Raw genomic sequence first — 288,358 nt, 5'->3', positions numbered from 1 at the left:
TGGGGAGGTCTGGGTGTGAGGAGGAGGCTGGGGGAGGTCTGGGTGTGAGGAGGAGGCTGGGGGAGGTCTGGGTGTGAGGAGGAGGAGGCTGGGGGAGGTCTGGGTGTGAGGAGGAGGAGGCTGGGGGAGGTCTGGGTGTGAGGAGGTGGCGAGGAGGCTGGGGGAGGTCTGGATGCGAGGAGGCTGGGGGAGGTCTGGATGCGAGGAGGCTGGGGGAGGTCTGGATGCGAGGAGGCTGGGGGAGGTCTGGATGCGAGGAGGCTGGGGGAGGTCTGGATGCGAGGAGGCTGGGGGAGGTCTGGATGCGAGGAGGCTGGGGGAGGTCTGGATGCGAGGAGGTGGCTTGGAGGCTGGGGGAGGTCTGGGTGTGAGGAGGTGGCGAGGAGGCTGGGGGAGGTCTGGGGGAGGTCTGGGTGTGAGGAGGTGGCGAGAAGGCTGGGGGAGGTCTGGATGCGAGGAGGCTGGGGGAGGTCTGGATGCGAGGAGGCTGGGGGAGGTCTGGATGCGAGGAGGCTGGGGGAGGTCTGGATGCGGGGAAGTTGCGGGGAGGCTGGGGGAGGTCTGGATGCGGGGAAGTTGCGGGGAGGCTGGGGGAGGTCTGGATGCGGGGAGGTTGCGAGGAGGCTGGGGGAGGTTGCGAGGAGGCTGGGGGAGGTCTGGATGCTGGGAGGTTGCGAGGAGGCTGGGGGAGGTCTGGATGCTGGGAGGTTGCGAGGAGGCTGGGGGAGGTCTGGATGCGGGGAGGTTGCGAGGAGGCTGGGGGAGGTTGCGAGGAGGCTGGGGGAGGTCTGGGTGTGAGGAGGAGGCTGGGGGAGGTCTGGGTGTGAGGAGGAGGCTGGGGGAGGTCTGGGTGTGAGGAGGAGGCTGGGGGAGGTCTGGGTGTGAGGAGGAGGCTGGGGGAGGTCTGGGTGTGAGGAGGAGGCTGGGGGAGGTCTGGATGCTGGGAGGTTGCGAGGTGGTTGGGGGAGGTCTGGATGCTGGGAGGTTGCGAGGTGGCTGGGGGAGGTCTGGATGCTGGGAGGTTGCGAGGAGGCTGGGGGAGGTCTGGGTGTGAGGAGGAGGCTGGGGGAGGTCTGGGTGTGAGGAGGAGGCTGGGGGAGGTCTGGGTGTGAGGAGGAGGAGGCTGGGGGAGGTCTGGGTGTGAGGAGGAGGAGGCTGGGGGAGGTCTGGGTGTGAGGAGGAGGAGGCTGGGGGAGGTCTGGGTGTGAGGAGGAGGAGGCTGGGGGAGGTCTGGGTGTGAGGAGGAGGAGGCTGGGGGAGGTCTGGGTGTGAGGAGGAGGAGGCTGGGGGAGGTCTGGATGCGAGGAGGCCTGGGGGAGGTCTGGATGCGAGGAGGCCTGGGGGAGGTCTGGATGCGAGGAGGCCTGGGGGAGGTCTGGATGCGAGGAGGCCTGGGGGAGGTCTGGATGCGAGGAGGCCTGGGGGAGGTCTGGATGCGAGGAGGCCTGGGGGAGGTCTGGATGCGAGGAGGCCTGGGGGAGGTCTGGATGCGAGGAGGCCTGGGGGAGGTCTGGATGCGAGGAGGCCTGGGGGAGGTCTGGATGCGAGGAGGCCTGGGGGAGGTCTGGATGCGAGGAGGCCTGGGGGAGGTCTGGATGCGAGGAGGCCTGGGGGAGGTCTGGATGCGAGGAGGCCTGGGGGAGGTCTGGATGCGAGGAGGCCTGGGGGAGGTCTGGATGCGAGGAGGCCTGGGGGAGGTCTGGATGCGAGGAGGCCTGGGGGAGGTCTGGATGCGAGGAGGCCTGGGGGAGGTCTGGATGCGAGGAGGCCTGGGGGAGGTCTGGATGCGAGGAGGCCTGGGGGAGGTCTGGATGCGAGGAGGCCTGGGGGAGGTCTGGATGCGAGGAGGCCTGGGGGAGGTCTGGATGCGAGGAGGCCTGGGGGAGGTCTGGATGCGAGGAGGCCTGGGGGAGGTCTGGATGCGAGGAGGCTGGGGGAGGTCTGGATGCGAGGAGGCTGGGGGAGGTCTGGATGCGAGGAGGAGGCTGGGGGAGGCTGGGGGAGGTCTGGGTGTGAGGAGGTGGCTAGGAGGCTGGGGGAGGTCTGGATGCGAGGAGGCTGGGGGAGGTCTGGATGCGAGGAGGCTGGGGGAGGTCTGGATGCGAGGAGGCTGGGGGAGGTCTGGATGCGAGGAGGCTGGGGGCGGTCTGGATGTGTGGAGGCTGGGGGAGGTCTGGATGCGGGGAGGTTGCGAGGAGGCTGGGGGAGGTCTGGATGCGGGGAAGTTGCGGGGAGGCTGGGGGAGGTCTGGATGCGGGGAGGTTGTGAGGAGGCCTTGGGGAGGTTGCGAGGAGGCTGGGGGAGGTCTGGATGCTGGGAGGTTGCGAGGAGGCTGGGGGAGGTCTGGATGCTGGGAGGTTGCGAGGAGGCTGGGGGAGGTCTGGATGCGGGGAGGTTGCGAGGAGGCTGGGGGAGGTTGCGAGGAGGCTGGGGGAGGTCTGGGTGTGAGGAGGAGGCTGGGGGAGGTCTGGGTGTGAGGAGGAGGCTGGGGGAGGTCTGGGTGTGAGGAGGAGGCTGGGGGAGGTCTGGATGCTGGGAGGTTGCGAGGTGGTTGGGGGAGGTCTGGATGCTGGGAGGTTGCGAGGTGGCTGGGGGAGGTCTGGATGCTGGGAGGTTGCGAGGAGGCTGGGTGAGGTCTGGATGCGGGGAGGTTGCGAGGAGGCTGGGGGAGGTCTGGATGCGGGGAGGTTGCGAGGAGGCTGGGGGAGGTCTGGATGCGGGGAGGTTGCGAGGAGGCTGGGGGAGGTCTGGATGCGGGGAGGTTGCGAGGAGGCTGGTGGAGGTCTGGATGCGAGGAGGCTGGTGGAGGTCTGGATGCGAGGAGGCTGGTGGAGGTCTGGATGCGAGGAGGCTGGTGGAGGTCTGGATGCGAGGAGGCTGGTGGAGGTCTGGATGCGAGGAGGCTGGTGGAGGTCTGGATGCGAGGAGGCTGGTGGAGGTCTGGATGCGAGGAGGCTGGTGGAGGTCTGGATGCGAGGAGGCTGGGGGAGGTCTGGATGCGAGGAGGCTGGGGGAGGTCTGGATGCGAGGAGGCTGGTGGTGGTCTGGATGCGAGGAGGCTGGGGGAGGTCTGGATGCGAGGAGGCTGGGGAGATCTGGTTGCGGGGAGGCTGGGGGAGGTTGCGAGGAGGCTGGGGGAGGTCTGGGTGTGAGGAGGAGGCTGGGGGAGGTCTGGGTGTGAGGAAGAGGCTGGGGGAGGTCTGGGTGTGAGGAGGAGGCTGGGGGAGGTCTGGGTGTGAGGAGGAGGCTGGGGGAGGTCTGGGTGTGAGGAGGTGGCGAGGAGGTTGCGAGGAGGCTGGGGGAGGTCTGGATGCGAGGAGGCTGGGGGAGGTCTGGATGCGAGGAGGCTGGGGGAGGTCTGGATGCGAGGAGGCTGGGGGAGGTCTGGATGCGAGGAGGCTGGGGGAGGTCTGGATGCGAGGAGGTGGCGAGGAGGCTGGGGGAGGTCTGGGGGCGAGGAGGTGGCGAGGAGGCTGGGGGAGGTCTGGGGGAGGTCTGGGTGTGAGGAGGTGGCGAGGAGGCTGGGGGAGGTCTGGGGGAGGTCTGGGTGTGAGGAGGTGGCGAGGAGGCTGGGGGAGGTCTGGATGCGAGGAGGCTGGGGGAGGTCTGGATGCGAGGAGGCTGGGGAAGGTCTGGATGCGAGGAGGCTGGGGGAGGTGAGGAGGCTGGGGGAGGTCTGGATGCGGGGAAGTTGCGGGGAGGCTGGGGGAGGTCTGGATGCGGGGAGGTTGCGAGGAGGCTGGGGGAGGTCTGGAGGCTGGAGGAGGCTGGGGGAGGTCTGGAGGCTGGGGGAGGTTGCGAGGAGGCTGGGGGAGGTCTGGATGCTGGGAGGTTGCGAGGAGGCTGGGGGAGGTCTGGATGCGGGGAGGTTGCGAGGAGGCTGGGGGAGGTTGCGAGGAGGCTGGGGGAGGTTGCGAGGAGGTTGCGAGGAGGCTGGGGGAGGTTGCGAGGAGGCTGGGGGAGGTCTGGGTGTGAGGAGGAGGCTGGGGGAGGTCTGGGTGTGAGGAGGAGGCTGGGGGAGGTCTGGGTGTGAGGAGGAGGCTGGGGGAGGTCTGGGTGTGAGGAGGAGGCTGGGGGAGGTCTGGGTGTGAGGAGGAGGCTGGGGGAGGTCTGGGTGCGAGGAGGCTGCGGGGAGGCTGGGGGAGGTCTGGATGCGGGGAGGCTGGGGGAGGTCTGGATGCGGGGAGGCTGGGGGAGGTCTGGATGCGGGGAGGCTGCGAGGAGGCTGGGGGAGGTCGGGGGAGGTCTGGATGCGGGGAGGCTGCGAGGAGGCTGGGGGAGGTCTGGATGCGAGGAGGCTGGGGGAGGTCTGGATGCGGGGAGGCTGCGAGGAGGCTGGGAGAGGTCTGGATGCGGGGAGGCTGCGAGGAGGCTGGGGGAAGTCTGGATGCGGGGAGGCTGGGGGAGGTCTGGATGCGGGGAGGCTGGGGGAAGTCTGGATGCGGGGAGGCTGCGAGGAGGCTGGGGGAGGTCTGGATGCGGGGAGGCTGGGGGAGGTCTGGATGCGGGGAGGCTGCGAGGAGGCTGGGGGAGGTCTGGATGCGGGGAGGTTGCGAGGAGGCTGGGGGAGGTCTGGATGCGGGGAGGTTGCGAGGAGGCTGGGGGAGGTCTGGATGCGGGGAGGTTGCGAGGAGGCTGGGGGAGGTCTGGATGCGGGGAGGTTGCGAGGAGGCTGGGGGAGGTCTGGATGCGGGGAGGTTGCGAGGAGGCTGGGGGAGGTCTGGATGCGGGGAGGTTGCGAGGAGGCTGGGGGAGGTCTGGATGCGGGGAGGTTGCGAGGAGGCTGGGGGAGGTCTGGATGCGGGGAGGTTGCGAGGAGGCTGGGGGAGGTCTGGATGCGGGGAGGCTGCTGGCAGGTCTGGATGCGGGGAGGCTGCTGGCAGGTCTGGATGCGGGGAGGCTGCGGGCAGGTCTGGATGCGGGGAGGCTGCGGGCAGGTCTGGATGCGGGGAGGCTGCGGGCAGGTCTGGATGCGGGGAGGCTGCGGGCAGGTCTGGATGCGGGGAGGCTGCGGGCAGGCCTGGATGCGGGGAGGCTGCGGGCAGGCCTGGATGCGGGGAGGCTGCGGGCAGGCCTGGATGCGGGGAGGCTGCGGGCAGGCCTGGATGCGGGGAGGCTGCGGGCAGGCCTGGATGCGGGGAGGCTGCGGGCAGGCCTGGATGCGGGGAGGCTGCGGGCAGGCCTGGATGCGGGGAGGCTGCGGGCAGGCCTGGATGCGGGGAGGCTGGTGGAGGTCTGGATGCGAGGAGGCTGGTGGAGGTCTGGATGCGAGGAGGCTGGGGGAGGTCTGGATTCGAGGAGGCTGGGGGAGATCTGGATGCGGGGAGGTTGCGGGGAGGCTGGGGGAGGTTGCGAGGAGGCTGGGGGAGGTCTGGGTGTGAGGAGGAGGCTGGGGGAGGTCTGGGTGTGAGGAGGAGGCTGGGGGAGGTCTGGGTGTGAGGAGGAGGCTGGGGGAGGTCTGGGTGTGAGGAGGAGGCTGGGGGAGGTCTGGGTGTGAGGAGGTGGCGAGGAGGTTGCGAGGAGGCTGGGGGAGGTCTGGATGCGAGGAGGCTGGGGGAGGTCTGGATGCGAGGAGGCTGGGGGAGGTCTGGATGCGAGGAGGCTGGGGGAGGTCTGGATGCGAGGAGGTGGCGAGGAGGCTGGGGGAGGTCTGGGGGCGAGGAGGAGGCTGGGGGAGGTCTGGGGGAGGTCTGGGTGTGAGAAGGTGGCGAGGAGGCTGGGGGAGGTCTGGGTGTGAGGAGGTGGCGAGGAGGCTGGGGGAGGTCTGGATGCGAGGAGGCTGGGGGAGGTCTGGATGCGAGGAGGCTGGGGGAGGTCTGGATGCGAGGAGGCTGGGGGAGGTCTGGATGCGAGGAGGCTGGGGAAGGTGGGGAGGTGAGGAGGCTGGGGGAGGTCTGGATGCGGGGAAGTTGCGGGGAGGCTGGGGGAGGTCTGGATGCGGGGAGGTTGCGAGGAGGCTGGGGGAGGTTGCGAGGAGGCTGGGGGAGGTCTGGAGGCTGGGGGAGGTTGCGAGGAGGCTGGGGGAGGTCTGGATGCTGGGAGGTTGCGAGGAGGCTGGGGGAGGTCTGGATGCGGGGAGGTTGCGAGGAGGCTGGGGGAGGTTGCGAGGAGGCTGGGGGAGGTTGCGAGGAGGTTGCGAGGAGGCTGGGGGAGGTTGCGAGGAGGCTGGGGGAGGTCTGGGTGTGAGGAGGAGGCTGGGGGAGGTCTGGGTGTGAGGAGGAGGCTGGGGGAGGTCTGGGTGTGAGGAGGAGGCTGGGGGAGGTCTGGGTGTGAGGAGGAGGCTGGGGGAGGTCTGGGTGTGAGGAGGAGGCTGGGGGAGGTCTGGGTGCGAGGAGGCTGCGGGGAGGCTGGGGGAGGTCTGGATGCGGGGAGGCTGGGGGAGGTCTGGATGCGGGGAGGCTGGGGGAGGTCTGGATGCGGGGAGGCTGCGAGGAGGCTGGGGGAGGTCGGAGGTCTGGATGCGGGGAGGCTGCGAGGAGGCTGGGGGAGGTCTGGATGCGAGGAGGCTGGGGGAGGTCTGGATGCGGGGAGGCTGCGAGGAGGCTGGGGGAAGTCTGGATGCGGGGAGGCTGGGGGAGGTCTGGATGCGGGGAGGCTGGGGGAGGTCTGGATGCGGGGAGGCTGGGGGAGGTCTGGATGCGGGGAGGCTGCGAGGAGGCTGGGGGAGGTCTGGATGCGGGGAGGCTGGGGGAGGTCTGGATGCGGGGAGGCTGCGAGGAGGCTGGGGGAGGTCTGGATGCGGGGAGGTTGCGAGGAGGCTGGGGGAGGTCTGGATGCGGGGAGGTTGCGAGGAGGCTGGGGGAGGTCTGGATGCGGGGAGGTTGCGAGAAGGCTGGGGGAGGTCTGGATGCGGGGAGGTTGCGAGGAGGCTGGGGGAGGTCTGGATGCTGGGAGGTTGCGAGGAGGCTGGGGGAGATCTGGATGCGGGGAGGTTGCGAGGAGGCTGGGGGAGGTCTGGATGCGGGGAGGTTGCGAGGAGGCTGGGGAGGTCTGGATGCGGGGAGGTTGCGAGGAGGCTGGGGGAGGTCTGGATGCGGGGAGGCTGCGGGCAGGTCTGGATGCGGGGAGGCTGCGGGCAGGTCTGGATGCGGGGAGGCTGCGGGCAGGTCTGGATGCGGGGAGGCTGCGGGCAGGTCTGGATGCGGGGAGGCTGCGGGCAGGTCTGGATGCGGGGAGGCTGCGGGCAGGTCTGGATGCGGGGAGGCTGCGGGCAGGTCTGGATGCGGGGAGGCTGCGGGCAGGTCTGGATGCGGGGAGGCTGCGGGCAGGCCTGGATGCGGGGAGGCTGCGGGCAGGCCTGGATGCGGGGAGGCTGCGGGCAGGCCTGGATGCGGGGAGGCTGCGGGCAGGCCTGGATGCGGGGAGGCTGCGGGCAGGCCTGGATGCGGGGAGGCTGCGGGCAGGCCTGGATGCGGGGAGGCGGGAAACACAGAAGTTCTGCATCTTTCTACGGCACACAAACTGCAGCAAAATGACATGATAACTTTATTCTATGGGTCAGTACCGGTATTACTTTGATACCAAACTTATATAGGTTTTTTTGTTTTGCTGTAGTACTTGCTTTTTTTTTCTTTCAAAGATATTTAATCTTTTAAATTGTTTTCTACCGCTATCTTCTGCATGCAATCGCTATTTAAAATTTTTCTGTTAACATAGTTGTGCAAGGGCTCATTTTTTGAACAAACAAAATTAGATAGGCGCCTCGGGAGTAAAAACATATAGTAGCCAAAAATAACAAAGAGGTGAATGAAAGGTGTACACTCACCTGGTGCTCGGTTGACTTCTCTCGTTAGACAAACCACCGGCACCCAAATCCGTGATCTCCTTCAATATAAACCTCTGACTCCTAATCCAGCTTCCTGGAGAGATGTCCTGGGGAATACAACCCACTTGGGGCTGGAAAGGATCCACTTGTTAAACAAAAAAGATCCCCGAACTCCAGAGTCCAGAGACAAACAGCTGTATACCCGTATCGCATAGGGTAAAAGACTTTAATGCAAGGTGGAAGATTGCCGAAACGCGTTGCATTAAAGTCTTTTACCCTATGTGATATGGGTATATGGCTGTTTGTCTCTAGACTCGGGAGCGTGGGGGTCTTTTTTCTTTAACAAGTAAATATGTATTTTTGTTTTATTTAGTTTCTTTTATTATAAATATGTCAAAAGTTTTTTTGTTTTTTTTTTAAAGCTTTTATTAGATTTTTTTTTTAAATAGTAAAACTTTATTGATCTTATTTTTACTTTTTATAGAGGGGACAACAACTTGCGATGCTTTGATCGCTCCTGCAGTATGATGTAATGCCATAGCATTACATCATACTGTGATCGGGCAGGCAGTCTATCAAGACAGCCCTGGGGCCTTTCACAAGGCCCCCAGCTACTATGACACCCGCACGGCTCCCTGCGACCTCATAGCAAGGGGCCATTCAGACCCCCGATCACTGTTCGGGGGATTTAAATCCCAATGTCAGAACTGACCGCGGCATTTAAAAGGTTAACGTCTGACGAGCTGCGCGGCTTATCAGAGCTGTTGCCGCCAGGGTCCGCTATAAGCAGCCGCGATGTATGCAGGGAGATCTTCCTTCATGCATACCGTGGAGCTGCAGGATGTAAAAACACTATAGGTCACTAAGGGGTTAAAGCTGAATTTTGTTTAGCAATGTATGATCAGTCTGCTTAGCAAATAGTAAAACAGATTGAATTTTTCATTTGAATATATACATTAAGTAATATATCATAGAATGGTAGAGTTGAAAGGCACCTCCAGGGTCATCTGGTCCAACCCCCTGCTCAGTGCAGGATTCATGTATAATATATAATGTAAGCCTTAACTAAGTAAGCTCAGGTAACTGATTGCCAAACGCTGTCAGCGTGCAAGCTCAGCAACGCTTATAGATTACCAATTAACGATCCCAAAGACAATGTGTGACCAGAGAGGAGTTTTCTTGAAGACCGACGTTACTGCAAGAGCAAAGTTTTAGCAACCAATAATTGAGTCATAACAAGACCTCATGCCCACGGCCAGGTCTGATACCGCCTGCGAAATATCGCAGTGAAATCAGACACAAAGTTCTCCAGAGACCCTATACTCGGCTCTCCGGATCCGCTGCAAATGTCTCGTCTGGCGCACATGCGCAGTCGGCCGCCTGTGCTGGGCTGTGACGCGGATTCCTGCAATACTTCCGCTGTGCTTACACTGCAGAAATATTGCGGGGTGGACGGCTTCCATTGATTGCAATGGAAGCCGTCTGTGTGTTTTTCTGCACAGAATAGAACATGCTGTGATTTTTCCCTAGCAATTGATTGCTGCTCTTGAGCAGGGGAGAGTCATTTAACACAGCATGTCTATAGATGGACATTGCTGCGGAATTCGTGGTGGGTGTCTGGCTGCAATTTCTGCAGCCAGACACTGTGGGCATTACCCCTGAATCAGGTGCCTTCAATGTATTTGTCTAAAAGGGCTATAAATGCTTCCGCTTAAAAAAAAAAAAAAATTATGGAATCATTTGTTATTACACAAGTGCTGTGACCCATCACTGATTTTCCAAGTGGCTTTTACTCAGCCCTTGATTTGGAACGCAGAATATACCTGTAGCACTCCATTGTGCTGACAGGTTGAAATACAGTCATTAACAGAAACAGCTGTGTAGGAGGCTTAAAACTGGGTTAGGAATAGCCAAACTCTTCCAGGTGAGGTTATGGGAGACAGTTTCATGTCCCAGGTAATACACCATGGCAAAACTGAGAACAGCGGCAAGACACAAGGTAGTTATACTGAATTGACAAGGTCTTAACCTGCCAAAAAAATTGCAAAGTAGACTTGGGTTTCAAGATGTGGTGTTCAAGCTCTTTTGAAGAAGCCCAAAGAAAGAGGCAATGTTGAGGGCAGTAGATGCAGTGGTCGGCCGAGGAAAGTGCCGCAGATAAGATACACCATGATTGCTTCCCTTCAAAATCAGAAGATGTCTAGCAGTGTTGGGGCTCATTTGCCACTTTTCTGCTCCCAATTTATCCAGATCCATTTGCAACTGCATTCTGTCCTTTCTTGTGTTACTTTACTAGTTTTGTAGCATCTGCAAGTATTGATTTTACTGCACAATCCTCCTACCAGGTCATAAATCTATTAGTAATTATTAGGAAATTAATAGCACCAGTGTTTCTGGTGGTGCAAAGCCACAGGCGGCTCTGCTGCGCGCTCGCGTGTGTCACGGACGCACGGGTGGCTCTTCTGCGTGTGCGCGCACCCCCGTGTGTAACATAGCAACATAGCATGTAAGGCCGCATGAAGACCATGTCCATCTAGTTTAGCCTGTTTATCCTCCTATGTTGTTGATCCAGAGGAAGGCAAAAAACCTAAGAGGCAGGAGCCAATTAGCCCTTTTGGGGGAAAAATTCCTTCCCGACTCCCTAATGGCAATCGGACTAATCCCTGGATCAACCCCTAATAGTTCCTGTCTGCCTGTATACCCGGATTAACCTAGGATTTATATCCTGTAATATCCTTCCGCTCTAGAAAGACATCTAGTCCCCTTTTAAACTCCTCTATGGATTTTGCCATCACCACATCCTCAGGCAGAGTTCCACAGTCTCACTGCTCTTGCAGTAAAGAACCCTTTTCTATGTTGGTGATGAAACCTGCTTTCCTCTAGATGTAGCGGATGCTCCCCTCGTTACTGTCGCAGTCCTGGGTATAAACAGATCATGTGAGAGATCCTTGTATTGTCCCCTCCTGTATTTATACATAGTTATTTGATCACCCCTTAGCCGTCTTTTTTTCTAGAGTAAATAATCCCAATTTTGATAGACTCTCTGGGTGTTCCAGTCCCTTCATTCCATGTATTAGTTTAGTTGCCTTTCTTTGAACCCCCTCCAGCACTGTAATATCTTTCCTGAGCACCGGTGACCAGAACTGTGCGCAGTATTCCATGTGAGGCCTCACAAGTGCCTTATATAGTGGGAGGATAATGTTCTCGTCCCTCGCCCCTATGCCTTTTTTTTAATGCACCCCAAGACTTTATTAGCTTTTGCAGTAGCTGAGTGGCATTGGTTACTCCAGTTAAATCTACAATCCACTAGTACCCCCAGGTCTTTTTCCATAGCACTTTTCCCTATCAGTACCCCATTTAGTGTATATTGGTGACATCCATTTCTCCTGCCCATGTGCATAACCTTACATTTTTCAACATTGAACTTCATTTGTAGACTCATTTTTCTATCCAGTCGTTATTCAGACGCCTCTGCATTATGCCAGTCGCTGCATTGGCTGCCCATCCACTGCAGAACTAAATTTAAACTCCTCTACCTCACTCGCAAAGCTCTGCATGGCGCTGCGTCACCATACATCACCTCCCTACTGTCAGTACACCACCCAGCCCGCTCACTCCGATCGGCTAACACACTCAGACTAAACACCCCTGTAATACGAACCTCACATGCTCGCCTACAGGACTTCACCAGAGCAGCACCCATCCTCTGGAATGCTTTACCCCAAGGCATCCGGATAATTCCCGATGCACGAAATTTCAGACGTGCCTTTAAAAACGCACCTCTTCAGGGAAGCATACCAAATCTCCTGACCTAGTCCCTCACCCCTTCCTATGGTGCCCCACCCTGTTTGCCTTCTAATAAATGATCTGTACATGAAATTTTCTATTGCCTGTGTTCCCCAACCCCTGCACATCCTGTACCACCCTCAACCCATTTGTGTCTAACCCAATGTACCTCACATTGTAATTGTTGCAATTGTTGTATTGTTTTGCATTTATCCATGCCTCAAAGCACTGCGGAATAAGTTGGCGCTATACAAATAAAGATTATTATTATTTGCCATTTTTCTGCCCAAGACCCAGCTTATCTAGGTCCTTTTGTAGCTGTGCATTGTCCTCCGTTGCATTGATTATATTGTATAATTTTGTGTCATCTGCAAATATTGATATTTTACTGTGTAGCCCCTCTATCAGGTCGTTGATAAATATATTGAACAGAATGGGGCCCAATACTGAACCCTGTGGCACCCCGCTAGCGATGGTGGCCCATTCAGAGTATGAACCATTTATTACCACCCTCTGCTTTCTATCTCTGAGCCAATTCTTTACCCAGATACATTCAAAAAAGATAAGTTACCAGCAGCATCACTTCATTCCAGCTTGTACCAGGATTTGTATGATGCAACAGCCATTCAGGAAACTGAACACTTTCCAGGCATAGGATCTGATAGTACGTAGAAATGGCAGCATCCAAGTTGTCAATATAACAACGTCTTTTATTTCCCCATGACACAAAACAGACAGCAACGTTTCAACTTTAATGGTCTTTATTAGAGATGAGCAAGCATACTCGCTAAGGGCAATTGCTCGAGCAAGCGTTGCCCTTAGCGAGTACCTGCTCGCTCGAGACAGAAGGTTCGGTTGCTGGCGCGGGGGAGCGGTGAGTAGCGTCAGTCAGCGGGGGGGAGAGGGAGAGAGAGATCTCCCCTCCGTTCCTCCCCGCTCTCCCCCGCAGCTCCCTGCCCGCCGCCGGCACCCGAACCTTTTGTCTCGAGCGTGCAGGTACTCGCTAAGGGCAATGCTCGCTTGAGCAATTGCCCTTAGCGAGTATGCTCGCTTATCACTAGTCTTTATCAAGGACCATTAAGCCTTGATAAAGTCCATTAAGGTTGAAACATTGCTGTCTGTTTTATGTCATGGGGAAATAAAAGACGTTTTTATATTGACAATTTGAATGCTGCCATTTCTACGTACCCCTGTTTCCCCGAAAATAAGACAGTGTCCTGTATTAATTTTTGTTCAAAAAGGTTTAACTTTTTTACATGTATAGCTGCCTGGACACTATTTAAATTGACTTTTTTAATTTAACTGTTAGCAGGGCTTAATTTTGGAGTAGGGCTTATATTTCAAGCATCCTCAAAAAGCCTGAAAAATCATTTTGCATCCTCAAAAATTCTAGAAAATCATGCTAACAGGGTACTTTACCCAGATACACACGTTTTTCCCCAATCCGAGCTGTCTCCTTTTATATATCAGCCTATTATGCGGCACGGTGTCAAATGCTTTACAGAAATCCAAATACACGAGATCAATAGACTCTCCCAGGTTCAGCCTAGAGCTTACTTCATCGTAGAAGCTGATCAGATTGGTCTGACATGATCGACCCTTCGTGAACCCATGCTGGTAAGGAGTTATTCCGTTGTTCTCCTTGAGGTATTCTTCGATGGCATCTCTCAGAAACCTCTCGACTATTTTTCCAGTTACTGAAATGAGACTTACCGGCCTGTAGTTACCAGGCTCACTTTTGGACCCCTTTTTGTAAATTGGAACCACGTTGGCAATGCGCCAATCTAATGGTACAACCCCGGTCTTGATAGTATCCACAAATATTAGATTTAGCGGCCTAGCTATCACATAGCTTAGTTCCTTTAGTACCCTTGGGTGTATTCCACCTGGGCCTGGCGATTTTTCGATTTTAATCTTCTTTAAACGGTTCCGCACCTCCTCCTGTGTTAGGTATTAGATATTTTGTGCAGGGCTCATTTTATTCCCCTGCATCTCGTGAGGCATTTCCTTTTCGTTTGTGAATATGCTTGAAAAAAAACTATTTAATAGATTTGCCTTCCCTCCATCTTCAATGATGTCTCCTGCATTGCTTGTTAAAGAGCCAGTGCTCTCAGTGCAAATCCTTTTGCTGGTAATATAGTTGAAAAATGGTTTCGGGTTGTTTTTGTTCTCTTTGGCGATCAGTCTTTCTGCCTCCTCCTTAGCAATTTTGATCTTATCTTTGCATATTTTGTTTTTTTTCCCTGTACGATTTTAGCGCTTCTTCGCTTGCTTCTTGCTTTAGTAGTTTGAACGCTTTCTTTTTTTTTTTTTTTTGTTTATTGCCCCCCTTACCATCTTGTCGAGCCACAATGGTTTCCTTTTACTTGAAGTTCTTTTATTTTTAAAGGGAATGAACTGCTCACATGAGGTGATTAGGATCCTTTAAAAATTTTCCCATTTCTCCTCTGTACTGATATTTTTGAGGATGTTGTCCCAATTAATGTTACCGATAGTAGTTTTGAGCTGATCAAATTTTGCTTTACTAAAGTTTAGTTTATTTGTCGCTCCCTGATGAGGCTTCTTATTGAATGACAGCTGGAAGTTGATTATATTGTGGTCACTGTTCCCCAAATGCCCCTCAACCTGTACCCCCTTTATTTGGTCCGGTTTGTTAGTTAGTACTAAGTCCAGAATGGCCCTCCCTCTCGTTGGTTCCCGCACAAGTTGGGTAAGGTAGTTATCTTTAATTGATCTCAAGAACTTATCACCCCTATGAGATTTGCAGGTTTCGTTTTCGTTTTCCCATATATATTAGATCTGGATAATTAAAGTTCCCCATGATGATTACTTTGTTGCGGTTTGACACCTCTTCTATCTGCCTTAATAGTAAGGTTTCAGTTTCTTCTGTTGTTTTTGGTGGCCTAAAGAAAACTCTTATCAATTATTAGGAAATTAATAGCACCAGTGTTTCTGGTGGCGCAAAGCGACAGGCGGCTCTGCTGCGCACTCACGTGTGTCACGGACGCACCGGCGGCTCTGCTGCGCACGCACCCGTGTGTCACGGACGCACGCTGGGAGTGGCTCTGCTACATCAAGGACGCACACGCGGGCCACAGAAAACTGGAGAGAAGACAAATACGATTTCTTTTTGTTAATATACGCCCCTTTTTTATTTTATTTATTTTTTTTATTTTATTTTTACATCTTATCGTGAGCAGTCTCATTATATCAGAGATATTGTTAGTATTTACAGTTGGCACAGGAAGATACTGTACATTAAAATTTTGTAAAATGGCTGCAGATTCTGTGCTCCGAAATCACAGAATATGCAACTTTTAACATCATGGGTAACCAAAAGCAAACTACCCCTCTCCCCTCACAATTCAAAGAACTACTTTTCAACAATTCTTATACAGAAAAAGCTGCATACAAATGTATAAACACTTCTTTTGTACTCAATCACCTTACTCAATTTCTTTTTTCAAAGTCTTACACCTACCTAATGGCACATTTAAATGTAACTATTATTGCTCAAAATACGTTAAAACACAAATTTGAGTGATAATTGTTTAGTGTAAATGCGAAAAAAACGCTCGCTATTCGTTCTCTGTTTATCGCTGACTTTAAGACAGCGAGAAAACTGTAAGTTCTTCCCGTTCAACACTTCATATGGAAGGTGAAGCTCTGAGTGAGAAGCCAGCGATCCAGAGAGATGTTTTTCTGTCTAAATGCTCTGCCCAAGCGTAACGGCCTTAGCGGTAATATCGGCGCTCATACAGTCTTGACCAGACTGTCGGCCTTTGTAAAAGGGCCATAATGAAGTAAATATTGTTTCAACTGTCTGTAAGCAAATTGTAATTACTTTTAGCTTTTTTGTCTCAAATGTGCTAACGTCACCACCTTTTTTTTTTTTTTTTTTTTTTTTTCTCCCACTTTGCTTCCTCTCGTGCTCTGCTTATGGATTTCTGTAACAACGGCTACTAAATTGTCAGTACGGTAAGAAAATCTGCTGCCTACTTTCTATTGCTCCTCAGAAATGTAGATGTTAAATCTTCATTGTTATAATACATGGCTTTGACAACTAAGGGCCAGTTCACACTAACCTTTCTTTTCTCCATCTAGTTGTTCCTCTGGAGGCAGACAGAAATGAAAAACTGCTGTGAATTTATAGCTTTCCGTTTGCTTCTGTTTTACATTGACAGCAGTGGGGTTTTTTGTGGGGTTTTTCTCTTTTTCCACAATTTTGCTCCAGTTTAAAAAATGGAATGGTGATGTAAAATTGACAAATGGATTGCTACTGAAGGTCTGAAATGTTTTCTTTCAGTTTAGTTGCTTCCAAGACTGAGCAGCTAGCCATATACAAAACCTGCTAGTGTGAGACGGTCCTTAACCCCTTCATGACATGGCCTATTTTGGGCTTAAGGACGCAACAATTTTTGGCGGATTTTCTTCTCCGTTTATCAAAAGCCATAACTTTTTTATTTTTCCGTCGACGCGGCCGCATTAGGGCTTGTTTTTTGCGAGGCGAACTGTAGTTTTTATCGATGCCAATTTTGGGTACATAGACTATATTGTAAATTTTTTTTATTTTTTTTTTAATGATAGCAGAGAGAGAAAACGCATCAATTCTGCCATAGATTTTTTTTTAAATTTATTTATTTATTTATTTTTTTACACCGTTAATCATGCAGCATAAATGAGACTTTCCATTTTTTCTGCAGACCGGTACGGTTACAACGATACCAAAATTCTAACATTTTTTTTAGGTTTTCCCACTTTTCTGCAATAAAAACCCTTTTTTTTTGGAAATCTTTTTTCTATTCTAAATTGCTGCATTCAAAGTCACGTAACTTTTTTATTTTTTGATGTACAGAGCTCTATGAGGGCTTATTTTTTGCGAGACGAGCTGTAGATTTTATTGGTACCATTTTGGCATACATACGGCTTTTTTGATCACTTTTTATTGCGTTTTTAGTGAGGCGAAATGCTAAAAATTAGCATTTTGCCTCAGTTTTTTAGCTTTTTTTTTAGCGTTTTTTTCCGTGCACAGTCAAAAGCATGTGCAACTTATTGTACGCATCATTACGGACGCGACAATACCAAATATGTGGGGTTTTATTTCTTTTTTAACCTTTTTTTATGCTAATCTGAGAAAGCATAAAAAATGTTTTTTTTTACTCTTTTTTTACATTTTTTTTTTAATTCATTTTTTAAATCTTTCTTTTTTTTACACTGTTTGTGTCCCTCTGAGGGACTTTAACCACTGCCCTGATGATCGCTGTCATAAGGCATGGCAGAGCTACTGCTCTCCCATGCCTTATCGCTCATACAGCGATCTCAGGCATAGGCAATACAGGACGCCAGTGTCTGGCGTCCTGTTGCCATGGTGACAGGCCGGGCTCTCGCGATGACATCGCGAGTTCCGGCCGGAGACACAGAGGGAGCCGCGCTCCCGCTGTGAACTCTTTCCCTGCCGCGATCTACTTAGATCGCGGCAGGGAAGGGGTTAACAGTGGCGGGCGCATCTCTGATGCCCCCCCGCTGTTGCAGCGAGACGCCGGCTGTGACCGACAGCCGCCTCCCGCTGCGGGATAGCGCTGGATCATATGTGATCCCGCGCTATCTCCAGGACGTAAGTTTACGCCCTGTTGCGGGAAGTACCCCGCTCCCAGGACGTAAACTTACGCCCTGCAGCGGGAATGGGTTAAGGTAGACCTTTGGGGGGGGGGGGGGGGGGAGAGACGGGGTGAAAAAACTGCGAATTGTTCATTACGGCGTTCACTATAAATGACCATAGCTATATTTTGCGGGTCAGTACTGTTATAGGCATAGCAAAGTTTTATATATAATTTTTTCCCTTTTTTTAGTGGTTTCCATTTTTACACAATAAAACCCCTCTGACCCCCAACACCCCCAATATTTTTTTTTTGCATTGCTACATTGAAAGACCCATAACTGTTTTGCTTGTTTTTCCTCACTTTTTTTTTTTTTTTTTTTTTTTTAATTCCCTGTAGGGGTCTTGAACCTGTTATCTTTTCTTGCGAATAAGTTGCTTTTTATTATATAGAATGAATTATCTATAGTTGCTTAAACCCTTAGGCCACTCTTGCACACAGCACTAGCAAAACGCCACAATGTTACTGCGTCCACCAGCGGTTTTTAACACACACCATCATTGTGATAGGTGATGAGGTGCATTAAAAATCACAAAAGGGCACCAACGTAGAGCAGAAGGTGTTAGACGCCGTGTTTTGAGTGCATGCCTGCGAGGCCCCATTGAAATAAATGAGAACACTATACCGCGATTACTGCCACGGTGCATGTGTGAGTGGCCTAATTTCATAGCCTGTCATATGCCGTAGAGTCATTAAAAGTATTTAGCAGCTGATACTTTACTTGAGAATGTGTATTCTGAATGTTAATTTATTGGCTTTAAACAATGTAGCACTTCTGGGGGCCGGTTGCTAACTGGGGACTACCAATTGCTGCCATCAATGACATGAAGAAATCACCGGAGATCATTAGTGGGCGTATGACATTTGGTAAGTAATTTTTCTATGTCTTGGGGTATGTCAAAAGCAAAAGAAAAGTCAAATGTGCTATTGGATGCTTACAAGATGAAAATGGTGAATTGGTTAAAAATGATTTTGAGAAGGCCAAACTTTTAAATTTCTATTTTGTATCTGTTTTCTCTCAAAGTAGATTTAACATCAACTGGTCTTCCCTGTGCTGTTGGGGGGTAATAAAATAATGCAGGCTATCTATAAGAGAGATGGTGAGGGGGAACACTTAGCTAACTTAAATTAATTCAAGTCTCAAGGTCCAGATGAATTACATCCTAGGATACTAAAGAAAGCAGAGGAGGTAATTGCTGAACCACTCGCCATACATAATCTTTGAAAATTCCTGGAGAACAGGAGATATCCCAGAAGATTGGAAAAGGGCGAATGTTGTCCCTATCTTCAAAAAAGGGAAGAAGGTGGATCCAGGAAACTACAGGCCTGTGAGCCTGACTACTATACTGGGAAGAGATCTTTGAACAAATTATTAAACAGCATGTATGCAAATACTTGGCTGAAAATGGAGTAATTCACCAGAGCCAGCATGGGTTTGTAACAAACAAGTCATGCCTGACTAATCTAATTTTCTTCTATGAAAGTATTACCGACTGGGTTGATTAGGGAAATGGCATGTCATTACATACATATTTCATACCATACTTATAAAAAAATTGACCAAATATGGGATTGATAAGGCAAGTGTTAGGTGGATTCACAACAGGCTGAGTGATCGTAGTCAAAGAGTGGTCATAAATGGCTGCACATCCAAGTGGAAGAATGTATCAAGTGGGTTACCTCAAGGCTCGGTCCTAGGCCCAGTGTTGTGCAACATTTTTATAAATGGGCGGGAGGAGGGAATTGATGGGAAACTAATCAAATTTACTGATGACACAAAGCTAGGAGGGATAGCTAACACTAGGGAAGAGAGTATTCAAAAAGATCTAGGAAAGCTTGAACAGTGGGCAGCGACTAACAGAATGGTATTTAAGGGTGCCTACCCACTACAGTTCTTTTTTTACTGCGAAATTCGCAGCGTTTTTTTTCTCCAAGTGTCTGAGACTTGTTAATGTTAAAATCACAACGTGGCAAAATCACAATTCCGCGGTAAATTGTGATTTTGCCGCGTTGCGATTTTAACATTAACAAGTCCCATAGACACCTGGAGAGAGAAAACGCTGCGAATTTTGCAGTGAAAACGTAACGGTAGTGGGTAGGCACCCTAACAAGGAGAAATGCAAAGTCTGGGCAAGAAAAATGAAAAAAAAAAAAAACATACAGAATGGGAGGAATTGGGCTAAGCAGCACATGTGAAAAAGACTTGTGTATACAAAGACTTGAGTTACCAAGATGGTGAGCGGTCTGCAAATCATGTCCTATGAAGAACTGTTAAGGGATCTGGGAATGTTTAGCTTGCAAATAAGAAGGCTGGGAGGAGACTTAATAGCGGTCTACAAATATCTGAAGGGTTGTCACACTGCAGAGGGATCAGCCCTATTCTCATTTGCACAAGGAAAGACTAGAAGCAATGGGATGAAACTGAAAGGGAGGAGACACAAATTAGATATTAGAAAAAACTTTCTGACAGGGTGATCAATGAGTGGAACAGGTTACCACAGGAGGTGGCGAGTTCTCCTTCAATGGAAGTGTTCAAACAAAAGGCTGGACAAATATCTGTCTCGGATGATTTAGTGATCCTGCACTGAGCAGGGGGCTGGACCCGATGACCCTGGAGGTCCCTTCCAACTCTACCATTATGAAATTTAATTATTTTTTATTTATTTATTTTTTTCTTATATATATTTTTTGGGGGGGGGGGGGGGGAATGCAGTGAAACAACTGAATTTTCTTTTTTTCCTTAAAGAAAGCGTTCTGGGAACTTTCTGGCTAGTACTAATTACTAATCGCTGGCGGGTGGCAGTCATAGTAATTTTGAAGATTCTATTATAGCCCAACCTCCTATGTTCACAATCTGCATAAGGAATGGTTGTTTTGGAATCAGAAAAGTTGTTATAGCATGTTTAGTAATGCATATACAGCTTGAACGAAGCCCTAAATCTGCAGACCTCCCTCCATACAGCGCGGGTGTCAGCTGTTTCTTACAACTGACACTTGGGGGTAACGGCTCTGACGAGCTGCGCGGCCAATCGGGGCTGTTAACCCTTTAAATGCTGCTGTCAATTTGGACAGCGGCATTTAAATCCCTCGATCGCTGAGATTGCAGGGAGCTGTGCAGCTGCATGGCAGCCAGGGTCCTCCTGAAAGGCCCCAGGGCTGTCTTGGTAATACGTGAGGTGGCCTGATAGACTACCTGTCAGATTGTAGTATGATGTTATGCTATGGCATTTCATTATACTGCAGGAGTGATCAAATCATCGCATCTTGTGGTCCCCTAGGAGGACTAAAAGAAAATGAAAAATAAGAACTTTTTTTTTTTTAATAATTAGTAATAAAAGTAAAAAGAAAGAGAAAACCCTTTCGCCATATTTACAATAAGTGTCTAAATGATACATATTTGGTATCGCTGTGCGTGTAAAAGTCAGATCTAGCGAAGTAATGCATTATTTACCCTGCACGGTAAATGTCGTCTGAAAAAAATATGAACGCCAGAAATGCGCTTTTTTTTGGTCACCCTGTCTCCAATAAAAAATGTAATAAAAAGCAATCAAAAAGTTGTATTCAAAAATGGTACCAATTGAAACTGCAGGATATACCGCACAAAATGAGCCCTTACAGAACTATATTGACGGAAACATAAGTTATTATGCGCAGAAGATGGAGACAGAAAAAATTTAAAAAAATTAAATATCTTTTAAAAAAAATGCAAGTAGTACAGCAAAAAAAACGATGGGTTTGGTATCGTAGTAATTATACTGATCCATAGAATAAAGTTATGTCATTTTTGTAGCAGTTTGTGCGCCGGTGAAACAAGACACACCAAAAGATGGCAGAATATTTTTCTTTCCATTTCTCTCCACTTCGAATTTTTAAAAATTCTTTCAGTACATTATATGGTACATTTAAGTAGTACCATTGAAGGAAAAAAAAAACATCCTGTAAAAAAACAAGCCCTTATACAGTTAGGATGGATACATAAAGGAGTTACGATTTTTAAAATGGGGGAGAAAAAAAACGGAAATAGAAAAAAACAAAATCTTGGTCACTAATGGGTTAAAAGGAACCTGTCAGCTACTTTGAAACTCAGGTTATGGGCTCAAAATAGCTGACACACTGATTTTTGCGGATGTAAGTTTTGTACTCGCCTTCCCCACCAGAAGACTACATAGTCGTGTGCATAGAAAGATAGGATCGCTGTACATAGCGCACACCATAGGGGGATATAGATATAGCAATTCTAAAATAACATTCTGTTAAAAACTATGCATTAAATAACACATAGTGACATCGGCATTTAAATACTCCCATCGTTATTCAGGGGTCCTATACGGCGCTCTCCCCACAGGTTGCAGAATGAGTGTCATGGCAGCCGGGGGCCTTCTGAAAGGCCCTAGGGCTGTCATAGCAGAAATCCTATCAAGCTGTGCCTATGGCATGGCTTTAATAGAAAGCCTGTCAGATTGGAGTATAATGTAATGCTATGGTACTAGATTATACTGCAGAAGCTATCAAAACATCGCAAATTTTTGTTCCCTCTGGCGACTAAACTAAGTTAAAATGTGTTTTTTTTTTTAAGTTTTACTAATTAAAAAAAAAAAACCCTGTTGCAATTTTTTTTTTTAATAAAATGATCTAAATATGTCGCTGCATCCGTGAAAGTCCGATTTATAGATGTCCCGCACAAAATGAGCCCTTGTACAACTTTGATGGAAAAATAAAGTTATTGCAGTCAGAAGATGGCAATAGAAAATAATTTTAAAAATCTAAGTATCTTTGAAAAACAGTACAGCAAAAAAGTAATAGAAATCGTACTGACTCAGAATAGTTATCATGATGGTTTTTGTTGGTGTGTGTACACTGTAGAAACAAGGCACACTCGAAGGTGGGGGAATTTCATTTTTTTTCCATTTCACTCCACTTAAGTTTTTCAGTACATTGTTTGGCACATTAAATAGTACCATTAAAAAATACAGTTCGTCCCGCAAAAAACAAGCTCTCAAACAGCGACGGCGATGGATAAATAAGAGTTATGAAGAAAGACATGTCTTTTGGGGTTAAAGAACATTAATGATGGAACCCTAAGGCCGGCTGCACACGGCCGTGACGGGCTCCGCCGCAAAATTCAGCGGCGGAGCCAGTCACGGCACCCCCCAGGAGACCCCATACTTACCTGCGGATTCGGCGTCCTCGCTCCCACATGACGCTTCCCCGCCCACCTCCGCCATGTCACGTGGCGCGGCGGCGGTGGGCGGGGAAGCGTTTTCACGCTATCTTCCGCTGTGCTACAGCGGAAGATAGCATGAACGGACGGCTTCCATTGACTGCAATGGAAGCCGTCCACGCGTAAATAGAGCATGCCGCGGGTGAGGACGGGTGAATTCACGGTGCGGAATTCTGCACTGTGAGCACTGAGCTATTTTGTAATACAGCTCTTTTGTAATAGTCATGGCACAAATTTTGGTTTTCACAAAGTTTTCTGCTTCAATGTATTTAGATATTTTAGTCAGATGTTTCTATGATATACTGAAGTTAAATTATAAGCATTTCATAAGTTTTTTTCAAACTTTTGACAAATGCATCTAGTTTAGGTAAACACTCAATATCAAGACTTCTGCACTTCTTCCTGACATGCTGGATATCCTTTTCTGGGTCAAATCCTGACTGATGTCAACCCTTTCTTGCCTAATCAGTGCTTGGAGTTTTCATTCAGCTGCTTTTTGCGGCTTGACCACAGATTCTTAATAGGATTGAGATCTGGGAAATTTTCTGGCCTTGGACCCAAAGTTTTATTGATTTCTTCCCCCGAACCACTTGGTTATCGCTTTTGCCTAGTGACAATGACAAGAATGCTCAATCCTTCTTCCTGATGTCCAAAACATTCTGAAGGGCGCTTAATTTAAGAAAAAAACTCTAGCCCTGTTCTCAGCAATCCAATCCCTTACAGTATTTTCTCCAAAGAAGCCCCCTTTTAAACTGTTTTGGAGATCTGGAAGAATGATTGTTCAGAGAAGAAAGGGTGAGTGCTACCAAGAGTCCCGTGTCATGCCAACAGTAAGGCATCCTATGATCATTCTTGTGTGAGGTTGCTTTTTATCCAGGGGAGTAGGCTCACTCACAATTTTGCCAAAGGAAATTGCCATCAATAAAGAATAGTATCTAAACCTCCTCCAAGAGCAACTTCTCCCAACCATCCAGGAGCAATTTGACACTGAACAATACATTTTCCAGCATTATGGAGCACCATGTCACATAGCAAATGTGAAAACTATGTGGCTCAGTGAACAAAATATTGAGTGTAATTCCACTTTACATGGTGACTGCAGAGTTGTGTGTTTTAAAGAAAATGAAAAATTTGTTGCCCTTGCATTTTACCCATTGACTGTGAAGTTTAGACTGCAACAGCCAAGTTTTTTTTATTTTCAGATGATAAATGAGGCTAAACATCATGTTATATTGCAAAAAGTGAGTTCTGGATTTGTTTAGTCTGCATTTCAGAGTATTGGTGTGACAATTTAAGTCATGGAAAGATAAAGGTGTAAACCAGTCATACAACTACTTGTTTGTGTGGCTCCAATTAAGGAATCTGTGTATTGAATTGATACAGTATTGATGTCCGTAGCCATGTGGGTTTATATTAATGCAGAAAACAATTTCTAGACTTTGTTTAGAAAAATGTGCTTTTGTGGCTATATTCTTGCTGCTAATTTTTTTTTCTTTCTTTCTTTTAGCTCTCACTTGCTATTCATTGTTGTTCATGCGGTTTGCTTACAAAGTGCAGCCCAGAAACTGGTTATTGTTTGCATGTCATTTTACCAATGAAGGTGCACAACTTGTTCAAGGATCTCGGCTGATCAAGTACAAGTAAGTTCAGTTTCTAACAGCTAGAACTGCTTTGCCTTTATAGGAAACTTCTTCTGTATGTAGATATTACAGTAGATGTAATACATTACTGATTCTCCACTAACCTGATGGAAAATATTAGTTTTACATTGCTGCATTTCAAGTCCCATAATCTTTTTATTTTTCCATGTTTGGAGCTCTGTGAGGGCTTGAATTTTGAGTGACGAGCTGTAGTTTGTATTTGTGCTGTTTTTTGCTGCTTTTTTGAGTACTTTTTGTTTTGCCTCCTTAATAAAACGATAAGCATTTTGCATGTTTGTGTTTGGTTTTTTTTTTGTTTTTAAATAGGGGGAGGAATGCGTAAAAGACTATTGTTAGGTTAGAATTAATCCTTGCATTAGCAACTTACTTGTGACGATAACCTGTAATATTCCGTGGGGATGAACTCCCGGGGTTTCTGTAAGCGTGGGAAAATGAGATTGAGAGGGGGGGGGGGAGCTTTCCCACAGATCTCTGGCAGAAGGCTTTTGCCTTAACTCACAAAGGGAAAGTCTACTCCAGGTTACATGAGCTAAATTTGAAGATTCTGTCACGATGGTACAGGCCCCTGGAACGGCTACATAAAATGTTTCCTCAGTCCTCTCCCTTGTGTTGGAGGTGCTCTGGCGGAAGGGGTAATATGGTCCACACATGGTGGGAATGCCCTCCGAAGGTGGCACTATGGACAGACGTATCGAGGCTGATGCGGAATGACCCAAACCCCTATAGAGTAGGAAGGAGGGGGGGGGGGGGGGGACCAGAAAGACATGAGGCTTACCGCCTGTGAACCGAACATAATGCTTGAAATAACATTTCAAAATAGCACACTGGCTATTACCCCTATAGGAGGGTGAGGGTAACCAACAGCAAGGCTGCTTCCCTTAGCAGCTCTGGCCATATGAGAACGATATTGCATGAAAATAAGGCTTTACCGACATATCTCCCAATCTATTGCGTCGGGTTCTTGATGATGTAAAAACCTGGAATGAAAAACAAACAAGAACCCAAGCAGACAGACACAGCACGCAGAAGAGAAAACATTGCAGAGGGTCGGAGTGAAAAACTTGAGATCAACGTTTTGATTAGTTTCCAACTGACTGCCATGATGAGCTTATAGCTGGTGCCAACACACCGTCTCGGCGAGGCCAATCTGGAAGGGCGATCATTGGGAGCCCAAAGAATCCCAGGAATCCTGGCAAGTCACCAAGAGATCTAAAAGAGGCCATAGTTGCCTTTACGGTCCTGCAATTGAAAGGGGGTACCCCCACTGGTACTGAATGTCAATTTCTCTCAGCGCTGCTAACAGGAGTTTCAAGGCTCTTGCAGGGCAGACCTATCTCTCTTGTGGGCCATCTCTAGTTTGTGGAGAGAGCTATCTAAGTCGCCATCAGTGGGTAGGGAGTGCAGATGGGCCCTCCAGTCCCACTCTTCTCCACTGTCAAGGGGCCCTGTGGAGCGGGACTGGGAATTACCTCTATAACCGGCAGCATGCGCTTGTCTGGGTGGAGTGTTAGAGAGGCTAATGGACTCGCCCCTAGCTCCCCTCAGGCTGGCCGGGCTGCTGTCTGGCTCCACAGTCCCAGGTGCTGCTGAATGCAGGGGTGTGATCAGCCCAGCGGCATGGCACTTCATATGCAGTGCGCAGCGCTCCCTCCCAGTCCCAGCTGTGTCTTCCTCTGGTGAGCACTGACCTGCCTCTGCCCCAGCGGTCTCCTGGCTGCTCCACTCCATGGAACCCTGCTCCCTATCCTCCGCAGCATGGGCCCTTACATCCAACGTGCTGCCGCACTACTTATTTTCCTCCCCCACCGGTGCCAACTTGGAACCCTCGCGGCTGCCAACCGCGTCCTTCTGTGGCCACAGGAACTGCTCCATACTGCCTTTCTCAATGCCCAACGAGTGGCCCGGGGTGTTCTGGGCTCTCCTGCATCCCATGGTCTCCGTCTGTGCTGCAATTCATTGCTGGTGAGTGGCCCTTACTGCGGGAGCTCTCCTCAGGCGCGACCTACTCCACCATTGGTAAGTTCCACCCCATGTTGCTTTAGTTTTAAGGCGGTTTTGGGCAAATACTCTTCATGATTTATCCTTAGGGCAGGTGATCAATAGTTGATTGGCTGGGGTCCACCACTCGGGACTCCAGCTGATCAGGCTCCCACTGTCAGCGCCACAACACATAGGGGTACAAAGCAGAAGCAGTTAGTTCCAATCCCTGTGTAATTGTAGATGCAGTTCTCAATAAAATCAGTTTGGCAGCAATATTTTATATACTGTTCAAAATTTTAAGATTACATTTTCTCACAGTTTTTTTTTTGTCTCAAGTATTTTATTGAGTTTTCAATTTTAACAATAAGATATATTCTGAAATATCCCCACGCAGGGGGTCTTATATAACAAGTTTGTGATCAAAATGTAAAACTTTTTTTTTTTTTTTTTTTTGAGAATTGTGAGTTCTCTGGTACATAGCAAATTTACATGTATTTGAAAATGACATAACATTTGTTAAACAAAATGAACATTTGTGAGTCCACACTGGTTGATCGTGTTTGTGAGTTTGTTTTGTTCGTGAGTTGTCTCTCCCCCCTCCCCTCCATCCCTTCCCCCTCTCGCTTATCATACCTTATGTTGCAGTATGTCTTTACCCTTTTACTTAAGTACGTGTCCCTGTTCTTGAGATTGATCGGTCTCTCTTCCCAAGTTTTTTTGCCATGGCATTTGTTCTCTGTGGAGTTTTTTTTGTTTTTTTTTAAATTTTTTTTTTTTTTTTAAAGGTTACCTTTGTCCTTAGGCTGTGGGGTTATTCCTTTCTTGCTTTTCTTCCTTTTATGCACTAAGGGGTCTGGCCAGGCCTGGAATTTCCAGGTATTCCGCCCAGGGTCTCCAGGTCTTTAAAAATAATTCCATGTTATCTTCTCTCATGGCTGTTAATTTCTCGTAGAGCATCATTCTTGATACCCTAGCGGTTATCGGTTCTAGAGAGAGAGTGGGTTTCATCCATTGGGATGCAATATAGATTCTCGTTGCCATACATATCTGTTGAGAGAGTTTGTTGTTGGTTGTTATAGCCTAAAGGCTTGTCAGCTAGTAGCCAGACAGATGCCACCGGGCGGAACACCTTGTCCAGAACCCCTGAGACAAGTCTGGATACTTCTTTCCATAGCCTGGCCACTCGTGGGCAGGTCCACCAGATGTGGGTTATCGTGCCCGGGCTGTTACATCCCCTAAAACAATTCGGGGAGGTCGAAGGCGAATATTTGTTTTATTATAGGTACTATATATGATCTGTGTAGGATTTTAATTGACGATTCTGCAAGGGTTACTTGGTGACTACCTTTTGTGATAGAAGTGCAGCAATGATGCCAACGCGGTAGTGACAGGGAGATGCCAAGATCTGTTTCCCAGCGTAGCATGTAGGGTAGTTTCGTTTCCCTAATGGGCTTGTTCATGTTAGAGTATAGTTGCGATATTATGCCTGGTTGGAGTGGGGCACATAAACCTGTTCCTTCGAATGGCGTAGGGACCAGTGGGGGATCTTTCTCACAGTTTTTTAAACTTCGTGTGCAACATAGGAAGACATCAGAGAATGTTAAATACAATCTGAAAGCATTAATAATTCATTATTCCTGGTATTGTTTGCCTCTTTCTCGCCAGAAGCCGCAATGCTCTGTATGGGAGAGATGAACATGATAATGGACCTGACCCTAGACAGATTTGGGGGAGGGATGTGGGAGGTAAGAGGGACACAGGTATGAGTCAGGTGGCCTCGATAATCTTGCTAACAGGGTGGTGAGATCTGTGGCGTTTATTTCACCCCAGGCAACAAGAATTTTCCTGCCATTCTGCCCACAATCATGCCCTTAGCCATATTGTTTATATAATTGGATCCCCTTCCTTATTCTCAAAAAATAGCTCCATACGTTTCTCCCTAGAGGAGTATTGGATCACTCGCTGATTCAAAAGGTTCTGAAAAACCCAGGTCTAGATGCCCCTAGGAGGTGGAAAATACACCCGTTTTGGCTCACTGCTTGGCCCTAATGATCATATACTGGACCAGATCAAGGTATATTATGATGCGCATGTGGCATGCCCTGACGCTACCTCAGAAGTTGCTTCAGATCCTCAATGACTTTTATTAAAAAAATCTATGGCGCGAGAGGGAGAACGTTTGGCAGAGCAGTGTCAGTCGCTGGAGAGGGAATTTATAGCTAACCCTTCTGACGTTAATAGAAACAGATGGTTACAGATCAGCCAGGACTATTTGTTATATTGACCCGACAGTAGTTTCATTTTGCTCAAAAGTAACCAGTACACAGCGTGCTGTAAGCTGGGCATGTTTTATAGCGGATTCCAACTAAGGGAAAGCCTGTATGAAACGGTCTTTTTTTTTTGTATTCTGCTGTAATGAAATAATCACAGCAGATTGCTTTGTTTTTCTTGCAAGACAATATTAGTCATTTGTCATTTTCTTTTATATATTTTTTTTATGGTATACGCCGTGCACATTACATATGCTAACTTTTTATCATGATGAATATGACATTACCAAATTTGTAATTTTTTTTTTTTTTTAACATACTGAAGGGGGAAAGGTGGTGTTTAATGGTTTTATGTATTTTTTTTGTTTACACTTTTCATTTTTGTCCCACTAGGGGACGTGAATGTAATCTCCTATGATTTGTTTCTATAATACATCACGATTGTCCAATATTGCAGTGTATTAAATGGTGCTATGAGGCTGGGCCTCATAGGCATTCGTCGATGGCAGACCTGAGTGGGATAGTCTCCGGGTGCCATAACAACCCATTGGGACCCCTTGATCACGTTACCTGTGTCCAATTGTTGACAGAGCGAGCCCCCTCCTTCTAACTCTTTACATGCTACAGTCATGTAAAAGACTGGCAAAGTAACCTTCCAGTTTCAACTATGGGAACTGGCTTGGCTGAGGAGCTCCTCAGGATGTCGGGAACACAAATTAAATATCCAGTAAGCCGCTTTGTTCAAGAGACCTTGTTTCATATCGCCTCCTCTCTAGGATTATTTTAGTTTATCTATTTAGAACTCTTTCAGGGAATTTATTTGACCATTATGGACCATGATAAAATGCTTGGCCTAGTGGAAAATGTGGCAGTTTTTTAGAATTTGTGATTTTGATATATTCAATGTTTGCATATTGTACTGTTAGAAAATTAAAAAGTGTGTGACACTTAATGTACTATATGATTGTTCTCAGCAGGAGAAACCAACTGCTCTTGTAGATATGATACCTTTTTAGTGGCTAACAAAAATACACGATATAGCGAACAGATTTTTACTGTGGATTCCATGGTCGACATCTGCACAGAGGATCCGCAGCAACTGGCATGCTTTGAAACGTAGATAAATCGCTTTGGATGGGCTGCAGGCTACTCTTACTCACCTAGCGATGGCACAGATAAAACTTTTTTTTTTTTATGTTAACTGTACTGCGCATGATCGACCGCAAGTGTCCGCGGTCATCCGCAGTACAGGAAAAGCAGGTAAGCTGGGTCTGAGCCAGATTCCGCTTCAGGCTTTGTGAAGCCGGCCTAGAAGACCTCCAAAACTAATGGGAGCGAGACCAGCACAATATATGAGAATCACCATACTATTAAAGGTCCCATAACTCTTTACTTAAGTACCATGGCAGCACGCTACAAGTAGAATATCAAGGAAAAATAATTGTGCAGCAATGACAGAGTATATCTCAATACAATCTTTATCAAATATTTAAAAAAGCTTAAGTTTTTAAAGATGAAGAGCCACAGAATACAATTAAGAGCCTTGTTATTAGAAGTGGACAAAGACAAAAAATTTAGAAGGAAAGTAGAGGAGTAAGAGACACTGATCACAAACTTAAATGTTTCTACACAAATGCACAGAACATGGGAAACAAGGGGAACTGGAGCTCCTAACACAGGAAGAGAAATATGATGTTATAGGCATCACAGAAACTTGGTGGAATGATACACATGATTGGAATGCAAGGCTTGAAGGATACAACCTTTTTATAAGAAACAGATCTAATAGAGGCGGAGGTGTTGTGTTGTATGTTGCTTTATCTTGTACAAAGATTCAAGTTTCAGAGCATGGTACTTCTGTAGAAACAGTTTGGGTAACAATACAAGGAGAGAACAATGGAAAGGACACTATTGTAGGCATTTACTATAGGCCACCTGGACAAGCAGAATATATTGATTAACCCTTTCTACATCAGATGGCAAAGCTCTCAAAAAGCATGACCTAGTGATTATAGAAGATTTTAACTATCCAGACATTTGTTGGGAATCTCTCTCTGGTAAAATTAATGGATCCAACAATTTCTTATCCGCTCTTGCTGCCAACGTTTATCTTCCAAAAAGTAGAAGAGAAAACAAGGGGATCTGCTATCTTGGACCTTATTCTTACTAACAGGAAGGAGAGGGTTGAGGAAGTACAGGTGGCTGGGACCTATGGAGGCAGTGATCATGCTATTCTTGAATTATGAATAACAAGGGGAGAAAGACCTGAAAGGACTCAGACTTTAAAATTGGATTTCAGAAAGGCAAGTAAACAATAGGGGTGCGGGTCCTGCTCCAACGAGCTTACATACTACGTAGGAGATAATGCCCCTAGCTTTCCATTGGGTAGTACTGGGGCAGGCAGGACACTGCTCCCGTGCTGCCTGCGGACGCTGTTGAAGCCGGGGCCACTGTCGCTGAGCTCCCTGCTGCTCTCGGCGGACTCCCACCTCCACTTCGGCACTCTGTCCTCTGCTGAAAGCCGTCCTTGCTGCTGATCTCTGCTTCCTTGCTGACAGGTTTCCCTGCCGCTCTCCAATCTCCTGTCCGCTGGTGTCTCCTGCCGATGCTGGACCTGCTGGTAGCCTCCATGCTGCTTTGGCTCCCCTGCTGTCTCCGGCTCTCCAGATGTCAGCGGCAATGCCGGCCGTCTCATGGCATCTCTGCTCCCCTGGGCTGTGGTGTAACACAGCTGGGTCTCTGGCACCACCACCGGCGCTACCTCTGCTGGGCAGGCTGCAAGGAAGATGGAGTCTGTAGTGGGTGAGCACGAAGATGCAGTGTCATACGATCCACAGCCAGGACACAGGGCGCAGCTGAGGGGACATGGGAGCAGGGACCTTCAGTGCTTCAGATGCCATCAGCGCCCATGTGAGGATGCATTTGGCTGTGTGGAGAGCAATGTCAGCTACCCATCCCCCTGTCTTCAGATAGCTGTATGTGTGTGGGCAGAACAGCTGTGGGACACAAACAGAATCACATAATCATAAGCTACGGGCCTGACAGGTGATGTACACTTTAGCAAATCCCCTAGCTACCAGTGGAGACAAGGTACACCAGTACCAGAATGCAATAGTTAAATGGTCTTAAGGACAGAAATGTCCAAGAAGGATGAGAAATTTTGCTAAATCATACTATCAAAATAAGGAAGAAACTATAACAATTGTCCAAATAGCTAAAGCTTAATAATTGAGGCCTTCAAGAATGAGGGGCCAAAATTAAAAAAGGCTTTTTTTGAGGTATGTCAAAAGCAAAGCAAAACAAAAGTCAAAGATACTATAGGATGAAAATGGTGAATTGGTTAAAAGTGTTGAAGGTTGGACTTTTGAATTCCTTTCATATCGGCTTTCACTCAAAGTAAATGTAACATTAGCTGATATTCTGTGTGCTATTGTGTGCTTAACCCCTTAACACAATAGAATGTACAGTTACGTCCTGCAGCGTTGGGGGTTGCAGAGTTGTTGTTTGTTTTTTTTATACATGAATTCTAATTAAATTAGAATTTAATGATCTTTAACCCATTCCCGCTACAGGGCGTAAGTTTACGTCCTGGGAGCGGGGTACTTCCCGCAACAGGGCGTAAACTTACGTACTGGAGATAGCGCGGGATCACATATGATCCAGCGCTATCCCGCAGCGGGAGCCGGCTGTCAGTCACAGCCGGCGTCTCGCTGCAGCAGCGGGGGGACATCGGAGATGCGCCCGCCACTGTTAACCCCTTCCCTGCCGCGATCTAAGTAGATCGCGGCAGGGAAAGAGTTCACAGCGGGAGCGCGGCTCCCTCTGTGTCTCCGGCCGGAACTTGCGATGTCATCGCGAGAGCCCGGCCTGTCACCATGGCAACAGGACGCCAGACACTGGCGTCCTGTATTGCCTATGCCTGAGATCGCTGTATGAGCGATAAGGCATGGGAGAGCAATAGCTCTGCCATGCCTTATGACAGCGATCATCAGGGCAGTGATTAAAGTCCCTCAGAGGGACACAAACAGTGTAAAAAAAAAGATTTAAAAAATGAATTAAAAAAAATGTAAAAAAAGAGTAAAAAAACCATTTTTTTATGCTTTTTCTCAGATTAGCATAAAAAAAGGTAAAAAAATAAAACCCCACATATTTGGTATTGTCGTGACCGTAACGATGCGTACAATAAGTTGCACATGCTTTTGACTGTGCACCGAAAAAAACGCTAAAAAAAAGCTAAAAAACTGAGGCAAAATGCTCATTTTTAGCATTTTGCCTCACTAAAAATGCAATAAAAATTACGTGACTTTGAATGCAGCAATTTAGAATAGAAAAAAGATTTCCAAAAAAAAGGGTTTTTATTGCAGAAAAGTGGGAAAACCTAAAAAAAATGTTAGAATTTTGGTATCGTTGTAACCGTACCGGTCTGCAGAAAAAATGGAAAGTCTCATTTATGCTGCATGATTAACGGTGTAAAAAAAAAATTAAAAAATCTATGGCAGATTTGATGCGTTTTCTCTCTCTGCTATCATTAAAAAAAAAATAAAAAAAATTTACAATATAGTCTATGTACCCAAAATTGGCATCGATAAAAACTACAGTTCGCCTCGCAAAAAAACAAGCCCTTATACGGCCGCGTCCACGGAAAAATAAAGTTATGGCTTTTGAAAAATGGAGATGGAAAAATACCAAAAAATCGCTTGGTCCTCAACGCCAAAATAGGCCATGTCATGAAGGGGTTAAATATGTATCAAAAGGGTAAAATGGTATTATAAATTTTAACAAGTGGTAAATTGAACCCATTTTAGTTGCATGGTGCTGAAATGTATTGCATGTAATCTAGAAAACAGTATAATGTAAGTAATATCTGTAAGGGTGAAAAACGACATATGTCTATCTAGTTCAGCCTATTATCCTGCACTGTTGATCCAGAGGAAGACAGAAATACTAATAAGGTAAAAGTCACTTTTCTCATTTTAGGAAAAAATATTGAGGGAGAGATCCCTGTATTGACCCCTGATACATTTTTAGATTATTAACTCCAAATTTTGATAACTTCTCTGGGTATTGTATTCCACCATTCCATTTATTACTTTAGTTACCCGCCTTAGTACCCACTCAAGCTCTAATTTATGTCCTTCTTGAGTACCAAAGCCCCAAACTGTATACAATATTCCATGTGTGGTCTGACCAGTGACTTGTGAAGAAAAAGAACAATTTTTGTTATCATGTGCTCCTAGAATTCTTTGTGTGATTTAGAATTCTGTGCCTTTTGCTGCAAACTCAACTGTTTATGTATTACCAACGAGTTTTACAGCCTTCTTGAAATCTTTTATTTTGAAGTTTAACTTGTATCGCTAATGTTTGTTTCTTCTAGAATGTCAAAAGTGAATGAAACAAAATGAACAGTTTGTCTCCATCCTTGAATACCTGCACTGAACTGAAACATATTTTGCCAACCGTTTGGATTTTTTTCCCACCTTTTTTGAATACAGAACTCCGCATTTACTGTTGTATCTTTTCACGTAATAGGTTCTATTTATACTGCCGTAATATTTAGTTTTACGTATTGGATTAGTTTTCTCTCAGGGCTAGCTCTGAAATCAGATGAGCCTGTTGGCTAAGACCTGTGCTACGTTGGGAGAGAACAAATTGGTGCCCGAGTTTTAATTAATCGATATAGAGAAAATAACGAGATCTTACTAATGAAGCAGAAGCCTTTGTAAATAGTTCAGGGTATTCATATCTAATGAGTGTTTCAGTGAACATTAATAAAGAAAAAAATCTTAGTTTGTGTCTTTGTTTTGCTAACCTTTTCCTCCACTTTTGTGGATTTTTGTGTTTTGTCACACATAGATGCTTTGGGGTTACAACATTTTCTAGGCTAAAAATAAACACAAACGCAAAGGCTGGTCACAACCTGCAATGTACAAACTCGGTGCACTTTGTGTTGACTATGTGTTGTTCTTCATTTTCATGCTGCTAGTGCTTGCTTTTTTGACAGGATTATTAGTGTAAAGGACTGCAGTTCCCTATGATTCCTCTTAACCAATATAGACCTCATCATAGAATGTTAAAGTTGGAAGGGACCTCCAGGGTCATCGGGTCCAACCTCATGCTCAGAGCAGGATTCACTAAATCATCCCAGACAGATTTTGTCCAGCCTTTGTTTGAACACTTCCATGAAGGAGAACTCGCCACCTCCTGTGGTAACCTGTTCCACTCATTGATCACCCTCACTGTCAAAGTTTTTTTTCTAATATCTAATGTGTCTCCTCCCTTTCAGTTTCATCCCATTGCTTCTAGTCTTTTCTTGTGCAAATGAGAATAAGGCTGATCCCTCTGCACTGTTACAGCCCTTCAGATATTTCCAAACCGCTATTAAGTCTCCTCTCAGCCTTCTTTTTGCAAGCGAAACCTTCCCAGATCCTTTAACCGTTCCTCATAAGACATTATTTGCAAACCGCTCACCATCTTGGAAACTCTTCTCTGAACTTACTCCAGTTTGTCTGTCTTTTTTAAAGTGGGGTGCCAAGAACTGGATACAGTATTCTAAATGACGTCTGATTTTAAGAAAGAGTAGAGGGGGATAATTACCTCACTTGATCTAGACTCTATGCTTTTAATATATCCCAGAATTGTTTGCCTTTTTGGCTGCTGCATCACATTGTTGACTCATGTACAGTCTATGATCTAGTAGTATACCCAAGTCTTTTTCACATGTGCTTCTTAGCCCAATTCCTCCCATTCTGTATGTTTTTTTCATTTTTTCATGCCCAGATGTAGGACTTTGCATTTCTTTGTTAAATACCATACTGTAAGTTGCCACCCACTGTTCAAGCTTCTCTAGATTGTTCTGAATACTCTGCCTCTCTTCCCTAGTGTTAGCTATCCCTCCTAGCTTTGTCGTCAGCAAATTTGATCAGTTTCCTATCAATTCCCTACTCCAGATCATTTATAAAAATATTGAACAACACTGGGCCTAGGACAGAGCCTTGTGGTACGCCACTTGATACGTTCTTCCACTTGGATGTGCAGCTATTTATGACCATTCTTTGAGTATGATCACTTAGCCAGTTGTGAATCCACCTAACAGTTGCCTTTTCAATCCCATTTGGTAATTTTTTTCAATAAGTATGGTATGAGATACTTGTGTCAAATACTAAAGTCAAGATATACTATATCCACCGCATTTCCCTGATCAACCCAGTCGGTGATTCTGTCATAGATGGAAATTAGATTCATCTGGCACTTGTTTGTTACAAACCCATGCTGGCTCTGGTTAATTACTCCATTTTTATCCAAGTACTTGCATACATGCTGTTTAATCATTTGTTCAAAGATCTTTCCCGCTATAGTAGTCAGGCTCACAGACCTGTAGTTTCCTAGATCCACCTTTCTTCCCTTTTTTGAAGATCGTGACATTTGCCCTTTTCCAATCTTCTAAGATTTCTCCTGTTCTCCAGGAATTTTCAAAGATTATGGCGAGTGGTTCAGCAGTTACCTCTGCTGCTTCCTTTTAGCATCCTAGGATGTAATTCATCTGGACCTTGAGACTTGAGTTCATTTGAGTTAGCCAAGTGTTCCCTCACTATCTCTCTGCTTTGCCTTTTCGACATTATTCCTAACCAATCCACCATTTTCATCCTGTAAACATCCAATAGCCTCTCTGACTTTTCTTTTGCTTTTGACATACCCCCAAAATCCTTTTGCTTTTTGGCCTCTGTAAGCTACAATTCATTATTAGCTTTAGCTTTTCTAACCCTTGCCCTACAGTTTTTGCAGACTGCATTATATTCATTTTTTAGATATCCCCCCCCCCCTCTTTCCGTTTGATAAACATATTTTTCTTTTTTAACATGTGCAAGTTCTGTGTTCATCTATCCTGGTCTTAAGAATGGGAAGCATTTACCTTCTTTTAGGAATGAACGATTGTGCTTTCAGAATCTCATTTCACAAGATTTCCTAACCTTCTTGGACATTTCTGTCCTTAAGAACATCTAGCCATTGGCTTTTCCTATCCTCTTTCTGAGTTCATTAAAGTCTACCTTTCTGAAATCCAACCTTGAGGTTTGAGTCTTCTCAGGTCTTCCCCCACTTTTTATCCAAAATTCAAGGATAGCATGATCAATGCCTCCTAAACTCCCAGCCACTCTTACTTCCTCAACCATTCCCTCCCTTTTGGTTAGTTAGGTCCAAGATAGCAAATCCCCTTGTTTTATTTTCCAAAAGTGAGAACAGAAAGTTGTCAACAAGAGCAGATAAGAATTTGTTGGATCCATTACTTTTACCTGAGAGAGATTCCCAACAAATGTCTGGATAGTTAAAATCTCCCATAATCGCGGTCATGCTTTTTTGAGAGCTTGGCCATCTGATGTAGAAAGGGTTCATCAATATCTTCTGCTTGTCCAGGTGGCCAATAGTAAATGCCTACAGTGGTGTCCTTCCTTATGTTCTCTCCTTGTATTTTTACCCAAACAGTTTCTACAGAACTACCATGCTCGGAAGCCTTAATCTTGGTGAAGATGAATGTTTTCCTAACATACAATGCAACACCACCTCCCCCTTTTTTTGTAGGTCTGTTTCTTATAAATAAGTTGTATCCTTCAAGCCTTGTATTCCAATCGTGCATCATTCCGCCAAGTTTCTGTGATGCCCATGACTTCATATTTCTCTTATTGTGTTAGAAGCTCCAGTACTCCTTGTTCGTTTAGTTTGTGATCGGTGTCTCTTGCTCCTCTACTTTCCTTCAGAATTTTTTGTCTATTCCTTGTTTCCACTTCTAAGAGCAAGGTTCTCAACTGTTCTAGTTTAAAGCTCTTTTAATGACTGAAGCAAGGCTCTCACCAAATATATTCTTACCTGTTTTTTGTAAGGTGCAAGCAGTCCATCGGATAGGTAATTCACTACATAGTCTAGAAATTCAAATCTTTGCTGACAGCACCATCGACGTAGCCAGTTGTTCACCTCCAGAATCCTGTTTCATCTTCTTATTCCATGGCCATCCACTAGGAGGATGGATGAGAAGACCACCTGTGCTCCTAGTTCTTTCGCCTTCTTTCCGAGGTCTTCAAAGTCTCTAGATAGTTGCAAGGTCCTTTTTTGCAGTGTCATTTGTACCTACATGTATTCGGCTGTCAAGACTCTTCAATCCTACAGAACACCACCCATTCCTACTATCAGACACCTCTTTGATTTGTGCACCTGGAAGATGACACACCTCCGGTGAGGTATCAGGTCTGCAGACAGTGGCCTGTTACTCTCAATAGGGAATCTCCCCACAACCAGCAATCCTTTTTTTTTTTTTTTTTTTTTTTTGCTTAATAATAACAGCATTTCTTTTTCTCCAGTCAAAAAGACTGTGCTTACGACAGGTTCTTTGTGGGTAGAGTCATTTCTTGCTGTACCCCTTTTCCTTCTGTGCAGGAACCTGGTACTGGTTCCCGATCCTTTATGGGTGCTGGCTGACTCCTGATCCTCCTGCTTCTTTGGGTCACATGCTTCCATTCCTCTGCTTCTGCTGGTACACTGAACATTTCTTTTCCTTCAATATTGTTAAGACTTTCTTCTGCTCGGTCATGGAAATCGTCACTTTCCTTAATTAACTTCAATGTAGCTATTCTTTCCTGAAGACTATACACCTTTTCCTCCAGTAGAGATACAAGCTTGTGTTTCTGACAGATGAAGTTTTTTTTTCCCTCTGGTAAGTCTGTAAGCATATAGCATATGTTGCAGCTCACCATATAGCTCCTCTCCTTTTCCGTGTTGTCAAATGCTACCCACTACCAAACTTCTAAAAGTCTAGAATTGTAGTGAAGATACTAACTGTACAACTTCTTCCGGTTTATCCCGACAATCTTCCCTCTTGTAGGGATTCTTTGCTCTTCCCAGAATGCACAGGGAATATGCAAATGAATTTACTGCAGCACCAATCTCTGGTCTGGCTATTTCCTCTGAGGGGCTAGGCCTGGCTTATCCCGACAATCTTCCCACTTGCAGTAATTCTTTGCCTTTCGCCAAATGCACAGGGAATATGCAAATGAACTTCCTGTAGCTCCAATCTCTGGTCTGCATTGCTAGTAAAGGGAGACCCTGTGTTGGGAGCTAGCCATGATCCAGAGAGTGCACGTTGGTAAGTTTTTTTTATCTTCTTTTTTTTTTTGTCCCACAAAGTGCTGGAATCAAATTCTTTAAAAGAGTAATGACTGGCACTATGAAATAAAAATAACAGGCACCACCTTAACTCAAACTTTAGAAGAAGCAATAAAGAGAAAGGAGTGTGCAAAAACTCACAAATACATACTTTGTGTATTTCTAATGCTTTTGTAACTAATAAAGTCCAAAAGCAGTACAATCACCTAATCATTGCTCTTGAAGTATACTTAGTTTACAGCAATTATTTTATGATTTATAAATATCAATAAGCAATAGTAGCAATACAAAAAGATCCAGCACTTGCACAATCTGAAAAAGCATTGTGTGGGCATGGAACAACAAATTTTCCAACAGTAGATGACAAACCTTGTCATGACGAAAAGTCAGCAATACTTAAAAATAGTGACTCCTCGTAGGAAACATGACACGCGCACTAAACCCCTCATTGTTGAAGTGCGAGGGATGGAGTGTATTGCCACGCCTGTGGCTTCATCAATGGTAAGAGAGCAAATGTTGGTAAGTTTGCAGATCACTAAAGCCTAATTCTAAGCACCAGCTAGAATAACCATTAAGTATACATCTGTTGTGAAGAACACACATTTCTAGTTTTTAAGGGTCTACAGATACTGTCTCTATAGGTTGCTAAAGGAGAGCCTATGTTGGTTGTCATCTAGAGATATTGATAAAGCGTCCCCCAACTATCCATAGCAACTTGCCACTCAAAATACTAGAAAAATGAATGCAATGTTCTAATCTCACTCCTCCTCCTCCCCCCCCCCCCCGTTTGGAAATCTTACAGCGCCCAAAAGAAATGGCAGGCACGGCACTACCCAACTGTAAACTGTACTACCTGGCGGGCCACGTTAGGTACATTTGTCACTGGTTCTCTGATGGGTACTTCCCATCTGAGACTTTCCTCTGGATTGTAATGGAAAAAACAGAACTGTATACTAGGCTGCTGCTCCCGATACACAGATTGGCCCCTAGAGTCTGACAAATGTGTGAACAGTTCCGGTAGACAATCAATAGAAAAATGCCCGCGCTTCTCAGACTAAACCACCAGGACCAGGCTCCACACACAACTTATCAGCATAAGTTTTATTTCAAATAGTTCCCGTGCAACGCGTTTCGTCGTCGCACATGACGACTTCTTCAAGCACAATGAACAAACAATACATACACAATCTATATACGGTGTACTCACTATGCGATGGCAGCATCCCATTCGTCTGAATCTATCGGTGGGCGTGTTCGGCGTCTGCATGGTATGTCCCGTCAGAGCGGAGGATGTGATATAGTAAATACCTGTATCGGGCTACTACTACGTGATGACGTGTGACGCCTGTATGCCGTGACTACGTTTCATCCTATCTCTCCGCTGGACTGTGGTTGGTCCCTGTGAATGTCAATCCCAAACGTGAAACGTCACCCCGCTATACATGTGAAAACTTGCTGGTGCTACACCTTCCTATTCATTAGTATACGTCACTACGTCTGTGACGTGGGGCCGTTAAGCGTCTGTTAAATCTCTTAGGTGATCAGGACTGTGCACAGCAACCCATTTGTCTGCCTTAATCTTACATGCGGCTCAAAAAGAAGGGTTTTAATATTAACTGTTTAAGCACCTGATGTTCCCTAATACCAGTCTATGGATATATATATATATATATATATATATATATATATATATATATATATATGAGTATTAAAGTCATATTGATGTTAACGAAATTTTCACATATGGATGTTATAAATCTACCTATATTAAAAGGTTAATAGGAAAAAACAATAATATAATATAACTAGGGATGCTGCCATTTACAAAAGCAAATAAATACATAGATATACACACCATAACTACAATAAAAAACTCTTATGATAATATCAACCTTAAATAAGTGTATTATCTATTAAAAAGGTATTTACCTAATAGTTCATATTATAATCACAATATAAAATATTCATAAATACATATCCTAATATCTCATATTGTGTAAATAAAATCTATATACCACTAAATATAAAAATATATGTAATGTAATTAGCATTGTATGGACTAATATATAAATTAGTGTGTATTCAAAAGATAATGTGTATTCAAAAAAATATGCACACATGTAAATATATGTATAAATGTATATAGCTAAAAAATATAATTTAAAATGTATTATACAATAAATTATGTCAAAAATATATACATGTGTATGTCGTAAAAAAAAAAAAAATAAATAAATATATATATATATATATATATATAAACAACATTAAGTTTTCTCTAATATCTCGTTTAAGCCGTTCGGTGTCAGTGTGTTGAGCCTAAAAATGCAATACATTAGCCCACAAGCCGGTGATACGGGGAACCTTGATAGCTATGGCCTCACAAAAAAAAAAGAGAAAACCAGAGTCCAAAACACCTTAGAACATAAAATACGCAAACTAGAAATAGCCTATACCCAACACCCCTCCCCCTATTTAAGAAAATCAATACAAGACACCAGAATGGAACTGAACATGCTACTGTCCCACAAAACAGAAAAAGCACTAGCCTGGACGCAGGCAACGTACTTTCAATACGCAAACAAACCGGACAGACTATTAGCAAGAAAGCTCAGGGAAAAACAAACTATCAACACAATCCACAAAATCAAGACAAAGCAAGGCAACATCACGTCAAACCCTGATAAAATATACAGAATCTTCCATCAATATTACCAAAAATTATACAGAAACCAACAAACCCCAGCAGAGAACCAAATCGCAGACTTCTTCTCCCAACTTAAAATACCCCATCTGACAGAATCGGGACTTTCAGACCTTAATGCTAGCATAACAGACGAAGACATTGACTGGGCAATCAAACGCCTCAAACGAGGCAAAGCTCCAGGACCTGATGGGTTTACGTCCCTATACTACAAAAAATTTGCCCCAATATTAAAACCCCACCTAACTGCACTCTATAATTACATCCTATACAAAGGCCACATTCACCCGGATTTCCTACAAGCCCTGATCACAACCATCCCAAAGCCAGGAAAAGACCCCACTCTCCCCTCTAACTACAGGCCCATTTCCCTTCTCAACGTAGATCTAAAATTATTTACCTCCATAATAGCAAATAGGATTAATAGAATACTCCCCTCACTGGTGCATCGAGACCAGGTGGGCTTCATCCCAGGTAGACAAGCACCCGACAATGTTAGAAAAATTCTTAACCTTATCCACATTGCAAACAAATTCAACACCCCCATGTCAGTCCTAGCATTGGACATAGAAAAAGCCTTTGATTCTCTATCATGGCAATACCTCCAAATAACTCTTAACAAAATGGGATTTGCAGGCCCATTCCTAAAAATAATTTCAGCACTTTACTCAAAACCTACAGCATTCCTTAAAATCCCATCGACCCAGCCAGCCCCGATACAAATCCTTAAAATCCTTAGAGGCACCCGACAAGGATGTCCACTCTCACCCGCTCTTTTTGCACTGGCAATGGAGCCTCTGGCGATTGCCATACGGGAAAACCCCAACATTATGGGAATCCTGACAGGTAACACCAGCAATAAGCTAAGTCTTTTTGCTGACGACTTACTCCTAACAATAACGAAGCCATTAACTTCCCTACCCAACTTAACTGAATTACTAAGAAAATTCAGCCTCATTTCGGGCCTGAAAATCAATCAAAGTCAGAAATCCTTCACTGCAATACCCCCCCCAACACACAAAAACTAATTGAAATTAACTTTCAATTTAAAACCCAACGGCACTACCTACCTTACCTAGGAATCAAAATTACAAACACACTAGACTCACTATACAAACACAACTATGAACCGCTCTTTCGCCAACTAGGACTAGATCTAAAGAGATGGGACTGCCCATACCTCTCATGGATAGGCCGTATCCATAGCGTCAAAATGACCCTTCTACCCAAAATACTCTACCTATTTAGAACTCTCCCAATACCTGTCCCAACCGCGGACCTACAAGCCTTCCAGAAAAAAATATTCGCCTTTATATGGGCACATAGACGACCCAGAATTCCCAAATCCATCATGTGCTTACAAAAAATACGGTGGCCTATCAGTACCCTGCATCGCGAAATATTACAAAGCCGCCCGCATGGCACAAATCCCACCCGTTTATGCCGGTCGCCATTCCCCATTGTGGACTTCAATTGAAGAATCCCAATTTACCCCAAATACCTGGCCAGCTGTTCTCTGGACAAAAACTCCCCTCCCGCCTGCGCTCAAATCAAGCTCACCCTTCACTTTCTACTCCATTTTACTTTGGCGACAAGTCAGATTCAAGCTTAATACCAAGAACACCCCCTCTCCTCTCACCCCTTTACTACACAACCAAGAGTTCCCACCGGGCTTAGAGGGAACCCAATTCACGTGGTGGAAAACAAACAAACTGACGACCTTGTATGACTTCCTAATACATGACAAGCTGACCTCGATGTCTACCTTTACCAACCAATACAAACCACCCCCACAAGAATGGTGGAGAAAAACCCAGGTCTTCCACTATTGGTCCTCTATTCTGCCCTCCGGCACGAAGACAAAAATGACCCAAATGGAGGCAATGTGTAAATTCTGCCCCACTCATCCAGGCATTCTTTCCCACTTCTACAACATGCTAAATATATCATTACGAGACTCTAAACTCTCCTACATGTTACAGTGGGAATCTGACCTACATACATCCCTATCAATAGAGAGATGGCACCACTGCTGTGACACCTTGAGCAAAAACAGCTGGCAGGTCTCCCTAACAGAGACATCCCTGAAGGTTCTCCATAGAGCATACCTAGTACCAGAAAGAATAAACACAATCTACCCGGAGACATCCAGCCAGTGCTTCCGAGGATGTAGCGAGGTCGGCTCACAGCTCCACATTTGGTGGACATGTCCGGTAGCGCAGGAACTCTGGAAAAGAGTCTCCCATCTTATAGCCACAGTGAGCGGCACCCCCTTTAGACCCAATCCTTTTGTGCTGCTGTTGGGAGACAAACCGGTTGGAATGCGTAACGCCCCCTTTAAACTTCTTCAACATATTACAATGGCAACACGAATCCTTATAGCACAACAGTGGCGCAAACCGACACTCCCATACGAGAGGCTGGAAAACCACATCAACAAAACCCTCATAAACGAGAGGCTCATTGCCATACGACAGGACATGGTCCAGCAATTTGAAAAAGTGTGGAATCCATGGATAACACATATTAACATACCAAACTTGACCTATGTGGTAAGATTGTAAATGAAAAATGGAAAGGTCACACCCCAAAAATAACAAAATAGACCCCAGTCCCACCCTGCACACCTATTCAGCCATTACACAACAATGGGTGGATGACATCGAGGTCAGCTCACCCCCTCTCTAAAAACAAGGCAAAATGAGATGGCGTTAAACATGAGCATATACCTAAAAACTGTACCCTGTGTATATATATATTTTGTTTTGTTAATGTTTATTGTTTCCCCTTTCCCAGCCCCCCCCACCTTACCACCCCCCTCCCCTGCTGACAAGATCGCTATACTATCAAGAATCCTCAACCTTTCCCCCACCCCCCTCTCCACCCTAACACCTTCCCAATATTAATAATGCACATTCGTCTGAATTGTGAGAGCTCTGTACTGCAAAATATTCTTAGCCCCCTGCGCGGGGACTCTGAGGCAGAGTGTTGCTAACTGTAAGTTTAAATTCAATAAAACCTTTTGAAACATAAAAATGCAATACATCTCTTTCTGTCTAAGTTCATGTACGGATAGACATGGGGTAATAAAGCACTTCTACACTTGCTAAACCTCCCAGACACACAATTCTGGATAGACCTTGAAACATGTACTGTATATGTCAACAGGGCTTTGGCCTCCTTTGAGCAGATGCGGCAGCTGTGCCAGATCCCTAGAACCAGCTTTTACAGATACCTTCAACTAAGACATACGCTCATTGTCGAATTCCCAGAGCCAAATCAATCCCTTTCCACTTATCCCTAGATAGGAGTTTTGCGCATGCAGGGACCTAGGGATATTAATCTCACATATATGCACCTCATTCAAGCTAAAATTTCACACGTAGAGCTGGTGTCTTGGACAAATGGTGAAAAATAACACCCTCGCTCTCTGAAGAGTGGAGTACTGCAATGTCCTCCTACACTTCAGTCTTGCCAGCAGCTAACCACAAGATGATTAAATTGCACATTATGCATCAATGTTACTTGACACCAAGCAGACTCTTTATGATGAATAGAACCCCTAACACACAATATCATCGCTGTCAGACACCCAACGCTAATTTAACCATCTGATGTGGAGTTGCCTGATATACTCCTCCTGGACAGATGTTACAGACTTCCTGAGACGACAATTGGGGGTGCCACTTCCACCAAACCCCGCTGAATGTCTGCTAGGCATACAGGATGAAGAGCAGTGGCAACTCCATATCTGCATTTTTCTCGGTGAGGTGCTGTTTCTGGCCCGTAAGGCTGTAGTATTGCACTGGATGGATAGGAGACTCCCGACGCTTCCCCAATGGCAGAATCTAGTCAATTCTATTCTTTTTGAAAAAATAGTATACAAAAATAGAAAGTGTCCAGATAAATTCTATAAAACCTGAGGGAATTTGGTGTGACTCATCAACTGCAACCCACACACAAAACGCATTCCAGCAAATGGTGGACCAAATGAGGTTTTTCGACCCATCCAGGTGCCATTTAGCCCTTCACAGGTATGATGATAATATCCTGAACTCTGTGAACTATCTTTTCAAATACACTATGTTATACCCCTCTAGTCTTACTTAGTCAGACCTCATCTGGAATACTGTGTCCAGTTCTGTTCCAGCTTACAAAAAAAAAGGCTGAGAGGAGATGTAATGGCTGTTTACAAATATCTGAAAAAGCAATGGGATGAAACTAAAAAGGAGGAGACAAATTAGATATTAGAAAAAATTCTGACAGGGTGATCAATGAGTGGAACAAGTTACCACAGGATGTGGTGAGTTCTTTAACCCCTTAATGACACGGCCTATTTTGGCGTTGAGGACCAAGCGATTTTTTGGTATTTTTCCATCTCCATTTTTCAAAAGCCATAACTTTTTTATTTTTCCGTGGACGCGGCCGTATAAGGGCTTGTTTTTTGCGTGGCGATCTGTAGTTTTTATCGGTGCCACTTTTGGGTATATAGACAATATCGTAAAATTTTTTTTTTTTTTTTTTTTATGATAACAGGGAGAGAAAACGCATCAATTCTGCCATAGATTTTTTTTTTTTTTACAGCGTTAATCATGCAGCATAAATGACACACTAAATTTTTTCTGCGGGTCGGTACGGTAACAACGATACCAAAATTGCTTTTTTTTAGGTTTTTACACTTTTTTGCAATAAAACCCCCTTTTTTTTTGGAAATCTTTTTTTTTTCTCTATAGCTGCATTCAAAGTCCTGTAACTTTTTTATTTTTCTATGTACGGAGCTCTTTAAGGGCTTATTTTTTGCGAGACGAGCTCTAGTTTTTATTGGTACCATTTTGGGAAATGTACGGCTTTTTTGATCACTTTTATTGCATTTTTTGTGAGGCAAAATGCTAAAAATTAGCATTTTGCCTCTGTTTTTTAGCGTTTTTTTTTACGCTTTTGGTCGTACAAAATAAAAAGCGTGTCGTTACGGACGCGTCAATATCCAATATGTGGGGTTTTAGTTTTTTTTCCTTTTTTTTATGCTAATATTAGAAAAAGCATAAAAAGGTTTTTTTTACATTTTTTTTTTACATTTTTCTTTTTTTTACACTTTTCTTTTCTTTTTTTTATACTATTTGAGTCCCTCTGAGGGACTTACATCACTGTGCCTATGATCGCTGTCATAAGGCATGGCAGAGCTACTGCTCTCCCATGCCTTATCGCTCATACAGCGATCTCAGGCATAGGCAATACAGGACGCCAGTGTCTGGCGTCCTGTTGCCATGGTGACAGGCCGGGCTCTTGCGATAACATCGCGAGAGCCGGCCGGAGACACAGAGGGATCGCGATCCCTCTGTGAACTCTTTCCCTGCCGCGATCTACTTAGATCGCGGCAGGGAAGGGGTTAACAGCGACGGGCGCATCTCCGATGTCCCCCGGCTGTTGGAGCGGGACGCCGGCTGTGACTGACAGCCGGCTCCCGCTGCGGGATAGCGCGGGATCTTATGTGATCCCGTGCTATCTCCAGGACGTACCGGTACGTCCTTTTGCGGGAAGTACCAGGCTCCCGGGACGTACCGGTACGTCCTGGAGCGGGAAGGGGTTAATGGAAGTGTTCAAACAAAAGCTGGACAAATATCTGTCTGGGATGATTTAGTGAATCTTGCTCTGAGCAGGGGATTGGACGAGATGACCCTGAAAGTCCCTTCCAACGCTATGATTCTCATGTTAGGTTACACGGGGTGCCATCTCATATTGTCTCTGATCGAGGGGCTTAATTTGCATCCGGATTCTGGTGTTTTGTGTGTCGCCAGTTAGGTATACAGTTGTCTTTTTTGCCTGCTTACCATCCTGAGACAAATGGTCAGACGGAGAGGTGTAACCAGAGTCTTGAACAGTACCTGCGGTGCTTTGTTTCTGATAATCAAGAATGCTGGTTGAGGTATTTACCCCTAGCAGAATTTGCTTTGAATAACAGATCTTTAGAGTCTACGGAACATCTCCTTTTTTTTTATTTTTTTTTTGCAATTATGGGTCTCGTCCGTGTTTTGGTTCATTTGCTAAATTCATATCGGAGGTACCCCAAAAGAATGAATTCTCATCCAGCCTCAAGGCAGTCTGGGAGGAAGTTCAGAGAAATCTTAAAAGATCGGTAAGAAGCTAGAAGAGGGTGGCGGATAACAGTTGATCGGAGGGGGTTAGTTTTCAGGTGGGTGATTTGGTCTGTTTTTTTATAAGGAACATCAAGCTTAAACAACCATCTTTTAAGTTGGGTCCACGTTTTATTAGCCCTTTTAAGATTACTGAGAGCATTAACCAGGTGTCCTTTAGATTGGAGATTCCTAGCTCATTAAAGATCACCGATGTGGGGAGATCGCCGGCAGGTACCTTCACCCCCGCTGTCTGGCGTTATCCACCAGACCCGACACCCCTACCTGCACTCACTGTAGACATTACATCACACCAGTGAGGGGCGGCGGGGTGCCTGGGAGAGGATAGGAACATCCACCCCTGTCACAGAACTGCTCTCATGGGAGGCTTGAGAGTACATAGTGCAGACCAACTGCACCATCCCCCCACTGTGCCAGAGGCAATAAGGGCAGTAAAAGCCCAGCAGGGCATAAGCCTAGACACCACCACAAGCTAATACTAACAGGCTGTATACCCTCTAAGGCGACTCCCACACCGCACACTGCGGCAACCACAGGAGCGTATCCAAGATGCCATTTTGCACAGAACACGCACTCGCTGATCACAGTCTGGAAGGGCATCTCCCCAGCTGACTACTTCACCTCTGGCCAGCGACACATCAGGTCAGCATCAAGCCACGACCGCATTAAACCCGCTACCCACCTCCACCCTAAAAGACACCACCACCACTGAGCCAGCCAAACTCTCTCTCTGCCAGCTAACCGGCTCGCATCATCAACCTCCACGCCTCGGTGTGACCCTCCACATCTCCCCAGACCACGGCCCATATCAACAACCTGCCGATCAAGTTCCTGGATAACAGACACGCTATCCCACCCAGAACTTGCTACAATTCTTTCAATTCTCTCATTCAAACGGTACTCATCTAAACATCTTGAACTACCATCTTGCAGGGAAATCTCCACAGATCCCAAAATATACAAAGACCGCAAACATACCACCGCCATCCTCCTCCCGCAGACGGGGCGGCCGCAGGTCCTCCAAGATGAATCGCAGCACTCCCCCTCCGATAACAGAGCGCCTTAAAGCCTTCATACTAGAACCAACAAACGGCACCCCACCACATTGAGCGAGATTAACTCACTACCATCAGAATTGATATATGCCGTGTCTTCTTTCCCCCCTCCCTGGTGCCCTCTTGTTCTCTCTCCTCCCCGCCCCACTCCCCCTCCTCCCTCATGCTGCCCCCCAATATACTATGCTAAAATCTCTAATTTACCCTGTCTGTCCCAAGGGTTCAGCGACGGCAGACGGGCAGAAGCGATTACGGTGAGCCACTGCCGTCCCTACCATATAAGAGAGCCCCTCATTGGGCGGTTAAAAGTTAAACACCTGTGATGATGGAGGCCCCCGAAGCTCAAACAGATTTGATCTGTTTGACTGTGCCCAGATTTGACACCGTACTTTAGGTGCACAGTCTTCCCCGTCACCACATGCACGTTTATTGTTTGATAATGGTTAAAATGTTTATTCTACCTAAGCAAGCTCATACTGGTGAAATACAGTTAGGGCCAGAAATATTTGGACAGTAACACAATTTTCGCGAGTTGGGCTCTGCATGCCACCGTATTGGATTTGAAATGAAACCTCTACAACAGAATTCAAGTGCAGATTGTAACGTTTAATTTAAAGGGTTGAGCAAAAATTTTTGATAGAAAATGTAGGAATTGTACACATTTCTTTACAAACACTCCACATTTAAGGAGCTCAAAAGTAATTGGACAAATAAACATAACCCAAACAAAATATTTTTTGGTTCAATATTTTGTTGCGAATCCTTTGGAGGCAATCACTGCCTTAAGTCTGGAACCAATGGACATCACCAAACGCTGGGTTTCCTCCTTCTTAATGCTTTGCCAGGCCTTTACAGCCGCAGCCTTCAGGTCTTGCTTGTTTGTGGGTCTTTCCGTCTGAAGTCTGGATTTGCATGCTCAATTGGGTTAAGATCTGGTGATTGACTTGGCCATTGCAGAATGTTCCACTTTTTTGCACTCATGAACTCCTGGGTAGCTTTGGCTGTATGCTTGGGGTCATTTTCCATGTGTACTGTGAAGCGCCGTCCGATCAACTTTGCAGCATTTGGCTGAATCTGGGCTGAAAGTATATCCCGGTACACTTCAGAATTCATCCGGCTACTCTTGTCTGCTGTTATGTCATCAATAAACACAAGTGACCCAGTGCCATTGAAAGCCATGCATGCCCATGCCATCACGTTGCCTCCACCATGTTTTACAGAGGATGTGGTGTGCCTTGGATCATGTGCCGTTCCCTTTCTTCTCCAAACTTTTTTCTTCCCATCATTCTGGTACAGGTTGATCTTTGTCTCATCTGTCCATAGAATACTTTTCCAGAACTGGGCTGGCTTCTTGAGGTGTTGTTCGGCAAATTTAACTCTGGCCTGTCTATTTTTGGAATTGATGAATGGTTTGCATCTAGATGTGAACCCTTTGTATTTACTTTCATGGAGTCTTCTCTTTACTGTTGACTTAGAGACAGATACACCTACTTCCCTGAGAGTGTTCTGGACTTCAGTTGATGTTGTGAACGGGTTCTTCTTCACCAAAGAAAGTATGCGGCGATCATCCACCACCGTTGTCTTCCGTGGACGCCCAGGCCTTTTTGAGTTCCCAAGCTCACCAGTGAATTCCTTTTTTCTCAGAATGTACCCGACTGTTGATTTTGCTACTCCAAGCATGTCTGCTATCTCTCTGATGGTTTTTTTCTTTTTTTTCAGCCTCAGGATGTTCTGCTTCACCTCAATTGAGAGTTCCTTTGACCGCATGTTGTCTGGTCACAGCAACAGCTTTCAAATGCAAACCCACACACCTGGAATCAACCCCAGACCTTTTAACTACTTAATTGATTACAGGTTAACGAGGGAGACGCCTTCTGAGTTAATTGCAGCCCTTAGATTCCATTGTTCAATTACTTTTGGTCCCTTGAAAAAGAGGAGGCTATGCATTACAGAGGTATGATTCCTAAACCCTTTCTCCGATTCGGATGTGGAAACTCTCATATTGCAGCTGGGAGTGTGCACTTTCAGCCCATATTATATATAAAATTGTATTTCTGAACATGTTTTTGTAAACAGCTAAAATAACAAAACTTGTGTCACTGTCCAAATATTTCTGGCCCTAACTGTATTGGAAGCAATCGTTAAAACAAGTTTTTGTAGTACAATGTTAATAGACAACATAGCATACTTTCGTTGGTTACAGCATCTATTTGAAGTACGTAAGAACCCAACAGCGAGCTATTCTCTAACCCAGCTTTTCCCCACAGGGGACATCTCCCTCCATATATATAAAACCATCTATGTCCATGGCAAACATTAACATACTCTCCTGGAACGTGCAAGGAATGGGTACCCCTAGGAAAAGATCTATGATCTTTTCATACATTAGAAACCACAACCCACACATAATAGCTCTCCAAGAGACACATATGATCCCAGAGCAAACAGGACTGATACAGAAACCATGGATTCAGTGGTCCATGCACTCCACATACTCATCATACGCTAGAGGTGTTTCAATCCTGATTCATAAAAGACTAAAATGGGAACCGGGACGCACAGTTAGAGACTCGGAGGGCAGGTTTATTTTAATCATAGCTGTGTACCTTCCTCCGCCGGCCAATATCACAATCCTCCATCAAGCAGCCCAATTCGCTTCCCAATACCCTACCGCCTTGGTAATATGCATGGGTGACTTAAAGCTGGTACTAGACGCCCAAATGGATACAGAGTAACTCCTCACCCTTAGCCCTATTTATGCAGGAGGTGGGCTGGAGGGAGGTTGGGAGAGCTAGGCGACCAACGGTTCGTGAATACTCATGCCACTCTGTCGGCAGAAACACTCTTTCCAGAATGGACTACTGCCTCGGGAACGCCAGACTATGCACAGCAGTAACCCAAATCAAATACTTGCCCAGAGGAATATCGGATCACTCCCCCATGCGCATCGAAATTACTACTCCGGACACACACTCTCACAGGCATAACTGTCGCGTGCATCCCTTTTGGTTAAACCTGTTCGGCGCAAACGACAGGATTCCCGACCAACTGACCAGCTTCCTAGAGCTAAACCAGCCAGGTGCCTACAGGGCGCCCTAAAATCCTCCATATCTTATATTAAAAGAGACTCCTCCAGGCTAGAACAAGAAATGGCCTCCCAGTATGTGCGCCTAGAGGCAGCCTATGTAGCAAACCCAACCGAAGAACGCAGAGAGCAATGGTTGAGACAGGGGAGACAGTACCTAATACACCTACAAGAGAAAGCCCGTAGAGCCTCTTTCTTTACAAAGCAACGATACTACGAACTAGGCAATCAATCCAGTAGCCTACTGGCGCACTTGGTACACCAAAACTCATCCTCCCCATCGATACTTCATATCGCCTCTAAAACGGGAGAGATCCTTCACGAAAAGAAACTTATAGGGGAGCGCTTTCAACGCTTCTATAGTGAGCTATACGCTACTGGATTCCGCGCCTCCCAACAAGAACTTGAAAACTACCTCTCAAATCTAGCCTTCCCGACGCTTACCCCAGACCAACAGGCCCTTATAGATGCCCCATTCTCAATGACGGAACTCTACGAAGCCCTTCAAGAGATACCAAGTGGCAAAGTCCCCGGCCTGGACGGTTTACCAATAGAGATATACGCCAAATATCAGGAAACGCTTTTACCCACATTATTAGCAACCTACAATGCGGCGTACACTAAAGGTTCACTCCCTCCATCCTTCTATGAGGCCACGATTGTACTTATCTTGAAGCCAGGAAAAGATGCACTAGACTGCGGCTCCTATAGACCCATTTCCCTCCTCAATTCAGATTACAAACTCCTCACTAAAATGCTGGTTGGACACCTCAACACTGTTATCCTAGATCTTATCCACCCGGATCAAACCGGATTTATGCCAGGAAAATCTACACGAGAAAACCTACGACGGGTACAGGTTATAACGCAGATAGGTTCAGAGGGGAAGAGGAAATGAGCCCTGGCCTCTTTGGACGCCACTAAAGCCTTCGACTCCATCGAATGGCCTTTCTTACTCCAGGTGTTAAAGCGATTCGGGTTCGGAAAAAAATTCATACATTGGATCACGCTAATCTGCAAAACACCCTTGGCAGCAATATCTGTAAACGGCACCTGCTCCCCGTATTTCCCCCTGTACAGGGGCACGAGGCAGGGATGCCCCCTATCCCCACTCCTCTTTGCCCTGGCAGTAGAACCACTGGCCATCCTACTTCGGACATGCCCGATATATCGTGGAATAGAGATAGGTGATAGGGAAGATCGTGTGGCGTTATACGCTGATGATCTTATGGTCTTTGTCTGATCCAATGACTTCCCTACCCTGTGCTGTGGAAATTATTAACGAATTTGGGACATTTTCAGGACTACATGTAAACTGGACAAAATCTGTGCTAATGCCAGTCTCCACACAAAGTCCTTTACGACTGCTAGATTCATTCTGTGGTCTACAAATATCAAACTATTTCAAATACCTGGGCATTCAGGTCACCAACACGACAAACCGGGTCCTTGATCTAAATGTACATCCCTCAATCGACCTCTATAGATCCAAATTTAAGACCTGGGGATCTCTCCCTCTGTCAGTGGCGGGTCGTATTACCTTAATCAAAATGATAGTCCTGCCCACGTGCCTCTATACAACACATCCCTGTGCCTGTCCCAAGGAAATTTTTCCGGACCATGAACTCTCTTATGACCACCTTTATATGGGGAAGCTCCCGACCAAAACTCAAACTTTCCACCCTACAAAGACCCAAGAATGAGGCCGGGGCGGCACTCCCAGACTTGTTCCTATACTACCTAGCGGGTCAATTGGTGCACCTGAAACCCTGGCTAGGAGACAACCTGCTACCTAACCCGGAAGCACATCTAGCTTTAACCCTGGACATACCCAACCTTTGGCCGGTGCTAGAATTTCCCACTACAGTGGCGGGAGGAATGCTACCCATCCACAAACTGGCGGCACAAGTGTGGCGCCTGGCTAGGGAAGTGAACAGGTTTGACGACATAACAGCGGATATGCCACTGTGGAAAAACCCCGGGCTACGGGAGCTAACACGGCTACCCGATCTTGAAGCTTGGAAACAGCATGGCATAATAAACCTGGGTGACCTATATAACTCAAACACTTTTCTATCCTTCGAGCAACTGCAAAACCAATTTCAAATACCCCGAAACCACTTCTACAAATTCCTGCAGATCCGACATGCACTCCAGGCGCAATTCCCGCCGGCTAATAGCAATATATCACATTATCCGTTAATAGGCATATTAAGATCACAGGGCCCCAGAGGTCTCATCTCAACACTATACTCCCACCTAACAACCGCAAAAGCCGCCCTGGAAGTCCCTCCAGCCCTCTCCAAATGGAAGTCCCTAATCCCAACACTGACAGAAGAAACCTTCCAAGAAGTCTTAGAATCCCCTCTTTTGGTCTCCCCCTCAGCAAACAATAAAATGATCCAACTTTATATAGTACACCAATGCTACCTCACCCCGGCGAGGCTTCACAAGATGGGCAGAAACCCAACGCCACACTGTACCCGCTGCAATTGCACATACGCAGACTTTTGGCACATGATTTGGGACTGCCCACAGATCCAGTCATACTGGAACGAAGTCATCAACTTATTATCCACAATCCTGGAGGTCCCGGTTCCCATCACCCCAGAAATTTGCCTCTTCGGCGTCCTTGACGTAAAACACTGGCACCACTATAATAGAATCTTCTTACGGGAAGTATTATTTCTTGCCAGAAAGGTTATCGCGCTACGCTGGATGGACCCGAGGGGTCCAACTCTGACATTGTGGAGAAAGATCACCAACGCAACCATACCGTACAACAACTTAGTATACAAAGCATGAAAATGCCAAGACAAATTCCAAAGGTATGGGGCCAGTGGTGCGACTCGTCCCTGACCCTCTTTCCTCAGCAACCTCTTACCCTAGCCATATCAGTACTACAAAGGCGGCAACGTTAACTCGAAGACACAAATTGATCACCCCCTATATGAACTCATCTTCTCAAGCCACCTCACCTCTATCCCTCTTTTATATATCTTCCAGAAGACACTTCCCCACTGCCTCTTTACTCCCCCACTCCTCTCCTCCCCTCCTTTCCACTGATGAGAGTACTGTATGTAACTAATGCTGTATAACTTATAGATGCCTGAATCTAAACTTGATGAAAGTCTATGTACTGCAATTGCTGTGTTGTACTAGTTGTTAACTTGTCAATAAAACGAGTTTAAAAAAAAAAAGATCACCGATGTGTTTCACAAGTCTTTACCTAAGAGGGTGGTTAATCCAATACGTGGGTCATCACCTCCTTCGCCAGTGTTGGTGGATGGTAATCTGCAATTTGAAGTCAGTCGCATCATTGACTCTCGTTAAGTCGGGAACTCTGCAGTATCTGGTGCATTGGCAAGGGCATGGTCCTGAGGAGACAATGTGGGTTCCAGCGACTAAGGTCAACGAGACTGCTTAATTAAAAACTATCATATATGGAATCCTGGTAAACCAGGTCCTAAGGGTCCAGAGGCCCATCTTTGGAGGGGAGGTACTGACGCGGCTTGTCGGCATGTTGCCCAGGACGCAGGGTCGGACCTGTTGCCTTGTTGCTATACAGGACAAGGGTTAATGCATGTTGTGCAGAGATTCCTTTGCTATCTCTCTGTATGCTGCATAATTGCATGCTGAATATTGGTCATACCTGGGAGAGGGTTGGGTGTGTGGTTCTCTAGTTGTTCTTCCTATCGGCAGGTGTGGAGAGCTTTATATTCATACCCTGCCCTTTTCTCATTGCTGGCTATTCAGTTCACTAGAGGAGAGGTTGGAGTTGGTGAGATCCTCTAACCTAGGTGATAAGCTCCCATTTCAGTTGAGTGCTGTTTTATTCTGTTGTTTTTTGTTACCTTTATTGTTTGCATTGCTATGTCAGTCCAGCTCTTTAAGGGTTCCTATAGGGATAGTCCGGGCCCAGAGGAAGACAGCAGGGCTGTCCTTATCAGGACAATAACTCTGCTTGCAGGCAGGGACTCCTCACTTGCCTGTTTGGTAGGGACAGTTTCTTTACATCTACCCGGAGTGGTGTTTACTGTCCTGCATGGTGTATTATACTTGCGTTCAGTGTGAATATCACCCTGCGCCTGTGCTGAGCATGGGGCTCTTGTGCCTCACGGACGTGACAGGCAGACTATGCAACTACTACAGGGACTGTGGCCAAATAGTCAACTGAGTATGCTTTAAAGCTAGGTTTACACAATGCAGTTTTTGTTTGTCAATGATGGATGAATAAATGGCGGATATAAAGTATTTCCTTGATACTTTTGCCTTCAGTTAGGATCCACTATAAGCATTGACTACAACAAAATACAGCAAAACTGCTGCAAACTGCTCTTTGTGATTCTTGTGTAAGCTATATTTATGACAACCAGTGCAAAACAAAACAAGTATTTTCCATAGTAATCAATTTACTATTTCAGTTTTCTATATGACATATGAAATAGAATTTTTTTGCTTTATACAGATAGTCCCCGACTTGCGAACATTCGAGTTACGAATTTCGCAAGATACGAACTATCTGTCCTGCACAGTATGATGTAATGCTATGGCATTACACCATACTGTGCAGGCACCGGGCAGGCTTCTATCAAGCCTGATAGAAGCCTGTCCGGTCAGATCGCGGTTGCTAAGCAGCCGGGGGCCTTCTGAAAGGCCCTAGGGCTGTCTATGCAGAGCGCCTATCAAGCCATGTGCTTGATGGGCACTCTGCATAGGCAGCCCTGGGGCCTTTCAGGAGGTCCCCGGTTGCCTAGCAACCGCACAGCATCCCGCGATCTCATCGTGGGACGCTGTACGGGCCCCTTGAACGTCGGGTGCAGGCTGTTTCTTACAGCGGGCACCCGGCGGCAGCAGTTCCGACGAGCCGTGCCACTCGTCAGAACTGTTAACACTTTAAATACCGCTGTCAGAGCGGTATTTAAAGTGTTAACAGTTCAGACGAGCGGCGCGGCTCGTCGGAACTGCTGCCGCCGGGTGCCCGCTGTAAGAACAGCCTGCACCCGACGTTGTATGGAGCATGATCCACCCGCGATCCCGCTCCATACTACCATTTGTTCGACTTGCGGACATAATGGACTTGCGAACAGGCTCCTGGAACGGAACCTGTTCGCAAGTCGGGGAGTAACTGTATATCACTTTTATTTTGTCAGCGCAATGGAGTGGTACAGGTATATTCTGGTGTTCCAAATTAAATATGAGCTGCTCGCAGAATGATTGACTTGCCACACAGAATTCTGTGTAATCATGACAATTTTTGTTAACAAGCAGAAGTATTTATATGTTTTTTAAATAAAGACATTGAAAACAAGGCTAGAAGACGGTATATATATATATATATATATATATATATATATATATATATATATATATATATCTACACCTTAAGGGGTCTAGTTTACAAAATGGGGTCATTTGTGGGGGTCCTCAATGGTTTTGGCTGATCAAGAGCTCTACAAGTGGGCAATGGGGCCTAAATCACCTTCATGCAAAATTTCTGTTCTGAAAGCCACCGACTACTCCTTACATTTTGGGCCCTGTTGTGCATCCAGACATAAGATTAGGGCCACAATGGGTATGTCTCTGAACACGGGAGAAACAGGGGTATCCATTTTGGGGTGCAAGTCTCCATTCATGTGTGTGCTGAAGAAAAAAAGCTGTTTTTAAAATGACAGAATTGCCAAAAAACAAAACTCATAATTTTATCCTTCTGCTTTGCTTGAATTCATTCAAAAACTGTGATGTCAAAATGGGCAGTACACCCCTAGATAAATCCGTTAAGGGGTCTAGTTTACAAAATGGGGTCATTTGTGGGGGTCCTTAATGGTTTTGGCCGCTCAAGAGCTCTACAAGTGGGCTATGGGGCCTAAAAGGTCTTCAAAGAAAATTTCTGCTCTGAAAGCCACCGACTACTCCTTTCATATAGGGCCTTGTTGTGCATCCAAACATAAGATTAGGGCCACAATGGGTATGTCTCTGAACACGGGAGAAACAGGGGTATCCATTTTGGGGTTTAAGTCTTCATTTATATGTGTGCTGAAGAAAAAAAGCTGTTTTTAAAATGACAGAATTGCCAAAAAAACGAAAATCACAATTTTTTCCTTCTGCTTTGCTTGAATTCATTCAAAAACTGTGGGGTCAAAATGGGCAGTACACCCCTAGATAAATTCGATAAGGGGTCTAGTCTTCAAAATGGGGTCATTTGTGGGGGTTTTCTATGGTTTTGGTTGTTTAAGACCTCTACAAGTGTGCTATGGGGCCTTAAAGGCCTTCAAGGAAAATTTCTGCTCTGAAAGCCACCGACTACTTTCATTTTGGGCCCTGTTGTGCATAATATTAAGGCCAAAATGGGTATATTTCTGAAAACAGGACAAACAGGGGTATCCATTTTCGGGTGTCACTTCTTATTCTCATGTGCACTATAGAAAAAAATATGTCTTTAAAATTGCATATTTTCAAAAATGTAAATTTTTATTTTTTCTTTTCTAAATTTCATTAACTCCTGAAAAAAAACTGGAGGTTCAAAATACTCATGACACCCCTCAGTGAATACATTAAGGGGTGTAGTTTTTAAATTGGGGTCATTTGTGGAGGTATCTATAATTCTGATACCTATGAGCCTTTCCAATCTTGGCTTGGTGCAGGAAAACAAAATGCTGAAAAGTAATGTTAAATTTGTACGTCTCCTAAATGGTTAAAAAAACAAGAAAGTTTTCCAAATGTGCGTCCAGAATAAAGTAAACTGATGGAAATATATACCTTAGCAAAAATTTGTACAGTATGTTTGCACATATTTGCGTAATTACAGTTGAAAATGTGCAAAAATGACAATTTTTTCAAAATTTCCCAATATTGGCATTTTTAATAAATATTCATAAATTCTATCAGTCTATTTTTTTCACCTATATGAAGTACAACATGTGGCGAAAAAACAATGTCAGAATCACTTTGATATGTAAAGCCTTTACGGAGTTATTCTATGTTAAGTGACACATGTCAGATTTTCAAAATTTGGCTCCGCCACTAAGGCGCAAACAGGCTTTGTCATTAAGGGGGTTAAACAATTGTTTTTTTGCGATTTTTAAGTGATCATCGCTCTGTGTAAATGGGCCCTAAGTGGCTCCCACCAATGATTTAGTGTAAGTAAGAAGGGAACCTCTCTGTCTCTGTGACTTATATTCTTAGGCCGCCTGCACACGGCTGAGTCGAATGCCGCGGGACCCGTCCCGAGCCCCTGTAGGGACCAGCGCAGCACTCACCTCTCCCGCGGCTTCGGTTAGCCCCATACATAAATAGAGCATGCCGTGATTTGTTTTCTGCGTGTGATTTCGCGCGGACAAATCGTGGCCGTCTGCCTAGGATTGCGGGGGCCTAAGTCACATACTTACATGCATGTTATCTATCTCTAAAATTCTATATAATAGTTATTAGTTGATTAATGTATATTACTGCAGTGTTTAGTGATTATCAATTGGTGAAGGCTTACAAGGTTAAATTCATATGCAAATATATATGTATAGAGAACATTCACCTTAAGGATTATATGGAGATTTATATATATCTTTATACACAGGTGTTATGGCTGGCAGGGGAGCCCACTGTGCCAACTTACCAGCTATGCCGTGATCCTGAACCGGTGAGGTTAGCAGCTGATCCCGGTAGATGGGGGTATTGGAGCACGATGCTGCGAGCAGGAGTAGTACTAAGGAACAGTTAGTGCCAGCAAGGACAGATATCCTCTAATAGGCAACGTGAAATGGAGCTCTCACCCTAAACTAAAACAGGGTTAAGGAGAAAATCCTGCCTAGAAGAAGGCGATCGTTCTAACAAGAATGACCGCGTGGTCTTTACCTGGGGTCTGTCTATCCCTGACAGGGCACAGGAAAGATAAACTGAAGACCAGAAACATCACAGAGTACAATAAACACAAACAGTAGAGACTCACCACAGAGATGAAGACAATACATAGAAAGGCACTAAAGAAAACGTACACAGGAAAAGCACAAGACGTAAAGCAAGTATGATCATGGAAATAGGAACTAGGCTGGATGACTGTAGCAACATACACCAGCACTAAGGCAATTAGACAGAGCTCCCAGCTCAGCTAAATAGAAAGATAATTGCTGATGCCTTGCAGCTGAACTGGAACACTAAAAGGAGTAACCCCTGCATTGCTGGAAAGAAGTGTACAGCAGTTCAGGCTACCGTGGAAACAAGACAACACCTACATCTGCCGGAAATAACGGAAGGCAGGTAAGTCGGCAAAGCAGGCCTAATAGGCTTATTATGTGGGAAGATATCTGTTTCTAAAACAAGATCCAGCTTTTAATAACTTGTATTTTTCTCCTGCCTTCTTTCACAGGGGGCTGCGTGTAGTTTTTATCTAGTTAGGAGAAAAATAATTACTCTCTTCAGGTTTTAGGGAAGTGACCTTGCATTTCTCTGGCTGCTTTTCTTCGTTAGCCAAAGCACCTCGACATTTGTTCTAAATAAAGATATAGAGAGAGAAAAATATGCATAATAGAACAAAGGCAAGATAGCAAATGAGAGAACTTATGGCTTCTCGAACAACTTTTAATAAACAGACCAATAGTCCAGAGGGCCTGCCACATGAATGCAACAATTCCCCACTTTGCAGTCGGGATTAGTTAGGTTGTGTTAATGCAAAATGTGCTATTCGATATACTGTGGGTGCCATATTAGATATGATTAATACAAGCTCGGAGAAGCCAATGAAGGACACAGCATTATAGTGTGTATACCACGGGACATTTGCCTTTATTTTGGTGGGAAAAGGTTTATATAGTATTCAAACAAAAGGAAGTGTGACATTTAGACATATCACAACATTTGGTGTGCTGATAAGTCATTCTCATGGGGACTAGTTATGATGTAACACTTTAGCCAGAAGAAGTAGAAGTATAGTAACAGACATGTTCAGTAAACATTTTCCCATATGGAACAATTAGTATTTGTTTCATACTGGTTTTCTTTTAAAGTGCAAAGAATGATAATTTTCTGTTGACTCCTGTGACTAGGTTCTACTAATTCAATTATTCAAATGCAAGTCTTTGTGTGTCTTTCTCCTTTGAAGACTCTGTGCTGGTACCCTCTACTGATAAAAGACTAGTTGAAGGGCCCATTTACACTGAAATGACAGTTTGCATGACAGTTTTGAGCGATCATCTTTGCATAAATCTAAGTAGCTAATTGGCTACTAAAGAGTTAATGCAGGTGGAGCGGGATACCACTGCAGTCCCTACAAGAACAATGCAGCTGTTTTGCATATGCAAACAGCTGCATTGTTCTCTGCACTTTCATCTTGTGGCCCACTGAGAATTGCCAGCAGGATACTAGCTGAGAGAATCTTATCAGCACTGCCGGCTGAGATATCAGCTTGTGCTGCTGATAAGAGTCATCGCTCATTTCTAGAAAACTAGAAGTAAGCGATGAACGAATAGTGCATGAAAAGTGCATGATAGGCAGGCATTTAGACGCAATGGTTATTGCTCAAAAGACGGCTTTTGAGCAAATTTTGAGTGATAATCGTTGTGTCTAAATGGGCATTAACCTGTTTATTTAGAAAATGCATTTCTCTCTCAAAGTATATGGGGGATGGTTTCTTACACAAGATGTCCTCCATCTTAGATCTATACAACTGAATAACAGAAAATACACATACAAAGGGGCAACTATCTCTGTCATCTCCCACAGTTGCCATTAGGAATAGTATGATCAAGTGTAATACTACATGTAAAATCCTGCATACATTTTGCTAATAATACATTTTGCAAGCACAGCCCTGACTTACCTCACTTAGATGGGAGGAAAACTGTAGACCAGAAAACTGAAATTCTACATTGTAAATTATGCCTAAAATGAAAATTCTAAATATACTTCAAGTCACCTCAAGGTTATGAAATTTTAGCTAAATAGTAAATTATACTATGTACTGAAAAACTACTGGCTCCAAAAGGAAAGAACAAGATTAGTTTTATGTATGACTCCATAGTCGTTGGCTGTGTGATGTTAATCTTTGGGTCCTTCCTCACTTGCTCCAGAAGTATTTCCATGTCCTATGTATTCCATTGTTCCATATAGCAAAATTCCCACCACAACAACACACATTAATATGTAGAGTTTAATGTACACACATAAAAATGAGCTGTATCCAAATGCAATGGCAAATCCAAGGGATTCCCAGAGGGAGAAATTGGCAAAGGCTGCTTCCTTATTTTTTTCAAACAATATACCATATAAGGCTGCAAGATAAGACCAATAAGGAGCATTAGATTCAACAAAACCAAATAGAGGTAAGCACATTTGTCTGTTTAAAGGTGTATTCACATAGGCGATGTTGCCCTGCGAGTTCTGTCCAATTCTGACTGAACTCACACAGGTAAAGATGGGTTCAATCACACAAGCCATTTTTCACTTAGACTAGGGCTGGTTTCACACAGCCGAGAAAATCGTGTGAAATTTGTGCATTGCACGACACACACATCTCGCACAAATGTGATCCCCATCCTTTTTAATGGAGTCATATATAAATGAGCGATGTGGGAAAAAAATCGCAGCATGTCCTATATTTTGGCGTTCTTTGAAACACATTGCCCATTGTTTTCAAAAAACCGTGGCAGAGGATTGCAGAGTGTTTCACATTGTTTTCAATGGGTAAACCTCACATCGCACTGGCGTGCACCTCGCACGCTGTGCAATGCTGTGTCGGCCCCACTGAAAACAATGGGCAATGCGAGGCATTCCAAAGGAACGCCCAAAGATAGGACATGCCGTGATTTTTGTATTGCTCATGTATATGACTCCATTCATGGGGTTGATACTTTTGCAAGACTTCTGCGTCTCGCAAATTAACAAACCTTGCATGATTTTCTCGCCTGTGTGAAAACCGCCTAAGAGTCCAAGTTTAAAAATTCACAGCACATCCTATTTTTGGGCAATTCTTATTCAAAAATGGATCACAGTCACGTCATTGAGCTGCATACAAGCGTGATTGGTTTTTAAAGCATTTTACTGTTGAAGACACATGTAGTTTGTGTGTGCATGTGAAAAAACAGATCTGAGGGCGAGCACCCACTGGCGATTGCGTTTTCCGTGGGAAAAAACGCAGCGTTTTCGCCGCGTTTCCCGCGATTTTTCCGCGCGTTTTTCGCGGCGTTTTCGCGGCTTTTCCATTAATTTCCATTGACTTTCATGGGTGCATTAGGAGAAAAATAAGGACACATATGCAACTGACAGTTCCTATGTTAAAAACGCAAACGCAACGCAAAAAAAACGCCAGTGGACAGGAACACATGTTATCTCTATGCCTGTGCAGGAAAAACGCAAAACGCAGGTAAAAAAACGCCAGTGGGTGCTCGCCCTAAATCTGATTCAAATCACTTGCTATTATCACAAAAACGGATTGTACACTCATGACAATCGCAATGAAATTGCAAGTAAAAAGATCAGGTTTTCACAGACCTACAGCACACTCACTTGTGTGAATGCACTCTAAGGGCTGCTTCACAAGAGCTTCAGTGCAAATGTCACGCTTCAGCACAATTTGTTTGTGCAATGAACGAGGTTGATTTGTGTGCGTATTGGTGCATTGTAATGTACATTTTGCAAATGCAGGGCATGTACATTTGTGCATAGCTGACAGACACGCTCTGATTTAACAGGCTATTTAGCTTAATGAGGTCCAGATATGGTCTTTTTCCAGCGGAATTGCGCAGCATATTGCACATTTGCACATGCATTGTGTGCACATTTGCGCACCTCCCATCTATATATATAAAGACGAAAGATCTCACTGACTCATTCACTGACTGACTCACTCACTGTCTGACTGACTCACTCACTGACTGACTCGCCAAAAGTTCTCCAACATCCCGATGTCGTAAAAACATGAATTTTGGCACAAGCATAGATTATCTCCAAAATAGGAAAAGTAATTGGGTCCCAACTCGATTATTCAATTCTAGCGTAAAAGAATTAGCGTCAAAATTTAACATACATAATCTAAATCTCTCACTTCCCAATGTCATAGAAACTTAAAATTTGGCACGAGCATTGAATATGTCGTAAATAGGAAAAATTAATGGGTCCCAACTCGATTATTCAATTCTATGCACAAAAGAATTAGTGTCCAAATTTTACGTACGGAATCTAATTTTCTCACTTTCCGGTGTCATAGAAACGTGAAATTTGGCACGAGCATTGATTATGTCATAAATAGGAAAAGTTCATAGGTCCCAACTCGATTATTCAATTCTATGCGCAAAGGAATTGGCGTCAAAATTTTACATGCGGAATGTAATTTTCTCACTTTCCGGTGTCATAGAAACGTGAAATTTGGTACGAGCATTGATTATGTCATAAATAGGAAAAGCTAATGGGTCCCAACTCCATTATTCAATTCTATGCGCAAAAGAATTAGCGTCCAAATTTTACGTGCGGAATGTAATTTTCTCAGTTTCCGGTGTTATAGAAACGGGAAACTTGGCACGAGCATGGATTATGTCATAAATAGGAAAAATTAATAGGTCCCAACTCGATTATTCAATTCTATGCGCAAAAGAATTGGCGTCAAAATTTTACGTGCGGAATGTAATTTTTTTCACTTTCCAGTGTCATAGAAACGTGAAATTTGGCACGAGCATTGATTATGTCATAAGTAGGAAAAGCTAATGGGTCCCAACTCGATTATTTAATTCAATGTGCAAAAGAATTAGCGTCCAAATTTTACGTACGGAATCTAATTTTCTCACTTTCCGGTGTCAAAGAAACGTGAAATTTGGTACGAGCATTGATTATGTCATAAATAGGAAAAGCTAATGGGTCCCAACTCCATTATTCAATTCAATGCACAAAAGAATTTGCGTCCAAATTTTATGTGTGTAATGTAAATTTCTCACTTTCCGGTGTCATAGAAACGGGAAATTTGACACGAGCATTGATTATGTCATGAATAGGAATAGCTAATGGGTCCCAACTCCATTATTCAATTCTATGCGCAAAAGAATTAGCGTCCAAATTTTACATGCGGAATGTAATTTTCTCAGTTTCCGGTGTCATAGAAACGGGAAATTTGGCACGAGCATTGATTATGTCATAAATAGGAAAAGCTAATGGGTCCCAACTCCATTATTCAATTCTATGCACAAAAGAATTAGCGTCCAAATTTTACGCACGGAATCTAATTTTCTCACTTTCTGGTGTCAAAGAAATGTGAAATTTGGCACGAGCATTGATTATGTCATAAATAGGAAAAGTTCATAGGTCCCAACTCGATTATTCAATTCTATGCGCAAAAGAATTGGCGTCAAAATTTTACATGCGGAATGTAATTTTTTTCACTTTCCGGTGTCATAGAAACGTGAAATTTGGTACGAGCATTGATTATGTCATAAATAGGAAAAGCTAATGGGTCCCAACTCCATTATTCAATTCTATGCGCAAAAGAATTAGCGTCGAAATTTTACGTGCGGAATGTAATTTTCTCAGTTTCCGGTGTCATAGAAACGGGAAATTTGGCACGAGCATTGATTATGTCATAAATAGGAAAAGCTAATAGGTCCCAACTCAATTATTCAATTCTATGCGCAAAAGAATTGGCGTCAAAATTTTACGTGCGGAATGTAATTTTTTTCACTTTCCGATGTCATAGAAACAGGAAATTTGGCACGGACATTGATTATGTCATAAATAGGAAAAGCTAATGGGTCCCAACTCGATTATTTAATTCTATGCGCAAAAGAATTAGCGTCGAAATTTTACGTACGGAATCAAATTTTCTCAGTTTCCGGTGTCATAGAAACGTGAAATTTGGCACGAGCATTGATTATGTCATAAATAGGAAAAGCTAATTGATCCCAACTCCATTATTCAATTCTATGCGCAAATGAATTAGTGTCCAAATTTTACGTACATAATCTAAGGGCTCATGTCCACGGGCAAAATATGATTTAAGATCCGCAGCGGATCTCCCGCATGCGGATCCGCATCCCATAGGGATGCATTGACCACCCGCGGGTAGATAAATACCCGCGGATGGTCAATAAAAGGGATTTAAAAAAAAATGGAGCATGGAAAAATCCGGACCATGCTCCATTTTCGTGCGGGTCTCCCGCGGGGACGGCTCCCGCGGGCTTCTATTGAAGCCTATGGAAGCCGTCCGGATCCGCGGGAGACCTAAAATAGGAATTTAAAGTATTTACCATCCGGCGCGGGCGGAGAAGATCAGCTGTTCCTCACGGCCGCATCTTCCTTGCTTCGGCTCGGCGGATGTGCCCGGCGCATGCGCGCGGCACGTCGGCGACGTGCCGGCGACGTGCCGCCGGCGTCAGGAATTCATCCGCCGGCCGAAAATGAAGATCCGGCCGTGAGGAACAGCTGATCTTCTCCGCCCGCGCCGGATGGTAAATACTTTTAAATTCTTATTTTCGGCGCTCATGTCCGCGGGGCAGGAGGGACCCGCTGCAGATTCTACATGTAGAATCTGCAGCGGATCTGATTTTCCCCGTGGACATGAGGCCTAAATCTATCACTTCCCAATGTGAAAGAAACATGACATTTGGCACAAGCATTGATTGTGTCATAAATATGAAAAGTTAATGGGTCCCAACTCGATTATTCAATTCTATGCGCAAAAGAATTAGCGCCCAAATTTTACGTACGGAATCTAATTTTCTCACTTTCCGGTGTCATAGAAACGTGAAATTTGGTACGAGCATTGATTATGTCATAAATAGGAAAAGCTAATGGGTCCCAACTCCATTATTCAATTCTATGTGCAAAAGAATTAGCGTCCAAATTTTACGTGCGGAATGTAATTTTCTCAGTTTCCGGTGTCATAGAAACGTGAAATTTGGCACGAGCATTGACTATGTCATAAATAGGAAAAGCTAATGGGTCCCAACTCCATTATTCAATTCAATGCACAAAAGAATTTGCGTCCAAATTTTATGTGTGTAATGTAAATTTCTCACTTTCCGGTGTCATAGAAACGGGAAATTTGACACGAGCATTGATTATGTCATGAATAGGAATAGCTAATGGGTCCCAACTCCATTATTCAATTCTATGCGCAAAAGAATTAGCGTCCAAATTTTACATGCGGAATGTAATTTTCTCAGTTTCCGGTGTCATAGAAACGGGAAATTTGGCACGAGCATTGATTATGTCATAAATAGGAAAAGCTAATGGGTCCCAACTCCATTATTCAATTCTATGCACAAAAGAATTAGCGTCCAAATTTTACGCACGGAATCTAATTTTCTCACTTTCTGGTGTCAAAGAAATGTGAAATTTGGCACGAGCATTGATTATGTCATAAATAGGAAAAGTTCATAGGTCCCAACTCGATTATTCAATTCTATGCGCAAAAGAATTGGCGTCAAAATTTTACATGCGGAATGTAATTTTTTTCACTTTCCGGTGTCATAGAAACGTGAAATTTGGTACGAGCATTGATTATGTCATAAATAGGAAAAGCTAATGGGTCCCAACTCCATTATTCAATTCTATGCGCAAAAGAATTAGCGTCGAAATTTTACGTGCGGAATGTAATTTTCTCAGTTTCCGGTGTCATAGAAACGGGAAATTTGGCACGAGCATTGATTATGTCATAAATAGGAAAAGCTAATAGGTCCCAACTCAATTATTCAATTCTATGCGCAAAAGAATTGGCGTCAAAATTTTACGTGCGGAATGTAATTTTTTTCACTTTCCGATGTCATAGAAACAGGAAATTTGGCACGGACATTGATTATGTCATAAATAGGAAAAGCTAATGGGTCCCAACTCGATTATTTAATTCTATGCGCAAAAGAATTAGCGTCGAAATTTTACGTACGGAATCAAATTTTCTCAGTTTCCGGTGTCATAGAAACGTGAAATTTGGCACGAGCATTGATTATGTCATAAATAGGAAAAGCTAATTGATCCCAACTCCATTATTCAATTCTATGCGCAAATGAATTAGTGTCCAAATTTTACGTACATAATCTAAGGGCTCATGTCCACGGGCAAAATATGATTTAAGATCCGCAGCGGATCTCCCGCATGCGGATCCGCATCCCATAGGGATGCATTGACCACCCGCGGGTAGATAAATACCCGCGGATGGTCAATAAAAGGGATTTAAAAAAAAATGGAGCATGGAAAAATCCGGACCATGCTCCATTTTCGTGCGGGTCTCCCGCGGGGACGGCTCCCGCGGGCTTCTATTGAAGCCTATGGAAGCCGTCCGGATCCGCGGGAGACCTAAAATAGGAATTTAAAGTATTTACCATCCGGCGCGGGCGGAGAAGATCAGCTGTTCCTCACGGCCGCATCTTCCTTGCTTCGGCTCGGCGGATGTGCCCGGCGCATGCGCGCGGCACGTCGGCGACGTGCCGGCGACGTGCCGCCGGCGTCAGGAATTCATCCGCCGGCCGAAAATGAAGATCCGGCCGTGAGGAACAGCTGATCTTCTCCGCCCGCGCCGGATGGTAAATACTTTTAAATTCTTATTTTCGGCGCTCATGTCCGCGGGGCAGGAGGGACCCGCTGCAGATTCTACATGTAGAATCTGCAGCGGATCTGATTTTCCCCGTGGACATGAGGCCTAAATCTATCACTTCCCAATGTGAAAGAAACATGACATTTGGCACAAGCATTGATTGTGTCATAAATATGAAAAGTTAATGGGTCCCAACTCGATTATTCAATTCTATGCGCAAAAGAATTAGCGCCCAAATTTTACGTACGGAATCTAATTTTCTCACTTTCCGGTGTCATAGAAACGTGAAATTTGGTACGAGCATTGATTATGTCATAAATAGGAAAAGCTAATGGGTCCCAACTCCATTATTCAATTCTATGTGCAAAAGAATTAGCGTCCAAATTTTACGTGCGGAATGTAATTTTCTCAGTTTCCGGTGTCATAGAAACGTGAAATTTGGCACGAGCATTGACTATGTCATAAATAGGAAAAGCTAATGGGTCCCAACTCCATTATTCAATTCTATGCGCAAAAGAATTAGCGTCCAAATTTTACGTACGGAATGTAATTTTCTCACTTTCCGGTGTCATAGAAACGTGAAATTTGGCACGAGCATTGATTATGTCATAAATAGGAAAAGCTAATGGGTCCCAACTCCATTATTCAATTCTATGCGCAAAAGAATTTGCGTCCAAATTTTATGTGTGTAATGTAAATTTCTCAGTTTCCAGTGTCATAGAAACGGGAAATTTGGCACGAGCATTGATTATGTAATAAATAGGAATAGCTAATGGGTCCCAACTCCATTATTCAATTCTATGCGCAAAAGAATTAGCGTCCAAATTTTACATGCGGAATGTAATTTTCTCAGTTTCCGGTGTCATAGAAACGGGAAATTTGGCACGAGCATTGATTATGTCATAAATAGGAAAAGCTAATGGGTCCCAACTCCATTATTCAATTCTATGCACAAAAGAATTAGCGTCCAAATTTTAGCACGGAATCTAATTTTCTCACTTTCTGGTGTCAAAGAAATGTGAAATTTGGCACGAGCATTGATTATGTCATAAATAGGAAAAGTTCATAGGTCCCAACTCGATTATTCAATTCTATGCGCAAAAGAATTGGCGTCAAAATTTTACATGCGGAATGTAATTTTTTTCACTTTCCGGTGTCATAGAAACGTGAAATTTGGTACGAGCATTGATTATGTCATAAATAGGAAAAGCTAATGGGTCCCAACTCCATTATTCAATTCTATGCGCAAAAGAATTAGCGTCGAAATTTTACGTGCGGAATGTAATTTTCTCAGTTTCCGGTGTCATAGAAACGGGAAATTTGGCACGAGCATTGATTATGTCATAAATAGGAAAAGCTAATAGGTCCCAACTCAATTATTCAATTCTATGCGCAAAAGAATTAGCGTCCAAATTTTACGTACGGAATCTAATTTTCTCACTTTCTGGTGTCATAGAAATGTGAAATTTGGCACGAGCATTGATTATGTCATAAATAGGAAAAGTTCATAGGTCCCAACTCGATTATTCAATTCTATGAGCAAAAGAATTGGCGTCAAAATTTTACGTGCGGAATGTAATTTTTTTCACTTTCCGATGTCATAGAAACAGGAAATTTGGCACGGACATTGATTATGTCATAAATAGGAAAAGCTAATGGGTCCCAACTCGATTATTTAATTCTATGCGCAAAAGAATTAGCGTCCAAATTTTACGTACGGAATCTAATTTTCTCAGTTTCCGGTGTCATAGAAACGTGAAATTTGGCACGAGCATTGATTATGTCATAAATAGGAAAAGCTAATGGATCCCAACTCCATTATTCAATTCTATGCGCAAATGAATTAGCATCCAAATTTTACGTACATAATCTAAATCTATCACTTCCCAATGTGAAAGAAACATGACATTTGGCACAAGCATTGATTGTGTGATAAATATGAAAAGTTAATGGGTCCCAACTCGATTATACAATTCTATGCGCAAAAGAATTAGCGTCCAAATTTTACGTACGGAATCTAATTTTCTCAGTTTCCGGTGTCATAGAAACGTGAAATTTGGCACGAGCATTGATTATGTCATAAATAGGAAAAGCTAATGGATCCCAACTCCATTATTCAATTCTATGCGCAAATGAATTAGCGTCCAAATTTTACGTACATAATCTAAATCTATCACTTCCCAATGTGAAAGAAACATGACATTTGGCACAAGCATTGATTGTGTCATAAATATGAAAAGTTAATGGGTCCCAACTCGATTATTCAATTCTATGCGCAAAAGAATTAGCGCCCAAATTTTACGTACGGAATCTAATTTTCTCACTTTCCGGTGTCATAGAAACGTGAAATTTGGTACGAGCATTGATTATGTCATAAATAGGAAAAGCTAATGGGTCCCAACTCCATTATTCAATTCTATGCGCAAAAGAATTAGCGTCCAAATTTTACGTGCGGAATGTAATTTTCTCAGTTTCCGGTGTCATAGAAACGTGAAATTTGGCACGAGCATTGACTATGTCATAAATAGGAAAAGCTAATCGGTCCCAACTCCATTATTCAATTCTATGCGCAAAAGAATTAGCGTCCAAATTTTACGTACGGAATCTAATTTTCTCAGTTTCCGGTGTCATAGAAACGTGAAATTTGGCACGAGCATTGATTATGTCATAAATAGGAAAAGCTAATGGATCCCAACTCCATTATTCAATTCTATGCGCAAATGAATTAGCATCCAAATTTTACGTACATAATCTAAATCTATCACTTCCCAATGTGAAAGAAACATGACATTTGGCACAAGCATTGATTGTGTGATAAATATGAAAAGTTAATGGGTCCCAACTCGATTATTCAATTCTATGCGCAAAAGAATTAGCGTCCAAATTTTACGTACGGAATCTAATTTTCTCAGTTTCCGGTGTCATAGAAACGTGAAATTTGGCACGAGCATTGATTATGTCATAAATAGGAAAAGCTAATGGATCCCAACTCCATTATTCAATTCTATGCGCAAATGAATTAGCGTCCAAATTTTACGTACATAATCTAAATCTATCACTTCCCAATGTGAAAGAAACATGACATTTGGCACAAGCATTGATTGTGTCATAAATATGAAAAGTTAATGGGTCCCAACTCGATTATTCAATTCTATGCGCAAAAGAATTAGCGCCCAAATTTTACGTACGGAATCTAATTTTCTCACTTTCCGGTGTCATAGAAACGTGAAATTTGGTACGAGCATTGATTATGTCATAAATAGGAAAAGCTAATGGGTCCCAACTCCATTATTCAATTCTATGCGCAAAAGAATTAGCGTCCAAATTTTACGTGCGGAATGTAATTTTCTCAGTTTCCGGTGTCATAGAAACGTGAAATTTGGCACGAGCATTGACTATGTCATAAATAGGAAAAGCTAATGGGTCCCAACTCCATTATTCAATTCTATGCGCAAATGAATTAGCGTCCAAATTTTACGTACGGAATGTAATTTTCTCACTTTCCGGTGTCATAGAAACGTGAAATTTGGCACGAGCATTGATTATGTCATAAATAGGAAAAGCTAATGGGTCCCAACTCCATTATTCAATTCTATGCGCAAATGAATTAGCGTCCAAATTTTACGTACATAATCTAAATCTCTCACTTCCCAATGTGATAGAAACATGACATTTGGCACAAGCATTGATTGTGTCATAAATATGAAAAGTTAATGGGTCCCAACTCGATTATTCAATTCTATGCGCAAAAGAATTAGCGTCCAAATTTTACGTACATAATCTAAATCTCTCACTTCCCAATGTGATAGAAACATGACATTTGGCACAAGCATTGATTGTGTCATAAATATGAAAAGTTAATGGGTCCCAACTCGATTATTCAATTCTATGCGCAAAAGAATTAGCGTCCAAATTTTACGTACGGAATCTAATTTTCTCACTTGCCGGTGTCATAGAAACGTGAAATTTGGTACGAGCATTGATTATGTCATAAATAGGAAAAGCTAATGGGTCCCAACTCCATTATTCAATTCTATGCGGAAAAGAATTAGCGTCCAAATTTTACGTGCAGAATGTAATTTTCTCACTTTCCGGTGTCATAGAAACGTGAAATTTGGCACGAGCATTGATTATGTCATAAATAGGAAAAGTTCATAGGTCCCAACTCGATTATTCAACTCTATGCGCAAATGAATTGGCGTCAAAATTTTACGTGCGGAATGTAATTTTTTTCACTTTCCGGTGTCATAGAAACAGGAAATTTGGCACGGGCATAGATTATGTCATAAATAGGAAAAGCTAATGGGTCCCAACTCCATTATTCAATTCTATGCGCAAAAGAATTAGTGTCCAAATTTTACGTACGGAATCTAATTTTTTCACTTTCCGGTGTCATAGAAACATGAAACTTGGCACGAGCATTGATTATGTCATAAATAGGAAAAGTTCATAGGTCCCAACTCGATTATTCAATTCTATGCGCAAAAGAATTGGCGTCAAAATTTTACGTGCGGATTGTAATTTTTTTCACTTTCCGGTGTCATAGAAACGGGAAATTTGGCACAGGCATTGATTATGTCATAAATAGGAAAAACGAATGGGTCCCAACTCGATTATTTAATTCTATGCGCAAAAGAATTAGCGTCCAAATTTTACGTGCATAATCTAAATCTCTCACTTCCCAATGTGATAGAAACATGACATTTGGCACAAGCATTGATTGTGTCATAAATATAAAAAGTTAATGGGTCCCAACTCGATTATTCAATTCTATGCGCAAAAGAATTAGCGTCCAAATTTTACGTACGGAATCTAATTTTTTCACTTTCCGGTGTCATAGAAACGTGAAATTTGGTACGAGCATTGATTATGTCATAAATAGGAAAAGTTCATAGGTCTCAGCTCGATTATTCAATTCTATGCGCTAAAGAATTGGACTCGAAATTTTACGTGCGGAATGTAATTTTCTCACTTTCCGGTGTCATAGAAACGTGAAATTTGGTACGAGCATTGATTATGTCATAAATAGGAAAAGCTAATGGGTCCCAACTCCATTATTCAATTCTATGCGCAAAACAATTAGCGTCCAAATTTTACGTACGGAATCTAATTTTCTCACTTTCCGGTGTCATAGAAACGTGAAATTTGGCACGAGCCTTCATTATGTCATAAATACGAAAAGTTCATAGGTCCCAGCTCGATTGTTCAATTCTAACGCAAAAGAATTGGCATTGAAATTTTACGTGCGGAATGTAATTTTTTCACTTTCCGGTGTCATAGAAACAGGAAATTTGGCACGAGCATTGATTATGTCATAAATAGGAAAAGCTAATGGGTCCCAACTCGATTATTCAATTCTGTGCACAAAAGAATTAGCGTCCAAATTTTACGTACGGAATCTAATTTTTTCACTTTCCGGTGTCATAGAAACGTGAAATTTGGCACGAGCATTGATTATGTCATAAATAGGAAAAGTTCATAGGTCCCAGCTCGGTTGTTCAATTCTAACGCAAAAGAATTGGCATCGAAATTTTACGTGCGGAATGTAATTTTTTCACTTTCCGGTGTCATAAAAACAGGAAATTTGGCATGAGCATTGATTGTGTCATAAATAGGAAAAGCTAATAGGTCCCAACTCAATTATTCAATTCTATGCGCAAAAGAATTAGCGTCCAAATTTTACGTACATAATCTAAATTTCTCACTTCCCAATGTGATAGAAACATAACATTTGGCACAAGCATTGATTGTGTCATAAATATTAAAGTTAATGGGTCCCAACTCGATTATTCAATTCTATGCGCAAAAGAATTAGCGTCCAAATTTTACGTACGGAATCTAATTTTCTCACTTTCCAGTGTCATAGAAATGTGAAATTTGGTACGAGCATTGATTATGTCATAAATAGGAAAAGCTAATGGGTCCCAACTCCATTATTCAATTCTATGCGCAAAAGAATTAGCGTCCAAATTTTACGTGCGGAATGTAATTTTCTCAGTTTCCGGTGTCCTAGAAACGGGAAATTTGGCACGAGCATTGATTATGTCATAAATAGGAAAAGCTAATGGGTCCCAACTCCATTATTCAATTCTATGCGCAAAAGAATTAGCGTCCAAATTTTACATGCAGAATGTAATTTTCTCAGTTTCCGGTGTCATAGAAACGTGAAATTTGGCACGAGCATTGATTATGTCATAAAGAGGAAAAGCTAATGGGTCCCAACTCAATTATTCAATTCTATGCGCAAAAGAATTAGCGTCTAAATTTTACGTACGGAATCTAATTTTCTCACTTTCTGGTGTCATAGAAATGTGAAATTTGGCACGAGCATTGATTATGTAATAAATAGGAAAAGTTCATAGGTCCCAACTCGATTATTAAATTCTATGCGCAAAAGAATTGGCGTCAAAATTTTACATGCGGAATGTAATTTTTTTCACTTTCCTGTGTCATAGAAACGTGAAATTTGGCACGAGCATTGATTATGTCATAAATAGGAAAAGCTAATGGGTCCCAACTCCATTATTCAATTCTATGCGCAAATGAATTAGCGTCCAAATTTTACGTACGGAATCTAATTTTCTCACTTTCCGGTGTCATAGAAACGTGAAATTTGGCACGAGCATTGATTATGTCATAAATAGGAAAAGCTCATAGGTCCCAACTCGATTATTCAATTCTATGCGCAAAAGAATTGGCGTCAAAATTTTACGTGCGGAATGTAATTTTCTCACTTTCCGGTGTCATAGAAACGTGAAATTTGGTACGAGCATTGATTATGTCATAAATAGGAAAAGCTAATGGGTCCCAACTCCATTATTCAATTCTATGCGCAAAAGAATTAGCGTCCAAATTTTACGTGCGGAATGTAATTTTCTCAGTTTCCGGTGTCATAGAAACGGGAAACTTGGCACGAGCATTGATTATGTCATAAATAGGAAAAATTCATAGGTCCCAACTCGATTATTCAATTCTATGCGCAAAAGAATTGGCGTCAAAATTTTACGTGCGGAATGTAATTTTTTTCACTTTCCAGTGTCATAGAAACGTGAAATTTGGCACGAGCATTGATTATGTCATAAGTAGGAAAAGCTAATGGGTCCCAACTCGATTATTTAATTCAATGTGCAAAAGAATTAGCGTCCAAATTTTACGTACAGAATCTAATTTTCTCACTTTCCGGTGTCATAGAAACGTGAAATTTGGTACGAGCATTGATTATGTCATAAATAGGAAAAGCTAATGGGTCCCAACTCCATTATTCAATTCTATGCGCAAAAGAATTTGCGTCCAAATTTTATGTGTGTAATGTAAATTTCTCAGTTTCCGGTGTCATAGAAACGGGAAATTTGGCACGAGCATTGATTATGTCATAAATAGGTAAAAGCTAATGGGTCCCAACTCCATTATTCAATTCTATGCACAAAAGAATTAGCGTCCAAATTTTACGCACGGAATCTAATTTTCTCACTTTCTGGTGTCAAAGAAATGTGAAATTTGGCACGAGCATTGATTATGTCATAAATAGGAAAAGTTCATAGGTCCCAACTCGATTATTCAATTCTATGCGCAAAAGAATTGGCGTCAAAATTTTACATGCGGAATGTAATTTTTTTCACTTTCCGGTGTCATAGAAACGTGAAATTTGGTACGAGCATTAATTATGTCATAAATAGGAAAAGCTAATGGGTCCCAACTCCATTATTCAATTCTATGCGCAAAAGAATTAGCGTCGAAATTTTACGTGCGGAATGTAATTTTCTCAGTTTCCGGTGTCATAGAAACGGGAAATTTGGCACGAGCATTGATTATGTCATAAATAGGAAAAGCTAATGGGTCCCAACTCTATTATTTAATTCTATGCGCAAAAGTATTAGCGTCCAAATTTTACGTACGGAATCTAATTTTCTCACTTTCTGGTGTCATAGAAATGTGAAATTTGGCACGAGCATTGATTATGTCATAAATAGGAAAAGTTCATAGGTCCCAACTCGATTATTCAATTCTATGCGCAAAAGAATTGGCGTCAAAATTTTACGTGCGGAATGTAATTTTTTTCACTTTCCGATGTCATAGAAACAGGAAATTTGGCACGGACGTTGATTATGTCATAAATAGGAAAAGCTAATGGGTCCCAACTCGATTATTTAATTCTATGCGCAAAAGAATTAGCGTCCAAATTTTACGTACGGAATCTAATTTTCTCAGTTTCCGGTGTCATAGAAACGTGAAATTTGGCACGAGCATTGATTATGTCATAAATAGGAAAAGCTAATGGATCCCAACTCCATTATTCAATTCTATGCGCAAATGAATTAGCGTCCAAATTTTACGTACATAATCTAAATCTATCACTACCCAATGTGAAAGAAACATGACATTTGGCACAAGCATTGATTGTGTGATAAATATGAAAAGTTAATGGGTCCGAACTCGATTATTCAATTCTATGCGCAAAAGAATTAGCGTCCAAATTTTACGTACGGAATCTAATTTTCTCAGTTTCCGGTGTCATAGAAACGTGAAATTTGGCACGAGCATTGATTATGTCATAAATAGGAAAAGCTAATGGATCCCAACTCCATTATTCAATTCTATGCGCAAATGAATTAGCGTCCAAATTTTACGTACATAATCTAAATCTATCACTTCCCAATGTGAAAGAAACATGACATTTGGCACAAGCATTGATTGTGTCATAAATATGAAAAGTTAATGGGTCTCAACTCGATTATTCAATTCTATGCGCAAAAGAATTAGCGCCCAAATTTTACGTACGGAATCTAATTTTCTCACTTTCCGGTGTCATAGAAACATGAAATTTGGTACGAGCATTGATTATGTCATAAATAGGAAAAGCTAATGGGTCCCAACTCCATTATTCAATTCTATGCGCAAAAGAATTAGCGTCCAAATTTTACTTACGGAATCTAATTTTCTCACTTTCCGGTGTCATAGAAACGTGAAATTTGGCACGAGCATTGATTATGTCATAAATAGGAAAAGTTCATAGGTCCCAACTCGATTATTCAATTCTATGCGCAAAAGAATTGGCGTCACAATTTTACATGTGGAATGTAACTTTTTTCACTTTCCGGTGTCATAGAAACGGGAAATTTGGCACGGGCATTGATTATGTCATAAATAGGAAAAGCTAATGGGTCCCAACTCGATTATTTAATTCTATGCGCAAAAGAATTAGCGTCCAAATTTTACGTACGGAATGTAATTTTCTCACTTTCCGGTGTCATAGAAACGTGAAATTTGGCACGAGCATTGATTATGTCATAAATAGGAAAAGCTAATGGGTCCCAACTCCATTATTCAATTCTATGCGCAAAAGAATTAGCGTCCAAATTTTACGTGCATAATCTAAATCTCTCACTTCCAATGTGATAGAAACATGACATTTGGCACAAGCATTGATTGTGTCATAAATATGAAAAGTTAATGGGTCCCAACTCGATTATTCAATTCTATGCGCAAAAGAATTAGCGTCCAAATTTTACGTACGGAATCTAATTTTCTCACTTTCCGGTGTCATAGAAACGTGAAATTTGGCACGAGCATTGATTATGTCATAAATAGGAAAAGTTCATAGGTCCCAGCTCGATTGTTCAATTCTAACGCAAAAGAATTGGCTTCGAAATTTTACGTGCGGAATGTAATTTTTTCACTTTCCGGTGTCATAGAAACAGGAAATTTGGCACGAGCATTGATTATGTCATAAATAAGAAAAGCTAATGGGTCCCAACTCGATTATTCAATTCTATGCGCAAAAGAATTGGCGTCGAAATTTTACGTACGGAATCTAATTTTCTCACTTTCCGGTGTCATAGAAACGTGAAATTTGGCACGAGCATTGAATATGTCATAAATAGGAAAAGTTCATAGGTCCCAACTCGATTATTCAATTCTATCCGCAAAAGAATTGGCGTCAAAATTTTACGTGCGGAATGTAATTTTTTTCACTTTCCGGTGTCATAGAAACGGGAAATTTGGCACGGGCATTGATTATGTCATAAATAGGAAAAGCTAATGGGTCCCAACTCGATTATTTAATTCTATGCACAAAAGAATTAGCGTCCAAATTTTACGCACGGAATCTAATTTTCTCACTTTCTGGTGTCAAAGAAATGTGAAATTTGGCACGAGCATTGATTATGTCATAAATAGGAAAAGTTCATAGGTCCCAACTCCATTATTCAATTCTATGCGCAAAAGAATTGGCGTCAAAATTTTACGTGCGGAATGTAATTTTTTTCACTTTCCGGTGTCATAGAAACGTGAAATTTGGTACGAGCATTGATTATGTCATAAATAGGAAAAGCTAATGGGTCCCAACTCCATTATTCAATTCTATGCGCAAAAGAATTAGCGTCGAAATTTTACGTGCGGAATGTAATTTTCTCAGTTTCCGGTGTCATAGAAACGGGAAATTTGGCACGAGCATTGATTATGTCATAAATAGGAAAAGCTAATGGGTCCCAACTCTATTATTTAATTCTATGCGCAAAAGAATTAGCGTCCAAATTTTACGTGCGGAATGTAATTTTCTCAGTTTCCGGTGTCATAGAAACGTGAAATTTGGCACGAGCATTGACTATGTCATAAATAGGAAAAGCTAATGGGTCCCAACTCCATTATTCAATTCTATGCGCAAATGAATTAGCGTCCAAATTTTACGTACGGAATGTAATTTTCTCACTTTCCGGTGTCATAGAAACGTGAAATTTGGCACGAGCATTGATTATGTCATAAATAGGAAAAGCTAATGGGTCCCAACTCCATTATTCAATTCTATGCGCAAATGAATTAGCGTCCAAATTTTACGTACATAATCTAAATCTCTCACTTCCCAATGTGATAGAAACATGACATTTGGCACAAGCATTGATTGTGTCATAAATATGAAAAGTTAATGGGTCCCAACTCGATTATTCAATTCTATGCGCAAAAGAATTAGCGTCCAAATTTTACGTACATAATCTAAATCTCTCACTTCCCAATGTGATAGAAACATGACATTTGGCACAAGCATTGATTGTGTCATAAATATGAAAAGTTAATGGGTCCCAACTCGATTATTCAATTCTATGCGCAAAAGAATTAGCGTCCAAATTTTACGTACGGAATCTAATTTTCTCACTTGCCGGTGTCATAGAAACGTGAAATTTGGTACGAGCATTGATTATGTCATAAATAGGAAAAGCTAATGGGTCCCAACTCCATTATTCAATTCTATGCGGAAAAGAATTAGCGTCCAAATTTTACGTGCAGAATGTAATTTTCTCACTTTCCGGTGTCATAGAAACGTGAAATTTGGCACGAGCATTGATTATGTCATAAATAGGAAAAGTTCATAGGTCCCAACTCGATTATTCAACTCTATGCGCAAATGAATTGGCGTCAAAATTTTACGTGCGGAATGTAATTTTTTTCACTTTCCGGTGTCATAGAAACAGGAAATTTGGCACGGGCATAGATTATGTCATAAATAGGAAAAGCTAATGGGTCCCAACTCCATTATTCAATTCTATGCGCAAAAGAATTAGTGTCCAAATTTTACGTACGGAATCTAATTTTTTCACTTTCCGGTGTCATAGAAACATGAAACTTGGCACGAGCATTGATTATGTCATAAATAGGAAAAGTTCATAGGTCCCAACTCGATTATTCAATTCTATGCGCAAAAGAATTGGCGTCAAAATTTTACGTGCGGATTGTAATTTTTTTCACTTTCCGGTGTCATAGAAACGGGAAATTTGGCACAGGCATTGATTATGTCATAAATAGGAAAAACGAATGGGTCCCAACTCGATTATTTAATTCTATGCGCAAAAGAATTAGCGTCCAAATTTTACGTGCATAATCTAAATCTCTCACTTCCCAATGTGATAGAAACATGACATTTGGCACAAGCATTGATTGTGTCATAAATATAAAAAGTTAATGGGTCCCAACTCGATTATTCAATTCTATGCGCAAAAGAATTAGCGTCCAAATTTTACGTACGGAATCTAATTTTTTCACTTTCCGGTGTCATAGAAACGTGAAATTTGGTACGAGCATTGATTATGTCATAAATAGGAAAAGTTCATAGGTCTCAGCTCGATTATTCAATTCTATGCGCTAAAGAATTGGACTCGAAATTTTACGTGCGGAATGTAATTTTCTCACTTTCCGGTGTCATAGAAACGTGAAATTTGGTACGAGCATTGATTATGTCATAAATAGGAAAAGCTAATGGGTCCCAACTCCATTATTCAATTCTATGCGCAAAACAATTAGCGTCCAAATTTTACGTACGGAATCTAATTTTCTCACTTTCCGGTGTCATAGAAACGTGAAATTTGGCACGAGCCTTCATTATGTCATAAATACGAAAAGTTCATAGGTCCCAGCTCGATTGTTCAATTCTAACGCAAAAGAATTGGCATTGAAATTTTACGTGCGGAATGTAATTTTTTCACTTTCCGGTGTCATAGAAACAGGAAATTTGGCACGAGCATTGATTATGTCATAAATAGGAAAAGCTAATGGGTCCCAACTCGATTATTCAATTCTATGCACAAAAGAATTAGCGTCCAAATTTTACGTACGGAATCTAATTTTTTCACTTTCCGGTGTCATAGAAACGTGAAATTTGGCACGAGTATTGATTATGTCATAAATAGGAAAAGTTCATAGGTCCCAGCTCGGTTGTTCAATTCTAACGCAAAAGAATTGGCATCGAAATTTTACGTGCGGAATGTAATTTTTTCACTTTCCGGTGTCATAAAAACAGGAAATTTGGCATGAGCATTGATTGTGTCATAAATAGGAAAAGCTAATAGGTCCCAACTCAATTATTCAATTCTATGCGCAAAAGAATTAGCGTCCAAATTTTACGTACATAATCTAAATTTCTCACTTCCCAATGTGATAGAAACATAACATTTGGCACAAGCATTGATTGTGTCATAAATATTAAAGTTAATGGGTCCCAACTCGATTATTCAATTCTATGCGCAAAAGAATTAGCGTCCAAATTTTACGTACGGAATCTAATTTTCTCACTTTCCAGTGTCATAGAAATGTGAAATTTGGTACGAGCATTGATTATGTCATAAATAGGAAAAGCTAATGGGTCCCAACTCCATTATTCAATTCTATGCGCAAAAGAATTAGCGTCCAAATTTTACGTGCGGAATGTAATTTTCTCAGTTTCCGGTGTCCTAGAAACGGGAAATTTGGCACGAGCATTGATTATGTCATAAATAGGAAAAGCTAATGGGTCCCAACTCCATTATTCAATTCTATGCGCAAAAGAATTAGCGTCCAAATTTTACATGCAGAATGTAATTTTCTCAGTTTCCGGTGTCATAGAAACGTGAAATTTGGCACGAGCATTGATTATGTCATAAAGAGGAAAAGCTAATGGGTCCCAACTCAATTATTCAATTCTATGCGCAAAAGAATTAGCGTCTAAATTTTACGTACGGAATCTAATTTTCTCACTTTCTGGTGTCATAGAAATGTGAAATTTGGCACGAGCATTGATTATGTAATAAATAGGAAAAGTTCATAGGTCCCAACTCGATTATTCAATTCTATGCGCAAAAGAATTGGCGTCAAAATTTTACATGCGGAATGTAATTTTTTTCACTTTCCTGTGTCATAGAAACGTGAAATTTGGCACGAGCATTGATTATGTCATAAATAGGAAAAGCTAATGGGTCCCAACTCCATTATTCAATTCTATGCGCAAATGAATTAGCGTCCAAATTTTACGTACGGAATCTAATTTTCTCACTTTCCGGTGTCATAGAAACGTGAAATTTGGCACGAGCATTGATTATGTCATAAATAGGAAAAGCTCATAGGTCCCAACTCGATTATTCAATTCTATGCGCAAAAGAATTGGCGTCAAAATTTTACGTGCGGAATGTAATTTTCTCACTTTCCGGTGTCATAGAAACGTGAAATTTGGTACGAGCATTGATTATGTCATAAATAGGAAAAGCTAATGGGTCCCAACTCCATTATTCAATTCTATGCGCAAAAGAATTAGCGTCCAAATTTTACGTGCGGAATGTAATTTTCTCAGTTTCCGGTGTCATAGAAACGGGAAACTTGGCACGAGCATTGATTATGTCATAAATAGGAAAAATTCATAGGTCCCAACTCGATTATTCAATTCTATGCGCAAAAGAATTGGCGTCAAAATTTTACGTGCGGAATGTAATTTTTTTCACTTTCCAGTGTCATAGAAACGTGAAATTTGGCACGAGCATTGATTATGTCATAAGTAGGAAAAGCTAATGGGTCCCAACTCGATTATTTAATTCAATGTGCAAAAGAATTAGCGTCCAAATTTTACGTACGGAATCTAATTTTCTCACTTTCCGGTGTCATAGAAACGTGAAATTTGGTACGAGCATTGATTATGTCATAAATAGGAAAAGCTAATGGGTCCCAACTCCATTATTCAATTCTATGCGCAAAAGAATTTGCGTCCAAATTTTATGTGTGTAATGTAAATTTCTCAGTTTCCGGTGTCATAGAAACGGGAAATTTGAGACGAGCATTGAATTTGTCATAAATAGAAATAGCTAATGGGTCCCAACTCCATTATTCAATTCTATGCGCAAAAGAATTAGCGTCCAAATTTTACATGCGGAATGTAATTTTCTCAGTTTCCGGTGTCATAGAAACGGGAAATTTGGCACGAGCATTGATTATGTCATAAATAGGTAAAAGCTAATGGGTCCCAACTCCATTATTCAATTCTATGCACAAAAGAATTAGCGTCCAAATTTTACGCACGGAATCTAATTTTCTCACTTTCTGGTGTCAAAGAAATGTGAAATTTGGCACGAGCATTGATTATGTCATAAATAGGAAAAGTTCATAGGTCCCAACTCGATTATTCAATTCTATGCGCAAAAGAATTGGCGTCAAAATTTTACATGCGGAATGTAATTTTTTTCACTTTCCGGTGTCATAGAAACGTGAAATTTGGTACGAGCATTAATTATGTCATAAATAGGAAAAGCTAATGGGTCCCAACTCCATTATTCAATTCTATGCGCAAAAGAATTAGCGTCGAAATTTTACGTGCGGAATGTAATTTTCTCAGTTTCCGGTGTCATAGAAACGGGAAATTTGGCACGAGCATTGATTATGTCATAAATAGGAAAAGCTAATGGGTCCCAACTCTATTATTTAATTCTATGCGCAAAAGTATTAGCGTCCAAATTTTACGTACGGAATCTAATTTTCTCACTTTCTGGTGTCATAGAAATGTGAAATTTGGCACGAGCATTGATTATGTCATAAATAGGAAAAGTTCATAGGTCCCAACTCGATTATTCAATTCTATGCGCAAAAGAATTGGCGTCAAAATTTTACGTGCGGAATGTAATTTTTTTCACTTTCCGATGTCATAGAAACAGGAAATTTGGCACGGACGTTGATTATGTCATAAATAGGAAAAGCTAATGGGTCCCAACTCGATTATTTAATTCTATGCGCAAAAGAATTAGCGTCCAAATTTTACGTACGGAATCTAATTTTCTCAGTTTCCGGTGTCATAGAAACGTGAAATTTGGCACGAGCATTGATTATGTCATAAATAGGAAAAGCTAATGGATCCCAACTCCATTATTCAATTCTATGCGCAAATGAATTAGCGTCCAAATTTTACGTACATAATCTAAATCTATCACTACCCAATGTGAAAGAAACATGACATTTGGCACAAGCATTGATTGTGTGATAAATATGAAAAGTTAATGGGTCCGAACTCGATTATTCAATTCTATGCGCAAAAGAATTAGCGTCCAAATTTTACGTACGGAATCTAATTTTCTCAGTTTCCGGTGTCATAGAAACGTGAAATTTGGCACGAGCATTGATTATGTCATAAATAGGAAAAGCTAATGGATCCCAACTCCATTATTCAATTCTATGCGCAAATGAATTAGCGTCCAAATTTTACGTACATAATCTAAATCTATCACTTCCCAATGTGAAAGAAACATGACATTTGGCACAAGCATTGATTGTGTCATAAATATGAAAAGTTAATGGGTCTCAACTCGATTATTCAATTCTATGCGCAAAAGAATTAGCGCCCAAATTTTACGTACGGAATCTAATTTTCTCACTTTCCGGTGTCATAGAAACATGAAATTTGGTACGAGCATTGATTATGTCATAAATAGGAAAAGCTAATGGGTCCCAACTCCATTATTCAATTCTATGCGCAAAAGAATTAGCGTCCAAATTTTACGTACGGAATCTAATTTTCTCACTTTCCGGTGTCATAGAAACGTGAAATTTGGCACGAGCATTGATTATGTCATAAATAGGAAAAGTTCATAGGTCCCAACTCGATTATTCAATTCTATGCGCAAAAGAATTGGCGTCACAATTTTACATGTGGAATGTAACTTTTTTCACTTTCCGGTGTCATAGAAACGGGAAATTTGGCACGGGCATTGATTATGTCATAAATAGGAAAAGCTAATGGGTCCCAACTCGATTATTTAATTCTATGCGCAAAAGAATTAGCGTCCAAATTTTACGTACGGAATGTAATTTTCTCACTTTCCGGTGTCATAGAAACGTGAAATTTGGCACGAGCATTGATTATGTCATAAATAGGAAAAGCTAATGGGTCCCAACTCCATTATTCAATTCTATGCGCAAAAGAATTAGCGTCCAAATTTTACGTGCATAATCTAAATCTCTCACTTCCAATGTGATAGAAACATGACATTTGGCACAAGCATTGATTGTGTCATAAATATGAAAAGTTAATGGGTCCCAACTCGATTATTCAATTCTATGCGCAAAAGAATTAGCGTCCAAATTTTACGTACGGAATCTAATTTTCTCACTTTCCGGTGTCATAGAAACGTGAAATTTGGCACGAGCATTGATTATGTCATAAATAGGAAAAGTTCATAGGTCCCAGCTCGATTGTTCAATTCTAACGCAAAAGAATTGGCTTCGAAATTTTACGTGCGGAATGTAATTTTTTCACTTTCCGGTGTCATAGAAACAGGAAATTTGGCACGAGCATTGATTATGTCATAAATAAGAAAAGCTAATGGGTCCCAACTCGATTATTCAATTCTATGCGCAAAAGAATTGGCGTCGAAATTTTACGTAAGGAATCTAATTTTCTCACTTTCCGGTGTCATAGAAACGTGAAATTTGGCACGAGCATTGATTATGTCATAAATAGGAAAAGTTCATAGGTCCCAACTCGATTATTCAATTCTATCCGCAAAAGAATTGGCGTCAAAATTTTACGTGCGGAATGTAATTTTTTTCACTTTCCGGTGTCATAGAAACGGGAAATTTGGCACGGGCATTGATTATGTCATAAATAGGAAAAGCTAATGGGTCCCAACTCGATTATTTAATTCTATGCACAAAAGAATTAGCGTCCAAATTTTACGCACGGAATCTAATTTTCTCACTTTCTGGTGTCAAAGAAATGTGAAATTTGGCACGAGCATTGATTATGTCATAAATAGGAAAAGTTCATAGGTCCCAACTCCATTATTCAATTCTATGCGCAAAAGAATTGGCGTCAAAATTTTACGTGCGGAATGTAATTTTTTTCACTTTCCGGTGTCATAGAAACGTGAAATTTGGTACGAGCATTGATTATGTCATAAATAGGAAAAGCTAATGGGTCCCAACTCCATTATTCAATTCTATGCGCAAAAGAATTAGCGTCGAAATTTTACGTGCGGAATGTAATTTTCTCAGTTTCCGGTGTCATAGAAACGGGAAATTTGGCACGAGCATTGATTATGTCATAAATAGGAAAAGCTAATGGGTCCCAACTCTATTATTTAATTCTATGCGCAAAAGTATTAGCGTCCAAATTTTACGTACGGAATCTAATTTTCTCACTTTCTGGTGTCATAGAAATGTGAAATTTGGCACGAGCATTGATTATGTCATAAATAGGAAAAGTTCATAGGTCCCAACTCGATTATTCAATTCTATGCGCAAAAGAATTGGCGTCAAAATTTTACGTGCGGAATGTAATTTTTTTCACTTTCCGATGTCATAGAAACAGGAAATTTGCCACGGACGTTGATTATGTCATAAATAGGAAAAGCTAATGGGTCCCAACTGGATTATTTAATTCTATGCGCAAAAGAATTAGCGTCCAAATTTTACGTACGGAATCTAATTTTCTCAGTTTCCGGTGTCATAGAAACGTGAAATTTGGCACGAGCATTGATTATGTCATAAATAGGAAAAGCTAATGGATCCCAACTCCATTATTCAATTCTATGCGCAAATGAATTAGCGTCCAAATTTTACGTACATAATCTAAATCTATCGCTACCCAATGTGAAAGAAACATGACATTTGGCACAAGCATTGATTGTGTGATAAATATGAAAAGTTAATGGGTCCGAACTCGATTATTCAATTCTATGCGCAAAAGAATTGGCGTCAAAATTTTACGTACGGAATCTAATTTTCTCAGTTTCCGGTGTCATAGAAACGTGAAATTTGGCACGAGCATTGATTATGTCATAAATAGGAAAAGCTAATGGATCCCAACTCCATTATTCAATTCTATGCGCAAATGAATTAGCGTCCAAATTTTACGTACATAATCTAAATCTATCACTTCCCAATGTGAAAGAAACATGACATTTGGCACAAGCATTGATTGTGTCATAAATATGAAAAGTTAATGGGTCTCAACTCGATTATTCAATTCTATGCGCAAAAGAATTAGCGCCCAAATTTTACGTACGGAATCTAATTTTCTCACTTTCCGGTGTCATAGAAACATGAAATTTGGTACGAGCATTGATTATGTCATAAATAGGAAAAGCTAATGGGTCCCAACTCCATTATTCAATTCTATGCGCAAAAGAATTAGCGTCCAAATTTTACGTACGGAATCTAATTTTCTCACTTTCCGGTGTCATAGAAACGTGAAATTTGGCACGAGCATTGATTATGTCATAAATAGGAAAAGTTCATAGGTCCCAACTCGATTATTCAATTCTATGCGCAAAAGAATTGGCGTCACAATTTTACATGTGGAATGTAACTTTTTTCACTTTCCGGTGTCATAGAAACGGGAAATTTGGCACGGGCATTGATTATGTCATAAATAGGAAAAGCTAATGGGTCCCAACTCGATTATTTAATTCTATGCGCAAAAGAATTAGCGTCCAAATTTTACGTACGGAATGTAATTTTCTCACTTTCCGGTGTCATAGAAACGTGAAATTTGGCACGAGCATTGATTATGTCATAAATAGGAAAAGCTAATGGGTCCCAACTCCATTATTCAATTCTATGCGCAAAAGAATTAGCGTCCAAATTTTACATACGGAATCTAATTTTCTCAGTTTCCGGTGCCATAGAAACGTGAAATTTGGCACGAGCATTGATTATGTCATAAATAGGAAAAGCTAATGGGTCCCAACTCGATTATTCAATTCTATGCGTAAAAGAATTAGCGTACAAATTTTACGTACGGAATGTAATTTTCTCACTTTCCGGTGTCATAGAAACGTGAAATTTGGCACGAGCATTGATTATGTCATAAATAGGAAAAGTTCATAGGTCCCAGCTCGATTGTTCAATTCTAACGCAAAAGAATTGGCGTCGAAATTTTACGTGCGGAATGTAATTTTTTCACTTTCCGGTGTCATAGAAACAGGAAATTTGGCACGAGCATAGATTATGTCATAAATAAGAAAAGCTAATGGGTCCCAACTCCATTATTCAATTCTATGCGCAAAAGAATTAGCGTCGAAACTTTACGTGCGGAATGTAATTTTCTCAGTTTCCGGTGTCATAGAAACGGGAAATTTGGCACGAGCATTGATTATGTCATAAATAGGAAAAGCTAATGGGTCCCAACTCTATTATTTAATTCTATGCGCAAAAGTATTAGCGTCCAAATTTTACGTACGGAATCTAATTTTCTCACTCTGGTGTCATAGAAATGTGAAATTTGGCACGAGCATTGATTATGTCATAAATAGGAAAAGTTCATAGGTCCCAACTCGATTATTCAATTCTATGCGCAAAAGAATTGGCGTCAAAATTTTACGTGCGGAATGTAATTTTTTTCACTTTCCGATGTCATAGAAACAGGAAATTTGGCACGGACGTTGATTATGTCATAAATAGGAAAAGCTAATGGGTCCCAACTCGATTATTTAATTCTATGCGCAAAAGAATTAGCGTCCAAATTTTACGTACGGAATCTAATTTTCTCAGTTTCCGGTGTCATAGAAACGTGAAATTTGGCACGAGCATTGATTATGTCATAAATAGGAAAAGCTAATGGATCCCAACTCCATTATTCAATTCTATGCGCAAAAGAATTAGCGTCCAAATTTTACATGCGGAATGTAATTTTCTCAGCTTCCGGTGTCATAGAAACCGGAAATTTGGCACGAGCATTGATTATGTCATAAATAGGAAAAGCTAATAGGTCCCAACTCCATTATTCAATTCTATGCGCAAAAGAATTAGCGTCCAAATTTTACGTACGGAATCTAATTTTCTCACTTTCTGGTGTCATAGAAACGTGAAATTTTGCACGAGCATTGATTATGTCATAAATAGGAAAAGTTCATAGGTCCCAACTCGATTATTCAATTCTATGCGCAAAAGAATTGGCGTCAAAATTTTACGTGCGGAATGTAATTTTTTTCACTTTCCGGTGTCATAGAAACGGGAAATTTGGCATGGACATTGATTATGTCATAAATAGGAAAAGCTAATGGGTCCCAACTCGATTATTTAATTCTATGCGCAAAAGAATTAGCATCCAAATTTTACGTACGGAATCTAATTTTCTCAGTTTCCGGTGTCATAGAAACGTGAAATTTGGCACGAGCATTAATTATGTCATAAATAGGAAAAGCTAATGGGTCCCAACTCCATTATTCAATTCTATGCGCAAATGAATTAGCGTCCAAATTTTACGTACATAATCTAAATCTATCACTTCCCAATGTGATAGAAACATGACATTTGGCACAAGCATTGATTGTGTCATAAATATGAAAAGGTAATGGGTCCTAACTCGATTATTCAATTCTATGCGCAAAAGAATTAGCGTCCAAATTTTACGTACGGAATCTAATTTTCTCACTTTCCGGTGTCATAGAAACGTGAAATTTGGTACGAGCATTGATTATGTCATAAATAGGAAAAGCTAATGGGTCCCAACTCCATTATTCAATTCTATGCGCAAAATAATTAGCGTCGAAATTTTACGTGCGGAATGTAATTTTCTCAGTTTCCGGTGTCATAGAAACGGGAAATTTGGCACGAGCATTGATTATGTCATAAATAGGAAAAGCTAATGGGTCCCAACTCTATTATTTAATTCTATGCGCAAAAGTATTAGCGTCCAAATTTTACGTACGGAATCTAATTTTCTCACTTTCTGGTGTCATAGAAATGTGAAATTTGGCACGAGCATTGATTATGTCATAAATAGGAAAAGTTCATAGGTCCCAACTCGATTATTCAATTCTATGCGCAAAAGAATTGGCGTCAAAATTTTACGTGCGGAATGTAATTTTTTTCACTTTCCGATGTCATAGAAACAGGAAATTTGGCACGGACGTTGATTATGTCATAAATAGGAAAAGCTAATGGGTCCCAACTCGATTATTTAATTCTATGCGCAAAAGAATTAGCGTCCAAATTTTACGTACGGAATCTAATTTTCTCAGTTTCCGGTGTCATAGAAACGTGAAATTTGGCACGAGCATTGATTATGTCATAAATAGGAAAAGCTAATGGATCCCAACTCCATTATTCAATTCTATGCGCAAATGAATTAGCGTCCAAATTTTACGTACATAATCTAAATCTATCACTACCCAATGTGAAAGAAACATGACATTTGGCACAAGCATTGATTGTGTGATAAATATGAAAAGTTAATGGGTCCGAACTCGATTATTCAATTCTATGCGCAAAAGAATTAGCGTCCAAATTTTACGTACGGAATCTAATTTTCTCAGTTTCCGGTGTCATAGAAACGTGAAATTTGGCACGAGCATTGATTATGTCATAAATAGGAAAAGCTAATGGATCCCAACTCCATTATTCAATTCTATGCGCAAATGAATTAGCGTCCAAATTTTACGTACATAATCTAAATCTATCACTTCCCAATGTGAAAGAAACATGACATTTGGCACAAGCATTGATTGTGTCATAAATATGAAAAGTTAATGGGTCTCAACTCGATTATTCAATTCTATGCGCAAAAGAATTAGCGCCCAAATTTTACGTACGGAATCTAATTTTCTCACTTTCCGGTGTCATAGAAACATGAAATTTGGTACGAGCATTGATTATGTCATAAATAGGAAAAGCTAATGGGTCCCAACTCCATTATTCAATTCTATGCGCAAAAGAATTAGCGTCCAAATTTTACTTACGGAATCTAATTTTCTCACTTTCCGGTGTCATAGAAACGTGAAATTTGGCACGAGCATTGATTATGTCATAAATAGGAAAAGTTCATAGGTCCCAACTCGATTATTCAATTCTATGCGCAAAAGAATTGGCGTCACAATTTTACATGTGGAATGTAACTTTTTTCACTTTCCGGTGTCATAGAAACGGGAAATTTGGCACGGGCATTGATTATGTCATAAATAGGAAAAGCTAATGGGTCCCAACTCGATTATTTAATTCTATGCGCAAAAGAATTAGCGTCCAAATTTTACGTACGGAATGTAATTTTCTCACTTTCCGGTGTCATAGAAACGTGAAATTTGGCACGAGCATTGATTATGTCATAAATAGGAAAAGCTAATGGGTCCCAACTCCATTATTCAATTCTATGCGCAAAAGAATTAGCGTCCAAATTTTACGTGCATAATCTAAATCTCTCACTTCCAATGTGATAGAAACATGACATTTGGCACAAGCATTGATTGTGTCATAAATATGAAAAGTTAATGGGTCCCAACTCGATTATTCAATTCTATGCGCAAAAGAATTAGCGTCCAAATTTTACGTACGGAATCTAATTTTCTCACTTTCCGGTGTCATAGAAACGTGAAATTTGGCACGAGCATTGATTATGTCATAAATAGGAAAAGTTCATAGGTCCCAGCTCGATTGTTCAATTCTAACGCAAAAGAATTGGCTTCGAAATTTTACGTGCGGAATGTAATTTTTTCACTTTCCGGTGTCATAGAAACAGGAAATTTGGCACGAGCATTGATTATGTCATAAATAAGAAAAGCTAATGGGTCCCAACTCGATTATTCAATTCTATGCGCAAAAGAATTGGCGTCGAAATTTTACGTACGGAATCTAATTTTCTCACTTTCCGGTGTCATAGAAACGTGAAATTTGGCACGAGCATTGATTATGTCATAAATAGGAAAAGTTCATAGGTCCCAACTCGATTATTCAATTCTATCCGCAAAAGAATTGGCGTCAAAATTTTACGTGCGGAATGTAATTTTTTTCACTTTCCGGTGTCATAGAAACGGGAAATTTGGCACGGGCATTGATTATGTCATAAATAGGAAAAGCTAATGGGTCCCAACTCGATTATTTAATTCTATGCACAAAAGAATTAGCGTCCAAATTTTACGCACGGAATCTAATTTTCTCACTTTCTGGTGTCAAAGAAATGTGAAATTTGGCACGAGCATTGATTATGTCATAAATAGGAAAAGTTCATAGGTCCCAACTCCATTATTCAATTCTATGCGCAAAAGAATTGGCGTCAAAATTTTACGTGCGGAATGTAATTTTTTTCACTTTCCGGTGTCATAGAAACGTGAAATTTGGTACGAGCATTGATTATGTCATAAATAGGAAAAGCTAATGGGTCCCAACTCCATTATTCAATTCTATGCGCAAAAGAATTAGCGTCGAAATTTTACGTGCGGAATGTAATTTTCTCAGTTTCCGGTGTCATAGAAACGGGAAATTTGGCACGAGCATTGATTATGTCATAAATAGGAAAAGCTAATGGGTCCCAACTCTATTATTTAATTCTATGCGCAAAAGAATTAGCGTCCAAATTTTACGTGCGGAATGTAATTTTCTCAGTTTCCGGTGTCATAGAAACGTGAAATTTGGCACGAGCATTGACTATGTCATAAATAGGAAAAGCTAATGGGTCCCAACTCCATTATTCAATTCTATGCGCAAATGAATTAGCGTCCAAATTTTACGTACGGAATGTAATTTTCTCACTTTCCGGTGTCATAGAAACGTGAAATTTGGCACGAGCATTGATTATGTCATAAATAGGAAAAGCTAATGGGTCCCAACTCCATTATTCAATTCTATGCGCAAATGAATTAGCGTCCAAATTTTACGTACATAATCTAAATCTCTCACTTCCCAATGTGATAGAAACATGACATTTGGCACAAGCATTGATTGTGTCATAAATATGAAAAGTTAATGGGTCCCAACTCGATTATTCAATTCTATGCGCAAAAGAATTAGCGTCCAAATTTTACGTACATAATCTAAATCTCTCACTTCCCAATGTGATAGAAACATGACATTTGGCACAAGCATTGATTGTGTCATAAATATGAAAAGTTAATGGGTCCCAACTCGATTATTCAATTCTATGCGCAAAAGAATTAGCGTCCAAATTTTACGTACGGAATCTAATTTTCTCACTTGCCGGTGTCATAGAAACGTGAAATTTGGTACGAGCATTGATTATGTCATAAATAGGAAAAGCTAATGGGTCCCAACTCCATTATTCAATTCTATGCGGAAAAGAATTAGCGTCCAAATTTTACGTGCAGAATGTAATTTTCTCACTTTCCGGTGTCATAGAAACGTGAAATTTGGCACGAGCATTGATTATGTCATAAATAGGAAAAGTTCATAGGTCCCAACTCGATTATTCAACTCTATGCGCAAATGAATTGGCGTCAAAATTTTACGTGCGGAATGTAATTTTTTTCACTTTCCGGTGTCATAGAAACAGGAAATTTGGCACGGGCATAGATTATGTCATAAATAGGAAAAGCTAATGGGTCCCAACTCCATTATTCAATTCTATGCGCAAAAGAATTAGTGTCCAAATTTTACGTACGGAATCTAATTTTTTCACTTTCCGGTGTCATAGAAACATGAAACTTGGCACGAGCATTGATTATGTCATAAATAGGAAAAGTTCATAGGTCCCAACTCGATTATTCAATTCTATGCGCAAAAGAATTGGCGTCAAAATTTTACGTGCGGATTGTAATTTTTTTCACTTTCCGGTGTCATAGAAACGGGAAATTTGGCACAGGCATTGATTATGTCATAAATAGGAAAAACGAATGGGTCCCAACTCGATTATTTAATTCTATGCGCAAAAGAATTAGCGTCCAAATTTTACGTGCATAATCTAAATCTCTCACTTCCCAATGTGATAGAAACATGACATTTGGCACAAGCATTGATTGTGTCATAAATATAAAAAGTTAATGGGTCCCAACTCGATTATTCAATTCTATGCGCAAAAGAATTAGCGTCCAAATTTTACGTACGGAATCTAATTTTTTCACTTTCCGGTGTCATAGAAACGTGAAATTTGGTACGAGCATTGATTATGTCATAAATAGGAAAAGTTCATAGGTCTCAGCTCGATTATTCAATTCTATGCGCTAAAGAATTGGACTCGAAATTTTACGTGCGGAATGTAATTTTCTCACTTTCCGGTGTCATAGAAACGTGAAATTTGGTACGAGCATTGATTATGTCATAAATAGGAAAAGCTAATGGGTCCCAACTCCATTATTCAATTCTATGCGCAAAACAATTAGCGTCCAAATTTTACGTACGGAATCTAATTTTCTCACTTTCCGGTGTCATAGAAACGTGAAATTTGGCACGAGCCTTCATTATGTCATAAATACGAAAAGTTCATAGGTCCCAGCTCGATTGTTCAATTCTAACGCAAAAGAATTGGCATTGAAATTTTACGTGCGGAATGTAATTTTTTCACTTTCCGGTGTCATAGAAACAGGAAATTTGGCACGAGCATTGATTATGTCATAAATAGGAAAAGCTAATGGGTCCCAACTCGATTATTCAATTCTATGCACAAAAGAATTAGCGTCCAAATTTTACGTACGGAATCTAATTTTTTCACTTTCCGGTGTCATAGAAACGTGAAATTTGGCACGAGCATTGATTATGTCATAAATAGGAAAAGTTCATAGGTCCCAGCTCGGTTGTTCAATTCTAACGCAAAAGAATTGGCATCGAAATTTTACGTGCGGAATGTAATTTTTTCACTTTCCGGTGTCATAAAAACAGGAAATTTGGCATGAGCATTGATTGTGTCATAAATAGGAAAAGCTAATAGGTCCCAACTCAATTATTCAATTCTATGCGCAAAAGAATTAGCGTCCAAATTTTACGTACATAATCTAAATTTCTCACTTCCCAATGTGATAGAAACATAACATTTGGCACAAGCATTGATTGTGTCATAAATATTAAAGTTAATGGGTCCCAACTCGATTATTCAATTCTATGCGCAAAAGAATTAGCGTCCAAATTTTACGTACGGAATCTAATTTTCTCACTTTCCAGTGTCATAGAAATGTGAAATTTGGTACGAGCATTGATTATGTCATAAATAGGAAAAGCTAATGGGTCCCAACTCCATTATTCAATTCTATGCGCAAAAGAATTAGCGTCCAAATTTTACGTGCGGAATGTAATTTTCTCAGTTTCCGGTGTCCTAGAAACGGGAAATTTGGCACGAGCATTGATTATGTCATAAATAGGAAAAGCTAATGGGTCCCAACTCCATTATTCAATTCTATGCGCAAAAGAATTAGCGTCCAAATTTTACATGCAGAATGTAATTTTCTCAGTTTCCGGTGTCATAGAAACGTGAAATTTGGCACGAGCATTGATTATGTCATAAAGAGGAAAAGCTAATGGGTCCCAACTCAATTATTCAATTCTATGCGCAAAAGAATTAGCGTCTAAATTTTACGTACGGAATCTAATTTTCTCACTTTCTGGTGTCATAGAAATGTGAAATTTGGCACGAGCATTGATTATGTAATAAATAGGAAAAGTTCATAGGTCCCAACTCGATTATTCAATTCTATGCGCAAAAGAATTGGCGTCAAAATTTTACATGCGGAATGTAATTTTTTTCACTTTCCTGTGTCATAGAAACGTGAAATTTGGCACGAGCATTGATTATGTCATAAATAGGAAAAGCTAATGGGTCCCAACTCCATTATTCAATTCTATGCGCAAATGAATTAGCGTCCAAATTTTACGTACGGAATCTAATTTTCTCACTTTCCGGTGTCATAGAAACGTGAAATTTGGCACGAGCATTGATTATGTCATAAATAGGAAAAGCTCATAGGTCCCAACTCGATTATTCAATTCTATGCGCAAAAGAATTGGCGTCAAAATTTTACGTGCGGAATGTAATTTTCTCACTTTCCGGTGTCATAGAAACGTGAAATTTGGTACGAGCATTGATTATGTCATAAATAGGAAAAGCTAATGGGTCCCAACTCCATTATTCAATTCTATGCGCAAAAGAATTAGCGTCCAAATTTTACGTGCGGAATGTAATTTTCTCAGTTTCCGGTGTCATAGAAACGGGAAACTTGGCACGAGCATTGATTATGTCATAAATAGGAAAAATTCATAGGTCCCAACTCGATTATTCAATTCTATGCGCAAAAGAATTGGCGTCAAAATTTTACGTGCGGAATCTAATTTTCTCACTTTCCGGTGTCATAGAAACGTGAAATTTGGTACGAGCATTGATTATGTCATAAATAGGAAAAGCTAATGGGTCCCAACTCCATTATTCAATTCTATGCGCAAAAGAATTTGCGTCCAAATTTTATGTGTGTAATGTAAATTTCTCAGTTTCCGGTGTCATAGAAACGGGAAATTTGAGACGAGCATTGAATTTGTCATAAATAGAAATAGCTAATGGGTCCCAACTCCATTATTCAATTCTATGCGCAAAAGAATTAGCGTCCAAATTTTACATGCGGAATGTAATTTTCTCAGTTTCCGGTGTCATAGAAACGGGAAATTTGGCACGAGCATTGATTATGTCATAAATAGGTAAAAGCTAATGGGTCCCAACTCCATTATTCAATTCTATGCACAAAAGAATTAGCGTCCAAATTTTACGCACGGAATCTAATTTTCTCACTTTCTGGTGTCAAAGAAATGTGAAATTTGGCACGAGCATTGATTATGTCATAAATAGGAAAAGTTCATAGGTCCCAACTCGATTATTCAATTCTATGCGCAAAAGAATTGGCGTCAAAATTTTACATGCGGAATGTAATTTTTTTCACTTTCCGGTGTCATAGAAACGTGAAATTTGGTACGAGCATTAATTATGTCATAAATAGGAAAAGCTAATGGGTCCCAACTCCATTATTCAATTCTATGCGCAAAAGAATTAGCGTCGAAATTTTACGTGCGGAATGTAATTTTCTCAGTTTCCGGTGTCATAGAAACGGGAAATTTGGCACGAGCATTGATTATGTCATAAATAGGAAAAGCTAATGGGTCCCAACTCTATTATTTAATTCTATGCGCAAAAGTATTAGCGTCCAAATTTTACGTACGGAATCTAATTTTCTCACTTTCTGGTGTCATAGAAATGTGAAATTTGGCACGAGCATTGATTATGTCATAAATAGGAAAAGTTCATAGGTCCCAACTCGATTATTCAATTCTATGCGCAAAAGAATTGGCGTCAAAATTTTACGTGCGGAATGTAATTTTTTTCACTTTCCGATGTCATAGAAACAGGAAATTTGGCACGGACGTTGATTATGTCATAAATAGGAAAAGCTAATGGGTCCCAACTCGATTATTTAATTCTATGCGCAAAAGAATTAGCGTCCAAATTTTACGTACGGAATCTAATTTTCTCAGTTTCCGGTGTCATAGAAACGTGAAATTTGGCACGAGCATTGATTATGTCATAAATAGGAAAAGCTAATGGATCCCAACTCCATTATTCAATTCTATGCGCAAATGAATTAGCGTCCAAATTTTACGTACATAATCTAAATCTATCACTTCCCAATGTGAAAGAAACATGACATTTGGCACAAGCATTGATTGTGTCATAAATATGAAAAGTTAATGGGTCTCAACTCGATTATTCAATTCTATGCGCAAAAGAATTAGCGCCCAAATTTTACGTACGGAATCTAATTTTCTCACTTTCCGGTGTCATAGAAACATGAAATTTGGTACGAGCATTGATTATGTCATAAATAGGAAAAGCTAATGGGTCCCAACTCCATTATTCAATTCTATGCGCAAAAGAATTAGCGTCCAAATTTTACGTACGGAATCTAATTTTCTCACTTTCCGGTGTCATAGAAACGTGAAATTTGGCACGAGCATTGATTATGTCATAAATAGGAAAAGTTCATAGGTCCCAACTCGATTATTCAATTCTATGCGCAAAAGAATTGGCGTCACAATTTTACATGTGGAATGTAACTTTTTTCACTTTCCGGTGTCATAGAAACGGGAAATTTGGCACGGGCATTGATTATGTCATAAATAGGAAAAGCTAATGGGTCCCAACTCGATTATTTAATTCTATGCGCAAAAGAATTAGCGTCCAAATTTTACGTACGGAATGTAATTTTCTCACTTTCCGGTGTCATAGAAACGTGAAATTTGGCACGAGCATTGATTATGTCATAAATAGGAAAAGCTAATGGGTCCCAACTCCATTATTCAATTCTATGCGCAAAAGAATTAGCGTCCAAATTTTACGTGCATAATCTAAATCTCTCACTTCCAATGTGATAGAAACATGACATTTGGCACAAGCATTGATTGTGTCATAAATATGAAAAGTTAATGGGTCCCAACTCGATTATTCAATTCTATGCGCAAAAGAATTAGCGTCCAAATTTTACGTACGGAATCTAATTTTCTCACTTTCCGGTGTCATAGAAACGTGAAATTTGGCACGAGCATTGATTATGTCATAAATAGGAAAAGTTCATAGGTCCCAGCTCGATTGTTCAATTCTAACGCAAAAGAATTGGCTTCGAAATTTTACGTGCGGAATGTAATTTTTTCACTTTCCGGTGTCATAGAAACAGGAAATTTGGCACGAGCATTGATTATGTCATAAATAAGAAAAGCTAATGGGTCCCAACTCGATTATTCAATTCTATGCGCAAAAGAATTGGCGTCGAAATTTTACGTACGGAATCTAATTTTCTCACTTTCCGGTGTCATAGAAACGTGAAATTTGGCACGAGCATTGATTATGTCATAAATAGGAAAAGTTCATAGGTCCCAACTCGATTATTCAATTCTATCCGCAAAAGAATTGGCGTCAAAATTTTACGTGCGGAATGTAATTTTTTTCACTTTCCGGTGTCATAGAAACGGGAAATTTGGCACGGGCATTGATTATGTCATAAATAGGAAAAGCTAATGGGTCCCAACTCGATTATTTAATTCTATGCACAAAAGAATTAGCGTCCAAATTTTACGCACGGAATCTAATTTTCTCACTTTCTGGTGTCAAAGAAATGTGAAATTTGGCACGAGCATTGATTATGTCATAAATAGGAAAAGTTCATAGGTCCCAACTCCATTATTCAATTCTATGCGCAAAAGAATTGGCGTCAAAATTTTACGTGCGGAATGTAATTTTTTTCACTTTCCGGTGTCATAGAAACGTGAAATTTGGTACGAGCATTGATTATGTCATAAATAGGAAAAGCTAATGGGTCCCAACTCCATTATTCAATTCTATGCGCAAAAGAATTAGCGTCGAAATTTTACGTGCGGAATGTAATTTTCTCAGTTTCCGGTGTCATAGAAACGGGAAATTTGGCACGAGCATTGATTATGTCATAAATAGGAAAAGCTAATGGGTCCCAACTCTATTATTTAATTCTATGCGCAAAAGTATTAGCGTCCAAATTTTACGTACGGAATCTAATTTTCTCACTTTCTGGTGTCATAGAAATGTGAAATTTGGCACGAGCATTGATTATGTCATAAATAGGAAAAGTTCATAGGTCCCAACTCGATTATTCAATTCTATGCGCAAAAGAATTGGCGTCAAAATTTTACGTGCGGAATGTAATTTTTTTCACTTTCCGATGTCATAGAAACAGGAAATTTGGCACGGACGTTGATTATGTCATAAATAGGAAAAGCTAATGGGTCCCAACTCGATTATTTAATTCTATGCGCAAAAGAATTAGCGTCCAAATTTTACGTACGGAATCTAATTTTCTCAGTTTCCGGTGTCATAGAAACGTGAAATTTGGCACGAGCATTGATTATGTCATAAATAGGAAAAGCTAATGGATCCCAACTCCATTATTCAATTCTATGCGCAAATGAATTAGCGTCCAAATTTTACGTACATAATCTAAATCTATCGCTACCCAATGTGAAAGAAACATGACATTTGGCACAAGCATTGATTGTGTGATAAATATGAAAAGTTAATGGGTCCGAACTCGATTATTCAATTCTATGCGCAAAAGAATTGGCGTCAAAATTTTACGTACGGAATCTAATTTTCTCAGTTTCCGGTGTCATAGAAACGTGAAATTTGGCACGAGCATTGATTATGTCATAAATAGGAAAAGCTAATGGATCCCAACTCCATTATTCAATTCTATGCGCAAATGAATTAGCGTCCAAATTTTACGTACATAATCTAAATCTATCACTTCCCAATGTGAAAGAAACATGACATTTGGCACAAGCATTGATTGTGTCATAAATATGAAAAGTTAATGGGTCTCAACTCGATTATTCAATTCTATGCGCAAAAGAATTAGCGCCCAAATTTTACGTACGGAATCTAATTTTCTCACTTTCCGGTGTCATAGAAACATGAAATTTGGTACGAGCATTGATTATGTCATAAATAGGAAAAGCTAATGGGTCCCAACTCCATTATTCAATTCTATGCGCAAAAGAATTAGCGTCCAAATTTTACGTACGGAATCTAATTTTCTCACTTTCCGGTGTCATAGAAACGTGAAATTTGGCACGAGCATTGATTATGTCATAAATAGGAAAAGTTCATAGGTCCCAACTCGATTATTCAATTCTATGCGCAAAAGAATTGGCGTCACAATTTTACATGTGGAATGTAACTTTTTTCACTTTCCGGTGTCATAGAAACGGGAAATTTGGCACGGGCATTGATTATGTCATAAATAGGAAAAGCTAATGGGTCCCAACTCGATTATTTAATTCTATGCGCAAAAGAATTAGCGTCCAAATTTTACGTACGGAATGTAATTTTCTCACTTTCCGGTGTCATAGAAACGTGAAATTTGGCACGAGCATTGATTATGTCATAAATAGGAAAAGCTAATGGGTCCCAACTCCATTATTCAATTCTATGCGCAAAAGAATTAGCGTCCAAATTTTACATACGGAATCTAATTTTCTCAGTTTCCGGTGCCATAGAAACGTGAAATTTGGCACGAGCATTGATTATGTCATAAATAGGAAAAGCTAATGGGTCCCAACTCGATTATTCAATTCTATGCGTAAAAGAATTAGCGTACAAATTTTACGTACGGAATGTAATTTTCTCACTTTCCGGTGTCATAGAAACGTGAAATTTGGCACGAGCATTGATTATGTCATAAATAGGAAAAGTTCATAGGTCCCAGCTCGATTGTTCAATTCTAACGCAAAAGAATTGGCGTCGAAATTTTACGTGCGGAATGTAATTTTTTCACTTTCCGGTGTCATAGAAACAGGAAATTTGGCACGAGCATAGATTATGTCATAAATAAGAAAAGCTAATGGGTCCCAACTCCATTATTCAATTCTATGCGCAAAAGAATTAGCGTCGAAACTTTACGTGCGGAATGTAATTTTCTCAGTTTCCGGTGTCATAGAAACAGGAAATTTGGCACGAGCATTGATTATGTCATAAATAGGAAAAGCTAATGGGTCCCAACTCTATTATTTAATTCTATGCGCAAAAGTATTAGCGTCCAAATTTTACGTACGGAATCTAATTTTCTCACTTTCTGGTGTCATAGAAATGTGAAATTTGGCACGAGCATTGATTATGTCATAAATAGGAAAAGTTCATAGGTCCCAACTCGATTATTCAATTCTATGCGCAAAAGAATTGGCGTCAAAATTTTACGTGCGGAATGTAATTTTTTTCACTTTCCGATGTCATAGAAACAGGAAATTTGGCACGGACGTTGATTATGTCATAAATAGGAAAAGCTAATGGGTCCCAACTCGATTATTTAATTCTATGCGCAAATGAATTAGCGTCCAAATTTTACGTACATAATCTAAATCTATCACTTCCCAATGTGATAGAAACATGACATTTGGCACAAGCATTGATTGTGTCATAAATATGAAAAGGTAATGGGTCCTAACTCGATTATTCAATTCTATGCGCAAAAGAATTAGCGTCCAAATTTTACGTACGGAATCTAATTTTCTCACTTTCCGGTGTCATAGAAACGTGAAATTTGGTACGAGCATTGATTATGTCATAAATAGGAAAAGCTAATGGGTCCCAACTCCATTATTCAATTCTATGCGCAAAAGAATTAGCGTCCAAATTTTACGTGCGGAATGTAATTTTCTCAGTTTCCGGTGTCATAGAAACGGGAAATTTGGCACGAGCATTGATTATGTCATAAATAGAAAAAGCTAATGGGTCCCAACTCCATTATTCAATTCTATGCGCAAAAGAATTAGCGTCCAAATTTTACGTGCGGAATGTAATTTTCTCAGTTTCCGGTGTCATAGAAACGTGAAATTTGGCACGAGCATTGATTATGTCATAAATAGGAAAAGCTAATGGGTCCCAACTCCATTATTCAATTCTATGCGCAAAAGAATTAGCGTCCAAATTTTACGTACGGAATGTAATTTTTTTCACTTTCCGGTGTCATAGAAACGTGAAATTTGGCACAAGCATTGATTATGTCATAAATAGGAAAAGTTCATAGGTCCCAGCTCGATTGTTCAATTCTATGCGCAAAAGAATTGGCGAAAAAATTTTTACGTGCGGAATGTAATTTTTTTCTCTTTCCGGTGACATAGAAACGGGAAATTTGGCACGGACATTGATTATGTCATAAATAGGAAAAGTTCATAGGTCCCAACTCCATTATTCAATTCTATGCGCAAAAGAATTGGCGTCAAAATTTTACATACGGAATGCAATTTTCTTACTTTCCGGTGTCATAGAAACGTGAAATTTGGCACGAGCATTGATTATGTCATAAATAGGAAAAGCTAATGGTTCCCAACTCCATTATTCAATTCTATGCGCAAATGAATTAGCATCCAAATTTTACGTACATAATCTAAATCTATCACTTCCCAATGTGATAGAAACATGACATTTGGCACAAGCATTGATTGTGTCATAAATATGAAAAGTTAATGGGTCCCAATTCGATTATTCAATTCTATGCGCAAAAGAATTAGCGTCCAAATTTTACGTACGGAATCTAATTTTCTCACTTTCCGGTGTCATAGAAACGTGAAATTTGGTACGAGCATTGATTATGTCATAAATAGGAAAAGCTAATGGGTCCCAACTCCATTATTCAATTCTATGCGCAAAAAAATTAGCGTCCAAATTTTACGTGCGGAATGTAATTTTCTCAGTTTCCGGTGTCATAGAAACGGGAAATTTGGCACGAGCATTGATTATGTCATAAATAGGAAAAGCTAATGGGTCCCAACTCGATTATTTAATTCTATGCGCAAAAGAATTAGCGTCCACATTTTACGTACGGAATCTAATTTTCTCACTTTCTGGTGTCATAGAAGCGTGAAATTTGGCACGGGCATTGATTATGTCATAAATAGGAAAAGCTAATGGGTCCCAACTCGATTATTCAATTCTATGCGCAAATGAATTAGCGTCCAAATTTTACGTACATAATCTAAATCTATCACTTCCCAATGTGATAGAAACATGACATTTGGCACAAGCATTGATTGTGTCATAAATAGGAAAAGCTAATGGGTCCCAAATCCATTATTCAATTCTATGCGCAAAAGAATTAGCGTCCAAATTTTACGTACGGAATCTAATTTTCTCACTTTCCGGTGTCATAGAAACGTGAAATTCGCGCGAGCATTAATTATGTCATAAAAAGGAAAAGTTCATAGGTCCCAACTCGAAAATTCAATTCTATGCGCAAAATAATTGGCGTCAAAATTTTACGTGCGGAATGTAATTTTTTTCACTTTCCGGTGTCATAGAAACGTGAAATTTGGCACGAGCATTGATTATGTCATAAATAGGAAAAGCTAATGGGTCCCAACTCGATTATTCAATTCTATGCGCAAATGAATTAGCATCCAAATTTTACGTACATAATCTAAATCTATCACTTCCCAATGTGATAGAAACATGACATTTGGCACAAGCATTGATTGTGTCATAAATATGAAAAGTTAATGGGTCCCAACTCCATTTTTCAATTCTATGCGCAAAAGAATTAGCGTCCAAATTTTACGTGCGGAATGTAATTTTCTCAGTTTCCGGTGTCATAGAAACGTGAAATTTGGCACGAGCATTGATTATGTCATAAATAGGAAAAGCTTATGGGTCCCAACTCCATTATTCAATTCTATGCGCAAAAGAATTAGCGTCCAAATTTTACATGCGGAATGTAATTTTCTCAGTTTCCGGTGTCATAGAAACGTGAAATTTGGCACGAGCATTGATTATGTCATAAATAGGAAAAGCTAATGGGTCCCAACTCCATTATTCAATTCTATGCGCAAATGAATTAGCGTCCAAATTTTACGTACGGAATCTAATTTTCTCAGTTTCCGGTGTCATAGAAACGTGAAATTTGGCACGAGCATTGATTATGTCATAAATAGGAAAAGTTCATAGGTCCCAGCTCGATTGTTCAATTCTAACGCAAAAGAATTGGCTTCGAAATTTTACGTGCGGAATGTAATTTTTTCACTTTCCGGTGTCATAGAAACAGGAAATTTGGCACGAGCATTGATTATGTCATAAATAAGAAAAGCTAATGGGTCCCAACTCGATTATTCAATTCTATGCGCAAAAGAATTGGCGTCGAAATTTTACGTACGGAATCTAATTTTCTCACTTTCCGGTGTCATAGAAACGTGAAATTTGGCACGAGCATTGATTATGTCATAAATAGGAAAAGTTCATAGGTCCCAACTCGATTATTCAATTCTATCCGCAAAAGAATTGGCGTCAAAATTTTACGTGCGGAATGTAATTTTTTTCACTTTCCGGTGTCATAGAAACGGGAAATTTGGCACGGGCATTGATTATGTCATAAATAGGAAAAGCTAATGGGTCCCAACTCGATTATTTAATTCTATGCGCAAAAGAATTAGCGTCCAAATTTTACGTACGGAATCTAATTTCTCAGTTTCCGGTGTCATAGAAACGTGAAATTTGGCACGAGCGTTGATTATGTCATAAATAGGAAAAGTTCATAGGTCCCAGCTCGATTGTTCAATTCTAACGCAAAAGAATTGGCGTCGAAATTTTACATGCGGAATGTAATTTTTTCACTTTCCGGTGTCATAGAAACAGGAAATTTGGCACGAGCATTGATTATGTCATAAATAAGAAAAGCTAATGGGTCCCAACTCCATTATTCAATTCTATGCGCAAAAGAATTGGCGTCGAAATTTTACGTGCGGAATGTAATTTTTTCACTTTCCGGTGTCATAGAAACGTGAAATTTGGCACGAGCATTGATTATGTCATAAATAGGAAAAGCTAATGGGTCCCAACTCCATTATTCAATTCTATGCGCAAAAGAATTAGCGTCCAAATTTTACATACGGAATCTAATTTTCTCAGTTTCCGGTGTCATAGAAACGTGAAATTTGGCACGAGCATTGATTATGTCATAAATAGGAAAAGCTAATGGGTCCCAACTCCATTATTCAATTCTATGCGTAAAAGAATTAGCGTACAAATTTTACGTACGGAATGTAATTTTCTCACTTTCCGGTGTCATAGAAACGTGAAATTTGGCACGAGCATTGATTATGTCATAAATAGGAAAAGTTCATAGGTCCCAGCTCGATTGTTCAATTCTAACGCAAAAGAATTGGCGTCGAAATTTTACGTGCGGAATGTAATTTTTTCACTTTCCGGTGTCATAGAAACAGGAAATTTGGCACGAGCATAGATTATGTCATAAATAAGAAAAGCTAATGGGTCCCAACTCGATTATTCAATCCTATGCGCAAAAGAATTGGCGTTCAAATTTTACGTGCGGAATGTAATTTTTTCACTTTCCGGTGTCATAGAAATGTGAAATTTGGTACGAGCATTGATTATGTCATAAATAGGAAAAGCTATTGGGTCCCAACTCCATTATTCAATTCTATGCGCAAAAGAATTAGCGTCCAAATTTTACATGCGGAATGTAATTTTCTCAGCTTCCGGTGTCATAGAAACGGGAAATTTGGCACGAGCATTGATTATGTCATAAATAGGAAAAGCTAATGGGTCCCAACTCCATTATTCAATTCTATGCGCAAAAGAATTAGCATCCAAAATTTACATGCGGAATGTAATTTTCTCACTTTCCGGTGTCATAGAAACGTGAAATTTGGCACGAGCATTGATTATGTCATAAATAGTAAAAGCTAATGGGTCCCAACTCCATTATTCAATTCTATGCGCAAACGAATTAGCGTCCAAATTTTACATGCGGAAAATAATTTCCTCAGTTTCCGGTGTCATAGAAACGGGAAATTTGGCACGAGCATTGATTATGTCATAAATAGGAAAAGCTAATAGGTCCCAACTCCATTATTCAATTCTATGCGCAAAAGAATTAGCGTCCAAATTTTACGTACGGAATCTAATTTTCTCACTTTCTGGTGTCATAGAAACGTGAAATTTTGCACGAGCATTGATTATGTCATAAATAGGAAAAGTTCATAGGTCCCAACTCGATTATTCAATTCTATGCGCAAAAGAATTGGCGTCAAAATTTTACGTGCGGAATGTAATTTTTTTCACTTTCCGGTGTCATAGAAACGGGAAATTTGGCATGGACATTGATTATGTCATAAATAGGAAAAGCTAATGGGTCCCAACTCGATTATTTAATTCTATGCGCAAAAGAATTAGCATCCAAATTTTACGTACGGAATCTAATTTTCTCAGTTTCCGGTGTCATAGAAACGTGAAATTTGGCACGAGCATTAATTATGTCATAAATAGGAAAAGCTAATGGGTCCCAACTCCATTATTCAATTCTATGCGCAAATGAATTAGCGTCCAAATTTTACGTACATAATCTAAATCTATCACTTCCCAATGTGATAGAAACATGACATTTGGCACAAGCATTGATTGTGTCATAAATATGAAAAGGTAATGGGTCCTAACTCGATTATTCAATTCTATGCGCAAAAGAATTAGCGTCCAAATTTTACGTACGGAATCTAATTTTCTCACTTTCCGGTGTCATAGAAACGTGAAATTTGGTACGAGCATTGATTATGTCATAAATAGGAAAAGCTAATGGGTCCCAACTCCATTATTCAATTCTATGCGCAAAAGAATTAGCGTCCAAATTTTACGTGCGGAATGTAATTTTCTCAGTTTCCGGTGTCATAGAAACGGGAAATTTGGCACGAGCATTGATTATGTCATAAATAGAAAAAGCTAATGGGTCCCAACTCCATTATTCAATTCTATGCGCAAAAGAATTAGCGTCCAAATTTTACGTGCGGAATGTAATTTTCTCAGTTTCCGGTGTCATAGAAACGTGAAATTTGGCACGAGCATTGATTATGTCATAAATAGGAAAAGCTAATGGGTCCCAACTCCATTATTCAATTCTATGCGCAAAAGAATTAGCGTCCAAATTTTACGTACGGAATGTAATTTTTTTCACTTTCCGGTGTCATAGAAACGTGAAATTTGGCACAAGCATTGATTATGTCATAAATAGGAAAAGTTCATAGGTCCCAGCTCGATTGTTTAATTCTATGCGCAAAAGAATTGGCGACAAAATTTTACGTGCGGAATGTAATTTTTTTCTCTTTCCGGTGACATAGAAACGGGAAATTTGGCACGGACATTGATTATGTCATAAATAGGAAAAGTTCATAGGTCCCAACTCCATTATTCAATTCTATGCGCAATAGAATTGGCGTCAAAATTTTACATACGGAATGCAATTTTCTTACTTTCCGGTGTCATAGAAACGTGAAATTTGGCACGAGCATTGATTATGTCATAAATAGGAAAAGCTAATGGTTCCCAACTCCATTATTCAATTCTATGCGCAAATGAATTAGCATCCAAATTTTACGTACATAATCTAAATCTATCACTTCCCAATGTGATAGAAACATGACATTTGGCACAAGCATTGATTGTGTCATAAATATGAAAAGTTAATGGGTCCCAATTCGATTATTCAATTCTATGCGCAAAAGAATTAGCGTCCAAATTTTACGTACGGAATCTAATTTTCTCACTTTCCGGTGTCATAGAAACGTGAAATTTGGTACAAGCATTGATTATGTCATAAATAGGAAAAGCTAATGGGTCCCAACTCCATTATTCAATTCTATGCGCAAAAAAATTAGCGTCCAAATTTTACGTGCGGAATGTAATTTTCTCAGTTTCCGGTGTCATAGAAACGTGAAATTTGGCACGAGCATTGATTATGTCATAAATAGGAAAAGCTTATGGGTCCCAACTCCATTATTCAATTCTATGCGCAAAAGAATTAGCGTCCAAATTTTACATGCGGAATGTAATTTTCTCAGTTTCCGGTGTCATAGAAACGTGAAATTTGGCACGAGCATTGATTATGTCATAAATAGGAAAAGCTAATGGGTCCCAACTCCATTATTCAATTCTATGCGCAAATGAATTAGCGTCCAAATTTTACGTACGGAATCTAATTTTCTCAGTTTCCGGTGTCATAGAAACGTGAAATTTGGCACGAGCATTGATTATGTCATAAATAGGAAAAGTTCATAGGTCCCAACTCGATTATTCAATTCTATGCGCAAAAGAATTGGCGTCAAAATTTTACGTGCGGAATGTAATTTTTTTCACTTTCCGGTGTCATAGAAACGGGAAATTTGGCACGGGCATTGATTATGTCATAAATAGGAAAAGCTAATGGGTCCCAACTCCATTATTCAATTCTATGCGCAAATGAATAAGCGTCCAAATTTTACGTGCATAATCTAAATCTCTCACTTCCAATGTGATAGAAACATGACATTTGGCACAAGCATTGATTGTGTCATAAATATGAAAAGTTAATGGGTCCCAACTCGATTATTCAATTCTATGCGCAAAAGAATTAGCGTCCAAATTTTACGTACGGAATCTAATTTTCTCACTTTCCGGTGTCATAGAAACGTGAAATTTGGCACAAGCATTGATTATGTCATAAAGAGGAAAAGTTCATAGGTCCCAGCTCGATTGTTCAATTCTAACGCAAAAGAATTGGCGTCGAAATTTTACGTGCGGAATGTAATTTTTTTCACTTTCCGGTGACATAGAAACGGGAAATTTGGCACGGACATTGATTATGTCATAAATAGGAAAAGTTCATAGGTCCCAACTCCATTATTCAATTCTATGCGCAAAAGAATTGGCGTCAAAATTTTACATACGGAATGTAATTTTCTCACTTTCCGGTGTCATAGAAACGTGAAATTTGGCACGAGCATTGATTATGTCATAAATAGGAAAAGCTAATGGGTCCCAACTCCATTATTCAATTCTATGCGCAAATGAATTAGCGTCCAAATTTTACGTACATAATCTAAATCTATCACTTCCCAATGTGATAGAAACATGACATTTGGCACAAGCATTGATTGTGTCATAAATATGAAAAGTTAATGGGTCCCAACTCGATTATTCAATTCTATGCGCAAAAGAATTAGCGTCCAAATTTTACGTACGGAATCTAATTTTCTCACTTTCCGGTGTCATAGAAACGTGAAATTTGGTACGAGCATTGATTATGTCATAAATAGGAAAAGCTAATGGGTCCCAACTCCATTATTCAATTCTATGCGCAAAAGAATTAGCGTCCAAATTTTACGTGCGGAATGTAATTTTCTCAGTTTCCGGTGTCATAGAAACGGGAAATTTGGCACGAGCATTGATTATGTCATAAATAGGAAAAGCTAATGGGTCCCAACTCCATTATTCAATTCTATGCGCAAAAGAATTAGCGTCCAAATTTTACATGCGGAATGTAATTTTCTCACTTTCCGGTGTCATAGAAACGTGAAATTTGGCACGAGCATTGATTATGTCATAAATAGGAAAAGCTAATGGGTCCCAACTCGATTATTTAATTCTATGCGCAAAAGAATTAGCGTCCACATTTTATGTACGGAATCTAATTTTCTCACTTTCTGGTGTCATAGAAGCGTGAAATTTGGCACGGGCATTGATTATGTCATAAATAGGAAAAGCTAATGGGTCCCAACTCGATTATTCAATTCTATGCGCAAATGAATTAGCGTCCAAATTTTACGTACATAATCTAAATCTATCACTTCCCAATGTGATAGAAACATGACATTTGGCACAAGCATTGATTGTGTCATAAATAGGAAAAGCTAATGGGTCCCAACTCCATTATTCAATTCTATGCGCAAAAGAATTAGCGTCCAAATTTTACGTACGGAATCTAATTTTCTCACTTTCCGGTGTCATAGAAACGTGAAATTCGCGCGAGCATTGATTATGTCATAAAAAGGAAAAGTTCATAGGTCCCAACTCGAAAATTCAATTCTATGCGCAAAATAATTGGCGTCAAAATTTTACGTGCGGAATGTAATTTTTTTCACTTTCCGGTGTCATAGAAACGTGAAATTTGGCACGAGCATTGATTATGTCATAAATAGGAAAAGCTAATGGGTCCCAACTCGATTATTCAATTCTATGCGCAAATGAATTAGCATCCAAATTTTACGTACATAATCTAAATCTATCACTTCCCAATGTGATAGAAACATGACATTTGGCACAAGCATTGATTGTGTCATAAATAGGAAAAGCTAATGGGTCCCAACTCCATTATTCAATTCTATGCGCAAAAGAATTAGCGTCCAAATTTTACGTACGGAATCTAATTTTCTCACTTTCCGGTGTCATAGAAACGTGAAATTTCGCGCGAGCATTGATTATGTCATAAAAAGGAAAAGTTCATAGGTCCCAACTCGAAAATTCAATTCTATGCGCAAAAGAATTGGCGTCAAAATTTTACGTGTGGAATGTAATTTTTTTCACTTTCCGGTGTCATAGAAACGGGAAATTTGGCACGGGCATTGATTATGTCATAAATAGGAAAAGCTAATGGGTCCCAACTCGATTATTTAATTCTATGCGCAAAAGAATTAGCGTCCACATTTTACGTACGGAATCTAATTTTCTCTGTTTCTGGTGTCATAGAAACGTGAAATTTGACACGAGCATTGATTATGTCATAAATAGGAAAAGCTAATGGGTCCCAACTCCATTATTCAATTCTATGCGCAAATGAATTAGCGTCCGAATTTTACGTACATAATCTAAATCTATCACTTCCCAATGTGATAGAAACATGACATTTGGCACAAGCATTGATTGTGTCATAAATATGAAAAGTTAATGGGTCCCAACTCCATTATTCAATTCTATGCGCAAAAGAATTAGCGTCCAAATTTTACGTACGGAATCTAATTTTCTCACTTTCCGGTGTCATAGAAACGTGAAATTTGGTACGAGCATTGATTATGTCATAAATAGGAAAAGCTAATGGGTCCCAACTCCATTATTCAATTCTATGCGCAAAAGAATTAGCGTCCAAATTTTACGTGCGGAATGTAATTTTCTCAGTTTCCGGTGTCATAGAAACGTGAAATTTGGCACGAGCATTGATTATGTCATAAATAGGAAAAGCTAATGGGTCCCAACTCCATTATTCAATTCTATGCGCAAAAGAATTAGCGTCCAAATTTTACATGCGGAATGTAATTTTCTCACTTTCCGGTGTCATAGAAACGTGAAATTTGGCACGAGCATTGATTATGTCATAAATAGGAAAAGCTAATGGGTCCCAACTCGATTATTCAATTCTATGCGCAAATGAATTAGCATCCAAATTTTACGTACGGAATCTAAATCTATCACTTCCCAATGTGATAGAAACATGACATTTGGCACAAGCATTGATTGTGTCATAAATAGGAAAAGCTAATGGGTCCCAACTCCATTATTCAATTCTATGCGCAAAAGAATTAGCGTCCAAATTTTACGTACGGAATCAAATTTTCTCACTTTCCGGTGTCATAGAAACGTGAAATTTCGCGCGAGCATTGATTATGTCATAAAAAGGAAAAGTTCATAGGTCCCAACTCGAAAATTCAATTCTATGCGCAAAAGAATTGGCGTCAAAATTTTTACGTGCGGAATGTAATTTTTTTCACTTTCCGGTGTCATAGAAACGGGAAATTTGGCACGGGCATTGATTATGTCATAAATAGGAAAAGCTAATGGGTCCCAACTCGATTATTTAATTCTATGCGCAAAAGAATTAGCGTCCACATTTTACGTACGGAATCTAATTTTCTCTGTTTCTGGTGTCATAGAAACGTGAAATTTGACACGAGCATTGATTATGTCATAAATAGGAAAAGCTAATGGGTCCCAACTCCATTATTAAATTCTATGCGCAAATGAATTAGCGTCCGAATTTTACGTACATAATCTAAATCTATCACTTCCCAATGTGATAGAAACATGACATTTGGCACAAGCATTGATTGTGTCATAAATATGAAAAGTTAATGGGTCCCAACTCCATTATTCAATTCTATGCGCAAAAGAATTAGCGTCCAAATTTTACGTGCGGAATGTAATTTTCTCAGTTTCCGGTGTCATAGAAACGTGAAATTTGGCACGAGCATTGATTATGTCATAAATAGGAAAAGCTTATGGGTCCCAACTCCATTATTCAATTCTATGCGCAAAAGAATTAGCGTCCAAATTTTACATGCGGAATGTAATTTTCTCAGTTTCCGGTGTCATAGAAACGTGAAATTTGGCACGAGCATTGATTATGTCATAAATAGGAAAAGCTAATGGGTCCCAACTCCATTATTCAATTCTATGCGCAAATGAATTAGCGTCCAAATTTTACGTACGGAATCTAATTTTCTCAGTTTCCGGTGTCATAGAAACGTGAAATTTGGCACGAGCATTGATTATGTCATAAATAGGAAAAGTTCATAGGTCCGAACTCGATTATTCAATTCTATGCGCAAAAGAATTGGCGTCAAAATTTTACGTGCGGAATGTAATTTTTTTCACTTTCCGGTGTCATAGAAACGGGAAATTTGGCACGGGCATTGATTATGTCATAAATAGGAAAAGCTAATGGGTCCCAACTCCATTATTCAATTCTATGCGCAAATGAATAAGCGTCCAAATTTTACGTGCGTAATCTAAATCTCTCACTTCCAATGTGATAGAAACATGACATTTGGCACAAGCATTGATTGTGTCCTAAATATGAAAAGTTAATGGGTCCCAACTCGATTATTCAATTCTATGCGCAAAAGAATTAGCGTCCAAATTTTACGTACGGAATCTAATTTTCTCACTTTCCGGTGTCATAGAAACGTGAAATTTGGCACAAGCATTGATTATGTCATAAATAGGAAAAGTTCATAGGTCCCAGCTCGATTGTTCAATTCTAACGCAAAAGAATTGGCGTCGAAATTTTACGTGCGGAATGTAATTTTTTTCACTTTCCGGTGACATAGAAACGGGAAATTTGGCACGGACATTGATTATGTCATAAATAGGAAAAGTTCATAGGTCCCAACTCCATTATTCAATTCTATGCGCAAAAGAATTGGCGTCAAAATTTTACGTACGGAATCTAATTTTCTCACTTTCCGGTGTCATAGAAACGTGAAATTTGGCACAAGCATTGATTATGTCATAAATAGGAAAAGTTCATAGGTCCCAGCTCGATTGTTCAATTCTAACGCAAAAGAATTGGCGTCGAAATTTTACGTGCGGAATGTAATTTTTTTCACTTTCCGGTGACATAGAAACGGGAAATTTGGCACGGACATTGATTATGTCATAAATAGGAAAAGTTCATAGGTCCCAACTCCATTATTCAATTCTATGCGCAAAAGAATTGGCGTCAAAATTTTACATACGGAATGTAATTTTCTCACTTTCCGGTGTCATAGAAACGTGAAATTTGGCACGAGCATTGATTATGTCATAAATAGGAAAAGCTAATGGTTCCCAACTCCATTATTCAATTCTATGCGCAAATGAATTAGCGTCCAAATTTTACGTACATAATCTAAATCTATCACTTCCCAATGTGATAGAAACATGACATTTGGCACAAGCATTGATTGTGTCATAAATATGAAAAGTTAATGGGTCCCAACTCGATTATTCAATTCTATGCGCAAAAGAATTAGCGTCCAAATTTTACGTACGGAATCTAATTTTCTCACTTTCCGGTGTCATAGAAACGTGAAATTTGGTACGAGCATTGATTATGTCATAAATAGGAAAAGCTAATGGGTCCCAACTCCATTATTCAATTCTATGCGCAAAAGAATTAGCGTCCAAATTTTAAGTGCGGAATGTAATTTTCTCAGTTTCCGGTGTCATAGAAACGGTAAATTTGGCACGAGCATTGATTATGTCATAAAAAGGAAAAGTTCATAGGTCCCAACTCGAAAATTCAATTCTATGCGCAAAAGAATTGGCGTCAAAATTTTACGTGCGGAATGTAATTTTTTTCACTTTCCGGTGTCATAGAAACGTGAAATTTGGCACGAGCATTGATTATGTCATAAATAGGAAAAGCTAATGGGTCCCAACTCGATTATTCAATTCTATGCGCAAATGAATTAGCATCCAAATTTTACGTACATAATCTAAATCTATCACTTCCCAATGTGATAGAAACATGACATTTGGCACAAGCATTGATTGTGTCATAAATAGGAAAAGCTAATGGGTCCCAACTCCATTATTCAATTCTATGCGCAAAAGAATTAGCGTCCAAATTTTACGTACGGAATCTAATTTTCTCACTTTCCGGTGTCATAGAAACGTGAAATTTCGCGCGAGCATTGATTATGTCATAAAAAGGAAAAGTTCATAGGTCCCAACTCGAAAATTCAATTCTATGCGCAAAAGAATTGGCGTCAAAATTTTACGTGCGGAATGTAATTTTTTTCACTTTCCGGTGTCATAGAAACGGGAAATTTGGCACGGGCATTGATTATGTCATAAATAGGAAAAGCTAATGGGTCCCAACTCGATTATTTAATTCTATGCGCAAAAGAATTAGCGTCCACATTTTACGTACGGAATCTAATTTTCTCTGTTTCTGGTGTCATAGAAACGTGAAATTTGACACGAGCATTGATTATGTCATAAATAGGAAAAGCTAATGGGTCCCAACTCCATTATTAAATTCTATGCGCAAATGAATTAGCGTCCGAATTTTACGTACATAATCTAAATCTATCACTTCCCAATGTGATAGAAACATGACATTTGGCACAAGCATTGATTGTGTCATAAATATGAAAAGTTAATGGGTCCCAACTCCATTATTCAATTCTATGCGCAAAAGAATTAGCGTCCAAATTTTACGTGCGGAATGTAATTTTCTCAGTTTCCGGTGTCATAGAAACGTGAAATTTGGCACGAGCATTGATTATGTCATAAATAGGAAAAGCTTATGGGTCCCAACTCCATTATTCAATTCTATGCGCAAAAGAATTAGCGTCCAAATTTTACATGCGGAATGTAATTTTCTCAGTTTCCGGTGTCATAGAAACGTGAAATTTGGCACGAGCATTGATTATGTCATAAATAGGAAAAGCTAATGGGTCCCAACTCCATTATTCAATTCTATGCGCAAATGAATTAGCGTCCAAATTTTACGTACGGAATCTAATTTTCTCAGTTTCCGGTGTCATAGAAACGTGAAATTTGGCACGAGCATTGATTATGTCATAAATAGGAAAACTTCATAGGTCCCAACTCGATTATTCAATTCTATGCGCAAAAGAATTGGCGTCAAAATTTTACGTGCGGAATGTAATTTTTTTCACTTTCCGGTGTCATAGAAACGGGAAATTTGGCACGGGCATTGATTATGTCATAAATAGGAAAAGCTAATGGGTCCCAACTCCATTATTCAATTCTATGCGCAAATGAATAAGCGTCCAAATTTTACGTGCGTAATCTAAATCTCTCACTTCCAATGTGATAGAAACATGACATTTGGCACAAGCATTGATTGTGTCATAAATATGAAAAGTTAATGGGTCCCAACTCGATTATTCAATTCTATGCGCAAAAGAATTAGCGTCCAAATTTTACGTACGGAATCTAATTTTCTCACTTTCCGGTGTCATAGAAACGTGAAATTTGGCACAAGCATTGATTATGTCATAAATAGGAAAAGTTCATAGGTCCCAGCTCGATTGTTCAATTCTAACGCAAAAGAATTGGCGTCGAAATTTTACGTGCGGAATGTAATTTTTTTCACTTTCCGGTGACATAGAAACGGGAAATTTGGCACGGACATTGATTATGTCATAAATAGGAAAAGTTCATAGGTCCCAACTCCATTATTCAATTCTATGCGCAAAAGAATTGGCGTCAAAATTTTACATACGGAATGTAATTTTCTCACTTTCCGGTGTCATAGAAACGTGAAATTTGGCACGAGCATTGATTATGTCATAAATAGGAAAAGCTAATGGTTCCCAACTCCATTATTCAATTCTATGCGCAAATGAATTAGCGTCCAAATTTTACGTACATAATCTAAATCTATCACTTCCCAATGTGATAGAAACATGACATTTGGCACAAGCATTGATTGTGTCATAAATATGAAAAGTTAATGGGTCCCAACTCGATTATTCAATTCTATGCGCAAAAGAATTAGCGTCCAAATTTTACGTACGGAATCTAATTTTCTCACTTTCCGGTGTCATAGAAACGTGAAATTTGGTACGAGCATTGATTATGTCATAAATAGGAAAAGCTAATGGGTCCCAACTCCATTATTCAATTCTATGCGCAAAAGAATTAGCGTCCAAATTTTAAGTGCGGAATGTAATTTTCTCAGTTTCCGGTGTCATAGAAACGGTAAATTTGGCACGAGCATTGATTATGTCATAAAAAGGAAAAGTTCATAGGTCCCAACTCGAAAATTCAATTCTATGCGCAAAAGAATTGGCGTCAAAATTTTACGTGCGGAATGTAATTTTTTTCACTTTCCGGTGTCATAGAAACGTGAAATTTGGCACGAGCATTGATTATGTCATAAATAGGAAAAGCTAATGGGTCCCAACTCGATTATTCAATTCTATGCGCAAATGAATTAGCGTCCAAATTTTACGTACATAATCTAAATCTCTCACTTCCCAATGTGATAGAAACATGACATTTGGCACAAGCATTGATTGTGTCATAAATATGAAAAGTTAATGGGTCCCAACTCGATTATTCAATTCCATGCGCAAAAGAATTAGCGTCCAAATTTTACGTACGGAATCTAATTTTCTCAGTTTCCGGTGTCATAGAAACGTAAAATTTGGCACGAGCATTGATTATGTCATAAATAGGAAAAGTTCATAGGTCCCAGCTCGATTGTTCAATTCTAACGCAAAAGAATTGGCGTCGAAATTTTACGTGCGGAATGTAATTTTTTCACTTTCCGGTGTCATAGAAACAGGAAATTTGGCACGAGCATTGATTATGTCATAAATAAGAAAAGCTAAACGGTCCCAAGTCGATTATTCAATTCTATGCGCAAAAGAATTGGCGTCGAAATTTTACGTGCGGAATGTAATTTTCTCACTTTCCGGTGTCCTAGAAACGTGAAATTTGGTACGAGCATTGATTATGTCATAAATAGGAAAAGCTAATGGGTCCCAACTCCATTATTCAATACTATGCGCAAAACAATTAGCGTCCAAATTTTACATGCGGAATGTAATTTTCTTAGTTTCCGGTGTCATAGAAACGTGAAATTTGGCACGAGCATTGACTATGTCATAAATAGGAAAAGCTAATGGGTCCCAACTCCATTATTCAATTCTATGCGCAAAAGAATCAGCGTCCAAATTTTACGTACGGAATCTAATTTTCTCACTTTCCGGTGTCATAGAAACGTGAAATTTGGCACGAGCATTGATTATGTCATAAATAGGAAAAGTTCATAGGTCCCAACTCGATTATTCAATTCTATGCGCAAATGAATTGGCGTCAAAATTTTACGTGCGGAATGTAATTTTTTTCACTTTCTGGTGTCATAGAAGCGGGAAATTTGGCACGGGCATTGATTATGTCTTAAATAGGAAAAGCTAATGGGTCCCAACTTGATTATTTAATTCTATGCGCAAAAGAATTGGCGTCCAAATTTTACGTGCGGAATGTAATTTTCTCACTTTCCGGTGTCATAGAAACGTGAAATTTGGCACGAACATTGATTATGTCATAAATAGGAAAAGCTAATGGGTCCCAACTCCATTATTCAATTCTATGCGCAAAAGAATTAGCGTCCAAATTTTACATGCGGAATGTAATTTTCTCAGTTTCCGGTGTCATAGAAACGTGAAATTTGGCACGAGCATTGATTATGTCATAAATAGGAAAAGCTAATGGGTCCTAACTCCATTATTCAATTCTATGCGCAAAAGAATTAGCGTCCAAATTTTACGTACGGAATCTAATTTTCTCACTTTCTGGTGTCATAGAAACGTGAAATTTGGCACGAGCATTGATTATGTCATAAATAGGAAAAGTTCATAGGTCCCAACTCGATTATTCAATTCTATGCGCAAAAGAATTGGTGTCAAAATTTTACGTGCGGAATGTAATTTTTTTCACTTTCCGGTGTCATAGAAACGTGAAATTTGGCACGAGCATTGATTATGTCATAAATAGGAAAAGCTAATGAGTCCCAACTCCATTATTCAATTCTATGCGCAAAAGAATTAGCGTCCAAAATTTACGTACGGAATCTAATTTTCTCACTTTCTGGTGTCATAGAAACGTGAAATTTGGCACGAGCAGTGATTATGTCATAAATAGGAAAAGTTCATAGGTCACAACTCGATTATTCAATTCTATGCGCAAAAGAATTGGCGTCAAAATTTTACGCGCGGAATGTAATTTTTTTCACTTTCCGGTGACATAGAAACGGGAAATTTGGCACGGACATTGATTATGTCATAAATAGGAAAAGCTAATGGGTCCCAACTCCATTATTCAATTCTATGCGCAAATGAATTAGCGTCCAAATTTTACGTACATAATCTAAATCTATCACTTCCCAATGTGATAGAAACATGACATTTGGCACAAGCATTGATTGTGTCATAAATATGAAAAGGTAATGGGTTCTAACTCGATTATTCAATTCTATGCGCAAAAGAATTAGCGTCCAAATTTTACGTACGGAATCTAATTTTCTCAGTTTCCGGTGTCATAGAAACGTGAAATTTGGCACGAGCATTGATTATGTCATAAATAGGAAAAGCTAATGGGTCCCAACTCCATTATTCAATTCTATGCGCAAATGAATTAGCGTCCAAATTTTACGTACATAATCTAAATCTATCACTTCCCAATGTGATAGAAACATGACATTTGGCACAAGCATTGATTGTGTCATAAATATGAAAAGGTAATGGGTTCTAACTCGATTATTTAATTCTATGCGCAAAAGAATTAGCGTCCAAATTTTACGTACGGAATCTAATTTTCTCACTTTCCGGTGTCATAGAAACGTGAAATTTGGCACAAGCATTGATTATGTCATAAATAGGAAAAGTTCATAGGTCCCAGCTCGATTGTTCAATTCTAACGCAAAAGAATTGGCGTCCAAATTTTACGTACAGAATGTAATTTTTTCACTTTCCGGTGCCATAGAAACAGGAAATTTGGCACAAGCATTGATTATGTCATAAATAAGAAAAGCTAATGGGTCCCAACTCGATTATTCAATTCTATGCGCAAAAGAATTGACGTCGAAATTTTACGTGCGGAATGTAATTTTCTCACTTTCCGGTGTCATAGAAACGTGAAATTTGGTACGAGCATTGATTATGTCATAAATAGGAAAAGCTAATGGGTCCCAACTCCATTATTCAATTCTATGCGCAAACGAATTAGCGTCCAAATTTTACATGCGGAATGTAATTTTCTCAGTTTCCGGTGTCATAGAAACGGGAAATTTGGCACGAGCATTGATTATGTCATAAAAAGGAAAAGCTAATAGGTCCCAACTCCATTATTCAATTCTATGCGCAAAAGAATTAGCGTCCAAATTTTACATACGGAATCTAATTTTCTCACTTTCCGGTGTCATAGAAACGTGAACTTTGGCACGAGCATTGATTATGTCATAAATAGGAAAAGTTCATAGGTCCCAACTCGATTATTCAATTCTATGCGCAAAAGAATTGGCGTCAAAATTTTACGTGCGGAATGTAATTTTTTTCACTTTCCGGTGTCATAGAAACGTGAAATTTGGCACGAGCATTGATTATGTCATAAATAGGAAAAGCTAATGGGTCCCAACTCCATTATTCAATTCTATGCGCAAATGAATTAGCGTCCAAATTTTACGTACATAATCTAAATCTATCACTTCGCAATGTGATAGAAACATGACATTTGGCACAAGCATTGATTGTGTCATAAATATGAAAAGTTAATGGGTCCTAACTCGATTATTCAATTGTATGCGCAAAAGAATTAGCGTCCAAATTTTACATGCGGAATGTAATTTTCTCACTTTCCGGTGTCATAGAAACGTGAAATTTGGTATGAGCATTGATTATGTCATAAATAGGAAAAGCTAATGGGTCCCAACTCCATTATTCAATTCTATGCGCAAATGAATTAGCGTCCAAATTTTACGTGCGGAATGTAATTTTCTCAGTTTCCGGTGTCATAGAAACGGGAAATTTGGCACGAGCATTGATTATGTCATAAATAGGAAAAGCTAATGGGTCCCAACTCCATTATTCAATTCTATGCGCAAAAGAATTAGCGTCCAAATTTTACATGCGGAATGTAATTTTCTCAGTTTCCGGTGTCATAGAAACGTGAAATTTGGCACGAGCATTGATTATGTCATAAATAGGAAAAGCTAATGGGTCCCAACTCCATTATTCAATTCTATGCGCAAAAGAATTAGCGTCCAAATTTTACGTACGGAATCTAATTTTCTCACTTTCTGGTGTCATAGGAACGTGAAATTTGGCACGGGCATTGATTATGTCATAAATAGGAAAAGTTCATAGGTCCCAACTCGATTATTCAATTCTATGCGCAAAAGAATTGGCGTCAAAATTATACGTGCGGAATGTAATTTTTTTCACTTTCCGGTGTCATAGAAACGTGAAATTTGGCACGAGCATTGATTATGTCATAAATAGGAAAAGCTAATGGGTCCCAACTCCATTATTCAATTCTATGCGCAAATGAATTAGCGTCCAAATTTTACGTACATAATCTCAATCTATCACTTCCCAATGAGATAGAAACATGACATTTGGCACAAGCATTGATTGTGTCATAAATATGAAAAGTTAATGGGTCCCAACTCGATTATTCAATTCTATGCGCAAAAGAATTAGCGTCCAAATTTTACGTACGGAATCTAATTTTCTCACTTTCCGGTGTCATAGAAACGTGAAATTTGGTACGAGCATTGATTATGTCATAAATAGGAAAAGCTAATGGGTCCCAACTCCATTATTTAATTCTATGCGCAAAAGAATTAGCGTCCAAATTTTACGTGCGGAATGTAATTTTCTCAGTTTCCGGTGTCATAGAAACGGGAAATTTGGCACGAGCATTGATTATGTCATAAATAGAAAAAGCTAATGGGTCCCAACTCCATTATTCAATTCTATGCGCAAAAGAATTAGCGTCCAAATTTTACGTACAGAATCTAATTTTCTCACTTTCCGGTGTCATAGAAACGTGAAATTTCGTGCGAGCATTGATTATGACATAAAAAGGAAAAGTTCATAGGTCCCAACTCGATTATTCAATTCTATGCGCAAAAGAATTGGCGTCCAAATTTTACGTGCGGAATGTAATTTTTTTCACTTTCCGCTGTCATAGAAACAGGAAATTTGGCACGGGCATTGATTATGTCATAAATAGGAAAAGCTAATGGGTCCGAAGTCGATTATTTAATTCTATGCGCAAAAGAATTAGCGTCCAAATTTTACGTAGGGAATCTAATTTTCTCAGTTTCCGGTGTCATAGAAACGTGAAATTTGGCACGAACATTGATTATGTCATAAATAGGAAAAGCTAATGGGTCCCAACTCCATTATTCAATTCTATGCGCAAATGAATTAGCGTCCAAATTTTACGTACATAATCTAAATCTCTCACTTCCCAATGTGATAGAAACATGACATTTGGCACAAGCACTGATTGTGTCATAAATATGAAAAGTTAATGAGTTTTAACTCGATTATTCAATTCTATGCGCAAAAGAATTAGTGTCCAAATTTTACGTACGGAATCTAATTTTCTCACTTTCCGGTGTCATAGAAACGTGAAATTTGGCACGAGCATTGATTATGTCATAAATAGGAAAAGTTCATAGGTCCCAACTCGATTATTCAATTCTATGCGCAAAAGAATTGGCGTCGAAATTTTACGTGCGGAATGTAATTTTTTCACTTTCCGGTGTCATAGAAACAGGAAATTTGGCACGAGCATTGATTATGTCATAAATAAGAAATGCTAATGGGTCCCAATTCGATTAGTCAATTCTATGCGCAAAAGAATTGGCGTCGAAATTTTACGTGCGGAATGTAATATTCTCAGTTTCCGGTGTCATAGAAACGTGAAATTTGGTACGAGCATTGATTATGTCATAAATAGGAAAAGCTAATGGGTCCCAACTCCATTATTCAATTCTATGCGCAAACGAATTAGGGTCCAAATTTTACATGCGGAATGTAATTTTCTCAGTTTCCGGTCTCATAGAAACAGGAAATTTGGCACGAGCATTGATTATGTCATAAATAGGAAAAGCTAATGGGTCCCAACTCCATTATTCAATTCTATGCGCAAAAGAATAAGCGTCCAAATTTTACGTACGGTATCTAATTTTCTCACTTTCTGGTGTCATAGAAACGTGAAATTTGGCACGAGCATTGATTATGTCATAAATAGGAAAAGTTCATAGGTCCCAACTTGATTATTCAATTCTATGCGCAAAAGAATTGGCGTCAAAATTTTACATACGGAATGCAATTTTCTTACTTTCCGGTGTCATAGAAACGTGAAATTTGGCACGAGCATTGATTATGTCATAAATAGGAAAAGCTAATGGTTCCCAACTCCATTATTCAATTCTATGCGCAAATGAATTAGCATCCAAATTTTACGTACATAATCTAAATCTATCACTTCCCAATGTCATAGAAACGTGACATTTGGCACAAGCATTGATTGTGTCATAAATATGAAAAGTTAATGGGTCCCAATTCGATTATTCAATTCTATGCGCAAAAGAATTAGCGTCCAAATTTTACGTACGGAATCTAATTTTCTCACTTTCCGGTGTCATAGAAACGGGAAATTTGGTACGAGCATTGATTATGTCATAAATAGGAAAAGCTAATGGGTCCCAACTCCATTATTCAATTCTATGCGCAAAAAAATTAGCGTCCAAATTTTACGTGCGGAATGTAATTTTCTCAGTTTCCGGTGTCATAGAAACGGGAAATTTGGCACGAGCATTGATTATGTCATAAATAGGAAAAGCTAATGGGTCCCAACTCGATTATTTAATTCTATGCGCAAAAGAATTAGCGTCCACATTTTACGTACGGAATCGAATTTTCTCACTTTCTGGTGTCATAGAAGCGTGAAATTTGGCACGGGCATTGATTATGTCATAAATAGGAAAAGCTAATGGGTCCCAACTCGATTATTCAATTCTATGCGCAAATGAATTAGCATCCAAATTTTACGTACATAATCTAAATCTATCACTTCCCAATGTGATAGAAACATGACATTTGGCACAAGCATTGATTGTGTCATAAATAGGAAAAGCTAATGGGTCCCAACTCCATTATTCAATTCTATGCGCAAAAGAATTAGCGTCCAAATTTTACGTACGGAATCTAATTTTCTCACTTTCCGGTGTCATAGAAACGTGAAATTTCGCGCGAGCATTGATTATGTCATAAAAAGGAAAAGTTCATAGGTCCCAACTCGAAAATTCAATTCTATGCGCAGAAGAATTGGCGTCAAAATTTTACGTGCGGAATGTAATTTTTTTCACTTTCCGGTGTCATAGAAACGGGAAATTTGGCACGGGCATTGATTATGTCATAAATAGGAAAAGCTAATGGGTCCCAACTCGATTATTTAATTCTATGCGCAAAAGAATTAGCGTCCACATTTTACGTACATAATCTAAATCTATCACTTCCCAATGTGATAGAAACATGACATTTGGCACAAGCATTGATTGTGTCATAAATATGAAAAGGTAATGGGTTCTAACTCGATTATTTAATTCTATGCGCAAAAGAATTAGCGTCCAAATTTTACGTACGGAATCTAATTTTCTCACTTTCCGGTGTCATAGAAACGGGAAATTTGGCACGAGCATTAATTATGTCATAAATAGGAAAAGCTAATGGGTCCCAACTCCATTATTCAATTTTATGCGCAAATGAATTAGCGTCCAAATTTTACGTACATAATCTAAATCTATCACTTCCCAATGTGATAGAAACATGACATTTGGCACAAGCATTGATTGTGTCATAAATATGAAAAGGTAATGGGTCCTAACTCGATTATTCAATTCTATGCGCAAAAGAATTAGCGTCCAAATTTTACGTACGGAATCTAATTTTCTCAGTTTCCGGTGTCATAGAAACGTGAAATTTGGTACGAGCATTGATTATGTCATAAATAGGAAAAGCTAATGGGTCCCAACTCCATTATTCAATTCTATGCGCAAAAGAATTAGCGTCCAAATTTTACGTGCGGAATGTAATTTTCTCAGTTTCCGGTGTCATAGAAACGGGAAATTTGGCACGAGCATTGATTATGTCATAAATAGGAAAAGCTAATGGGTCCCAACTCCATTATTCAATTCTATGCGCAAAAGAATTAGCGTCCAAATTTTACATGCGGAATGTAATTTTCTCAGTTTCCGGTGTCATAGAAACGTGAAATTTGGCACGAGCATTGATTATGTCATAAATAGGAAAAGCTAATGGGTCCCAACTCCATTATTCAATTCTATGCGCAAAAGAATTAGCGTCCAAATTTTACGTACGGAATGTAATTTTTTTCACTTTCCGGTGTCATAGAAACGTGAAATTTGGCACAAGCATTGATTATGTCATAAATAGGAAAAGTTCATAGGTCCCAGCTCGATTGTTCAATTCTATGCGCAAAAGAATTGGCGTCAAAATTTTACGTGCGGAATGTAATTTTTTTCACTTTCCGGTGTCATAGAAACGTGAAATTTGGCACGAGCATTGATTATGTCATAAATAGGAAAAGCTAATGGGTCCCAACTCCATTATTCAATTCTATGCGCAAATAAATTAGCGTCCAAATTTTACGTACATAATCTAAATCTATCACTTCCCAATGTGATAGAAACATGACATTTGGCACAAGCATTGATTGTGTCATAAATATGAAAAGTTAATGGGTCCCAACTCGATTATTCAATTCTATGCGCAAAAGAATTAGCGTCCAAATTTTACGTACGGAATCTAATTTTCTCAGTTTCCGGTGTCATAGAAACGTGAAATTTGGCACAAGCATTGATTATGTCATAAATAGGAAAAGTTCATAGGTCCCAGCTCGATTGTTCAATTCTAACGCAAAAGAATTGGCGTCGAACTTTTACGTGCGGAATGTAATTTTTTCGCTTTCCGATGCCATAGAAACAGGAAATTTGGCACGAGCATTGATTATGTCATAAATGAGAAAAGCTAATGGGTCCCAACTCGATTATTCAATTCTATGCGCAAAAGAATTGGCGTCGAAATTTTACGTGCGGAATGTAATTTTCTCACTTTCCGGTGTCATAGAAACGTGAAATTTGGTACGAGCATTGATTATGTCATAAATAGGAAAAGCTAATGGGTCCCAACTCCATTATTCAATTCTATGCGCAAACGAAATAGCGTCCAAATTTTACATGCGGAATGTAATTTTCACAGTTTCCGGTGTCATAGAAACGGAAAATTTGGCACGAGCATTGATTATGTCATAAATAGGAAAAGCTAATAGGTCCCAACTCCATTATTCAATTCTATGCGCAAATGAATTAGCGTCCAAATTTTACGTACGGAATCTAATTTTCTCACTTTCTGGTGTCATAGAAACGTGAAATTTGGCACGAGCATTGATTATGTCATAAATAGGAAAAGTTCATAGGTCCCAACTCGATTATTCAATTCTATGCGCAAAAGAATTGGCGTCAAAATTTTATGTGCGGAATGTAATTTTTTTCACTTTCCGGTGTCATAGAAACGGGAAATTTGGCACGGACATTGATTATGTCATAAATAGGAAAAGCTAATGGGTCCCAACTCGATTATTTAATTCTATGCGCAAAAGAATTAGCGTCCAAATTTTACGTACGGAATCTAATTTTCTCAGTTTCCGGTGTCATAGAAACGTGAAATTTGGCACGAGCATTAATTATGTCATAAATAGGAAAAGCTAATGGGTCCCAACTCCATTATTCAATTCTATGCGCAAAGTAATTAGAGTCCAAATTTTACGTACATAATCTAAATCTATCACTTCCCAATGTGATAGAAACATGACATTTGGCACAAGCATTGATTGTGTCATAAATATGAAAAGGTAATGGGTCCTAACTCGATTATTCAATTCTATGCGCAAAAGAATTAGCGTCCAAATTTTACGTACGGAATCTAATTTTCTGACTTTCCGGTGTCATAGAAACGTGAAAATTGGTACGAGCATTGATTATGTCATAAATAGGAAAAGCTAATGGGTCCCAACTCCATTATTCAATTCTATGCGCAAAAGAATTAGCGTCCAAATTTTACGTGCGGAATGTAATTTTCTCAGTTTCCGGTGTCATAGAAACGGGAAATTTGGCACGAGCATTGATTATGTCATAAATAGGAAAGCTAATGGGTCCCAACTCCATTATTCAATTCTATGCGCAAAAGAACTAGCGTCCAAATTTTACATGCGGAATGTAATTTTCTCAGTTTCCGCTGTCATAGAAACATGAAATTTGGCACGAGCATTGATAATGTCATAAATAGGAAAAGCTAATGGGTCCCAACTCCATTATTCAATTCTATGCGCAAAAGAATTAACGTCCAAATTTTACGTACGGAATCTAATTTTCTCACTTTCTGGTGTCATAGAAACGTGAAATTTGGCACGAGCATTGATTATGTCATAAATAGGAAAAGTTCATAGGTCCCAACTCGATTATTCAATTCTATGCGCAAAAGAATTGGCGTCAAAATTTTTACGTACGGAATGTAATTTTTTTCACTTTCCGGTGTCATAGAAACGTGAAATTTGGCACGAGCATTGATTATGTCATAAATAGGAAAAGCTAATGGGTCCCAACTCCATTATTCAATTCTATGCGCAAATGAATTAGCGTCCAAATTTTACGTACATAATCTAAATCTCTCACTTCCCAATGTGATAGAAACATGACATTTGGCACAAGCATTGATTGTGTCATAAATATGAAAAGTTAATGGGTCCCAACTCGATTATTCAATTCCATGCGCAAAAGAATTAGCGTCCAAATTTTACGTACGGAATCTAATTTTCTCAGTTTCCGGTGTCATAGAAACGTAAAATTTGGCACGAGCATTGATTATGTCATAAATAGGAAAAGTTCATAGGTCCCAGCTCGATTGTTCAATTCTAACGCAAAAGAATTGGCGTCGAAATTTTACGTGCGGAATGTAATTTTTTCACTTTCCGGTGTCATAGAAACAGGAAATTTGGCACGAGCATTGATTATGTCATAAATAAGAAAAGCTAAACGGTCCCAAGTCGATTATTCAATTCTATGCGCAAAAGAATTGGCGTCGAAATTTTACGTGCGGAATGTAATTTTCTCACTTTCCGGTGTCCTAGAAACGTGAAATTTGGTACGAGCATTGATTATGTCATAAATAGGAAAAGCTAATGGGTCCCAACTCCATTATTCAATTCTATGCGCAAAACAATTAGCGTCCAAATTTTACATGCGGAATGTAATTTTCTTAGTTTCCGGTGTCATAGAAACGTGAAATTTGGCACGAGCATTGACTATGTCATAAATAGGAAAAGCTAATGGGTCCCAACTCCATTATTCAATTCTATGCGCAAAAGAATCAGCGTCCAAATTTTACGTACGGAATCTAATTTTCTCACTTTCCGGTGTCATAGAAACGTGAAATTTGGCACGAGCATTGATTATGTCATAAATAGGAAAAGTTCATAGGTCCCAACTCGATTATTCAATTCTATGCGCAAAAGAATTGGCGTCAAAATTTTACGTACGGAATGTAATTTTTTTCACTTTCCGGTGACATAGAAACGGGAAATTTGGCACGGACATTGATTATGTCATAAATAGGAAAAGCTAATGGCTCCCAACTCCATTATTCAATTCTATGCGCAAATGAATTAGCGTCCAAATTTTACGTACATAATCTAAATCTATCACTTCCCAATGTGATAGAAACATGACATTTGGCACAAGCATTGATTGTGTCATAAATATGAAAAGGTAATGGGTTCTAACTCGATTATTCAATTCTATGCGCAAAAGAATTAGCGTCCAAATTTTACGTACGGAATCTAATTTTCTCAGTTTCCGGTGTCATAGAAACGTGAAATTTGGCACGAGCATTGATTATGTCATAAATAGGAAAAGCTAATGGGTCCCAACTCCATTATTCAATTCTATGCGCAAATGAATTAGCGTCCAAATTTTAGGTACATAATCTAAATCTATCACTTCCCAATGTGATAGAAACATGACATTTGGCACAAGCATTGATTGTGTCATAAATATGAAAAGGTAATGGGTTCTAACTCGATTATTTAATTCTATGCGCAAAAGAATTAGCGTCCAAATTTTACGTACGGAATCTAATTTTCTCACTTTCCGGTGTCATAGAAACGTGAAATTTGGTACGAGCATTGATTATGTTATAAATAGGAAAAGCTAATGGCTCCCAACTCCATTATTCAATTCTATGCGCAAAAGAATTAGCGTCCAAATTTTACGTGCGGAATGTAATTTTCTCAGTTTCCGGTGTCATAGAAACGGGAAATTTGGCACGAGCATTGATTATTTCATAAATAGGAAAAGCTAATGGGTCCCAACTCCATTATTCAATTCTATGCGCAAAAGAATTAGCGTCCAAATTTTACATGCGGAATGTAATTTTCTCAGTTTCCGGTGTCATAGAAACGTGAAATTTGGTACGAGCATTGATTATGTCATAAATAGGAAAAGCTAATGGGTCCCAACTCGATTATTCAATTCTATGCGCAAAAGAATTGGCGTCAAAATTTTACGTGCGGAATGTAATTTTTTTCACTTTCCGGTGACATAGAAACGGGAAATTTGGCACGGACATTGATTATGTCATAAATAGGAAAAGCTAATGGGTCCCAACTCCATTATTTAATTCTATGCGCAAAAGAATTAGCGTCCAAATTTTACGTACGGAATCTAATTTTCTCAGTTTCCGGTGTCATAGAAACGTGAAATTTGGCACGAGCATTGATTATGTCATAAATAGGAAAAGCTAATGGGTCCCAACTCCATTATTCAATTCTATGCGTAAATGAATTAGCGTCCAAATTTTACGTACATAATCTAAATCTATCACTTCCCAATGTGATAGAAACATGACATTTGGCACAAGCATTGATTGTGTCATAAATATGAAAAGGTAATGGGTCCTAACTCGATTATTCAATTCTATGTGCAAAAGAATTAGCGTCCAAATTTTACATGCGGAATGTAATTTTCTCAGTTTCCGGTGTCATAGAAACGTGAAATTTGGCACGAGCATTGATTATGTCATAAATAGGAAAAGCTAATGGGTCCCAACTCCATTATTCAATTCTATGCGCAAAAGAATTAGCGTCCAAATTTTATGTACGGAATGTAATTTTTTTCACTTTCCGGTGTCATAGAAACGTGAAATTTGGCACAAGCATTGATTATGTCATAAATAGGAAAAGTTCATAGGTCCCAGCTCGATTGTTCAATTCTATGCGCAAAAGAATTGGCGTCAAAATTTTACGTGCGGAATGTAATTTTTTTCACTTTCCGGTGTCATAGAAACGTGAAATTTGGCACGAGCATTGATTATGTCATAAATAGGAAAAGCTAATGGGTCCCAACTCCATTATTCAATTCTATGCGCAAATGAATTAGCGTCCAAATTTTACGTACATAATCTAAATCTATCACTTCCCAATGTGATAGAAACATGACATTTGGCACAAGCATTGATTGTGTCATAAATATGAAAAGTTAATGGGTCCCAACTCGATTATTCAATTCTATGCGCAAAAGAATTAGCGTCCAAATTTTACGTACGGAATCTAATTTTCTCATTTTCCGGTGTCATAGAAACGTGAAATTTGGCACAAGCATTGATTATGTCATAAATAGGAAAAGTTCATAGGTCCCAGCTCGATTGTTCAATTCTAACGCAAAAGAATTGGCGTCGAACTTTTACGTGCGGAATGTAATTTTTTCGCTTTCCGGTGCCATAGAAACAGGAAATTTGGCACGAGCATTGATTATGTCATAAATGAGAAAAGCTAATGGGTCCCAACTCGATTATTCAATTCTATGCGCAAAAGAATTGGCGTGGAAATTTTACGTGCGGAATGTAATTTTCTCACTTTCCGGTGTCATAGAAACGTGAAATTTGGTACGAGCATTGATTATGTCATAAATAGGAAAAGCTAATGGGTCCCAACTCCATTATTCAATTCTATGCGCAAACGAAATAGCGTCCAAATTTTACATGCGGAATGTAATTTTCACAGTTTCCGGTGTCATAGAAACGGAAAATTTGGCACGAGCATTGATTATGTCATAAATAGGAAAAGCTAATAGGTCCCAACTCCATTATTCAATTCTATGCGCAAATGAATTAGCGTCCAAATTTTACGTACGGAATCTAATTTTCTCACTTTCTGGTGTCATAGAAACGTGAAATTTGGCACGAGCATTGATTATGTCATAAATAGGAAAAGTTCATAGGTCCCAACTCGATTATTCAATTCTATGCGCAAAAGAATTGGCGTCAAAATTTTACGTACGGAATGTAATTTTTTTCACTTTCCGGTGTCATAGAAACGTGAAATTTGGCACGAGCATTGATTATGTCATAAATAGGAAAAGCTAATGGGTCCCAACTCCATTATTCAATTCTATGCGCAAATGAATTAGCGTCCAAATTTTACGTACATAATCTAAATCTCTCACTTCCCAATGTGATAGAAACATGACATTTGGCACAAGCATTGATTGTGTCATAAATATGAAAAGTTAATGGGTCCCAACTCGATTATTCAATTCCATGCGCAAAAGAATTAGCGTCCAAATTTTACGTACGGAATCTAATTTTCTCAGTTTCCGGTGTCATAGAAACGTAAAATTTGGCACGAGCATTGATTATGTCATAAATAGGAAAAGTTCATAGGTCCCAGCTCGATTGTTCAATTCTAACGCAAAAGAATTGGCGTCGAAATTTTACGTGCGGAATGTAATTTTTTCACTTTCCGGTGTCATAGAAACAGGAAATTTGGCACGAGCATTGATTATGTCATAAATAAGAAAAGCTAAACGGTCCCAAGTCGATTATTCAATTCTATGCGCAAAAGAATTGGCGTCTAAATTTTACGTGCGGAATGTAATTTTCTCACTTTCCGGTGTCCTAGAAACGTGAAATTTGGTACGAGCATTGATTATGTCATAAATAGGAAAAGCTAATGGGTCCCAACTCCATTATTCAATTCTATGCGCAAAACAATTAGCGTCCAAATTTTTCGTACGGAATCTAATTTTCTCACTTTCTGGTGTCATAGAAACGTGAAATTTGGCACGAGCATTGATTATGTCATAAATAGGAAAAGTTCTTAGGTCCCAACTCGATTATTCAATTCTATGCGCAAAAGAATTGGCGTCAAAATTTTACGTGCGGAATGTAATTTTTTTCACTTTCCGGTGTCATAGAACGGGAAATTTGGCACGGACATTGATTATGTCATAAATAGGAAAAGCTAATGGGTCTCAACTCGATTATTTAATTCTATGCGCAAAAGAATTAGCGTCCAAATTTTACGTACGGAATCTAATTTTCTCAGTTTCCGGTGTCATAGAAACGTGAAATTTGGCACGAGCATTAATTATATCATAAATAGGAAAAGCTAATGGGTCCCAACTCCATTATTCAATTCTATGCGCAAATGAATTAGAGTCCAAATTTTACGTACATAATCTAAATCTATCACTTCCTAATGTGATAGAAACATGACATTTGGCACAAGCATTGATTGTGTCATAAATATGAAAAGGTAATGGGTCCTAACTCGATTATTCAATTCTATGCGCAAAAGAATTAGCGTCCAAATTTTACGTACGGAATCTAATTTTCTGACTTTCCGGTGTCATAGAAACGTGAAAATTGGTACGAGCATTGATTATGTCATAAATAGGAAAAGCTAATGGGTCCCAACTCCATTATTCAATTCTATGCGCAAAAGAATTAGCGTCCAAATTTTACGTGCGGAATGTAATTTTCTCAGTTTCCGGTGTCATAGAAACGGGAAATTTGGCACGAGCATTGATTATGTCATAATTAGGAAAAGCTAATGGGTCCCAACTCCATTATTCAATTCTATGCGCAAAAGAACTAGCGTCCAAATTTTACATGCGGAATGTAATTTTCTCAGTTTCCGCTGTCATAGAAACATGAAATTTGGCACGAGCATTGATTATGTCATAAATAGGAAAAGCTAATGGGTCCCAACTCCATTATTCAATTCTATGCGCAAAAGAATTAGCGTCCAAATTTTACGTACGGAATCTAATTTTCTCACTTTCCGGTGTCATAGAAACGTGAAATTTGGCACGAGCATTGATTGTGTCATAAATAGGAAAAGTTCATAGGTCCCAACTCGATTATTCAATTCTATGCGCAAAAGAATTGGCGTCAAAATTTTACGTACGGAATGTAATTTTTTTCACTTTCCGGTGTCATAGAAACGTGAAATTTGGCACGAGCATTGATTATGTCATAAATAGGAAAAGCTAATGGGTCCCAACTCCATTATTCAATTCTATGCGCAAATGAATTAGCGTCCAAATTTTACGTACATAATCTAAATCTCTCACTTCCCAATGTGATAGAAACATGACATTTGGCACAAGCATTGATTGTGTCATAAATATGAAAAGTTAATGGGTCCCAACTCGATTATTCAATTCCATGCGCAAAAGAATTAGCGTCCAAATTTTACGTACGGAATCTAATTTTCTCAGTTTCCGGTGTCATAGAAACGTAAAATTTGGCGCGAGCATTGATTATGTCATAAATAGGAAAAGTTCATAGGTCCCAGCTCGATTGTTCAATTCTAACGCAAAAGAATTGGCGTCGAAATTTTACGTGCGGAATGTAATTTTTTCACTTTCCGGTGTCATAGAAACAGGAAATTTGGCACGAGCATTGATTATGTCATAAATAAGAAAAGCTAAACGGTCCCAAGTCGATTATTCAATTCTATGCGCAAAAGAATTGGCGTCGAAATTTTACGTGCGGAATGTAATTTTCTCACTTTCCGGTGTCATAGAAACGTGAAATTTGGTACGAGCATTGATTATGTCATAAATAGGAAAAGCTAATGGGTCCCAACTCCATTATTCAATTCTATGCGCAAAACAATTAGCGTCCAAATTTTACATGCGGAATGTAATTTTCTCAGTTTCCGGTGTCATAGAAACGTGAAATTTGGCACGAGCATTGACTATGTCATAAATAGGAAAAGCTAATGGGTCCCAACTCCATTATTCAATTCTATGCGCAAAAGAATCAGCGTCCAAATTTTACGTACGGAATCTAATTTTCTCACTTTCCGGTGTCATAGAAACGTGAAATTTGGCACGAGCATTGATTATGTCATAAATAGGAAAAGTTCATAGGTCCCAACTCGATTATTCAATTCTATGCGCAAATGAATTGGCGTCAAAATTTTACGTGCGGAATGTAATTTTTTTCACTTTCTGGTGTCATAGAAGCGGGAAATTTGGCACGGGCATTGATTATGTCATAAATAGGAAAAGCTAATGGGTCCCAACTTGATTATTTAATTCTATGCGCAAAAGAATTGGCGTCCAAATTTTACGTACGGAATCTAATTTTCTCACTTTCCGGTGTCATAGAAACGTGAAATTTGGCACGAACATTGATTATGTCATAAATAGGAAAAGCTAATGGGTCCCAACTCCATTATTCAATTCTATGCGCAAAAGAATTAGCGTCCAAATTTTACATGCGGAATGTAATTTTCTCAGTTTCCGGTGTCATAGAAACGTGAAATTTGGCACGAGCATTGATTATGTCATAAATAGGAAAAGCTAATGGGTCCTAACTCCATTATTCAATTCTATGCGCAAAAGAATTAGCGTCCAAATTTTACGTACGGAATCTAATTTTCTCACTTTCTGGTGTCATAGAAACGTGAAATTTGGCACGAGCATTTATTATGTCATAAATAGGAAAAGTTCATAGGTCCCAACTCGATTATTCAATTCTATGCGCAAAAGAATTGGCGTCAAAATTTTACGTGCGGAATGTAATTTTTTTCACTTTCCGGTGTCATAGAAACGTGAAATTTGGCACGAGCATTGATTATGTCATAAATAGGAAAAGCTAATGGGTCCCAACTCCATTATTCAATTCTATGCGCAAAAGAATTAGCGTCCAAAATTTACGTACGGAATCTAATTTTCTCACTTTCTGGTGTCATAGAAACGTGAAATTTGGCACGAGCAGTGATTATGTCATAAATAGGAAAAGTTCATAGGTCCCAACTCGATTATTCAATTCTATGCGCAAAAGAATTGGCGTCAAAATTTTACGCGCGGAATGTAATTTTTTTCACTTTCCGGTGACATAGAAACGGGAAATTTGGCACGGACATTGATTATGTCATAAATAGGAAAAGCTAATGGGTCCCAACTCCATTATTCAATTCTATGCGCAAATGAATTAGCGTCCAAATTTTACGTACATAATCTAAATCTATCACTTCCCAATGTGATAGAAACATGACATTTGGCACAAGCATTGATTGTGTCATAAATATGAAAAGGTAATGGGTTCTAACTCGATTATTTAATTCTATGCGCAAAAGAATTAGCGTCCAAATTTTACGTACGGAATCTAATTTTCTCACTTTCCGGTGTCATAGAAACGTGAAATTTGGTACGAGCATTGATTATGTCATAAATAGGAAAAGCTAATGGCTCCCAACTCCATTATTCAATTCTATGCGCAAAAGAATTAGCGTCCAAATTTTACGTGCGGAATGTAATTTTCTCAGTTTCCGGTGTCATAGAAATGGGAAATTTGGCACGAGCATTGATTATGTCATAAATAGGAAAAGCTAATGGGTCCCAACTCCATTATTCAATTCTATGCGCAAAAGAATTAGCGTCCAAATTTTACATGCGGAATGTAATTTTCTCAGTTTCCGGTGTCATAGAAACGTGAAATTTGGTACGAGCATTGATTATGTCATAAATAGGAAAAGCTAATGGGTCCCAACTCGATTATTCAATTCTATGCGCAAAAGAATTGGCGTCAAAATTTTACGTACGGAATCTAATTTTCTCACTTTCTGGTGTCATAGAAACGTGAAATTTGGCACGAGCATTTATTATGTCATAAATAGGAAAAGTTCATAGGTCCCAACTCGATTATTCAATTCTATGCGCAAAAGAATTGGCGTCAAAATTTTACGTGCGGAATGTAATTTTTTTCACTTTCCGGTGTCATAGAAACGTGAAATTTGGCACGAGCATTGATTATGTCATAAATAGGAAAAGCTAATGGGTCCCAACTCCATTATTCAATTCTATGCGCAAAAGAATTAGCGTCCAAAATTTACGTACGGAATCTAATTTGCTCACTTTCTGGTGTCATAGAAACGTGAAATTTGGCACGAGCAGTGATTATGTCATAAATAGGAAAAGTTCATAGGTCCCAACTCGATTATTCAATTCTATGCGCAAAAGAATTGGCGTCAAAATTTTACGCGCGGAATGTAATTTTTTTCACTTTCCGGTGACATAGAAAAGGGAAATTTGGCACGGACATTGATTATGTCATAAATAGGAAAAGCTAATGGGTCCCAACTCCATTATTCAATTCTATGCGCAAATGAATTAGCATCCAAATTTTACGTACATAATCTAAATCTATCACTTCCCAATGTGATAGAAACATGACATTTGGCACAAGCATTGATTGTGTCATAAATATGAAAAGGTAATGGGTTCTAACTCGATTATTTAATTCTATGCGCAAAAGAATTAGCGTCCAAATTTTACGTACGGAATCTAATTTTCTGACTTTCCGGTGTCATAGAAACGTGAAATTTGGTACGAGCATTGATTATGTCATAAATAGGAAAAGCTAATGGCTCCCAACTCCATTATTCAATTCTATGCGCAAAAGAATTAGCGTCCAAATTTTACGTGCGGAATGTAATTTTCTCAGTTTCCGGTGTCATAGAAATGGGAAATTTGGCACGAGCATTGATTATGTCATAAATAGGAAAAGCTAATGGGTCCCAACTCCATTATTCAATTCTATGCGCAAAAGAATTAGCGTCCAAATTTTACATGCGGAATGTAATTTTCTCAGTTTCCGGTGTCATAGAAACGTGAAATTTGGTACGAGCATTGATTATGTCATAAATAGGAAAAGCTAATGGGTCCCAACTCGATTATTCAATTCTATGCGCAAAAGAATTGGCGTCAAAATTTTACGTGCGGAATGTAATTTTTTTCACTTTCCGGTGACATAGAAACGGGAAATTTGGCACGAGCATTGATTGTGTCATAAATATGAAAAGTTAATGGGTCCCAACTCGATTATTCAATTCTATGCGCAAAAGAATTAGCGTCCAAATTTTACGTACGGAATCTAATTTTCTCACTTTCCGGTGTCATAGAAACGTGAAATTTGGCACCAGCATTGATTATGTCATAAATAGGAAAAGTTCATAGGTCCCAGCTCGATTGTTCAATTCTAACGCAAAAGAATTGGCGTCGAACTTTTACGTGCGGAATGTAATTTTTTCGCTTTCCGGTGCCATAGAAACAGGAAATTTGGCACGAGCATTGATTATGTCATAAATGAGAAAAGCTAATGGGTCCCAACTCGATTATTCAATTCTATGCGCAAAAGAATTGGCGTCGAAATTTTACGTGCGGAATGTAATTTTCTCACTTTCCGGTGTCATAGAAACGTGAAATTTCGTACGAGCATTGATTATGTCATAAATAGGAAAAGCTAATGGGTCCCAACTCCATTATTCAATTCTATGCGCAAACGAAATAGCGTCCAAATTTTACATGCGGAATGTAATTTTCACAGTTTCCGGTGTCATAGAAACGGAAAATTTGGCACGAGCATTGATTATGTCATAAATAGGAAAAGCTAATAGGTCCCAACTCCATTATTCAATTCTATGCGCAAATGAATTAGCGTCCAAATTTTACGTACGGAATCTAATTTTCTCACTTTCTGGTGTCATAGAAACGTGAAATTTGGCACGAGCATTGATTATGTCATAAATAGGAAAAGTTCATAGGTCCCAACTCGATTATTCAATTCTATGCGCAAAAGAATTGGCGTCAAAATTTTACGTGCGGAATGTAATTTTTTTCACTTTCCGGTGTCATAGAAACGGGAAATTTGGCACGGACATTGATTATGTCATAAATAGGAAAAGCTAATGGGTCCCAACTCGATTATTTAATTCTATGCGCAAAAGAATTAGCGTCCAAATTTTACGTACGGAATCTAATTTTCTCAGTTTCCGGTGTCATAGAAACGTGAAATTTGGCACGAGCATTGATTATGTCATAAATAGGAAAAGCTAATGGGTCCCAACTCCATTATTCAATTCTATGCGCAAAAGAATTAGCGTCCAAATTTTACGTACATAATCTAAATCTATCACTTCCCAATGTGATAGAAACATGACATTTGGCACAAGCATTGATTGTGTCATAAATATGAAAAGGTAATGGGTCCTAACTCGATTATTCAATTCTATGCGCAAAAGAATTAGCGTCCAAATTTTACGTACGGAATCTAATTTTCTCACTTTCCGGTGTCATAGAAACGTGAAAATTGGTACGAGCATTGATTATGTCATAAATAGGAAAAGCTAATGGGTCCCAACTCCATTATTCAATTCTATGCGCAAAAGAATTAGCGTCCAAATTTTACGTGCGGAATGTAATTTTCTCAGTTTCCGGTGTCATAGAAACGGGAAATTTGGCACGAGCATTGATTATGTCATAAATAAGAAAAGCTAAACGGTCCCAAGTCGATTATTCAATTCTATGCGCAAAAGAATTAGCGTCCAAATTTTACGTGCGGAATGTAATTTTCTCACTTTCCGGTGTCATAGAAACAGGAAATTTGGCACGAGCATTGATTATGTCATAAATAAGAAAAGCTAAACGGTCCCAAGTCGATTATTCAATTCTATGCGCAAAAGAATTGGCGTCGAAATTTTACGTGCGGAATGTAATTTTCTCACTTTCCGGTGTCCTAGAAACGTGAAATTTGGTACGAGCATTGATTATGTCATAAATAGGAAAAGCTAATGGGTCCCAACTTGATTATTTAATTCTATGCGCAAAAGAATTGGCGTCCAAATTTTACGTACGGAATCTAATTTTCTCACTTTCCGGTGTCATAGAAACGTGAAATTTGGCACGAACATTGATTATGTCATAAATAGGAAAAGCTAATGGGTCCCAACTCCATTATTCAATTCTATGCGCAAAAGAATTAGCGTCCAAATTTTACATGCGGAATGTAATTTTCTCAGTTTCCGGTGTCATAGAAACGTGAAATTTGGCACGAGCATTGATTATGTCATAAATAGGAAAAGCTAATGGGTCCTAACTCCATTATTCAATTCTATGCGCAAAAGAATTAGCGTCCAAATTTTACGTACGGAATCTAATTTTCTCACTTTCTGGTGTCATAGAAACGTGAAATTTGGCACGAGCATTGATTATGTCATAAATAGGAAAAGTTCATAGGTCCCAACTCGATTATTCAATTCTATGCGCAAAAGAATTGGCGTCAAAATTTTACGTGCGGAATGTAATTTTTTTCACTTTCCGGTGTCATAGAAACGTGAAATTTGGCACGAGCATTGATTATGTCATAAATAGGAAAAGCTAGTGGGTCCCAACTCCATTATTTAATTCTATGCGCAAAAGAATTAGCGTCCAAAATTTACGTACGGAATCTAATTTTCTCACTTTCTGGTGTCATAGAAACGTGAAATTTGGCACGAGCAGTGATTATGTCATAAATAGGAAAAGTTCATAGGTCCCAACTCGATTATTCAATTCTATGCGCAAAAGAATTGGCGTCAAAATTTTACGCGCGGAATGTAATTTTTTTCACTTTCCGGTGACATAGAAACGGGAAATTTGGCACGGACATTGATTATGTCATAAATAGGAAAAGCTAATGGGTCCCAACTCCATTATTCAATTCTATGCGCAAATGAATTAGCGTCCAAATTTTACGTACATAATCTAAATCTATCACTTCCCAATGTGATAGAAACATGACATTTGGCACAAGCATTGATTGTGTCATAAATATGAAAAGGTAATGGGTTCTAACTCGATTATTCAATTCTATGCGCAAAAGAATTAGCGTCCAAATTTTACGTACGGAATCTAATTTTCTCAGTTTCCGGTGTCATAGAAACGTGAAATTTGGCACGAGCATTGATTATGTCATAGATAGGAAAAGCTAATGGGTCCCAACTCCATTATTCAATTCTATGCGCAAATGAATTAGCGTCCAAATTTTACGTACATAATCTAAATCTATCACTTCCCAATGTGATAGAAACATGACATTTGGCACAAGCATTGATTGTGTCATAAATATGAAAAGGTAATGGGTTCTAACTCGATTATTTAATTCTATGCGCAAAAGAATTAGCGTCCAAATTTTACGTACGGAATCTAATTTTCTCACTTTCCGGTGTCATAGAAACATGAAATTTGGTACGAGCATTGATTATGTCATAAATAGGAAAAGCTAATGGCTCCCAACTCCATTATTCAATTCTATGCGCAAAAGAATTAGCGTCCAAATTTTACGTGCGGAATGTAATTTTCTCAGTTTCCGGTGTCATAGAAACGGGAAATTTGGCACGAGCATTGATTATGTCATAAATAGGAAAAGCTAATGGGTCCCAACTCCATTATTCAATTCTATGCGCAAAAGAATTAGCGTCCAAATTTTACATGCGGAATGTAATTTTCTCAGTTTCCGGTGTCATAGAAACGTGAAATTTGGTACGAGCATTGATTATGTCATAAATACGAAAAGCTAATGGGTCCCAACTCGATTATTCAATTCTATGCGCAAAAGAATTGGCGTCAAAATTTTACGTGCGGAATGTAATTTTTTTCACTTTCCGGTGACATAGAAACGGGAAATTTGGCACGGACATTGATTATGTCATAAATAGGAAAAGCTAATGGGTCCCAACTCGATTATTTAATTCTATGCGCAAAAGAATTAGCGTCCAAATTTTACGTACGGAATCTAATTTTCTCAGTTTCCGGTGTCATAGAAACGTGAAATTTGGCACGAGCATTGATTATGTCATAAATAGGAAAAGCTAATGGGTCCCAACTCCATTATTCAATTCTATGCGTAAATGAATTAGCGTCCAAATTTTACGTACATAATCTAAATCTATCACTTCCCAATGTGATAGAAACATGACATTTGGCACAAGCATTGATTGTGTCATAAATATGAAAAGGTAATGCGTCCTAACTCGATTATTCAATTCTATGTGCAAAAGAATTAGCGTCCAAATTTTACGTACGGAATCTAATTTTCTCACTTTCCGGTGTCATAGAAACGTGAAAATTGGTACGAGCATTGATTATGTCATAAATAGGAAAAGCTAATGGGTCCCAACTCCATTATTCAATTCTATGCGCAAAAGAATTAGCGTCCAAATTTTACATGCGGAATGTAATTTTCTCACTTTCCGGTGTCATAGAAACGTGAAATTTGGCACGAGCATTGATTATGTCATAAATAGGAAAAGCTAATGGCTCCCAACTCCATTATTCAATTCTATGCGCAAATGAATTAGCGTCCAAATTTTACGTACATATTCTAAATCTATCACTTCCCAATGTCATAGAAACATGACATTTGGCACAAGCATTGATTGTGTCATAAATATGAAAAGTTAATGGGTCCCAATTCGATTATTCAATTCTAAGCGCAAAAGAATTAGCGTCCAAATTTTACGTGTGGAATGTAATTTTCTCAGTTTCCGGTGTCATAGAATCGGGAAATTTGGTACGAGCATTGATTATGTCATAAATAGGAAAAGCTAATGGGTCCCAACTCCATTATTCAATTCTATGCGCAAACGAATTAGCGTCCAAATTTTACGTGTGGAATGTAATTTTCTCAGTTTCCGGTGTCATAGAATCGGGAAATTTGGTACGAGCATTGATTATGTCATAAATAGGAAAAGCTAATGGGTCCCAACTCCATTATTCAATTCTATGCGCAAACGAATTAGCGTCCAAATTTTACATGCGGAATGTAATTTTCTCAGTTTCCGGTGTCATAGAATCGGGAAATTTGGTACGAGCATTGATTATGTCATAAATAGGAAAAGCTAATGGGTCCCAACTCCATTATTCAATTCTATGCGCAAAAGAATTAGCGTCCAAATTTTACGTACGGAATCTAATTATCTCACTTTCTGGTGTCATAGAAACGTGAATTTGGCACGAGCATTGATTATGTCATAAATAAGAAAAGTTCATAGGTCCCAACTCGATTATTCAATTCTATGCGCAAAAGAATTGGCGTCAAAATTTTACGTGCGGAATGTAATTTTTTTCAATTTCCGGTGACATAGAAACGGGAAATTTGACACGGACATTGATTATGTCATAAATAGGAAAAGCTAATGGGTCCCAACTCGATTATTTAATTCTATGCGCAAAAGAATTAGCGTCCAAATTTTACGTACGGAATCTAATTTTCTCAGTTTCCGGTGTCCTATAAACGTGAAATTTGGCACGAGCATTGATTATGTCATAAATAGGAAAAGCTAATGGGTCCCAACTCCATTATTCAATTCTATGCGCAAATGAATTAGCGTCCAAATTTTACGTACATAATCTAAATCTATCACTTCCCAATGTGATAGAAACATGACATTTGGCACAAGCATTGATTGTGTCATAAATATGAAAAGTTAATGGGTCCCAACTCGATTATTCAATTCTATGCGCAAAAGAATTAGCGTCCAAATTTTACGTACGGAATCTAATTTTCTCACTTTCCGGTGTCATAGAAACGTGAAATTTGGCACCAGCATTGATTATGTCATAAATAGGAAAAGTTCATAGGTCCCAGCTCGATTGTTCAATTCTAACGCAAAAGAATTGGCGTCGAACTTTTACGTGCGGAATGTAATTTTTTCGCTTTCCGGTGCCATAGAAACAGGAAATTTGGCACGAGCATTGATTATGTCATAAATGAGAAAAGCTAATGGGTCCCAACTCCATTATTCAATTCTATGCGCAAAAGAATTGGCGTCGAAATTTTACGTGCGGAATGTAATTTTCTCACTTTCCGGTGTCATAGAAACGTGAAATTTCGTACGAGCATTGATTATGTCATAAATAGGAAAAGCTAATGGGTCCCAACTCCATTATTCAATTCTATGCGCAAACGAAATAGCGTCCAAATTTTACATGCGGAATGTAATTTTCACAGTTTCCGGTGTCATAGAAACGGAAAATTTGGCACGAGCATTGATTATGTCATAAATAGGAAAAGCTAATAGGTCCCAACTCCATTATTCAATTCTATGCGCAAATGAATTAGCGTCCAAATTTTACGTACGGAATCTAATTTTCTCACTTTCTGGTGTCATAGAAACGTGAAATTTGGCACGAGCATTGATTATGTCATAAATAGGAAAAGTTCATAGGTCCCAACTCGATTATTCAATTCTATGCGCAAAAGAATTGGCGTCAAAATTTTACGTGCGGAATGTAATTTTTTTCACTTTCCGGTGTCATAGAAACGGGAAATTTGGCACGGACATTGATTATGTCATAAATAGGAAAAGCTAATGGGTCCCAACTCGATTATTTAATTCTATGCGCAAAAGAATTAGCGTCCAAATTTTACGTACGGAATCTAATTTTCTCAGTTTCCGGTGTCATAGAAACGTGAAATTTGGCACGAGCATTGATTATGTCATAAATAGGAAAAGCTAATGGGTCCCAACTCCATTATTCAATTCTATGCGCAAAAGAATTAGCGTCCAAATTTTACGTACATAATCTAAATCTATCACTTCCCAATGTGATAGAAACATGACATTTGGCACAAGCATTGATTGTGTCATAAATATGAAAAGGTAATGGGTCCTAACTCGATTATTCAATTCTATGCGCAAAAGAATTAGCGTCCAAATTTTACGTACGGAATCTAATTTTCTCACTTTCCGGTGTCATAGAAACGTGAAAATTGGTACGAGCATTGATTATGTCATAAATAGGAAAAGCTAATGGGTCCCAACTCCATTATTCAATTCTATGCGCAAAAGAATTAGCGTCCAAATTTTACGTGCGGAATGTAATTTTCTCAGTTTCCGGTGTCATAGTAACGGGAAATTTGGCACGAGCATTGATTATGTCATAAATAGGAAAAGCTAATGGGTCCCAACTCCATTATTCAATTCTATGCGCAAAAGAACTAGTGTCGAAATTTTACGTGCGGAATGTAATTTTTTCACTTTCCGGTGTCATAGAAACAGGAAATTTGGCACGAGCATTGATTATGTCATAAATAAGAAAAGCTAAACGGTCCCAAGTCGATTATTCAATTCTATGCGCAAAAGAATTGGCGTCGAAATTTTACGTGCGGAATGTAATTTTCTCACTTTCCGGTGTCCTAGAAACGTGAAATTTGGTACGAGCATTGATTATGTCATAAATAGGAAAAGCTAATGGGTCCCAACTTGATTATTTAATTCTATGCGCAAAAGAATTGGCGTCCAAATTTTACGTACGGAATCTAATTTTCTCACTTTCCGGTGTCATAGAAACGTGAAATTTGGCACGAACATTGATTATGTCATAAATAGGAAAAGCTAATGGGTCCCAACTCCATTATTCAATTCTATGCGCAAAAGAATTAGCGTCCAAATTTTACATGCGGAATGTAATTTTCTCAGTTTCCGGTGTCATAGAAACGTGAAATTTGGCACGAGCATTGATTATGTCATAAATAGGAAAAGCTAATGGGTCCTAACTCCATTATTCAATTCTATGCGCAAAAGAATTAGCGTCCAAATTTTACGTACGGAATCTAATTTTCTCACTTTCTGGTGTCATAGAAACGTGAAATTTGGCACGAGCATTGATTATGTCATAAATAGGAAAAGTTCATAGGTCCCAACTCGATTATTCAATTCTATGCGCAAAAGAATTGGCGTCAAAATTTTACGTGCGGAATGTAATTTTTTTCACTTTCCGGTGTCATAGAAACGTGAAATTTGGCACGAGCATTGATTATGTCATAAATAGGAAAAGCTAGTGGGTCCCAACTCCATTATTTAATTCTATGCGCAAAAGAATTAGCGTCCAAAATTTACGTACGGAATCTAATTTTCTCACTTTCTGGTGTCATAGAAACGTGAAATTTGGCACGAGCAGTGATTATGTCATAAATAGGAAAAATTCATAGGTCCCAACTCGATTATTCAATTCTATGCGCAAAAGAATTGGCGTCAAAATTTTACGCGCGGAATGTAATTTTTTTCACTTTCCGGTGACATAGAAACGGGAAATTTGGCACGGACATTGATTATGTCATAAATAGGAAAAGCTAATGGGTCCCAACTCCATTATTCAATTCTATGCGCAAATGAATTAGCGTCCAAATTTTACGTACATAATCTAAATCTATCACTTCCCAATGTGATAGAAACATGACATTTGGCACAAGCATTGATTGTGTCATAAATATGAAAAGGTAATGGGTTCTAACTCGATTATTCAATTCTATGCGCAAAAGAATTAGCGTCCAAATTTTACGTACGGAATCTAATTTTCTCAGTTTCCGGTGTCATAGAAACGTGAAATTTGGCACGAGCATTGATTATGTCATAGATAGGAAAAGCTAATGGGTCCCAACTCCATTATTCAATTCTATGCGCAAATGAATTAGCGTCCAAATTTTACGTACATAATCTAAATCTATCACTTCCCAATGTGATAGAAACATGACATTTGGCACAAGCATTGATTGTGTCATAAATATGAAAAGGTAATGGGTTCTAACTCGATTATTTAATTCTATGCGCAAAAGAATTAGCGTCCAAATTTTACGTACGGAATCTAATTTTCTCACTTTCCGGTGTCATAGAAACATGAAATTTGGTACGAGCATTGATTATGTCATAAATAGGAAAAGCTAATGGCTCCCAACTCCATTATTCAATTCTATGCGCAAAAGAATTAGCGTCCAAATTTTACGTGCGGAATGTAATTTTCTCAGTTTCCGGTGTCATAGAAACGGGAAATTTGGCACGAGCATTGATTATGTCATAAATAGGAAAAGCTAATGGGTCCCAACTCCATTATTCAATTCTATGCGCAAAAGAATTAGCGTCCAAATTTTACATGCGGAATGTAATTTTCTCAGTTTCCGGTGTCATAGAAACGTGAAATTTGGTACGAGCATTGATTATGTCATAAATACGAAAAGCTAATGGGTCCCAACTCGATTATTCAATTCTATGCGCAAAAGAATTGGCGTCAAAATTTTACGTGCGGAATGTAATTTTTTTCACTTTCCGGTGACATAGAAACGGGAAATTTGGCACGGACATTGATTATGTCATAAATAGGAAAAGCTAATGGGTCCCAACTCGATTATTTAATTCTATGCGCAAAAGAATTAGCGTCCAAATTTTACGTACGGAATCTAATTTTCTCAGTTTCCGGTGTCATAGAAACGTGAAATTTGGCACGAGCATTGATTATGTCATAAATAGGAAAAGCTAATGGGTCCCAACTCCATTATTCAATTCTATGCGTAAATGAATTAGCGTCCAAATTTTACGTACATAATCTAAATCTATCACTTCCCAATGTGATAGAAACATGACATTTGGCACAAGCATTGATTGTGTCATAAATATGAAAAGGTAATGCGTCCTAACTCGATTATTCAATTCTATGTGCAAAAGAATTAGCGTCCAAATTTTACGTACGGAATCTAATTTTCTCACTTTCCGGTGTCATAGAAACGTGAAAATTGGTACGAGCATTGATTATGTCATAAATAGGAAAAGCTAATGGGTCCCAACTCCATTATTCAATTCTATGCGCAAAAGAATTAGCGTCCAAATTTTACATGCGGAATGTAATTTTCTCACTTTCCGGTGTCATAGAAACGTGAAATTTGGCACGAGCATTGATTATGTCATAAATAGGAAAAGCTAATGGCTCCCAACTCCATTATTCAATTCTATGCGCAAATGAATTAGCGTCCAAATTTTACGTACATATTCTAAATCTATCACTTCCCAATGTCATAGAAACATGACATTTGGCACAAGCATTGATTGTGTCATAAATATGAAAAGTTAATGGGTCCCAATTCGATTATTCAATTCTAAGCGCAAAAGAATTAGCGTCCAAATTTTACGTGTGGAATGTAATTTTCTCAGTTTCCGGTGTCATAGAATCGGGAAATTTGGTACGAGCATTGATTATGTCATAAATAGGAAAAGCTAATGGGTCCCAACTCCATTATTCAATTCTATGCGCAAACGAATTAGCGTCCAAATTTTACGTGTGGAATGTAATTTTCTCAGTTTCCGGTGTCATAGAATCGGGAAATTTGGTACGAGCATTGATTATGTCATAAATAGGAAAAGCTAATGGGTCCCAACTCCATTATTCAATTCTATGCGCAAACGAATTAGCGTCCAAATTTTACATGCGGAATGTAATTTTCTCAGTTTCCGGTGTCATAGAATCGGGAAATTTGGTACGAGCATTGATTATGTCATAAATAGGAAAAGCTAATGGGTCCCAACTCCATTATTCAATTCTATGCGCAAAAGAATTAGCGTCCAAATTTTACGTACGGAATCTAATTATCTCACTTTCTGGTGTCATAGAAACGTGAATTTGGCACGAGCATTGATTATGTCATAAATAGGAAAAGTTCATAGGTCCCAACTCGATTATTCAATTCTATGCGCAAAAGAATTGGCGTCAAAATTTTACGTGCGGAATGTAATTTTTTTCAATTTCCGGTGACATAGAAACGGGAAATTTGACACGGACATTGATTATGTCATAAATAGGAAAAGCTAATGGGTCCCAACTCGATTATTTAATTCTATGCGCAAAAGAATTAGCGTCCAAATTTTACGTACGGAATCTAATTTTCTCAGTTTCCGGTGTCCTATAAACGTGAAATTTGGCACGAGCATTGATTATGTCATAAATAGGAAAAGCTAATGGGTCCCAACTCCATTATTCAATTCTATGCGCAAATGAATTAGCGTCCAAATTTTACGTACATAATCTAAATCTATCACTTCCCAATGTGATAGAAACATGACATTTGGCACAAGCATTGATTGTGTCATAAATATGAAAAGTTAATGGGTCCCAACTCGATTATTCAATTCTATGCGCAAAAGAATTAGCGTCCAAATTTTACGTACGGAATCTAATTTTCTCACTTTCCGGTGTCATAGAAACGTGAAATTTGGCACAAGCATTGATTATGTCATAAATAGGAAAAGTTCATAGGTCCCAGCTCGATTGTTCAATTCTAACGCAAAAGAATTGGCGTCGAACTTTTACGTGCGGAATGTAATTTTTTCGCTTTCCGGTGCCATAGAAACAGGAAATTTGGCACGAGCATTGATTATGTCATAAATGAGAAAAGCTAATGGGTCCCAACTCCATTATTCAATTCTATGCGCAAAAGAATTGGCGTCGAAATTTTACGTGCGGAATGTAATTTTCTCACTTTCCGGTGTCATAGAAACGTGAAATTTCGTACGAGCATTGATTATGTCATAAATAGGAAAAGCTAATGGGTCCCAACTCCATTATTCAATTCTATGCGCAAACGAAATAGCGTCCAAATTTTACATGCGGAATGTAATTTTCACAGTTTCCGGTGTCATAGAAACGGAAAATTTGGCACGAGCATTGATTATGTCATAAATAGGAAAAGCTAATAGGTCCCAACTCCATTATTCAATTCTATGCGCAAATGAATTAGCGTCCAAATTTTACGTACGGAATCTAATTTTCTCACTTTCTGGTGTCATAGAAACGTGAAATTTGGCACGAGCATTGATTATGTCATAAATAGGAAAAGTTCATAGGTCCCAACTCGATTATTCAATTCTATGCGCAAAAGAATTGGCGTCAAAATTTTACGTGCGGAATGTAATTTTTTTCACTTTCCGGTGTCATAGAAACGGGAAATTTGGCACGGACATTGATTATGTCATAAATAGGAAAAGCTAATGGGTCCCAACTCGATTATTTAATTCTATGCGCAAAAGAATTAGCGTCCAAATTTTACGTACGGAATCTAATTTTCTCAGTTTCCGGTGTCATAGAAACGTGAAATTTGGCACGAGCATTAATTATGTCATAAATAGGAAAAGCTAATGGGTCCCAACTCCATTATTGAATTCTATGCGCAAATGAATTAGAGTCCAAATTTTACGTACATAATCTAAATCTATCACTTCCCAATGTGATAGAAACATGACATTTGGCACAAGCATTGATTGTGTCATAAATATGAAAAGGTAATGGGTCCTAACTCGATTATTCAATTCTATGCGCAAAAGAATTAGCGTCCAAATTTTACGTACGGAATCTAATTTTCTCACTTTCCGGTGTCATAGAAACGTGAAAATTGGTACGAGCATTGATTATGTCATAAATAGGAAAAGCTAATGGGTCCCAACTCCATTATTCAATTCTATGCGCAAAAGAATTAGCGTCCAAATTTTACGTGCGGAATGTAATTTTCTCAGTTTCCGGTGTCATAGAAACGGGAAATTTGGCACGAGCATTGATTATGTCATAAATAGGAAAAGCTAATGGGTCCCAACTCCATTATTCAATTCTATGCGCAAAAGAACTAGCGTCCAAATTTTACATGCGGAATGTAATTTTCTCAGTTTCCGCTGTCATAGAAACATGAAATTTGGCACGAGCATTGATTATGTCATAAATAGGAAAAGCTAATGGGTCCCAACTCCATTATTCAATTCTATGCGCAAAAGAATTAGCGTCCAAATTTTACGTACGGAATCTAATTTTCTCACTTTCTGGTGTCATAGAAACGTGAAATTTGGCACGAGCAGTGATTATGTCATAAATAGGAAAAGTTCATAGGTCCCAACTCGATTATTCAATTCTATGCGCAAAAGAATTGGCGTCAAAATTTTACGTACGGAATGTAATTTTTTTCACTTTCCGGTGTCATAGAAACGTGAAATTTGGCACGAGCATTGATTATGTCATAAATAGGAAAAGCTAATGGGTCCCAACTCCATTATTCAATTCTATGCGCAAATGAATTAGCGTCCAAATTTTACGTACATAATCTAAATCTCTCACTTCCCAATGTGATAGAAACATGACATTTGGCACAAGCATTGATTGTGTCATAAATATGAAAAGTTAATGGGTCCCAACTCGATTATTCAATTCCATGCGCAAAAGAATTAGCGTCCAAATTTTACGTACGGAATCTAATTTTCTCAGTTTCCGGTGTCATAGAAACGTAAAATTTGGCACGAGCATTGATTATGTCATAAATAGGAAAAGTTCATAGGTCCCAGCTCGATTGTTCAATTCTAACGCAAAAGAATTGGCGTCGAAATTTTACGTGCGGAATGTAATTTTTTCACTTTCCGGTGTCATAGAAACAGGAAATTTGGCACGAGCATTGATTATGTCATAAATAAGAAAAGCTAAACGGTCCCAAGTCGATTATTCAATTCTATGCGCAAAAGAATTGGCGTCGAAATTTTACGTGCGGAATGTAATTTTCTCACTTTCCGGTGTCCTAGAAACGTGAAATTTGGTACGAGCATTGATTATGTCATAAATAGGAAAAGCTAATGGGTCCCAACTCCATTATTCAATTCTATGCGCAAAACAATTAGCGTCCAAATTTTACATGCGGAATGTAATTTTCTCAGTTTCCGGTGTCATAGAAACGTGAAATTTGGCACGAGCATTGACTATGTCATAAATAGGAAAAGCTAATGGGTCCCAACTCCATTATTCAATTCTATGCGCAAAAGAATCAGCGTCCAAATTTTACGTACGGAATCTAATTTTCTCATTTTCCGGTGTCATAGAAACGTGAAATTTGGCACGAGCATTGATTATGTCATAAATAGGAAAAGTTCATAGGTCCCAACTCGATTATTCAATTCTATGCGCAAATGAATTGGCGTCAAAATTTTACGTGCGGAATGTAATTTTTTTCACTTTCTGGTGTCATAGAAGCGGGAAATTTGGCACGGGCATTGATTATGTCATAAATAGGAAAAGCTAATGGGTCCCAACTTGATTATTTAATTCTATGCGCAAAAGAATTGGCGTCCAAATTTTACGTACGGAATCTAATTTTCTCACTTTCCGGTGTCATAGAAACGTGAAATTTGGCACGAACATTGATTATGTCATAAATAGGAAAAGCTAATGGGTCCCAACTCCATTATTCAATTCTATGCGCAAAAGAATTAGCGTCCAAATTTTACATGCGGAATGTAATTTTCTCAGTTTCCGGTGTCATAGAAATGTGAAATTTGGCACGAGCATCGATTATGTCATAAATAGGAAAAGCTAATGGGTCCTAACTCCATTATTCAATTCTATGCGCAAAAGAATTAGCGTCCAAATTTTACGTACGGAATCTAATTTTCTCACTTTCTGGTGTCATAGAAACGTGAAATTTGGCACGAGCATTGATTATGTCATAAATAGGAAAAGTTCATAGGTCCCAACTCGATTATTCAATTCTATGCGCAAAAGAATTGGCGTCAAAATTTTACGTGCGGAATGTAATTTTTTTCACTTTCCGGTGTCATAGAAACGTGAAATTTGGCACGAGCATTGATTATGTCATAAATAGGAAAAGCTAGTGGGTCCCAACTCCATTATTTAATTCTATGCGCAAAAGAATTAGCGTCCAAAATTTACGTACGGAATCTAATTTTCTCACTTTCTGGTGTCATAGAAACGTGAAATTTGGCACGAGCAGTGATTATGTCATAAATAGGAAAAGTTCATAGGTCCCAACTCGATTATTCAATTCTATGCGCAAAAGAATTGGCGTCAAAATTTTACGCGCGGAATGTAATTTTTTTCACTTTCCGGTGACATAGAAACGGGAAATTTGGCACGGACATTGATTATGTCATAAATAGGAAAAGCTAATGGGTCCCAACTCCATTATTCAATTCTATGCGCAAATGAATTAGCGTCCAAATTTTACGTACATAATCTAAATCTATCACTTCCCAATGTGATAGAAACATGACATTTGGCACAAGCATTGATTGTGTCATAAATATGAAAAGTTAATGGGTTCTAACTCGATTATTCAATTCTATGCGCAAAAGAATTAGCGTCCAAATTTTACGTACGGAATCTAATTTTCTCAGTTTACGGTGTCATAGAAACGTGAAATTTGGCACGAGCATTGATTATGTCATAGATAGGAAAAGCTAATGGGTCCCAACTCCATTATTCAATTCTATGCGCAAATGAATTAGCGTCCAAATTTTACGTACATAATCTAAATCTATCACTTCCCAATGTGATAGAAACATGACATTTGGCACAAGCATTGATTGTGTCATAAATATGAAAAGGTAATGGGTTCTAACTCGATTATTTAATTCTATGCGCAAAAGAATTAGCGTCCAAATTTTACGTACGGAATCTAATTTTCTCACTTTCCGGTGTCATAGAAACATGAAATTTGGTACGAGCATTGATTATGTCATAAATAGGAAAAGCTAATGGCTCCCAACTCCATTATTCAATTCTATGCGCAAAAGAATTAGCGTCCAAATTTTACGTGCGGAATGTAATTTTCTCACTTTCCGGTGTCATAGAAACGTGAAATTTGGCACGAGCATTGATTATGTCATAAATAGGAAAAGCTAATGGCTCCCAACTCCATTATTCAATTCTATGCGCAAATGAATTAGCGTCCAAATTTTACGTACATATTCTAAATCTATCACTTCCCAATGTCATAGAAACATGACATTTGGCACAAGCATTGATTGTGTCATAAATATGAAAAGTTAATGGGTCCCAATTCGATTATTCAATTCTAAGCGCAAAAGAATTAGCGTCCAAATTTTACGAACGGAATCTAATTTTCTCACTTTCCGGTGTCATAGAAACGTGAAATTTGGCACGAGCATTGATTATGTCATAAATAGGAAAAGCTAATGGGTCCCAACTCGATTATTCAATTCTATGCGCAAAAGAATTGGCGTCGAAATTTTACGTGTGGAATGTAATTTTCTCAGTTTCCGGTGTCATAGAATCGGGAAATTTGGTACGAGCATTGATTATGTCATAAATAGGAAAAGCTAATGGGTCCCAACTCCATTATTCAATTCTATGCGCAAAAGAATTAGCGTCCAAATTTTACATGCGGAATGTAATTTTCTCAGTTTCCGGTGTCATAGAAACGTGAAATTTGGCACGAGCATTGATTATGTCATAAATAGGAAAAGCTAATGGGTCCTAACTCCATTATTCAATTCTATGCGCAAAAGAATTAGCGTCCAAATTTTACGTACGGAATCTAATTTTCTCACTTTCTGGTGTCATAGAAACGTGAAATTTGGCACGAGCATTGATTATGTCATAAATAGGAAAAGTTCATAGGTCCCAACTCGATTATTCAATTCTATGCGCAAAAGAATTGGCGTCAAAATTTTACGTGCGGAATGTAATTTTTTTCACTTTCCGGTGTCATAGAAACGTGAAATTTGGCACGAGCATTGATTATGTCATAAATAGGAAAAGCTAGTGGGTCCCAACTCCATTATTTAATTCTATGCGCAAAAGAATTAGCGTCCAAAATTTACGTACGGAATCTAATTTTCTCACTTTCCGGTGTCATAGAAACGTGAAATTTGGCACGAGCATTGATTATGTCATAAATAGGAAAAGCTAATGGGTCCCAACTCCATTATTCAATTCTATGCGCAAATGAATTAGCGTCCAAATTTTACGTACATAATCTAAATTTATCACTTCCAATGTGATAGAAACATGACATTTGGCACAAGCATTGATTGTGTCATAAATATGAAAAAGTAATGGGTCCTAACTCGATTATTCAATTCTATGCGCAAAAGAATTAGCGTCCAAATTTTACGTACGGAATCTAATTTTCTCACTTTCCGGTGTCATAGAAACGTGAAATTTGGTACGAGCATTGATTATGTCATAAATAGGAAAAGCTAATGGGTCCAAACTCCATTATTCAATTATATGCGCAAATGAATTAGCGTCCAAATTTTACGTACATAATCTAAATCTATCACTTCCCAATGTGATAGAAACATGACATTTGGCACAAGCATTGATTGTGTCATAAATATGAAAAGTTAATGGGTCCCAATTCGATTATTCAATTCTATGCGCAAAAGAATTAGCGTCCAAATTTTACGTACGGAATCTAATTTTCTCACTTTCCGGTGTCATAGAAACGTGAAATTTGGTACGAGCATTGATTATGTCATAAATAGGAAAAGCAAATGGGTCCCAAGTCAATTATTCAATTCTATGCGCAAAAGAATTGGCGTCGAAATTTTACGTGCGGAATGTAATTTTCTCTCTTTCCGGTGTCCTAGAAACGTGAAATTTGGTACGAGCATTGATTATGTCATAAATAGGAAAAGCTAATGGGTCCCAACTCCATTATTCAATTCTATGCGCAAAACAATTAGCGTCCAAATTTTACATGCGGAATGTAATTTTCTCAGTTTCCGGTGTCATAGAAACGTGAAATTTGGCACGAGCATTGACTATGTCATAAATAGGAAAAGCTAATGGGTCCCAACTCCATTATTCAATTCTATGCGCAAAAGAATCAGCGTCCAAATTTTACGTACGGAATCTAATTTTCTCATTTTCCGGTGTCATAGAAACGTGAAATTTGGCACGAGCATTGATTATGTCATAAATAGGAAAAGTTCATAGGTCCCAACTCGATTATTCAATTCTATGCGCAAATGAATTGGCGTCAAAATTTTACGTGCGGAATGTAATTTTTTTCACTTTCTGGTGTCATAGAAGCGGGAAATTTGGCACGGGCATTGATTATGTCATAAATAGGAAAAGCTAATGGGTCCCAACTTGATTATTTAATTCTATGCGCAAAAGAATTGGCGTCCAAATTTTACGTACGGAATCTAATTTTCTCACTTTCCGGTGTCATAGAAACGTGAAATTTGGCACGAACATTGATTATGTCATAAATAGGAAAAGCTAATGGGTCCCAACTCCATTATTCAATTCTATGCGCAAAAGAATTAGCGTCCAAATTTTACATGCGGAATGTAATTTTCTCAGTTTCCGGTGTCATAGAAATGTGAAATTTGGCACGAGCATTGATTATGTCATAAATAGGAAAAGCTAATGGGTCCTAACTCCATTATTCAATTCTATGCGCAAAAGAATTAGCGTCCAAATTTTACGTACGGAATCTAATTTTCTCACTTTCTGGTGTCATAGAAACGTGAAATTTGGCACGAGCATTGATTATGTCATAAATAGGAAAAGTTCATAGGTCCCAACTCGATTATTCAATTCTATGCGCAAAAGAATTGGCGTCAAAATTTTACGTGCGGAATGTAATTTTTTTCACTTTCCGGTGTCATAGAAACGTGAAATTTGGCACGAGCATTGATTATGTCATAAATAGGAAAAGCTAGTGGGTCCCAACTCCATTATTTAATTCTATGCGCAAAAGAATTAGCGTCCAAAATTTACGTACGGAATCTAATTTTCTCACTTTCTGGTGTCATAGAAACGTGAAATTTGGCACGAGCAGTGATTATGTCATAAATAGGAAAAGTTCATAGGTCCCAACTCGATTATTCAATTCTATGCGCAAAAGAATTGGCGTCAAAATTTTACGCGCGGAATGTAATTTTTTTCACTTTCCGGTGACATAGAAACGGGAAATTTGGCACGGACATTGATTATGTCATAAATAGGAAAAGCTAATGGGTCCCAACTCCATTATTCAATTCTATGCGCAAATGAATTAGCGTCCAAATTTTACGTACATAATCTAAATCTATCACTTCCCAATGTGATAGAAACATGACATTTGGCACAAGCATTGATTGTGTCATAAATATGAAAAGGTAATGGGTTCTAACTCGATTATTCAATTCTATGCGCAAAAGAATTAGCGTCCAAATTTTACGTACGGAATCTAATTTTCTCAGTTTACGGTGTCATAGAAACGTGAAATTTGGCACGAGCATTGATTATGTCATAGATAGGAAAAGCTAATGGGTCCCAACTCCATTATTCAATTCTATGCGCAAATGAATTAGCGTCCAAATTTTACGTACATAATCTACATCTCTCACTTCCCAATGTGATAGAAACATGACATTTGGCACAAGCATTGATTGTGTCATAAATATGAAAAGTTAATGGGTCCCAACTCGATTATTCATTTCTATGCGCAAAAGAATTAGTGTCCAAATTTTACGTACGGAATCTAATTTTCTCACTTTCCGGTGTCATAGAAACGTGAAATTTGGCACGAGCATTGATTATGTCATAAATAGGAAAAGTTCATAGGTCCCAACTCGATTATTCAATTCTATGCGCAAAAGAATGGGCGTCCAAATTTTACGTGCGGAATGTAATTTTCTCACTTTCCGGTGTCATAGAAACGTGAAATTTGGTACAAGCATTGATTATGTCATAAATAGGAAAAGCTAATGGGTCCCAACTCCATTATTCAATTCTATGCGCAAACGAATTAGCGTCCAAATTTTATATGCGGAATGTAATTTTCTCAGTTTCCGGTGTCATAGAAACGGGAAATTTGGCACGAGTATTGATTATGTCATAAATAGGAAAAGCTAATGGGTCCCAACTCCATTATTCAATTCTATGCGCAAAAGAATTAGCATCCAAATTTTACGTACGGAATCTAATTTTCTCACTTTCTGGTGTCATAGAAACGTGAAATTTGGCACGAGCATTGATTATGTCATAAATAGGAAAAGTTCATATGTCCCAACTCGATTATTCAATTCTATGCGCAAAAGAATTGGCGTCAAAATTTTACGTGCGGAATGTAATTTTTTTCACTTTCCGGTGTCATAGAAACGGGAAATTTGGCACGGACATTGATTATGTCATAAATAGGAAAAGTTAATGGGTCCCAACTCGATTATTCAATTCTATGCGCAAAAGAATTAGCGTCCAAATTTTATGTATGGAATCTAATTTTCTCACTTTCCGGTGTCATAGAAACGTGAAATTTGGCACAAGCATTGATTATGTCATAAATAGGAAAAGTTCATAGGTCCCAGCTCGATTATTCAATTCTAACGCAAAAGAATTGGCGTCGAAATTTTACGTGCGGAATGTAATTTTTTCACTTTCCGGTGCCATAGAAACAGGAAATTTGGCACGAGCATTGATTATGTCATAAATAAGAAAAGCTAATGGGTCCCAACTCGATTATTCAATTCAATGCGCAAAAGAATTACGTCGAAATTTTACGTGCGGAATGTAATTTTCTCACTTTCCGGTGTCATAGAAACGTGAAATTTGGTACGAGCATTGATTATGTCATAAATAGGAAAAGCTAATGGGTCCCAACTCCATTATTCAATTCTATGCGCAAACGAATTAGCGTCCAAATTTTACATGCGGAAAGTAATTTTCTCAGTTTCCGGTGTCATAGAAACGGGAAATTTGGCACGAGCATTGATTATGTCATAAATAGGAAAAGCTAATAGGTCCCAACTCCATTATTCAATTCTATGCGCAAAAGAATTAGCGTCCAAATTTTACATACGGAATCTAATTTTTTTCACTTTCCGGTGTCATAGAAACGTGAAATTTGGCACGAGCATTGATTATGTCATAAATAGGAAAAGTTCATAGGTCCCAACTCGATTATTCAATTCTATGCGCAAAAGAATAGGCGTCAAAATTTTACGTGCGGAATGTAATTTTTTTCACTTTCCGGTGACATAGAAACGGGAAATTTGGCACGGACATTGATTATGTCATAAATAGGAAAAGCTAATGGGTCCCAACTCGATTATTTAATTCTATGCGCAAAAGAATTAGCGTCCAAATTTTACGTACGGAATCTAATTTTCTCAGTTTCCGGTGTCATAGAAACGTGAAATTTGGCACGAGCATTGATTATGTCATAAATAGGAAAAGCTAATGGGTCCCAACTCCATTATTCAATTCTATGCGCAAATGAATTAGCGTCCAAATTTTACGTACATAATCTAAATCTATCACTTCCCAATGTGATAGAAACATGACATTTGGCACAAGCATTGATTGTGTCATAAATATGAAAAAGTAATGGGTCCTAACTCGATTATTCAATTCTATGCGCAAAAGAATTAGCGTCCAAATTTTACGTACGGAATCTAATTTTCTCACTTTCCGGTGTCATAGAAACGTGAAATTTGGTACGAGCATTGATTATGTCATAAATAGGAAAAGCTAATGGGTTCAAACTCCATTATTCAATTCTATGCGCAAAAGAATTAGCGTCCAAATTTTACATGCGGAATGTAATTTTCTCACTTTCCGGTGTCATAGAAACGTGAAATTTGGCACGAGCATTGATTATGTCATAAATAGGAAAAGCTAATGGGTCCCAACTACATTATTCAATTATATGCGCAAATGAATTAGCGTCCAAATTTTACGTACATAATCTAAATCTATCACTTCCCAATGTGATAGAAACATGACATTTGGCACAAGCATTGATTGTGTCATAAATATGAAAAGTTAATGGGTCCCAATTCGATTATTCAATTCTATGCGCAAAAGAATTAGCGTCCAAATTTTACGTACGGAATCTAATTTTCTCACTTTCCGGTGTCATAGAAACGTGAAATTTGGTACGAGCATTGATTATGTCATAAATAGGAAAAGCAAATGGGTCCCAAGTCGATTATTCAATTCTATGCGCAAAAGAATTGGCGTCGAAATTTTACGTGCAGAATGTAATTTTCTCTCTTTCCGGTGTCCTAGAAACGTGAAATTTGGTACGAGCATTGATTATGTCATAAATAGGAAAAGCTAATGGGTCCCAACTCCATTATTCAATTCTATGCGCAAAACAATTAGCGTCCAAATTTTACATGCGGAATGTAATTTTCTCAGTTTCCGGTGTCATAGAAGTGTGAAATTTGGCACGAGCATTGACTATGTCATAAATAGGAAAAACTAATGGGTCCCAACTCCATTATTCAATTCTATGCGCAAAAGAATCAGCGTCCAAATTTTACATACGGAATCTAATTTTCTCACTTTCCGGTGTCATAGAAACGTGAAATTTGGCACGAGCATTGATTATGTCATAAATAGGAAACGTTCATAGGTCCCAACTCGATTATTCAATTCTATGCGCAAATGAATTGGCGTCAAAATTTTACGTGCGGAATGTAATTTTTTTCACTTTCCGGTGTCATAGAAACGGAAAATTTGGCACGGGCATTGATTATGTCATAAATAGGAAAAGCTAATGGGTCCCAACTCCATTATTTAATTCTATGCGCAAAAGAATTGGCGTCCAATTTTACGTACGGAATCTAATTTTCTCACTTTCCGGTGTCATAGAAACGTGAAATTTGGCACGAACATTGATTATGTCATAAATAGGAAAAGCTAATGGGTCCCAACTCCATTATTCAATTCTATGCGCAAATGAATTAGCGTCCAAATTTTACGTACATAATCTACATCTCTCACTTCCCAATGTGATAGAAACATGACATTTGGCACAAGCATTGATTGTGTCATAAATATGAAAAGTTAATGGGTCCCAACTCGATTATTCAATTCTATGCGCAAAAGAATTAGTGTCCAAATTTTACGTACGGAATCTAATTTTCTCACTTTCCGGTGTCATAGAAACGTGAAATTTGGCACGAGCATTGATTATGTCATAAATAGGAAAAGTTCATAGGTCCCAACTCGATTATTCAATTCTATGCGCAAAAGAATTGGCGTCCAAATTTTACGTGCGGAATGTAATTTTCTCACTTTCCGGTGTCATAGAAACGTGAAATTTGGTACAAGCATTGATTATGTCATAAATAGGAAAAGCTAATGGGTCCCAACTCCATTATTCAATTCTATGCGCAAACGAATTAGCGTCCAAATTTTATATGCGGAATGTAATTTTCTCAGTTTCCGGTGTCATAGAAACGGGAAATTTGGCACGAGTATTGATTATGTCATAAATAGGAAAAGCTAATGGGTCCCAACTCCATTATTCAATTCTATGCGCAAAAGAATTAGCATCCAAATTTTACGTACGGAATCTAATTTTCTCACTTTCTGGTGTCTTAGAAACGTGAAATTTGGCACGAGCATTGATTATGTCATAAATAGGAAAAGTTCATATGTCCCAACTCGATTATTCAATTCTATGCGCAAAAGAATTGGCGTCAAAATTTTACGTGCGGAATGTAATTTTTTTCACTTTCCGGTGTCATAGAAACGGGAAATTTGGCACGGACATTGATTATGTCATAAATAGGAAAAGCTAATGGGTCCCAACTCCATTATTCAATTCTATGCGCAAAACAATTAGCGTCCAAATTTTACGTACATAATCTAAATCTCTCACTTCCCAATGTGATAGAAACATGACATTTGGCACAAGTATTGATTGTGTCATAAATATGAAAAGTTAATGGGTCCCAACTCGATTATTCAATTCTATGCGCAAAAGAATTAGCGTCCAAATTTTACGTACGGAATCTAATTTTCTCACTTTCCGGTGTCATAGAAACGTGAAATTTGGCACAAGCATTGATTATGTCATAAATAGGAAAAGTTCATAGGTCCCAGCTCGATTGTTCAATTCTAACGCAAAAGAATTGGCGTCGAAATTTTACGTGCGGAATGTAATTTTTTCACTTTCCGGTGCCATAGAAACAGGAAATTTGGCACGAGCATTGATTATGTCATAAATAAGAAAAGCTAATGGGTCCCAACTCGATTATTCAATTCTATGCGCAAAAGAATTGACGTCGAAATTTTACGTGCGGAATGTAATTTTCTAACTTTCCGGTGTCATAGAAACGTGAAATTTGGTACGAGCATTGATTATGTCATAAATTGGAAAAGCTAATGGGTCCCAACTCCATTATTCAATTCTATGCGCAAACAAATTAGCGTCCAAATTTTACATGCGGAATGTAATTTTCTCAGTTTCCGGTGTCATAGAAACGGGAAATTTGGCACGAGCATTGATTATGTCATAAATAGGAAAAGCTAATAGGTCCCAACTCCATTATTCAATTCTATGCGCAAAAGAATTAGCGTCCAAATTTTACATACGGAATCTAATTTTCTCACTTTCCGGTGTCATAGAAACGTGAAATTTGGCACGAGCATTGATTATGTCATAAATAGGAAAAGTTCATAGGTCCCAACTCGATTATTCAATTCTATGCGCAAAAGAATTGGCGTCAAAATTTTACGTGCGGAATGTAATTTTTTTCACTTTCCGGTGTCATAGAAACGTGAAATTTGGCACGAGCATTGATTATGTCATAAATAGGAAAAGTTCATAGGTCCCAACTCGATTATTCAATTCTATGCGCAAAAGAATTGGCGTCAAAATTTTACGTGCGGAATGTAATTTTTTTCACTTTCCGGTGTCATAGAAACGGGAAATTTGGCACGGACATTGATTATGTCATAAATAGGAAAAGCTAATGGGTCCCAACTCCATTATGCAATTCTATGCGCAAAACAATTAGCGTCCAAATTTTACGTACATAATCTAAATCTCTCACTTCCCAATGTGATAGAAACATGACATTTGGCACAAGCATTGATTGTGTCATAAATATGAAAAAGTAATGGGTCCTAACTCGATTATTCAATTCTATGCGCAAAAGAATTAGCGTCCAAATTTTACGTACGGAATCTAATTTTCTCACTTTCCGGTGTCATAGAAACGTAAAATTTGGTACGAGCATTGATTATGTCATAAATAGGAAAAGCTAATGGGTCCCAACTCCATTATTCAATTCTATGCGCAAAAGAATTAGCGTCCAAATTTTACATGCGGAATGTAATTTTCTCACTTTCCGGTGTCATAGAAACGTGAAATTTGGCACGAGCATTGATTATGTCATAAATAGGAAAAGCTAATGGGTCCCAACTACATTATTCAATTATATGCGCAAATGAATTAGCGTCCAAATTTTACGTACATAATCTAAATCTATCACTTCCCAATGTGATAGAAACATGACATTTGGCACAAGCATTGATTGTGTCATAAATATGAAAAGTTAATGGGTCCCAATTCGATTATTCAATTCTATGCGCAAAAGAATTAGCGTCCAAATTTTACGTACGGAATCTAATTTTCTCACTTTCCGGTGTCATAGAAATGTGAAATTTGGTACGAGCATTGATTATGTCATAAATAGGAAAAGCAAATGGGTCCCAAGTCGATTATTCAATTCTATGCGCAAAAGAATTGGCGTCGAAATTTTACGTGCGGAATGTAATTTTCTCTCTTTCCGGTGTCCTAGAAACGTGAAATTTGGTACGAGCATTGATTATGTCATAAATAGGAAAAGCTAATGGGTCCCAACTCCATTATTCAATTCTATGCGCAAAACAATTAGCGTCCAAATTTTACATGCGGAATGTAATTTTCTCAGTTTCCGGTGTCATAGAAGTGTGAAATTTGGCACGAGCATTGACTATGTCATAAATAGGAAAAGCTAATGGGTCCCAACTCCATTATTCAATTCTATGCGCAAAAGAATCAGCGTCCAAATTTTACGTACGGAATCTAATTTTCTCACTTTCCGGTGTCATAGAAACGTGAAATTTGGCACGAGCATTGATTATGTCATAAATAGGAAAAGTTCATAGGTCTCAACTCGATTATTCAATTCTATGCGCAAATGAATTGGCGTCAAAATTTTACGTGCGGAATGTAATTTTTTTCACTTTCCGGTGTCATAGAAACGGGGAATTTGGCACGGGCATTGATTATGTCATAAATAGGAAAAGCTAATGGGTCCCAACTCCATTATTTAATTCTATGCGCAAAAGAATTGGCGTCCAAATTTTACGTACGGAATCTAATTTTCTCACTTTCCGGTGTCATAGAAACGTGAAATTTGGCACGAACATTGATTATGTCATAAATAGGAAAAGCTAATGGGTCCCAACTCGATTATTCAATTCTATGCGCAAAAGAATTAGTGTCCAAATTTTACATACGGAATCTAATTTTCTCACTTTCCGGTGTCATAGAAACGTGAAATTTGGCACGAGCATTGATTATGTCATAAATAGGAAAAGTTCATAGGTCCCAACTCGATTATTCAATTCTATGCGCAAAAGAATTGGCGTCCAAATTTTACGTGCGGAATGTAATTTTCTCACTTTCCGGTGTCATAGAAACGGGAAATTTGGTACAAGCATTGATTATGTCATAAATAGGAAAAGCTAATGGGTCCCAACTCCATTATTCAATTCTATGCGCAAACGAATTAGCGTCCAAATTTTATATGCGGAATGTAATTTTCTCAGTTTCCGGTGTCATAGAAACGGGAAATTTGGCACGAGTATTGATTATGTCATAAATAGGAAAAGCTAATGGGTCCCAACTCCATTATTCAATTCTATGCGCAAAGGAATTAGCATCCAAATTTTACGTACGGAATCTAATTTTCTCACTTTCTGGTGTCATAGAAACGTGAAATTTGGCACGAGCATTGATTATGTCATAAATAGGAAAAGTTCATATGTCCCAACTCGATTATTCAATTCTATGCGCAAAAGAATTGGCGTCAAAATTTTACGTGCGGAATGTAATTTTTTTCACTTTCCGGTGTCATAGAAACGGGAAATTTGGCACGGACATTGATTATGTCATAAATAGGAAAAGCTAATGGGTCCCAACTCCATTATTCAATTCTATGCGCAAAACAATTAGCGTCCAAATTTTACGTACATAATCTAAATCTCTCACTTCCCAATGTGATAGAAACATGACATTTGGCACAAGTATTGATTGTGTCATAAATATGAAAAGTTAATGGGTCCCAACTCGATTATTCAATTCTATGCGCAAAAGAATTAGCGTCCAAATTTTACGTACGGAATCTAATTTTCTCACTTTCCGGTGTCATAGAAACGTGAAATTTGGCACGAGCATTGATTATGTCATAAATAGGAAAAGTTCATAGGTCCCAACTCGATTATTCAATTCTATGCGCAAAAGAATTGGCGTCCAAATTTTACGTGCGGAATGTAATTTTCTCACTTTCCGGTGTCATAGAAACGTGAAATTTGGTACAAGCATTGATTATGTCATAAGTAGGAAAAGCTAATGGGTCCCAACTCCATTATTCAATTCTATGCGCAAACGAATTAGCGTCCAAATTTTATATGCGGAATGTAATTTTCTCAGTTTCCGGTGTCATAGAAACGGGAAATTTGGCACGAGTATTGATTATGTCATAAATAGGAAAAGCTAATGGGTCCCAACTCCATTATTCAATTCTATGCGCAAAAGAATTAGCATCCAAATTTTACGTACGGAATCTAATTTTCTCACTTTCTGGTGTCATAGAAACGTGAAATTTGGCACGAGCATTGATTATGTCATAAATAGGAAAAGTTGATATGTCCCAACTCGATTATTCAATTCTATGCGCAAAAGAATTGGCGTCAAAATTTTACGTGCGGAATGTAATTATTTTCACTTTCCGGTGTCATAGAAACGGGAAATTTGGCACGGACATTGATTATGTCATAAATAGGAAAAGCTAATGGGTCCCAACTCCATTATTCAATTCTATGCGCAAAACAATTAGCGTCCAAATTTTACGTACATAATCTAAATCTCTCACTTCCCAATGTGATAGAAACATGACATTTGGCACAAGTATTGATTGTGTCATAAATATGAAAAGTTAATGGGTCCCAACTCGATTATTCAATTCTATGCGCAAAAGAATTAGCGTCCAAATTTTACGTACGGAATCTAATTTTCTCACTTTCCGGTGTCATAGAAACGTAAAATTTGGCACAAGCATTGATTATGTCATAAATAGGAAAAGTTCATAGGTCCCAGCTCGATTGTTCAATTCTAACGCAAAAGAATTGGCGTCCAAATTTTACGTACGGAATGTAATTTTTTCACTTTCCGGTGCCATAGAAACAGGAAATTTGGCACAAGCATTGATTATGTCATAAATAAGAAAAGCTAATGGGTCCCAACTCGATTATTCAATTCTATGCGCAAAAGAATTGACGTCGAAATTTTACGTGCGGAATGTAATTTTCTCACTTTCCGGTGTCATAGAAACGTGAAATTTGGTACGAGCATTGATTATGTCATAAATAGGAAAAGCTAATGGGTCCCAACTCCATTATTCAATTCTTTGCGCAAATGAATTAGCGTCCAAATTTTACGTACATAATCTAAATCTATCACTTCGCAATGTGATAGAAACATGACATTTGGCACAAGCATTGATTGTGTCATAAATATGAAAAGTTAATGGGTCCTAACTCGATTATTCAATTGTATGCGCAAAAGAATTAGCGTCCAAATTTTACATGCGGAATGTAATTTTCTCACTTTCCGGTGTCATAGAAACGTGAAATTTGGTATGAGCATTGATTATGTCATAAATAGGAAAAGCTAATGGGTCCCAACTCCATTATTCAATTCTATGCGCAAAAGAATTAGCGTCCAAATTTTACGTGCGGAATGTAATTTTCTCAGTTTCCGGTGTCATAGAAATGGGAAATTTGGCACGAGCATTGATTATGTCATAAATAGGAAAAGCTAATGGGTCCCAACTCCATTATTCAATTTAATGCGCAAAAGAATTAGCGTCCAAATTTTACATGCGGAATGTAATTTTCTCAGTTTCCGGTGTCATAGAAACGTGAAATTTGGCACGAGCATTGATTATGTCATAAATAGGAAAAGCTAATGGGTCCCAACTCCATTATTCAATTCTATGCGCAAAAGAATTAGCGTCCAAATTTTACGTACGGAATCTAATTTTCTCACTTTCTGGTGTCATAGGAACGTGAAATTTGGCACGGGCATTGATTATGTCATAAATAGGAAAAGTTCATAGGTCCCAACTCGATTATTCAATTCTATGCGCAAAAGAATTGGCGTCAAAATTATACGTGCGGAATGTAATTTTTTTCACTTTCCGGTGTCATAGAAACGTGAAATTTGGCACGAGCATTGATTATGTCATAAATAGGAAAAGCTAATGGGTCCCAACTCCATTATTCAATTCTATGCGCAAATGAATTAGCGTCCAAATTTTACGTACATAATCTAAATCTATCACTTCCCAATGTGATAGAAACATGACATTTGGCACAAGCATTGATTGTGTCATAAATATGAAAAGTTAATGGGTCCCAACTCGATTATTCAATTCTATGCGCAAAAGAATTAGCGTCCAAATTTTACGTACGGAATCTAATTTTCTCAGTTTCCGGTGTCATAGAAACGTGAAATTTGGTACGAGCATTGATTATGTCATAAATAGGAAAAGCTAATGGGTCCCAACTCCATTATTTAATTCTATGCGCAAAAGAATTAGCGTCCAAATTTTACGTGCGGAATGTAATTTTCTCAGTTTCCGGTGTCATAGAAACGGGAAATTTGGCACGAGCATTGATTATGTCATAAATAGAAAAAGCTAATGGGTCCCAACTCCATTATTCAATTCTATGCGCAAAAGAATTAGCGTCCAAATTTTACGTACAGAATCTAATTTTCTCACTTTCCGGTGTCATAGAAACGTGAAATTTCGTGCGAGCATTGATTATGTCATAAAAAGGAAAAGTTCATAGGTCCCAACTCGATTATTCAATTCTATGCGCAAAAGAATTAGCGTCCAAATTTTACGTGCGGAATGTAATTTTTTTCACTTTCCGCTGTCATAGAAACGGGAAATTTGGCACGGGCATTGATTATGTCATAAATAGGAAAAGCTAATGGGTCCGAAGTCGATTATTCAATTCTATGCGCAAAAGAATTAGCGTCCAAATTTTACGTACGGAATCTAATTTTCTCACTTTCCGGTGTCATAGAAACGTAAAATTTGGCACAAGCATTGATTATGTCATAAATAGGAAAAGTTCATAGGTCCCAGCTCGATTGTTCAATTCTAACGCAAAAGAATTGGCGTCCAAATTTTACGTACGGAATGTAATTTTTTCACTTTCCGGTGCCATAGAAACAGGAAATTTGGCACAAGCATTGATTATGTCATAAATAAGAAAAGCTAATGGGTCCCAACTCGATTATTCAATTCTATGCGCAAAAGAATTGACGTCGAAATTTTACGTGCGGAATGTAATTTTCTCACTTTCCGGTGTCATAGAAACGTGAAATTTGGTACGAGCATTGATTATGTCATAAATAGGAAAAGCTAATGGGTCCCAACTCCATTATTCAATTCTTTGCGCAAATGAATTAGCGTCCAAATTTTACGTACATAATCTAAATCTATCACTTCGCAATGTGATAGAAACATGACATTTGGCACAAGCATTGATTGTGTCATAAATATGAAAAGTTAATGGGTCCTAACTCGATTATTCAATTGTATGCGCAAAAGAATTAGCGTCCAAATTTTACATGCGGAATGTAATTTTCTCACTTTCCGGTGTCATAGAAACGTGAAATTTGGTATGAGCATTGATTATGTCATAAATAGGAAAAGCTAATGGGTCCCAACTCCATTATTCAATTCTATGCGCAAAAGAATTAGCGTCCAAATTTTACGTGCGGAATGTAATTTTCTCAGTTTCCGGTGTCATAGAAACGGGAAATTTGGCACGAGCATTGATTATGTCATAAATAGGAAAAGCTAATGGGTCCCAACTCCATTATTCAATTTAATGCGCAAAAGAATTAGCGTCCAAATTTTACATGCGGAATGTAATTTTCTCAGTTTCCGGTGTCATAGAAACGTGAAATTTGGCACGAGCATTGATTATGTCATAAATAGGAAAAGCTAATGGGTCCCAACTCCATTATTCAATTCTATGCGCAAAAGAATTAGCGTCCAAATTTTACGTACGGAATCTAATTTTCTCACTTTCTGGTGTCATAGGAACGTGAAATTTGGCACGGGCATTGATTATGTCATAAATAGGAAAAGTTCATAGGTCCCAACTCGATTATTCAATTCTATGCGCAAAAGAATTGGCGTCAAAATTATACGTGCGGAATGTAATTTTTTTCACTTTCCGGTGTCATAGAAACGTGAAATTTGGCACGAGCATTGATTATGTCATAAATAGGAAAAGCTAATGGGTCCCAACTCCATTATTCAATTCTATGCGCAAATGAATTAGCGTCCAAATTTTACGTACATAATCTAAATCTATCACTTCCCAATGTGATAGAAACATGACATTTGGCACAAGCATTGATTGTGTCATAAATATGAAAAGTTAATGGGTCCCAACTCGATTATTCAATTCTATGCGCAAAAGAATTAGCGTCCAAATTTTACGTACGGAATCTAATTTTCTCAGTTTCCGGTGTCATAGAAACGTGAAATTTGGTACGAGCATTGATTATGTCATAAATAGGAAAAGCTAATGGGTCCCAACTCCATTATTTAATTCTATGCGCAAAAGAATTAGCGTCCAAATTTTATGTGCGGAATGTAATTTTCTCAGTTTCCGGTGTCATAGAAACGGGAAATTTGGCACGAGCATTGATTATGTCATAAATAGAAAAAGCTAATGGGTCCCAACTCCATTATTCAATTCTATGCGCAAAAGAATTAGCGTCCAAATTTTACGTACAGAATCTAATTTTCTCACTTTCCGGTGTCATAGAAACGTGAAATTTCGTGCGAGCATTGATTATGTCATAAAAAGGAAAAGTTCATAGGTCCCAACTCGATTATTCAATTCTATGCGCAAAAGAATTAGCGTCCAAATTTTACGTGCGGAATGTAATTTTTTTCACTTTCCGCTGTCAAAGAAACGGGAAATTTGGCACGGGCATTGATTATGTCATAAATAGGAAAAGCTAATGGGTCCGAAGTCGATTATTTAATTCTATGCGCAAAAGAATTAGCGTCCAAATTTTACGTAGGGAATCTAATTTTCTCAGTTTCCGGTGTCATAGAAACGTGAAATTTGGCACGAACATTGATTATGTCATAAATAGGAAAAGCTAATGGGTCCCAACTCCATTATTCAATTCTATGCGCAAATGAATTAGCGTCCAAATTTTACGTACATAATCTAAATCTCTCACTTCCCAATGTGATAGAAACATGACATTTGGCACAAGCACTGATTGTGTCATAAATATGAAAAGTTAATGAGTTTTAACTCGATTATTCAATTCTATGCGCAAAAGAATTAGTGTCCAAATTTTACGTACGGAATCTAATTTTCTCACTTTCCGGTGTCATAGAAACGTGAAATTTGGCACGAGCATTGATTATGTCATAAATAGGAAAAGTTCATAGGTCCCAACTCGATTATTCAATTCTATGCGCAAAAGAATTGGCGTCCAAATTTTACGTGCGGAATGTAATTTTTTCACTTTCCGGTATCATAGAAACAGGAAATTTGGCACGAGCATTGATTATGTCATAAATAAGAAATGCTAATGGGTCCCAATTCGATTAGTCAATTCTATGCGCAAAAGAATTGGCGTCGAAATTTTACGTGCGGAATGTAATATTCTCAGTTTCCGGTGTCATAGAAACGTGAAATTTGGTACGAGCATTGATTATGTCATAAATAGGAAAAGCTAATGGGTCCCAACTCCATTATTCAATTCTATGCGCAAACGAATTAGCATCCAAATTTTACGTACGGAATCTAATTTTCTCACTTTCTGGTGTCTTAGAAACGTGAAATTTGGCACGAGCATTGATTATGTCATAAATAGGAAAAGTTCATATGTCCCAACTCGATTATTCAATTCTATGCGCAAAAGAATAAGCGTCCAAATTTTACGTACGGAATCTAATTTTCTCACTTTCTGGTGTCATAGAAACGTGAAATTTGGCACGAGCATTGATTATGTCATAAATAGGAAAAGTTCATAGGTCCCAACTTGATTGTTCAATTCTAACGCAAAAGAATTGGCGTCGAAATTTTACGTGCGGAATGTAATTTTTTCACTTTCCGGTGCCATAGAAACAGGAAATTTGGCACGAGCATTGATTATGTCATAAATAAGAAAAGCTAATGGGTCCCAACTCGATTATTCAATTCTATGCGCAAAAGAATTGACGTCGAAATTTTACGTGCGGAATGTAATTTTCTCACTTTCCGGTGTCATAGAAACGTGAAATTTGGTACGAGCATTGATTATGTCATAAATTGGAAAAGCTAATGGGTCCCAACTCCATTATTCAATTCTATGCGCAAACGAATTAGCGTCCAAATTTTACATGCGGAATGTAATTTTCTCAGTTTCGGTGTCATAGAAACGGGAAATTTGGCACGAGCATTGATTATGTCATAAATAGGAAAAGCTAATAGGTCCCAACTCCATTATTCAATTCTATGCGCAAAAGAATTAGCGTCCAAATTTTACATACGGAATCTAATTTTCTCACTTTCCGGTGTCATAGAAACGTGAAATTTGGCACGAGCATTGATTATGTCATAAATAGGAAAAGTTCATAGGTCCCAACTCGATTATTCAATTCTATGCGCAAAAGAATTGGCGTCAAAATTTTACGTGCGAAATGTAATTTTTTTCACTTTCCGGTGTCATAGAAACGTGAAATTTGGCACGAGCATTGATTATGTCATAAATAGGAAAAGTTCATAGGTCCCAACTCGATTATTCAATTCTATGCGCAAAAGAATTGGCGTCAAAATTTTACGTGCGGAATGTAATTTTTTTCACTTTCCGGTGTCATAGAAACGGGAAATTTGGCATGGACATTGATTATGTCATAAATAGGAAAAGCTAATGGGTCCCAACTCCATTATTCAATTCTATGCGCCAAACAATTAGCGTCCAAATTTTACGTACATAATCTAAATCTCTCACTTCCCAATGTGATAGAAACATGACATTTGGCACAAGCATTGATTGTGTCATAAATATGAAAAAGTAATGGGTCCTAACTCGATTATTCAATTCTATGCGCAAAAGAATTAGCGTCCAAATTTTACGTACGGAATCTAATTTTCTCACTTTCCGGTGTCATAGAAACGTGAAATTTGGTACGAGCATTGATTATGTCATAAATAGGAAAAGCTAATGGGTCCCAACTCCATTATTCAATTCTATGCGCAAAAGAATTAGCGTCCAAATTTTACATGCGGAATGTAATTTTCTCACTTTCCGGTGTCATAGAAACGTGAAATTTGGCACGAGCATTGATTATGTCATAAATAGGAAAAGCTAATGGGTCCCAACTACATTATTCAATTATATGCGCAAATGAATTAGCGTCCAAATTTTACGTACATAATCTAAATCTATCACTTCCCAATGTGATAGAAACATGACATTTGGCACAAGCATTGATTGTGTCATAAATATGAAAAGTTAATGGGTCCCAATTCGATTATTCAATTCTATGCGCAAAAGAATTAGCGTCCAAATTTTACGTACGGAATCTAATTTTCTCACTTTCCGGTGTCATAGAAATGTGAAATTTGGTACGAGCATTGATTATGTCATAAATAGGAAAAGCAAATGGGTCCCAAGTCGATTATTCAATTCTATGCGCAAAAGAATTGGCGTCGAAATTTTATGTGCGGAATGTAATTTTCTCTCTTTCCGGTGTCCTAGAAACGTGAAATTTGGTACGAGCATTGATTATGTCATAAATAGGAAAAGCTAATGGGTCCCAACTCCATTATTCAATTCTATGCGCAAAACAATTAGCGTCCAAATTTTACATGCGGAATGTAATTTTCTCAGTTTCCGGTGTCATAGAAGTGTGAAATTTGGCACGAGCATTGACTATGTCATAAATAGGAAAAGCTAATGGGTCCCAACTCCATTATTCAATTCTATGCGCAAAAGAATCAGCGTCCAAATTTTACGTACGGAATCTAATTTTCTCACTTTCCGGTGTCATAGAAACGTGAAATTTGGCACGAGCATTGATTGTGTCATAAATAGGAAAAGTTCATAGGTCCCAACTCGATTATTCAATTCTATGCGCAAATGAATTGGCGTCAAAATTTTACGTGCGGAATGTAATTTTTTTCACTTTCCGGTGTCATAGAAACGGGGAATTTGGCACGGGCATTGATTATGTCATAAATAGGAAAAGCTAATGGGTCCCAACTCCATTATTTAATTCTATGCGCAAAAGAATTGGCGTCCAAATTTTACGTACGGAATCTAATTTTCTCACTTTCCGGTGTCATAGAAACGTGAAATTTGGCACGAACATTGATTATGTCATAAATAGGAAAAGCTAATGGGTCCCAACTCCATTATTCAATTCTATGCGCAAATGAATTAGCGTCCAAATTTTACGTACATAATCTACATCTCTCACTTCCCAATGTGATAGAAACATGACATTTGGCACAAGCATTGATTGTGTCATAAATATGAAAAGTTAATGGGTCCCAACTCGATTATTCAATTCTATGCGCAAAAGAATTAGTGTCCAAATTTTACATACGGAATCTAATTTTCTCACTTTCCGGTGTCATAGAAACGTGAAATTTGGCACGAGCATTGATTATGTCATAAATAGGAAAAGTTCATAGGTCCCAACTCGATTATTCAATTCTATGCGCAAAAGAATTGGCGTCCAAATTTTACGTGCGGAATGTAATTTTCTCACTTTCCGGTGTCATAGAAACGTGAAATTTGGTACAAGCATTGATTATGTCATAAATAGGAAAAGCTAATGGGTCCCAACTCCATTATTCAATTCTATGCGCAAACGAATTAGCGTCACAATTTTACGTGCGGAATGTAATTTTTTTCACTTTCCGGTGTCATAGAAACGGGAAATTTGGCACGGACATTGATTATGTCATAAATAGGAAAAGCTAATGGGTCCCAACTCCATTATTCAATTCTATGCGCAAAACAATTAGCGTCCAAATTTTACGTACATAATCTAAATCTCTCACTTCCCAATGTGATAGAAACATGACATTTGGCACAAGTATTGATTGTGTCATAAATATGAAAAGTTAATGGGTCCCAACTCGATTATTCAATTCTATGCGCAAAAGAATTAGCGTCCAAATTTTACGTACGGAATCTAATTTTCTCACTTTCCGGTGTCATAGAAACGTGAAATTTGGCACAAGCATTGAATATGTCATAAATAGGAAAAGTTCATAGGTCCCAGCTCGATTGTTCAATTCTAACGCAAAAGAATTGGCGTCCAAATTTTACGTACGGAATGTAATTTTTTCACTTTCCGGTGCCATAGAAACAGGAAATTTGGCACAAGCATTGATTATGTCATAAATAAGAAAAGCTAATGGGTCCCAACTCGATTATTCAATTCTATGCGCAAAAGAATTGACGTCGAAATTTTACGTGCGGAATGTAATTTTCTCACTTTCCAATGTCATAGAAACGTGAAATTTGGTACGAGCATTGATTATGTCATAAATAGGAAAAGCTAATGGGTCCCAACTCCATTATTCAATTCTATGCGCAAATGAATTAGCGTCCAAATTTTACGTACATAATCTAAATCTATCACTTCGCAATGTGATAGAAACATGACATTTGGCACAAGCATTGATTGTGTCATAAATATGAAAAGTTAATGGGTCCTAACTCGATTATTCAATTGTATGCGCAAAAGAATTAGCGTCCAAATTTTACATGCGGAATGTAATTTTCTCACTTTCCGGTGTCATAGAAACGTGAAATTTGGTATGAGCATTGATTATGTCATAAATAGGAAAAGCTAATGGGTCCCAACTCCATTATTCAATTCTATGCGCAAAAGAATTAGCGTCCAAATTTTACATGCGGAATGTAATTTTCTCAGTTTCCGGTGTCATAGAAACGTGAAATTCGGCACGAGCATTGATTATGTCATAAATAGGAAAAGCTAATGGGTCCCAATTCCATTATTCAATTCTATGCGCAAAAGAATTAGCGTCCAAATTTTACGTACGGAATTTAATTTTCTCACTTTCTGGTGTCATAGGAACGTGAAATTTGGCACGGGCATTGATTATGTCATAAATAGGAAAAGTTCATAGGTCCCAACTCGATTATTCAATTCTATGCGCAAAAGAATTGGCGTCAAAATTATACGTGCGGAATGTAATTTTTTTCACTTTCCGGTGTCATAGAAACGTGAAATTTGGCACGAGCATTGATTATGTCATAAATAGGAAAAGCTAATGGGTCCCAACTCCATTATTCAATTCTATGCGCAAATGAATTAGCGTCCAAATTTTACGTACATAATCTAAATCTATCACTTCCCAATGTGATAGAAACATGACATTTGGCACAAGCATTGATTGTGTCATAAATATGAAAAGTTAATGGGTCCCAACTCGATTATTCAATTCTATGCGCAAAAGAATTAGCGTCCAAATTTTACGTACGGAATCTAATTTTCTCACTTTCCGGTGTCATAGAAACATGAAATTTGGTACGAGCATTGATTATGTCATAAATAGGAAAAGCTAATGGGTCCCAACTCCATTATTTAATTCTATGCGCAAAAGAATTAGCGTCCAAATTTTACGTGCGGAATGTAATTTTCTCAGTTTCCGGTGTCATAGAAACGGGAAATTTGGCACGAGCATTGATTATGTCATAAATAGAAAAAGCTAATGGGTCCCAACTCCATTATTCAATTCTATGCGCAAAAGAATTAGCGTCCAAATTTTACGTACAGAATCTAATTTTCTCACTTTCCGGTGTCATAGAAACGTGAAATTTCGTGCGAGCATTGATTATGTCATAAAAAGGAAAAGTTCATAGGTCCCAACTCGATTATTCAATTCTATGCGCAAAAGAATTGGCGTCCAAATTTTACGTGCGGAATGTAATTTTTTTCACTTTCCGCTGTCATAGAAACGGGAAATTTGGCACGGGCATTGATTATGTCATAAATAGGAAAAGCTAATGGTTCCGAAGTCGATTATTTAATTCTATGCGCAAAAGAATTAGCGTCCAAATTTTACGTAGGGAATCTAATTTTCTCAGTTTCCGGTGTCATAGAAACGTGAAATTTGGCACGAACATTGATTATGTCATAAATAGGAAAAGCTAATGGGTCCCAACTCCATTATTCAATTCTATGCGCAAATGAATTAGCGTCCAAATTTTACGTACATAATCTAAATCTCTCACTTCCCAATGTGATAGAAACATGACATTTGGCACAAGCACTGATTGTGTCATAAATATGAAAAGTTAATGAGTTTTAACTCGATTATTCAATTCTATGCGCAAAAGAATTAGTGTCCAAATTTTACGTACGGAATCTAATTTTTTCACTTTCCGGTGTCATAGAAACGTGAAATTTGGCACGAGCATTGATTATGTCATAAATAGGAAAAGTTCATAGGTCCCAACTCGATTATTCAATTCTATGCGCAAAAGAATTGGCGTCCAAATTTTACGTGCGGAATGTAATTTTTTCACTTTCCGGTGTCATAGAAACAGGAAATTTGGCACGAGCATTGATTATGTCATAAATAAGAAATGCTAATGGGTCCCAATTCGATTAGTCAATTCTATGCGCAAAAGAATTGGCGTCGAAATTTTACGTGCGGAATGTAATATTCTCAGTTTCCGGTGTCATAGAAACGTGAAATTTGGTACGAGCATTGATTATGTCATAAATAGGAAAAGCTAATGGGTCCCAACTCCATTATTCAATTCTATGCGCAAACGAATTAGGGTCCAAATTTTACATGCGGAATGTAATTTTCTCAGTTTCCGGTCTCATAGAAACAGGAAATTTGGCACGAGCATTGATTATGTCATAAATAGGAAAAGCTAATGGGTCCCAACTCCATTATTCAATTCTATGCGCAAAAGAATAAGCGTCCAAATTTTACGTACGGTATCTAATTTTCTCACTTTCTGGTGTCATAGAAACGTGAAATTTGGCACGAGCATTGATTATGTCATAAATAGGAAAAGTTCATAGGTCCCAACTTGATTATTCAATTCTATGCGCAAAAGAATTGGCGTCAAAATTTCACGTGCGGAATGTAATTTTTTTCACTTTCCGGTGTCATAGAAACTGGAAATTTGGCACGGACATTGATTATGTCATAAATAGGAAAAGCTAATGGGTCCCAACTCCATTATTCAATTCTATGCGCAAAACAATTAGCGTCCAAATTTTACGTACATAATCTAAATCTCTCTCTTCCCAATGTGATAGAAACATGACATTTGGCACAAGCATTGATTGTGTCATAAATATGAAAATTTAATGGGTCCCAACTCGATTATTCAATTCTATGCGCAAAAGAATTAGCGTCCAAACTTTACGTACGGAATCTAATTTTCTCACTTTCTGGTGTCATAGAAACGTGAAATTTGGCACAAACATTGATTATGTCATAAATAGGAAAAGTTCATAGGTCCCAGCTCGATTATTCAATTCTAATGCAAAAGAATTGGCGTCGAAATTTTACGTGCGGAATGTAATTTTTTCACTTTCCGGTGTCATTGAAACGTGAAATTTGGCACGAGCATTGATTATGTCATAAATAGGAAAAGCTAATGGGTCCCAACTCCATTATTCAATTCTATGCGCAAATGAATTAGCGTCCAAATTTTACGTACATAATCTAAATCTATCACTTCCCAATGTGATAGAAACATGACATTTGGCACAAGCATTGATTGTGTCATAAATATGAAAAGCTAATGGGTCCTAACTCGATTATTCAATTCTATGCGCAAAAGAATTAGCGTCCAAATTTTACGTACGGAATCTAATTTTCTCACTTTCCGATGTCATAGAAACGTGAAATTTGGTACGAGTATTGATTATGTCATAAATAGGAAAAGCTAATGGGTCCCAACTCCATTATTCAATTCTATGCGCAAAAGAATTAGCGTCCAAATTTTACGTGCGGAATGTAATTTTCTCAGTTTCCGGTGTCATAGAAACGGGAAATTTGGCACGAGCATTGATTATGTCATAAATAGGAAAAGCTAATGGGTCCCAACTCCATTATTCAATTCTATGCGCAAAAGAATTAGCGTCCAAATTTTACATGCGGAATGTAATTTTCTCAGTTTCCGGTGTCATAGAAACGTGAAATTTGGCACGAACATTGATTATATCATAAATAGGAAAAGCTAATGGGTCCCAACTCCATTATTCAATTCTATGCGCAAAAGAATTAGCGTCCAAATTTTACGTACGGAATCTAATTTTCTCACTTTCCGGTGTCATAGAAACGTGAAATTTGGCACGAGCATTGATTATGTCATAAATAGGAAAAGTTCATAGGTCCCAACTCGATTATTCAATTCTATGCGCAAAAGAATTGGCGTCAAAATTTTACGTGCGGAATGTAATTTTTTTCACTTTCCGGTGTCATAGAAACGGGAAATTTGGCACGGGCATTGATTATGTCATAAATAGGAAAAGCTAATGGGTCCCAACTCGATTATTTAATTCTATGTGCAAAAGAATTAGCGTCCAAATTTTACGTACGGAATCTAATTTTCTCACTTTCCGGTGTCATAGAAACGTGAAATTTGGCACGAGCATTGATTATGTCATAAATAAGAAAAGCTAATGGGTCCCAACTCCATTATTCAATTCTATGCGCAAACGAATTAGCGTCCAAATTTTACGTACATAATCTAAATCTATCACTTCCCAATGTGATAGAAACATGACATTTGGCACAAGCATTGATTGTGTCATAAATATGAAAAGTTAATGGGTCCCAATTCGATTATTCAATATTATACGCGCAAAAGAATTAGCGTCCAAATTTTACGTACATAATCTAAATCTCTCACTTCCCAATGTGATAGAAACATGACATTTGGCACAAGCATTGATTGTGTCATAAATATGAAAAGTTAATGGGTCCCAACTCGATTATTCAATTCTATGCGCAAAAGAATTAGCGTCCAAATTTTACGTACGGAATCTAATTTTCTCACTTTCCGGTGTCATAGAAACGTGAAATTTGGCACAAGCATTGATTATGTCATAAATAGGAAAAGTTCATAGGTCCCAGCTCGATTGTTCAATTCTAATGCAAAAGAATTGGCGTCGAAATTTTACGTGCGGAATGTAATTTATTCACTTTCCGGTGTCATAGAAACGTGAAATTTGGCACGAGCATTGATTATGTCATAAATAGGAAAAGCTAATGGGTCCCAACTCCATTATTCAATTCTATGCGCAAATGAATTAGCGTCCAAATTTTACGTACATAATCTAAATCTATCACTTCCCAATGTGATAGAAACATGACATTTGGCACAAGCATTGATTGTGTCATAAATATGAAAAGTTAATGGGTCCTAACTCGATTATTCAATTCTATGCGCAAAAGAATTAGCGTCCAAATTTTATGTACGGAATCTAATTTTCTCACTTTCCGGTGTCATAGAAACGTGAAATTTGGTACGAGCATTGATTATGTCATAAATAGGAAAAGCTAATGGGTCCCAACTCCATTATTCAATTCTATACGCAAAAGAATTAGCGTCCAAATTTTACGTGCGGAATGTAATTTTCTCAGTTTCCGGTGTCATAGAAACGGGAAATTTGGCACGAGCATTGATTATGTCATAAATAGGAAAAGTTCACAGGTCCCAGCTCGATTGTTAAATTCTAACGCAAAAGAATTGGCGTCGAAATTTTACGTGCGGAATGTAATTTTTTTCACTTTCCGGTGTCATAGAAACATGAAATTTGGCACGAGCATTGATTATGTCATAAATAGGAAAAGCTAATGGGTCCCAACTCCATTATTCAATTCTATGCGCAAAACAATTAGCGTCCAAATTTTATGTATGGAATCTTATTTTCTCACTTTCCGGTGTCATAGAAACGTGAAATTTGGCGCGAGCATTGATTATGTCATAAAAAGGAAAAGTTCATAGGTCCCAACTCGATTATTCAATTCTATGCGCAAAAGAATTGGCGTCAAAATTTTACGTGCGGAATGTAATTTTTTTCACTTTCCGGTGTCATAGAAACGGGAAATTTGGCACGAGCATTGATTATGTCATAAATAGAAAAAGCTAATGGCTCCCAACTCGATTATTTAATTCTATGCGCAAAAGAATTAGCGTCCAAATTTTACGTACGGAATCTAATTTTCTCACTTTCCGGTGTCATAGAAACGTGAAATTTGGCACGAGCATTCATTATGTCATAAATAGGAAAAGCTAATGGGTCCCAACTCCATTATTCAATTCTATGCGCAAACGAATTAGCGTCCAAATTTTACGTACATAATCTAAATCTATCACTTCCCAATGTGATAGAAACATGACATTTGGCACAAGCATTGATTGTGTCATAAATATGAAAAGTTAATGGGTCCCAATTCGATTATTCAATTCTATGCGCAAAAGAATTAGCGTCCAAATTTTACGTACGGAATCTAATTTTCTCACTTTCCGGTGTCATAGAAACGTAAAATTTGGTACGAGCATTGATTATGTCATAAATAGGAAAAGCTAATGGGTCCCAACTCCATTATTCAATTCTATGCGCAAAAGAATTAGCGTCCAAATTTTACGTGCGGAATGTAATTTTCTCAGTTTCCGGTGTCATAGAAACGGGAAATTTGGCGCGAGCATTGATTATGTCATAAATAGGAAAAGCTAATGGGTCCCAACTCCATTATTCAATTCTATGCGCAAAAGAATTAGCGTCCAAATTTTACATGCGGAATGTAATTTTCTCAGTTTCCGGTGTCAGAAACGTGAAATTTGGCACGAGCATTGATTATGTCATAAATAGGAAAAGCTAATGGGTCCCAACTCCATTATTCAATTCTATGCGCAAAAGAATTAGCGTCCAAATTTTACGTACGGAATCTAATTTTCTCACTTTCCGGTGTCATAGAAACGTGAAATTTGGCGCGAGCATTGATTATGTCATAAAAAGGAAAAGTTCATAGGTCCCAACTCGATTATTCAATTCTATGCACAAAAGAATCGGCGTCAAAATTTTACGTGCGGAATGTAATTTTTTTCACTTTCCGGTGTCATTGAAACGGGAAATTTGGCACGGGCATTGATTATGTCATAAATAGGAAAACATTTAATTCTATGCGCAAAAGAATTAGCGTCCAAATTTTACGTACGGAATCTAATTTTCTCATTTTCCGGTGTCATAGAAACGTGAAATTTGGCACGAGCATTGATTATGTCATAAATAGGAAAAGCTAATGGGTCCCAACTCCATTATTCAATTCTATGCGCAAAAGAATTAGCGTCCAAATTTTACGTACATAATCTAAATCTATCACTTCCCAATGTGATAGAAACATGACATTTGGCACAAGCATTGATTGTGTCATAAATATGAAAAGTTAATGGGTCCCAATTCGATTATTCAATTCTATGCGCAAAAGAATTAGCGTCCAAATTTTACGTACGGAATCTAATTTTCTCACTTTCCGGTGTCATAGAAACGTGAAATTTGGTACGAGCATTGATTATGTCATAAATAGGAAAAGCTAATGGGTCCCAACTCCATTATTCAATTCTATGCGCAAAAGAATTAGCGTCCAAATTTTATGTGCGGAATGTAATTTTCTCAGTTTCCGGTGTCATAGAAACGGGAAATTTGGCACGAGCATTGATTATGTCATAAATAGGAAAAGCTAATGGGTCCCAACTCCATTATTCAATTCTATGCGCAAAAGAATTAGCGTCCAAATTTTACATGCAGAATGTAATTTTCTCAGTTTCCGGTGTCAGAAACGTGAAATTTGGCACGAGCATTGATTATGTCATAAATAGGAAAAGCTAATGGGTCCCAACTCCATTATTCAATTCTATACGCAAAAGAATTAGCGTCCAAATTTTACGTACGGAATCTAATTTTCTCACTTTCCGGTGTCATAGAAACATGAAATTTGGCACGAGCATTGATTATGTCATAAATAGGAAAAGTTCATAGGTCCCAACTCGATTATTCAATTCTATGCGCAAAAGAATTGGCGTCAAAATTTTACGTGCGGAATGTAATTTTTTTCACTTTCCGGTGTCATAGAAACGGGAAATTTGGCACAAGCATTGATTATGTCATAAATAGGAAAAGCTAATGGGTACCAATTCGATTATTTAATTCTATGCGCAAAAGAATTAGCGTTCAAATTTTACGTACGGAATGTAATTTTCTCACTTTCCGGTGTCATAGAAACGTGAAATTTGGCACGAGCATTGATTATGTCATAAATAGGAAAAGCTAATGGGTCCCAACTCCATTATTCAATTCTATGCGCAAATGAATTAGCGTCCAAATTTTACGTGCATAATCTAAATCTCTCACTTCCAATGTGATAGAAACATGACATTTGGCACAAGCATTGATTGTGTCATAAATATGAAAAGTTAATGGGTCTCAACTGGATTATTCAATTCTATGCGCAAAAGAATTAGCGTCCACATTTTACGTACGGAATCTAATTTTCTCACTTTCCGGTGTCATAGAAACGTGAAATTTGGCACGAGCATTGATTATGTCATAAATAGGAAAAGTTCATAGGTCCCAGCTCGATTGTTCAATTCTAACGCAAAAGAATTGGCGTCTAAATTTTACGTGCGGAATGTAATTTTTTTCACTTTCCGGTGTCATAGAAACAGGAAATTTGGCACGAGCATTGATTATGTCATAAATAAGAAAAGCTAATGGGTCCCAATTCGATTATTCAATTCTATGCGCAAAAGAATTGGCGTCAAAATTTTACGTGCGGAATGTAATTTTCTCAGTTTCCGTTGTCATAGAAACGGGAAATTTGGCACGAGCATTGATTATGTCATAAATAGGAAAAGCTAATGGGTCCCAACTCCATTATTCAATTCTATGCGCAAAAGAATTAGCGTCCAAATTTTACATGCGGAATGTAATTTTCTCAGTTTCCGGTGTCATAGAAACGGGAAATTTGGCACGAGCATTGATTATGTCATAAATAGGAAATGCTAATGGGTCCCAACTCCATTATTCAATTCTATGTGCAAAAGAATTAGCGTCCAAATTTTACGTGCGGAATGTAATTTTCTCACTTTCCGGTGTCAATGAAACGTGAAATTTGGTACGAGCATTGATTATGTCATAAATAGGAAAAGCTAATGGGTCCCAACTCCATTATTCAATTTTATGCGCAATAGAATTAGCGTCCAAATTTTACGTGCGGAATGTAATTTTCTCACTTTCCGGTGTCATAGAAACGGTAAATTTGGCATGAGCATTGATTATGTCATAAATAGGAAAAGCTAATGGGTCCCAACTCCTTTATTCAATTCTATGCGCAAAAGAATTAGCGTCCAAATTTTACGTGCGGAATGTAATTTTTTCACTTTCCGGTGTCTTGGAAACGAAAAATTTGGCACGAGCATTGATTATGTCATAAATAGGAAAAGCTAATGGGTCCCAACTCCATTATTCAATTCTATGTGCAAAAGAATTAGCGTCCAAATTTTATGTTCATAATCTACATCTCTCACTTCCCAATGTGATAGAAACATGAAATTTGGCACAAGCATTGATTGTGTCATAAATATGAAAAGCTAATGGGTCTCAACTCGATTATTCAATTCTAAGCGCAAAAGAATTAGTGTCCAAATTTTATGTACGTAATCTAATTCTCTCACTTCCTGATGTCATTTTATATAAAGGAAACGTCGCATGGTTACCTCCACGTGGTGTTTCCTGGATAACGCAGAGAACTATGCAAAATGGTGAACATATGTTTTTCCTCAGTATCTCTAAAGTAACCACGACTTCATAAGATTTTCCGTGTGAACACCAGATAAACATAAGTACCAAATTAACTCAGGGTATATCAGCTAGTAGGCTTATATGGTGAGCTTTGCTACACACATGCACAGGAAAAGAAGAGCATGTCCTACCTTTTTTTGCGCGTTTGAGAAATTTAGATCAGTGGGGGGGCCCGCTGCCTGGTGTGCTTCTGCACAGAGATGACTTCTGCAGGAAGCAGACAGTTCTGTTTCCAATGCAGTAGACAAGCTTGGTCTTATAGGCAAAATTCCCATTACTAAGCTGAGTGACTGCAGTGGGAACTGAGCCACTGGCTTCTTGCAGAAATCAGCGCAGTGCATAAGCACACAGGTCTGGCAAACAGATAATCAGAGGGGATCTTGGGTGGCAGAACTATCATCAAAGTGCTAATGACCACTTGTCCGTGAGTGACTGTGTTACATGCTCTGCCCCTAATCACATGACGTTGACATCATTGGAGATCCTAAAGCATAAAACATGCAGAGCCTGACAGCAGCCGTGTGCTGACAGAACCTGTGATGATGCCACTGTCATGGGATCAGTCACCTGGCCTCTGAGCTCTGCCCCTGATCACGATGGTCACGTCATCACAGGTGCTTCAGTTTATTAAAAACCTGCAGAGCCGGACAGCAGCTGTGTACTGAAAGGACCTGTGATGATGTCACCATCATGTGATCAGTCACACCTCTTAGCTCCGCCCCCTAATCACACGACGGTGACATCATCACAGATCTTAAACCAGCAGAGGCCGATGAACATTTTATGTAGCAGAACTGAGTGTGCTGTGTGCGATGCAGATGTATCAGAGCCATGTGTGCTGTGTGTGATGCACATTTAGCAGAGCCGTGTGTGCTGTTTGTGATGTACATGTAGTATAGCCGTGTGTGCTGTGTGTCACGCACATGTAGCAGAGATGGGTGTGCTTTGTGTCATGTGCATGTAGCAGTGCCGTGTATTCTGTGTGTCATGTGTATGTAGCAGAACTAGATGTGCTATGTGTGACGTGCTTGTAAAAGAGCCGGGTGTTCTGTGTGTCACACACATGAAGCAGAGTCGTGTGTGATGTGCATGTAGCAGAGCTGAGTGTGCTGTGTGTCACGTGCATGTAGAAGAGCCAGGTGTTCTGTGTGCCACATGCATGTAGCAGAGCCATGTGTGCTGTATGTCACACACATGTAGCAGAGCTATGTGTGCTGTGTGTGACGTGCATGTAGCAGAGCCATGTGTGCTGTGTGTAAAACACATGTAGGAGAACCGTGTGCTGTGTGTCATGCACATGTAGCAGAGCCATGTGTGCTGTGTGTCACATTCATGTAGCAGAGCCATGTGTCCTGTGTCACACGCATGCAGCAGAGCTTTGTGTGCTGTGTATCATTCGCATGCAGCAGAGCCATGTGTGCTGTGTGCCACATGCATATAGCAGAGCAGTGTGTGCTGTGTGTCACGTGCATGTAGGAGATCCATGTCTGCTATGTGTCCCTCACATGTAGCAAAGCTGTGTGTGCTGCGTGTCACGCACATGTAGCAGAGCCATGTGTGCTGTGTGTGACGCACATGTAGCAGAGTTGTGTGTGACACACATGTAGCAGAGCCGTGTGTGCTGTGTGTGATGCGCATGTAGCAGAGCTGTGTGTGACGCGCATATAGCAGAGTTGTGTGTGCTGTGTGTGACGCGCATGTAGCAGAGCTGTGTGTGCTGTGTGTGATGCACATAGAGCAGGGCTGTGTGTGTGTGACATGCGGATGTAAGCAATGACAGTGACATCATCACAGGTCCTAAACCAGCAGCTGTGTGCATATAACTCCAATCCCTTTCACTATATTATATCAGTCACTGGTACTATAATTTCCAAACAATTTCCTGTGTGACAGGAACTGTATAATCATTAACAGTAACTATAATATATACTACCCCATTGTGAAGAGACTGAGTGGTACAGTCCATGCACTTTCATTATGGAGAAAGCCCTAGTGACTGAGGTTGTTCTCTGCAGGAGTTGCAAGGAGACAAGTAATTTCTAGGTTGTCATAATAAGATCACAAATAGAAAGGAATAATAAACAAAGTAATACTAAGGTTGGACACCCACTTGCAATTTTTTTCCCTGTGATGCGACAGCGATGATTATGAAACCAATGATTTTCAATGGTTTCATAATCATTCGCGATGTTTCAGTAGAGCTTCACATCCCAGAGAAGAAATCTGCGATATCGCTCAGTGTTTTCAATGGGGCCAGCAGTGTAGGGGAGCCAGCGGAAGGATGCGCCTGAGCTGCGGAGAGGTGAGTAAAGAATTTTTTTGTTTTCGTCACCAGCTAGGGATGATTTTCAGGGAAGGGCTTATATTTCAAGCCCTTCACCGAAAATCATGCTACGGGGGTTGCCTAAAACCCACTGTCACAGCTGTGGCAGAAGTCCGTGATATACTCCCTATGCTTTCAATGGGGCTGGCGCTGCTGTTGCTAGCCCCATTGAAAGCATTTGCGATATCGCAGTGCTTTTTTGCACTGCAAGGCGAGTGTTTTCACAAAAAAAATGCTAGTGGGTGTCCACCCTAACTTATAAATACTGAATGATTAGTTACATAATGAAAGAAAAAAAATGTTCACCAAACCGGCCCTTTAAGTCTGGTTAGTGATGAGAAAACAATTTTTCAGCAAATTTGGTTCACATCATGATATGCAACTTTTTCTGCTGCATATTAAGGCCCCTTGCCCATGGCCGTGATAGAATATCGCTAGCGATATTCCGCCGCCAGGGAGCAGGGGGAAGAGCTGTCAGGTCTCCGCGCTGAGCCTATTTGACAGATAGGCCCACCGTGGAGAATCACGGCAAATCGTGGCATGTCGCGATTTGAATCCCGTGAGTGGAGAATCGATATGATTCTCTGCTTGTGGACTTTGGGGCTGCGCTTTCCATAGCAACACTATGGAAAGCGTTTACTGCGTTACCCGCGTCCGGATTATCACCACGGATAACGCAATGAACTATCTCCCGTGGACAGGAGCCCTTAGTCAAAAACTGACTACTAAGTCCATTCTCACACATGCGTTTAGATAAACGCTGCTTGAAAGTGCAGCATTTTACTGCAATTTCGAGCGACATTTTTGAACGCATAGTACAGTGTTTGACAGCGCTGTCTAACACATCCCATCATTGTGACGGGGTGCATTAAAAAACATGAAAACGAATAAAAATAAAATAGACAGCACTCGAAATTTGCAGCGTTAGAAATGCCGCGCTCAAGCCCAGGTCTACGAGGCCCTATGGAAATCAAAGGGATCGTTGTACGGCGATTAGTGGTGCTTAGCATGCCACGCTAATTGTGGTAAAAAGCGGCCAGTGTGAGAGCGGCCTAAATGTGGGGCTATGTTCTGAGTGCCTGCAGCTAGAGGCAACATGAGCTCTGATTGCATATTGTTATATATTGAACTCAATGATAAAACACTACAAAGTAAGCCCTTTAGTCAGTGGCGTAGCTGTAGTGGCCCAGAGTAATAGGCCCCTTTCATAAAAGTGTGCATGCGTTTGTCTAACTGTGTTGTCAGTGTCCTCTCTGTTGCATAATTGATGTGTATTGCATAGCTGCAACACTGTAAGGCCTCCTTCACACGGGCGACAAAGTCGCATGATTTCGTAGCATTGCTATGATGCTACAAATCGCAAGTATGAGAAGCCCGTCGTTTCCTATGGGTTCCTTCACACATGAGATGTTTTGTAGCATGCTACAAAACGACACCCAAACCTCGCAGGTCCGGCAATATGCCCGCGACACGCTAGGTTTTGTAGCCCATGTTTCTCTATGGAGCCTTCCTCTCTGTTGCATTGCATCGCACGAAAACGCGGTTTGCATGCGATGCGATGCAACTTTGACAGTAGCAGATTCTACAAAGTCGTGTGAATTTGTAGCGTCACATGCGACTTTGTAGGGCTACAAAATCGCGGTATTGCTGCGAGAAAATCGCAGCGATATCATACGGTGCAGCGATGCGATATCGCTGCAATTTTCTCGCAGCGATGCGGTGTCGCCTGTGTGAAGGAGGCCTTAGAGTTAACTGTCTGCTATGTGAGATATCTGTCTGGAAATGTATCTTTTGTTTGTCATGTGACCTTGTTAGATATATGTGGATGAGTGGGGCTGTCTGTCATTTTCGGTTCTTTGAGCTTGGAGTGATTGGAGCTTTTGCAAGAGAGTCACACAGAGACCTTCTTTCTTGTTCAGGATGGAAAAGGCTGAGAGGAATGCAAAGCCTACCCTGGGCCTGCTTTACCCAGTAGATGCCAGTGTTACCCCTAAAGACTGAAAGAGAGAGAATGAGTAGCCGCCATCAGCGCACCCCTTTCCAAATGTGAATGATGACCGGTAGAGAGTTGGAAAGAAAGAAGAGTGTTGCCGGGATCAGGATCCACAGATAATAGGACAGTGGTTTCTCCTGTTCTACCCGTGAATCCTCCCTGTCACACCACTTTGAGTTTTACCCTGTTTTTCGCGCTGGCGTGTATTACTGAACTGTACCAAGTTATTGCAAGTAAACGAGCTTCACCGACCGTTCCCGCTTTGGCTCTGAAAGTTAAATCCCTGTGTGTGGACTCTTTATTGCTAACAACTGGATTCACCACAGAGGATGGAACGGGGGCGTCACGCACGACAAAAAGGACTAAGGAAATCCACCACTGGGTTTCCCTATTTTCATAGCCTGGATGTGTCTCTGGTTACCCTCCGGGTGGGAGGCAGTACAGCCACCATGACAAGGCCCAAGGTTGGGGCCCTCTCCGCGGACACTATAGCTATGTAGCTAGAGGGATCGCACAGTTCACAAATGTGAACAAACCCTTAAGCCAGTAGGGTTCAAAAGCCCCCCCCCCCCCAAACTCCAACCAATTATCAGATCAAATCTCAACATTACTTATGCTGCTGCTACAGGACATGGTGTGGCAGCATGCATAGCCAACACCACCCCGTTGTTGTCTGCTCTCCGTACTCAGAAAACTGTTGGTAGAAGTTGGCTACACATGTGACGGTACTGCGGCCGGCAGCAGCCTGAATGAGTGATGGTGAGATCTGAGAACTGGTGTCCGGAGGTTCAGGGATAGTGGGGTTATGGACTTTGAGTAGCACAGGGGGACTTTATTTAAGGACCACAGAGGGAGCAGTATTACTTTGTGGGAGCACAGTTGAAGCTCTTACTTTGTGGGGGCACAGAGAGGGCTGTGCTATTTAGTGGCAGCACAGAGGGGGCTCTGTTACTATGTAGGTCAATATATTATAGATAGGTATTTCAAGTGTAATGTACAGTATGGCAAACAATGTGTTAATGACCCCCCCCCCCCCCCCTTTGTTCAAGCATATAATCCAAGAGATTTACAGCACTCCTAGAATATAAAGAAAAATATTCGTTTTTCACCCAATGCTTCACACAGGCAAGAAGATTGTGCAAGATTTGTGCGTTGGGAGACACAGAAATCTCGCACAAATATGAACCACATTCTTTTGAATGGGTTCATACAAATGAGCAATGTTTTTCCGCATGGCACTGCAATGCAATGCTATGTGGGAGACAAATTGCGGTATGTTCTATCTTGCTGCATGCTCTCGCTTCTCAACACCCATTGTTTTCAATGGGGCCGTTGGCAGCATCGCAAGCCCCATTGAAAGCAATGGGAAAAACTCTGCGATCCTCTGCCGTGGCAGCTACACAGGAGGATCCCTGCAACCCCGAAGTAATGCGAGGCTATTTTGCCATCAAAACACCTCATATCCCTAAAGAATTCAGGTGGGGAGCGCGATATAGGGCCGTGATTCACATCCCCATATCGCGAAGTTAGACTAAGTGTAGTGAAGTGTCACACTCGGATTAATGCAGTGTTTCCTAATTTTGGTCCTCAAGGCACCCCAACAGGTCATGTTTAGGATTTCCTCAGTATTGCACAGGTGATGTAATTCTTGTGAATGCCTCAGACATTGCCACAGGTGTTCTTACTATAGGATATCCTGAAAACATGACCTGTTGGGGTGCCTTGAGGACTGGAGTTGGGAAACACTGGAGTAATGGATTAATAAAGTCAGTTCTAACTTCAACAAAGTATCTGACGATCTTGAGTTTTTCCACTGCCACCTTCTCATATAGACATCCCTCTAGCAAAATTGTTAAAAATCTCGTGTCTTATTGATCATGGCTGCACAGAAGTTATCATTAAGAGAGATAATGAGTTTCATAAGGTAACTGGTGGCTACTTTCCCAGCTTTCAAAATAGTCAATGTCAACAGATACAAATCTGGTTAGCAACATATTTACCCAATTTCAAAATCTTTTTAGTGACTCATTGTAGCCTTCTAAAATGTCTTAGCATAACCTTGATGCAGTGAAATGTATACATATTTAATACTATTATACACTCATTGTCAAAAAAATCCCCTCCCCTAGAAGTTGTCAGAATTGAATGAAGCTTTCTCTGTGTGATTGTAACATTGATATAAGTAAAGCCCCATTTACACAGGTTGAATGGCGGGAAAACGATGCCCGATACTCGTCTCCGCATGTACTTGCTCCCGTGCTGTTGCACAGGAGCGAGTATCATTTGCTTGCAGCAGGGAGGCTGGAGGAGATTTCTCTCCCCTGCCCCTCTCCATTTACTTAACACAGCGGCCGTTCAGTACTGAACAGCTGCTGTTTATACTGAATGATTGGCTCATCTTTCATCGTTTATGCAGCTTAAACGATTATGCAGCATAATTGAAGTCCCCCCCTCCCCCCCTCCCCCCCCGTTTCATTGCGGTTTGAAACCTCCTCTATTTGCCTTATTAATAAGTTTTCAGTTTCTTCTTTTATTTTTAGTGGCCTATAGAAAACCCCTATCAGGATTATTTAGGAGAACATTACGCGATGCTGTCATCGTGTTCTCCTTTCAGAACGCCTGTTTTGTGGTCCACTTACACCAGCGTAGGTCATGTGACACACAACCTCTCCTTTGACGTCAACATTTGATTTCGGGACCCCACACAGCAGCCACTAGAGACGCGACAACGCCATTGATTTCTCCTTTCCAAATGCTTGCTTTGCATTCCACTTATATCATCGCAAGTTATGTGACACACCACGGACCCTTTGATATCATCAAGTGACACCGGGACACCGCTGAGCAGCCACTAGAGACATTCCATGACTGTAAGTGCATCTCCTATATATACTGCTGTAACCAAGTGATTTTATGCTTGGAAAAGGCCAACCTAGGGCTGAAATAAGTTGCCTTTTATCTGTCTTCATTTGTTGCCTTGTTCTTAATTAATAAACTCTAATAGCGAAGTACCTTTAGATCCAAAAGACAACTTCTTTCACCCAAAATTTTGCTGCAGGGGGGACTCATGGAGAGTTCCCCCCCAAATCAGTGGCTTGGCCCCATTCAAAGCAATGGGAGAGCAAGGAGAGCAGTGTGATCTCCTACTGCTCTGACAGCTGTAGCAGGAGATTCCTTCTTCTCCCCAGCATGTCCCCTCACCACTGGACACTGACAGTGCTGTCCCAGTGCCCAGTGATGAGGGGACATGCTAGGGGGGATGAAGGAATCTCCTGCTACAGCTGTCACATCTGTAGCAGGAGATTGCAATCTCTATCATTACTTTCAATGGCAGAGGATCGCGATCCTCTGCCATTGAAAGTAATTGAAAGTCAAAGTAACACAAAACATACCCCCCACACACACATGACACCCCACAGTGCCCCCTCAAGTGTCCCCTCCCCCCACAGTGCCCCCTCAACACACATGCCCCCCCACAGTGCCCCCTCCGCAGTGTCCCCCTCTACAGTGTTTCTTCACAGTGTCCCCCCAAAGAGCCCCCGTCACACAGTGCCCCCCATAGTGCCCCCACACACATGCACCTCCCACAGTGCCCCCCACACATATGCCCCCACACACACACATGCCCCCCCCCCCACAGTGCTCCCCCAAAGTGCCCCCCGCCACACAGTGCCCCCACAGTGTCCCCCTCAGTGTCGCCCCCCCCCCCACAGTGCCCCCTCCAAAGTGCCCTTCCCCCCACAGTGCCCCCTCAAAAGTGTCCCTCCCCCCACACTGCCCCCTCCAAAGTGCCCCCCCCCCACAGTGCTCCCCCAGTGCCCCCCCTAGTGTCCCTCCCACAGTGCTCCCCCAGTGTCCCTCCACAGTGCCCCCCCACAGTGCTCACCCAGTGTCCCTCCCCCCACAGTGCTCCCTCCAAAGTGCCCCTCCCCCCACACACATGCCCCCTTACACACATGCCCCCACAGTGCCCCCTCCACAGTGTCTCCCCCCCAACAGTGTTCACACACAGTGCCCCCCCCCCCACAGTGCCGCCTCCCACAGTGCCCACACACAAGTACACTGACAGCACCCCCTGCCCCTCCAGCCCACAAGTACAGTGACACCTATATATAGAAAACACAGCTCATCTCCTCCCCTCCCTGCACAGGCAGGATTACAGCGTGTGATAAATTACTGTGACAGCCCCCTGCCCACCCCCAGCGCAACAAATTGCTGTGACAGCCCCTTTCCCACCCCACGCGACAAATTACTGTGACAACACCCCCCCTTTCCCTCGGCCACAAGGCTTTGTGACAGAACCCCCCGCCGCAGCGACAAGTCTACGTGACAGCACCCCCCTCAGCGACAAGTCTATGTGACAAAACTCCACGGCGACAAGTCTATGTGACAGCACCCCACGGAAACAAGTGTATGTGACAGCACCCCCACCCCCAGTGACAAGTCTATGTGACAGCACCCCCACCCCGGCATCAAGTCTATGTGACAGCACCCCACAGAAACAAGTCTAAGTGACAGCACCCCCACCCCTGGCAAGTCTATGTGACAAAATCCCATGGCGACAAGTCTATGTGACAGCACGCCCACCCCCAGTGACAAGTCTATGTGACAGCACCCCATGGCCACAAGTCTATGTGACAGTACCCCATGGTGAAAAGTCTGTGACAGCAACTCCACCCCCAGCGACAAGTCTATGTGAAAACACCTCCACCCCTGGCGACTAGTCTATGATGTGACAGCACCCCACGGCGAAAAGTCTATGTGACAGCACCCCCACCCCCGGCGACACATCTATTTGACAGCACGCCCCGGCGACAAGTCTATGTGACAGCACCCCACGGCCACAAGTCTATGTGACAGCACCCCACGGTCACAAGTCTATGTGACAGCACCCCCACCCCCAGCGACAAGTCTATGTGACAGCACCCCATGGCCACAAGTCTATGTGACAGTACCCCATGGCAAAAAGTCTGTGACAGCAACCCCATCCCCAGCGACAAGTCTATGTGAAAACACCCCCACCCCTGGCGACTAATCTATGATGTGACAGCACCCCCACCCCTGGCGACTAGTCTATGATGTGACAGCACCCCATGGTGAAAAGTCTATGTGACAGCACCCCCACCCCCGGCGACACATCTATGTGACAGCACGCCACGGCGACAAGTCTATGTGACAGCACCCCACGGCCACAAGTCTATGTGACAACACGCCCACCCTGGGCGACAAGTCTGTGACAGCACCTCCACCCCCGGTGACAAGTCTATGTGACAGCCCCCCACAGTGACAAGTCTATGTGACAGCACCCCATGGTGCCAAGTTTATGTTTTTAGCACCCCACGACAACAAGTCTATGTGACAGCACTCCATGACAACAAGTCTATGTGACAGCACTCCACGATGACAAGTCTATGTGACAGCACCCCCAGCGCCTAGTCTATGTGACAGCACCCCACCCCCGGCGACAAGTCTATGTGACAGCACCCCACGGCCACACATCTATGTGACAGTACCCCATGGTGAAAAGTCTGTGACAGCAACCCCACACCCAGCGACAAGTCTATGTGAAAACACCCCCACCCCTGGCGACAAGTCTATGTGACAGCACGCCACGGCGACAAGTCTATGTGACAGAAACCCAATGGCGCCAAGTCTATGTGACAGCACCCCCACCTCCGGCGACAAGTCTGTGTGACAGCATGCCACAGCGACAAGTCTATGTGACAGCACCCCACGGCCACACATCTATGTGACAGTACACCATGGTGAAAAGTCTGTGACAGCAACCCCACCCCCAGCGAAAAGTCTATGTAAAAAACACCCCCACCCCTGGCGACAAGTCTATGACATGACAGCACCCCAGGGTGAAAAGTCTATGTGACAGCACCCCCACCCTCGGCGACAAGTCTATGTGACAGCACGCCACGGCGACAAGTCTATGTGACAGCACCCCAGGGCGCCAAGTCTATGTTTCAGCACCCCATGACAACAAATCTATGTGACAGCACCCCCACCCCCGGCGTCCAGTCTATGTGACAGCACCCCACAGCAACAAGTCTATGTGACAGCACCCCATGGCGCCAAGTCTATGTTTCAGCACCCCACGACTGGAAGTCTATGTGACAGCACCCCCAACCCCGGCGACAAGTCTATATGACAGCACGCCACGGTGAGAAGTCTATGTGACAGCACCCCACGGCCACAAGTCTATGTGACAACACGCCCACCCTGGGCGACAAGTCTGTGACAGCACCCCGATCCCCAGCGACAAGTCTATGTGACAGCACCCTGTGGCGACAAGTTTATGTGACAGCACCCCTACCCCCGGCAAAAAGTTTATGTGACAGCACCCCACGGCGAAAAGTCTATGTGACAGCACCCCATGACGACAAGTCTATGTGAAAGCGTCCCATAGCCACAAGTCTATGTGACAGCACCCCCACCCCGGTGACAAGTCTATGTGACAACACCCCACGGCGACTAGTCTGTGACAGCACCCCCATGGCGACAAGTCCATGTGACAGCACCCCACGGCAACAAGTCTATGTGACAGCACCCCATGGCCACACATCTATGTGACAGTACCCCATGGTGAAAAGTCTGTGACAGCAACCCCACCCCCAGCAACAAGTCTATGTAAAAAACACCCCCACCCCTGGCGACAAGTCTATGACGTGACAGCACCCCAGGGTGAAAAGTCTATGTGACAGCACCCCCACCCCCGGCGACAAGTCTATGTGACAGCACGCCACGGCGACAAGTCTATGTAACAGCACCCCAGGGCGCCAAGTCTATGTTTCAGCACCCCACGACAACAAGTCTATGTGACAGCACCCCCACCCCCGGCGACAAGTCTATGTGACAGCACGCCACGGCGACAAGTCTATGTGACAGCACCCCATGGCCACAAGTCTATGTGACAGCACCCCCACCCCCGGCAAAAAGTTTGTGACAGCACCCCACGGCGACAAGTCTATGTGACAGCACCCCATGGCGACAAGTCTATGTGACAGCATCCTATGGCCACAAGTCTATTTGACAGCACCCCCACCCCCGGCGTCCAGTCTATGTGACAGCACCCCACAGCAACAAGTCTATGTGACAGCACCCCATGGCGCCAAGTCTATGTTTCAGCACCGCACGACAAGTCTATGTGACAGCACCCCCAACCCCGGCGACAAGTCTATATGACAGCACACCACGATGACAAGTCTATGTGACAGCACCCCACGGCCACAAGTCTATGTGACAACACGCCCACCCTGGGCGACAAGTCTGTGACAGCACCCCCACCCCCAGCAACAAGTCTATGTGACAGCACCCCTACCCCCAGCAAAAAGTTTATGTGACAGCACCCCATGGCGAAACGTCTATGTGACAGCACCCCATGGCGACAAGTCTATGTGACAGCGTCCCATAGCCACAAGTCTATGTGACAGCACCCCCACCCCCAGTGACAAGTCTATGTGACAACAGCCCACGGCGACTAGTCTGTGACAGCACCCCCATGGTGACAAGTCTATTGACAGCACCCCACGGCAACAAGTCTATTGACAGCAACCCCACCCCTGGCAACAAGTCTATGTGACAGCACCCCCACCCCCGGCGCCAAGTCTGTGTGACAGCACGCCACGGCGACAAGTCTATGTGACAGCACCCCACGGCCACAAGTCTATGTGACAGCACCCCCACCCCCGGCAAAAAGTTTGTGACAGCACCCCACGGCGACAAGTCTATGTGACAGCACCCCATGGCGACAAGTCTATGTGACAGCATCCTATGGCCACAAGTCTATTTGACAGCACCCCCACCCCCGGCGTCCAGTCTATGTGACAGCACCCCACAGCAACAAGTCTATGTGACAGCACCCCATGGCGCCAGGTCTATGTTTCAGCACCGCACGACAAGTCTATGTGACAGCACCCCCAACCCCGGCGACAAGTCTATATGACAGCACACCACGATGACAAGTCTATGTGACAGCACCCCACGGCCACAAGTCTATGTGACAACACGCCCACCCTGGGCGACAAGTCTGTGACAGCACCCCCACCCCCAGCACAAGTCTATGTGACAGCACCCCTACCCCCAGCAAAAAGTTTATGTGACAGCACCCCATGGCGAAACGTCTATGTGACAGCACCCCATGGCGACAAGTCTATGTGACAGCGTCCCATAGCCACAAGTCTATGTGACAGCACCCCCACCCCCAGTGACAAGTCTATGTGACAACAGCCCACGGCGACTAGTCTGTGACAGCACCCCCATGGTGACAAGTCTATGTGACAGCACCCCACGGCAACAAGTCTATTGACAGCAACCCCACCCCTGGCAACAAGTCTATGTGACAGCACCCCCACCCCCGGCGCCAAGTCTGTGTGACAGCACGCCACGGCGACAAGTCTATGTGACAGCACCCCACGGCCACAAGTCTATGTGACAGCACCCCCACCCCCGGCAAAAAGTTTGTGACAGCACCCCACGGCGACAAGTCTATGTGACAGCATCCTATGGCCACAAGTCTATGTGACAGCATCCTATGGCCACAAGTCTATTTGACAGCACCCCCACCCCCGGCGTCCAGTCTATGTGACAGCACCCCACAGCAACAAGTCTATGTGACAGCACCCCATGGCGCCAGGTCTATGTTTCAGCACCGCACGACAAGTCTATGTGACAGCACCCCCAACCCCGGCGACAAGTCTATATGACAGCACACCACGATGACAAGTCTATGTGACAGCACCCCACGGCCACAAGTCTATGTGACAACATGCCCACCCTGGGCGACAAGTCTGTGACAGCACCCCCACCCCCAGCAACAAGTCTATGTGACAGCACCCCTACCCCCAGCAAAAAGTTTATGTGACAGCACCCCATGGCGAAACGTCTATGTGACAGCACCCCATGGCGACAAGTCTATGTGACAGCGTCCCATAGCCACAAGTCTATGTGACAGCACCCCCACCCCCAGTGACAAGTCTATGTGACAACAGCCCACGGCGACTAGTCTGTGACAGCACCCCCATGGCGACAAGTCTATGTGACAGCACCCCACGGCAACAAGTCTATTGACAGCAACCCCACCCCTGGCAACAAGTCTATGTGACAGCACCCCCACCCCCGGCGCCAAGTCTGTGTGACAGCACCCCCACCCCCGGCGACAAGTTTCTGTGACAGCATCCAACGTCAACAAGTCTATCTGACAGCACCCCACAGCGACAAGTCTATGTGACAACACCCCACGGCAACAAGTCTTTGTGACAGCACCCCCACCCCAGCGACAAGGTTATGTGACAGCACCCCATGTCGACAAGTCTATGTGATAGAACCCCTAGCACCGGAGACATGTCTATATGACAGCACCCCAAGCTCCGGTGACAAGTCTATGTGACAGCACCCCACAGCGACAAGCCTATGTGACAGCACCCCACGGCGACAAGTCTATCTGACAGCACCCCACGGCGATATGTCTATTTGACAACACACCATAGCAACAGCACACCATAGCAACAAGTCTATGTGACAGCCCCCCCACCCCTGAAGACAAGTCTGTAACAGCACCCTACAGTGACAAGTCTATGTGACAGTACCCACGGCGACAAGTCTATGTGACAGCAACCCCACCCCCAGCAACAAGTATGTGACAGCACACCCACCCCACGGCGACAAGTCCATGTGACAGCACCCTATGGCGACAAGTGTATGTGACAGCACCCCACGGCGACAAGTCTATGTGACAACACCCCAACCCTGGGCGACAAGTCTGTGACAGCACCCCCACACCTGACGACAAGTCTATGTGACAGCACCACCATCCCCGGCGACAAGTCTATGTGACAGCATTCCACAGTGACAAGTCTATGTGACAGCACCCCATCCCCCAGCAACAAGTCTATGTGACAGCACCCCAACAGTGACAAGTCTATGTGACAGCACCCCAATGGCGAAATGTCTATGTGACAGCACCCCCACCCACGGCGACATGTCTATATGACAGCACCCCGACCCCCGGCGACAAGTCTATGTGACAGCACTCCCACCCCTGGCGACAAGTCTATGTGACAGCACTCCCACCCCTGGTGTCAAGTCTATGTAACAACACCCCCACCCCTAGTGACAAGTCTATGTGACAGAATCCCACAGTGACAAGTCTATGTGACAGCACCCCACAGCGACAAGTCTATGTGACAGCACCCCACAGCGACAAGTCTATGTGACAGCACCCCCACCCCAGCGACAAGTCTATGTGAAAACAACCCCACCCTGGCGACAAGTCTATGTGACAGCACCCCTCTCCTCCCCCTGCCAGCAAGCCCACCTCCACTCTGACAGCCCCAACACCCCCCCTTCCCCAACCTGACTTGCAGTTTCACAGCACCACAACTCCCCCCTGCCCCCGGCAAGCAGACCTGCAGTTTCACAGCCCCCTTTCCCCCTGAGCCCCCTCCGGGTCACAGCAACACATTGACAGCTCCCTGGTTACAGTCACCCCCTGCCACTTGACAGTTGGACACCCCTGGATGCTTGTAATCGTCACTGCGGCAGACCCGGAATGAAAAGAGCTACTGCGCATGCGCGAAGAATACCAGGCTCGTCCGCGGAAGGAGGATCTCTACTGTGCATGCCCGACTCCTGGAGAAGCCAGCTGGAAGAATTAGTCAGATGCAAAGGCAACGGAATCGTCAACACAGGGGGGGCTCCCCTGTAGGTAAGTATATAACTTCTGTATGGCCAATTTACAATGCACAATGTGTATTACAAAGTGCATTGTAATGGCCATACAGAAGTGCAGACACCCACTTCTCACAATAGGACAACCCCTTTAATAATAATAATCTTTATTTGTATAGTTCCAACTTATTCTTCAGTGCTTTGAAGCATGGGATAAATGCAAAACAATAAAACCATTACAATGTGAGGTACAATCAGTTTGAAACAAATGGGGTGGGGGTGGTACAGGAGGTGCAAAGGGAGGTGGGGAGGAGCGAGGCATGGGGAACACAGGCAGTAGGGTATTTCATGTGGAAATCAGTTATTAGAAAGCAAACGGGGTGGGAAGGTAAGGAGGTTCAGGGGTAGAGGTCGTATGTGATAGGCAGGGTGGAAGGTGTGGGGAGACATAGGCAGGGGTGGGGGACTAGGTCAACGAATTTGGTATGCCTTCCTAAATAGGTGCGTTTTTAAGGCACGTCTGAAATTTCGTGCATCGGGAATTGTCCGGATGCCTTGGGGTAGAGCGTTCCAGAAGATGGGTGCTGCTCTGGTTAAATCCTGGAGGCTAGCATGTGATTTTCGTATTACAGGGGTGTTTAGTTTGAGGTGGCGCGGCGCCATGCAGAGCTTTCTGGGTAAGGTTGAGAAGCTTAAATTTAGTTCTGCAGTGCATGGGCAGCCAATGCAGAGACTGGCATAGTACAGAGGTGTGTGAGTAACAGCTGGATAGAAAAATGAGCCTAGCTGCCGCATTTAGTATGGATTGGAGTGGAGAAAGTCTGGTGCGGGGGTGGGGGGGGGGGCGATGAGTAGCGAGTTGCAGTAGTCAAGTCGGGAGTGGATGAGGGCAACTACGAGTGTCTTTTGCATGTCCGTGGGGAGGAACGGCCGTATTTTAGCAATATTTCTGAGGTGCATGTGGCATGTTTGGGCAAGAGATTGAATATGGGGGGTAAAGGAGAGGTCAGAGGCCAGTGTGCTGTCTGGGCATTATGATGGTGCCAGATACTGGAATGGACATGTTGAGGGGAGTTCAGAAGGTGGAAAGACGAGGAGGTCAGTTTTAGAGAGGTTAAGTTTGAGAAAAAGGGAGGACATAGTATTTGAGACAGTGAACAGACAGTCGGTGATTTTTTTGGAGAAATGGTTCAGAGATCTCACGAGAGGAAGTGTATAGTTGGGTGTTATCAGCGTAGAGATGGTATTGGGGCCCTAATTTGTGGATGGTTTGTCCAATTGGGGCAGTATAGATAGAGAAGAGAAGGGGACCAAGGACAGAGCCCTGGGGTACCCCAACAGCGAGAGGAAGTGGAGAGGAGATAGAGCCAGCAAAGGGGACACTGAAAGAGAGGTAGGAGGAAAACCAGGAGAGAGCAGTGTCCTTTAGACCAATAGAGCAGAGCATAGTGAGAAGGAGGTCATGGTCGACAGTGTCAAATGCAGCAAACAGGTCAAGAAGGATTAGTAGGGCGTAGTCACCTCTCGGCTTTACCATCATTGATACTTTTGTGACAGCAGTTTCAGTCAAGTGTAGAGAGCAGAAAGCAGACTGGAGGGGGTCGAGGAGAGAGTTGTCAGAGAGAAAGCATGTGAGGCGGGAGTAGACCAGGCGTTCTAGTAATTTGGAGATGAAGGGGAAGTTTGAGACGGGTCGGTAGTTGGCAGCATCAGTTGGGTCCAGAGTTGTTTTTTTAAGCAGAGGGGATATGATGAAGTGTTTAAATGAGGAGGGTAAAGTGCCAGAGCTTAGGGAGAGGTTGCAGATTGTGGTGAGGTGAGTAATGAGAGCTGGGGAAAGGGACCGGAGGAGAGAGGGGAGAGTGTTGCTAGCGCAGGTGGTGGGGCGGGCAGCGGAAAGCAACCTGGAGACTACTTCCCCTGTCATTGGTTCTAACGTAGAGAGTGAGTAGGTGCTAGATGCAGTGCTGAGGAAATTGGATCAGGGCTAGCCGTGCAGTTTTCAGAGATTTCTTTTCGGATGTTGTCGATTTTTTTCTTTGAAATAGGCTAGTTCTGCAGCAGTCAGGTCTGTTACAGGGGCCTGTTCTTTGGGGCTGAGGAGGGAGTGGTAGGTTTCAAAGAGTTGTTTGAGGTTTTGAGTGAGGAGACAAGGGAGGTGAAATAAACTTGTTTGTCATGGTAAAGGGCTAGGTTATAAGTTTTAAGCATGAATTTGAAGTGGAGGAAGTCTGCGAGCAGATTTGATTTTCTCCACAGCCGCTCGGCATACCTAGAGCACCGCCGGATGAAGCGTGTTTGGGACGTGAGCCAAGGCTGCCGTGGTCTGCGGTTGACGGCACGGATTACGGGTGGTGCCGGTTCATCCAGGGCATGGCTAAGGGTGGTGTGGTAGTGTTCGGCTGCCAGGTTAGAGCAGGGGAGAAGAGGGATAGGGTCAGGGAGGACTGAATGCTCTCGGTGAACTGTTTAGTGCAGACAGACTGGAGGTTCCTAGAGGTGCGATAGATAGGAGGGTCAGGGGAGATGCTAGGGTGCCTGATGGAGAAAGAGAGGAGGTTGTGATCTGAGAGTGTAAGGGAAGAGTTAGTAAAGTGAGAGGCAGAGCAGATATGGAGAAAGAGTAAATCGAGAGTGTTACCGTCTCTATGAGTGGGGGAGTCAGAGATTAGTGTTAAGCAAAGGGAGGAGGTAAGTGTTAAAAGCTAGGAGGCAGATGAGGAGCTGGGGTCGTTAGTAGGGATGTTGAAATCACCAAGGATGAAGGTTGGGATTTCACAGGATAGGAAGTAGGGAAGCCAGGTTAGGGTGAGCAGGTTAAAGTGTTTAGTGGTGACGAGGTCATGGATAGTTGAAAGTGTGTTGCATGCGGATTGGGAGTTCCATAGGGCGCATTTGAATGGGGCAGGGGGGCATTTTGGTAGAGAGCACTACGGGGTGGACCCGGGTTGGGCGATATGTTCCCATGCGGCTAGGAGTAGCAGGGTAGCGAGGGTGAGCACGTGGTTAGGGGATTTGTGTGGGTGGCTGAGGTGCTTCTTGGCAGGGTTAGAGGCATTTAAGGAAGTTGAAAAGTGCATGGGAGCCATGCATGGGTGAGGAGAGGAGGGAGGAGCTGATGTGGATGGAGTGTGTTAGGGCTGGGTGTTGGAGGAAAGTGTTAAGGCTTGAAAGGAGGATAGTGATTGAGATCAGTGCAAAGAGAAGAGTATTTTCCTCCAGGCTTTGGGCGGTTGTGGATTTTACCTGTCTTCTGCTCTGTCGAACTGCACTGTAAAACTGCATCATTCGACAGATAAGACACTTGTTTCTGGACACTTAGTGCTGGACACTTCATGCGAGGCAATGAGGCTATAACTAGCTTTAAAGTTCTGGCTACAGGACTTCAGCTGGGAGTGGCTTTAAAAATCATAAATTGTAGGCCTTTGGCTTCAAAGATCGATGCCAATAGAATTTCACAACTGTCTTCTAATAGCATCTAGCAAACCTTGGGATGTTTGTGAGGGATAGTTCTGATATTGGATATAATGGTGTTCAAAGTCAGGCCTTATTGGAATTTTGTGACATATAGTAATTCTCAGACTGCTTCTAGTGCTGGAGAACCCAATAAAGAAAAATGGCTTTTTGGAGTATCAATCCTAGAACTAATAATGATTGCTTTGTATCGGCTATGTGTTCTCGGCTTCAGAGAGTGGTCGTTCGGTTCATTAGTGTCATCTGACAACATAGGAAAGTGAAGCAACCAACCTGAGCTGCTATCATCATCAGTCTTGAGGCCGCGAGGGCAGGTATAGTGATCCTTAGAAACAAACCACTGTCCATCATAGGAGGATCTTGTGACCTTTAATCATTTTGTGCACTTCACGGTTCCAGGATTTGCAAAGCTACACTGGATAAACCAGGACTAGCTGGTCTACTGTCCTCTTGGATTTTCACAAGAGCCTGGGGGAGGAGAAAAATTAACTGCAAAGTTCAACCATCGGAGAGACATTGTGTTCACTTCTCATGCCTCTCAGGAAAGACCAATGTATGGCCACAAATGTGGGAACTTGCGTCATTGACTGAGACACAAAGAGGTCTATAGATATTGTGAGACGGTGACCGGCAAGGTGCTGGAGGGCAGGTATGTGTCACCTAGGATGCTCTCCTATGAGGCGTTGGGGAGCGCTTGGGCGGATACGTGCCACCGAGCAGCCTGGGCTCAGTGGAGGAAGCCGGCAGTATAGTGTTAGTGGCATTAAGCCACTAACACGTTGTAGTGTGTAAGTGGCTCCAAGCCACATAATCCGGGACGGCTTTTCTGGAGTGACCAAAGTGAAGGGTGGGATGGTCACTCCCACGTACCAGGTGGGGCTGGTACCAGGCCATATAAAGCCTGGGCCTACAGGGCCAGAGAGGAGAGCTGAGACCTTTGCAGGTCTGAGAGTCCTGGCAGGCTGTGTGCAGGAGCTATTTGGGTTACCAGTGTGTAGACAGGGACGCTACATGTATAGTAAGTGCTCAGACGAGCAGGATTTACGTTATGTTTGCCTGATGTTAAGGCCTGTACTTTGCTTTTGTTTGCTTGGAAATAAACCCAGGCCAAGCCTGGACTAAAGACTTTATCGCAAGTGTCACTGTCTCTGACTGCTTATGCCCCGGTTGCTACCGACCCTAAACGCTAATCCCTCACATATGGTGTTTGGATGCGGGCAGCGGTCTTAAAGAGACATACACCAATTAATGGACATTTTGCTGCAGCAGCTGGAGAACCGTTGCTAAGGGCAACCGCCCAAGAGAGATTGACTGGAGAGTGCGGTAACCCCCCCCCATGTCCTGGGTGAAAGCTGCAACGGCACAGCCAGCAGATACAGCCAAGATGGAAGAACTGATAAAGCAGCTGGTGCAAATGAACGTGCAGCAGCAACAAACGTTGGCTCAGCAGCAACAAATGAACGTGCAGCAACAACAAACGTTTGCTCAGCAGCAACAAATGACGGCGACCCAGCAAAAGGTCCATGAGGAGGCCATGAGAGCTCAGGCCGAAACTAATGCTCTCCTGGTGGAAGCCAACCGGTTAGCCTCACAAGAGCAACAGTGAGTTAACCAACAGCTGCAAGAGCAACTCCTGGCGGTGGCGCAAAGTGTGCAGAGGTCGGCTGGTTCGCTCCCCACCACCCGTACCGCGGTACAGGCGGCCTTACAAAAGATGACACCCACCGATGACATCGAGGCCTGTCTCGCGGTCTTTGAGAGAGTGGCCGAGAGGGAGAAGTTACCGGCGCCTCAGTGGGCTGAGGTAGTAGCTCCTTTCCTGACAGGAGAACCCCAAAAGGCCTATTTTGACCTTGGTGAAAAGGATGCCAAGGACTATAATAAGCTCAAAGGTGAGATCCTGGCACGCTTGGGCGTGGACACCCATGTGTGGGCCCGACGCGTACACGCCTGTACTTTCACGGACAACCTACCAGCTCGCTCCCAGATCTACGACCTGTTCCACCTGGTGAGAAAGTGGCTGCAGCCGGAGGAGTCGTCCCCGGCAGAGATCGTACAGAAAGTGGTTCTGGATAAGTTTATACGCTCGTTGCCCCCCGCAATCCAGCGCTGGGTGGGACAAGGAGGTCCCCAGGACGTGGGCCAACTTGTGAGCCTCGTCGAGAGGTATAAAGCCACAGAGGACTTACTGCAAGCCGTGCCTTCTCGACATTCCAACCCCGGGAACAGCAAGTCGGCCGGAGCGCCGGGTAAGACTGTTCCGTATGTAAGGGGTGTCAAAAAATGTCCCAAAGGGAGGCGGCTCAGAGGGGGATCATGTGGGACAGAAGAGGAGTCCCAACTGGACAGTCGGGTCCCGGGTAGAACCCCAAGGGGACCGGTGCCCCATACTATGTTGGCGCTGTCGTGAGCCCAGGCATATTGCCGCCAACTGTCCACTTACCGTGGAACCCATGGACTGTGACTCTGCCCGGCGGAGGTCGATGTTCGCACGGCCAGTGTGTTCTGCAGAGACTGCGTCAGAGACTGATCGACCATTATGTCACCTAAAGGTGAATGACTTTGCGGTGACAGCTCTACTGGACTCAGGGAGCTTGGTTACGCTGGTGCACTCCAGCCTGGTCGATCCCACAACCGTCACCGGCCGTCGCATGGGGGTTGTTTGTGTGCATGGGGACACCAAGGAGTATCCTATTGCCCTGGTACGACTTGATACTCCGTGTGGACTTGCCACCCATGAGGTGGGCGTAGTAAAATCCTTAATGCACACCGTGATCCTCGGGAGAGACTTTCCCCTATTTTGGGACTTGTGGCGGCAGCGAGGGTCATCTGCAAATAAGGTTCATGATAATGCAAAATGGGCATGATGTGTGTCCAGAACCGTTTGACCCGGAGGGTACGGTTCCAGCAGTAGGGGTGACCCAAGAGGATGGGGATAACTTCCCCTTAACAGTACTAGCGGGTGAGACAGAGGTACAGGACGAAGTGGTTGCTATGCCGGACTTAGAGGTCTCACGTGCCAATTTCGGAACTGAGCAGCTCCGAGACCCCACCTTAGTAAAGGCCAGGGAAAATGTTAAAGTACTAAATGGGGAGCCTCAATTCCCGGGGGCTGATACTGTGTTTCCACACCTGGCAGTCAATCAAGAGTTGTTGTATCAGGTTGACAAGGTCCGTGGGGAGGTTGTGGAACAGCTGGTGGTACCTCAGTCTTATCGCAGGATGGTCTTAGACCTAGCGCACAAGCATGTGCTGGGAGGTCATCTCGGGAGCGAAAAGACTAAGGAACGCATCCTTCAGCGTTTTTTCTGGCCGGGGGTACATGGTGATGTAAAGCGTTACTGTGAGTCGTGCCCGGAGTGTCAGATAACAGCTCCTATGCCCCATTACCGGAGCCCCTTAGTGCCCTTGCCCATCATAGAGGTGCCGTTTGAGCGGATCACTATGGACCTAGTTGGGCCCTTGGTAAAGTCCGCCCGGGGTCACCAACATATATTAGTGATTGTAGACTATGCCACCCGTTACCCCGAAGCCGTTCCTTTACGCAATACGTCATCCAAGGGTATTGCAAAGGAACTACTTCACATGTTCTCCCGCACGGGCATACCAAAAGAGATCCTGACGGACCAAGGAACCCCCTTTATGTCAAAGGTCATGAAGGAATTGTGTAAGCTGCTGAATATTAAGCACTTACGGACGTCGGTGTACCACCCACAGACGGATGGTCTGGTTGAGAGATTTAATAAGACCCTGAAAAGCATGCTAAAAAAGGTAGTCAATAACGATGGGAAGGACTGGGACTGTCTGCTGCCATATTTAATGTTCTCAATCCATGAAGTCCCACAATCCTCCACTGGGTTCTCTCCCTTTGAATTAGTGTATGGTAGACATCCCCGAGGGCTCCTTGATGTAGCTAAGGAGACCTGGGAGCACGAGTCCACCCCTTACAGGAGTGTTATTGAACACATCTCCCTCATGCAAGATCGAATTGCAGCAGTCATGCCCATTGTTAAAGAACATTTACAGCAGGCTCAAGAAGCCCAAAGCCGGGTACATAACCGGTCCGCCAAGGTGAGAACCTTCAACCCTGGGGATCGGGTACTAGTGTTGGTGCCCACCCTAGAAAGTAAATTCCTAGCAAAATGGCAAGGGCCCTATGACATAATTGAGAAAGTCGGAGAGGTAAATTATAAGGTATACCAGCCAGGTAGGCGGAAACCAGAACAATTGTACCATGTAAACCTAATTAAGCCATGGAAGGACAGAGAAGCCCTGACTGCAGTGAGCACCCCCCGTGGTACGGTCCCAGAGGTGTGTGTATCAGGGTCCCTGTCCAAATCCCAACAACAAGAGTCGAGGGAATTTATACAGCGTAATTCAGATGTGTTCTCTGATATACCAGGGCGTACGGGTGTCATAAAACACGACATTATAACTGAACCAGGGGTAAAGGTTCAGTTGAAACCGTACAGGGTTCCAGAAGCCCGCAGACGAGCCATCTCAGAGGAGGTCAAGAAAATGCTAGACCTCGGAGTAATTGAGGAGTCGAAAAGCGAATGGTCCAGCCCTATCGTGCTGATACCAAAACCTAATGGCTCTCTGTGCTTCTGTCACGACTTCCGGAAGCTAAACGACGTGTCAAAATTTGACGCATACCCAATGCCGAGAGTGGACAAGTTGATTGAGAGACTGGGTCATGCCAGGTACTTTTCCACTCTCGACCTTACTAAAGGCTACTGGCAGGTTCCCCTTACAGAGAGCGCAAAAGAAAAGACTGCGTTTGCCACACCAGAAGGGTTGTTTCAGTACATCTGCCTACCCTTCGGTTTGCATGGAGCCCCAGCAACCTTCCAAAGATTGATGGATATCATACTCAAACCCCATCGGCAATATGCGTCCGCATATTTAGATGATATCATCATCTTTAGCGAAGACTGGGACAGCCATCTACCCAAGGTACAGGCAGTACTGAACTCCCTTAGAAAAGCAGGGCTCACAGCAAACCCAAAGAAGTGCGCCCTGGGTCTTGAAGAAGCCCGATACCTGGGGTATATAATAGGTAGGGGTATTATAAAACCCCAGGTCAATAAAGTTGAAGCCGTTCAGAACTGGCCACAACCCACAACTAAAAAGCAGGTGAGAGCCTTTTTAGGCATTGTAGGGTACTATAGGCGGTTCGTGCAAACCTTTGCGAGCATAGCAGCGCCCCTAACAGACTTGTCCAAGAACAGTAAGTCAGTCATGGTCAAGTGGAACCCTGACGCAGAAAAGGCGTTCCAAGAGTTAAAACGGGCCCTCTGTAAACGTCCAGTGTTAGTCACACCCAATTTTAAATGAGAATTTATTGTCCAAACAGACGCGTCCGATGTGGGACTGGGAGCAGTTCTGTCCCAGAAAGTAGAAGGAGAGGAACATCCCGTAATTTATCTGAGCAGGAAGCTCACGCCGCCGGAAAAAAATTACAGTATTGTTGAACGGGAGTGCCTAGCCATCAAGTGGGCCCTGGAATCCCTAAAATATTACCTGCTAGGTCGGCACTTCAGGCTGATCACAGACCACTCCCCCTTAACCTGGATGTCACAGGCAAAAGAGAGGAACGCCAGAGTCACCAGGTGGTTCCTGACACTACAAAACTTCAGTTTTTCGGTAGAACACAGGGCCGGAACGCTACAGGGCAATGCCGATGCCTTATCAAGGACGCATTGCATGGCGGCTAAAGGTGTCCGACCCCACAGGCTCGAACAGAGGGGGAGGGTATGTGAGACGGTGACCGGCAAGGTGCTGGAGGGCAGGTATGTGTCACCTAGGATGCTCTCCTATGAGGCGTTGGGGAGCGCTTGGGCGGATACGTGCCACCGAGCAGCCTGGGCTCGGTGGAGGAAGCCGGCAGTATAGATGTTAGTGGCATTAAGCTACTAACACATTGTAGTGTGTAAGTGGCTCCAAGCCACATAATCTGGGCCGGCTTTTCTGGAGTGACCAAAGTGAAGGGTGGGATGGTCACTCCCACGTACCAGGTGGGGCTGGTACCAGGCCATATAAAGCCTGGGCCTACAGGGCCAGAGAGGAGAGCTGAGACCTTTGCAGGTCTGAGAGTCCTGGCAGGCTGTGTGCAGGAGCTATTTGGGTTACCAGTGTGTAGACAGGGACGCTACATGTATAGTAAGTGCTCAGACGAGCAGGATTTACGTTATGTTTGCCTGATGTTAAGGCCTGTACTTTGCTTTTGTTTGCTTGGAAATAAACCCAGGCCAAGCCTGGACTAAAGACTTTATCGCAAGTGTCACTGTCTCTGACTGCTTATGCCCCGGTTGCTACCGACCCTAAACGCTAATCCCTCACAATATCCTTCTGAAACTTTTGTTGAAGCTGTAGCTAGTGACATTTTTTCCCCTACCTTGTTCAAGTGAGATCCATGTTGTTCATTATATCCCCTTCCAAAATTCCAGAGCCTGTCTGCTGAAGGTCTTGGATTTGATGCCTCCACTTATAAATGTTACTGCTGATCAGCTGTCCATAGGGATAAGCACTAAGCAAGATGTTGGAAAAGGGTGAATTAACATTTGGAGGCTGAGGTTTCAATTCTAGGATATTGATGTGCAGATTAAGGTCAGAAGCTTGTCAGCTTCCTCTGAATGTTGCGTCCTAAGAAAATGTGTCCCATCGATGCCTCTGATGTTGCTGTCATATTTAGAGCATTTGGATAGCTAAAGCTTGTCAAATAGTTCATTTCCCTTAGGATCTTTTGAGGAATGTGGAGACCTGCAGCATTTAACGCATATGCCCGTGGACATTAGCCCTTAAATAAGAATGTAGAATGTACTGGGTCACATGACTAATACCATAAATGGATAATTTCTTGTAAACTAACACATGTTTAATGCAAAATGGGATTGTTCTCAGCAAGAGAAACCAAGCAATCTTATAGATATGATACCTTTTAATGGGTAAAAAAAAAAATATGATGTTATAGCGAGCTTTGAAACCTGCTCAGAGCATTTCCTCAGGCATAATGAAATAGATCAGAAGAGGTATGCATATTAGGCCCTATGTCTGTGGGCGAATTGGATTCCGCATGTGGGAGCCCGCAGCGGAATCTGACCCTGCCTGTGGCCGAGGACTCTACATTACCTGCCCGGGTCTTTGCGTACTGTCTGGGTCTTCTATTTCCTGGTCTGCGGATGCATGCAGAAGCGGCAGCCGGTGCGCTTGCGCTCATGTGCAGTACATTTCTTTTTAAACTCCTGCTTTCCTATGGATTTCGCGGCAATTGCTGACGGGCTCTGGATCGGATGGCTGCCATTGACTTAAATGGCAGCCGTCCATGCAGGATCCACACTGAAATTGAGCATGCTGCTATTTGTTTTCTGGACCAAAAGGTTCACAAATCAAACCCGCCCATGGACATTGGGCCTTAAGCCTCTGTTGAAAGTGTCAAAAGTTGTTATAAATTTGTACTCCTAAATTCTTCTATGGCCTTGTGATTTGAAATTGCCTTTTAATATGGCGATTTTCATATGATCTATGTTGTGTCCATGACTAGAAAATGCTCAGCCATAGATAATTCTGTCTTTCTTTCTTTAATTGTGTGGCAGTGCGACCTCATCCTCGCTTTCAGTTTTTGTCACGTTTCTCCAACATAAAGGCCCCATAAAGGACATTTACTGCACAGGATCAGGTACACAACATCGGACGTGGAACATGTAAATGTCCCTGGTATCTTATAGTCCTGCTGTGTGTTGGCGATTTATATCCCGTCTACAGTCAGTACATGTGAGCAGTTCTTGCAACTCCTTAGATTGCAGGGATAAGGTCCTTTGTGTGTGTCAGAGGACAATGCACTTTTGATTATAAAGTTCCTCAAATTTGCCTGCAACACGAAGGGGAGGATCCAGAATTATGGTTTTCAGACTCTTATCCTTCTGTAGGGTATGATGGAGTTTCTTTGCAGTTTTCCTTAGTAGCTCTAGCTGAGAATTGTAGGTCACTACCAGGGGTTCACTATTGTTTCCTTCCTTCTCTGTGTATTGGAGTTGTTAATTTCTAGGTATCCTGGTAACTTTGGTGATTTGGTCATCAATTGAGTTGGAATAGTAGCCCTGATTTTAAAATGTCCTTTTAAGATAGTATAGATGTTCCTCTCTGTCTGTTGGGTTGGAGCAGATCCGTTTGTATCTGATGGCCTGGCTGTAGACAATGGACTTTTTGATGTGTTTAGGATGGAAACTGTCCCATCTTTAATGTATGAATGATCTAGTCTTTGTAATGATTGGTGCTAACACTGTTTATTACATGGATTAGCATTACTATTAGGACATAATCAAGTTTTCCCTTTATGGAAGGCCATAAATAAACTTTTCAACGATGAACAAAGGAGAGAGGGCATCGGTGCATACCACATTAACCCTGTGTTGAAAAATTGTGTGAATCAGAAGCGGCGCTCCAATGGTGTATAGAAATATGAGAGAAACAAGGTTGGTGTAGAAAGAGACTCACCGCTCTATGCGGCATCATGTGATTTTACCCATGCCGCTGGATGTGACCCTCTAGCAGTGACGTGATGACACCACGCCTCTTATAGTCTATGCATACCTCCTCTCCTTTCCTCCACGTGACTTCGGTCACGTGATGTGACGTCCTTCCGTTCGGACGTCAGTACGTTTTATGCGGCACCATGTGACTTTACCTATGCCGCTGGATGTGACCCTTTAGCAGTGACGTAGTGACACCACGCCTCTTATTTTGTAACCAAGGTTACAAAACGTTTATATTCACGCCTCTTCTGTTAAGCGCTACGGTATTCCCTCCTGACCCTGGGCTACACATGACCCTATGGACGTCATTGAACGGCGCCGCGCTACCATGCGGACACCGTTCAATATGACTTAATCTACTTGCATTATATAAATAGTAGCAAGAAAATACCATCACTATGGGGATATGATATCATATTAAGCACACTATATTAACTATTTAAAAGCTATGTTGATTAGAGGGGAGTGACAGGGCAGATCATTCCCCTTCCCTTTCTCCTCCCCTTCCTCTCCTTACTAAGTGTATGTCTGCTATAAATAGAGACCACTTGCCACTTGTCCTTTATGCTTGAAAAAGGCTTAGCACAAGCCGAAACGCGTCACAGCATTACCAACCTGTTTTATATGTAATAAATTGACCTACAAGGAATACGCCTGTTTCACTTGGAGTTTCTGCTCTCTTGGATATTAGGGGTGCCAGGAGTCCAGGCACCCCACAACAAGTAAGATTTTCACATACACTAATAGAGTTTGACGGAGCGCATTAGTGAGTTTTTTCCTTTGTCTTGATTAACCCTGTGTTGTGATTCTTTAAATTATCTGGTTATGATACCTGTCATGTCCATGCAGCACAAGAGCACAGTGCTCAGCACAGGCACAGGGTGATGTTCACACTGAATGCAAGAATTATACACCACACAATACAGGACAGTGAGCACTACTCCAGGAAGATGGAGAAAACTTCTCCATTACCAAACAAGGAGGTGAGGAGCCCCTGCCTGCAAGCAGAATTATTGTCCTGATAAGGACAGCCCCGCTGTCTTCTTCTGAGCCCTGACTATCCCTATAGGAACCCCTGGAGAGATGTACTGACACCGCAATGCAAAACTTAATTCCAATGCAAGTTAATTCCAACCTGTCCTCTAGAGAACTGAATAAACAGCAAGTAGGAGAGGGAGGGGTATGAATATAAAGCTCTCCACACCTGCTGATAGGAAGAGCAACTAGAGAACCACACCCCTAACCCTCTACGTTTCCTAGGTATGACTAATAGTCAGTATGCAACCATGCAGCATACAGAGAGATAGCAACAAGCAATCTCTGCACAATGTGCATTAACCCTTGTCCTGCATAGAAACAGGGTGACAGGTCTGACCCTGCGTTGCGGCCACCTTACCACAATACTGTCATGACCGACAAGCTGTGACAATATCTTTACCTAATTTATAACACAGGGTAAACTCATACCAAGGCACCTTTTTGCATGCTCTCCCAAATGACTTTAACACAACTCTCACCATGCATTCAAGGAAAAAAGTAAAGACTTCAAGATAGAAACAGGAATTAGGCAACCCCTTGACAGACACATGACAGACAGTAAAACTGACCATCTAACAGGTAACCAAAGAGATGGAAACAATCAGTATTTATTAGCAGAATACAAAAAATAGAATCAACGACTTATGCGGTCAAATGAAACACAATCCACTGTCACAATATTTTTGTCAATCCAAAAACCCTTTGGGTGGAAAAGGTGATGAATTAAACAAAATTTACTGTGCTCTTTCTTTAGATGCACATCACACATGCAAATTAGAGAAGCGCAAAGAATCAAAAGGACTAAGTTACTCCTCCTTGGACACATTGGTACATGCAGCCTCAGGAAGATCCTTCACTGATTTCAAATTTTTTGAAAAAATGGGGAGCTGTGGATAGTTGTTCTATGACTTATATGCATGGATTTTTCTTAGGGAGCATTGTTTTCTCAGCCTGCATCTTAAAAAGCCAGTGCACACCAAGTTTTTAAATTCTCAGTTTACCCAGATGCTTCCTGAGTTTTTCGAGGCACCCTCCCACACTGGAGGGTACCTGAGCAATAGGTTCTTTGTGTTCCAAATGAAGGTGTTCCAGTATTCTGTTTTTCACCCTGCTTGTCCCAGCTTTCCCAAACTCTAGTTGTCCCAACCTTGGCCCGATTTGTGATCACATTCTTGCTCTGCAAAAACCACCTGGTACAGCTATCAAGCGGTCACTGCTGTTAGAGATATAGTTTGGTTCATAGACATTGGTTCACTCTGCAGACGCCTTTAAGGCCTTCAGTGAAGAACACACTGCCCTGGACATGAACCATGTACTGACTTAGCAAGTCACGTACACTCGTAATCTGTACAAAGAATGTTCGTGCACAAATTATTTTTAAAATGGTATCAGGATGCGTTAAGAATTGCCCAGTGTGTAGGGGTTATCCTTTAATTGTTTGTTTCACCAGCATCTGCAAATTCCAATATGCTTACGGCAAATGTGATATTTTGAGCTTGGGAAAGTTATTTCTTTGCCAATAATGTATACACCCATATGTCTTACCTATATCTTATTTGAATACTCCTTCCCCTATCTATATATTAATGACACTTTTCCTGTCTTCTCAATAAAACTAGGGTGCCTGGCTCGCCAGGCTCTCACTGCCATTAACTACATTCGGATGTTGTGTCTGAGTTCTGGTTAAGGGTTAAGTCACTGGTGACACTTATACTTTATTTTACCTGATCTAGGTGTATTTCTTTAACTTCTCTAACAGTTGGAGGCCCCAGAGAGATGCTATATCTTTACACTTTTTACTGAACATGAAGCAGCCGCCTACTTCTCTTGGACGAAGCAGTACCCCGGGGCAAGAGATTTCTCTTGACTTCTCCTTGGAGAGGGGGGCCGGCTGCGGTGTCAGTGCCAGGTGTACAGCTTCAGCATTTGTGAACTTGCTCCCTATCAGGTAAAATACTTTGATGTTTGTATGTTTTTCTCCCTTTACGTCTTGTCCCTTTCATGTACTCTGCTGCTTTTATGTTCATACTTTAACTCCTTCTGTACTACATGTTGGTTCTATAATTTCCTGTACCATTGTTTCCCTGCTCTATCCCTGCGTTACTATGTTACACTGATCTGTATATACGTTATGCCTAATGTTACTCAACACCCCTGTGATACTCCTCTAAAGTGGGTGGATGCATATTGTGAAGAAGGTTGCTTTCTTGCATTTTGCCTAATTCTTCTGATGTCATTGTGGATTGTCTATATTGGCTACAAAAATCATAGAGCTGGCTTCCTTCCTCGCATTTGGTTCTTTTGATATATGTATGGTTTGTGATTTTTGCATTTGTACTGCAGTTTTAACTCGAGACTCTCCTCAGAGTCTTTTTGTGTTATCCCATGTGCGTCACTATATTTCTTCTCGTTGTTCCTACTATCTGCATCATCGGTTGTATCTTGAAATTCTATGCCATGCGGTTCCTATTTTGAATAGCAACTGGCAGCTTGTGGACTAGTATAGTCAGTAATTGGTGGTATATTCCTCGTTGGATTGATGATCTTGAATGTCCTAATACTTTTGACGCTTCTGCTGGGGATTCCGGCATTAACGCATAGTTTTGCTCATTTGCTCATACTAACTGTTTTGTTGATTCACACTTGCCTTGCCCACGGTTTCACTACGACTCTACGGCTCTTTGGCTACCGATAGAGTGTAGGTATATGTAACTGGGCTCTGGGATAGCTGTCCACTGACAGTTGCGTGACACAAGGATTGCACATAGCTGGACATCCAAAGACGGGACTGGCTCTCCCCGATTGGTTGCTATGGGTGTGATACTTACCAAACTCAATAAGATGTCCAAGTACAAGCCAACGATTGTTGATTTGGTAAGGGTCACGTTTGGGAAGGCTGCAGTGAAAAATGCTGCTACCATACTGCGCAAGGCTGGCATGCCAAAAACTGGCTGCCTTGACTTACAGGCATGGCGCGATTTTGCTCTGAAAGAAGCACTGTGGATTGCTGATCGTGATTTTGGTTCTCAAGTTCAGGCATGGGTTGATGCGTCTTTGAAATTTGATCCCCTTATAATACACCGCTATTTCCTGTGAAAAAGAAGTGTCTCCCAGGACAGCCGCAGGCATACCGGATGGTACATGACTTGCGGGAAATCAATAAATTGATGATTATAGATTCACCGTTAGTCCAAAATCCCCACACAATTCTTAATCAGATCCCCCCTACGGCAGTGTTTTTTAGCATCTTAGATCTTGCGAACGCGTATTTTAGCGTATGTATTGACGCAGAATCCCAACTGCTGTTAGCTTTCACTCATGAAGGCAGACAGTTGTGCTGGACCAGACTACCGCAAGGAGGGGCAACATCCCCCTCAGAGTTCTCTCAAGCATTAGCCTATGTGCTGTCTTCCTGGCATCCGGAAGACCAAGACACACAGCTGCTGCAATATGTTGATGATCTGATGCTGTGTACAACAACCAGAAGTATTTGTCTAATTGAAACCCGATCCCTTCTGCTGTTTCTGACTGCTGAAGGGTGCAAGGTCTCAAGGGACAAGTTGCAGATTGCACAAACAAAGGTGGTGTTCCTAGGACACTGTATCTCGGCACAAAAGAAGCATATCACTGATGACAGGAAAGCCGCCATAGCGCAGGCACCCCAGCCTGCAAGTGCACGGGCACTACGGGCCTTTCTGGGATTGGTGAGTTACTGCCGGGAATGGGTCCCCAGTGCATCAAGCCTGATGCAACCACTATTTGATGTGCTGATCACTTGCAACAAGGGACAACCCTTCCAACTAACGCCTGAAGCACAGGAAGGGTTTCAGAAATTGAAAACTGCGATTGTCTCAGCTCCTGCTTTGGGACTACCAAACTATGACTTGCCGTTTAATCTGTTTTGTCATGAAATTGAAGGACATGCAAAAGGTGTCCTTACCCAGCAACATGGAACTAAACAAAGACCCATAGGGTATCACTCTGTGAGATTGGATGTGATTGTGAGAGGAGCACCTTCCTGCATCAGAGCCATTGCTGCCTGCGCTGTTCTCAAAGAAAAAGTTGCAGACATGGTGCTGGAGCACCCCCTGGTGGTACAAGTACCACACGCAGTGCAGGAAGTGTCACAAGTGACAACCAAGCATCTGTCAATGGCAAGGCTCACCAAGTATGAGGTAGCTCTCCCCACTCCTCCCAACCTCACAATTAAAAGATGCACTGCTTTGAATCCTGCTACACTTTTACCAGATGTAGGGGAAAAGAATGACAATGATGATGACATCCCCGCACATGACTGCATTGAATTGATGCATACTGAGACTAAACCACTTGACAATGTCAGCGAGACTCCCATTCCAAATGCTGACCTGGAATTGTTTGTAGATGGATCCCGGTTCTACCAAGACAGTAAACCACATACAGGGTATGCTATAGTGTCCCAACATGAAGTGCTGAAGGGAGAATCCCTGCCTCCCTCCATGTCAGCACAAGAGGCGGAACTGACTGCACTCACTGAGGCGTGTTCAATGGCAGAGCATCGTGTAGCCAACATATACACAGACAGTCAATACTGTTTTGGCATATGTCATGACTACTTACCCTTATGGCGGGCCAGAAACTTTACCTCTTCCTCCGGGAAACCCGTTAAGAACGCCCCACTGGTAGCGCAGTTGTTGAGAGCTCTGGAGCTGCCTAAGAAGGTAGGTATCATTAAGGTTAGAGCGCATACCAAGGAGAGATCGCCTGAGGCCCTAGGAAATCACCGAGCTGACCTGGCAGCCAAAGCTGCAGCCCTTCTGCCTTTGCCCAACCACTTATAGTGTTTGGCAACAGATACTGCCTTGGGAAAGGTGGATATGGGTCTGCTGCTGAAGCTCCAGAACCAAGCCTCAGACCGCGAAAAGGAGGAGTGGGCCAGACACCCTGGGTCCCCAGGAGGGGATGGACTGTGGAAGGTGGGAGCCCGAACCTGCTTGCCAAGGGTCTTGCACCCCATGATGTGTGCTCTCTCTCACGGGCCCACCCACCAATCCAAGGAAGCAATGGTGAATTTAGTTAGTCAGCATTGGGTAGCACCGGGGTTCCATCACTCTGCCACCAGGTTCACGCAAGGTTGTGTTATCTGTGCCTGCCATAACGCCGGGAAAACTGTTAAAGTCCCTCGTAAATGCACTCCAAAGCCATTGTATCCTTTTCAGAGATTGCAGATTGATTTCATTCAGCTCCCCAAGGTTGGGACCTATGAATATATCCTGGTGTGCGTGGACGTTTTCTCGAACTGGATTGAAGCGTGGCCCTGCAGTCGGGCTAACGCAAAGACTGTCGCGAAAAAATTACTCTCTGAGGAAGTGTGCAGATATGGTGTTCCAGAGGTAATAGAAAGTGACAAAGGTACACATTTCACATCAGAAGTATGCCAAGAGGTAACCAAGGCGTTAGGGATCGAACAGGCATTCCACACTCCATACCACCCTCGAAGTAGTGGTAAGGTGGAACGCCTGAATGGTACCCTTAAGACAAAAATTGCTAAGGCTTCAGCAGAAACTGGGCGACCCTGGACAGAGTGTCTGCCCATAGCCTTATACTCAATCCGTACAACACCCAACAAGCAGACTGGCCTTAGTCCCTATGAAATACTCTTTGGGGCTCCACCCAAAACTGGTCTGTATTTTCCACAACAACTGCAAATGCTACACTCAGATTTGACTTCTTATGTGGGATCCTTACAAAAGACATTACAGCAGATTCATAAACGTGTTTTCAGTTCCATTCCAGATCCATCCTCACTCTCAGGAACTCATCAGCTGCAACCAGGGGATTGGGTAACCATACGTAAGCACGTAAGGAGGGCGTTGGAGCCTCACTTTGAAGGTCCTTATCAGGTCCAATTGACTACTCCCACCTCTGTGAAGGTTCAAGGGAAGGAGACATGGATACATGCTTCCCACTGCAAGCTGTTCGCAGGCTACCAGGATTAAACAAAAGGAAGTATTCAGTCATACTTTGTTACTTATGTGCACTGATTACACTGGTTTTTAATCAGGATGTTTTAGATACAAGTTGTAACAACAAGTTTATCAAGTATCATAGGATTGTGTCTAGAGTGAAAAATCTTTCAGATTGTTGGGTATGTACACATTCTCCTGTCTCAGCTAAGGCAATGCCATATTTTGCATCCCCTTTGACTGAGCAGGAATTGTTGACTTCTGTTTGTTGGGATCCCCCTCTTATCTCCCTCCCTGAAGAACAAAAGAGAACAGTGATTGCTTTACCTGTTACAGGATGGACAAAACATCCTTGGTGGCAGGTAAATTTAACATCTAGGATCAATACATTTTTTGAATTAAAAGATGAAGGTTCCGGATGGCACAATAAGCCACTTCAAATGTTAGAAATGGGCAATATACCTATAGATAAGCTGCAGATCAGTTTCTCCATGCTAGATAAAGTAAAAATAGTACAATCTAGAGTTGTATCAGGAGTAAATGTGGTGCAGAGGAGACCCTCTGTCCTTCTCCGGGAACTGCATAACACATCATGGCAGTTTGCGGAGAGGTTCCCAGATAGTGACCCTACTCAATGTAAAGATCTTCAGGGGTACTATAAGGAGGGGGGAGAAGTGCGTGGGCCTAGACAGACTACAGATAGCGAGCAGCCGGTAGTACAAGAGCATGGTGACGGTGAACAACCAAGGTGTGATCTTAAATCCTATTATGCAGTGCTTACCGGAGATAAAGCTACTTCATGGTGCCTGTTTCCTGACACAGTTCTGGTATCTTATATTGCAAGTGCTCTCATACACGGGGCACAACTTAAATTGCCTGAGGGTGTGTATGTAGTGTGCGGTAGTAAAGCTTACAGGTGGATCCCACTTGGAGCTGGAGGTACATGTACCCTAGCAAAATTGGAGCCAGCCACCTGGGTTTGGACTAGTGATGAATTTTCCGATCAGCATGTTCCATCACACATGTTATATAAGCGTGCCGTCCCAGAACACAAGGTACACTTTGCACATACACATTGGGCCTGGAAGGCTGGCGCAGTTCTGGGAGGACCAATAGGTATGATGTTTAAAGGGGTTGTCTCGCGAAAGCAAGTGGGGTTAAGCACTTCTGTATGGCCATATTAATGCACTTTGTAATATACATCGTGCATTAAATATGAGCCATACAGAAGTTATTCACTTACCTTCCCTGCGCTGGCGTCCCCGTCTCCATGGCTCCGTCTAACTTCAGCGTCTAATCGCACGATTAGACGCGCTTGCGCAGAAGGGTCTTCTGCCTTCGGGTCTGTCCGGCAGCAGCGGCGTTCTGGCTCCGCCCCCTTCCACGCATCATCGCGTAGCTCCGCCCCGTCACGTGTGCCGATTCCAGCCTCCTGATTGGCTGGAATCGGCACACGTGATGGGGCGTAGCTACGCGATGACGTGTAGAAGGGGGCAGAGCCAGGACGCCGCTCGTGCCAGACCGAGCCGAAGGCAGAAGACCCATCTGCGCAAGCGCGTCTAATCGGGCGATTAGACGCTGAAGTTAGACGGAGCCATGGAGACGGGGACGCCCGCGCAGGGAAGGTAAGTGAATAACTTCTGTATGGCTCATATATAATGCACGATGTATATTACAAAGTGCATTAATATGGCCGTACAGAAGTGCTTAACCCCACTTGCTTTCGCGAGACAACCCCTTTAACTCATTAAGAAACACTCACATGATAGAGGCTTTGGGAGATGCTTTTGATAACATCACTGATACACTATTTGACATACTTGGTGTTCAAAATGAATACACTAAACAATTAATCCTAGTCACTAATCAACACAGTTGTTCTAGACTATCTCACGGCTTCACAAGGAGGACTATGCCAGATAGTAGGGCCATCTTGTTGTCATTACATAAATCCATCAGGAACATTGCAAATCACTCATGATTTGGAACAAGCACGAAAGGTGAAGGAGCTGTACCGTAAAGCTATCTCTGATGATGAGACTAAGTGGCCAGAATGGTTATCTTACCTAAATCCTGTAAATTGGTTTAAAGGCTTGGGCGGCATGATCTCTGGTGTAGTGAGCCTGTTTTTACAAGGAGTCCTGTTTATTGTGGTGTTAGCAATTATCATTAAGATTGTTGTGGTAATCATTAAGAAAATTCTGGGCACTAACTGCAAATGTTTTTCAGGAAAATCTGCTAAGAAATCACCTGGTGTATTAAAAACTGAAACTCACCTTATGACCGTGTTGACAACTGACAAGGCACCTTGCACCTTATGTGGAAAACCTACTTTGCAAAAGTTTGACAACTGCATGTACTGTGGATATGAGAGTGTGATCTAAAGGATCTCAGCCTTTGAAGGACTATACTCTTTTTGAGAGACTTATACACCTAATGGACTGTCAATCATACCACGGACATTTCATTATATGGACTTTTATTGGACTCATTTATTCTTATCTACTTGCATATAATCAACACTTTCGGATGCTGTACACCTGAAATGTGATAACCCCTTTCCTTGTGCTGTGTTTTGCAAAACAGACCTAGGGACAGTAGAGACCTGAACCAGTTGGGGGACGGGTAGAGGAGTGGGAGGAAGATCTCCTGACTTTCCTCGGTGTGGGTCTCTCTAGGCAGGGCTAGTGAGTGCAGCAAGGATAGCAGGTCTGCTTTGTTTCAAGTTCTCTAGCCTAGGAAGCATCCTTGAAACCCATTCTAAAGATAACTTAAGGAGGGAAATTGTTAGAGATATAGTTTGGTTCATAGACATTGGTTCACTCTGCAGACGCCTTTAAGGCCTTTCACCAGCATCTGCAAATTCCAATATGCTTACGGCAAATGTGATATTTTGAGCTTGGGAAAGTTATTTCTTTGCCAATAATGTATACACCCATATGTCTTACCTATATCTTATTTGAATACTCCTTCCCCTATCTATATGTTAATGACACTTTTCCTGTCTTCTCAATAAAACTAGGGTGCCTGGCTCGCCAGGCTCTCACTGCCATTAACTACATTCGGATGTCGTGTCTGAGTTCTGGTTAAGGGTTAAGTCACTGGTGACACTTATACTTTATTTTACCTGATCTAGGTGTATTTCTTTAACTTCTCTAACACTGCTATGGGACAACTTCTGGGGAAATTACTTGGGGGTTACTGCAGCAAAGACAAAATCCCTCAAAAAGAGGTTAAAGGTTGAAAATCAAGGGACCCTCTTGAGCAACCCTCAGGGGTAACACAAAACAAAATCAGTCAGTGACACAGTGGATTGTTGTGTTACAGAATGTAAATATAAATTCAATGTATATTATAATTTTTTTTCTACTAACCTAACTCTTACACTGAAATAAAATATTTTATCTGTCTTTATTTCCTGATTGTAGATTTTTTTACTCTATTCTCTGTATATGATTATGGGGCAACCATTTTGCCTGACCTGTTGTTAACAGCACTCCAGAGACTTGTTTTACAGCAAGCATATAGATTATGTGCCTCCAGCTTTGTAATAGTGGTGTTTAGAGATGAGCGAGCACCCAAATGCTCGAGTCCGCGGTATTTGAGTCGAGAGCTCTACTCGAGTACTGAACCCCATTGACTACAATGGGAGACTCGAGTATTTTTGCATGTGGGACGCCGGCTGCTGAGCTTTCTTTTTTCTCTCTCTCTCTCTCTCTCTCTCTCTCTCTCTGTCTCTGTCTCTCTCTGTCTCTCTCTTATTCATTCGGGGAGAGATTTTAAATCCCTGCCTGCTGATAGATCAGCACCACAGTGCAGGGGACAACAGGAGAAGACACGGCTGAGCCCCGGCAGCTGAAGGGAGGTGAGTATCTATTTTTTTTGTTTTATAAACCACTTTTACTTGATTTTCAGGGAAGGGCTTATATTTAAAGCCCTTCCCTGAAATCAATTGTTCGCAGCAAAATCCTCTACCGCAGCTGACATGTGTGACAGCTGTGGTAGAGAATTAAAGAATTCCTCTGCTGCATCTGCCACAGATGTGGCAGATGTAGCAGTGGGGAATTCTTTTAACTAGTGGGGGTGAAGGAAACATCTGCAGCAGATGTGTTCTTCATCCCCGCAGGGGACACAGCAATGGCGGCCAGGTAAGTAATTATTTTTTTTTTTTGCACTTTTTATTTTATTTTTTTAGGGAAGAGCTTATATGTAAAGCTCTTCCCTAAAAAACAATTCAGGTGTGCTAGTAGACCATTATATTCAATGTAGCCACCGGCAGCAGCAGCTCCATTGAAGAGAATGCCTGCATTTTTTTTTTTTTGCACTAAAATTTTTCTTTTTCAGGAAAGAGCTTATATGTAAAGCCCTTCCCTGAAAAAGAATGCAGGGAGCTGACAGACCATTGCTTTCAATAGAGCCGCCAGCAGCAGTCGCGGCTCCATTGAAAACAATACGTGCATTCCCTATGGTGCACGCATGTCCTATCTTTGCAGGCACGCACCTGCAAAGTACGGACATGTGCACACACCATTGGGAATGCATTGTTGCAAATAGAAGCGTGTTTTTGTGTGTGCGTATGTATGCACAAAAACATGCTTGTGTGAACGCACCCTAAAGGTCTAATTTCACATTATGTATCCCAACTGCATCAGATAATCCATTTCCAAAAAAAAATTGAGTAAAAAGCTATAAAAAGTTGTAATGTTCCTCAAAACTCCCCACACAGCCATATCTGCCAAACAATAAAAACATTATGGGGGTCAAAAGATGATGACACAAAGAAATTTTTTTTAAAGAAAAAAAAGTATTTTATTTTTTTAAGTATTGACATATAAAAAACCCTGTAAACTGTAAATCTAGTATCGCTGTACTCATATTGACCCATAGAATAAAGATAGCATGTTGTCATTTTACTGCACCACAAACACGGTAAAAAAGAAAAAAGTAAAAAAGAATAAATAAAATGGTTCAATTGTTTTTTTTTCCACTTTGCCCTACTTAGGCCTCATGTCCACGGGCAAATTAAGAATTAAAATCCGGAGCGTTTTTCCCGCACGCGGATCCGCGCCCCATAGGATTGCATTGACCACCTGCGGGTAGATAAATACCCGCGGATGGTCAATAAAAGTGATTTAAAAAAATTTCTGGAGCATGAAAAAAAATGGACATGCTCCATTTAGGTGCGGATCACGGGTGCGGGAGCTCATAGAGCACATAGCTCAATTGATCTCCCGCATGAAAAATAAAAGACAATTACAGTGCATCCACACTGCATCCGCAGCCCAAATCTGCGTTACAAATCCGCAGCGGATCTGATTTTCCCCGTGGACATGAGGCCTTAGAAATGTTTTTAAATGTTCCAAAACATTATATGATACATTAAATGGTGTCACTGAAAAATACAACTCGTCCCACAAAAAAACCAAATCTTCATGTAGATATGTCACCTGAAGAATCAAAAAGTTATGATTTTTTGAAAGTGGGGAAACCAGAACTGCAGAGTATGACCTAGATGCAAGCTCACCAGTGACCCTTGGTTATGAAAGGGTTAAGCAAAAAAATAAAATCACTAGTAAAAACAGTATGGAAATTAACATCACAATATATATTTTTAGCCGTTGCAATCAGCAAACTATTTTATACTTACAGCTTAGTAGTGTCTGCCACACTGCATCTGCAGCCCCCCACAGTCCAGACATTACGAAAAACACTGCAAAGTTGCCATCTGCTGGTTTCCATATCAAAAAGCCAATAATACAACCAATATTAATAGCTGCGCCTATTATTGAGAAGAATTCACATTAGATATTTACAGTAAAATTGCTAATCTACAATGTGACATTTTGTAAAAGATATCTGTTAGATGTAGTAGAAAAATACAATAATTTCTGATGCCATCGAGACAATGCACTGAAGGAATGTAAAATAGTTGGAAGAAAAAGCAAGTAAATTATCTGGAATTATGTTCTTTAGGGCTCATTCACATGAGCGATGCGTCTTTACACTGGCCGCAACATGGCCGTAAATTGCGTTAATGAAGAATAGCCGTGGTCAAGACCCGAGCTTCAGTCGCGTTTTCTCATTCATTCACATCGGCGGCTGCGGCATATTAGTAAAACTATATGCCGCAGAGCGGAAATAGCTTGATCGGCATAAATCCTTGGAACGCCTTCTAATGGATAAACAGAGGCAGCTGTAATCCTTTCACGGCGCTGGATGCAGCTAAACATCCTCCCTTTTTTTCAGCTCCCATAGGAGTCTGTCTATAGAACCTTCCAGCATATATCAGTAAACAGATAGGGCAAGACTTATCTTTTCTGGCCGTGTATAAAATCGTTTGCCGTTTTTGGTCGCTGATGTCCTAAAACTCCCAGCGCAATGATTTTACGAACTAAAAATCGCTAATCTGAATGAATACATTAGAAACCAATGCTTCCGATGGTCGCAATTTTTTATCGCGGCTAAGTTAGTTGCGTAAAAATGCTTGTGTAAATAAGGCCTGAGGGTGAAGTCACACGAACGTATATCGGCTCGGTTTTTACGCCGAGCCGATATACGTTGTCCTCGTGTGCAGGGCTGGAGGATGGAAGAGCCAGGAGCAGGAACTGAGCTCCTGCCCCCCTCTCCTCCTCCTCTCCGCCCCTCTGCCCTATTTGCAATGGGAAGAGGTGGGGCGGGGGCGGGGCTACGTTCCCCGAATTAGCCCCGCCCCCGTCCCACCTCTTCCCATTGCAAATAGTGCAGAGGGGCGGAGAGGAGGCAGAGAGGGGGGCGGGAGCTCAGTTCCTGATCCTGGCTCTTCCATCCTCCCCCCCTGCACACGAGGACAACGTATATCGGCTCGGCGTGAAAACCGAGCCGATATACGTTCGTGTGACTTCACCCTGAAGATGTTTTAGGTCGACCCAAAATCACAACCATCTGAAGCATTGGCTTCCTATGTATTCGCTCAGATGACTGATTTTTAGCTGTGTAAAAATGTCATGCCAGAAAAAAACTGCATATACGCAATCAAAATTGTCAACCGAAATCATACGCTGCTAGAAAGATAGGTCTTGCTCTATCTTTTGACCGATATACGATGGCAGCTCCAATAGACTCATATGGGAGCTGCAAAAAAAAGTTTATCAGTGTCCAACGCAGGGAAAAGCTTACAGGTGCCTCTATTTAGGCATTAGAAGTTATCCTGAGGATTTATGCCGAGCGAGGGCTTTCCAGGCAGTGGAGTATTTTTTTGCTAATAAGTCGCACCTGGCCGTGTGAATGGGCGAGAAAAAGTAATTAAGCTTGGGACTTGGGTCACATCTTTTCTTCATTCACGTGATTTTACGGCACATGGGGGTCACCGTAAAATGTATATGCTCGTGTGAAAGAGACCTTATGTACAAACAAGGTACCTATGAAACCTGCACTACAAAGCTCATCTCATTAATTGGGGAATTAACCCCTTAAGGACATGGCCTCTTTTGGCGTTGAGGACCAAACGATTTTTGGTATTTTTTCATCTCCATTTTTCAAAAGCCATAACGTTTTTATTTTTCCGTCGACGCGACCGTGTAAGGGCTTGTTTTTGCGTGGCGAACTGTAGTTTTCTATTGGTGCCATTTCTGGATACATAGACTATATTGTAAAACTTTTATTACTTTTTTTATGATCGTAGGAAGAGAAAACGCATCAATTCTGCCAAAGATTTTTTTTTTAAACGTTAATTATGCAGCATAAATGACACGAGACATTTTTTTGCTGTGGGTCTGTACGGTTACAATGATATCAAAATTCTAATTTTTTTTAGGTTTTTCCACTTTTCCACAATAAAAACCCTTTTTTTAATCACTTTTATTGCATTTTTTAGCGTTTTTTTAACGCTTTTTGCCGCGCAGGATAAAAAGCATGTTTGATTTATTGTACGTGTATTTACGGACACGACGATACCAATTATGTGGGATTTTTTTTATGCTAATATGAGAAAAAGCATAAAAAAGGTTTTTTTTAACATTTTTTTTACATTTTTATTTTTTGTACATTATTTTGATTGTTTTTTTACACCATTTTTGTCCCTCTGAGAGACTTACACTGCAGCACTGAGGATCGCTACGATAAGGCATGGCAGGATTTCTCTACTGCCATGCCTTATCGCTTATTACAGCGATCTTAGGCAATGGCAATACAGGACGCTGGTATCTGGCATCCTGTTGCTATAGCAACCAGCCGGGCTCTCTGCGATACCATCGCAAGAGCCGGCTGAAGTCACAGAGGGAGCGCTCTCCCTCTGTGAACCCTTTCCCTGCCACGATCTACTAAGATTGCAGCAGGGAAGGGGTTAACAGCGGGGTGGGGGTTGGGGCTGGGGTGCGTATCTCCGATGCACCCCCGCTGTTGCAGCGGGAGGCCGGCTACTAGTGACATCCGGCTCCCGCTGCGGGATAGCGCGAGATCTGCTATGATCTCGCGCTATCCCTATTACACAAGGGTACGTCATTTTGTGGGAAGTATCCCGCTCCCATGACGTACACTTACGTCATGGGGAGGGAAGGGGTTAATGCAATTTAGAGGGGGAAAAAATAAAACATTAAAATACCTTCAGTAGCTGGGAAGCAGGAGATTTCAAATGTCCTGCCGATCTGGTGGTCTGCGCATGCATCACCATTTTTACTGAGGCACACATGCACAGAAGACACAGGAGGGTCATTTTCGGACCATATCATCGTGATACATTTCAGAGGATGGGGGTGAGTAGTTTCAGCCCCCCTCATGCATGCGATCTGTACGGGGAGCTGAAGCTTTCTCTTTTTTAAAATTTTTTATTTACTTTATTGCAATCACATTGCCGGGGGGGGGGCTTCCCACGGCCCCCCATGACTTCTCCAGGTTGTCGGCTACCTCCGGGAGCTGACAGCATGGAGCTGTCACATGCACAGCCCACCAGGTTTTAATCCTCAGTGAATACATGTTTTTATCAAAGCTCACAAAGCAAAGATGTAAAAAGGTAATGGGGCCATCACTAAGGGGTTAAAATAAACTGCTATCTCAGTGTCTATGGCACACAGATGGACACAGGCACTGGCAAGACACTTTCCATGTAGATTCTGGCATACAAATTCATTACACGCTCACTGCTAGTGATTAGCAGAGAGTGAGACACACAAGCAGCCAATCACTTGACTGCAGAGCTGTTAGTGACAGAAAGAAGTATGTCATAGCTAATAATAAGTTTTGCTCATCTGCCGTACATTGTGAAAGTCCGGGACAGGATGACCATGGTCTACTCTTCTCAGTGCACTGCTTACACTACCCAAAGTGAGGCTAGGGACAGTCAGAACAGAGTGGAGGGAGGGTGGAGATGTACTATGTGGGTGGGACTTCAGCAGGATGCAAGACACCAGGCTGCAGGTACCCCAATAGTGTTATGACCTGGCCAATAACTCACTAGCCCGGCTGGTAGTACTTCTTTTTTACTGGGCATATTAATGGCTGGTAAAAAATAATTGCTGACTGAGAGCACCTCTGGCTGGGATGCAATCCCATACCATCATGTATTTCACTCACTCTTTCTGCACTAGCAGGAGAGTGGCCAGAGCATGTGGCTAACAGAACAAAAAAAAAGGTGAAGAAACAATGTAGACGCTACCCCACCCACCGGTCCCGACATTACCCGCTATCAACATCCAATGTTTAAATCCCCATTAGTTACATGAAAACCAGGTAGACTGCAAAGAAGGGAAACTGTAGTTAACACCAGAGATAGACATTATGAGTACCTAGTTATGCGAAGTGTGATGCTAAACATGGACAAAATCTGGAAAAGTGGGGATATCGGCATAGCAACTAAATGCAGGATAAGTGCAAAGTATCATTTTCCCCATAGTCATGTATGGATGTGAAAGCTAGACTGTGAAAAAAGCTGTTAGAGGGAGGATTGATGCGTTTGAACTATAGGGTTGGCGAAAGCTGCTGCGAATACCCTGGACAGCAAGAGTAACAAACAGAGAAGTCCTGAATCATATCAGATCTGATATATCACTTGAGGGCAAGATGACCAGGCTTAGACGCGCGTATTTTGACCATGTAATGCGAGTCAAAACGTGAAATCAGTTGTTCATGCTGCGTCAAAAGATAAGGCTTGACCTATTCTTTGATGAAAAATGCTGGAAGCTTCCATAGAGGGGGAGGGAGTTTACCTGAGTCCGGAACTTGGAAATGACAGCTGGCTCTATTTAAGCATTAGAAGCCATTCTGAGGATTTCTGCCGACCGATGGAATTCCGCGCTGCGATACGCCCATGTGAACGGACGAGAAAACGCTAATTAATCTCAGTACTCAATTGCGGCTATTCTATATTGATGCAATTTTCAGCTATGATGTGGTCAGCGTAAAAGTGCATCACCTGCGTGAATGAGGCCTTATTCTCATGCATATGGCGCTGCATCAGAAGCCTGGTGTGGGTGTCCTATGCCAGCAGGAGCAGGGGCTCACAATCTATGATGACACCCTGACACCAGCTTGACTGGAGGAATCGCTGATCCGTCATTTAACCCTTTACATGCCATGGTCAAAAAGACCGTGGCATGTAAAAGGCTGACTAAGGACAGGCGTTCTATTTGTCACCCATCAGTACCCCGCAATTTGATCATGGGGACCTAATGCATTGCTATGGCACCCAGAGACTTGAAGATTGTCCAGGTCTGACATCTACAGTGGCTTATGAAGCTCACCTTTCTACTATCAGTATGTATAAAAAAAATTTTAAAAAAACACACAAATTTGGTATTACCGCATTTCTAATGACCCATGGAAAATAGTTAGTAAATTATTTCACTCACATGGTATACACCATGAAGAAATTTAAAATACTTAACGAAATAGCTAATTTCACACAAAAAAAATGGAACAGAAAGCAACCAAAAAGTTGTATAGATCATCAAACAGTATAATTAAAAAGTACAAATTGTCCAACAAAAAATATAACCCTAACACAGAAAAGTTGGCGGGGAAAAGAAAAAATGTTGGGAGTCTTTGAAAACTGATAGGAAAAAATACACATTTTTTAAATATTAAAAAGTATCAAAAAGGTGTTAAATTTGGTATCAATGTAATCATAGAATTAATTTAAAGAGATTATTTATACCACTTGGTGAATACTGTAAAAAAAAAACAATGCCAGAATTGCAGATTTTGTTAATCTTTCCTTTAGAAAATAATAAAATAGAAAGTGACCAAAACGGTATATGTTCCCAAAAATGGGATCAATAAAGACTAGACTCATCCTGCAAAAAACAAGCCGTCAAAGAACTCCATCGATGGAAGAATAAAATTGCTACATGTCTGGCTATGCGGTGATGCAAAAGCAAATCTTTAAAAAAACGTTATTAGTTTACAAAAATTGCAAAACATAAAAAAGACTGTACAAACATAGTATGGCCAAAATTGTGCTGACCCAGAAAATAATGTTATCTTATTATTTGTTCTGCATGCTGAATGTTGTGAAAATGAAATCCAAAATACAATGATAGAATTTTTTCTCCCCAATCCCCATAGTTTTCAATACATTTTATGCACCCCAAAATGATGTAATTAAAAAATACAACCTGTTCTACAAAAAACAAGCCCTGTTATGGCTATGTTGATGGGAAAATCAAAAAGTTATGTCTCTATGAGGGCTCGTTCAGACAAACGCTGTGGACGCGCACTATAGCCGTGTGAAAACATTGTGACTATACTGCTCTAAAGATCACGTGAACGGGTTAATTCCTGCTACTTGAAGTAGCCTGTTCACCCAATTCAAATTCGTGGTGCATTCTTTCCAGTTCCTATAGGAGTCTATGGAAAGCACGCACCAAGATAGGTCTGGTCCTATTTTGCACGTTCCATAGAGCTTAGATGCGACCTGCAGTCGCATGTCCTATCTTCGCATGGTGCGCGAATTTAGCGTGCCTAACAATCGTTCATGTAAACACTTCTATAGGAGACCATTGGTTCCTATAGAAGCACAACCTGTGTGTGCCTTTTTTTTTGCGTGTGGACAGCACTCGTGTGAATGAGGTCTGAATGTGATGATGAAAAAAAACTGAAAAATTACAGTAGTTAGTTATTAAGGCGAAAATGGGTTTTGATACTAAGGAGTTAACCCTTTCCAATCCACTGTCTGACCTCTGAAGACATTATGATTAAGGGCTGTACAGCTCCGATGTTGGAAGACGTCTGTCGAGGTTCTCTTACTGTATATTGCCAGCCTCTCTGCTGTCAGAGCCTATCCAACGTGACATTTCATGCAGTACTGGCTTTAGACAGCATATAGCGCAGTTGTATAACAGCAGAAAAAGAGTAAGCTCCCTAGGAAAACCAGGATACAAATTGGATTGGAAAGGGTTAAAACATATTCAGCATCATATACTTGGACATTATTATACTTACCAAGTAAAAACAGAGGAACTCTCCCAGTATACTGAGCAAGTTTTCCAAATATAGCTGCACATATTGAATTTGTAACACCAAAACAGATCATTATAAAGCCCAGATATTTTAATCCTAAAATGCAGGTTACATAAGACTGGAGAATAATAAGCAAAAAAAAAACAATAATTTAGTTGGAATATGCTATACACTTTACTAAACACTACAAAACATAACATCCTCACCAAAACCTAAATGGTTTGAAGTAAGCCTGTCATCACCGGTGAGAGCCATAAACTAAATTATGGCGCTCATAAGGCAAGTCCTGAGCAATCTGGGAATGTGCTTTGTATATTTAACCGGCTCCCCTACCCGCACTGTGGAAGTCAGTGCTCAGTCTATGAATGTGACTTCTTTCTTCAGAAAGAGTGCACATGTACTGTATGACGAAAAGGAGAACTGCTTTCTATTAGATACAATGGACAATATTAACTCTATGAAGAGTCACACGGGAAGTGGGCGGAGCTTCTGGCTCGGGTCAGATGGGCTTCTTGGGGCTGTTATAAATATGGTATTGCATGTACACTGTAGGAAAAAAACTATTGCATAATTGCTGGGTTTTAGAAATGAGCGAGCACTCAAATGCTTGGGTCCGCGTTATTCGAGTAAAGCTTTTCGTAAAGTTCGAGAGCTGTACTTGAGTAATGAACCCCATTACTACAATGGGAGACTCGAGCATTTTTGTATGTGGGACGCCGGGTGCCGAGCTTTTTCTCTGTCTCTCTCTCTCTCTCTCTCTCTCTCTCTCTCAAAACAGGCACGTCACATCGGGGAGGAGCCAAAAACTGCAGGGCGGGGACGAACACAGCTTGATGTTCGTTCGAGTAACGAGCACCATTGAGTATGCTAATACTCGAACTAGCTCAACTCTACTGGGTTTATTTCAATTCTCTCTTTCAAAAAACTTATTAGTACTGTCATTAAAAATATGTTATCCTGTAAATAGCAGGCTATCATTTATTTCATACATTCATGTTGATGTAAAAATTAAGTTATGGCACTCAGAATTCGGGAATGAAAAGGAAAAAACAAAATCACTATGTCACAAAGGACAAAATGGACTTGTTATGTCCCTGCCAGCACACCTTCACTACTGTGGGTTCTATCCGGGGAAGCTACCGTAATTTTTTTCTCTCCTGACTAGTTGAGATTAATTAGTCCTGCAGCTGGTAGCTGAGGTAGTGGCTGGTGATTGAAAGATTTGTCAGCTAATCACTTCCTTTCCACTCCCTATATAACCCAGCTCTTCCTGTCTGGGAGTTAGTGGTTATTTTCAGTATCCTTTTTTAAGTCAGCTTGCTCAGTGCTCCTCTCTGTCTGGCTCCTATGTGTTCTGTTTGTCTTGCTTTCTTTGTCCTTTTCTTTTATTTACTGTCAGTTTCTGTTTGTCCATGTTTTACTGTACTCTGTAAGAAGTAGGGTCGTTCCTTTTGGGACAGGTGCTCCGCTGCGAGGTGGCGCTATCAGATGGGTTCAGTGTACCCCACTCTCATCGTTACCTCTTGTGTCTGTCTGCTCCTGTGTCTAACCACCTGTATAGCAAGCTTATACATCTGTCTTGACTGCCCCAGTATCTAGTCATATCTAGGTTTCGTTGGCAGTCCAGGATGAACGTAACAGAACTGTGACAGCAAGTGGTAAATACTACTTCTATTGTATTCTATGCATAAAATCTTGGATTGTCAAATATGGATATCATTGAAATATTGAAATCAAATGTCTGAAATAGTTTATTAAAATATTTTATACTATTTAACTGATGAAAACCAGAAACATTTGCATGTAAAAAGTATCACATGCTTAGGGACGGGTATCATCTCACCTTAAGGAGATCACCTAGACATTGTGTAAGGAGACTTATAAGGCCATGCATGCTCCTCTGGGAAATATATGCGTATAAGAAAAATGGAACAATACCTCTGCAGCGCCATCTACTGCATGGCAGAATTCCTACAAATCAATGTCTGACCCTTTATACAGTACTTTAGTACAATGATTGGGAATCATTGTTCTAAAGACCTGTATAAAGGGTGGGGCATTGATTTTCAGGAATGCTGCCAACCAATAGGTGGCATTGCAGAGGTATTGTTCCATCTCATTTTGCAAAAGTATCACATGACATAATTATAGCACAAAATGCTACTGATATATAAAGGAATACTATAAATACATTTGAATAAAAAAATTACAAGTGTACCTTAGTGAAATCACTGGCAATAAAACCTTGTTCAAAACCACTGAACATAGTGAGTGGAATAAGAAGACATTGCCGTTTATCATGGAGTTGTTTAATTGCTAAAAAAAGTATAGAACCACTGTTAACATCTTTTTCCTCTCTGTCTTCTTGTATTTGATCCAAAAATATGATTATCAGTAAAACCGCTCCCACTCCGCACCCTTAAACAAAAACAAACCAACATTTATCAATGCAAGTTAAATTTCAAATACATTGCAAACACATACAGAATGAGCAACACAAAGGGAATTCAACTGGAAACTCATGTTAAACAAATAGCATGATTGTCGCACATAAACCAATGAACCAATAAATTGTACACTGTGATCAACTTTTGCCTGAGGCAATATAACCCACATTTCAATATAACCCAGAGTACTGGTGAGTGATTAACTTATCTTTGCAATAGTGTGGACTCAATATTGTGTATGATTGGCTGTTACTCACAAGTTACATTGCTCTTCATTGGTTCATTAACCCCTTAATGACATGGCCTATTTTGGCGTTGAGGACCAAGCGATTTTTTGGTATTTTTCCATCTCCATTTTTCAAAAGCCATAACTTTTTTATTTTTCCGTGGACGCGGCCGTGTAAGGGCTTGTTTTTTGCGTGGCGATCTGTAGTTTTTATCGGTGCCACTTTTGGGTATATAGACAATATCGTAATTTTTTTTTATTTTTTTTTTAATGATAACAGGGAGAGAAAACGCATCAATTCTGCCATAGATTTTTTTTTTTTTTTTACAGCGTTAATCATGCAGCATAAATGACACACTAAAATTTTTCTGCGGGTCGGTATGGTAACAACGATACCAAAATTGTTATATTTTTTTTAGGTTTTTACACTTTTTTGCAATAAAACCCCCTTTTTTTGGAAATCTTTTTTTTTTCTCTATAGCTGCATTCAAAGTCCTGTAACTTTTTTATTTTTCTATGTACGGAGCTCTATGAGGGCTTATTTTTTGCGAGACGAGCTGTAGTTTTTATTGGTACCATTTTGGGAAATGTACGGCTTTTTTGATCACTTTTATTGCATTTTTTGTGAGGCAAAATGCTAAATATTAGCATTTTGCCTCTGTTTTTTAGCGTTTTTTTTTACGCTTTTTGTCGTACAAAATAAAAAGCGTGTTCAACTTTTTGTACACGTCGTTACGGACGCGTCAATACCCAATATGTGGGGTTTTAGTTTTTTTTCCCTTTTTTTATGCTAATATTAGAAAAAGCATAAAAAAGGGGTTTTTTACATTTTTTTTTTTACATTTTTATTTTTTTTACACTTTTCTTTTCTTTTTTTTAATACTATTTGAGTCCCTCTGAGGGACTTACATCACTGTGCCTATGATCGCTGTCATAAGGCATGGCAGAGCTACTGCTCTGCCATGCCTTATCGCTTGTACAGCGATAATAGGCACAGGCAATACAGGACGCCAGTGTCTGGCGTCCTGTTGCCATGGTGACAGGCCGGGCTCTCGCGATAACATCGCGAGTTCCGGCCGGAGACACACAGGGATCGCGATCCCTCTGTGAACTCTTTCCCTGCCGCGATCTACTTAGATCGCGGCAGGGAAGGGGTTAACAGCGGCGGGCGCATCTCCGATGCCCCCCCGCTGTTGGAGCGGGACGCCGGCTGTGACTGACAGCCGGCTCCCGCTGCGGGATAGCGCGGGATCACATGTGATCCCGTGCTATCTCCAGGACGTACCAGGTACGTCATGTTGCGGGAAGTACCAGGCTGCCATGACGTACCAGGTACGTCCAGGAGCGGGAAGGGGTTAAAAACCTTGATGTGATTTAGAAGACACAGGGTGATGATGTTACCAGAGGTTATAGGGTGAACTTGTTCTGGCTCCAAATTTCTCCAGCAGGATTTTGAGTATTCATGCAGCCTCCTAGTTGTAAAGCATGGTGTGTGCACATGCTAAGAGATCACTCTGACACACATTCAGTAAGAAGTCTTAACCAGCTCTGGGCAGTTACAATGCCAGAGCCTTATTTTATTAAAACACATAATACCTGCCCTTTATGGGCATATAACATATGACATACATGGTTTTCAATACATCAAATTGCAATTGTAACTGCTGGAGATAGTAACAACCTAGCCTTGGGGCTGGCCCAAACAGGATCTCGTAGGAAGATAGTGCATGATCCCCCCTGGGTGTATACCTAACACTGAATTGGGCTATTGGGAGACAGTCCTGCCAGGACAGCCCTGTTTCCTGTGTCATTTTAAGCATCTTGCTCTTTAGCGTACCTGTTGCGTGTGCTGCTGGGATCTGTGGTACTATGTACTCCTAGCAGCACAGTCAGGTGGTTGAGGGTTAATTGAGCTGGCTGGGTGTGGCACTTCCTGCTAGCCAATCTCCTGGATCTGTGCTCACATATAAACCCAGCTCCTGGTCAGTCTCTGGCTGGACCCTAGGGTGAGCACTCATGTTACTTCTGTGTCCTGTAACTTGTTATCAGTCATGTTCAGCTTGTTCCCACTCTGATCTGTGTTTGCAAGTAGGTCTATTGTCTCTCTGCTTCCACAAGATTGTTTGGACACCTGTAGTCCTAGTCTGCAGTACATGCAGCCCCCTTTTCCTTCCCCCTGTACAGGTGCAGCCTCCAAAGGTCTTATGTCTTATTCTGGGTGTCAGTTGGTGTAACTGGACACTGTTCCCTATGTCAGCTTGTGTAGTTGACTGTCTATTCCCCCTGTATGAGGACACATAGACTTGCTGTGAGTTTCATCTGTGTGCATGTGATCTCTGAGTGGAGTCTGTCTGGCTGTGTGCCCTATACTCTGTCCTGTTCCTGATGCAGCTGGCTGTGTGTCCAGTGCTCTGTTCTGTCCTGTTGCAAGCTTTGCTGAGTAATCTCTGTCTTGCTCGTTCATGTCGGTTTGTACGTTTAAATTCTGTCAGTTTCGTGTCAGTATGCTGCGTGACCTGCTATCTGTGTCCTGTCCTGTTGCAGCTTTCTGTGTGAACTCTGTCCGATTCTGCTGGACTCCTGGTTAGTGTAGGGACTAGCGGTATAACCAGGAGCCGTGAAGTGGCCCGCTAGCTTACATGTTTTGTACAAAATGTCAACCAATACCTGGTATTTATATTCAGCTTCCATTCTGTTAATAGTGTTTGCATTGTGGCTGCTGTATACTGTGTATCCTGGGGTTCTGTCTCTGTCATGTAGCATGTATATGTCTCCTGTTCTGTGGCGTGGTTCTTAGGATCAGCTAGGGTCCAGATCCGAAGACCGCTGGGCTGCCCTTATTGGGGCAATGTTCCCCGCTTAGGTAGGGCCATGCCATCCTCCCGTGTAGAACAGGGTCAGTTGCCTGAAACCTGTGTGAATCCCGTGTGACCCTGGTGCTACCTGTGTACGTCCATCCCATCCATTCTCTGTCCCATTTTTGGGTGCGATCATGTGGGCTCTCGTGCTTTGCCTGCCCACACGATCGTAACAGTACCATTGAATCTATCCACCTTTCCACTACTCTATGGTGGTAGAGTGTGTAAAAGGCCTGGGATATACCCAGAGCAGACATGATGTGTTGCTTTATTTCACCTGTGAAGTGTTTACCTCTGACTCAATCACTTCTGGTACCCCGTATTTGCAGATTACCTCGTTCATGAGCCTCTTTGCGGTTACCCGCTCATTCACCTTGGTAACAGGGTAGGTCTCCAACCTGAAAAGACATCAACAACAAGCACATATTCATACTTCTCAGCAGGTGGGAACTGAATGTAGTCAACTTGCAATCCCTGAAATGGATAGAGGGGTCTAGGCAAGTGTTTTTGGGGCACCTTTTGGGGCAACATGAGTTGCCTATGGCACAGATCATGCAAGTTTGGACAAATGATGCAGCAGCTATATAGAACCCAGGAGTCACCGGTTCTCATTCAAGCGTCAACGTCATTCCTGCTTTTGATGGGTGCGTCTTTCTGTGCATCAGCTGGGCCATCATGGGATACGGGAACCGTGGCAGGCAAGTTCTGTTGACTATTCGCCATATGCAGTCCTGTTCTGCTACTCCCATTTTTAGTCCATTTATCCTTTCCTTGCTGACTTATAATTGTAAAGTCCTTAGCATATCAATGTCCAAATTTTTGTCACCGACTTGTGCTGTCAGTATCTTCTTTTCTTCTTTCTTCCACGGCTTGAGGGCCGCTGCCTTTGCTGTGCTGTTGGCGAAGGTGTTGCCTCTTACTTCCTCAGTGTAGGAATTGGTGTGAGCTTTCACCATAAAACTGTTTCCTTATCAGGTAGACGTAGGGCCTCCATGAGACTGCACCGCTGCACCATTCTTAATTGGTTTTACTGCTGAGGTAAGAAACTGTCTGAGCTTCCATATTGGGCCGTAATCATGAGCTATGCCAAATACATACCGGGAATCAGTGTGTTTGCCGTCTTACCTTTCGCCACTCTACACAGCTCAGTGAGAGCCTTCAGTTCCGCTTCTTGTGCTGAGGCATGCAGAGGCAGAGCTTCTGCTTCTAGGACATCTTGCTGTGTGACCACTGCATATCTGGTGTGGAGTCGTCAATCCTCACCCTGGTACCATCTACAAAAAGCTCAAAATATCCATTGTCAACAGGCGTTCCAGTAACTGTTTGAATACTTGCAGTTTCTTGCTGCATCAATATTAAATAATCATGTTGATGTTCTATTTCAAATTGATCAGAATCTTTTAGCAAAAATAAACAAAAAAAATAGCTGATCTACAATACCTAGATCACCTATGCCTCCCCCCTTTTGAACTGGGATACTCGATTGGAAAAAGAGTAGCCAGCTTCAAGGTAGTACAACATTGAAAGAAATGCTAGGAGGCATGAGAAGTGGCACGTTATAGGTCAAAGTGACATTCTTTGAAGCCAAATCTGAGCGAAAACACCCTTTTTTTTCAATGGCAGTTAGCATTTCTAACACAAGAGGGCACAACACAAGCAACAGAGTGGAGGCGTGTTGTGTAATATACTGGGGAAAGGGGAAGCCATTACCAGCCACCCAGTCCATAGAATTTCAGGGAATTACATTGTTTAACTTTGATTATTCTGTCTGAATAAAATTATAGTTTCAGTGAAAACTGACACTAAAAATATAAAGACATAAGGAAAAAAACTAAAGAATGCGGATGAATTGACATCCTACTCTGAGCGATCAAGTCCTTCTTTCTCACATAAAAAAAGACTACTTTTGGCAAATCGCGTTAAAAAGTTTGCTGGGTGACTATAGGGATATTATTCCATGTGTAAGAGCCTTCCTTAACATCATCTGAACATCTACTGGAGAAGCAGGCAGCGGAAAACAGAGAGCCCCTGGGAAACTACTACATGACAGAGCGTCCCCTACTTATGGATCTATGGCTTCTGTCCTCCATGCATCAACTCCAACCTTATATACACTATAAACTAGCTTAGTCATCTACTATGTCCTAAGCTGCATCTTTGAAAAGAACAAAGGTTTGTTTCCCTGAACTTATCACACATCCAAAGTGGCCACATTTAGAGTGTAATTAAGTCTGGACAAACAAGACCTTACTTGAGACAATGATGATGTTAGCACTGGATACAGTGGGTCGGGGAATTAGGCCTTCCGGGTGTAGCAAGATGGCCGCCAAAGGAGGAAGGGGCTGGGCTCGGTCCTGTCCCGGATGGGGAGGGGCTGGAAGTGATGTCACGGACAATGAAAGTGAGCACATGGGAGGAAGTGACTTCAGGATGGGGGCAAGGCTCCCCACAATTTCTGCAGGCATCACACCATGCAGGGTTTTGGACACCGCGGACATGGCAAGTCCAACAGGGGCAGCCACCATCATGGAGGGGAGGGGGCTCAGTGGATGACACAAAGGCATTACATTGTTCATGATACAGGTAATTCCCTTCCCCACTACCCTATACCACCCCTCAGCAGCCTGGAGCAGCTCCCTGCCTGCCAAAGCCCCCTTCTTATCTCGTAAAACTTTCCTCCATTCTCTGTCTGCAACCCAACCCCCCCTCCATTCTTCTCATTTCTCGACATACTCTGTGCCTTCTTTCAGCACCTAAATCACATGCTCTATGCCTCTTATCTTTCCAATCTGCCCAACTCTATCCTGCCTGTTAATTCTATCCCGTCCTGAATTTCTGGGCACAGTAGTACTCCTCTAATAGATTCCACCTTCCTAAAATCTTCCCAGTAGAATCCGTCCTTTTCCCACAAATCACAATGCACATCTACTATATAACACAAAACAAAAGGGACAGACGGGTTTACTGGGGAATACCTACAGTGGCTTAATGTATACGTCTCACCTATCTTTGCAACAGCGCACCCCTTATTAGTAATCCCCAGTAGCAAACCCTGCACACACTTTGGACAATGACCAAGAACTCAACAATATTTGGAGTATCCAGCCTTTATGCACCACGGCTATAATCCCCGCGTATACTTCCAAACGTATAAGATCATATATTGTGCTCAATCATACAAGTGAATACGCCTATTTTAAATTTTCCTGGCCCTGCTCTCCAAGTGTATTAAGGTGAGTCTTGCACTATTACATAGGAGAGTATGCCCCTGGCGCACTCCCTCAAAGTGTATATGAACACAATGGGCCCTGCTATACATTCGAGTCCGCCTGTTTCAAATCAACCCTCACAAAATTTGTCTCCCAGTCTTAAGTACACCGTCTTTAACCGTCTCAACATGATATTCTCAGCATACAGAATACCCCTAGACAGGTTACACAGTGGAAATTTGGAGTAGGCAAAACTAAATTACTTGTCTTTGGTGACCACCAGTGGTCTGGTTTAGGGACAGGCAGATTAACAGTTGAAAATCAGTTCACACAGGTAGATTGATGTAAAGCAATCTTACCGTGCTCTGTAGATCTTGGGCCCACCTGATTTTCGTCCGTTAATCTTCTAATCTCTCTGGTGTTCAGGCAGCCGATGGTCACAGCCTACTCGCCCACCTAGGAACGCCAACTGTTCTGAATCAAAATTTCTCCAGCAGAATTTGGGGTATTTATGCAGCCTCCTAATTGTAAAGCATGGTGTGTGCACACGCTGAGAGATCACTCTGACACACGTTCAGTAGAAAGCCTTAACCAGCTCTGGACAGATATGATGCCAGAGCCTTATTTTGTTAAAACACATAATACCCTTTATCGGCGTATAACATATGACATACATGGTTTTTGAGCATGATTATAGGTTTTTCAGCTAACTGAGTTTCCTCCCCTCCTCCACCTTCCCCCTCTGAGCATCTTCGTTGTCTGCAACATGTGCTCTAAGCACAGGCTTCTCCTTTATTTCAGAAGTTGAGAAGGGGGGAGGGTAGGAGGGATGCAGCCAACATGTAATTTCCAGTTAGCTGAATGCATATGTAATTTGACACAAGAGAGACTACATCCTCAACATCCTACTGAACTCATATTGAGCTGATAATGTAACACACATCCCTTATCACGCCATTGTCCAGCAATTATCATGATAAAAGATGCTGCTACTAGTCTCTGCAATGTCAAATCCCTATAGCTGTCTAATACATATAGTTTATACAAATCAATAGACATTTTACACTGATTAATCATCATTTTCTACTACAAACTCAATGATAGACGATCGAGGTGATGACTCTGCTTCTAGGCAGGGACGTTTCATCCTCCTGCTAGGTTAGGGTCAGGCTTTCTTCTCCCTGGAGTGGTGTTACCGTTCACCATAGCGTGGTGTGCTTGTTTCCAGCAGTGGGTATGTTATCTTACGCAGTGCTGTAGCGTAGTACTCTTGTGTCGCACGAGATTTACATTCTGCTTTACGTACTCCTGTTGTGGTGCGCACTGTTCTACAGTGCATAGTATTTTCAACTGCAGTGGTTGTGAACGTCACCCTGCATCATGCTGAGTGTGGTGCTTGTGTGCCGCATGGATGTGACATATACATTGTTTATTGTAAGATTTCATGAAAATGGATAAAGTTCATATTTGAGTTATTTATTTTGTACAATTGATCATAACAGAATAAAACACAAGTCTAAAGGAATCATTTAAAACACATGAGGCTTGGACTGGCTAATAGGGTAACAAGTCTATTCCCCAGAGGGCCATGAGCCATGGTGACCCCTTAGCCTCTGCAACCTACAATAGTTACACACAGGATCTGCATGTATTGGGTTAATGAAAGTCTACCAATTCCTGCCTGCAGTGGAAGCCACCATAAACAAACACAGACACCCTTCTATTGAAGTGTGTTAAAATTGCAACAGCGAGGAATTTGTAAAGGAGTTTCAGGTAATATTTGTATGCACTGTAGCTGTACATTGGGCCCCCAGAATTAATATTACTGGTGGGTCTAGGGTACTCCAGTCCAATGCTGAAACGCATAGTAAAAAACATTTAACCTTTTATAGCTGTATAAAATCTTCAATATTTAATATAACTACATACCAGTATAAGATCCAAGAAGAACATAGATCACAGTGTTTGATGGTTGGCCAGATGTAATATTACCAGTTTGAGTCAATTCAGCTGGGCAGTCACCTGCTCCACATATGGTTTGATTTGGTGCATCCAGATCTGAAAAGAAAATTATATCAACTATTTCATCTACACAAAGGGCTTGTCTCACAACAGTTAACAGTGACATAATAGTAATGTAGGTAGACCACATGACTGCTATGGGACCCGCAGGCAGGGACACCCAGGGTCAGATGGCCCTACTGGAACTATGTGGAAGGGAAGTGAAAGACCAGGTAAAAAAGTACAGCTAATGAATATATTTGAGAACCCTGCTATTGGAAGTGAAAAGAAAGAATAAAGACAAAAAAAATTCTGAAGGAAAGTAAAGGAGCAAGAGACACTGATCACAATCTAAAATGTTTTTACACAAATGCACAGAGCATGGGAAACAAACAAGGAGAATTGTAGCTCCTAACACACAGAAACAGATCCAATAAAAGAGGTGAAGGTGTTCTATTGTATGTTAGGAAAACATCATCTTGTACAGAGATTCAAGATTCAGAGCATGGTACTTCTGTAGAAAGTGTTTCGGTAAGAATACAAGAAGAGAACAGAAGGAAACTATTGTAGGCATTTACTATAGGCCTCCTGGACAAGCAGAATATATTGATGAACTCTTTCTACTTTAGATGGTCAAGGTCTCAAAAAAGCATGACATAGTGATTATGGGAGATTTTAACTATCCAGACATTTGTTGGGAATCTCTCTCAGGTAAAAGTAATGGATCCAACAAATTCTTATCCACTCTTGTTGAAAACTTTATCTATCAAAAGGTAGGAGAGAAAACAAGGGGATCTGCTATCTTGGACTTAATTCTTACCAACAGGAAGGGAATGGTTGAGGAAGTAATGCTGGCTGGGACCTTAGGAGTCAGTGATCATGCTATCCTTGAATTTTGGATAAAAAGGGGAGGTAGACCTGAGAAAACTCAAATCTCAAGGTTGGATTTCAGAAAGGCAGATTTTAATAAACTCTGAAAGAATGCACGGGCAGAGAGAGATATGGAATGCCATGTGGGCCAGCATCTGTAACTATGACATTTAACCCGGAAGGGAAGGGGAAGTAAGTAAATAAAAGGACCATAAATAAATAAATGAAAAAAAACACAAAAGATGAGTGTGCGAGGGGGAAAAAAAAAAAATGGTTTATTGAAAAAGAGGAAACAGATAAATAGAACAACGGTAATAATAATAATAATAAATCTTTGTTGACATATGGTACACGGAAATATGTGAGGCGGAATAGAGAGAGAGAGAGATCAAATAACTGATGGTGGCATTTGTTCACCCCCCCGGGCCGAGCAGGAACAATCTGCATTTGTATCAGGATGAAGAGAGAAAAGAAAACAATGGAACTATAATGGACATTTATCGTTTAAAACCCTCTTTGTTTATAACATAACCAGAACACGAGATGGAACTTACTGAACCTAAGCTACTCATATATACTGGACCAATTGTTGAGAGAGACCGAGGGAGGGAGGGAGGAGGGGGTTGGGGAGGGAAACAGTTATGTACAATGATGACTGATAATATATTTGAAATATGTAAAAGAAGTTGGAAATGTTCAATAAAAAATATCTAATTAAAAAAAAAAAACTCTGAAAGAGGGTGTTGCAACTTTTTGATCACGACAGTATCATGGCATGGTGTCCTCGACGCAGGCCAAGACCTGTCACCTTGTTATGCAGGACAAGGGTTAATGCACCATGTGCAGAGACTGGGTGCTGTCTCTCTTTGCTGCATGGATGTTTGCTGGATTAGTCGTGCCTGGGAGAAGGTTGGAGGTGGGGTTCTCTAATTGCTCTGCCCGTTGTCAGGTGTAGAGTAGCTTTATATTCTCACCCCTCTCTTTGCTCAATGCTGCTTTTTCAGCCCCACAGAGGAATATTGGAGTTCATCGGTGCAGGGTGTACTGCTACGTCCAGATAAGTTGCTGCGGTTTACTTTCCAGTTCGTCATTTTTTTTTTGCTACGTTTGGTTCGTCTTTCCGAGGGTCTCTCAAGGGACAATCAGGGCCCAGGAAGAAGACTGTAGGGTTGCCTCTATCGAGACGATAACTCCACTTCTAGGCAGGGACCCTTCCCCCCCTGCTAGGTTTGGGTCAGGCTTCCTTCTCCCTGGAGTGGTGCTACTATTCAGCATAGTGTGGTGCGCACTGTTCTACGGTGCATGGTATTGTCAATTGCAGTGGTTGTGAATGTCACCCTGCATCCATGCTGAGCATGGGGCTTGTGTGCTGCATGGACGTGACAAAGGGTAGGAAGAATCCAATGGCTGATGTTCTTAAGGACAGACATGTCCAAGAAGGTTGGGAAATATTGTGAAATGAGATTCTCAAAGCACAATCATTAATCCCTAAAAGGAAGAATGGGAAGCATTTAAAGAGACAAGGATGGATGAACGCAGAACTTGCACACATGGTAAAAGAAGAAAAATATGTTTAGCAAATGGAAAGAGGGGGGAATATCTAAAGAAGAATATAATGCGGTCTGCAGAAACCTTAGGGCAAGTGTAAGAAAAGCTAATAATGAATTGAGGCTTGCAACAGAGGCCAAAAGCAATAAAAAAGGATTTTAGGGGTATGTCAAAAGCAAAAGCAAAGTCAAAGATGCCATTGGATGCTTATAAGTTGAAAATGGTGAATTGGTTAAGAATGATGTTGAGAAGGCCGAACTTTTAAATTCCTATTTTGTATCTGTTTTCTCTCAGAAAGTAGATGGAGCATCAACTGATCTTTCCTGTGCTATTGGGGGAATAAAAGAATGCAAGCTATCTATAAGCAGAGAGATGGTGAGGGAACACATAGCTAACTTAAATGAATTCAAGTCTGAAGGTCCAGATGAATTACATCCTAGGATACTAAAGGAAGCAATGGAGGTAATTGCTGAACCATGTGCCATAATCTTTGAAAATTCCTGGGGAACAGGAGATGTCCCCAAAGGTTGGAAAAGGGCAAATGTTTTCCCTATCTTCAAAAAAGGGAAGAAAGTAGATTCAGGAAACTACAGGCCTGTGAGCCTGACCTCTATACTGGAAAAGATCTTTGAACAAATTATTAAATAATATGTATGCAAGTACTCGGATGAAAATTGAGTAATTAATCAGAGCCAGCATGGATTTGTAACAAACAAGTCATGCCAGACTAATCTGATATCCTTCTATGACAGAAAAATGCAGTGGATATAGTATATCTTGACTTTAGTAAAGCATTTGACCAAGTATCTCATACCATACTTATTGAAAAAATGACCAAATATGCGATTGACAAGGCAACTGTTAGGTGGATTTACAACTGGCTGAGTGATCATACTCAAAGAGTAGTCATAAATGGCTGCACATCCAAGTGCAAGAATTTATCAAGTGGGGTACCACATGGCTCTGTCCTAGGCCCAGTGTTCAACATTTTTATAAATGATCTGGCGGAGGGAATTGATGGGAAACTCATCAAATTTACTGATGACCCAAAGCTAGGAGGAATAACTAACACTAGGGAAGAGAGAGACAGTATTCAAAAAGATCTAGAAAAGCTTGAACAGTGAGCGGCAACAAACAGAATGGTATTTAACAAGGAGAAATGAAAAGTCCTACATCTGGGCAAGAAAAATGAAAAAAGCACATACAGAATGGGAGGAATTGGGCTAAGCAGCAGCACATGTGAAAAAGACTTGGGTATACTAATAGATCATAGACTGAACATGAGTCAACAATGTGATGCAGCAGCCAAAAAGCCAAACACAATTCAGGGATGTATTAAGAGAAGCATAGAGTCTAGATCACGTGAGGTAATTATCCCCCTCTACTATTCCTTAGTCAGACCTCATCTGGAATACTGTGTCCAGTTCTGGGCACCCCACTTTAAAAAAGACATAGACAAACTGGAGCAAGTTCAGAGAAGAGTTACTAAGATGGTGAGCGGTCTGCAAATCCTGTCCTATGAGGAATGGTTAAAGGATCTGGAAATGTTTAACTTGCAAAAAAGAAGGCTGAGAGGAGACTTAATAGCTGTCTAAAAATATCTGAAGGGCTGTCACAGTGCAGAGGGATCAGCCCTATTCTTATTTGTACAAGGAAAGATTAGAAGCAATGGGATGAAACTGAAAGGGGAAGAGACACAAATTAGATAGTGAGGGTGATCAATGAGTGGAACAGGTTACCACGGGAGGTGGTGAGTTCTCCTCCAATGGAAGTGTTCAAACAAAGGCTGGACAAATATCTGTCTAGGATGATTTAGTGATCCTGCATTAAGCAGGCGGTTGGACAGGATGACCCTGGAGGTCCCTTCCAGCTCTACCATTCTATGATCATTTGACTGCTATAATAATAATATATTACTGCTCTGGTTGTATTTTACCTGCATTTGGTGTTAGGTGAAATACCAAAGAAGAAATAAGATTTCCCCAGACTCGGCAAGTTTGGCAAATTAAAAAGAATGCAGCAAAATATTGGTTCACAACATCTGTTGCTTGTTTGCCATGGGTTTCTGCATATTTGGTTCCCGTTATTGTTATATAAGTGCTCTTGCTTGCCCACAGCGGTCCACCTCCAAGTCCAACAAGTATGGAAGAAATAATAAGTGTAGGCCTAAAAATACAGCATATATATTTTTAAATCCATTTTTTAGAGTCACGTTATTTACATTTATTATCTCTCCCCTGAAATACTGATATCAAAATTATTCCAGCATAAAGAAACAACTAGCAGGAAGTAGGGTTGGGCGATTACCCAAAATTAACTCACCTTTTCAAGTCAGCACAATTAAAATTTTGTCCAGGATTGCGAAATTGATATAAGCCTTTTCCCATGGCAGGAGGGAGAAAGAATAACTATATTAACAAGCAAACACACTGCACATTGAGCATGACTGCCTTAGGCCAGTCCCATACGAATGGATTTCTATTGCAGAATCCGCAGTCGGCATCCGCACGGAGGATCCACAGCAAATGGCATGCATTGAAAGGTATGTAAAAATTGCGTTTTCCTTCACGCTGATGGGTACGAACTTCACATTCCGCGAGTGGAGTAAAAATCGCAGCATGCTATATTTTTCTGCAGACTTCAGTGGGCAGCTTCCATTTCCGTGTCATCACTAAGCGATGGCGTGGGAAATAAAAATACATATTTAAAAAAATCTGTATTGCGCATGACCGACGGCAAGCATCAGCGGTCATCCGCAATACAGAAATAGCAGGTACGCTGGGTTGCTGGCCGGGGTCACAGCTGGATTCTGCATGAGTAATCTGGATCATTCGTATAATCCCGACCTTACAGACTGCCAGGAGATAAGTCCATCAGAAGATAAAAAAGTTCCCGTACTCCAGGGGTACAGTGTAAGGCAATCAATTCATGTGGAGTGATGTAAAAAAAATGGGACTGTTATTTATATTTTGAGGGGTTCAATGTCCAAGAACCCCCCAGAAATCCAGTTGTGCCTTGAAATTATCACAATATGCTTGATAAAGAAGGGCACTGTGACATCCGCCAGGTGCACCTCCCCACAGCATGGACGCAGGGTGACGTTCACACAGAATGCAAAACGAATACACCAAAACTATGCTGGACAGTGAATATAGATGGAATAACCTGTCCCTTACCTAACAGGGAAGTGAGGAGCCCCTGCCTACAAGCAGAGTAATTGTCCTGATAAGGACAGCTCCACTGTCTTCTCCTGGGCCCTGACTATCCTTTGCAGGAACCCCCGTAGAGATGCACTGACACAGCAAAACAAAACAATAAAGGTAACAAAAAAAACAACAGAAATAATCACCAGTACTTATCAGAATTTGGAAGTATTTCATCCAGCATAGAGGCACCAACCTACTCCAATCACTCCCCTAAGGAACTGAAATCAACAGCAAGGGGAAGAGGGCGTGGTAGGAATATAAAGCTCTCCACACATGCTGATAGGTAGAGCAGCTAGAGAACCACACTATGAGTCAGGGCTGGAAGCTGTTAAACAACTTCACAGGTGTACAAGTGAATGTGCAGCAAACTTGGCTAGACTGAAGATTCAAGTCAGACAGGGAACCATAGACTAAAACAGCTACACACCGCAATCTCATAAAGCAATCTTCAGACTGAGGTCCAAAGATCAGACCAGAAACACATTCAGACGTGCTGTTTTGGCCACTTGACCAAAAGTATAACCGGCACCCTCTCAGAGCAGTATTCGGAATAAATGTGCAGAGACTAATGCTGATTGGCTGGCCAGCAAATCTGTTCACAGATAGCACAAACAATTGGTCTGCCAGCACCCAGTACTGAGGTGAAAGAATGCACGAGACAGCGAGATGGCTACAAGGTCCAGGGCTGACGCTGTGACATCAGTCTGATCCTGGATTGGTCCAGTCACACAGTGACATCCATACTGATTGCGTTATATGATTGCGTTATATGCAACTCAATTCTAGCAGGCAGCCTCTTAACCCACTTGAAAACCACAGTAAAGAGAACAGTGTGGAGAGTCAATTGAAGAACTTCTATGCCGGTGATTACACATGTATGGAGGAAAGGGTTATTAGCTCTTCATAGAACTGCTAGTAATAACTCTATTACGACACAGAAAGCCTCAGAGGTCATGAAGTGTAAATCAAGTCACAGGCTGCCATCAGAGTTAAAGGGTTATTCCCAAAATTGACTTAACATCTAAGTACAGGATAGGTGATAAAGGTCTGATCGGTAAAAGTCTCCCTTTTATTCCTCATTGCAGGCTCAGGACACCCCCCTGCAGTGAAGAGGAGATTGAATGGAGCCGCATTTGTGCATGCGCAGTGTCGCTTCATTCATTTCAATGGGGCTAATGGAAATGACCAAGTACAAGCGTTTGGCTATCTCTGCTAGTCCCAACAGTCCATTCAATCTCCTCCTCATTACAACCAGGGGTGCTGTGAGACAGCAGTGAGGAGGAGAAGGGGACACGTGACCCTGGTTCTCTAGATTAGTGGGGATTTCAGCAGTGAATCCCCCACTGATCAGACTTTCATCACCTATGCTATGGGTAGTTGATAGAATTAAATTTTGGGAATGCCACTTTAACACCAAAAAGTCTGAGGTATTATGATTTATGCATATATACCATTTTATTTATATGCTGCCTTCATAAAGACTCCACAACACCATTTACGATTGTCACAACACCAGAAACGTCCCCATAAAAGTGCAAGCAGGGTGCCAGCATCATATTTTTCTTTTGGCGTTTAATGGTTATTCCTATGCTGGCTATTCATGGCTGCAATGGGAATAATTCACTGTACAAGGCTACCGAATGGTCAAAAATGTCAGAAACTGCCAACTATCTTCACTGCTTCCGTAACTCTCAACCACCCTTATTGTTGTGGTATTCTTTAGGGGCTTTTTTGTTTGGCTTTGTTTTTTTTTTTTTAAGAATAGAAAAATTGAGAATAAAATCAAAAACCAACCTTAAAGGGGTTGTCCGGCCAGAGGCATTACATCTCATTACTTCTGTTTGCCCATTTCCATGCACTTTGTAATATACATTGTGCATGGAAAATGATGCAAACAGAAGTTATTGACTTACCTGTAGGGGTGCCCCCCCCCCCCGTGTTGCTCCTCCGGCGTCCATGGTTACGACAAGTCTTCTGTTCTTGTTGTTGGGCCGGCTCCAGGTCTTGACGGGACGTCGGGGACGCGCTTCTTGCTTCCTGCTTCTTCTCTCTACTGCGCATGTGCAGTAGAGCTTCAGCGGCTGGGAAGCTCTGGAGGTGGCTGGGCTGTCAGGTGCCGCGGGGAGGGGGGTTGTGCTGGTGCCGGCGGCCGGGCTGTCAGATGCCGCGCGCGCAGGGGGGTGTGTTTGCTGGTAGTGTCTGCCCATCTGTCAGATGCCGCAGGGGGGGTGTGCTGATGGTGTCGGCCCGTCTGTCAGATGCTGTGGAGGGGGGTGCTGGTGCCGGTGGCCAGGCTGTCATGGTGGGGTGTGCTGTCACATAGACTTATTGTGGGGTGGGGGTGCTGTCACATACACTTCTTGCGGAGGTGGGGGTGCTGTCAGATAGACTTCTTGCAGAGGTGGGGGTGCTGTCACATAGACTTGTCACTGTTGGGTGCTGTCACATAGACTTCTTGCGGAGGTGGTGGTGCTATGCACATGTCACTGGTTTGGGGGGGGCGGGCTGTCGCTGATCTTGGTGGGAGGGGGGTTGTGGGTGCTGTCACTGGGGTCCTGGATTGGGAGGCGGGGCGGGCTGTCACTGGTACTGCGGGTGGCGGAGAGAGGGGTTCTGTCACATAGATGTGTCTCTGGGGGTGCTGTCACAGGGACTTCTTGCGGAGGTGGTGGTGCTGTCACATAGACTTCTTGCACAGTTGGTGGTGCTGTCACATAGACTTCTTGCATAGGTGGTGGTGCTGTCACATAGACTTCTTGCGGAGGTGGGGGTGCTGTCACATAGGCTTGTCGCTGTTAGGTGCTGTCACATAGACTTCTTGCGGAGGTGGTGGTGCTGTTACATAGACTTGTCGCTGGTGGGTGCTGTCACATAGACTTGTCGCTGGTGGGTGCTGTCACATAGACTTCTTGCAGAGGTGGAGGTGCTGTCACATAGACTTGTCACTGTTGGAAGCTGTCACATAGACTTCTTGTGGAGGTGGTGGTGCTATGCACATGTCACTGGTTTGGGGGTGGGCGGGCTGTCGCTGATCTTGGTGGGGGGGGTTGTGGGTGCTGTCACTGGGGTCCTGGATTGGGAGGCGGGGCGGGCTGTCACTGGTACTGCGGGTGGCGGAGAGAGGGGTTCTGTCACATAGATGTGTCTCTGGGGGTGTTGTCACATGGACTTCTTGCAGAGGTGGTAGTGCTGTCACATAGACTTCTTGCATAGGTGGTGGTGCTGTCACATAGACTTCTTGCGGAGGCGGGGGTGCTGTCACATAGGCTTGTCGCTGTTAGGTGCTGTCACATAGACTTCTTGCGGAGGTGGTGGTGCTGTTACATAGACTTGTCACTGGTGGGTGCTGTCACATAGGCTTGTCGCTGTTGGGTGCTGTCACATAGACTTCTTGCGGAGGTGGGGGTGCTGTCACATAGACTACTTGCGGAGGTGGTGGTGATGTCACATAGACTTCTTGCATAGGTGGTGGTGCTGTCACATAGACTTCTTGCGGAGGTGGGGGTGCTGTCACATAGACTTGTCGCTGCTGGGTGCTGTCACAGAGACTTCTTGCAAAGGTGGGCGTGCTGTCACATAGACTTCTTGCAAAGGTGGGGGTGCTGTCACACAGGCTTGTCGCTGTTGGGTGCTGTCACATAGACTTCTTGCGGAGGTGGGGGTGCTGTCACATAGACCTCTTGCGGAGGTGGGGGTGCTGTCACATAGACTTGTCGCTGTTGGGTTCTGTCACATAGACTTTTTGCGGAGGTGTGGGTGCTGTCACATAGACTTGTCGCTGGTGGGTGCTGTCACAGAGACTTCTTGCGAAGGTGGGGGTGCTGTTACATAGACTTCTTGTAAAGGTGGTGGTGCTTTCACACAGGCTTGTCGCTGTTGAGTGCTGTCACATAGACTTCTTGCGGAGGTGGGGGTGCTGTCACATAGACTTGTTGCTGTTGGGTGCTGTCACATAGACTTTTTGCGGAGGTGGGGGTGCTGTCACGTAGACTTGTCACTGTTGGGTGCTGTCACATAGACTTCTTGCGGAGGTGGTGGTGCTATGCACATGTCACTGGTCTGGAGGGAGGGGGGCGGGCTGTCGCTGGGGGGGCCAGGCTGTCGCGGGTCTTTGTGGGGGGGTTGTGGGTGCTGTCACTGGGGTCCTGGATTGGGAGGCGGGGTGGGCTGTCTCTGGTACTGCGGGTAGCGGAGAGAGGGGTTCTGTCACATAGACTTGTCTCTGGGGGTGCTGTCACATAGACTTCTTGCGGAGGTGGTGGTGCTGTCACATAGACTTCTTGCATAGGTGGTGGTGCTGTCACATAGACTTCTTGTGGAGGTGGGGGTGCTGTCACATAGGCTTGTCGCTGTTAGGTGCTGTCACATAGACTTCTTGCGGAGGTGGGGGTGCTGTCACATAGACTTGTTGCTGTTGGGTGCTGTCACATAGACTTTTTGCGGAGGTGGGGGTGCTGTCACGTAGACTTGTCACTGTTGGGTGCTGTCACATAGACTTCTTGCGGAGGTGGTGGTGCTATGCACATGTCACTGGTCTGGAGGGAGGGGGGCGGGCTGTCGCTGGGGGGGCCAGGCTGTCGCGGGTCTTTGTGGGGGGGTTGTGGGTGCTGTCACTGGGGTCCTGGATTGGGAGGCGGGGTGGGCTGTCACTGGTACTGCGGGTAGCGGAGAGAGGGGTTCTGTCACATAGACTTGTCTCTGGGGGTGCTGTCACATAGACTTCTTGCGGAGGTGGTGGTGCTGTCACATAGACTTCTTGCATAGGTGGTGGTGCTGTCACATAGACTTCTTGTGGAGGTGGGGGTGCTGTCACATAGGCTTGTCGCTGTTAGGTGCTGTCACATAGACTTCTTGCGGAGGTGGTGGTGCTGTCACATAGACTTGTCGCTGGTGAGTGCTGTCACATAGGCTTGTCGCTGGTGGGTGCTGTCACATAGACTTCTTGCAGAGGTGGGGGTGCTGTCACATAGGTTTGTCACTGTTGAGTGCTGTCACATAGACTTCTTGCGGAGGTGTTGGTGCTGTCACATAGACTTCTTGCGGAGGTGGTGGTGATGTCACATAGACTTCTTGCATAGGTGGTGGTGCTGTCACATAGACTTCTTGCGGAGGTGGGGGTGCTGTCACATAGACTTGTCGCTGGTGGGTGCTGTCACATAGACTTCTTGCGGAGGTGGGGTTGCTGTCACATAGACTTGTCGCTGGTGGGTGCTGTCACATAGACTTCTTGCGGAGGTGATGGTGATGTCACATGGACTTCTTGCAAAGGTGGTGGTGCTGTCACATAGACTTCTTGCAGAGGTGGGGGTGCTTTCACATAGACTTGTAGCCGGGGAAAGAGTGGGGGGGTGTTGTCACAGTAATTTGTCGCTATGGGGTGGGAGGGGGGCTGTGGCAGTAATTTGGTGCGCTGGAGGGGTGGGGGGGGTCTGTCACGGTAATTTATCCCAGGGTTTAATCCTGCCTGTGCAGGGAGGGGAGGAGGTGAGCTGTGTCTATTGTGAATGGTGGCCACAATAGTAAAGGAGGGACTGCAGCACTACCAAAACAGCTGAAAAAACAGCTGAGGGAAAATGGGGGGGAAAAAAACAAAAAACAAAACAAAAAACCCTAATGAGTGCACGCCTATCCGGACACTGGACTCCAAGTGTCCATAAATGAATGCATGCAATAAGTGTAAGAAAGGCAGCACACTGGAATAGATCCTCTTACCAGTAGATGTCCATAAGAAGGTTTTTATTCATGATCCACATACAAAAAAGTGCGACGTTTCGATCATCCGCTGTGATCTTTCTCAGGCATCTGAGAAAGATCACAGCGGATGATCGAAACGTCGCACTTTTTTGTATGTGGATCATGAATAAAAACCTTCTTATGGACATCTACTGGTAAGAGGATCTATTCCAGTGTGCTGCCTTTCTTACACTTATTGTGAATGGTGGGTCCTGGAGGGGAGGGGGGACTGTGGTGGGGCATTTGGGGGGGGGGGCACTGAGGGGGGGTACTGTGGGGGAACACTGTGGGGGGGAACTGTGGTGGGGGCATTGTGGGAGGGCATTGTGGGGGATGACACTGGAGGGGGAACTGTGGTGGGGGCATTGTGGGGGGGTGACACTGTGGAGGGGCATGTGTGTGGTGGGGGCACTGAGGGGGTGTACTGTGGAGGGCACTGTGGGGGGGGGGTCATTGTGGGGGGTGCACTGTGTGGCGGCACTGTGGGCAGGTCATTGTGGGGGGGATGCACTGTGTGTGGGCACTTTGAGGGTGCATTGTGTGTGGGCACTGTGAAGGGGGGCTGTGGGGGGGGCACTGGAGGGGGACACTGTGGGGGGGGGGCAGTGTGGAGGGGACACTGTGAGGGGGTGGGCATATGTGTGTGTGTGTGTGTGTGTGTGTGTGTGTGTGTGTAGGGCATGCTTGGTGCTACTTTCACTTTCAATAGCAGAGGATCGCAATCATCTGCTATTGAAAGTACTGCTAGAGATCAGGATCTGCTCCTACTGCTGTGACAGGTGTAGCAGGAGATTTCTTCATCTCCCCAGCATGTCCCCTCATCACTGGACACTGGGACACTGTTGTCACAGTGTCCATTGATGAGGGGACATGCCGGGGAGATGAAGGAAACTCTTGCTACTGCTGTCACAGCAGTAGGAGCAGATCGCACTGCTCTCCCTGCTCTCTCATTACTTTGAATGGCGCCAGCCGGCTGCCGGCTCTATTCAAAGCTGTGAAGCCTGCGTCTCCATTATGACGCCGGTCCTCCAGTCATGTGACCGGTGTCATCGGGAGCGCACACTGAGGAGAGAGAGGCAGCAGTGCATCATGGAACTACCCAGCGGCGCCATCTTTGAAAAATTCTTCAGGCCAGCTTTATAAAGGGAAGAAAAGGAATAAAAAGGTGAGCAAAATATAGTTTTTTATGGCTAAAGCTGTAGTGTGTGATGCTTCTCCTCTACAGGGCATTCATGGGGGAAAAAAAAATCAGCTTCGGCGGCGGACAACCCCTTCAAGTTAAAAATTTATCAAGATTTTATTTTAGACCATATTACCAAGCTCTAGTAGGAAGTACTAATAGCAAATAGCAAGAGCTTCTTAGAATATTGGACAACATTTTGTAATATTAGGTCGAAACTAACTATTTATAAGGGTACAGGCACGCTGGCTTATTTTCTGTCTGGCCAAAAAATCTGGACAAAATTGGATGGAGGTAACACCAATTCATTTGAATGGGTGTATGCACACAAGCTTTCTTTTACTTGGACTGATAGTCCAACTAAAAAAAAAAACAAAGCATGTCCTACTCATGTCTGATTTTAGGCTGCGAATAGCACATCTGTCAGCACACGAATGGAGTGACAACGTACAGTCCGATGCGAGTTGTGCCCGCGAACCTGTAATTACAGCCTAACATAATACATAGCATAACATTTAAAAAAAACCACAATAAATCCTGTTCTAACAAATAGCTAAATTCTATTTTGAGTAAATGCTTAAAAAACACCTGTATCAAAATGTATGGAAATATTTACCAGCTTGAGTAAAAGTTGCAAAGACTGTAGGAGATGAAGCAAAACATAGATGCTACAATAGTCCATTTGCATCCAATTTTCTTTATTAGTAGAGGAGGTAACAAGAGTGAAGAGAGGCTGAGTGACACATACATTACACTTAACGATGCAACACCAAGTCCTTCTATCTCATTCAGACTGCTCTGTAATAAGAAAGAAATTAAAATTACATGTTCAATTCATTTATTACATCATTTCTTTCCCTAGTTTTCTGTAAAAACATGTCATCTCTTTCCCTAGTTTTCTGTAAAAACATGTCATCTCTTTCCCTAGTTTTCTACATCACCATGAAAGTTTAGCTGTGCAGAGAAGACTTAGAGACTGTCAGCATCTTTTTGCACCCCTCTCTGAGAGCACCATTACAGTGATATGTCTGCTGTGTGCAGTGCTTTTGGATTTTATTAGTAGCAGCACTGTTATGTCTTACTGCTGCTGGATTAGAGCAGCAGGTGTAGTAGCCATGCCAGTCACTGGAAAGTAGTCAAGATAGCCAGGAGTCGTTATTGGGAAGTCACAGAATGCAGAACAATTGGGTGAGATGGAAATGTGGTCAAATGGAAGCCAGAGGTCAGCAGCAGGAGGTATCAGTACAATCGCAGAGAAGCAGGAGGAAGAGGAGCCTAATCAAGGTGGTGGCACGGCTCGGAACTGCTGCCGCCGGGTGTCCGCTGTAAGAACAGACGGCACCCGACGTTGCATGGATCGGGATCCACCTGCGATCTTGCTCCATACAAGCATTTGTTGGGACATACGAACAATTGTACTTGCGAACAGGTTCCTGGAACGGAACCTGTTCGCAAATAGGGGGCCATCTGTAGTACTTAACGAGCTCTGTACTTCCTCCTGGCTTAGGCATACAATTCCTTTTATTCCCCTGCATCTCATGAGGCATTTCTTTTTCATTCGTGAATACACTTGAGAAAAAGCTATTTAATAGATTCACCTTCCCCCCATCGTCTTCTATGGTTTCTCCTGCATTATTTGTTAAGGGGCCAGTGCTATCAGTACAAATTCTTTTACCATTTATATAATTGAAGAATAGTTTAGGGTTATTTTTGCTCTCTTTAGCAATCATTCTCTTTGCCTCCTCCTTGGCAGTTTTAATCTTTTCCTTACATAATTTGTTTTTTTCCCCTGTATGATTTTAGCGCTTCTTCGCTGCCTTCTTGTTTTAGTAATTTAAATGCTTTCTTTTTATCACTTATTGCCCCCCTTACAGTCTTGTTGAGCCATTGTTGAGTCATTGGTTTCCTTCAGTTCTTTTTTACTTTTAAAGTGTATGAACTGCTCACTGAGGTAATTAGGATGTTTTTAAACTTCTCCCATTTGTCGTCTGTGCTGTTATTTTTGAGGACGTTGTCCCAATTTATGTTCCCAAGAGTAATTCTGAGCTGATCAAATTTTGCTTTACTGAAGTTTAGTTTTTTTGTCGCTCCCTGATAAGACTTCTGTACAATTTTTTATTTAATACTAAGTCCAAGGTGGCTCTCCCTCTAGTTGGCTCACGCACAAGTTGGGAAAGGTAGTTATCTTTAATTATTCTCAAAAACTTATCGCCCTTATTGGATTTACAGGTTTTGCCTTCCAAAATTATATCCAGATAATTGAAGTCCCCCATAAAAATTACTTCATTGCGGTTTGACACCTCTTCTATTTGACTTAATAATAAGTTTTCAGTTTCTTCTGTTTTTGGTGTTTGGTATTCTTTGCTCCCTGTATTTCTACTCACAGTAATTCCACATATTCATCTCCTACACCTATATCTTCTTGTAGCTTCAGCATTAGGTACGATTTACATAGGCATACCCCTCCCACTTTCTGGTTGCCACGGACTCTTCTGAAGAAATTGTAACCCTGTAAGTTCACCGCCCAATCGCACTTATCATCAAGCCATGTTTCTGTTATTCCCACTATACCAGAATTTTCAGACATTCTAACTTCGAGCTCACCCACTTTACTGATCAGACTTCTTGCATTCATTGCCATACAATTTATACGGTGGTTGTTGTTCTTTATTTTCATTGTTTTACCTTTGGTCCTATTAACTATACTGCCAGTTCTAACTGTACTAACCCTACCTCCTGCTCGACTCCTACTCCCATTACTTGGTCCCAGGTGCCCTCCCCCGGGTCCCTAGTTTAAACACTCTTCCAGCCTTCCAGCCTTCTAGCCACATTCTCTTCCAGCACAGCTGCACCCTCTCCATTGAGATGCAGCCCATCCCTATGGTAGAGCCTGTAGCTGACAGCAAAGTCAGCCCAGTTCTCTAGGAACCCAATCCCCTCCTTCTTACACCAACTCCGGAGCCACTTGTTCACCTCCCCAAGATCCTGCTGCCTTTCTAGCATGGCTTTCCACTGGACCAGGTTCTGTAGCCTCCCTCTGTTTTCTGGAGTCCAGGACCTGATCCACCAGGAATTCCTCTTCACCCTAAACCATCACTGGTGGAGGTGGTGGGCTTTTTCCAGAGAAAGTGTTCTCTTTGAACGGCTTGAGCAGTGATACATGGAACACTGGATGGATTTGAAGACTGCCAGCGAGTCTTAGGCGGAAGGCGACTTGGCCCACTTCAGCAGAAATCTAAAAATGGCTCAATAAATCCTTGCCACAATTAGGGAGCAGGCACGTCAGGTTCTTGGTTAATAACTATACTTTTTCTCCCACCTGAAAGGCAGGGGCAGCTTGGCTGGCGATGTTTATCCGACCCCTCTCTGTAGGCCTCTTGGGCTTCCTGTAAGGGTGACTACCCAATACAGTTTTTTTCACTGCGAAATTAGCAGCGTTTTTTTTTTTCTGCAGGGATCTATGGGACTTGTAATGTTAAAATCGTGATTGGGCAAAATCGCGATTTCACGGTAAATTGCGATTTTGCGCTATCGCGATTTTAACATTACAAGTCCCATAGACCCCTGCAGATAAAAAACTGCTGCGAATTTCGCAGTGAAAAAAAGACTGTAGTGGGTAGTCACCCTAAGGCTTCCTTTAATTCTTCCTGATTTCTAGCCAGCGCTGTCAGTCTCTTGGTGACAATTGGCATCAGAGTATTGATAGGGGGCCAGGAATACATACAGTAATTGGTGTAAAACGGAGTCTGGGTCGTAGAACTGTGTTTAGCATTATTATAGGTGAACTCCGCAGTCGATAAGTAATCCATTCAATTGTCCTGGAGAGGGGAGATGAAGGAGTGAAGATACTGCTCCAGAGTCTGATTTGTTCTCAGTTTGGCCCTTTGACTGTGGATGAAAGGCAGAGGAAAGATTCACAGAGGTCCCAGGGCCGTACAGAAGTGTTTCTAGAATCTTGAGGTGAAGTGAACTCCTCTATTAGAGACCACATCCTCAGGAATTGTATGTAGTCTGAACACTTCCTGGATCATCAGCTTCGGGGTGTGCATCTTCTCTATGGGGATGAAGTGAGCCATCTTTGTGAGTTGGTCCACAATCACAAGGGGGGCAGGTCCACTATAAAGACCCCCATTGCCTGGATGAACTGGAAGGGGTTGAAGCAAACCAAGAGGGTGAGCTCATGGCGTCTTATTCCGAGTACATACTTTGCAAGAGGTAACATACATCTTTACATTCTTCCTGCAGTCAGGCTACCAGAAAAAGCAAAGTAGAAGTTCCAAGTCCATTCTCAAAAAAGAACTTCACTACCTTAGAAGGATGATTCAGAAAGGAGCTACTTTGGTAGCCTCATTTAAACTTTGTTAGGAGGTCCTCTGAATGCAGGATACCTAAAAAAGTCTTTGAAGACAGAACTGTGTGATCTGTATTTAACTCCTCTGAAAATATCCTGGACAATGCATCTGCCTTGCCAATTCGGGAACCTGGACTGTGGGACACAACAAAATTAAACCTGGAGAAGAACAGAGCCCATCGTGCCTGTCTTGCTATAACCTCTTGGCAGAACAAAGGAATTCTACGTTTTTATGGTCAGTAAGCACCCGTACTGGATGATGGGCTCCTTCCAAGAGGTGTCTCCATTCAGTGAAAGCCACTTTGATGGCCAGAAGTTCCTTGTTCCCGACATCATAGTTTTTCTCTGCGGATGATAGGGAATAGGACAGAAATGCGTAAGCATGTAAAGGTAAAGTTCCCTGGTGCAAGCGCTGAGTCATGACCGACTCCTAGGATGACATCATATTGTGACGTTTTCTTGGCAGACTGTTTTTGCGGGGTTGTTTGCCATTGCCTTTCCCAGCATAAGGATGTAGTTGCATCTTATCTCCAACTTACTGTGACAGGATGGCTCCCACAGTGGAGTTGGAGGCGTCCACCTACACGACAAAAGGCAATTCTACATTTCGGTGGATCTGTACTGGAGCTGAAGTAAACAAGGTCTTTCGTTTCTCAAAAGTGGCTTGTGCCTCCGGGGTGTGCAGTCTTTGTGAGGGAGGTGATAGGAAAGATGACCTTTGAAAAGTCCTTGATAAATCTTCTGTAGAAATTTGCAAAACCAATCGGGTGCTGTACTTCATTCAAATTTCTTGCAATGGGCCAATCTAGGATGGCTTTAATCTTGCTGGGATCCATACTTAAGCCTTCTGGCAAAATAATGTATCCCAGGAATTGTATTTGGGTTTGTTTGAACTTATATTTCTCTAACTTGATGTAGAGGTTATTCTTTAGGAGTCATTCCAAGACCACCCACGTGTGTCCACGATGTTCCTTCAAATTGTCAGAGAATATGACAATATCAGAATCCTGCACTGAGCAGGCGATTGGACCAGATGAACCTGGAGGTCCCTTCCAACTCTTCCATTCTATGAGAATGTCGGCAAGATATGTCACTACGAATTGATCCAAAAGGTCTCGAAACACATCATTGATAAAGTGCTGGAAGGTAGTGAAAGCATTGCAGAGACTGAACGGCATCACTAGGGATTCGAAGTCTCCATATCTTGTTCTGAAGGCTGTCTTCCACTCGTCTCAAAAACGGATCTGTACCAGGTTATATGCCCCTCTGAGTTCCGGTTTGGTAAAGACCTTTGCTGCCCAAAGCATCTCCAGCGGTTCTGGGATTAACGGGAAAGGATAGCAATTCTTTTTTTAATTAAATCTTTTTATTGAATTTTTCTCACCATTTTCTGTTTTCCACCATCACAACACAAAACATACCTTTACATAACATACCAAGAGTCAACCTAGCAAAGTATGGCTCTGTCCCCCACACAGAATGTCCTTTTTAGATTCCATTTCTGTTGCTGCAGTCCTCAGTCAGTGTTCATTTGTAACAGCTTCTCATTTACCTCTGTAGCAGTCTGTAGCCTCTATGACTTCCCATCTACATTTTCCATTTAGACATCAAACCTTCTATTCCTTCTCCCTGCTATTCAACCATATATTGCACACAGATATTTCTCTTTGTATTTTTGGCCGACTAGCAGGATGGCCAGTGGCAAACCAACTTTCCTCTATCTTGCTTGGAAGAGGTCCAAGACTGTCAGGCCAAATGCATGAAGCCACTTGAGCTATATTTTGTAGTATTTCTTACTAGCTTTGCGCTTGAAATATATACCCTTTTCCCATGGCAGTATCTGGTTTACTTTTTTCTGAAATTCCCTCAGTGTGGGAGGATTCTCATATAGCCAATGTTGCGCTATAAGTTTCCTGATTATGTACAATATTCTCGCCACCGCCAGCAGTTCCTGCCCATCCACTGGCAGATCTTCCACATATCCTAGTACACATACCATTGGGGATCGTTCCCATAGCACTGCGTACACTTTTTCGATTTGGTCACACACCTCCTCCCAATATCTGTTTAGTTTAGGACATCTCCACATCATGTGAATGAGACCTGCAGGTTGTATCTTGCACCTAGTACACAGTGGACTATCTCTAGCCCCTATATCATATAGGAAGACAGGGGTACGGTACATTCTATGTGTCATATAGATTTGGTAGAGCATGGGTTTCGCTTAGTGAAAGCTTCAGGGTCATTTGTAGTATTTCCTCCCATTGCAAATCCTCGATGGGTCTTATGTCAGCCTCCCATTTGTTGTTACGTGATGTTAGATGTGTCTTCTCAGTGCTACTCTGTAGGTGGTAATTTATCTGAGATCTTTCCTTTTGTACCGGAGGACCCACCTATTATGTTTGCCACTGAAAAATTGGTGATTTTAATCTCCCTGGTACCACATTCAGCTTGGTAAGCGTGCCTAAGCTGTAAGTACCTATAGAATTGCGCAAATGTTTTAATCATAGTTCCATCTAAGATTTGGGGCATGCGGCTAATACCCTTATCTATCCATTGTTCAAAGTCGCTTAGCTTATATATCTCAGGCAGCCCAGGATTATTCCAAGGAGTATATGGAGTATAGCCCTCTATTTCCAGGAGCCCTTTTACCTTCCACCACACCTTGTGTATCATGAGTATTGTTGGAAGTCTCTGAGTACCTACTGCGAATTTTCTCGTCTCTAAGGCCTCAAATAAATTTAGTTTCTCAAAATATGCTGTCAGCAGTCTGTGATTTGGGTCCTCTACCTCCTACAGCTCACACCTTCCAAGATGCTATATCTGGGAGGCCAAAAGGTACAAAAATGGGTTGGGCAGTGCTAACCCTCCCTCTTTAGGTCTGCAGAGTGTTTCTAGTTTGATGCGTGCTCCCTTTGTGTGCTTCCTTTTTGCGCCATATCAGCTCCCTGAACAATTTTTGGACCCTGTAAAAGAACCACTTCACAATCTAACATGGTGAATTATGCAGCACATATAGTAACTGCGGCATTCATATCATTTTTATCAAGTTTACTCGTCCTACTACTGACAGTGGGAGTTTGTTCAATACCTCTATTTTTTGCTTAAATTTAAAGAGCAAAGGGTTTAGATTAAGTTTACCATAGTCTCCTATGTCTCTTGGGATATCAATAGCTAAGTATTTGAAGACTGGAGTGCAATGGAGGGTGGCCCCTTCCTTGTCAATGATCATCTTTGGCTCATCCACTGGTAGTACTGTTGATTTGTCCCAATTAATTTTTAGGCCAGAATATTTGCCAACCTCTTCTATCACTGTTATTGCATCATCTAGGGAGGACTCGGCGTCATCCAGAAACAGTAAAATGTCATCCGCATACAATGCTATTTTCTCTTCTATACCTCTTCTCCTAAATCCTATCATCCCTGTATGCTTTCTTATGACACTCGCTAATGGTTCCACCGCTATTGCAAACAACAGAGGGGATAATCGACACCCCTGCCTCGTGCCTCCATGCAAGGAAAAGGTATCTGTATAACCTCCATTCACAGTCACGCAGGCTCTGACAACTCTGTACAGGATTTGCACGCATTTTATAAAGGTATCCCCGAATCCCATCCTCCCCAACACCTCCAATATGAAGGGCCATTCCACACTGTCAAAAGCCTTGGCTGCATCCAGCGAGCATATAATCCTCTGCCCTTCATTGTCTGCTAGTAGTTGTAAATTAAGAAACAGCCTATGGATGTTGACAGCCGTGGAGCGGGATGGGATGAACTCACTCTGATCTGACTGTATCAAGGTTGATATAACCTGGGATAGTCTGTTAACTAGGACTTTTGCAAAGATTTTTATGTCTATGTTCAGCAATGATATTGGCCTATAGGAGTCCACAAGTAATGGGTTCTTGCCTGGCTTCGGGATGATGGTTATCACAGCTCTCTTCATGGAGGGAGGGAATTCGTTTTGCACTTTTGTCTCTCTAAACACCTCAAGGAGGTGCGGGAGGAGAATGCCAGCGTACGTTTTATACACCGCTGCGAGTAACCCATCATTTCCTGGTGCCTTATTGGTCTGCAGTGAGGTCACCACTTCCTGCAACTGCTCCAAGGTCATCAGTGCGTCCAGGAAATCTTTAAGATCCCCCAGAAGCCTGGGAAGAGATATTCTTGATAGTTTGCAATTTGCTCTATAGAGGTTTGGATCTTTGAGGTGCACAGAGAGCAGTAAAACGATTGTATTATTTGCCTAATTGATGGGGTGTCAGTTTTAAGTGTGCCCCCACTGTCTTTTATCACGGTTATAAACGTTGATCCTCTCTGTGCCTGCCTTATGACAGCCAGCATGTGACCCGTCTTGTCTTCTTCAAAATAAGTCTGTTTTTTAAAACCTAATTTGTGGGCTGTTGATTCAAGGGTATATGAGTTAAGTGTTTCCTGTGCTTCCTGCCATTTTACCATATTTTATACCAAGTTATTCTTCACATATAATCTTTCCGCGTCCCTTACTCACTCCTGTAAATAGCGGCCTGCCTCACATCGTTGCTGTTTAGCTTGTACTATTTTTTTTTTTTAATTCACCCCGCAAGTAGGCCTTCATAGCATCCCATTGCATAAATATAGTGGATGTGCCGCTGTTTCTCTCAAGGTATTCCTCTGGGGGCCTCCTTCACACCTCGGTCACTTATAATCCCTATCCAATATCCATTAAGTTTCCAGTGTGCTCTCTTGGGGCCACTATCTCTGGTATGATGGATAACTAGCTTCAGTGGTGAATGATCTGATAGCATTCTAGGCAGATATTCAACTGCTATTATATTGGCGTATAACAAGTCATTACCAACCGCTAGATCTATCCTTGACAGGGAGCCATGCGCACTCGAATAACAAAAGTAGCCCTTTGTCTCTGGGTGCTTCACTCACCATATATCCAAGAGGGACATTTCCTGTAGAAGCTCCCCAGTGGGGTAAGACCCTCCCCCTCTGATAGCCCCTCCTTGCTCAATCTGTCTGTCTTTGGCTCAATAACGGAGTTAAAATTGCCTACCAGCAGAATCGGGGTGTCTGATGTTCTGCTCACGAAGGCCAATATCTGCCGCATAACCGCCCCATTATATAGAGGGGGCATGTACAATGCCACCACTACACACACAAAGCCATAAACTTACAATGTAAGCATATGTATCGCCCCTCTGCATCTACCTTGTTGGAATAACATAAAAAGGGATGCAGCGGTGGAGCAATATGCTGACCCCCCTTGAGTAACTTGTATATACAGAGTGAAAGTAGTGACCTGCCCAGCTTACCCTCAGTGCATCAGCTGCTTCTCTGGAGATGTGGGTCTCCTGTAAACATAATATTAGAGGGCCATGTTTCTGGACTGCCCGAAATACTGCCAAGCGCTTAACTGTTTCTCCCATGCCCCGCACATTCCTTGATATTACTGTGAACCCATCAGCCAACCCCTTTTCCTTGGCATATTTGGGAAGGATGATAGGTTCAGCAGCGCACTATTTTCTGCTTCACACATCTTTTTCCTACTAACAGATGTTCTGCAGCTTGCATCTATGACACTTAGAGATAGGACAGAGCCACACCAACCAGGCAAAACATTAAGGCCTCATATCCACAGGGAAATTAGAATTTCGAAATCCGAGCGGGTGTCTCGCATGCGTGATCCGCGCCCATAGGGATGCATTGGACATCCGCAGGTAATTAAATACCTGTGGATGTCATTTTTTCCCCTGCCACACGAACTGCACGTGCAGGAAAGCACTCGCAGTATGCTCAATTTTCTGCGGGTTTCCCGCACAGATGGCTCTCACGGCTTTTATTGAAGCCTATGGAAGCCGCCCGATCCCGCGGCACACCCGCAGCTGTCACTGCGTCCGTGCCATGGGAAAGCAGGGATTTTTTTTTTAAAAGTGCACAGCGCATGCGTGTGGTACGCTGACGGCGTGCCTAGCACATCCGCTGGGCAGAAAGAAAGAAAATACTGCCGCGATGGACGGAAACCCGCAGCGTCCGGACAGGAGAGTATAATCAATTTTATGGCCTCTTGTCTGCAGGAAAGGAAGGACCTGCTGCGGGATTTTGCATGGGGAATCCGTGCGGGCCCGGATCTTCCCGTGGACATGAGACCTAAACATTTACAACCAGCAGTCCCCCCTCCGCCCCTAAAACAACCCTCTTTTCTGAAACTGTGTTAACCCCTCACAGGTTGGGGCACCAGTTCTCCTTTTGCTGAGGAGTGGTTGCGTGCTAGCCAGTAAAGTAAATAAAGATAAATGGATAAAGAGGCACAATGCAGCTAAAAAAGCTAATAAAATCTTGAGGTAAAACTGTAACGTTTTCAAACGGCCTCTTCTGCTCCTTAAGAACATTTTAGGGACCAGGATTCAGGGTTTAAACATCTCCTACTCTGCCGTTGTCTGGGCACGGCATGCGGCCGGGTGAATTTCTCGCATTTCGGATGTTAGCTTCATTTTGCTTAACCCAGACTGCTGCATCTTTTGGGTGCTTGCAGAAGTGTGTGGATCCAAGGGTGACCACTCGCAGTCTGGCGGTGTACATCATGGTGTAGGGCACTTGCAAATTGCGTAGGCGTCTTTTAACGTCCAGGAATGTGCTGCGTCGTTTCTGTATTTCCATGGAGAAATCGGGGAAGAACAACACTCTGACACCGTGCACAGTTATGTTGCCTTGCTCGCGGGCTTTGAGAAGTATAGTGTCTCTATCCTGGAAATGAAGTAGCTTTATCAGCATGGGTTTGGAGGGAGTGCCTGGTAAGGGTGGGGTAGACAGCACTCGATGTGCACGTTCCAGTGCGAACATGGGGGTCAGCGAGTCACCACCACATATTTCTCATATCCAGGGCCTCCAGATAGGTTACTGTGTTGTTACCTTCTGCCTTTTCTGGTAGTCCCACTATGCAGACATTGTTACGTCTTGATCTGTTTTTAAGATCGTCCACTTTATGCAGTAGCGCAGTGATATTTTGTGAGTTTCTGTGCACATCCTGTTTCAGAGGTTTTACACAGTCTTCCAACTCACTGACTCTCTCCTCCACTGCTGTGATGCGCTCAGTAACTTTTTGCATGTTATGTCTTATGATTTCCACGTTTTCTTGCAGGGATCCTATTTGCTGCTGCAGTGTGTTTAGAGAGCAGTAGCATTTGTTAATTGCCCCCAGTATGTCCTTCAGTGAGGGCTCACTGGCTATGTCGGCTCTGCTAGATGCACTTTCATGTTGTGACCCACTGTCCTCTGTTGTGTGCAGCTTTCTGCTTACCACCTCTCTTCTTGCTGTTGCTGGGGATGAGATCTGCTTTGCTCTGCTTTGTCCCATTGTGTCCTCTATCAGGGTTTTTTTGCCTTTGTTCCTGCCCTTTAGCCCTTGCAAATTTTGCCAACCTGTCTGCTGTCTTACTGCTGTGGTCCAGTTTGTCTCTGCTCCTCTTCTCCACGTGTGTCGGCCCCATTTAGAGCCTCCCGGCCACCAGCTCCACATGTTCTCCCCTGCTGTTTACGATGTGCCATGTCACTCTTCATCCCTCCAGGTGTGCACTGCTTTACTACCAGACACCTTAGTAGCAGTTATAGCACTTATAGGGTTTGTTATCTCACTGTCAGGATGTTAAAAGCAGGATAGTTGATCAGAGCTCTAGCCACACACAACCTGCTACATCCTCTGCTAGGCTCCGCCTCCAATAGAATGAGGATAGCGGTTCTTGATGGTATTCTGATTTAGTTCACAGTAATCGATGCACGGACAAAGACTAGAATCCTTCTTTTTAACAAAAAAAAGGGTGCTCTTGTTGGAGAGGAAGAAGATCAGATGAAGCCCTTCTTTAGATTTTCATCCAGATGTTCCCAAAAGGCCCCTAACTCAGGTTCGGCGAGGTTGAAGATACACCCAAATGGAATAAAAGATCCTCGGAGCAGCTCAATAGGACAGTCATACAGCCTGTGAGGTGGCAGCTGGTCAGCCTTCTTCTTACTGCAAACATCCTTGAACATCTGTTAGTGAACTGGTAATTTCTCTAAGTCCTGTTGATCATCCTTGAGGTCCTGTACTGGTTTAGGGGCGGATGGTGCCATTTGGCATTTTTCCTCACAGTATTATGAGGGGAACGCAATGGTCTTGGTTTCCCAGTTAATAGAGGGATTATGGATAGAAAACCAGGGGATCCCAAGAATCACTAGAAATTTAAAGGATGAGATGAGTTGGAAGCTGATGGTTTCTTGATGGTCAGAGTTCATGGGGAGTTCCAGTACAATTGTCTTCTGTGTGACAGGACCTGAAGACAAGGATGTTCCATCTACGGTTTCTATATCTATCAGTATGGACTTGAGTCTGGTTGCAATGTCTTTGTCACGAGCGAATGTTAAGTCCATGAAGTTCCCAACCGCTCCCAAATCCAACATTGCTGAGCACTATGTCTTCTGATCGCCCGTTACAATCTCAATTGGGAGCGCAAAATGGTTGACATAGGGAAGGGTTTCCACAGCGTCATGAACTACTGGTGCAAAGGTGTGTTTGGTGGCATCCCCTTGTTTCATGACGACTGGATTTGCCATGGGCTTAACGTGGGCTAAGGCGAGAGTCCTTTGGAGCTTGTTTGGACAGTTTAGGGCATAATGTCCTGAGCTCCCATAATAAAGGCACAGATTTTCAGCATGACACCTGTCCTTTTCCTGGGTGGAGAGAGGTTTGTGGATGATGTCGACCTGTATAGGTTTGGGAGCGGCTTCAGTCCTTCGGTGGGGACTCAATGTTGATTGACTGAAGGAGTACAGGGTGCTGATGCCTGAAAGCTGCAGTCTCTCCTTTCGCTGCTCAGAAAGTCTCTGGTCAATCCAGATGTATAACTGGATGAAATCTTCCAAGTTATCGGGAGTCTCTACTTTGGCAAGTTTATCTTTTGCCCACTCAGATAATCCCCGACAAAATTGGCTCTGTTGTGCAGCAGGATTCCACATAATTCCACATGATATCATTCACCCAGCAACAAAACTCTGCTGTATATTCTGCAACGGAACATCGCCCTTGTCAAAGGCTATGTAACCTCCGTTCAGCCGTGGCACAGCGGTTTGGATCATCAAAGATCTGCCCCATAATGGCTGTGAAAGCATCAAAGCTGTTGAGGAGATAACTGTTGGTCTCTACGTATTACGAGGCCCAGGCAAGCGCCTTATTAGTGTGGAGGTTAATGATAAAGAATACTTTTTTCCAGTCAATGGTAAACAGAGTGGGCTGCATTTGAAAATAAATCCAGCATTGATTGAGGAAGCCTCTATACTGACGGCGATCCCCACTCTACTTTGTGGGCAGTGCCATGTGGACATCAGAGCCTAAGTGATGCAAGTCCAGAAGTTGTTTCTGTAAACTGATGATATCCTTCTGTTGATTTAGCACCAGTGTCTGTAATCCAGTGAACTTCTCTTGGTATGAGGCACAAAATTCCTGTAGCTCTGTAACTTGCTTCTGCAGAGTGGTCACTACAGGCTCCATTTTTGGACGTGATTATTTTGTTATGTCTTACTGACGCTGGATTGGAGCCACAGGTATAGTAGCGATGCCGGTCAATGGAGAGTAGTCAAGATAGCCAGGAGTCATTATCGGGAAGTCATGGTATGCAGTACAATGGGATGAGATGGAAGCGTGGTCAAATGGAAGCCAGAGGTTACCAGTAGGAGGCATTGGTATGCAGTACAATGGGATAAGACAAAAGCGTAGTCAAATTGCAACCAGAGGTCAGCAGTTGGAGGTATTGGTATGAAGTACAGTGGGATGAGATGGAAGCATAGTCAAATGGAAGCCATTGGTCAGCAGTAGGAGGTTTCGATATGCTGTACAATGGAATGAGACAGAAGTATAGTCAAATGGAAGCCAGCAGTCAGCAGCAGGAGGTATCAGTACAATCACAGAGGAGCAGGAGGAAGAGAAGCTTGATCAAGCTGGTGGAGCACAATCACGCACTTGATCTGAGACAAGGTCAGGCTTTATAAGAAGTCCTAATTAGTAGCAGGGTGGAGCCAGAATAGGGGAACAGAAAGTGGATTTAGCAGGAGCAAGGAAACCTAAAACAAAGCTGGGTTTCAGCAAGGAGCTGTCCAAATTCTGGATAGCCCAGAGAAGAGAGCTGCTAAGTGGAGTGCAAGAGGTCCTGGGTTTTCATCCTGACAAGCACACACATAGAGAAATACAGGAAGTAGTTCTGGATATTCATGAGGTACACTCACCCTGCCCTCCAGATATTGATTAGCTGCCTATTACTGTGCATAGAAAGATGCTAATCATTGACTGGAAAGTTGGGTGAGGGTGGCTAGCCTGCAGCTTATGAAGATGCAGGATAGCTACTAATAAAATCCAAGTTTCTACAAAACTACTGCACAGGTATATACAGCAGACATATCGGTGTGACAGACCCTACGCTATGGTGCTCTCACTGACGGCTGTAAAAAGATGGTGACAGAGTTTAAGTATAGGGACATCATGTACCATAACTAGAGATGAGCGAGCACGCTCGGATAAGCTCTTCACGAGTAACTGCATTCTTGTCCGAACGTGCTCAGGGGGGGCGGCGGGGCGGAGCGTCGGGCTGCGGGGGTAACAGGGGGGAGAGAGAGATCTCTCTCACTCTCTCCCCTGCTACCCCCCGCCCCCCCACCACCCGAGCACGCTTGGACAAGAATGCAGTTACTCAAGAAGAGCGAGGCTCGCTCGAGTAACTGGCTTATCTGAGCGTGCTCGCTCATCTCTAACCATAACCTTTTAATAGGTTTTAACCCTCTAGAGACCTACGTGTTTTGTGCCTTAAATAATTTTGGGTCTTAAAAATTATAGGTCTTAAAAAGGCAGGATGGGAAATAAAACGGAAAAAAGAAAATATCTCTGATGTTTAAAGGGTTAAGGAACTCTCACAGTGAACAGTATTTCACTACTGGTATGTGATCAGTTATTTAGAGTAAAAATGGCGTCATTATTTTCTAGTAAAACATTTTAAATATAGCATGCACAATACTTTATTAATATTATGCATTATTTTACTCTGAAATAAACAGATGAAAATATTAGAGGGAAGAACCAAACACACCTCTGTGACACATATTATTCCTACTTTATTGTAACATTTTTCTAAACAACTAAACAGGTTGTTGCATCCTATACATGATGTCATTGTCTATTTAAACAGATGATGTAACGTCTGCTAATTAAGGTTTAAGATAGGTGTTTGCCCATATTCATAAATGATCCATAGATGTTATGAATCCTGAGTTTTGGCTGCATCATTCTGTATTAAAAAGATTACTGTTAAATCATTTCACTCCATGATGTTTTGCATACCTTTATGAATAACGCTCTATGATTTCTACAAATAAAGCATGAGCAAAGTTCTACCAACTATATACCTACAAGTCTGCACAACTGGTAATTAGATCTGCCACTCAGACACCCCATATATAAATTATTTGAAGAAGCCTTTTACTAGGACATCAACATCCTGTTCATTTATCACGTGGCCTTTTAGCAACTCACTTCCATTCAAGTGAATGGGATTGAGCTGCTATACCAGGCACCATCGCTACAAAATATATGGTGCTGTGCCTGGTATGAAGTGAAGAGGCCACAGTGCTCGACCTATGCTGAGGAAAGGTCATTAATAGTATCAGAAAACTCCATTAAAGGAGTTGATCAGTTTTAAACTACTGATGTCCTATCCTCAGAGTAGGCGATCAATAGTAGATTGACGGGAGTCTGTCACTAACGACCAGGACCTGCAGTAATCAGCTGTTTTCCAGTGTGCTTGTGCAAAGAGCAAATGTGTAGGAGGCAGACAGGTCTGCTCTTGCTACAGTAGACTGGCTTGGCATTACAATCATAGAATCATAGAGTTGGAAGGGACCTCCAATGTCTTCAGGTCCAACCCCCTGCTCTATGCAGGATTCACTAAATTGTCCTAGACAGATGCCTGTCCAGCCTCTGTGTGAACTTCCACTGAAGGAGAACTCACCACCTCCTGTGGAAACCTGTTCCACTCATTGATCACTCTCTTTCCATTTAATAAACATATTTTTCTTCCTTTTTAACATCTGTGTAAATTCTGTGTTCATCCATCCTGGAGTCCTTAAATGCTTCTAATTCTGCACACTATCAGGGATTGTTAATCATTGTGCTTTGAGATTCTCATTTCACAAAATTTTCCAACTTTTTTGGACATTTCTGTTCTTTAGAACATACAGTCATTGGATCCTTCCTACCCTTTTTCTGAGTCCATTAAAATTTACCTTTCTGAAATCCAACCTAGAGGTTTGAGTCCTCTTAGGTCTTCTGCCCCTTGTTATCCAAAATTCAATAATAGCATGATCGCTGCCTTCTAAGGTCCCCAGCCACCCATTCTTCCTCAACTGTTGGTATAAATTGGGTCATCTTTTGTCTTCTACATTTTGGAAAATAAAGTTGTGAGCAAGAGTAAATAAGAATTTGTTGGACCGATTACTTTTGGCTGAGAGAAATTCTAGTTAAAATCTCCCATGATCAGTGAGGGTGATCAATGAGTGGAACAGGTTACCACAGGAGGTGGTGAGTTCTCCTTCAATGGAAGTGTTCAAACAAAGGCAAAATAAATATCTGTCTGGGATGATTTAGTGAACCCCGCACTGAGCAGGGGGTTGGACCGGATGACCCTGGAGGTCCCTCCCAACTCTACCATTCTATGATTCTATAATTCTATGATTACCATGTTGCACTTTTTTGAGAACTTGGCCATCTGATGTAGAAAGAGTTCATCAAAAGCTTCTGCTTGTCTAGGTGGTAAATGCCTACAATGGTGTTCTTTCTATTTTCTCCTTGCATTCTTACCCAAACAGTTTCTACAGAACTACTGAGTGCTCAGCCAATGGCAGATAGCTCTTAGCTATTCATTCATGAATAGCAATATCTTAGCTATTCATGAATGAATAGCTAAGAGCTATCTGTCATTGGCTGAGCGCTCAGCCAATAGCTAAGCACTAGCTGCTATTGGCTGAGCCCTCAGCCAATCTGCACAGCCCTTTCAGTAGGCGGGGATTTTTAAATCCCCGTCTGCTGAAAGTGCTGGACAGCAGTTCCGGGGAGCCAGCAGGAGGATGCGGCTGACAGCAGGAGAGGTGAGTAACTTTTTAATTATTTTTTTAACCACTTTTTGATGATTATCGGTGAAGGGCTTATATTTCCCTTCTCCGATAATCATTCTGCGGGGCTTGTCAGAAACCACTGCTTTCAATGGGATCGGCAGCAGTGCCGATCCCATTGAAAGCAATGGGATAGAATGCCGCAGACTTCTGCCACAGCTGTGACAGCTGCCACAGCTGTGGCAGAAGTCCGCGGCATTCTCCATATCTTTTCAATGGAGCTAGCGCTGCTGCCACTGGCCCCATTGAAAAGACTGGCGATGTCGCAGCGATAGCCCAGCGATTTTTGAGTATCTGTCTGCGTTTTTCTCGCACTGCAATGCGAGACTTTAACTTTTGAATCGCATCGCAGTGGAGAAAAAAACGCCAGTGGGTGGGAGCCCTTATACTGCAAACTTACTCAACTTTCAATGAAAATGTAGACTTTAATATTTTGTTTCATAAGTCAGTTTTTTCTGTAATTTCTTTTAATTTTTCACATAAGCTGGTACTTTACCTGCAGTGTCTGAAGACCCATATAAGCAGTGTATAAAAGTAGGATTCCAAATGACAGAACAAGAATGTTTTTGAAATCCGAACACTGCATTCTGTAGCTTTTATCTTTACAGGTTCTGATGTATTGTCAGTCTCATAAGCCCTAAAATTAACCATGAAGTGTTACTACAATTTTGTATATACATTTTAACATATAGCATGTGATTACCTGATCTACTTGTACCCATAAAACTCTATGGCCAATAAAAATATAAAAATCAGCTTTATAATAGTCATACCTCCACTTTTGTCACCTTCTTCTTTCACCAGTTTCCAGTTTCGCTGATTTTTCCTGGTAAAATTCTGTCTCTACTTCTGCCGTCTGCTTTTAGTTTCGCCAGTGGTGGCCGACCCACTTGACCTCGTGGTCGGCGTCGCCGTCCCTCTCACGGCTCTCCAGGCAGTTTGGCAGGTTTCCATGTCGGCTTCAGTGCTGAAACACCATTCTCTTCTTGGTAATGTGGGTTGAATACCCCACCTCCAGGAAGAGAATGCTGTGATTGGCTCAAGAGTGCCCTGGCTCAGCCAATCACAGCTGGCGCTTGATGAGCCAATCACAACCAATCAATGATGTCATTCATTGAAGCCAACATTGTAGCTTGCCAGAGCGCCTGGAGAGCAGTGAGAGGGATGGGGACGCTGAATGCGAGGTGAGTAAATTTTTTTTTCATGTAGTGTAGATAGGGCTTATTTTTGGGGGAGGGCTTATATTTCAAGCCACCCACAACCCCAACCTGAAAATTGGAATGTCTAGAATGAATTCATTGGATTTACATTGATTCCTATGGAAATAATTGCCTCTAACTTCATTGGTTTCTAGTTTGGCCGATTGCTTTTAGACATATTACCAACGAAACTAGAGGTTTGACTGTATAACCTATAGGCTATTCAATAAAATTATATTCCTTCATTATTTCAATATCTTATTGAAATTTTACTTAGGTGTAAGTGCGCTCACACTGAAAAGGAGGGGGTATGGAGGGGGGGGGGGAGCCCACAGAGTACCTCTTAATATGCCCATATAACCCTAAAACACAAAACAACACCAGAGACATTATAAAATATATTAGTGCTACACTGGAGAGAAGAGAAAGAGTCAGGCCCAATATCCATTGGCAAATCTGAATTGCGAAATCTGCATGGGGCACCTGCGCAGATGATCCGCAGTTCAAGCCGCCCATAGAAAGACATGGGCATCCGCAGCTGAATTAAAGCATAAGAATTTTTTGCGGACCTTTAGGTCTGGAAAACAAAACGCAGCATGCTCCATTTTTCTGAAGTCAATGGAAGCTGTCCGATCCGCGGCCCGTCCACAATTCAATTGCGGAGGGGGTCACGAATTCCATGGGAAAGCAGGAAATCCACAGAGAAAACCAAGACAGGTATGCACTATCCTCGGCCACGGGCTGGTTGGATTCAAGCTGCGGGTTCCTGCTTGCGGAATCCAACCAGCCTGTGGACATGAGGCTTTAATTGTCCAAACGTGCTTATTTCACAAAGTTATTGCAACTTATGCACACATCCCAAGAGCCCCTATTAATCAATGGTTATACATATACAGTATATTTATGCAGTTACAACACTACTTGTCACAAACCCAAATCTATCTACATTAGTAATAGAACTATAGAAATAATGCTACCTCATAGTGAATGAATCATGCCACCATAAGGCTACTCAATAATTCCATCATACTGCTATTGAATTGCATTCTATATTTGAATTCTATTTTCAAAGTAGCTTCCTTTTGCTTTGACAACTTTGCACACTCTTGCATTCTTCCAATCAGCTTTATGAGTCAACTGGAATGTTTTCCAATAACCTTGAAGGAATTCCCAGAGGTGCTGAGCAAGTGGCAGCTTTTCCTTCACTCAGTGATCCAACTCCAAATAATCTCATTGGGATCTCTGTCCTGTTGAAAATCAAATGATGGTCTCAATAAGTGCTAAACAGATGGGATGGCATGTCGCTGCAGAATGCTGAAATAGCTATTATGGGTAAGTATTCCTTGAATTTTGAAAAAAATAATCAACAAGGTCACCAGCAAAACACCCCCACACCATCACATCTCCTCCTCCATGCTTCATGGTGGGAACCACAGAATATAGAAGCAATCTGCTTACCTTTTCTGTGCCTCACAAAGACATGACAATTGGAACCAAAAATCTCAAATTTTGACTCATCAGACCAAAGTACAAATTGTCACTGGTCAATGTCCATTCCTTGTGTTTCTTGGACCAAGAAAGTCATTTCTTCTCGTTGATGTTTCTCAGTAGAGGCTTCTTTGCAGCAACTTGATCATAAAGGCCTGATCCTCCCAGTCTCCTCTTCACAAGGAAAGACTTTGTGAAGCATTTATGTGGGCTCTAATCCGAGGTGCTGTTAATTTACAGTTTCTGAGTCTGGTAACTCTAATGAACTCATCCTCTTCAGCAGAGTTAACTCTTGGTTTTCCTTTCCTAGGCAGATTTTGTCAAAGGTATGAACCAGGAAGGACAGGCATTTGAATACTTAAGAGACAAATTTCCTAGATTTAGTGATGCAAAGGTTAAGGAAGGTATTTTGTTGGGCCCCAAATTCGATAATTTATAAAGGATCCTGCGTTTAACCAAGTTTTGGAGGGAAAAGAAAAGGAAGCTTGGCAAGCCTTAGAGGGGGTTATTCATGGATTAGTAGGCAACAAAAGAGATGATAACTACACTCAGTTGGTGACAGTACTTCTGGAAAAATACCATCAACTCGGATGCAACATGTACCTTAAAATCCATTTTTTCCACTCCCACCTAAACTTTTTCCCTTCGAGTTGTGGAGCTGTCAGTGATGAACCTGGAGAAAGATTCCACCAGGATATTTCAGTAATGGAACAAAGATATCAGGGCCATTGGAATGAAGCAATGCTTGCGGATTACTGCTGGTCTGTGTGTAGGGATGCTCCAGAACTAAATTACAAAAGAAAACGATCTCATGAAGTCACCACATGATTCTCTTCACACCGAACCACCTGCCAGGAATTCTTCCATCAATTTAGAACTCTTAGAATGTACCTGTTATTAAAAAAAATCAAAAGCACTTTCAATGTTGTTAGCACATGTAATTAGAATGTATCATTTTGTCTTAATCCGTTAAAATAACATACTTCCACCTATTATATATCACAGAAACTAGAGCTAATAAAAAATTTTCTTTGTCATATTCGTTTTTCTCACCCCAAAATTAGTAAGATTTGACTCTTGAAGTTAAGGAGGCATTCCCAAATATTTTTTTTGTTGGCCAGTGTAATTTGTTCAAAGATCTTTCCCAGTATAGAAGTCAGACTCATAGGCCTGTAGTTTCCAGAATCCACCTTCTTCCCATTTTTGAAGATAGGGACAGCATTTGCTCTTTTCTAATCTTCTAGGACTTCTGCTGTTCTCCAGGAGTTTTCAAAGATTATGTCGAGTGTTTCAGCAATTGCCTCCACTGCTTCCTTTAGTATCCTAGGATGTAATTCATCTGGACCTTGAGACTTGAATTAATTTAAGTTAGCTAAGTACCTTATAGAGAGCCTGCATTATTTTATTCCCCCAATAGCATAGGGGAGATCAGTTGATGCTCCATCTACTTTCTGAGAGAAAACAGATACAAAATAGGAATTTAAAAGTTCGGCCTTCTCAACATCATTTTTAACCAATTCACTGTTTTCATCTTGTAAGCATCTAATAGCATTGTTGATTTTTCTTTTGATTTTGACATACCCCCCAAATCCTTTTTTATTACTTTTGGCCTTTGTTGCAAGCCTCAATTCATTATTAGCTTTAGCTTTTCTTACACTTGCCCTACAGTTTCTGCAGGCTACATTATATTCTTCTTGGGATATTCCCCCCTCTTTCCATTTGATAAACATATTTTTCTTCCTTTTTACCATGTGTGCAAGTTCTGTGTTTATCCATCCTGGTCTCTTTAAATGCTTTGCATTCTTCTTTCTTTTAGGGATTGGTAATGATTGTGCTTTGACAATTTCATTTCACAATATTTCCCAACCTTCTTGGACATTTCTGTCCTTAAGAACCTCAAGCCATTGTATTCTTCCTACCCTCTTTCTGAGTTTATTAAAATCTGCCTTTTTTGAAATCCAACCTTGAGGTCTGAGTTTTGTCAGGTCTTCCTCCCCTTTTTATCCAAAATTCAAGGATAGCGTGATCACTGGCTCCTAAGGTCCCTGCCACCCTTGCTTCCCTTCAAAGTTTTTGAATTTCCTTGGATTGACTGACCTTCATGTCTTTAACTAATGATGGACTGTCATTTGTCTTTATTTAGGTAAGTAGTTCTTGCCACACTATGGTTTAGAACAGTAGGTAAATAGGACTAAGCACTGCATAGAGCCGTGTACCAACCAGACCCTTGTACAACACAATTGATGGTCTCAAACACAATAAAAAGCCAAGAAATTCCACAATTTAACTCTTGACGAGGCATACCTGGTAATTCAAAACCATTCCAGGTGATTACCAAAACTTCTTGAAACTGACTGAGAGAATGCCCAAGTGTACAAAGCTGTCATCAAAGCAAAAGAATCTAAAATATAAAACATACTTTATTTGTTTAACCCTTTTTTGTTTACTACTTAATTCTATAAGTGTTCCTTCATAGTTTTAATGTCCTCTATATATCTACAGTGTAGAAATTAAAAAAGAAAAAGTATGGAATGTAAAGCTGTGTCCATATTTTTGACTGGTACTCGTGATACATTGTATCATATAAACTGAACAATCACTGTATTAGGAACACCTACTCAATAATGGGTTGTTCCACCTTTTTGGGCAATCACAGCTTTCAGATGTCGTGGAACAGATTCGACAAGGTGGCATATTCAACCCAACCTATGCATGCTACAGAAGCTCCTTCAGTTGGTGCCCATTTTGTGGATAAGTGAGAACAAATCTCACAGCCTTTTACAGTATATCCCAAACATGCTCAATGATGTTACAGTCCAATGAGTTTCGGGGCTAAAGCAGTGTAGAAAGTTTAGTGCATGTTCCTCCAACTACTCCACAGTGATCTGAGCTCGATGACATGCAGCGTTGTCCTGTTGAAAGATGGCACTGTAATTGGGGAAGACATCCTGAACATTGTCAGCTAGCAGGTCCACCAACGGTCCTAGGCTGTGCCAGGAAAACGCTCCCAGACCATGACACAACCGCCACTGGCCTCCTGAACCCAAATGGTGTACTCAAAGGATATAGCTTCATGCTGTTTATGCCAGATGTGGACCCAGCCATCTGTATGTTATGTCAAGAATAAGAGCTCCAGCTTGAAACATGTAGGCATTTAAAATACTCATGCTAGGTTTTTTATTCATGTTTTTACTTAAAATAAATCAGGTTGCTGGAAATCCGTTCTTCTATGTTTACTAGCTCTGCGTCCATGCACTTGGTGTGGTGAAATAGCAAGGCTGGGTGAGCTGACAATTTCTCCAGTGTATAATAGCCATCTGTATGGTTCAACAGTAGAAAGAACTCCTGATAGCCTTCAGTGTCAGTGTAACAGTTCCAGACCCTAAAACAATATTGTAATACAGATTTTGCCCCTCAACATAATGGTGCATTGCAGATACGGCCGCAAAAATATTTGTATTATAGATAATGTCACCGTAGCAGATCAATTCCCCAACAAAGTAACTGAAATTCACTGAAGGGAATACTGAAATTAAAATATAACTTTTAATAAATATCTTTTTTTTAAAAATGGGGCGTTATTACGTGTATTTATTTCATTAAATGACCACACATCAGTTATCAATATACTACAAGACCAATCAATTAGAGAGGCGGTATAAGTTCTCAAGTTATCAATTGGATTCTGGGTACATTGGTCCCTCAATTATTATTCCCATATGTCATCTTTATACACGGGTAGATAGTGTTCCTACTGAGAGTCCTATTCAATCCCATCAATCTATCAATATCTCCGCTGTATATCAGGACATCATTCACATGATACAACCCCTCTCTATTGGCTAATTTTCTTCCCTGACATACACAGATCTATCTTATTACTATCAGGATAGCTTCAATTACTCTGTCTATCAACATGGATACCTCCAATACAAGACAGGTAATGATATATCACTGTGCGCAATCACAGATACTTTTTTGATACCACAAGATGCCTTTTAAAGACGCCTATCAAACCCTTATGTCAATGAGCCGATTGGAACCACAATTATATTGATCCCAATCAAGTCAATGTTAAGATCGGCTCACAGGAAATAATGTATTTATTCCTGTGGACATAATGATCAGTCTTCAAAAGAAGACGCTGCCTCTATATTTATTTGAAACTGCGCACACCTAACAATGATCCATGTGAATGCTTCTTTAGGAACCTATTGGTTCCTATTAGAAGCATATTCTGTGCGATGCTAGCAGTGCAAAAAATACGTTCATCTGAACAAGCCCTAAGGCTGAAAAGCAACACATGTCCGTCTACTTCATCCTATTACTCACCCCAATATTGATCTAGAGAAAGGCAAAAAAACCCAATGAGGTACAAGCCATTTTTCCTCATTTCAGAAGAAAAGAAAATTAGAGATGAGCGAGTGTACTCGCCGAGCTTGATGCTCGTTCGAGTACTAGGGTACTCGAGATGCTCGTTACTCGAGATGAGCACCACGCGGTGTTCGAGTCACTTCCATTTTCTTCCCAGAAAAGTTTGCGCCGTTTTCTGGCCAATAGAAACACAGGGAAGGCATTACAACTTCCTCCTGTGAAGTTCCAGCCCTATCCCACCCCCCTGCAGTGAGTGGCTGGGGAGATCAGGTGACACCCGAGTATATAAACTGGGGCCGGCCGCGGCTCGCCACAGATGCACGCTGAGAGACATTAGGGAAAGTGCCGTCCTGCTGTAGCTGCTATAGGGAGAGTGTTAGGCTGTTATCTTCGTCTTCAAGAACCCCAACGGTCCTTCTTAGGGCCACATCTGACCATGTGCAGTACTGTTGAGGCTGCTTTTAGCAGTTTTGCACTTTTTTTTTTTTGTATATCGGGCGTGCAGACCATAGCGTCCTCAGTCTGCAGTCATTTTACTGAGTATAGGGGCAGTACTGGTGAGGCAGCGACAGTGGTACAGGGAAAGAGATATACTGGCTATATAGGCAGTGGGCTTTTTCAAAAAAATTGGAAAAAAAAATCTTTGGAGTGCCTGTGACCGTGTTCAGTTTACTGCGTGTCTGCTGGGGGTAGTAGTCGCTCATTATTACCCAGCCTTGCGCATAATTTTTTCTGGCTGCACTGTGCTTTCAATAACCACAGTCATCCTCCAACAGGGAAATCCATATACAGGCTATATAGGCAGTGGGCTTTTTCCCAAAAATTGGAAAAAAATACTATATTTGGGCTGCCTGTGACTGTCTTCAGTTTACTGCGTGTGTGCTGGGGGTAGTAGTCGCTCATTATTACCCAGCTAAGCCTGTGACCGTCTACAGTTTACTGCGTGTCTGCTGGGGGTAGTAGTCGCTCATTAATACCCTAGACTGCTACTACTACTGAAATGGAACTAATACTGCGCTCCCCCTATACTGCTGCTTTGGAATTGTTACTGGGGCCTGTCTTGACTGCTACTATTACTGAAATGGAACTAATACTGTGCTCCCCCTATACTGCTGCTAGTGATATGTTACTGGGGCCTGTCTAGACTGCTACTACTACTGAAATGGAACTAATACTGTGCTCCCCCTATACTGCTGCTTTGGAATTGTTACTGGGGCCTGTCTTGACTGCTACTATTACTGAAATGGGCGGTTGGGCAGCATGTTACCCAGGAGAAGTGGCAGCGGAGTGTCATGCAGGCAGTGATTGTGATTTGTTGGAGGTAGTGTGGTGCTTAGCTAAGGTATGCCTTGCTAATGAGGGTTTTTCAGAAGTAAAAATTGTTGGGGGGGGGCCCACTCTTGCCGCTATTGTGGCTTAATAGTGGGACCTGGGAACTTGAGATGCAGCCCAACATGTAGCCCCTCGCCTGCCCTATCCGTTTCTGTGTCGTTCCCATTACTTTCTTGAATTTCCCAGATTTTCACAAATGAAAACCTTAGCGGAGCATAGGTCCCATACAAAAATGCTCGGGTCGCCCATTGACTTCAATGGGGTTCATTACTCGAAACGAACCCTCGAGCATCGCGGGAAGTTCGACTCGAGTAACGAGCACCCGAGCATTTTGGTGCTCGCTCATCTCTAAAGAAAATCCTTTTCTGACTCTAAGTCTGGCAATCAGAATAACTCCTTGGGTCAACGTTCCTCCATCTTTGTAAAGTAAGCCAATAACCATAACGTGTAATATTATTACAATCAAGAAAGGCATCAAGGCCCCTCTTAAATCCCTTCAGTGAGTTTTTCAGGGGCACCACTAGGGACTTAAAAGATTGGAGGTACAAGACCACTCCACCCCACCAAAAAACGTATTGTTTAACATAGCTGTAGCAGTACCACGAATAAGCATTACTTCCACATAGTGAGTAAATTTTAACTCCATGCTGTCTATTGAACAAAGTACACTAAACAAACTGTACAAGGACCCATATTACCTACAATACACTATACATGGCCCAAATTGCATCTATTAGAACCATTGGTTTCCTATGAAGTATTCACATGTCCATTTTTTAGAGGTGCAAAATACTTACACCTGCAAAAAAAATGGGACATGCGTGCCTTAAATGCGCACCGGAAAAATCCGTGCTGCGCGTAAAGACAGAGGTGACAGGGGATGAGGGGACTCCCGGAGGGTTCCGTTAATCCTCACAGGGAGTCCCCTCATCACTAAACACTGTGACAGCACTATGACAGTGTTCAGTAATGAGGGGTCTGCAGCAGGGATGAAAGAATTCCCTGTCACAGCTATCATCCCATTGCTTTCAATGGGGCTGGCGCTGCTGCTGCCACATTAGAAGCAATGGGATGAAGACAACCCTTGCAGCGATGATTTAAAATATAAGCTCTACCCCGAAAATCATTCCCAGCTGTTAAAAAAAATAAATAAAAAATTAACCCACCTAGAAGTGCTGTCCAATTCCCCGTCCCATCAGTCTTTATCTGTATTCTGTTGGCCGGGGATTGAAAAATCCCTGCCTCCAGAAAGCACTGCCTCTGATTAGTTAAGCACTGTGACCAATCAGAGGCAATGCTCAGCCATTCATTGAATGACAGCTGAGCATTGCCTCTGATTGGTCACAGCACTCGGCCAATCAGAGGCAGTGCTCAGCCATTCATTGAATTCAGCTCACTGCTAGGGTGCGCATTTGCTCATGAACAAGGTTTTGAAATGCAATAATTAGGCTGATATGCGCATGTCGGCACATAGTGCTGAAATTTTTTGTGCTCGAAATCCAAGTTCACATGTGTGTGTGTGATACTCCCTTTCTGTGGAATAGAATGGCTATTTAAAGTCTAATAAGGTCCAGCTGTCTTCTTTTTCCTGTGTTGTCTGCCAGGTCACACCCTTTCCCTTGATTTTTTTTCACCAGCCATAGACTTCTATGGCAACTTTTTGCATTGCACGAAGAAAGATAGAGCAAGATCTAGCTTTTCTCATGCGCAGGAATTGCATGTGAGAAACATGCTCAAGTGAACAAACCCATTGAAATCAATTGGTTCGCTTCACCACATTTCATGTGTGCAAAAAATGTGCACAAACACGTTTGTCTGTTTAAGCCCTTATACATCTGTCTGAATAAGCCCTAAATGTTATTAGCAAATTACAGAAGAAGTTGTATGGTTTTTGCACAATAGCATAAAAAGGAAAAATGCTAAAGCCATTGAAATATTCCTGTAAAAGCAATAATGGTTAGTTTGGTCTCACGAATATAAACATAATTTAAATGTAACAATACTATAAACATCAGGGAAAAAAACAAAGTAATCATGGATAATGAAACCAAAACAGCATTACTAATAAATTCTTTATAATACACTGTATTTAGTCTATATTTAAAATATACCACAGATAGAAAAGGAAAGAAGCACTCACTTCTACAGGATAACACCCAACAGGATTCTTTGTTGCTGTTTTGCACATTAAACAATGCTTAGTTGTTTTCACAAAGTCTGTATAGATATGCCAGACACAAAGTGACTTATTTATGATGAAGTGAGCTTTTATAGTAAAAGCATTGTGACACACACCCTCAGATTATAGAGATCTGCTCTAAATTACACCTTCCATTGGCTCAGTCAACATTTTCGTGGATAGCTGCTATTCATTTACTCTATTTATGTATGTACTAACTAGCTACTGCATGAATACTGGCATTATTGTATATCTTCTCATTTGTTTAGAAGAATTCAGTAAATCTATTTATACAACAAAACAAAAATGGTTAAAAAGCTACACTTTAACCCCTTCCCTCTCCATGATGTATAGGTACGTCATGGAGCGGCGGGGTATGTATGAAGAGAGGTTGCGGGGAAACCTCTCTTCATACAGTGCGGGTGTCAACTGTTTAGTACAGCTGACACCTGCGGGCAATAGCTGCTATCGGCCGATCGCGGCTATTAACCATTTAAATGCCGCTGTCAATTCAGACAGCGGCATTTAAATCCCCCGTACAATGTTCAGGGGTCCTGCACGGCCCCCCCGCGGTGAGATTGGGGGAGCCGTGCAGGTGTCATGGCAGCCGGGGGCCTTTAGAAAGGCCCCAGGGCTGCCTTAGCAGGCTGCCTATCAAGCCATCCCCGTGGGGTGGCTTGATAGACTGCCTGTTAAATATCAGTATGACGTAACATGACGTATCATGTAGCATTACGTCATACTGCAGGAGCGATCAAAGCATCACTGGTTGTAGTCCCCCAGGGGGACTTTAAAGTAAAGTTAAAAAAAAAATCAATAAAGTTTTTTTAATTGTTAAAAAAAAAAGTTATAAAAGTTTAAATCACCCCCCTTTTGCCATACCTATTATTAAAAAATCTAAATCTTAAAATAAAAATATGTATTTGGTATCGCCGCGTCCGTAAAAGTCCGATCTATCAAAGTATAGCATTATTTTTCCTGCACGGTAAATGTCGTCTGAAAAAAAAAAATAAAGAACGCCAGAAATGCACTTTTTTAGTTACCCTGTCTCCCAGAAAAAATGCAATAAAAAGTGATCAAAAAGTCGTATGTATTCCAAATTGGTACTATCAGAAACTACAGGACATCCCGCCAAAAATGAGCCCTTGTTCAACTACGTCGTCAGAAAAATGAAAAAGTTATTGCGCAAACAAAATGACCACAGAAAATAATTGAAAAAATTAAATGTCTTTAAAAATAAAAAATAGTACAGTAAAAAAAAAACTATACAAGTTTGGTATCGTAGTAATCGTACCGACCCATAGAATGAAGTTATGTCACTATTGTTGCCGTTTGTGCAACGTAGAAACAAGACGCACTGAAAGATGGGGAAATGTCTTTTTTTTTTTCATTTTACTCCACTTAGAACTTTTTAAAATTTTTTCAGTACATAATATGGTACTTTAAATAGCACCATTGAAAAATACAACTCGTCCCGCAAAAAACAAGCCCTCATACAGCGACATCGATGGATAAATAAAGGAGTTACGATTTTTTTGAAGGGAGGAGGAAAAACGAAAATGAAAAAAGAAAAAGGGCTGAGTCATTAAGGGGTTAAAGATACATAGTTTTAGTATGCTAAAGTCATAGTAACATAGCATGATCAGCTGAAAAAGCTTGCTTGGTGTAACATCATGTAATTTTTTTAGCCATTAAAAGGTATCATATCTACAAGATTACTTGGTTTCTCTCACTGAGAGAACAATCACATATTGCTCTACTGGCTAACATGGTACCAAACCTTTATTTCATTTCAGCTGAAAAAAGACATATGTCCATCCAGTGCAGCCTATTACCCCTCAATGTTGATCCAGAGGAAGGCAAAAAAAACCCAATGAGGTAGAAGCCAATTTTCCCCATTTAAGGCTGCCTGCAGACGGCCTGGTCGGATCCCGCTGCGAGAATTCGCTCCCGGCGTCTCCTCTGTGATGTGTCGGCTGCTGCCCAGCCGGCACATGCGCAGAGCAGAGCCGGCGGGTCTCTAATGACGTTTCTGTGCGTCAGAAATAGAACATGCCGCAATTTGTTTTCCACGTATGTTTTCACGCGGACAAATCGCGGCTGTGTGCTTGCGTGTATGCATGCAATCCTATGGCAGCGGGCACGGGCGGAAATTCTGTGGGAAATCCCGCCGTGGAATTTCCGCCTGCGTGCAGGGGGCCTAAGGGAAAAAAATTCCTTCCCGACTCCAATCTGGCAATTAGAATAATCTCTGGATCACCGACCCTTCTGAAGTAATCAGTGATATAACATGTAATGTTGTAATGCTCAAGAAAGTCGTCCGGGCCCTTCTTAAACTCTTATCGAATTCACCATCACCACATCCTCAGGCAAAGAGTTCCATAGTCTCGCTGCTCTTACAGTAAAGAACCCCAATGTACACTTTATGGACAAAAGTATTTGGACACTGCAGAAAATGTAACAAATATGCAAATACTGAATTTGCCAAATGGTATGTTGGGAAGGGCATGGGTAAAAGAAAAGCTGATAATTTTGTAATAACTATTCATACATCCAATTGAGCACTTGTGGGACGAACTGGACAGGTACGACACCGCCACCCACGCCCATCTTCAAAACAATCTCTTCTCACAGCCTTGCATGAGGAATGGCGAGCTATTCCTGCCCAGACTTACATAGAGCTCAACGTGTTGCTGCTGTAAAACAAGTAAATTGAGCGCCTACATGTTACTAAATAAAATAATAAAGCACTTTTTCTGAAAAACATGCAGTGTCCAAATACTTTTGTCCATATAGTGTATGTCGGTGTAAAAACCTTCTTTCCTCTAGACCTCAGGTTCCCAAACTTTTTTGCCCTGTAGACCACTTGCCGATTTTTTTGGTTTTCCGTAGACCTCCTGCCTGCCTAAGGGCTTATTCAGACATCTGTATATTAGTCAGGTTGTCTTGCTCGGCCGATATATGCTTTCCCTCTCTGCAGGAAGAGAAGGTGGGATGGGACAGGAGCAGTGCACTGAGATCCCACCCCCTCTTCGCTCCTCGCTACTATTTGCAATGGGAGGGGGCGGGACGCGGGCAAAACTTAGCTCCACCCAAATCCTGCCCTCCTATTGCCGGAGAGGAGGCAGAGAGGGGGAGGAAGCTCAGTGCACTGCTCCCATCCCGCCTCCTCCCCCTGCAGAGAGGGACAACGTATATCGGCTGGGCCTGAAAACCTGGCCAATATACGGACGTCTGAATTAGCTCTAAGGCCAGCTGCACATGATTGGGTCAGGTTCCATGTGCGGGAGCCCTCAGTGCCAAGCCAACATCTGCGCGTACCTGTCATTTCTTCTTCTTTTCTGTACTGTGGTTGGTTCACACGGCTCGCCGTCCGACATACACAATATGGTTTTATTTTTAAACCCCAGCTTTTCCCGCATCATCCCCTAGCGATGACGCGGAATCCGAAACCTCTCTGCAAAGTCAATTGCGGAAGGGCCGTGGGGTGGACGACTTCCATTGACTTTAATGGAAGCCGTCCACGCGGAATCCGCTTAAAAATAGAACATGCTGCGATTTTTTTCTCCACGAGCAAAAAATTCGAAATTGGTTTCTGCTCGTGTGTATATGGACAAACACTATATGGACAAAAGTGAAAAGGAAAAAGCCTTATTCAATAGCATGTTATGGGCGATATTTGCTGTGGAATCCGGAGGCAGACACCCACTCTGGATTCTGCAATGCAAATATACTTTGTGTGCAGCTGGCCTAATATTGAATTTCCCTTAACTTGTAAGTTATTAAAGTCAAATGTTTTTTTTCCAGCTAAGACAGTGCTGCTTACTTAGATAGGGTTTTTTGTAGAGTGAATAATTGTTAAAAAAGAAAAACATGTTCCATTTCTATTCAGATCTTTATTGAAAATACACAAAATGCAAGTAAATATTTGGATTTGGGACTAAACAAATCAGAACCTAGTAAGATTCTTACATAAAATTAGTATGCAAATAATGCTGTTAATGGGAGGGATGAGCCTGATTGTCTGATAGGAATTGTTCAATATTTGGCATCAAATTAGTGAGGTATAGTCTGACATCTCCATGTCCTGTAACACAGGTCTGCGATGAAAAAATTGTAGCATATTTAATTAGTGGGTTTAACAGTATTTTTTGTGCTGATTACGGTAAAAATAGTGAAAAAATTCCATCACCCCTAGATAAGTCACAAATTTCACCTGAAATTTTCTTATTTTCAGGGTTTTTCACATTCGGTACGCGTACGACAACGAATCTAAACTGTCTGCTAGGCGTGACCTTGACTGCAGTCAGTGACTCAGTGTGGAGCCAGCCACTGTGGTGTACGCATCAAACAGTTTTGTGATACGGCATTTAGAAGAAATGGCTACTAGAAGATGTGTCAACTCTCCTAACTGTTTCTGTTATATTTGTGGGTCTTATACCGTCAAGAAGCAACAAAGGAACATTTCTAATTTTGTTCAGAAGGTGTATTTTGCATACTTTGGTATAAAATTAGGGGACCAAGATAAATCTTGGGCTCCCCATATAGTGTGTTCTGTGTGTGTTGAAGAACTGAGACAATGGTTTCAAGGTAAGAAGAAATCATTTCGTTTTGGAGTACCCATGGTTTGGAGAGAGCCTAAACATCACAGTGATGACTGTTATTTTTGTTCTTGTTCAGTGCAAGGTTTCAATTTAAAAAACAGGAAGGACATTTCATACCCAACCAACATACGTTCGGCTATTCGCCCTGTTCCTCATGGACCTGACTTGCCTATTCCTTCACCTCCGGATACCCTGGACAATGATTTAGACCAAATGTCACATACCCTGTTTCCCCGAAAATAAGACAGTGTCTTATATTAATTTTTGTTCAAAAAGGTTAATCTTTTTTACATGTATAGCTGCCTGGACACTATTTGAATTGACTTTTTTAATTAACTGTTAGCAGGGCTTAATTTTGGAGTAGGGCTTATATTTCAAGCATCCTCAAAAAGCCTGAAAATCATTTTGCATCCTCAAAAATTCTGGAAAATCATGCTATGTCTTATTTTCAGGGTATGTCTTATTTTCAGGGAAACAGGGTAGTAGCAGCGATAATGATGACAGCTATGATCCAGGTACCAATGACCCTGAACTTTTCTCTCAATCAGACTTGAACGATTTAGTACGAGATCTGGGCCTACCAAAGGATTCAGCGGAAGTGTTAGGGTCTAGACTTAAAGAAAGACATATGTTAGCCTTCGGTGTTTCATTTTCATTGTACCGACTTAGAGAAAAGAAATTTGTTCCTTTTTTTCTACTCAAGAGGGTGAACTAGTTTTCTACAACAATGTACCTGGAATCATGGAAATGTTCAACATAATGTATGACCCAGAGGAATGGAGACTTTTCATAGATTCGTCAAAAAGGAGTTTGAAAGCCGTACTTCTTCACAATGGTAACCAATACGCTTCTGTGCCTGTTGGACACTCAGTCCATTTGAAAGAATGCTACGAAAATCTTGGGTTTGTTCTTAATAAGCTCAGCTACTCTGACCATAAATGGACCATTTGTGGGGATTTGAAAGTTATTTCCATGTTACTAGGTCAACAAAGTGGTTGCACAAAGTTTCCATGTTTCTCTGTGAATGGGATAGCCATGACAGGAAACAACACTATGTCAAGTAGACCTGGCCAATCAGAAAGGCTGTTATTCCTGGAGTTAAAAATGTTGAAAGACAAAGTTTAGTGGATCCTAAAAAGATCTTACTTCCACCACTTCATATCAAATTGGGACTAATGAAACAGTTTGTGAAAGCATTACACAAAGAAGGAGAGTGTTTCAAGTATCTTTGTAAACAGTTTCCTGGTCTATCAGATGCTAAGCTGAAAGAGGGAGTCTTTGTTGAGCCTGACATAAGAAAACTTTGAAAAGATGAAATCTTTGTCACTAAAATGGAAATGGAAGAAAAAAATGCCTGGAATTCATTTAAACTTGTTGTACAGGCTTTCTTGGAAATAAAAAGGACCCAAACTACAAAACTTTGGTTGCTGAATTGTTACAAAACTACAAAATCTTGGGCTGCAACATGAGTGTCAAAGTTAATTTCCTGTACTCACATCTGGACTACTTTCCAGAAAATCTTGGGGCTGTAAGTGAGGAACAAGGAGAACGTTTCCATCAAGATCTAAAAGAAGAGTGGCCCCGCCAAGAGGGGGTGCTGGAACCAGCCTTGCGCTCCTCATGGCAGAAAGTTGGAGATAAAGCGAAACGCTGACGCAAAGCGACATCTCACCTAATCTTCTAATGTTATGCAATGTTTGCCTGTATGCTTTCTGGGTTCTTGTCTGCTTTATATTTTAGGACCTACTACGACGCGAACCCTCTGTTTTAGATAAACAGTCCTGTACCGGTAATGCCTTATTTTCATGCAATACCTATGTCATATAGCCGAAGCCGCTGGGGAAAGCGGCTTTTCCTGTTGGTTCTCCCCGCCCCTCCCTAGGGGTAGTAGCCTATGTGCTATACAGAAATGTTATTTCACTTACTCTACATATTGTGCCTGATTAAGCCGAAAGGCACCAGGTCCCAAGTTTGCGTGTTTGTCCCCCTCCCCCCCCCTTTTCCCTACCCTCCTCTTGTTCAACCCTATCGGGGTGTGGGCCCCACGAGGTAACAAGCCTTTGAATGATCCCGATAAAAATGGCTAATGTTTCCTTCTGTACATACAATGTAAAAGGCCTTAATACACCGGAGAAGAGGAACCAGATCCTCTATCACATGCATAAGAAAAAGGTCATGGTCGCCATGTTGCAGGAAACCCACTTTAAGGTGGACGGAGTCCCGCGTTTATCTTCCAAATACTATACTACATGGGTACATAGTCCTCACCCCACGAAAAAAGCAGGTGGGGTATCAATAGCGTTACACAAGTCCCTGCAGCATGTTGTCCTAGAACACGAGACAGACCAGGAGGGTCGCTATATTTTCTTAAAATTGGAAGTAATGGGCATGATATTATCGTTTGCTAACATATACTTTCCCAACCAGGGTCAAGTCGCTTTCGGGACGTCCACCTTGCGAAAACTAGACACTTTTGCAGCTGGCTCCAGAGTGATAGTAGGAGGAGACCTGAACATGGTGATGGACCCGGAGGTGGACACATCGGCGGGTAAGTCCCCCATCTCACACACAGCACGGAGGGCACTGAAGCGGGAACTGGATAGAATGCACCTTGTGGACTTGTGGCGAATCTTACACCCGGGTGTCAGGGACTACAGCTTCCACTCAGCAGCCCACAACACTTACAGTCACATAGATCACATACTAATCTCGCATAGTCTCCTAGACCAGAAGCCAACATGCTCGATAGGTCCGCTTCTCTGGTCCGATCACGCCCCAATATACGGGGAGCTGGCGGACATGGGAAGGCGGACCTTCACAAACCAATGGAGACTCAACGAGAATCTCCTTAACGACGCACTCTGCATCGACGAAATTAAAAAAACAATCGCGGAATTTGAGGAGATACACAGAAATGACACAACGGGAACTCCTGTGAAGTGGGAGGCCTTAAAATGCGTTATGAGGGGGGTATTCATCTCGCATGGAGCCCGGCTCAAGAAAGACAGATCGGCCAAGTTACAGAAGCTTATGAGAGAGTTGGCCGTGAAGGAGTCCCTAAATAAGGGCCATCCCCTAGACGCAACTAAGGCAGAGATATCCGCGATCAGACACCAAATCCTACAAATCCTAGACCAAAGATCACTAGGGGCCAGAGATAGATTACGCAGAGGCATCTTCGAGTATGGCGACAAGTGTGGGAGGTGGCTATCCGGAACACTACACCCGAGAGCGCCCATAAACCACATCCCTAAAATACAAACAGCAGGAGGGGTTGCCCACTCAACTTCTGAGATATTGGAGACATTCCGCTCCTATTATAACGACCTATATAATCTAAAACAGGACCCTGAACCAACAAACAACATAGGCGATGACGGTACACGAGAGTATCTTAATAACTATGCCCCAAAACACGTGGACCCATCCGAGTTCGGAGACATGGAAGATGATTTTTCACAGCCTGAATTGTCTGCCCTAATAAAGGAACTCAAAGCAGGCAAGAGCCCGGGCCCGGATGGGTTCACCCCCAAATTCTATAAAATGTTCCGGGAGGAGATCTCCCCACTGATGATGGGGGCTTTTAATGCGGTGAATAGAGGCTGCACTTTCCCACCCCAGGCGCTGCAGGCCCACATAGTGGTCATACCCAAACCGGGGAGAGATCCCACGGTTTGCAGCAATTATAGACCCATTTCCCTTATAAACATAGATATCAAGCTCTTCGCCAAACTGATCGCGACCCGTATTCAACCCTTCATCACGAGGCTAATTCATAGGGACCAGGTAGGGTTTGTCCCGGGAAGGGAGGGCAGGGACAACCTAATCAAATCCACGTCTCTAATGTCGAGGGCTAGAGGGGCAGGGGCTCCGCTTTGCCTCATGGCCGTCGATGCAGAAAAGGCCTTTGACAGGGTGAGATGGAGCTTTCTAGAGGCTACCCTGAGGAGCGTGGGACTGGGACCACGCATGAGGGAATGGATATCGGCCCTGTATAAAGATCCCATAGCTAGAGTGAGGGTCAACGGGTCACTGTCAGACACCATCCGTATCCACAACGGAACAAGGCAAGGATGCCCGCTGTCACCCTTCCTTTACATTCTGACTATGGAACCGCTGGCTAACGCCATTAGAGATAATAGGTCCATCAGAGGGGTTGAAGTGGGACATGTGGATCATAAATTATCCTTGTTTGCGGATGACCT

At 41.6% G+C, this 288,358-nt stretch overlaps 3 protein-coding genes across 3 annotated transcripts; 2 read left to right on the top strand and 1 right to left on the bottom strand.

Moving 5' to 3' along the window:
• Window positions 1–15,494: 15,494 nt before the first annotated feature.
• Window positions 15,495–24,073, top strand: MPC1 (mitochondrial pyruvate carrier 1). Its single transcript, XM_066596030.1, has 3 exons — window positions 15,495–15,529; window positions 17,979–18,075; window positions 23,937–24,073. Exons 2-3 carry the CDS (start codon window positions 18,033–18,035, stop codon window positions 24,071–24,073), a joined length of 180 nt encoding a protein of 59 aa, XP_066452127.1. The 5' UTR covers window positions 15,495–15,529; window positions 17,979–18,032.
• A 34,996-nt stretch (window positions 24,074–59,069) lies between these two features.
• Window positions 59,070–218,130, top strand: LOC136619668 (uncharacterized). The gene is made up of 3 exons (XM_066594433.1): window positions 59,070–59,738; window positions 215,566–216,897; window positions 217,606–218,130. Exons 2-3 carry the CDS (start codon window positions 215,731–215,733, stop codon window positions 218,128–218,130), a joined length of 1,692 nt encoding a protein of 563 aa, XP_066450530.1. The 5' UTR covers window positions 59,070–59,738; window positions 215,566–215,730.
• Window positions 61,515–269,563, bottom strand: LOC136619813 (protein unc-93 homolog A-like). The gene is made up of 8 exons (XM_066594558.1): window positions 269,474–269,563; window positions 252,070–252,251; window positions 243,271–243,500; window positions 238,845–238,973; window positions 230,394–230,593; window positions 228,158–228,293; window positions 221,394–221,525; window positions 61,515–61,747 (listed from the first exon to the last, which is right to left on the bottom strand). The coding sequence occupies exons 1-8, from the start codon at window positions 269,561–269,563 to the stop codon at window positions 61,515–61,517; spliced, it is 1,332 nt and encodes a 443-aa protein (XP_066450655.1).
• Between the last annotated feature and the right edge of the window lie 18,795 nt (window positions 269,564–288,358).

The sequence above is a fragment of the Eleutherodactylus coqui genome, chromosome 3 (assembly GCF_035609145.1).
Source record: "Eleutherodactylus coqui strain aEleCoq1 chromosome 3, aEleCoq1.hap1, whole genome shotgun sequence".
NCBI classification, from domain to species: Eukaryota; Metazoa; Chordata; class Amphibia; order Anura; family Eleutherodactylidae; genus Eleutherodactylus; species Eleutherodactylus coqui.
The sequence above is the reverse complement of the archived record's forward strand: the minus strand, read 5'-3'. Positions and strand labels throughout refer to the sequence as shown.

Coding starts and splice junctions, on each gene's coding strand:
- MPC1 (XM_066596030.1), top strand. CDS start 18,033: ATGAAGAAATCACCGGAGATCATTAGTGGGCGTATGACATTTG. Junction 18,076..23,936: donor TAGTGGGCGTATGACATTTG/GTAAGTAATTTT, acceptor TCTTTCTTTTAG/CTCTCACTTGCTATTCATTG.
- LOC136619668 (XM_066594433.1), top strand. CDS start 215,731: ATGGATACATGCTTCCCACTGCAAGCTGTTCGCAGGCTACCAGGATTA. Junction 216,898..217,605: donor GGGTTGTCTCGCGAAAGCAA/GTGGGGTTAAGC, acceptor AATTAATCCTAG/TCACTAATCAACACAGTTGT.
- LOC136619813 (XM_066594558.1), bottom strand. CDS start 269,563: ATGCAGTGTTCGGATTTCAAAAACATTCTTGTTCTGTCATTTGGAATC. Junction 243,501..252,069: donor TGCAACTTTTACTCAAGCTG/GTAAATATTTCC, acceptor CTGTATTTTTAG/GCCTACACTTATTATTTCTT. Junction 221,526..228,157: donor AGTTCCTCTGTTTTTACTTG/GTAAGTATAATA, acceptor TCTCAATAATAG/GCGCAGCTATTAATATTGGT.